Source organism: Myiozetetes cayanensis, unplaced genomic scaffold (genome assembly GCF_022539395.1).
Source record: "Myiozetetes cayanensis isolate MyiCay16 unplaced genomic scaffold, myiCay2020 scf4, whole genome shotgun sequence".
Classification (NCBI taxonomy): domain Eukaryota; kingdom Metazoa; phylum Chordata; class Aves; order Passeriformes; family Tyrannidae; genus Myiozetetes; species Myiozetetes cayanensis.
Window position 1 is genome coordinate 38,900,288 of NW_026087631.1, and position 288,358 is coordinate 39,188,645.

At 38.5% G+C, this 288,358-nt stretch overlaps 5 protein-coding genes and 1 long non-coding RNA gene across 12 annotated transcripts in view; 4 read left to right on the forward strand and 2 right to left on the reverse strand.

The window, feature by feature from the left end:
* The first annotated feature begins 21,890 nt into the window (after nt 1–21,890).
* PRUNE2 (prune homolog 2 with BCH domain) lies at nt 21,891–159,002 on the forward strand. 5 transcript variants are annotated; one of them, XM_050329679.1, is made up of 20 exons: nt 21,893–21,954; nt 50,989–51,093; nt 51,572–51,774; nt 53,050–53,213; nt 59,690–59,842; nt 62,225–62,319; nt 101,946–102,104; nt 103,094–109,598; nt 110,042–110,873; nt 132,721–132,800; nt 133,710–133,910; nt 138,299–138,475; nt 142,778–142,880; nt 146,435–146,566; nt 146,722–146,808; nt 149,645–149,743; nt 151,611–151,646; nt 152,171–152,209; nt 153,785–153,832; nt 156,002–159,002. In XM_050329679.1, exons 1-20 carry the CDS (start codon nt 21,919–21,921, stop codon nt 156,021–156,023), a joined length of 9,276 nt encoding a protein of 3,091 aa, XP_050185636.1. In that variant the 5' UTR covers nt 21,893–21,918; the 3' UTR covers nt 156,024–159,002. The 5 variants fall into 5 exon arrangements, with proteins under 5 accessions (XP_050185639.1, XP_050185638.1, XP_050185636.1 ...); XM_050329681.1 differs by lacking the exon at nt 152,171–152,209 and having other exon boundaries at nt 21,892–21,954; XM_050329680.1 differs by lacking the exon at nt 151,611–151,646 and having other exon boundaries at nt 21,902–21,954.
* A 26,768-nt stretch (nt 159,003–185,770) lies between these two features.
* GCNT1 (glucosaminyl (N-acetyl) transferase 1) lies at nt 185,771–196,830 on the reverse strand. 3 transcript variants are annotated; one of them, XM_050329766.1, is made up of 3 exons: nt 194,678–196,830; nt 193,653–193,814; nt 185,771–188,331 (listed from the first exon to the last, which is right to left on the reverse strand). In XM_050329766.1, the coding sequence occupies exon 3, from the start codon at nt 188,184–188,186 to the stop codon at nt 186,906–186,908; it is 1,281 nt and encodes a 426-aa protein (XP_050185723.1). In that variant the 5' UTR covers nt 188,187–188,331; nt 193,653–193,814; nt 194,678–196,830; the 3' UTR covers nt 185,771–186,905. The 3 variants fall into 3 exon arrangements, with proteins under 3 accessions (XP_050185723.1, XP_050185724.1, XP_050185725.1); XM_050329767.1 differs by having other exon boundaries at nt 194,545–196,830; XM_050329768.1 differs by having other exon boundaries at nt 185,771–188,368; nt 193,653–196,830.
* A 1,048-nt stretch (nt 196,831–197,878) lies between these two features.
* RFK (riboflavin kinase) lies at nt 197,879–220,926 on the forward strand. The gene is made up of 6 exons (XM_050329813.1): nt 197,879–197,963; nt 198,017–198,244; nt 214,509–214,913; nt 216,551–216,702; nt 218,001–218,103; nt 218,609–220,926. The coding sequence occupies exons 1-6, from the start codon at nt 197,879–197,881 to the stop codon at nt 218,737–218,739; spliced, it is 1,104 nt and encodes a 367-aa protein (XP_050185770.1). The 3' UTR covers nt 218,740–220,926.
* A 13,534-nt stretch (nt 220,927–234,460) lies between these two features.
* LOC126647489 (long-chain fatty acid transport protein 6-like) lies at nt 234,461–251,336 on the reverse strand. The gene is made up of 11 exons (XM_050329793.1): nt 251,293–251,336; nt 250,372–250,850; nt 249,233–249,445; nt 248,254–248,412; nt 246,407–246,531; nt 242,858–243,052; nt 240,728–240,818; nt 239,456–239,654; nt 239,002–239,099; nt 237,262–237,392; nt 234,461–235,053 (listed from the first exon to the last, which is right to left on the reverse strand). The coding sequence occupies exons 2-11, from the start codon at nt 250,847–250,849 to the stop codon at nt 234,877–234,879; spliced, it is 1,866 nt and encodes a 621-aa protein (XP_050185750.1). The 5' UTR covers nt 250,850; nt 251,293–251,336; the 3' UTR covers nt 234,461–234,876.
* A 4,903-nt stretch (nt 251,337–256,239) lies between these two features.
* On the forward strand, nt 256,240–267,745 carry LOC126647491 (uncharacterized). Its single transcript, XR_007630616.1, has 5 exons — nt 256,240–256,365; nt 262,075–262,194; nt 262,787–262,932; nt 265,896–265,977; nt 266,186–267,745. It is a non-coding gene; the product is annotated as an uncharacterized LOC126647491 (long non-coding RNA).
* Nucleotides 267,746–280,959: 13,214 nt separating this feature from the next.
* PIP5K1B (phosphatidylinositol-4-phosphate 5-kinase type 1 beta) overlaps nt 280,960–288,358 on the forward strand; it is a 102,740-nt gene continuing 95,341 nt past the window's right edge. Inside the window, exon 1 of the mRNA XM_050329748.1 lies at nt 280,960–281,058. The gene's annotated coding sequence lies outside the window, so the exon portion shown is untranslated. The remainder of the gene's footprint in view (nt 281,059–288,358) is intronic.

Here is a 288,358-nt window from a genome sequence, read left to right on the forward strand (position 1 = left end):
CTTTCTGTCTCTTAAATTGAGGTGAAACCAAGGTGACTAAATGGTTTTTAAATGTGGATATCAGGCATAAACAGATCCATTATATTCCAGATTTCATTTCAGAAGATAGCTGTCTTAGTGAGTCTAGCATCTTCTGCGTCACTGGGCTGTGCAGAATCACAGGTAAGGTATGAAACAGTGGAGACTATGCAATTATATGCACTTTAATAACACTGGAAAAACAAAAATACTGATACCAGATATTAAAATGTTTACATTTTAAATTTGAGGCTGCCTAGTGCAGTTACATTCAGGATGTTGCAGCTAAACATGTTAAAATAGAACTCCTTCACAGGGCATTTGCCTACTGATTCACACCTGCTATCTTACAGTTTTTCTCTGATGTTGCCTGATCATCAATAGTGCATAAACTCACTGTATGCTAAAAAGAAATACTATGGGAGTAACAATAATTGACAAATGTAAGAAGAAGCCAGAAGAGACAAACAACAGAATGTGATCTGATATATCACTGCTTTATTTACGACATATGATTTGATATCTCATGAGTTATTGTTCTAATTTTGCACAAATTTTGCTTCAGAATCATACCATCTGCTTTGTTTCTGTATAGAACTCCTACCCGACCCTTCTTAGAAAAAAAAATTTTATCTCTATTTCAGGAATTTTCCTCAACTTAGTAAAAGAGGTTTTATGCTTGATATTTGTTTGCTTTAAAAATGCCTCAACCAAACACAACACATTAGTGTTTATTAGAAAAAATGGCAATTGAGTATCATGGGGAAAAAAAGCTTTTGTTCCTTGGAAAGGGGTAAATCCAGAATTTAGTGCCTCTTCAGCTGACTAATAGTTCCTCTGGTATTACAAACCTTCAAAATAGTTACTTAAGATAATGCCTGCAAACAGAACACCTTCCCAAGTCACTGGATTACTGATTCACATAATATTTCCTGGCTGTTTTGATTTTAAGTAAACACCTTTTGTTTGCATAACCTTGTCAGATTCAGGAATCTAACTCTGCAAAACAACCCTTATTATTTCTGAGGATGGCTAGCAGAATACACGTGAATTTGGGCACCTTCAGACTCTAATTATGTGTAAAAGAATAAAATAATCTTGAAAAGTAAATATCACATCTTCCTTCAGCTGTGAAATTGTGAAGATTGTTTTGAGGCTGGAAATTTTATTGTTTATGGTTTAGCTTGTATATCTGCCCTACATTTTTTATTTTGTGTTTGCAAAGAAAGCATCAGACAGGATATTTAGCGTCACAACAGAGTAATAACAAAAGTTATCTCCAGCTCAACACTGCAACACTGGCATTTGTAGTGAAGGTTCACAGACTTGAAACAAAAAAAAGGGCTTTCTATGGAGAAATAACCTGAGAAAAGCCCAAATCAACCTTTTTTCTTTTTCTTTTTCTTTTTTTTTTTTTCCCGAAGAAGGGAGGAATTAGGTTTAGAATTACTGAACTGAAAAGGCTCAGTAAGCACAATAAGCACTTCTGGTGCAAAGAAAGGTGATGGGAGTTCAGAGCAAGAAGTACTGGTGACACGAGAGAAAACAGGATCTCTGTAAAGAGTAGTAAGTAAAGAGCTGTGAGGTGGGTCATCTGACTCATCCTCTGGAATATGGTTTGGTAGGCTTCATCCTATCACTTCAGTCCCAGGTAAGTGAAAAAAAGGCTAGGGAGCATAGAAGGATCTCTAGACCAGTTACTGGACTGGCTGAGCCACAGGTGAATTAGATAAAATAATGCAACATTTATGGGTCTTGGCAAGTTCTAATACCTCATTACTCAGCCTTGGAAGTTCTGTACTTTAGTGTAGCACTTTTTTCAGTGTTTCCAAAGATTCATAGGAAGTTGAGCAATAAGTTAACATGATTTCCTTAGTATTTGCATTTTTTGATTTGTGCATAGATAGGAGGATTTAGTTTCAATATTGGTCCATGAAAGTCAGTGGGCTGCAGTTGATTTGCTTAAAAAACAGAGAATTAGTCTGGTGTGAGAAGGCAATTTAATGGAAGTGTCCCGGGTTCTTCATGCCCTGCTTTAAACACTGGTCTTTCTCAGTTAAAATTGTCGCATACTGCTTTTTACTTTACAGCAGGAAGATTGAAATCTTGACAGTATATTTGGTTGCTTCACCAGTGAATTTAGTGCTTTAGTAGACTCAAAGCTTTGGGTGGAAAGAATTTAACAGACTAACTAGGAAATGGAAAGTTCTCTGAATAAAATATTTTCAAATCTAATGTTTATGGTGTATATCATGGAATGGGTTGAGTTGGAAGAGACCTAAAAGATCATGTAGTTACAATCCCTCTGCCATGGGCAGGGGTACCTTTCTCTAGACCAGGTTGCTCACAAACCTGTCCAACCTCACCTTGTTGGACAACCCTGTCCAACACTCCAGGAATGCGACAGCCACAACTTCTCTGGGTGACTTGTTCCTGTGCCTCACCACCATATCTAATCTAAACCTACTCTCTCCCAGTTTGAAGCCATTCCCCATTGTCCTGCTACTACAAGAGGGACTTTTTACAAGTCCCTCACCATCTTTCTGGTAGGTTCTCTTCAGGTAAAACAGACTCCGCTCAGGTAATTAATTGGTAATGTTTTCTATAGGTCAGCAGCAGTCTTGAGAAGAAATGGAAAAGAAAAAACAGATTGCTTTTCACTATTGTAGTATATCAAGGCTGTCTGTCTTGGGACTTCTGTGATATTAGACTTTTAATGTTGAAATAGTGATGTAATCTATCCTGAATATTAATTCACAATGTTAATTAACTCTGCAATTGTCTTGAAAAGGACTGCATGCCTATAATATTTGATTTATTTTTCCAGGAAGAAATAGCAATAGAAAACATTAAATATTGTGTTTAAATATTAAACACTGAAGTGCACCATAATTTTTAATAAGCTAATTAAAAAAGAAATATCTTTATTTGTTTCTGTGCAAATGTAAATGTAGTGCAAAGAGTTCAGCAGTCAGAATATCAGTTCCAATGAAAGGAAAGGACAGCATTATAAAGCAAAACTGCAGCTACCAGATGGGACATAATTAAACCCAAATAATTCTTGGAAGAAACAGGGAGCCTGGGATTTTTAAAAACATCTTAATTTTGGGAAATAGTTGAAGGATATAACCTCCTAATCTTTAAAAAGTTCATTGAAAGTGCCCTAACTTGTAAGTGACATGACTTACCCTTAACACTAAGGAAATGCATGTTACAGAAAACCAGAACAGCAAACTGTGTAGCTATTCACAAATACATTTTTACAGAGAAGTATTTAATCAAGAAGTTATTGCAGAGTTCTGTTGTTGATACTGGCAAGTAAATTTGTATGATAGCTTATTATCGTAAGACTATTTTCAAAATACAGGCATTTCTCCACCTGGCAAAGTACTAGGACGTTCTACCTCTAGAAAGCTATGAATGTAAATGGCAGCATGTTTGAAAGTAGGAGTTTCTTTCATTTGGCAAAATTAACATGGAAACGTGCTGCCCCTAGCTAGCTATGAGGCTGAGATGAGTACTTGTGAAATCATTCGCTGTTTAATAAGCAGAACATGAAGTTTATGACAAAACTTGAAACACTAATTTCTGGGCAAAGGACACCTGTTTGGTTTGCATAACATAGTGCGCATATGGCATCATTCCAGGAATTTGTGTTTTCAGAGTTGAACTACTATAGCAGGAGGAGGTCAACACAAAGGTTTTCACGTGTTGAAACAGTTTTCTTTCCCAAATAAACTCATAGCTCATAGAACATATTGAGAAAAGAAGGAATTCCTGATGTTAACTTGCTTTTATATATATATATATATATTACTGCTGAGTTAGGAAAGATATCATCATTGAATACCAGTTAAAAAACCACAACTCTTAGGAGCATAAGACTATATTTTTCCCAGTTTGGAAACATGGTTGCTATGGTTTATAACAGTTTTTAATTCCAGCACCCTTTGAACTTCTAGAAATTTACTGGAATAGGTTTCATCTAGCCTTAGCTTTGAACTGTTCTCCCAAAGGAGACACACATACTCTTCTCCTTTTCCAACATCATCTCAAATAATCCCTCTAAATAAATAATTGGAAAAAAAAAAAAAAAGCCTTCCAGGCTATTAACTTTTTAAAAGGCAATGGGACATTAGGAACATTAATCAGTATAGTAGAACAATGCTAGTGTTTCCCTTCATGAATGTCCTGCATGAAATAGCTCTGAGAACAAACTGTTCCTTTTTTCCTATTAGAGCACAGCTCTTTCTGGCACTTAATACCTCACTGAACTCCGTTGTTATTTCACAAGACCTTCAAACGTTCCTATTATACCTGCTATATATCTGCTATATTAAAGCTATAGACTTAAAAGCAGAGCTCTCTGCTGTTCTTTTCTTTTCTGCTGAAAACAATCAGTGTCCATACCTCTCTCAATTTGTTGTTCACTATGGGTGAATAGTACTTACATACATACATAAATATTTACAGTACTTATGAAGGAATCACAGCAGGTTCGTGTTTTCATGTTGTAATTTGGTTAGCTTTAAACACACAGGAATTGCTAGCACAAGCTGCCATTGTAAAAATTGTGTAAAGTTTGCAAAACCTAAGCAGGTTGTATTTTTCCTTCTTCTTTTTGTGTGCCCCTATGAGACAGGCAGAAAGAGCCTTTAATTTGTTGTCTCCTTTCAGATTCTGCTATAGGAATATAGACGGAATTAAATACATAGGAAGAAGCCTCCTCTTACTGTAGAATAGTCAATTTGGTTTAAACAGTTTGGGCTGATAATTTCTTACTATGTTGATAGTTATGGCTGTGGGGTGAGTTGCCCCCGTCTGGACACCAGGTGCCCAATGGAGCCACTCTATCCTTCTCCTCCTCAGCTGGGCAGGGGGAAAGAAAATACAATGAATGAAAGAGTTGTTGGTCAAGAAAAGGACAGGGAGAGATTACTCACCAAAACTGACTCAACTGAGGGAAATTAATTTAATTTAATTTATTGCCAATCAAATCAGAGTACAGTTATGAGAAATAAAACTAAATGTTAAAACAGCTTCACCCCATCTCTCCCTTCTCCCCAGGATCAACTTTACTCCCAAATTCTCCACGTCGTCCCCACAGTGGCTTAGGTGGATGGAGAATAGGTGCTGCAGTCAGTTCACCTCTGCCACTTCCTCATGTTCTTCGCCTGCTCCAATGGGAGTTCCTCTTACAGGAGATAGTCCTCCAGGAACTTATCTGACATGGGTCCTTCTCCTAACCACAGCCTGTGGTGCTTCACAACTGCTTCTGTGTGGATCCCTTCCATGGGGTGCAGTCCTTTAGGAACAGACTGCTTCAGAGTGGGTCCACAGAGTGACCCCATAGTCACAGCCTCCTTCAGGCACCTGCTCCACTGTGGGGTCCTCCACAGGCTACAGGTGGATATCTCCTCCCCCATGGACCTTCACTGGCTGCAGTGGCAGTGCTTGCCTTAACATGGTCTTCACCACAGGCCGCGGGGGAATCTCTGTTCCAAAGCAGAGAGCACAGATGCCTGGACCACCTCCTCCCCCTCCTCTCCACTGACCTCAGTGACTGAAGGTCTGCTTCTCTCAAATATTCTCAGTCCTCACTTTTGATTCATCTTTTTTCTGCATCACTTCTTTTCTCACCTTCTTAAATAGGTTATCCCAGAGACACTACCACCATTGTTGATGGACTTGGCTCTTTGAGCCAGCTGGAACTGGCTCTGTCAGACATGGAGGAAGCTGCTGGTGTGTTCTCACAGAAGCCACCCCTCACTACCAAAATCTTGCCAAAACCCAGTAAAGACTGGAAGATATTCTAGTAGAAATTAGTGGTAAAGTTCCTGTTAGTGTCCCATGGTAAATCATAGATACATCATCAACATTTCAGTGGTCACTAGTGTGATCACTGAGACACAACTGGAATGTAAAGAAGGGCACTCAGTAATCAGATAAATATTCTTACTGTAATTTTCTGTCTTCCTATACGTACACAGGATCTGACTGTGGTTTCCTCAGTTGCCTTCAGTTAAGTTTATTTAAGTACTTTGGGTTTCCATTTTATCTAGGTTTACTCTGGTTATTCATGAAATGGTCTTTCTATAATGATTTAGTTGCAATAGGACCTGAGAGTCAAACTGAGAAATTGATTGTGTTCTATCATAGGTTACAAGATGAAACTTTCAACAGAGAAGTCAATGCTAATTGATTCTGAAAGTTGAAATTAATATGGAGAACATTTATTTTAATCTTTCCATCAAAATTCCAATTCTTCTTTTAAGCCTTGGAGCAGAATTTAACTTTCATCACTTTTGTTAATTAATCCACTGGTGGCCACAGCAGAATCCCATGAAACAGCCTGTATATCTCAAAAGTATATCTCAAAGGTCTATAACGTCGTGCGCCACTAGTCTGGGTAGATACAGACAAGCAGCATGTCCTTCAGCTGAAGAGATGAGTCCTTCAGTCTATCACCCCTAACCGAAAAATTATTTTATTGTTATCAGTTGGTATATTTCTAAAACAGATATGCTTCTCACTTATTTTACATGGACTTCCACCAGGCATGGCATTGCTATTTCTATAGCTTTTAGAAATTTTGAGACAAAAATATGAACAAAGCATCAATAATTAAAAAATACCAATATTGATGTTTTTCTTGTATTTGAAAGAAAGGAGAATCATAGTCAAGTGACATTATAAACTTAGATAAGTATGATATAATTTTTACTTGGTGAAAATCAGTGCTAATGCTGTCACCATTTTTTTTATATGAAGGGAAAACACATTAGCTGAATGTTCTGACATAATTTCTTAGACTGGTTGAATCTTTTTAAATAAAAGAGGAAGAGTTTGAATAAAAAAGTAACCTCATTAACCAATACTGGGAATTGAAGCATTTGTTTGAACCACTTACAAGAACGAGCTTGATCTAACTCACATATTCACTGGACTTATACAAATGTTGGTGTGTTTATATGCTTGTGAGCCTTGTGGGCCTTTCAAATGGTTTGAGACAGTATTGGTACTCATGTATTAAAGTCAGCAGAAGGAAATCAGAAAAGCTTTCCTCAGACCTCAGTGCAGGTAAGGGGGAAGGTGCAGGTAAGGAAGAGCAACAGCTGCCAGATACATATAAATATATAATTTTTAATTTATTTTGTGACTACTGTAATCTATGATATGAAAAAATGAGGGAAATCACCATATGTTAAACTTTGTTATTTTATCGGTTAAATCAGAAACATTTCTGAACAGCTACTATTTATAGAAATAACACTTGTTCTATGAAATGAGATGCTGGAAAGCAGTGCCACAGAAAGGGACCTGGGGGTCAATGACAAGTTGAATATGGGAGGTCAGTGACCTGGGGGTCAGTGGAAAGTTGAGTATGAATGAGCTGTGCCCGACAGCCAGGAGAGCCAACCTTGTCCTGGGGGGCATCAGGCAAAGCATCACCAGTTGGTCAAGGGAGAGGATTGTCCTGCTCTGCTCTGCACTGGTGTGGCCTCCCCCAGAATACTGTGTGCAGTTCTGGGCACCGCAGCATGGGAAAGATATGAAGCTCTTAGTGTCCAAAGGAGGGCAACAAGATGGTGAAGGGTCCTGAGGAGAAGCCATATGAGGAGCAGCTGAAGTCACTTTATGTGTTCAGCCTGGAGAAGAGGAGACTGAGGGGAGACCTCACTGCATCACAACTGCCTCATGAGGGGAAGAGGAGGGGCAGGCACTGATCTCTTCTCTGTCATGACCAGTGACAGGATCCAAGGGAATGGCCTGAAGTTGTATCAGGAGAGGTTTGATATTAGAAAAATGTTCTTCATGCAGAGGGTGGTTGGGCACTGGAACAGGGTCCCCAGGGAAGTGGTCACAGCACTGAGCCTGGTAGAGTTCAAAGAGTGTTTGCATGATACTCTCAGGTACATGGTGTGACTCTTGGAGATGGTCCTGTGCAGGTCAAAGTGTTGGATTTAGGGTCCCCACATCCCTATCAACTCAGCTTATGCTGTGATTTTGTGAACTAAAATGCTTCTGTTGAGTATTAAAATTATGAATGATACGGAATAGGTCATTAGCTTTGGAGTTCTGAAGGCACTTAAAAGCCCTAGGCAGTTTTTGCTCAATTGCCTCTCCAAGGTAGAAGACAATTCTATATAGACAGATCCCTTAGCCTGTTATCCTTCATCCCCACCTTGGACTTACCCATGTGAAGGAGAGCTGGAGGAGAAGTAGAAGTACAGCCTAGCTAGACAAGTGGATAGGTCAGTTTCCCACTAAGCATATAATTTCTGGCTGTCTTGAGAATTTGCTGTAAAAATTGATAGTATATTCTTTCTTCTATAAATAGATTTTCCTGTTTGAAGCAAATAATACTAATTCAGTAATTAGTCTTGAGAAAAACTGTTGCTGAGATTCTTGCAAAGTTTAACAGCTTAAAAGAAGTTCTGCCCTCATAAAATGACCAATTTGACTAATAGTAGACTATTACTCAGATTACAAACAGTTATTTTCCTATAGGAAGTTTCTGGACCATAAGCAATGAGAGGCATAAAGGTGTCTGAGTGCTGTCTTCCAAAAATTATCTTTGCTTCTGCTTGCAGAAGCTTTGGGCTATATAACAAAATCCCATCGTTCTGTCTGTAGTAACACGGTTCAAATATCTCTTCTCCTCAGTCACTCTACATGTTCTGGATAAATATGAGCTCTTTAAGAAGTAAAGTGACTCTAGCAATGTACAATTAGATCAGCTGTGTACTGCCAAAAGAAAGGATCCCCAAGGGAAGCATTAGAAAGCGCTGAAATCATAGTGACTATAAAGGAGGTAATTTTTATCACTATCTTAATAATGTCATGCAAATATAAACCTATAAACATGACATGATAGAATAATGCTAACAAAGGAAATTAGTATAAATAACTAAATTTTGAGATGCTATGAGAAAGACACAATACCAAATGCCAAGTTTTAGTTTAATTCTAAGCAAAGAAATTGTGGCTGTCATGAAGCACTACAATATCTTTGAATTCAGTTGAAAGTGATCACTTGGTTAGCCCTGTATCCTCTTCCTCCTTGCTCTATAGAAACGTAATAATTGTGGATTAGACAATTTTTAAGGTTGAAGAGAAAATGAATATAAGTAAGAAGGAGGAAATCTTGCCCCCACTAATTGTGGGGGAGAACCTTCTCACTGACCTTAGGAAATGCAGTCTTCTATCTCTTATTAAAAAAAAAAAACAACCATAAATAATTGTTAAGGAAGCACAGCCATTTGGGCATAGTCAGTCAACTCACTTTCAAGTGATAGAACAAAATTCTCTGCCATCGAAGGGGGAAAAGAGATATAATATAACCCACCATTTTCCCTTTTTAGAATGAAAGGGCTATCTATGTAGAAGCATAGATATGACTATCATATTCAGGGGCTCATGATAGAAGTATGTATGTTTATGCTGTTTATGTATCTTATTTCAAAGATTAATTAGTTCTGACAGCCTCATGCAGTGACTGATTAGTCTGTTTCTCCCATACACACCACTCTCAGTGGTTATTTATTCTACAACAGTACAATTTGCCAACAAGATTCTTCTCAGGCTTGGTGCTGGCTCTACTTGTTACTGCATTACCATTTCTTAAAATGTCATTTGCATCCATTTGACAGTTTTCTCCAGGTTGTAAGTATTTCTCAAAAAAAATCCCAAAAAACACGTTCCTACTAAAGTAAATAGACTGAATTCAGCACTCATAAAAGCCTGTTGAGGTATATATTTAACTGTCTTTCATGTTAACCTCATCTTGCAACTATAAAGTCACTGTTTATATACAGTTAGCAGATGAGAGGGGCACAACTTCTAATTTGAACCTTTGCTCTGTTTTTATTATACATTCTTGGAGTGAGGGTATAGAGGATCCTAAGTACTCTTTTACTTCTTCATAATCCCCTTAATTAAGTAACCTCTCTTTTCTTACTTCCATGAAAAATTTTTTCTCAAAAAAAATTAGGGCAATCTTATCCCACCACAGATTTGTACTGACTTGGTTAATAAATTTTACTTTTTATCTTGTATTTCTGAAATAATATTCCAATAACTAACAAATATATTTCACTGCATCTGAGTTTATGGCTTAGAGTGAGAGATTGGGTGTCATAAGAGCATCCTGGATTCTCTCCCTCTTTCCTGAAGCAAGTAAACATCCAAATAGAGATAATCTAGAGGAAAAGATCTGAATAGGAGAATGCACGTAAGAGCATAGAACAACATTGCTAACAAAACGTATTCTGTCCATTCAAAAATATCACTAACTACAAGTCCATTCACAGCTACAAATTCACCTCAGGTAAGTAGCCTAAACAATGATTTATATTTTTAAAGTGGTTTTGGATACTTAGAACATTAATCTTTTCAAACAAACAAAAATTTAGGTTATTTATCAAGGCATTAATGGTGTCATTCAACTGTGTTTTTTACTTTGGGATGGCTTTGGAAAAAGCCTATGTTCAAATTGTATTTCCTAAAAACAAAAGGAGTAATTAATGCTCATAATCCATATTAGGGTGTAATTACTGAAAATCATATGATTCTTCATTTTGGATAGGTGGGCTTCATATCATAGAATCATAGAATCAGATGGATTGGAAAGGACCTCTGAGATCATCATGTCCAACCCTTGATCCACTACCACCACAGTTACTAGACCATGGCACTAAGTCCCACATCCAGTCTCTTCTTAAACACCTGCAGGGATGGAGGATCCACCACCTCCCTGGGCAGCCCATTCTAGTGCCTGATTAGTCTCTCTGTAAAGAATTTCTTTCTAACATCTAACCTAAACCTTCCCTGGTAGAGCTTAAGACCATACCCTCTTGCCTTACTGATAGCTGCCTGGGAGAGAAGAGACCGACCCCCATCTGGCCACAACCTCCTTTCAGGGAGTTGTAGAGAGTGATGAGGTCACCTCTGAGCTTCCTCTTGTCCAGGATAAACAACCTCAGCTCCCTCAGCCTCTCCTCATAGGACCTGTGCTCAAGTCCCTTCATCAGCCTCGTTGCTCTTCTCTGGACCTGCTCCAGCACCTCAATATCCTTCCTGAACTGAGGGGCCCAGAACTGGACACAGCACTCCAGGTGTGGCCTCACCAGCGCTGAGTACAGGGGAAGGATCACTTCCCTGCTCCTGCTGGCCACACTGTTCCTGATCCAGGCCGGGATGCCATTGGCCTTCTTGGCCACCTGGGCACACTGCTGGCTCATGTTCAGCCTCCTGTCAATCCAAACTCCCAGGTCCCTTTCCACCTGGCTGCTCTCCAGCCACTCTGTGCCCAGCCTGTAGCGCTGCAGGGGATTGTTGTGGCCAAAGTGCAGGACCCGGCACTTGGCCTTGTTGAACTTCATCCCGTTGGAATCAGCCCAACTCTCCAGTCTGTCCAGGTCCCTCTGAAGAGCCCTCCTGCCTTCCAGCTGATTGACACTCCCCCCTCTCTTGGTGTCATCTGCAAATTTGCTAATGATGGACTCAATCCCCTCATCTAGATCATCGATGAAGATGTTAAACAGGACTGGGCCCAGCACTGATCCCTGGGGGACACCACTGGTGACCGGCCCCCAGCTGGATGCAGCCCCGTTCACCAGCACTCTCTGGGCCCGGCCCTCCAGCCAGTTCCTAACCCAGCACAGAGTGCCCCTGTCCAAGCTGTGGGCTGTAGCATTTCCAGGAAGAAAAGCTGTGGGAGACGGTGTCAAAGACTTTGCTGAGGAGGGCAGAATGATACCTTTTTACCTGTCTTAACAATGTTTGAAATTGATAATACTGACAATCAACACATTGCTCATACTTCAGCAAAAAGCAAACAGTCAGTAGAAATTAAATTAATGTAAAGAGTTTTTTAAAATATTCTAAATATGTGTTCTTCAAATAAATATTAAAACATTTTTGTTTCTTGATATTTTGTGGGATAGGCTTTGTGATAACCCCAGTTTTATAATTTGTTTATTTCTGCCACTGTGTTGCATAGTAGTGAGGCAAGCCTCTCATTTCAGCTCTCAGGAGAGGTTCTTTATGATATTAAATCTCTGCTTGTAGATTCTGATACTGGTGTTCTTTATCTGCTGAAGGGAAGTGAATAAATAAAATACTCTGTATTATTTTTAAATATTGGGGTTTTTTTCTTGTGGGTGATTTATATTACAAGTGACAAATTTTGTTTGCTTGTTTGCTTGTTTTTCTTTTTAATTTTTAAAATTATATGCTTGTCCAGAAGCAGAAGCTTGAACAGACCATTTTTTTGACCTACAACAGTTCTTAGCCACTTCTCTGCTTCTGCAATTTTTATCCCTAATACAACTTCATGCATCCAACACCAGTGTTTGCCTCACAGTGCAAAGACCCACATTTATTCTATTCTTTCTTTTTGAGAGCAGGAGTATCCTTAGTTGAAAGAAAAACTCATTTCCAGAGCTGCACAGGGAAGCTTCTACAACAGCTGCCTGCACTGTATTCATACTGTGGGTAAGTAGGGGAGTTTGAATAAATATCGTAATTAGGAATATGATAGCACATTTTGATTGCTTTATTAAATAAGACCAACATGAATCTCTTCTTAGTGGTGACACTAATGATCATTAATGGCCAAGCCTGTTATCTTTACAGTATGAATTCTTAGTTGAAAAACCTAAGTCTTGAAAACAAGACTTACTATTTTTGGAACAGAAAATAAATGCAAATCCTTGGCATTAATCATTGGTCTAAGACAATCCTCAGAAACAGAAGACAGAAATAACAGAAAATACTCCGAATCTTTTTTTCCCCTTGGTTTTCACACAAAAGTAATAGGAGGCTATGTGGACACAGTTATATTCCATATAACCATGTTTATACACTATATGCAGCCTAGCTGCCTTTATGCTCCAGTTCTCTCAGGTTTCTAAACAACATACAGCAAGTACCAGAAGAGGTTTCATAGTTTCCCAAATGTATGTTATTCAACCTTAATAATACAGACTTGAGGTGGTGCAAGTAAAAGATACAGTTTTCCAGAGATTTGCACTAAATGCTGTCTTCAGACAGCTCAGTCATAAACAGCAGCATGCATTCCTAGGAGCTGGACATTTAAACCTATAATAACAAGTAGATATTTTTCCCCATTGTGGGCTACTGATTAAAGCATTTGCAGGCCTTAATAATACTTTTGGCAGAACAATATCTGTTTTAGACATTTTTTCATTTGAAAATGGTTATTTGCAGATCTGTTACTGTTTTACAGCCATAAGTTCTACAGCATTAATCAGTTTCAAGCATATTTGAAAGAATTTTCAATATATTTAACTTGGGAAAAGGAATTAAAGGCTGGAGATGAATTTTTCTTGATTAAATGTAAGATTATGTGTTGAGAAGGTAATACAAAGATTATGTCAGACATCAAAAGTGTACAGAGTTCCAATTTAGACACCAGAGAATGCTCCAAAGGAAATATACCTGTTCTGAGAAGGCACTTTGTTGATCTGCTCCTCTATGCTGCTGATGGAGTTATTTGCTTTTTTCTATATTCCTCCCCTTGAATATAAAAAGATATAAAAAGATATGTAGGTCATTAAAATGCAATTAATATCATTAAATACACAGCATTCCACAAATGAACTATATTACAGAAGATTCTCTTTGGATAATGTTTTACAGATACTTTATGAAAAAACTGTGGAACAATGTTCTTTCTGGACCTTTTTCATGAACAAAATTATCCAGCCATGGAGTATTAGAATGACACATGAACTGTCTAGTAGGAACAGGTATATACAGCACACTGTTGCTGCTCTATGAGATTGACTGTGCTTTGTTTTGCAAGAGGTATATCTAATGCATAATGTGCGGTGCTCATGACACAGGTTATCTAAATGCCAGCAATTTTTTACTTATTTTGAAGCTCTGCACAGAGTAATTATAACACAGGAAAACTGTGGCTTAGTGTTCCAGAATATTTGCCTGTAAAATATGGTGCACTTAAATTAGACAGTGTTTGAGGTGTTGTCCTACTCTTGGCCAGGATCCGGAGGTTATTCTGTATCTATCTAATCTCATCATTGAGGGGTTTGGGGGGAGGGACTCTCACTTCTGAGAAGGGCGTGGCTTCTCGATGAAAAACACATGGCCAGAGGGGAGAAATCATCTATCAGTGTTCCTTGTTTGGAGCTCTGCACTGAGCTTTTTTGCATGTGAATCTCTCTCTCTTCTGCACACTTTTGTTATTGGTATTGTTGCTGCTGCTGCTGCTCCACAGTGTCTGGTTTGGGAGAGTCTCGGTGGGGGCACTGAATCGGGGAGTACCTTTCTGAAACCACGACAGCCTTATCTGTCTCCCAAGGCGGGACTCAAACCCACAACCCTGGGATTGAGAGTCTCACGTTCTACTGACATGAGGTGACCCATTATAACTTTTGGGCCCCGGACAAAAGTAAGACAGGTATACAGAATCAGCAAATGTAATTCAGACTTAAATGAACGACCGTGTGTTGCAAATCTATGCTCTTCTGGCATAATCTTTTTTTCATCTAAACCATGATTACCTATGCATGAATTCCATACACTTGCACCTTCAGATCACTATGGCTTTGTAATTCTATTCTAGTATTTGTGTGCCATTAGAAGAACTGTATTTCCTTAAAAAAAAAAAAAAAAAAAAGAAAGAAAGAGGTAATTTTCCCCCGCCATAAGCATCTTTCTCCCTTTAAAACATGGAAATGTAATTGACACAGTGTTCTTTATTGTACTTTATTAATCACATAGAATATTTTTACTTGTATTTGGGACCTTAGGAATATCATAGAATCATTGAATGGCCTGGGTTGAAAGGGACCTTAAAGATCATCTAATTCCAACCCCTCTGCCATGGGCAGGATAAAGAAACTTACCATCCACAAGCCTTTATTTTGGTCTCAGCATGTCTACTAAACATTTAATATTTTCTGCAAGGCAGAGGTCCTATGAATTTGTTAAGTCTATTGAGTATGTATGAATTTCAAAGATCAATGTAAGAATTGTACTCAATGTACAAATATGGTATTTCAGGAAAGTGTCTGTAGCTGAATTACTTGACTGTGGAATGAGAAGACTCATCTAAAAATTATAATATGTATTCTACTAATTAAGTAATTTCTAACTTACAAATTACTTTTATCTGATCTATTATGAGTAATTGCATATTCTGGTCAGCTTACAAAATGAGAAGTTCTTGTATTACTCTTTGGATTTCAGAAAGTAACCAGTATATTATTCAGTGCAATATGTTTCAGAATTATTATCACAGAGCCAATATTGTGTTCAAATTATGTTCTATAATTTGAAATTTGGGGGTCATTTTTATTTCTTTTTTTACTGTATGATAGAATGTTCCCTTGTGCACTTCTGCTAAACAACTGCAAAACCAATCATTTACTATTTGCAGTTGATGAATGGTAATCTATACAACAGAAGAAGTTTTATGTACTGTTTACTATAATCTTCTTACAGTTAACTTGGAAATACCTTGAGCTCACTGCAGCGTAAAACCTTACTGTCAAAGGCATGACACTAGATATTGCTGAGAAAGAGCTCTGTGTTCAAGGACTTTGACTCACATATATGGGATGGAAACAGTGCTAATGATTTAAGCTAAATGTCTTAAGCCCATTATTTTTATACAGATTACCATCCCTTGGAAACATACTTTCTGCCTAGTTTAAATGATACTAGTACATAATACGAATAAATTTCCTTCAACTAAGTTCCAAGTGAGTAAGTTGACAGGAGTTCTGGTAACAGCTTAAACTTGCAAAGCTGAGCACATCTACCAGAATTATTTCTTTGACTAGTTTCATTCAAGTAGTATGTATTCAGGCTGTGCAAATGAAGTAACATCTCTGACACTTAGTAGACTGACCGTTTGTACAGTTGGGGATGTATTCACATGGGGCATGTAATTTGCCTAAATTTTCAGCATAAGTGGAATAAGAAAGAGGCAGTAGCAAAGAAGGTTAACTTCTATAATGACATACCTTAAAATTCATTGTGTTGAAATGTGGTGAACAAACTGTGAAGTTGGTTTCCATGGACAAAGTGCTGATGGGAGATGAATTTGGATTCTGGCTTCTCACACTCTAAATTTCATGTTTATTCGGTACAAGTTGGAGTTTGGGAGGGGACTAAACCTGCAGCTCTATTGTTTGCCTTCAGCCTGCAATTTCCCACAGAGAAAGTCATTCATCATCTATTGTTTGGGATACCTCCAAGTACATTTGGCATTGATTCAGTGGTGCTTTTTGGCTTTGCATTAGTAGCTAGCTTTGGCTCAAAAATGCGCACTCTGGTATCTCAGACAGTTTTGCATGGAGCAACAAAATAGACAATTATTGTAACACAGGAATTATGTGTTATTCACAGCTAAAATGAGACTAATGGATTCAGTCTTCAAAAACCTCAACAGATATTTGTGTAAGACCTTTATGAGTCATCATCTAATGAGGCATGGCTTCCCTTTCTCTTCCTCTGCCCCTCAGAAAAGCAAGAGCAACTACATTCTTCCATATCTAATATTCCATAAAAGCAATAGGGACTGTTACAAAATACCACTTTGAAATTTATGGTTGAGAATAAGTATTGAACGAACAACAGTGGTCCCTTTCTTAATCGTACCTTAGTAGGCAAAACAGGAATCCAACAGGGACACTGAGTTTATTGACTCAAATTTCATCCTCATCTTCTGTAAAGAAAGACAGGAGGCATTCACAGTGTAAAAGTTTTATGCATTGTTGAGGGATAGTCCTCACATTTGGAGGAGAAGAATCTTCTGATATTTGAAATGGTTCCTTTCTGTCCGTCATTATAGGGTGACCAACAACCAGTCACAAGTGGTGTTCCCTACGGTTCAGTGGTGGGACCTGTTTAATATCTTAATCAACGACCTGGATGAGGGGACTGAGTGCCCCTTCAGTCATTTTGCAGATGATACCAAGTTGGATGGGACTGTTGATCTGCTGGAGGGCAGGAAGGCTCTGCAGAGGGATCTGAACAGGCTGGATCCATGGGTAAAGGCCAGAGGGATGAGGTTCAATAAGGCAAAGTGACAGGTCCTGCCCTTGGGTCACAAAAATCCCATGCAGCGTCACAGGATTTTGACAGAGTGGCTGGAAAGCTGCCTGGCAGAAAAGGCTCTGGGGATGCTGGTTGACAGCAGCTGAACATAGCCAGCAATGTGCCCAGGTGGCCAAGAAGGCCCATGGCATCTGGGCCTGTATCAGCAATAGTGTGACCAGCAGGACTAGACAAGGGATCATTCCCCTGTACTCTGGTGACACCTCACCTCAAACTCTGTGTTCAGTTTTGGGTCCCTCACTCCCTACAAGAAGGACACTGAGGTGCTGGAGGGTGTCCATAGAAGACCAATTGAGATGATGAAGGGTCTGGAGTACAACCCTTATACGTAGTGGCTGAGGCAGCTGGGGTTGTTTAATCTGGAGAAAAGACATGGTGGATGTGGCAGTCAGGCACACGGTTTTTTGGTGAACAGAGTGGTGTCGGATTAATGGTTGGGACTGATGATTATAGAGGTCTTTTCCAACCTAAATAATTCTATGATTCTATGACCAGTGTAACTGAAACATGCAAAACTGTGCAAAAGCTCCCCATAGGAAGTGAAGATGCTTGGTATAGAAGACTGGGTAACTGGTAACTCAAAGGACATGTCCTGTTGGTAAAACCCATAAGAAAAAAAGCAGTAGCTTTCTTAGGTGTATGCGGACATCATGCAGAGACAGCGAAGGTAAAATAGCTTAAGTGCCAGTATCAATGCCTGTCAATCTGCTGCTACATGTAGCTTCTTTATTTTTTGTTTCTTTGGATGGCTGACTAAAGAATTACTCTTTCAGTAATTTTTCCTTTAAAAGTTTTAAATAATATCCTCTTACAAGTGCAAACAGCTGTGAACTTTTTTCTTATTTTTTTTTGAAATTATTATGTTACATTCTCATTCTATTGGTCAGAAACTGTTTTTATTCTTACAGTGGTAGTACAGCAATTCTTGCAAAGAGAACCCCAGCCTTATGTAACAGGAAAATGATAGTTAATATTCTGTCAAAGTGAATAGATTCTGTCACCACTATGACAGAAAAGCTAAACCACTGGGCAGCTGTATCATGACAGCTTTTCAAATTCCTTGCTAAACTGTAAAGATGAGCTACAGAGTTCAGATCTGAATAATTCCAAGATGTGTAATCTCTGGCTTTGCTTCTCCATCATATGGAATAAAACAATCTCAACCACCCTGCCTGGAGAATAAAAAAATGGATGAGAACCACAGAAACTATGGCATATCACAAAAGTGTGCATTGTTTGGTAGCACATAGTATGTAAGAGGATATAAGGTTTTACTAGGATAGTTTGTATATGATGCAAATCACTTTTCCCTGGATGGCCATAGTGAAGATGAGAGAGGTTTTAGAAGATGCTATAGCATAAGACATTCTCTCTCTTCATCATTCAGTGCATTTCAGCACTTCTTATTGTAGAGTTACTGGGTTTTTTAGGACACAGTAAAAAGACACAGATAAATAATCACGTATTCATACATTCTTGAATAATAACTGAAATTAAAAAATGAACTTTTCCTTTGTTGCTTCAATAGAGCAGCATTCACATCCAAACCATACTATCTTGCAGATGTATGACGTTATTTGTATTTATATTTTCCAAACAGGAGCCCCTGGTGGTCTAGGGGTAAAGGCGCCGCGCCATCACCGCGGAGACCCGGGTTCGATTCCCGGTCAGGGCCACTCCCGGGCAGGTGGGGCTCGTTAGCCCTTAAAGGCAACCCACCTACGTCCTAAGGACCTCGCTGCCACCGTCCAAGCTCGCTTGGCCCCGGCAGATGAACCTTAGGATTAAAGGGTGGGCTCAGTTCCGCGCACACTGTGTCTCACCTAAAAAATCCAATGCGCAGGCTGGAAGGTGGAAAGACCTTCCCCGGATCTTCGCTCGCGAAGACTGGCCATTATTTTCCAAACAACAAAGACATACAAATCAGAGCTCATAGTTCACAGTATAAATCTCTTCAGTGTGTCAAGAGGTATTGCAAAAGTGCTTATAAACAAGCAAAAAAATCAGCTATGCTCAACAAGTCTATTTTTTAATAATTTGATTCTGTGAATGAGATGTGGAGCAAATTCTCACTTTGGGACACATACATGATTCCAACTGACTTCATAAGGAACTACGTTATACACATCAAGTGAAGAATATTGCTTAGGAAGAGCTCCTGGATCACTGTGAATTGCTTTTGCTCAGGTACTTCAGAGAGATGGATAAAAAAATTACTTGGGTCCTGATTCATCTCTAACTTAAGCTTCAGTAAAGTGAAAGTAATTTAGTATCTATAAGCAGGGTAGAAAAGAGGAGAATAATGCTAAGGACTTTCTATTAAATATTAAGTAGATACAAAGACTAGTTATCTGTTCATGGTTTTGCCCAATAGGACGTGAATAATTAATTCCTCAATATCTAACTCATACAATAATTATGGAGGCAAACAAGTTACTTAAAAGTTTCAAAAGCTATCTACTGTTCAGGTTTTCAGAAGCTCAGGTGCACTCTGTTTTGTTTCCAATGCAGCTGTACTGAGGCCATCTCTTGAATTCCAGCATATGGATCACGAAGAGTCCACACAGTTCTATATTCAGTGGAAGACAACTTGCGTAAGGGTAAGGGGACACTATATAAGGGTATATTCATACACAGAGACCTATTAATTGGATGTACAAAGAAGTAATTAGTCAATACACTTTATTTACAGTGTATGCGAGTAAGGGTGCTTATTGGTATGAGGCATAAGAATACAACTTTGCTGCCTACTTAGCAAATTCAGCTTGTTATTCTTCAACTATTTGGTGGCCAGAGTCTACCTTCTGGCTTTTTTTTTTTTTTTTTTTTTTTTTTTAATATGCATGCAGCAAAAATTACCTCCTTGAGCATCAGTTTCCCAAACTTCAGTTTAGTTCATGTAGCAAGCTGGATTTTTTTTCTACTTGTTTTGCAAACTTGACTGAGGTGAAATATAAACTTTACTCCTTTTTCTGGAGATCATATGTTTCTCTTATTCAGCAATACATTTTTAGTAGACCTCAACTCTGTATCTCATATTACATAGCAATCTCTGTATTGTAATACTTCAGTTTCAATTTTAAGTTACAAATATTAGAATGTGTTGTGCAAAACCCATGCTCTTTCAAGAAAGCTGCTTTTCTATAGAACAACCAGGAAACCCAAATTCAGACAGAGTACTAAAACACAACAACACAGTAATGTATTTCAGAAGAAGAAATGTTCCGGTAAATGTAAGAGAATTTTTTTTTTCTTTTTCCTGGAGAACACTGTCCTTTAGAGTACTTTTCTTCATGTAATTTGTTCACTCTAATATTTTAATGAAGATGTACCTTTCAGTTTTAAATGGTTATGATACAAGTTAGAATTCTTTTTTCTGATCCCCAGAACAATTTGGAATAGGAACATATGACTAGGCACAGCAAATTGATCATGACAGGAAACAGAGTAATAGGATCTGCAAGATATCACGAAAGAATCAACAAATCAAATGAGAGTAGATTATGCTCATAAGAAAAAGTTTGTTAATAAGGAAGCAAGAGCTTTTAGCTTTTACAGTAATATCTTCAATGAGCTGTAAAATAATACACAAGAGAGAAAAATCCCAGATCTCACAGCACTGAATTTATTAACAATTAGCCATCACTAGCTCCTCAGTGAGGCACAACTTCACTGGAATAATAAATCTGTACTATCCAGTGTGTGTGTGTGTGTGTGGAAAATCCCACCCCAGTGAATACTGGTGGTGTGAGAACATCAGAGAAGCTGCAAATCCTCCAGTTTATTTTCTGGTCTACTCTACACTCACCACATGACTTTCCATTGACTTATTTAGTCCCAGACTCCAGCTCTTTATTTATCTTTATTTCTCTATAAAGTGGACACTAGCCTAGGAAACTCTTTTGTGAGCTGTTCAACTGAAAATATAAATGAAATGTGACTGTGGGCACTATATTTAGAAATGGTCCTAGGTCTCAGGTAGAGGGTGGTGTTTCTGTAGGCTTGACTGTGAATCTTGGAATTATCACAGAATGGTTTGAGTTGGAAGGGACCCTTAAAAATCATCTAGTTTGAACCTCCCTTCCATGGGCAGGATACCAGAGTGCTCAGAGCCCCATCCAACCTGGCCTTGAACACTTCCAGGTATAAGTCAGGCACAAGTTCCCTGTGCAATGTGTTCCAATGCCTCTCCACTCTCACATTAAAGAGTTTTTTTCCTACTATTTAATCTAAACCTAGTCTTTTTTGATTTGAACCCACTGCTTGGTCCCCTCCAGACCTTGTGCCACCATGCGAAGGGGATCAGTCTCTGACTGATGCCCTCGAGCTTTCCATCGCTGAGTTTTAGAAGATGTGAAATGGAAAACTGAGTCATCGCTGTCCAAGGGCCCCCAGCAGACACCAAGCGCTGCCTGTTGCTTTGAGAACCCAAGGCGGGTCTCGGCACCCTCTGTACTTGGGTCACGAATTTTTGTCACAGAGCAAACTGCTGCTCTCTGGGGCCTGATGCACGCTCAGACCAGGGGTCGCTGGAGGGTGGGGGTCTGGCAGTGCCGGGTACGCGCACGGGGCGCGCTGCCCGTGCCCGCGGGGCTCCGCGCGGCCCCTGCAGCACGGCCTGACGTCACGGCCCGCGGGGCAGGGCGGGGCGCGGCTGCTCCGCAGCGGAGGGCGCGGGAGGCGCGGGGGACGCGGAGCGGGGCGGCAGCGGCGCTGCCTTGCCGTGCCCTGCCGTGCCCTGCCCTGCCCGCGGCCGTCCGCACGGCTGGCCGGCGGCCCTCCGGCGCCATGGAGGAGTTCCTGCAGCGCGCCCAGTCCAAGCTGGTGAGTCACGGCCGGGGCAGCGGGTGCGGAACTTCGCCCGACTTGCGGTAGCTGCGGCCCCGCGGGTGCTCCCCGAAACTTCTGGGAGCGCTCCAGCTGCGCTCTGGTCCCCGTCGGGCGGGTGGTGGGGAGAAGTTGGGGCTAGTGACCTTCGCATCGGCTGGGGTGTGTTTTGGGGATGCGTTTTCTTTTCACACCTTCTCTGTTGTCTGGTTATTGCTGAATAATGCTCTGCTGTACTAGTATACGAACCCAGATCTAGCAGGCATGTAGGGGATGGCAGCATGTCGTTTTGGGATCATTTGGACATTTGTGGAGACTTTCAGATGCATCAAGTTGCGTAGCTGAATGAAGGAATAGTTACATGAGAAGTCACTGACAGTCTGTTCTTTGTGTGGTCTAAATTTCACTAGTAATAGGGCATAAGTGTGCATAAGCAAGACGTAAAATAACTGAGGATAACAGAAAGATCAAGGTCCAGCTTCCTATTTGTGTCTCATCTGCCATAGGTATTCAATACTGTGTTAGGAATCACGGAGATACATAGGTCCTGTTCTCAAAGGACTTGTTGGTCGTGTTGAGCTAAAACTGCAGTGCATTTGTTTTTATTACTTTGCCTGATAATCAAGCCCCAAATAATAAGTGCTCTTTTTCCTTTTGTACACAAACTGGTCTTAGGCCAGCTTGTTTACAATGAGGACGGTTGATTCTCTGCAAAACTCAGTTTTATCGAGTTGTTACCTTTCATGTGTAGCCTGCATTCCCACTAGCTATCCCAACTTGGTGTTCAATTATAGGAGTAATAATGGGTTTGTAAATAAAATCCCATGGTTGCTAGTTTTGTCCTGTATTTTTTGATTCTTGGGACCTATATTCTTACAGGGTTGCCTCCCACCCTTTTGAGGGTTGCTGTAGATAAATAAATGTGAACTTCATTGTTGATAATTAAAAGTATAGACCCTTCCCAGTTTTGTAGACCTGTTATGAGTCTGTGCAGGGTGAGCAATCATAAAAGATGTTCTTTCTCTGACTAACGTGATTCTCTATATGTAATGATTTGTAAAGGATGATTTGTTTTACTGTATTTTTTTTGTCATGCATTGCTGGAAATCAGAGAATTAAATAATTTTTTTCAGAGGACTAGCAGAATAGAAGAGAAAATTAATCCCTTAGTGGCTCCCTTAATATTTAACTGGCAAATACCAAGGGTAGACATGAGGTATGTCTTCCTGGTCACACACCAACGAAGTTGCTATACAATGTAGTTTTAGGAGTTTATAACGTATTTTCCTTATGTTTTTATATACACAGTCTGAACTTTGGTAGCCCTCTTAAAAAATACTGCGTAGTGCAGTTACAAATACTTAGTACGTTTTTACGTCAGCATTTCATATATTTTGAAATTTGAACTGGAGATTTCGTTTTGACAAAATTTCTACTCAAGTACACCATAGGTGGTCTTACCATAGGTGGTCTTACTTAATAGACATTACTTATGCAGTGATAGTGGTTCCCACTAATAAGTACCAAGCATTAAAAACAACTTGATTTTGCCTCTAAAAGCAAGTATTGCATTAATATTTCTGAATAGCTGTTGATAATCAAAAAGGAGTTGTCTAGAAAACTATTAATCTGAAGAGGCCCATGGAGAATGGATGTTAGATAATATTAGATAATACTAATTAGATAATTATTAAATAATCAATTGATTAACTGAACACACCACAAGACCACAGCCCTTTTAATTCCTGCAGTGGGGGTTTTCAAAAGAAGTGCAGAATTTTCTTTGTACCTTCTGAGTCATTGGAGGAAAAGCCATGTTTTGGAGCAGGTCTCCTCTACAGGAGTAGTATTGTGAGGGTAAGTGTCTTTCTGAGTCTGATGTTTTGTTGTATGGTCATGTCAGCTGAGCATGGCTGGGCGAGAAGCATCTGAGCACTGATGTATTCAGTTCAAAACAGATCTATAAATCTTATAGGTTGACTTCAATTTGCTAGTTTAGTTTGTACTACAGTAGCCTGAAAACGATAACCTAAAGTAATTTAGGATTTGCATTTTCTACTACATGAAGGGTTGATGATGTATTTTCCTTCTGGCTTGGTCAAGCCTTTTGTGGGGAATCTTTCTCAGCTGATAAAAGGTGGCCATAGAATGAGTTGAGGGCAAACAACAGGCTATCTTTATTTTGCCGCTAATGGAAGGTAAAGCTGCCCAGGCAAATGGGTTAATGGCTCAAAATGAGCGAGCTGAAGTGTGTTGTGCTACTGCAACTGTATCTGTGGAAGATGCTAAAACCCCTACAGTTGTATCTCAGAGGCCTGATAATGCCAGTCTTACAGTGCTAATATTTCATACCATAGGTAATTTTGTTAGATTAAACTGATAGTAGTGCACTGGCTACATAATTACTTATTCAGCATGAGTAAAGGAAAATTTTCTTTACTCATGAACAATAGCTCCAGAAGAACAATTGCTCTCTCTGTGCAGGAGAACCTCTTACTGCAAGTGCTTCGTCATTCGTTTGGGTCTGGATCCAGCCACGACATTAATCAAGGCTGTTTTTCCACATGGAGCAAATTATAGCCTTGGAGTATGCCACACAAAGTACTTGCACTATTTTTTGTTGTTGTCTAAGACTCTTGTATTATGTACCTTCATTGATTGTTAGAGGAAAATTCTCTGCATATTATTTATTAATAATGAAGTTTCCACTAGACTATTCTTTCTTAAAGAAAAATGAATTCTGTTTTTGTGGCTTGTCCTGTAGTGGTAAAACATCCTCAGCAATCTTCACTAACAAGCTTTAAAATTGGTACATGTAATCCATGTAAAACCAAGGAAGGAAAATGTTACAATGTGAAACATGACAGAATGTAAGAGATGCCGTACTGACATTTTTTGACATTTATGGTTCAGTCCTGCAGGTTTTTCTCCATTTATTTCTTAAGTCTAGTAATAATGTGAGATTAGGTGAGATTACATGAGGCTGCAGGTGCTTCAAAACCAGTGTTTTGTCTTGTCTAGTGGGGGGTTATAAGCTGTATAATACACAGGCCCGCTGAACAAGTGCTGAAAGCTTGGTTCAAAATGTATAGCTGCACTACTATGTTAGCCACAATTAGAACCATCTTCCAGATATTTGGCTATGTTATGTGTTTGGTTTTTTGTGCTTCAATAAAATCCCAGAGGACAGTGTGGGAGATGCCTGCATACGATGCAAGCAGGTGAATGATTTACTGTGCCTGGTGTCAGAGCTCAAGGAAAGAAGTGGAGAGGCTAAGAAGCATTAGGGAGTGAAAGGGAAATGTGGTGGAGTCATACCCTTTAGACCCCAAAAGAAGTCCGGCAGAAGACGGTGAAGCCCTACCTCTCCTGCCATCAGGCAGACAGGGCAAACCAAGTAGGTGGGGGGGGAATGGAAACAGATCCCTGTTCAAAGAGGTAAAAGAATCCCCTCCTGACCCCTATCACCTCCCGCGGTGCCCTTAAAGAACAGGTATGAGGCCCTGGACCCAGAGTCAAGCAGAGGGCAGTCAAGAACAGAATCTGTCTGGAAGGTTTCCCAGTCGCGCCCCATCTACCAGATGGGTTATAACCACAGCTGTAACAAAAAAAAGAAGAGCAGTTGTAGTCGATGACTCCCTTCTGAGGGGAACTGAAGACCTTATGTGCCAACTGGACCCATCCCACAGGGAGGTTTGCTGCCTTCCTGGGGCCCAGGTGAGGGACATTAGTAGGAGACTCCTTGAGCTAATCTGGCCCTCTGATTACTATCCTCTGCTGGTGGTCTAGGCTGGCAGTGATATTAATGAAAGAGGTGCCAGGGTAATTAAAAAGGCATTCAAGGTACTGGGTCAGTTAATTAATGGGACAGGAGCACAGGTGGTGTTCACTTCAGTTCCTGCAGTACCAGGGATGAAGGAGGAAAGGACTAGGAAAGCCCTTCTTACCAATAGGTGGCCAAACGATTATTAACACCATCGGAATTTTGATTTTTTTGACCATGAGGCAAATTCTATGGTACATAGCCTGCTAGAGTCAGATGGGCTTCTTCTGTCTAGCAAGGGCAAAAGGACTCTAGCCCATAAGTTGTCAGGGCTGATCAAGGAGGGCTTTAAACTAGGTTTGGAGGGGGAAGGGTTGAAATCAGGCTCTCCAGAGATGAGCCTACGGGTCGAAAGCCAGAGTTAGAAGTGAAATCAACAGCCCAGCTGAAGTGCACGTACACCAATGCACGCAGTCTGGGTAACAAAGAGGAGGAGCTGGAAGCCATCGTGCAGCAGGAAAGCTGTGATGTAGTTGTCATCACTGAGAAGTGGTGGGATGACTCACATGACTGGAGTGTTGCCATGGGTGGAACTCTTCAGAAGAGACAGACAAGGTAGGAGAGATGGAGAGGGTCTATATGTTAGACTCTGTAGAACTTGCAGTCAGTAACAACAAGGTTGAGTGCCTGTGGATGAGAATAAGGGGGAAGGCCAACAAGGTTGATATCCTGGTGGGAGTCTCTTATAGACCACCCCACTAGGATGATGAGGGTGATGAATTATTCTACAAACAGCTAGTGGATGTTTCAAAATTGCCAGACCTTGTTCTTGTGGGCAACTTGAACCTGCTGGATGTCTGCTGGAAACTCAACATAGCAGAGAAGAGGCAGTCAAGGAGATTCCTAGAGTGTATGGAGGTTAATTTCCTCCTGCAACTGGTAAATGAGCCTATCAGGGATGGGGCCCTGCTAGGCTTGCTAGACCCCCACAGAGAGGGGATGGTGGGAGGTGTGGTGGTCAGAGGCTGTCTGGGGCACCATGAAATAATAGAGTTTTCACTACTCAGGGACGCAAAGAGGGCCCTCAATAAAACTTTTGCCCTGGACTTCCGGAGGGCAGATTTCGACCTACTCCGAAGACTGGTTCAGAGGGTACCTTGAGAAACAGCCCTTGAAAACAAAGGGGTCCAGGAGGGATGGACATGCTTCAAGAAGGAAGTCTTGAATGCACAGGAGCAGGCTGTTCCAGTGTACCGAAAGGCAAACCAGCAGGGAAGATGGCCAGCCTGGCTGAACAGGGAGATTTTGAAGGAAATTAGGGTAAAAAAGAGAACTTACTGACTATGGAAAAAAGGACTGGCTACTCATGAAGAGTTTAGGGATACAGTTAGGTCTTGTAGAAAGAAAATTAGAGAGACAAAGGCACAATTTGAACTCAATCTAGCTGCTTCTCTTAGGGATAACAAGGAGTGTTTCTACAAATAGATCAATAGCAAAAGGAGGGGCAAGGAAAACCTCCCTTCTTTGTTGGTCATGGAGAGGAACATAGTCACCAAAGATGAGGAAAAAGCTGAGGTACTTAACACTTTTTTTGCCTCAGTTTTCAACAGTAATACAGGTTGTCCTCAGGACAACTGTCCTCCGGACCTGGTAGACAGAGACAGGAAGCCAAATAGCCCCCCTGTAATCCAGGAGGGAACAGGGACCTGCTGAGCCACTTGGATCCTCACAAGTCTATGGGACCAGATGGGATCCACCCAAGGGTGATGAGGGAGATGGCGGAAGAGCTCACCAAGCCGTTCTCCATCATTTACCAGCAGTTCTGGCTCATTGGGGAGGTCTCAGATGATTGGAAGCTGGCGAATGTCATGCTAATCCACAAAAAGGGCTGCAAGGAGGACCCAGGAAACTCCAGGCCTGTCAGCCTGACCTCAGTGCCTGGCAAGGTTATGGAGCAGATCATCCTGAGTGCAATCACACAGCACCTATAGGATGGACAAGGGATCCGACCCAGCCAGGGTGGGTTTAGGAAGGGCAGGCCCTGTTTGACCAACCTGATCTCCTTTTATGACCAGGTGACCCACCTGGTGGATGAGGGGAAGGCTGTGGGTGTGTCTGTCTGGACTTCAACAAAGCCTTTGACACTGTCTCCCATAATATACTCCTGGAAAAGCTGGCAGCCCACGGCTTGGACAGGGGCACTCTGTGCTGGGTTAGGAACTGGCTGGATGGCCGGGCCCAGAGAGTGCTGGTGAACGGGGCTGCATCCAGCTGGGGTCCGGTCACCAGTGGTGTCCCCCAGGGATCAGTGCTGGGCCCAGTCCTGTTTAACATCTTTACTGATGATTTAGATGAGGGGATTGAATCCACCATTAGTAAATTTGCAGATGACACCAAGAGAGGGGGGAGTGTCAATCAGCTGGAAGGCAGGAGGGCTCTGCAGAGGGACCTGGATAGGCTGGAGGGTTGGGCTGATTCCAGTGGAATGAGGTTCAACAAGGCCAAGTGCCGGGTCCTGCACTTTGGCCACCACAACCCCCTGCAGCGCTACAGGCTGGGCACAGAGTGGCTGGAGAGCAGCCAGGCAGAAAGGGACCTGGGAGTTTGGATCAACAGGAAGCTGAATATGAGCCAGCAGTGGCCAAGAAGGCCAATGGCATCCTGGCCTGGATCAGGAATGGTGTGTCCAGCAGGAGCAGGGAAGTGATCCTTCCCCTGTACTCAGCACTGGTGAGGCCACCCCTGGAGTGCTGTGTCCAGCTCTGGGCCCCTCAGTTCAGGAAGGATATTGAGGTGCTGGAGCAGGTCCAGAGTAGAGCAATGAGGCTGGTGAAGGGACTGGAGCACAGGTCCTATGGGGAGAGGCTGAGGGAGCTGGGGTTGTTTATCCTGGACAAGAGGAGGCTCAGGGGAGACCTCATCACTCTCTACAACTCCCTGAAAGGAGGTTGTAGCCAGGTGGGGGTCAGTCTCTTCTTCCAGGCAACCAGCAGTAGGACAAGAGGGCACGGGGCTTAAACTGTACCAGGGCAGGTTTAGGTTGGTATTAGGAAGAAATTTTTTATGGAGAGAGTAATCAGGCATTGGAATGGGCTGCCCAGAAAGGTGGTGGATTCACTATCCCTGGAGGTTTTTTTAAGGTGAGACTGGATGTGGCACTTAGTGCCATGGTCTAGTAACCATGTTGGTTCAAGGGTTAAACTTGATCTCGGAGGTCCTTTCCAACCTAGTTGATTCTATGATTCTATGATTTGCAGTTTTGTCATGTGCTCTGTGTGAGTGGGCCAGTATCCCTGTTTGTTTGCTTTAAATTGCCTGACAATTTTAATGTCTTCCACAATTCTTCTACCTGAATGATTAGTTTTTCTTCATTTCCTTTCTAGTTTAATATTACCCTACCCTCCTTGTCTTCTCTGACATTTCCAACCTAAGGTTTTCTATTGCTCCTTACGCTTACATGAGCGTAATTCTATCACTCTGCTCATCCTTGTGGGCTCTCTCTGAAGATTTTATAATTCTGTTAACCCTTTGAAAGTCGGGGAACCAGAACTGCCTGTCAGATTTAAGTAATGACTGCATAAGGGCCTGGCAGTAGTATAACAACGTATCATTTTTTTTCCATGTTCTTAAGAGTTCTAGCTATCGTACTTACTTTGTTTTACTGTCAGAAAGCAATTTTCTAATGCCTTTGGAGTATCATGTAAAATGAATACAAAATGTTTTCTCTGCTTAGTTCCCATTTTGAAGCTCATTTGACCAGTGTACAGTACCTCAATACAGTTAAAAAAGGGAGGTGTGTTGTTTTCTGACATTTTCCCTAGTCTATGCTGCTTTACCCTGATTTCTGTTTACTATTTTATTACCTAGTTCCTCAGTGTTGTAAGTCCTTTCTGCAGTTCTTGTAGCCAGTTTTAGATTCGACTCTCCTAAATAATCTGGTATTGTCTGCAGCTTTTTTCACCTCATTATTTGCCTGCCTCTCCTACTGGAAGTGATATCTTAGCACATATCCTTGTGGAGAATCCTTCATTATTATTTTTTCTACATTGTAAAAGCTAGCCATTTGTTCCTGTCCTTTTTTCCTTAATTCTGTACTGTGTCAGGAGCGGATTACACCCCTTTTTTCTTTAGTAATTTAGTTTCTTTACTGGCCTCTAGACTTCTTAATAGTATTTTTGAAGACCTAAATACAATGCATTGGCTTGCTTGTCCTTCTCTACAAGTTTGTTGAATTACTCAAGAACTTTAATGAACTCTAAACAATTTTGTACAAAAATGTCATAATTCTCAAACACTGGTTGTGTTTTCCCCAGTGTGTTATGTTACTGGTCTCTCCAGATTATACTCTTTCATGTGCAGCTAAGCTCTCAAGTTGGAGAAGAGTGACTGATCAGTCAATACATAATTTTGTATAATTTTTTAGTAAAACAAATCAAATATTTAAGGCTTCAGTGGTGTAACTTTGGAATGATTATCAGACTGATAATCTAATAGAGAACTAAACATTCAGAAATTATTTCTTCAGTAATTCTCTGTTGTGGAATACAGTGTACTGCAGGAGGTAGTTTGGTATTTTTCAAGTAATCTCATCTTCTTCAGGCTGTTGCAGTGAAGTTTAGTGACTGTGAGAAGTTAAATCAGGGGAATCTCTGAAGAAAGTAGGTGAAGGAATAAAAAAAAATAAATTCAAAATTCCCCCTGAGAGATACTGAGACCAAGGGCTGCCAGACTGTGCTTTTTCCCTGGCTTTAGGTCTGTGCTTAATGGAGAACCTAATGCTTCATATACTGGCTTCAGGGAAGTCAGAAAGAACAGAATGAACCCTGGGAAAGGCTTAATGTGCAGATAATACTGATCCACATATTGCAGCAAACTGCTTCAAACTAGTAATTGGAAGATGGTCCTCCTCCTGCAGAGAATAGCAGATTAGGTGGGGAAATGATCTTTCTAAATGCTGTGTCATCTTTAGTAGTTAACAGCATTTGGAAAAAAGAACCCAGACTTCCTAAAACTCAAGTTCTTTTAATCCCTTGCTGATGTAAGAAAAGAAACTATAATTCTAGGCCAGTGTTAAACCTGACAGGATAACACACTGGACAAATGGGGAGTTAAGCCCCTAGACAGAGAAATACTGTACTGTGTGACTGGACATTTTTCCAAATTGAGGGAGAGACCCTTGACCAGGGAGATACCCTCAGGAATACTTCCAAGGCATTGCTTTGATAGATACGAAAAATGAATGTTGTGTTTTTTTCTGAGGCAAAGAAGTTCAAAGAACAGTTAGTGATGACAGCATGACACGAGTAGATTTGTGTGACCATAGTTTAAGAACAAGACAAGTCACATAGATAATTATTTATATTGCCTTTTATTTTCCTATGTGGAGTTTTCTTATCAATGTTAGGCAGTGGTTGCTTTGAAAATAATGTTTGATTTAGCTGGAATAAAGTTGTGGCTTAATGGGAAGTGAGTGACGTTACAGAAGCAAAGCAGAAGTTATTTTCCAGAAATTGCTAAACCCTCCAAGCCAAGGAATAAAAAAGCTTTCAAGCACTAAGACAAGGAATTAAGTCTTACCCTCTCATGTATCTTCTTTGCATTAATCCAGCAGCACACGGGGGACTTGACTCCACTTAGCAGGGCACTTACAGTATGTGCAGAAATAAAGAGTATGAGTAATGATATTGATTTCAGTTGGAAAACTCACATGTGTAAGTTGTACATACACCTAGAAATGTTGCAGAATCAGAGTCTTAGAGCTGATTAACCTTTTGTTAATGAAATCTGCCAGAAGAAATCATGCAGTATGAACTGTGGAGTCAGCATTCATTAGTAATGTGGAAAAAAAGTGTAAACATTGCACAAATATAATTTTGAGGTAAATATATAAACAAAGAATACTTGTGAAACGTGCTGAGCAGTTAGACTAATATTATAGGTCTTACAGAGTTGAGTGAAATGATTAGAAAAATTTTTTGTGAAATTCTGTTGAAGATTAATGCCAAATATACGTTCAATATGTGGAAGAAAAACAGAACATGAAGTAGGAAGAAGGAGATAGATGCAAGTGCTAATTTAATGCAAATAAGACATGCATGTACGGTGTAAGATGTCTTAAAAATGCAATTTGGGGATACAAATTTCATATCCCATAGCAAGACAGTAATAGACCTTCCTAAGTTTATACACACACGCACATCTTTATTAGGGAATGTTATGACCTGTGGACTTTCTCTGTCTGTTTTTCATCATTATTACACAGTTTAAAGTGCAATACTTTAGTCTCCTATAGGTACCATATAACCATAAGTATTTCTTAATTGGAGGAAGAATTCAGGGAATCATAGCAAAATCCTTTAAAGAATTGACTTCCAAGGAAATAAAAATGAACTGAACATAAAACTTGATTAAATTAATGCTGCACTGAGACATGAGAGCAATCTGGATCTATAGGGTTACTAGAAGCAATGCAAAGAAAGGAAAGAATCATTCACTCATGTACATAGGTATAAATAAATAATTGCAAAACAATTAATGAAGAATATGTTTCCTGAAAATGGGGTCTTTAGCTAGGAAGGCAGTTTCCCAAGGAAGGAAAGGAAACCTCTTCATATAAGGAAACCAAAATAAAACCTGTATTGGATTAACATATGTAAAACTACTTTAAAAAGCAACCTGTAGTTGTAAGGAAAATATTTAATAACCTTAAGGATTTAATGACCTCATACAGTTCCATTAAAGCCATACAGACTACAAACATGTAGCACAAGCTGAGAATTAAAATGCTTTCCCCCCAAGTATTTTCATAGTTTTGGAGAACAGAAATAGCATTTTTTAAGCAATAACCTACATGCCTTAGAATCATATAGTCATCGAGTCATAGAATCAGGTGGATTGGAAAGGACCTCTGAGATCATCAAGCCTATACAGCTACATTAAAGTCTACGAAAAGCTAAAAATCCTAAAAATTCAAAGGCATCATGGCAAAGGGCAGTTTTGAGTAGGAGTAACAGAAAAAGGAAGATACTGAGGTTTGGAAACATCTTTGAGTATAGGGACAAGTCAGAGGAAATGAGATGATCTGATTACTTACTCCATTTCTCTGCTATTGACTGGCTGGAGATAAAAGTTAGCATTTCATTATTGAACAGGAAATGATAGATTAAGCAGGGAAAGGTTTGAAAATGTTTTGAAATGTCGTTTAGGCATTGTCTTTCACATGTTGGATCAAGAAGATCTTGAAGAGAGAGGTCTGTATGGGCAGAGACAATATGGCAGAGTCAGAGCCACAGGCTAGGGCGAGGCTTCCCACATCATGGTTGTTGTGGAAGCTACCACATTAACTTTTGGTGAAGCTAAATAATGTTTATGTGATTAAAACATAACATCAGGTTATAATAGACAGAGTGTTAGCTCTGAGGTGAGAGTAGATGGGAAAGGTTGATCAGCTAAACAAGCCTTCAGGACTTTGGAGTAGGCAAGATGTGTGTGTCTAAACTGAATGTGATACCAAGATTACGGGCTGGATCTGCATGTAGGATAGTTTTGTTAATCCCTATGTATCTGTTATGTATGCTCCTGTGAGAGAGAGAGGCGTAATAAAAGGAGAGGGAGTAAAACCTCAGCTTTAGACATACTGAATTGGATTGTAATAAAGTGTTTATGCTGGGGTGGTGTGGAATAGATGTGGGATTTTACTGGGGAAAGGGCAGGACTGGAACAGCATGGAAGTCCCATTTACCAGCCTGGAGCCCTGAGGGAGATGAGGCTTAGAGTTTAACTGACTTCATAACATTCCTGTTATATTCTTTTTGTCCAAAGGGAGCATGTTGCCATCAACAGTAAAACCAATCACAGTCTTCAAGAAGTGGAAAGATACCACTTGTTCTAATGAGATGCAAATAGATTGCAGCACAGTAAGGACAGAAGACGTACAGTGAAAAGGTTAGGAACATTTCAGAAAATGATGATGTCTGGATGACGTCAGATAGTTCTCCTTCCTTGTTTACTTTATCATTTGACAGTAACTGAATAATGTATAGTAGACCTAATAGACCTAATGCACTGGCCAAGTGCCATCTTGCACAGTCATAACCTGCTTCAGTACATTGCCCTCTAGCTTGAATTTATTAGTCTTAAGCCTCCTTATTAAAAGTTCTGTCTAGAGCACAGTGAGATTTTGCAGTGTACCTGAAATGATTTATCCCTTTTGTCCTGTTTAAGAAATTTTGATTTTGCTGTACTTTGATAGCAATAATTGTGTGCGTGTCTGTTAGTAATTGGCACAGTTTAGATTTCGATTTAATCTTCTGTGTGGAAGTGACTCTGTATACAGTCTCTGATGCTAAATAACTAAATTAGCTGCTAAAGCAGCCTTTGACTGAGTGACACACCATCAGGCTGCAGTGACATTTTCCTTAATGGTTAATCTTATTGTGCTGCACTGTGATACAGAGCATAAGAATTATCATTCTTAATAAATACTTTTTTACACTTGTACAAATAGTGATTAAAAAATCCTCATCAAAGATGAATTGTTAGAGAAGAAGAAAATTCTGATTTGTTTCTTCAGCTACTACCATACTTTTAAAACTCGTGGAAATATGTTAAAACTTAGAATCTGGAGTGCTGACAGAGAGAGGCATATACTGCTTGGTGATCCTTGTATACTGTTCTGCAGTCAGCGGGATAAGTGGAAAGAAGGAAACTTCCCTTTTGATGAGAAGCAGTATTGCTCCATTTGTAATTTGACTTTTTCTGAAGCAGTGATAAATGGTAAACTTTTAAATACTTAGAGGGACAGTCCTAAATATAGACAGTTGGCAAATAATCAGTTGATTGATTCTACAGCCATTCTTTGACTTAATAAAGGATTTAACATTCAGTCAAAGTTATTTGCAGACCTGGTTATGTAACAGCCGAGTCAGATGCAGTGCAGTGATAGTTTAACTTGCTGGAAAAGTTAACTACTATTTTTTGATAATGCCTGTATGCAGTCTGCATAAATTTTACATATGTTTACTTAGTTTAAATCTACTTTAGCTGTATCCTGGGCGGTCACGTTACTTAGAACAAGTAGCGTTATGGTGGCGTATCGTGTCTGTAAGAGGATGCTTAGGTCTATATGAAATCATGGAAGTGTTACCCTGCCAGGTTCCTGCATGTTTTTTTAATACATATGTGAATAGCCTTATAAGGTTAAAACACCACATTGATTTTAAGGAAAATTTTTAAGACCTTGAGGGTAAGGCTTTCAAGGAATGTCTGAGGTCATTTGATTTTGCTCAGCTTGGGAGAAGGCTGAGGGGAGATCTCGAGGGGGCAGTGGAAGGGGAGCTGATGATCTCTCTCTGGTGAGCAGTGATAGGACATAAGGAAATGGAACAAATCTACATCAGAGGAAGTTCAGATTGGGTGTTAGAAAAGGTTCTTCGCTGGGAGAGAGAGTGATCAGTCACTGGAACAGGCTCCTCAGGGAAATGGTCACAGCATCAAGCCTGTCAGGGTTCAAGGAGATTCTGCATGATGCTCTGAGGTTTAGTGTTAGCTGAGTCCTACAAGGATCAGGGATCTGGCCTTGATGATCTCTATGAATACCCTGCAATTTGAGATGTTCAAGGATTCTATGATTCTGTAAAATATGAAGAGCTTTTAATTCTTCCTTTGAAACAAAAAAAAGTATGGTAAACAATTTTCCTCAAGCTTTTCTACAAAATCTAAAATGGATCTGTTTTCTATGGTATCATTGTTTGACATGCTCTTGCATGTTTTTTCATTGTCAATTTCATTGTCATTTTAAAGGAAGGACAGGATAAACTCTATTCCCCCTGAGATCTCAGCAGAATACACAGCTGCTGTAGACAGAACAGGTGACTGGATGTCACCGACATTGTACACAACTACAGCTGAAAGACCATTTATCTTCACAGTAAAAAGATTTAGACCTCACAATAGACTGTTACGACAGTCCTGAGAAGCTAAGGAGTGGCATGTTTTCTAATTTAAATATGCCTGTGTTTTTTTTGTTTGTTTGTTTTTGTTTTTTGTGTGTGTGTTTGGTGTGTGGTGGTTTTTTTTGTTTGTTTGTGTTTTTGGTTTTGTTTGTTTTGTTTTTGTTTTGTTTTTTCCCTTTGGAAGAGTAACCCTACACTGCGAATATCTAAGAAGTACCCAATTTTTGTGATAATTTGATGTGCGTTAGACAGAAGAGCATGTTGTCTGCACTGGTAGTTAGAAACCACTTCTGTAATAAGAAAAATGAACAGAAGTCTGTAGGAATAGCTAACATGCAGGGCAAGGGAATTTTCTTGCACTTTCTTCATCTTTACAGAAATACATAGGTACTTGCAAGCCCTATTCTATTCCTGTGCATTAACACTGAGAACTATTTTGAACAAGATTATGGTATGACACATTTAATTTATTAATAGCTTGCTGGAAAACATAGAACCTTATTTGACATGATTGCTGAGTAAGACAGTGTCTAGGCCAGGGACTGAGTATCATACACACACACACACAAACCCTCGCCCCTCAAGAAACAAAACTTAACCAAATAAAAAACCCCCTACCAAACCAAACAAGCAAAACCCTAGTAAAAATATCTCACAAAAAGAAGAACCAACCAACCAAAAAAAAACCCCAACAAATCAAAATCTCAAAAAAGAGAAAAGTGAAAATAGAATGATAATATTTACTGAATGCAGAAGTGTCCTGTTTAGTTCTAGGTTCTGTCAAAAGTTTAAATAAACTTGCAAGCTTGACTTGAGTCTTGAAAACTTCTGTTTTCTCTACAGTTACATTATTTGTCTGCAGTGTTTAGTTACCATTGTTAGAGAGATAATAATTTCAGTGGCCCAGCTTTACATAATTCCAAGTGTTTCTGAGGGACTTTAATTAACATGAATCAACATGCATAAAATTTAAAATAACTCAAACTCTCTGAGCTTTAGTAACTATGTCTTTTTCCTCATAAGCCCTTATACAAACACCTGTATAAATTTGATAGTTGTATGGGAGGCCAGAGAGCAGTATAAATCAAGGGAATCAAATGTTGACCAAAAATTGTGAGGTGTTTCCAGTCACCAGAGAGATGGGGTTTTCCCCTCCCTATCCTCTATGGTGCTCAGTGATCCTGTATGGTTGCTAAATTGTCTGTGGGAAGAAAGTTTTTTTCTCTTTTTTCCGAAGAAGGCCGTGTTAAGCCACAGTGTTATTTCTATTTTTGACAGAATGGTCTGTCATCCAGCACCTAATACTAAAGCTGTCTAGTCTCTTTTTCTTAAAACACATCTCTTGGAAGTGCATCTTTTGAAGTGTTCTAGAAGGAGAGAATCAACAGGTCTGATTTTAGCTCCTTATCATCTACTCTTTGATTAAAAATCCTTGAATTGGACTTACCATCAGTGGGAAGAAAAAGGAAGACACAGAACATAAGTGCAATATGATTTTTTAAGCTTATGATAATCTGTAAGATAAATGTACTCAGTAAGTCAGGTATGATACCTATTTTGTCCCTGTCCTCAGACCCCCATAGCTGCTATGCCAGAAAACCAGCAGAAGGGTGAGAGCAGAGTTCTAGTTAGGCAGTACAGGTAGTGAGGGGATTGGAGCAATGATACAAAGGACTAACCATATAACCTTTGAGGTGGGGATGGAAACCAAGATCCCTCTCTATACACAACTTCTATGTGGAGTGTTAATCCCTAAGCAGGTATTCCTCATCTTTAAAGTCTTAGAAACTTACACAGAAGTAGTTCTCTCATTTGATGTTATTAAATAGGAGGATAGTCTGAATATAGCTGGCATACTTACATGAATAGGTACATGTACACACCAACTTCCAGCATGTAAAGTGGTCAAAGTTCATACCTGTGGGCACTTCTGTATCCGTAATTTAAGACTCTTTTCATGGTAAAACTGTGCTGCATAGAGGTAACTGTAACTTCATTCTATCACAGACATTTAAATTTAATTTCTTCGTAAAAATGTATAAATCCTCAAAAACATAAAATGTAGAAGTATTTTTAAAAAGTGAAAGACATTTAGGAGTGAAAACTAAAGTCAAACTTTTGGTAATTTAGTGATGGGATCTTGGGTACATTATAATTTGTATAGTAAAGCTTGAAATAAGGGCAAGGTAACTTATACTAAGGTAAGTAAGTAGCATTAGTAAAGCTCAACACTGTGTGGCAAAACCAAAGATATTTTGGAGGAAATAGGTAAGAAGGAAATATATAAGGCGTAAAACGGCACTTTTGTGTCTGGGAACAATAATACTTTATATCTGGGAAAATACCATACTGCTATGTTTGCTTAGGACAGAATTGCTGAAATGTCCCTTTTCCCCCTTCCCATTCCTTTTCCTCTCAGACTGTTTATGCTGTGACTCTGCTAGTTTAATTTTTGGGTAGTGTCACGCTATTGGTATGAGCCAAGGCTGATGATGGATGAAGGAAGTGCTTAGACAGTGGTAGTATCTGTCTCCTGTGTCCTGCTACTCGTAAAGTATTCAGCCTTCCAGAATGGATGGCAAATTTTTCCGAGGTGTTACATATTAATGAAAAATTATTTTTATTTAAATATTTTTATTACATTCTGTGAATGTTGGTTTTTATGGCAAAGCATTCCTGAAAAGAGAATTCCTTCATGATGAGCAGTTAAATGTAGATTTCATGTGTTATGAACTTTCCCCACGTTGAGCATTTTTAAATGGCTCTTAAAGTTGAGTTTTCTCTTATTGCTAAGTACAGTTATCACTTTATATCACATTACTTGATTTCACAGACTAATTGTCAGCAGAGTAAGAACTGCAGATTTTCTTGCTAATGTTATCTTAAGCATGTTGGTCAGCCCAAATGCTTCACAATATACCCTTCATAACAAAACAACTAGTTTAAGTCATGCTTTTTGTTAAAATATATATATGTTCCTATCTGTATATCTTATAGATTGGTTTTAAAGAAAAAAATTAAATAAAATTTAAACTTTCTGTTTTCATCCTAATTGTGACACTAACAAGCATAATTATTAACATCCCTGTTCTCCAAATTGATGGAAACCATTACAATGTATTTGTAAGGCTGGTCTTTAAATCACAGGAATGCAATATTCATGTGATTTTAGCAAGTGTACATGGATCTTCTCTGACAGGCATCACACTCTATTTTTATAAGTAGATCTCATTCTCAAAATTTGCTTCTCATATATTGCTGTGTATAATAGGTGACTCAAATCACAGAGCCTCTGTGGGTTTGTATAAATTTAAACATCTAACTAATATGTTTGAGTAATCATGTAGTGGAAAATCTCAAATCTCTCTTTAAGTCACTATGTTTTTTTTAAGACATCATGTGCTTTTTTTTATTCAGGAGTGGCAAGTATATGTTGGTGCTTAGACATACAAACTCTATCTATAGCTAGGGATTAAATGTTCAAATATGACTGTGTATAATTATGTTGCCATTACACCATATTCTCTTTGACTGATCCTAAGAAAAATTATTGTTCTACTTAGCTGCTAAAAGAAAGGAAAGAATTACGCTGTGTTTATTTTTAACAGACTTTCCTAATTCCATTAGTGCTGAACAGATACCCTTTCAACAGCAGTACAAGGCCAGTACATGCTTCCCGTATAAGGGAAAGAAAACCACACAGTGTTTTCCTTTTGTTCTTTCAGTGATAAATGCTTATATTACACAAAATGCTGTGTAGTGGTCCTTTGACCTGCTGAGATTTATGCAATTAACTAAGCAGAAATAGTAAGCTAAAGAAATACCATATTGAGAACAGAGAATGACCTTACACTGAAAAGCCATGAAATCAAAGTTTCTAATGTTACCACTGTTCCTGTGGTAACAGGTGTTAATCTGGATTCTTGTCAGTATCTCCAAGGGCAGTGAATCCCTTTAACAACTTGAACTTCTTGAGAATACAGAGAAATTGCAGCTCTTGTGTTGCAGGATTCTCGTAATTGGAGACACAGGAATTGTCTTATGGCATATAATGTATGTCCCCGTGGCAGAGTAAGTTGTGTCGCTAGTTGCCAAGGTAGGGTTGAATTACAATTCTAGATGCCCTATCAGTGTTCTCAGACTTTGCCAGTAGGAAAGTGTGGGTCTGGCTGCTGTGATCAGCCTTCTACATTAGATGTTTTGGCTTGTATGTCCTTTTTATTTACTTGGGTTTGGGGATTTTTCTTGGTGGTTTTTGTTGTTGTGGTTGATTGGTTGAGATTGCCCCCAGAGATTTAGGACCTAGGAAAGATCTTGTGCTCTTAGATTTTTTTTACCCTCAGAATCAGAATTTAAGCGAGTTTAGAGCTCTGTGGTTTAGTGCAAGTAACGGTAAAGGAAGTAGGGAAGTAAAGCTGCCTGAGAGAAAGCAGCTTTTCTTTGCTAGCTTACATCTGTCCTTACTGTTGTACTCTTCCTTCTTTACTACAACAGGCATAGAAGTCAATGAACATTGCTTTTCCTAACAGTATGCTCTTCAACTGGAAACTAAGACCTTTACTATTGGGGAAAATCTAGCAAGTCCTTATGTGGGGGAAGGCATAATTACCTGTGTTTTCCATAGATTAAAAATACATCATAGTGTATTCAATATAGAACTAGAAGATATTGAAAGGTAAAGTTGAAATGTTAATGTAATTTAGTTTGCTTGTTGTAATGATATCTTTTTCTAAAGTATTTCTTGTCTTTTGAATTAGCTAGGACAGCATATTTGGCAGGGATGATGAATTGCCCATTTTGGTGTTAAGTGAGAGGATTCAGCAAAACTGTCTTTGAGGAAGATGTCTTAATCAGTCATTAGTGTCTCTTCATATGTGAATTTGTCAATTTATATCTACTGTTTCATTCTTCTTAATAAAATTTGAAAAAATTCATTGTGAAAACTTTAATCAAAATGAGTGAAACTGAACCAAATCTGAAATGAAAAAATCTCTGCTAGTTGTGTTTGTTGCTCTTATATTGTTTGTGCTTACCAATTTTTTAACTGAAATTAATGCGATACCTTTAAAGAAATTGTTTTATAGTACAAATAGTGCTTGAATTTACTTTGTAATTACACTTTATATATTTTGTCTAATGTTTTGTATACTTTTAAAGCAATAGTTGATGTGCTTACCATAAAGACAGTTTTTAATACTTTATACTCTCTAATTCTGTGGTCATCTCTCTATAACATATCTTTTATGAGATGAAATGAACTACTTTAATAGATAAAAGTCTGTCTGTACAATCAGTAGGCTTTTTTTTTTTTCTGTACCAGTTGTTCAAGTGCATTAAATTAAACATGGCTTGATTACACACATATTCCGTGTCAAGACAAAGTAATATGGAATGGAGTTGTGTGTCAGAGGGACAATTAATGCTCATCATCATAAATATTGTTTGCAGTATCATCATCCGTATGTCAGTTCAAGGTGTTTTGGCACTATACAGGAGTAATAAGGCAGGAGTCTTACCCAAAATATGTAACCTCTAGGTCCTTAATCTTTTTGGTAATCTTTCTCATGAGCACTGTGGTGCTTTGTGGGACTTTAACTGCTGCAGTGCTGAACTCTGAAGTACAAGGAAGAATGGGAAATGCAAATTTGAGCATTTTTCCTCCTACAGATCTTTCTCAGCTTGCCTCAAGGATCAGATAATCATGATTCCACCTCTTGATAACTTTTTGCTTTAAAGTGATTGTTATTTCTTCTAGTTCTTCTACTATTTTTACATTGTCAATTGCACTGGACAAATACAAGAACTAGATTCAGTGTTTTCCCTGATGCACTGCATTTTTTGAGAAAAACATTTAAGTCCCTGCTCAAACCTGTTTTCCCCCTGAAAGAACCTTATATCCTTAGCAGTATTTTAAATGTTTTCCTTGAGACCCAAACACTCCATTTCAGTTTTCTACCCTTTTCTCATTGAATGTTAATATAGACAGTTTTTTCAATAAATTAGGACTAGTGTTGCATTTCTTCAAATAGGAATATTTGTGGATTTTTTGTTTTTACAGGAGTGTGTTTTACCTGTTGTATCTCATTAGAAAGAAAACTAACATCAGCTCAGCAAAAATGAATGTTTTAGATTGCTATTGTATATTGCCTTTCAGCACACTTTAATTAAAGTGACATTTGTTTGTCCTATAATATCACCATTCCCTAATTGATGTACTGAGCAAGCACCATGGTGACAAGATAAGTTGCTTTATTTTGTTCCATATGCCTGTGTTCCAAATTTTCCATAGTTTTAATTGGTTCCCTGCAGAATAATATTTACAAGCATATGGTATGGAAAACGCTGACTGCATTTGTTATCATATATTTTAGTATATTGGTGGCACTATATCAGTAAGCCTTTAAATGTGATTATGAGGTTATTTAATGCAGTCAGTAGTGTGCTTAAAACACAGCAAAAATCTGCAGTGAGCCAAATGGTATCAAGGAAATATATTTGAATGCCTTCTTAATGCTTCAAGGATAGATGAGGAAGTCTGATTTTGAAAAGGTTTTGGTTAATGTTTATGCTGAAACATACATTGTGACCTGAGAGCAATTTGGAAAGTTCTGTGGAGTCTTCTTGCCATCATAAGAGAAAAGTATGTAGGAATGTCACTGCAGAGGCAAAACACGTGGTATGTCTAGATTACTGACTTCTGAAGAAGTGCACTGGCATTAGCTGATGAAATGGAATGCAGTACCAGCCCTTAAATGTCATGTGTCTGACTTTGGAGACATCAGCACTACATTTTTGCACTGATTCTGCTGTGGCAAAAGACAGACAATCCAAAAGGAAGCATGAGTGATTGAGAAGATCCAGTCATATCAGCGTATATTAAGGTCTGAGTTCAACAATATTGGCATAGGTGTTGGGTATGCCTTTTTGATTGTGCAGGAGGGGAGGTGTGTCATGGTGAAGAACAGCTGAATTGAATTTTTTGCTGAGGCAGATTGACCAAGGTGGTTTCACACTGTTCCAGGAAATGCTCAGTGGGTCATTGTATTAATGACCTGTTTGGATACTCAGACACAGATACTCAGACACAGCCCACATGATCAGAGAAAGAGGAATACTCCATATGTGGAGACTTCTGATGTATGGAATATATCCTTTGCATATGTGTTCAAGAGGTAACATATTCCCTCTGTCCCTAGCCTGAACCCAGCCTAACTTACTAAATAAATTACTTCCAAATTTCTATTGCTTTAGTATTATCTATGTAAAAAAGAATATTAGACATTAAAGCTACACGATTTTATTAGACATACACTGAAATCATATGCATGTTAAAATTAATACTGGAATGTAATTATGGATTTTCTCTTGGTCATATGCAATATGTCTATGGCTCTGATATAAATATTAGGGTGAGGGCAATTCAGAGATCTGAACGGTATAGACATAACTCATTACTGTATGAGTAAAAAGGCAGTGCCTTCTCATAATGAAGCATATGTTTCTCTTCTCATAACATCCAAAATTAAAAAAAGGGTTGTTTTTGTAAAGTCAAGTTTCATTCTGAGTGTGTTGTCATTTTACCACCAAGCACAATATTGCAGTTTTTAATCTGTGCTCAGCTTTTACTGAGTAGGTACAAAAATCATCTCTCATGTGAGTAAATGACTTTAAATATTGCAGTGCAAATTTTTTACTATCCTGGCCTTTGTCCGAATCATAGGCTTTTCCCTCATGCACCTGCAGAAAAGCTAAGTATGTCTGTGCAGCTTATACTGCCTTATTAGTGCTTCAACTACAAGGCTGGAAAAACTTTCAGTGTTGTGTCTGACACTGTATTATTATGTGAGTCTGCAACTTCTTTTTAATAGGCTTCTGTTGAGCCATATTGCTCCCTCCTTGAAAGAATTGCTATGCTTGACAAGTACTGTCCCATCCCATGCACTAAAATACAGTGATTTCATTGCAGTTTAAGGACAGAAGAACTAGTGAAATTAGAGGCAAAAAGCATGTGGTGGCTCAGAAAGCAAGGCTATGTGTGGCTGCTGTGTGTGCATTTGTGGTATGTTAGTTTGTGGAGCGAACGTGTCTGGAGGACAGGGAAGAGGATAACTTTTTTGCCTTGAGACAGTGAGCATTCTGTAGGTGTTCCTGTTTATGCCAGAAGGAGTTTTGGGAATTTGGAGAGGTCCCAGCTGACTGGAAATGGCGAATTGTTGGAAATGGTTGTTTTCAAGAAGGCCAAGAAGGAGGACCCTGGAAACTACAAGCCTGTCAGTCTCACTTCAGTGCCTGGTAGAGTTATGCAGAAGATTATTCTGGAAGATATTGAAAAATACCTGGAAGACAACACAGTCATTGGTCACAGCCAACATGGCTTCATGACAGGAAAGTCCTGCTCATCAAACCTGATTTCCTTCTATGGGAAGGATTGACCTAGCTGATCAAGGGAATCCAGTTTACATAATCTTCTTGGATTTCATTTTGATACTGTCTCTCCCAGGTTCCTTCTGGACAAAATGCCCAGCACACAGCTGGGTAAACACATCGTGTGGTGGGTGAGCAATTGGGTCACAGGTTGAGCACAGAGGGTAACAGTGAATGGGGTAACATCAAACTGATGACCTGTCGCTAGTGGGGTTCCACAGGGCTCCATCTTGGGCCCTGTGTGCTTTGACAGCTTCATAAATGACTTGGATGCAGGACTGGAAGGGACACTAAGAAAGTTTGCAGATGACAAAACTGGGAGGAGCTGTTGACTCCCTAAAAGGCAGAGAGTTCCTGCGGAGAGACCTTGACAAATTAGAGGACTTGGCAATCACCCACCAGATGGAATTTACCTTACAAGGCATGGAATGGGGCAATCCTGGATGTTTATACAGGCCTGGGAATGAGACACTGGAAAGCAGTGCCACAGAAAGGGACCTGGGGGTCCTTTATGATGGCAAGCTGAATGTGAGTCAGCAGTGCCCTGGCAACCAGGAGGGCCAACTGTGTCCTGGGGGGCATCAGGCAAAGCATCGCCAGCTGGTCGAGGGAGGGGATTGTCCTGCTCTGCTCTGCGCTGGGGTGGCCTCACCTTGAATATTGTGTGCAGTTTTGGTCACCCCAATATACGAAAGATATTAAACTCTTAGAGACCATCTGAAGGAGGAAAACAAAGATGATGAAGGATCACTGTGTTAATGTCCTAGTCAAAATCTTTGCAACTAAGTGGTATTTTTACTGCAGTTGCATAAAGATGTAGTTGTGCTATACTAAGGCTTTTATGTGTTCATAGACAACAAAACTGAGCAGATACGAGAATTTCTCTGTAGTAAATATCTGAGAATCAGATCTCTTACTAGATTCCAGAAGTAGCTTAATGTTTATAAATCTCTTTTCTGAGCACAATAAGTGAATGTTAATCTGTGTAGGTCTGATCTATATTGAATTATGCTGACTGATGTCATCTGAAAATGACACATAATTTCTTTAATTTATTTTATCCCAGGCATCCAGAGTTTGTGTTTTACAATTTACCTTTAATCTAACTAAACAAAAATGCGTCAATACTAAGAGGTCTCTTATGTAGTTTAATTTATGAGTTCTAGTTTCATCATTAACCTCTTACATTTTTTTGATTCTTAGAGGTATTGAGAGTCCGTGATTCCTCTTAGGTTTAGTTGTGGTAGCTGTAGGAATTAATCACGCTTTGGTCCTATTGCAGCTAAACCTCATAGAGTTTATGAATCTTAAGCTCTGTCTCCTGGACTGCGGGCTTCTCTCCTGGGGTCTTTGCTTGGAAAGACCTGTAAGAGGAAGCCTCACATCCATGTGCCTGCTTTTCTAAAAGCTGGCTGATTAGCAAGCAGTAGACTGTGCAAACTAGTTCTGTATGAGATGGTGATAAAGGAACAGACCTACAAGATAAGCAATAAACTTGATTAACCCTCGGAGGGCATGCTCCAGAGCTGTATTTATGGAAAGTATATATGGAGAGTATTTAGGAGGTTATTATTACTGACTAGTAGTACTACTAAAAAGCCATTCAGGGAGCTACATAAGGGGAGAGGAAATGTCAGTGAAATCCCATATTGGATCTGCAAGAGGGGAAGGAGAAGAGAAGAAAATTCTACTCAGTGAATAGAAGAGCAGGAAGGGTAGGAAAAAAATATATCACTGATGACTGTCACTACGAAAGAGGGACCATGACTGGCTTGAGAGGTGGTCCTGTGTGAACCTCATGAAGTTCAATAAGGCGAAGTGCAAGTTCCTGCACCTGGGCTGTGGCAATCCCAAACACAAATACAGGCTGGGTGGAGAACGGATTGCGAGCAGCCCTGAGGAAAAAGGCTTAGGAGTGTTTGTGGACAAAAAGCTCAGTATGACTCAGCAATGTGTGCTTGCAACCCAGAAAGCAAACTACATCCTGGACTGCATCAAAAGCAGCATGGCCAGCAGGTCGAGAGATGTGATTCTGCCCCTCTGCTTGGCTCTGGTGACACCCCACTGGAGCTCTGGGGTCCCCAACATAAGAAGGATGTGGACCTGTTGGAGTGAGTCCAAAGGAGAGCCATTAAGTTGATCACAGGGATGAAACACCTGTCTTATGAAAAGAGGCTGAGAGAGCTGGGGATGTTCAGGATGAAGAAGAGAAGGCTTCGAGGAAGACCTTAGAGCAACCTTCCAGTACGTAAAGGGGGCCTACAAGAAAGCTGGAAAGGGGCTTTTGACAAAGCCATGTAGTGACAGGACAGGGGGGCATGGTCCTTAACTGAAAAAGGGCAGGTTTAGATTAGATATTAGGAAGAAATTCTTTACTGTGAGAGTGGTGAGGCAATAGAACAGGTTACTTGGAGAAGCTGTGGATGTCCTGTCCCTGAAAGTGTACAAGGCCAGGCTGGATGGGGCTGGAAGTAACCTGATCTAGTGTAAGGTGCCCCTGCCCATGGCTGGGGTGTTGAAGCTAGATGATCTTGAAGGTCCCTTCCAGCCCAAACCATTCTGTGATTCTAAGATTTTTAAAACAGCATGTGAGGACTGTCAGTGGAAGGCTTACCTTGGGCCTTGATCTTATAGAAAAAACAGGTAAGAAATCAAGTCACAACAACAGACCGTAGCTCTTGCTGGATTCCTGAACCACGAGCAGCCATAGAATCTGAGGAGACTATTTCCCCAACCTCAGAAGAGGTGGTACCAGATTAACAGAGGAGACTTCCATATGAGTGTGTCAGAGCTGAAGGAGTCACCTGAGTTAGAGTGCCATTATATCCTCTTTGAAAACCTTTATCTAAGGTGGGAATTGAGGGTTCCAAATACATAAAAAATATACAAAAAAAGGGAGTATGTCGCAAGGAACACTTAATTTGTGCAGTGTTCTGTTTATATTATTAAGGATAAGTTCAATATAAGCCTTGGAAAATGAAAACAAAGGTTCTGAGTGCTCCATTGGTGTTAAAATATACTTTTTATCAATATGTACATAGTTTTGTAACAATTTGTTCCATTATTCCTCATAACATAAATCCATGTCTATCAGTGCTCTCCTTTTTGCCAACTTCTGATTACTTTAAAGGTTGTAGTAAGCCACATTGTCATTACAGTCAACAAAACCTGGTGGTTCCTGAAAGAGTATTTCGTTGTTTCATTATTTTTACCCATGAATAGTGATGCCATTTTGCCAGTAATGGTTATCTGAGGAAGTGATGTCATGCTGAAGGTACTGACTTCTACAGCTCCTAAGATGCTGCGAATCAGATTAAGGGTTAAAAATTTTGCTTTCATAGGCCTAGAATGGAATTGATAAACAGGACCCATTTATGCTAAGATTAATGTTTGCAGTAGCATTCTGCCATTTGGCAGACTTATCTTTTACTGGATGCACAGATCTCAGATTGTCTGTCCAGCACAAGATAAAACAGTATTTAAACTGTGCACTCTTGTGGAGAATAACACTCTTGTCATCACTCAACTTTTGGTGAAGTATCTGTGTTGTTGGTACAAAAAGGTTCCTGTGTTAAAATAGAATGAGAAAGATGCTATCTTGAGTAATCTATTAAAATATAAATATATTGAAATATATTGTCAATGATTCTGGTAACACATAAAACCACAGTTCAGATAACAAAGATACTTGAAATAGAAAATATTGTCCATATGAATTGGTTATTCAAGTGTGGGTTCTTTAGTGGTGTGAGTTGTTTTAGTGGTTATCACTAGGGAATAAGATAATTCAGTATTAATGTACTGAACTATGTCAGGGTTAGCAAGTACCTGTTTAGTTGCTGTCTTTGCTGTTTGTTCTGGCAGTTTTCGTCTTAAAATCTGTGAAATAGAAATGTGAATTTCTTACTAAGTCTACAGGTTGACTTTGTATTTTAACATTAGTAGAATAGCTGTCATATTTTATTAGAAAAACCCCATAGCAAAATCACTGTACAAAAAGTCACAAATGAGAGATTAGTGACTGAAACCGTGCAAATGTATGGATTCTCACTCAGGGAGAGGTACAGTATTAAAATAACCAATTGAACAAAGCAAAAATATATTCTCTCAGGAGTGACCAGAGAAAGGTGGTGTATAACAGAAACCACTGAAAGCCTTCAGAAATTTATTTTTAATTCCCTTTGCTTCCACAGTAGCTAATGGGTTACCTCGACTGCATATTTGTCTTAGGCTAAAATATTCTGGAAGAACAAAACAGTTGTTGGGAGTGATAGTATATTAAAAGCTTGACCAAGAAATACACCCTCTTACTGTTACTCTGTCATATTAAAATCTCAGTTTAGTAAGTTCCATCTCAAAGTTCCTCTTAAGCTCTTGAGAATAGTCCAAGCAGATAGCCTGTTCTTCCACAGTCCTGGTTCATACGTTTTGATGACATTCTGGTGTGCTGGAGTAAAAAAATCAGTCCTCAGATGGCTAGTTCACCTCTTTGGATTACAAAGAGATGGTCTCCAGACCTTTCATGCTCCACTGTATATTCTTTGTAGTCTGCTCCTTATTGTCATGCTTTTCTTATTTCTTCAAATTTAACTGTAGGAGTGAGAAACTTTCAGGCTTAGAATTCTTTAGTATTCATGTAATTATTCTGTCCCCAGTCCTGAAGAGGCAATAAGAAGTGGGAGGCACACTGGTAGATACAAATGAGAAAAAGACGCTGGTTTATTTGTTTGGGGTTTTGGTTCTTTTTTTGGGAATGTGAATTGTTCTTTTTTTTTAAATGGCTTTTAATACAAAGACAATTTTCCATCTTTGGTAGTTCTCCTCCATGATTTTCTACAGATTATACGACTACAATATAATTGTGTAATAAGACTACAGCTAATATGTGAGTTGTAAAAACAAATGTGCAGATTTTTTCCTAATTTTTTTCCTAATTTTTCAAGAGAAAATACTCATGTACCCGATGACATGAATAGGTCTGGTGTTCATCACAAACACATATGACTGTTGCTAGTTCAACATGGGATACCGTTTTGTGGAATCTGAGCAATGGGTGGCAATTAATTTTATAGATATAGGCATACAGAATATGTAGAGATAGAATAGCAAATTTTTTTGAAAGTTTTTAGAATTGTTGTTTGCACTGGATTCCTAGAGGTGGGTCACTTTGTAGATTTAATAATCAGTTTGTCCGTTCATTGGAGCCCCTGGTGGTCTAGTGGTTAAGGGCGCGGCGCTGTCACCGCCCAGACCCGGGTTTGATTCCCGGTCAGGGCCACTCCCGGGCAGGTGGAGCTCGTTAGCCCTTAAAGGCAACCCATCTACGTCCTAAGAACCTCGCTGCCACCGTCCAAGCTCGCTTGGCCCCGGCAGATGAACCTTAGGATTAAAGGGTGGGCTCAGTTCCGCGCACACTGTGTCTCACCTAAAAAATCCAATGCGCAGGCTGGAAGGTGTAAAGACCTACCCCGGATCTTCACTCGCGAAGACTGGCCATTATTGTCCGTTCATTCAGTTTCCTTCTTTTTCGAGGCTGAGTTATTTACCATGCAGTTAAGATGAGCCTGAAGAGTAAGACTTCTGTTAACTAAAAAAATACTAAAAAAAGGATGAGCTCATGAACTTTTTTTTCATTCTTTAGGGTGGCAAGTCAATCAGATATGTATGCTGCAGAAGAATATATTACAAAAATTATATTGAAAAGAGGAAAATGGAGGCAGTTTGTTGACTTAGAGCATAAATGAATGTATCTGTTCCAGTCACTGTATTCTTCAGAAAGCTCTGTCTTTCCCAGTATATAGGGAATGGAGAAAATATGTCCTGGTTTTATTACCCAAAGGTGTTTTTTGATGGCCGCTTGCCGTTAAGGGAAAGAGAACTAAATTAATTCCTCATATCCAGGTAGGGCTAAGGCTAGACACAGACAAAAAAGGTTAGTTTTTAAAAAATCACACATTTATAATTATTGAGGAAAATAAAACAATTAAATGTTTTTGTTTGAAGATTGAAATTTTATTTGCTATCCAGAATCCTAATTCAAGTTAGCAAAAAGTACATCAGCCTGTAAATGACAACAACAGAAATATTTAGTGGCATGTATTTGGTTCTGAAACATCTCCCTTAGCACTAGTCAGATTAGTTTCTCCGATTAAGAAGCATAGCTCATTGAAAGAAAATAAACTGTATTGTTTCCATGGAGCTATCTTGACATTAATGGTGTACACAAGAGAACAATGCCACCTGATATTTTGTGTGTGCAATTATGAAAAGATAGAAACTTCCCTTAAATATTTTGCTTTCACACAGTAGGTCTCTCTTTTCTTTTCCTGTTGTTTGGAAGGGTTCTGATTTTGTTAAATGCAGAGCAGACGCAGTTCCCTTTGCTTATGAGAACAGCTTAAGAGCCATAGTACTTCATCTGTGTTCAGCTTCTGAGGATTCAGGGTGAAAGCCAGTTGCTTTGTCTATTCACTGATTTCAGCTGAGTAAAGAAAATATTGTTTGTGTCTGTTTTGCTGTGTGTATTTCCACGTTCTTTGGGACTGCTTTTCTTACTAGATTTGTGAGGTGTTTTGAAAAGCCTTTTCCACATGTACGTGAAGCTGCCGCTTATCTGTTACTTTGCTGTGAAAGGGACTTCTGTCATGTCAGACCTCATTTGGGTTCTAAACTGTGGTCTCTTATGAAACTTAAGAGTTTTTGGCTTTCTTGGGAGCTGTGAAAGCAAGGAGTTTCTAATCCTACAGTAAGACTATTCCTTCACCCCATGCTGAAAAGTGCTACAACTGAGAACACGTGATACTTAACATGTGTTTTGAATGTCTTGGCAATTTGACTTTGTTTTTTTTTCATCATTGTCACTCATTGCAATTGTCTTGTAATGTATTACAGAAAAGGAGCAAACACCTGGAAAAAGTCCATGTTGTTCTTGGGAATAAACCCTGTGATTTGGATTCACTCATTTCTACCCTGGCCTATGCCTACTTTCTGGACAAGGTAATGGAAAAATTGGACTGAGTGCTCTTAATTCACTTGTTCCAGGTTGTTACAGACATTTTATTGTTAAGTCAATTAAAACTTATTGTAAAAACATTTTTTCCTGAACAATGATTTTGTTATTATTAGAGGTGAGTTTTTAAAATATAAATAATCTAAATTTTTTCCATACAAAGAAGTGAGTATTAGGTGGCTTATTGAATAGCAGCAAAAAAAGAGTGGTATTTGGCCTGTACTTCATTCTTTAAACTTTCTCTCTTCTGGCTTTCCCACTTACTCTGTAGGAGGCAAACAGAAGCAGATGAACAAAGAAAAAAAAAAGACAATTTTTTTAAAATTTAAATTGCATAAAGAGGTGAAGAAAAACACAAACAGAAAATCCAGGCTGTTTGTAATAGGTGGCTCAGTTAAAATATCTTCCTATTAAAAAATGGGTCTTACTTTATGCAATTCTGACAAATGCACACCTGTGTTACAGGTCAGTCCTCCAGATGTTCTTTGCTTACCTGTACTGAACATACCAAGAAGAGACTTTAGCTATTTCACTGAGACACAGTTTATACTGGAAGAGCTGAATATCCCGGAGTCATTCCATATCTTCCGAGATGAAATCAATTTGCACCAGCTGAACGCTGAAGGGAAGTTGTCTTTAACACTTGTAAACAGCAACGTACTGACAAGGTATTGCAATTTATGTACAATAAGATGGCTTATGTGAGCTTGAACTGTTTTAAAAAATTAAATTTTTTTCAACATTAATATTTATATTGCTATAATATTGATATTCTCCTATTAACATTGACATGCTATAGAAGTTAAAATATATTTTGTCTCTCCTTACATTCAGTGAATGTGAGAAGCTGAGTAGTAGTTTCCATCACTTCTAATGCAACTTCCATTTTTAAGAACCTTGTATTTTAATTTAGATTAAATAATCTGGAAGTTTCATGTGACCTTTAAATAAGAGATCAGAGTATTTTTACTGCTTCTTAGTTTGCCTTTAAGACTCTTCTGTTGATTTGGAGATGCCCAGACACTTCCATATGTACTTTTAAGATGACACTTTTAAGATGACTGATGGATTGTTGCAGTCCTTTTTTCAAAATGTCATCAGTGACAGAGGCTTAGAGTTGCTCTATGGGAGACCATAGTCCATAGATCTATTCTTAGGAGGGACTATTTACAAGTCCATAATGAATCTTTTATAGAAAGCCTTTGTAAAATGGTCTGTCTGTCTTGCCCAGAGTAAAGAATTCTTTTTACTTCCAAGTCGCTTTAGAACTTCATTGAAGATAAGTAACATCCTGTTGTGATATGGCCCCATCCTATTCTGAGAGATTTGTGGATTAGAATAAAAGTAGGGGAAATCTGAAGAGAGGAATAATGTAAATCTTACAGCTGTTGATTCTTTAACAGCCGTCAGTTCAGTGCATCATTCACTTCTCACAGTAAAAGTATCTGTAATATTTGCTTTTTGTTTATTACTATTCCTTTCTGTGCATCTATTTTCTAAAGAATTATGATTAGCATTTTATTATTAAACTTAGTTTGGCTTTGTTACTGCCATTGTAAACAGAAATGTAAAGTGTCTAAATGCAAAAAAAACCCCTGTAGGTATTTTTGTAGGTTTTCAAAATATTGGGGAAAATGCAAAATCTTCTCTATATATTTTCAGCACATGTAGAAATATTTTTTTTCAAATCACTAGTTTTTATAGATTTTGATGAAGGAAATGTAAACATTTAAGTCTTAGTGATGTATCAAGCAATAAAATAACTGTGTATTGTGACATTCTTTGGCTTTATAGCAGACTTCAATTAGCAATAGGAATAGTGTTGTAGTCCAGAATTTAAAAAAAAGTGTTTCACATTTTTTACTGGGTTATCTAAACTATCTAAACTGGGTTATCTAAAGCTAGAAAGATAAATATATATAACTTTTAAATTTGCTTGATAGTGATGATAAAAGTTTGGAATCAGCTGTTGTCAAAGTCATCAATCCAGATGAGCAGTGTGACAGGAGCCTGGAGTTACAAGCATGTTCTTCCTCTTTAGTCGTAAAAGAGATTCTTCAAAAAGCACCAGAGTTAATCACTCAGCAACTGGCTTATCTCCTCAGAGGTGAGAGATTACTCTTTATATTAAATACTGAAAGGTTTAATGGAGTGTTTCTGAATCTGCTCATGCAGAAAGACTGTGATCCATTCTTTGGTTAACAATCCCTTTAAAGACCACGGGAAGCTTCATAAAAGAAGCAGGGAGTAAAGAGTTTGTTAAAGAGTAACATTATATTGAATATTAAAAATGTGCATTTAAAAATAGGCATGAGAGGTCTTTGCTGTATCACTAGACAAGAATATTAAATGGAGCTGTCGACACACCAGCTGGGTAGCTGGAAAAACTATGCAGTTCGTTGATTCCAGGGGCATTGTGGACAACAATACGGATTGGAATCTAATATTTACATGCTAAAGCTTCTCCCTCCCGATGGTGGCACTTTTTTATGGAATAATGTTTTAATGGTATGATGCAAAACTTCTACTGTTTAAAAACACTGTTACCAAATCTTTGTTGTGCTCTCCCTTTCCCTTTTATTGTATGCCTGGTAGAGTACAAAGGGGGGTGGGCAGAAGTATTTTCTGCTCTATCTTCATAGTTCATTGTTTTTATTAATTTTTTTGGTTTGTTTACTGCATCAAAACTCTTCAGTTGAAAATAAAACTGGGGTTGAAAAGAACGGATCAATGCTTTTAAGTTATTTACTGAATTTTAATAGTGTTTACTATTAGTTTTAGGTTTTAATTGATGTGCAACTGTTACATACCCTTTTAAGAAATTGGTGTGGGCATGTTTAATGAGGATTATGAGAATTTGTCTACACTTAGGTTTCAGAAGCTACTGGAATCTTGGCTTGTCATTGTAGTCATCACTGTGATAAATAATGTAATGAGCATGTTGTGAGAAATTACAAAAGTTAATTTATTTTTTTAATGCTCTGTAGAATAAGCATTAACAGTAACACAGTATTTAGCCTGCTCTTATAGTATCTTTCAATGCTCACATACTTTAGTAAACCCACCATGAAATATTTTTGTAATCTCCAAATTTCTGTGAGTAGCCTGCAGGAATCTAGAGAAAGGACCAAACATAATAAATGATTTTGGAGGCAGAACAAAAAAAAAAAAAGGCTTTTGGGGAATCTCAGGATTGTTGGTTGATTAAATGAGTCAGGATGAATAATGTTCAAGAACATGTTCAAGTACAAGTGGATGTAAGTGTCCACGTTTTCTATCTCTACTCTGTATCCAAATTAAAATGAAGTGCTTTTATTAGTGTTTGTGTTAGAGATGGCACTTCAAGTTTGGAGGAAATAGTAGCTAATTTTTCTTTTTAACAATTAGGAACTACATTTCCATTATTGTACTTGGGGAACTTACTGGATACAGAAGTCCCTGCACAGTTTCTTTTGCATAGTATGAGAAGTGACTGGCAAAGCCTAGAGAACACAACACAGCTACACTTGTGATTGATGCTTTTCTACTTCTCCCAGCAATGTAACAAGTCCTCTTGTGGGTCTCAAAATAGAAGAAGTTTTTGGTGCTGAAGAATCTTCCGCGCCAAATTCAGAAAAACCAGTGAACCCCATTACTGGTTTTTGGTAAGATTTGTAAAAAAATATAAATCATAGACCTAAATGTATGTAGATGGCAGATCAAATTACAAACAGTCTGAAAATAGAAGATCAAATAAAGCCTATGGGGTCTAGCTTTTGTGTTTCTCTGTGTATATTATGGCCTTTTGTCATAAGATACAGCTTCTGAAATTCATCTTACCTGTAAGCCCAGGAAATAAAGGGACCAAATACCATGGTTCGGAAGGTGGGGTGGCTGTTTCATTCTCACTGACAAATCTGTATGTAGAGGCTCACAGGGTGTCCTCTCTCTCTGGGGGCACTTCAGAGGCACAGAGGCACTGAAAAGGCTCTACTGTGTTTTTCACACTTCACTGTGTTAATTCCAATGTAAATCTGTTTATAGTTAGTATGTCTAAATTTTGGGCAAAGTGCAGAGGAGAAGGCCAAAGTAGAAGTCAGAGTGTTAAGGATTAGGATTTTATTTTTGTAAAACCGCTGAGAGATGCTAACATCATAGTCTCTGAGCTGGGAAGCCCTCTTTCATTTTTTGGCTTTCCAGGGAGTAAGACGATAGAGGTATCTAAAATTTTAATAATTATTGTGTAGGGACCACAACAGCTTCATTTATTGCCTCTTTTCAAAACTTCTTTTTTCTTAAAGTCTCTTGGCAATTTTTAAATTTTAATAACAAGGGCAGATGTTTATAACCTGCCACATTTCAACTTTGAACAAGGTTCATCTGCTTGTCTGTGTTTAAAAAAAAAAAAAAAAGGTCCAGAGAAAAGACTTTGCATGTGGAACCGAACATTATTGATTCAGGCATTTTAATATTTAAGGATTTTTTTTTTTTTTTTTTTTCAGACGAGTGCTTTTCTGGTATCTTTGTCTCCCCATTAGACAGGATATAAGTTAATTCTACTTTTGGACTTTGAATAGAGTCTGCTTAGAGAGTCAGTGTTGTACAACCATAGAGCTTGTGCTGTTCTTGGATTTGTGCCAGAAGCAAACAATTGTGGAACCTACCAGAGTCTTGGGCCTGTATTATTTTATTTCCCCAGAGATGTTTAAAAGGGGACTGTTGCCAAACTCAGATCCATTAAACTGCTGAATCATTACATTCTCTGCTGCAGCCAGCTGGCAAGGATGTGATTCCAAGCACTCACTGTCAGGTAGCTTGGGTCAGTGCACTCTCAAAAATACCTCCTTATGTTTATTTGTATAAGGCCTTGAAGGATGCCACAAGGTGCAAACTGCAGCATGTAAATACAGACATTTACACCAAGAACATCGGCAATCTGTGTATCTGCTTTTACTAGTTATGAGCTGCATAGTTGAGGTCTTTTCATGCCCTGTTGGGACAGTCTGACTTTTTTTTAGGGAAGATTAGTTTGTTATTCTAGCCACCCAGAGAAATGTTAAGAAATGTGCTTTTAAGGACTCTAGGAATTATGCCAATATTTTTTTTTCCGTTTTGTACATTGATCAGATGATTCACATCTTTCCGAATTGACGCATCCTCAGTATATATGCCAGAAAGAAAGGATCATTTTTAACTGCATCAAGCACTGCACTTACTTGGACAAATACCTTTTTTTTTTTTAATGTGTGGAAGCAGTTTTCTTGGAGACAGTGCTCCTACTCTCTTCCCCCAAATTACATTTTATTCCAGCTTCATGGCTTTTCCTGTTAATTACAATGAAGATTGCTTGCTTAGATCTGTTTACAGTTTGGGTTTGTGGGGGCTATGAGGGAGAGCAGTGTTGAAGTTTACTTTCCATGAGGGACTGTTGGTTTTCCCCTTTTCCCTGTCCTTTATTTTTCCTTGACAGGAGAAATGCCTATATTTTCATTGTACTATTTCTCTCAGCCATAAACTTATAATTCAGGAGATGCTTGTGCTGTTCTTAATGTTTTCCCAAAACGACTTCTGCTTTCATTAGATCATGTTTAATATTAATGCACAGCAATTGCTTTTGGCAAAACTAGTGCTTCACTTCCAAACCGCTTTGCGAAAAAGAATAAAAAGCACATTTTTTTAAGAACCTTAACCTATTTTCTAGTGACCTCTTCTTTGGAAAAAAACATATGTAGAGTGATGTGATGTACACAAGAAATAATATTGAATCTTGTATTGCCTATTATATATTTTTTCTGTGTTTGTCAGCAAACAGCAGCCTCCATTACGCTTTCAGAAACCCTGGGGGAGTTGCACAAGCACTCAGTAAAATCTGCAGGAGATTTCTGAGACCGTGTATTGCTTTTACAGCAGTTACTTATAAGACAGCACATCACTAAATGGACTACTGACCTTTGGTCAAAAGTACCTCAAGTGAACTGGTTTTCTGAAGTACCTACTACAAACCCTCACAGGAATGCTGAGGCTGCCTGGGAGAGAAGACGACGCCTTTCTTTCCTGGTGATGAGCACAGTATTAAAGAATGGTCGTAGTATTAAAGGATGAGTAAATGTTCATCTTAGGGCTTGCAGACACCCTAGTAATTTAAGAAGGATCCTTTTCTTGACTTCATCCTAGTAGAGAAGTTAGGAGTTGCAAACACTACAGTATTGCTGTGACAAGTGAGAAAAAGTCTTTTAAAAAACTTTCTCAGCCCTCTGCCTATGATGAGTGAAGTCATGTTGACTTCCAAAATGTTGAGCTTGTTTGGATATACAACTCACATTTCTTGTTAATGCTGCATTTGCCTGTATGTTTGTATTAAGATTTTTATCTTCTTGGTCTTACCCAAATACTCCGTTCCCTGGAGCACACACAACTGTGGTAGAAGTTTTTACACTCTGCGTATCAGAGAATCTATGCAGATGGATAGATTGCCTAACTCATCCTAGTGCTGCTGGAGGGCTGTATGGGATATGCTGCAGTCTGCCTCCAGTAGGTAATTCTGTGATGAATTTGAGCATGCATTGTAGATCCGGCACTTTCTGCTGGAGTCTCCATTTCCTTTGTGAGTGCATGAGCAATTTTCCGTTCTGCTCCTGGAGGAAGATAAAAGGGGTGCTGAAAAAGCAGAAGATTGCTTTTGCTAAAATAATTCATGCAGCCTGGTCACTGAGCTGCCGTTTATCCAGGTGCAGCTCTGTGCTGACTGGGAGTGTGCTATGTAGTGTCTAAGTCATTCTGGTCACCACCCTTCCCCAGGTATGGACAGCAATATGTCTCAAGTGTATATATATAGCACAGACATTGTTACCTGGTAAGAGGGTGAACAACAAAGGGGTATTTTTAGATGAATTATCCTGGAGGCTGATGATTGAGAAACCTTCTTCCTATTAAAGGCACCAAAAAATAGGCTTTGCTAATGGATATAGATATTCTGGGTCCTTTATATATCAGTTATTTACCTGTAGAAATCTGAAATCTGCTTGCTGTGTATTGCTGTATATTTTATGTACCTAAATCTGTAAATGTCAATGTCGGTCAGTATACATGATTTTCATGCAGTCTGTGTTTATTTAAAAGATTTAATACTATCAAAAAGAACAGGAACATTTTCTTAAAGTGATTGTAGGACTGACATGAAGAAATAGCTGCTGCAAATTAAAAGATTATTGGCAGTTAAAATATCTGTAACAGAAATACAGAATGGAACTTTGTGTATTTGAATTTCCAAAAACTAATATCTGACAGGAAACAGCTTTTGTTTAATTCACACAGGATGTGTCTAATAAGGAGGTGTTTACTTAGCATGGCATTGTGTTGCAAATGTTTTGTGAATTTTGACGAAATGCTTTTTGGGATTTTATGTGATAACAGTATAGGAGAAAAATTGATGCATACTAAATGCATCCTAGTCCATATAGTGAGACTGAGGATGGCTCTGTCCAGGGCTTTCTTTTACTCTCTTCTCTCTGTGCTAAAGACTAAACACTTTGGTTTACAGTAACTATCTTATATTATTGTACTGATTTGCTCATTGACCCAACACAATGCAATGAAATCATACACTTACTTGAAATCCCAGTGCAAGTAGAGTAATAAATAATTTCAGTGCTGAAGTGTAAGATTTTATTATCCTTAATTTACCGTGAGTAATTGGAAGTGAACACTATCTTTGGGTATATTAACAAATGAGATCCCAGTCTCCAGGGAATGAAAGGGTGACTTTACTCCTTGAACAATCAGGACTGTTCCACATTTGGGATGGAATAAATGCAGTACATAGTTGTCTGAAAAGACATTACTCTCACCTCTGTATTGTAAGAGTTGAAGTTACTTATTGGATCATGGTTCTCTTAAACTTTGAGTGCATCATTTTGATTGACTGAATGGGTGTTTCTTTGCTATGTTCATGAAATTAAAATCATAGAATGGTTTGGTTTGGAAGGGACCTTGACGATCACCTAGTTCCATTCCTCTGCCATAGGCAGGGACACCTTCTACTAGATGAGGTTGCTCAGAGTCCCATCCAGTTTGGTCTTGAAAACTTCCAGGGATGTGGTACCTACCACTTCTCTGGGCAACCTGTTCCAGTATCGCACCACCCTCACAGTAAAGTATTTCTTCCCTTTTTTCCGTTGTAGCAGTTGATTGACATGTCTGTAGAAGAAAGATTGGCAATGTGGATTTACTGTTTCACAGTATACCAGCACTTGATCTAATGTTTAGAGAGAGGAATAAACCCTGGAGTCCCACCACTTGCTGCTGGCTGTACTGCAGAACTGTAGGTGTACAGGAGCATGCTGCACACCATGGCAGCACTGGGACCAGCCAGTTAGCTCTACCATACGCTCCAGGTATGGAGGTATGCATAAGGCACCCAGTTCAGATTTTAGAAGTTTCATGTTAGGAGGGTGTTTCTGTGTGAATTCAATATCTAATTCACTGAACAGAGAAAACAACCTCCAGTAAGGAAGGGGCTTGGGTAGCAATACAGTAAACATTCTTGATTCTGTCATATCTCTGATACTTACAGGAGGATTTGATTTTTGTCTTTCAATGTTTCAGGAAGCATTCTCTTTAAGTGCATGTCTTTGGAAGCTGACAGCATCACAGAGCAGCAGGAGAAAGTGCTGTCAATCCTAGAGGAAAAGTTTCCAGATCTTCCCCCACGAGAGGAAATTATCTCTGTACTACAGGAGACTCAGTTTAATGCACAAGGTAATGCAACTTGCTTCTGTTTTTCAGAACTGTTACAAATATATTTATATAACTGTATCAGAATATTGTCTTAGTGTGTATGGTGAAAACAGTTCCAGCATGCTATCTTCAGTGACAGTTAAATATATTATATTTAATTTTAAATTAAGTTGCTTACATTCTGAATCATGAAGTTGTGATTTCTGTTGAGGAACTACTAAACTCATTAATAATCTTGTGTTGCTTTTACAGATAAAGTTAGCATTAATTAATGTGTCAACCCACATGCAGAAATTGTGCTGAAACTACCTACATGGTGTGGAAGTGGAATTTGTCTGAAGTTTTACCAAGGGCTGTGTACAGATGAAGTGAATTTGACACCAGACTAAGATTAAGGAAGCAGTGGGAAAATTGCAGTTCTTTTTTTTTTCTTCTACTAGGAGCATCAAATAGAAATACTCAGTGATCAAAAGTGGGAATGTTTGAACCCCAAATTTTGTAGCAGGCTTTTGAGGGGATGCTCTAAAAACCTGAAGACAATTGTTACAAGAACTCTTAAATCTTTTTACTGGCATTTGCTATCAAGTTGTTACCAAAGAGCGAGTATTAAATTAATGAGATATTTCTTTGTTAGATATGTCAGTATGCACAGGGTCCACGCAGACACATGGTCTTTTTTTACCATTTTCTATTCACCCATCTGCAGAAACCAGTCGTAGAAATTCACACCATCAGCCTCAGATGGCTGCCCATGCTGGTAGGTATCAGCAGAATCTGAGGTGCTGCTTCCTTTGCCCTTTCTTTCAGTGCAGTTGCAAGCTAGGTTAGTTCAGGGCAATAAATCTTCATATAGTTCCCTGAAGTTCTTCCAGGCAAATAATCGTAGTTCAGAAATTAACTGAATGCAGTCTAGATTGGAGAGACACAGTGAAAGTGGCTTTTATGGAGTTCTGTTCTTAGTTCTGCCAGTTGCCTAGGAAGATGCTTCAGTAACATTTGTCATGCACTTGGCCCATGAAATTTTCCCTGATATCAAATGCAAACTAGGTATAAGGTGGGCACTGTCATGCCCTTTTTTTATCTCACAGCTGCTGTTTTCTGTATGTTGCAAGGTACATATTTAGCGCTGCATTTATTCATATGACATTTGTATTATTAAGGTGCTGCTGAGTTTCTGAAGTCCTTTGAAGGTTGTAAACTCTGCTGAATATTTTACCTCTTCTACCTATTATTTGAGGCAGTATTAGAACATTTCAACAAAACAAAGTTCTCAGTTTCATGCAGAAAGAATGATTCAGTGGCCTGAATTTATTTGTTATTTCAGAACCAGTAGGTTGCAACCCATCAGAAAGTCTACAAGTTATGTACAACTATTTTTTAAATGATGGATAAGTAAATGTTCATCTTGTCACTAGACTGAATGCAGTAGCTGGACTCTGTACAGGAACAGTAATGAAAGGAGTCATTTCTTAGGCTTAAGTTTGTATTTTTTTCCCTTTTAAAGATCAGTCAGGCAAACACGTTTTGGATATTATGCTGTTAACCTTAAAAAGTCAGTGGACATTTTAAATGCCACCCTACACTGGGGTACGTGGCTTGCAGCATTCTTTACATAGACATTTCGCTATCGTGTCTCTTTTTTGTCGTGTGATATGACTGTGTTCCTCTATATAACATGTGATAATTTTTACAGCATTTTAGGCAGACATCTTCAATTAGGGAAACTTAATCACTTGGATTTTCAGTACATTGTGCTTAAACATATCAATATGTCTAGTTGCAATGTCAAATGATTCCAGTTTTACACAAATGTTTGTGATGATAATGTCTGTATGGTGCATTAACATCTACTCAGTTCATTAATGATTTGATATACATAAGAAAAACCCACTGGTGTTATCTCTTTATGAAAAAGGTTAGAAAGGTTGAATGACTTTGTGCTTAGAGAATGTCTTAAATGCTTTGCTTCTGAGTATTTTGTAAACACTGTAATATTCCACTAAGGTACTTTTCAATATATTGCTCTTCCTGAAGTATTTTATGTTAGTAATTTCATATTAGACCATAGGACTGGTTGTCTATACATTCATCATCAACTGGAGTAAAGCTCACTTGAAAAATATAAGCTTCGTTGCAGAAGACTAAATTCTTCATCTTTGTTGTTAATGTGTCCTCTCCCTTAAATCTCCTCCTTTCTTAAAAAAATCCCTCTACAAACATTAGCATGGAAATGTTAATATTGGTTCCAATTTTCTCATAGGATTGTCCTGAAATACAGAAGCCTCAGCATTCAGGTCTAAGCTGTGTTTTTAATTTGTGTTTTTAAATTTTTTAATTTGTGTTGATGCATCTGTCAGCTGTAGATATTTGTATATATTGAAATTCCCGTCTTTTCTGAAACAGATGTGAGTATTGAGGAAGTTATGCTGAAGGATCTCAAGGAGATTTCAGATGGAGAAATCAAAGTAGCAATTAGCACTGTGCACATGACACTGGAGGTAAGAGGAAACTTAACATAGTAGTAAACAGCCCTATTGCATACGGATGCAGTTCTTTAACAAAGATTTTGAACATGTTTTTTTTCTCAATATTATATATGAGCAGAATTTTCAGTGATTTAATTAACTTTGGTAGAAGCAGTAGCTGTTTGTTGTCTGACTTATGTTATTATGCATCTGATTGTTCCCTCCCATTAGACTGTACCATGGTATGTTCAAACAATGGCATAAGAAAATTGCAGCCTTTGGGTGAATTGCAGTTGTGAGCTTTCTGTCATACTTCAGTAGGTAGTTACTAACTAGGACTTTGTCCTGCCTTTCACTTACAGTATGGTATATAATTTATAAAGCCATTCTAACACTCTAGGGTTTTTGAGAGGGAGGGATATGCCTTTATGCCTTCTAAAAGCCTATCTTAAAACTGTATAGTGAAGTGTAATGAAGTCCATTGCCACATTGCCTAAATTTAATGTCTGTTACCAGAAAGAGAAGTATCTCAATGGGGGAGAAGTTTGTAAAATTCTGATCTTCTGAATCAAAACTATAGATTTGTTTTTATGAGTATACCTGAGACAGCCTGAAAGCAGCTGCTTTGGTCTTTCTTGAACAGTCCCAAACATTGTGTAATTTCTTAGGGAAAATTCTTGTGTAATAAGTTTTGTATCATTATCTCAAGACAATTTGTGTTATGGATGTCAGTAGCTATCTATCTGAAATACATACTAATGTTACTGGCATTTATATAAAAACATTAATGCTTAGATCACTGAACAATTGTAACATGACATTATTATTTCTGATGGAAGTTTGCATACTAATACACTGATTAATAAGAAAACTAAGACTGAAGAAAATCTCAATAACAAAATCACTTTTATATAGTGTATATTTGTAATTTTCAGTCTCTTCATTTATCCAAAGGTCACCCATATGTGACGTACCTACATAAAGTATTTGAAATGCAGAAGAAGTTGTCGTCTTGTAATTTTGCAGTTAATTTTAATCAAAGCTTTTTTTACCTCAAATGGTACTAAAAAAAGGAAAATATCTCTTGGATAGTTCTTACTCCTGAGATTAGCTCAGCTGGTTTGAGCATGGTGCTAATAGTGCCAAGGTTGTGGGTTTGATGCTTGTATAGGACATTAATTTAAGAATTGGACTAGATCCTTGTGGGTCCCTTCCAACTCAGAATATTCTGTGATTCTCTTGTATGTCCTATGAGATTTCTTACAACATGTCTCTTGTAACTTGTTCTACGAAAAATAAGGTGCTTCTGTGGTTGAAAAGTTTGTTGTGCAATCCAGCTAATAATTATCCATAGGTTTCTCCTTGCATACTAAAATACACAAAGCAAGTTGGGTAGCAAAGCTTCAAGAAACGAAACAGAATCGATTAGTTTCTTGATTAGTTTCTCAGTTTGTTAAGCAATCTTTACCACCAAACATACACTGCTTTATGAACCATTTGATCTTGAAAATTATGGCAATGTTGGGAGGAAAAGGGATGAGGAAAGAGTATGTTAAGAAAAAAAAACAAAAACGAAAGAGAAAATGGGATTTAAAAAAATTCCTAATAAAATCTTACTCTTCTTTTGTTTTAAGTGTTTCTCTTTTCCTGTCACTTTCGATGAATGATGGACAGAGCCAGTAATTAGGAGCTGGCTTTAGCATTACATTTTCTTTTTATTTCTTTTTCTTTTAATCACGTTTCATAGACTATGTAGAATGCAGACCTTGGCTCCACAGATCTAAGCACCAGTTAAGTATGGCTGACCTTACACTGCTACTCTATATGCTCAAATTAGTTGTAACTCAGAACTCATCTTTTTTTTTTTTTTCCTGAAACTCACAATTTGAATTCAGCAACATTATGTTTTCATAGTCCTCAAAACAGGCAAATTTAAATTTTTTTTTTTCAGTGATAATGTAACATTGACCATGATGACATACCTTGGTCAAGGAGTGTCAAGATCTGGTGGTCAAGTAGTACATGTTTCATAATTGCTTTTCTTAGGACATATTTAGTGGCCATTGTGGAGGAAAAAGGATAATCAGTGGCATGTAAGAACAAACTGATCAGTGTTTTACTGATGTTAGGATGGTTTTTAGTTTCAGTCTGTTAAGTACTTTTATTACTAGTACTTTTATTACTAGTATTTTTTTCAGGAAGTTACAGACAGCTATTTGCTATCTGTTGTTCTACTGTGAATACTTTGCATCAGAAAGGGCTATGTTTTCAGGGATGTAACTGCTTTTTTTTTTTCTAGTTGCAATGTTTGCAAAGGTATACTTTGTACCAAAGGGACTCTTAATTTCAAAATTGTAATGGAGATCAGTTTCGTACTTGCTGTACTTACTGCTCTTTGTTAAACATATTCTGAACTCACTTTATAGTGCTTGACTAGCAAAAGACCATTTTTACTTGCTCTTATTAGAGCCAGGGATCATGGGTAGTTATTTCACCCCGTATCAGAAGCACAATACATATAAGGGAATTAGTAACAACCCTATCCAGACCTGTCTGTCTATTCAGTTTAGAATTCTGTTATGAGCTCAGAATACACAAACTTTAATGACTTCAGGATTTTCTCAGCAATAATAATGGTAATTTGTTATTCAACCTCGAAATTGCTCCACAGGCATTACCTAATTAAATATTAAGGGAATGTAAAGAAGAGGTTTGGCAACAGGTGTTGAATATTTAATGTGTTTGCTTTTTCAGAAGTATCACAAGGTCAGTTTTTTTAAAATAATCAACAAATATGCAAAGGTGTCTTCCATTAGAGTGCTTTCTGTAGTGAAGTCATTTTGTGTGGATGTCTTTAGGTTTCTGAATGCAGCTTTGCATTCTTGAGACCTTTGGATATGGCCTTCCTGGATTTATGTGGCATAAAAGCTGTAAGTTGAAATCAGACCTGTCTCTGCAGTGACTGGCTGTCAGAGAGCATATACTACTTGGATTTCATATGCATAGCCACTTTTTTTCAAGAGAATCACAAAAGAAAAGTGACACTGCCTAAATAACGTTTATTTTTGTTGCTTTTTTCAGAAAGTTTCCCCAAGTCATAATGATTACTTGTAGGATATTGTAGCAAAATTCAGTGCATGTGTTACAGTTAATTTCTGTTACATTATGCTGTACCCTGTGACTGTATTTTGCTTCTCCTCTGCTGGAATTCTCTTAGAAATGATAAATATCTTCTCAATATGACTTTCTGTGAAAGTAATTTCTTTTTCCTAAGAAAGGAATACTTCCTTTGTTAACTGAACTCTGTTCTCTGCTTTCTTAAGTGTAGTGCACTGGGAGAACAATCCTGATTTCATGAGTGTTCAGTTTAGTTGAAATGGCTCATGATATCATAGATTAATAATGTGTTTGTTGCACTAAGTCTTTTATCTTTTGATTCATGAAAATTTGTTCTAACTATTCACAGAACTTTCAGTAACTTAGTAATATAGAAAATCAAGTTAGTCCATGAAGAAGCAGGTCAGTCAGTTGAAAATAAGATCTGTGATCGTTTGCTACTGACTGATACAGACAAGGGAAAATGTGTGTTCTGAAGGCTGACTGATCTGTTGAGGTTCTTGTTCATGTTTCTGGCCATGGCATCTACCCACTTCATAAAGACAGTTTCCAGGTTGTAGAGACTGTGTAATCTCTGTGGCACCTCTACAGGCGTGCCAAGCAAATGGTTTAGATAATGTGTCAGAGCCTCAATGGAGGCTGCTACCACCAGCATTTTTTCCTTAAGAAAGTGACCTGAAAATTCATGCTGTCACAGTAAACTTGACTGTCCTTAGGTAGCCTCCAGTAGTCCAAATGTGTTGAGGATGGTAACAGTGGAAAGTTCTGTCTTGTAACAATGTTTTCTTTGTGGCTTTGTACCTCAGAGAAACCCACAATGGCTGTTCCAGCAAAAGTAACTTAGGAAATTCAGAAATGTTTGGGTGCATGGTGGATCTGCTTCTTATGAAAAAATAGTCTCAGAGAGATGGTTTAATTTTCAGGCTATTTTGTAGTATTAGTAAGGCGTGCCACTATGCTACTAATTGGGACAATTGCATTTCTGTATTGTGAAAAGTGATGCTTTTAATACTTCTGTAAAGCAAATAAAGAACCTCTGTTGTAGCTGAAGCATGTCAAACAAGTGCTACGTAGACTGTTGCACCCAAAGAAGCGAAGTTACAACATGGTTCTTTGACAGTTTGAACTTTTGTTGTCTGTCTGTAACGATTGTGTGTATATATTATGTGCTGGGAACTTTCTTGCAGTATAAATGTAAATGTGTTTTAAATAGCATCAGATTGGTCCATGAATTTGTTTTTAATGCTAAAAACAAAACAAGAAGCAACCCCCAAGTAAACATGTTAACATTTAATCTTCCAGTAATGGAATGGGAAACGAAATTCTCAGCAACTTAAAAGAGCAATGTGGTTTGGAAGTATTTTTCTGATGCCTGTTGTGAGAAGTTAGGGTATGTAAAATAAATGATGTATGGAGCTGTAGGAATGCGAGTTTTGCAGGCTACCTTATGTCTAAGGAACATTAAACATAGGGTTCTCGTTTAGCAAATAAATAACCATTCATTTCAATGGCTGCATAGTCTGGACTTTTGTGCATATTTTTGCAAAGATGAGAAGAGGCCATTAGGGATTTAATATAAAATAAATCGCCAAGGGGTCTTCTTGTAGTCCTAGTCTTTCTGCCACATGGTGTGTCACTAATGTGCATAAATGGGCTTAAATGAATTTGTTATCTGTATTACATTTGCAGTATGTATATATTTATATATTATTTTTTAATTGTGTTTAAAAATAAAACATTAAATACATCATTTCTGAGAGTTGAAAACATACCATTTGTAAATAAATCAACCTTAATTAAGGTCTTAAAATGTCAGTGTGTGAGATATGCCTTAGGAAAACTTAACATATAATACACAAAGCTTGAACATACTTTCATTTGCCTTTTTAGAAGTATTGGGTAAAATCATCACCTCATATGACTGAATAGTGCAGCCAAACGTGCATTAATGTAAATATCTTACTCATGTTTAAACATCGGACTGCTGTCTTCTGGAGGACAATAGCTGTTCAGTTGATGCCTCAGATGAGCCAAGTACCCCAGCTGTAATGAGTACAATCCAAAGTGTGGAGTGATTAGACAGACCAGCTGAATTCTCTGTTAAAGTTAGTTGTCTCTGAAGATATGAAAGGAATCTGGTGGGGAGAACCACTTTTAAGTGGTTGTTTTAAGTGGTTGCCTTTGCAACCAATTGGGGAATAAGCCAGGCCAACTAGAGCAGCAACAGCTGTTCTTCAGCCATCTCCCAAGATTAGAATGAGATCAGCCACCTCAAGAATACGTATACCAAGGTACACAGCCTCAGGAACAAATACTAGGAACTGGAGCTCTAGACCCCATCAGAAGGTTACGGTATTATAGGAATAACTGAAACATGATAGGCAGCTCATATGACTGGAGGATTACGATGGATGGCTATAGACTGTTTCGTAAAGGCAGGCAGGGAAGTAGAGGGGGCAGAGTTGCACTTTGTTAAGGAGAACATTTAATGTATAGAAGTCAATTACAGCAACCATATCAACCATATCATATAGGAAACCCTATTAAATGCTTCTGGGTCAAGATTAGAGGGGTCAGATCCAAGAGGGATCTTAGATTAGGCATCTGCTACCAACCTCTAAACCAAGAGGATAAGGGCAAAGAAGCAATATCTGGGTCACTTAAGCAAATTTTAGATAACAGATCCTGGTGACTTCAACTACCTATAGATTTGTTAGTAGAACAATACAGCAGCTTACATCATCCATGAAGTTTGTCATACAAACGCTAGATGTGCCAACCAGGAATCAGGCACTGCTGGACTTGCTACTCACAAACCAAGGAAACCTGCTTTGTAATATCTCAGTTAGTGATGGCTTTGGCTGCAGTGATGCCTATATTGTGAAGTTTGGGGTCTGACTGTGCACGCTGAAGGTTAGTACTAAGGTAAAGTTTTTAGATTTTGGAGAGCAAACTTCAGCTTGCTCAGAGCTCAGCTGTGAGGGAAGCTTCCATGGAGAATAGAGGACCAAGCAAGAGCTGGGAGTTTTTCAAGACCACTCTCCTGGAAGCAGAAAACCAGTTTATCCTTTTTAAAGGGAAGGGGAAGGGAAGCAGGTGGAGCGAGACCCTTTTTGCTTAAATGTGACCTTCTGAGTCTGTTCAAAACCAAAGAGAAGCATACCAGAGATGGAAAAGGGAATGAATATCTGTTGAGAACTATAAGGGTGTTGCCAGGGCATGCAGAGATGCAGTTAGAAAAGCAAAGGCTCAGCTTGAAGGGAAATTAGGAAAGGATGTCAGGAAGGACAAGAAAGGGTTCTTTGGGTATGTAAACAATAAACAGAAACAGAAGGAAAATATTGGCCTGCTGTTAAACAGTTGGAGAGCTGAATTAGTCACCAACAATGCTGAAAAGGCAGAGATTCTCAACACTTCCTTCATCTCTGTCATCACCAGCACTTTTGGGCCTGGGAACAAAAGTCCAGGTTGATGCAAACACAGACCCAGTGTCAGTGAGAGAAAAGTTGGTGTGTGAGCTATTACAGGAGCTTGGCCCCTGAAAATCAGTAGATGCTGACAATATCCATGCAAGGGTGCTGGGAGAGCTTGATAAGGTTAGTGTGAGACTGCTCTCTGTAATCTTCAGGAAGTCGTGGAGATGGGGAGACTGGAAGAAGGCTAATACCATCCCCATCTACAAGAAGGGCTTAAAGGAGGATCCAGGAAATTATAGTATATGAGTCTTGCTTCATTATCTGGAAAAATTATAGAACAAAGCCTCCTGGGAACTATTGCAAGTCAGATGAAGCACATGATTGGGAAAAGCCAGCATCAGTTCACCAAGGGCAAATTGTCCTTGACAAAGCTGATCACTTTCTATGGCAAAGTGTTCACTATGGTCCTTTGCGATATGAAAAATGTAAAGTTGTAAAACTGGCCAAGACCATTATACTTATCAACCTGTCCAACTCAACCTGTGCTGATTTATTCAGCTGTCATTTTTGCAAGGTATATTGGATTATTTTACACTATACTGCTGTCATAACTCATGGTAAGCCAGAAGAATCAGAGATTTTTGTACTTGTAGTATTACTTTAAAAATGCACAAGGTATACAATGGTATCAGGTCTGCAATGGTATGTATTTAGGATTGCAGTTATTTTTGTATCTGAAGAAATTGGATAAATGTCATCAGTTCTAATCTGTGTGACATCTGGTCTAAAATGGACTCATGCTATTGTTGATGATTTTGCCTTTAATGGTTTTGCTCAATCTTGGTTCAAAAGTTAATAAACAAAGTAAAATAACTCTGAGAATTATTAAAGGAATAAGCATAAACATTAATCTACTAACATTACAGTTTAAATGTGCTTGTTTTTACAAGTACGTTGTTCAGAAAGATAAACTGTGGGGTTTTTTTATCACTTATGAAATGTGTTTAAATGAATTAAGATGGTGAAATACTGTAAAATATGCACTATCAACTAAATAAAATGCTATAATCTACAGTATCATTATTGGACTGCATTTCTGACTTCTACAAAGCTGACTAATTTATCATTTGTATACTCTTCTGGTTCTTGGCAGTGGCACTCAGCTTAGCTGCTTATGGGGCATAGACATTGACAGCGGGAGGTGCTGTTTTCAGAAACATTCAGCATAAAGAGTTGTTTCTGTGAAATATAATACACTTTAAAAAAAATTCAATGTAAAGTCTAATGTGAACTTTTAATATTTTAAGATCTTGCTATAATGCATGAGAATGTAAGAACCGTTAGGGATGACAATATGAATATTACAGAAATTTTATTTTCTGCTATTTAGTTTTTCTTTGCTATTGTGTGGGAAAAAACTGTTTAGAATATTGAACTGTTGGTCCAATATTAGAATGTAATTCTAACTATAAGTAAAAGGCCTTATTTTTGGGCTGTGAGCTGGTAGTGTTGCATTACTACAGAGGTCAGCAGTTCTGTTCCCAGGAAGGTAAGAGAGATACAGGGTATTTCTAAGCAAATGCTCTCCCTGGTGACTCCTTTTGTGTTTTTAATTTAGAGATTTAAAAGTCATGCAATATTTATTTAGAATAGTGATATTTTGATGCAGAAAACCAACAAAATACATCTACTGTGTCTCGAAATATTAGTTTTGTTCCATCTGTTTGGCAAAGCATGTCCCTGAGACACCTTCTGAACTGGAATTGTAAGTGAAAGCTTAACGCTTGTAAACATTACAATAACCTGTGTTTTTATCATGCACCACTGAATTTTATAACTTCTACTACATATCAGAAACCTATTCCTGAAGCTGTTGGGTATTTTCAGATGTAGAAAGATTTTGGAATTTAGAATTAAGCAGAACAAACGCACTGTAAGATTTTTCAGCATGTTTGTTCTCTAGTTAGATGACAGGGAAGATCCTTCTTCTGACTCTTTGTGACTGGCTAGACTCTCAGGCTCACTTAAAGTCAAGTGTTTTGTCTAACTGAAAATATCAGGGTTTATTTAATTTGATATACATTTTATTATATTTTATTTATAACACAGGGATTAAAAAAATACAAAAATATTCAAGTTGAAAGCCCTCAGCCCTTATTTGAGTTCTTAAATTCAGAGTAGCTAATAAAACCAGCAGTAATTCTACCAAAGAATGCAATTTTCCTTTCTCTCTTTCTAGGAGAGAGATAAAATTTTTTCAGAAAGATCACCACTTCTGTATTCAGAGTTATTCACAGCTTCTGTAAATGAAGTGTAGTTGAAACAAAATGTAGTCTTCACCATAGAACTGCTGCATGAATGTTATTTAGCAAGAAATATAATTTCTTCTGAAACTCCATAGCTAAATTGCTTGTGTAAATTTTATTTTTGTATTTAAATGAATACAGGTTAAGTCTAACCTTCAGGCTCTTTGACCCTAGAAAGACCACCATTCAAAACTCCTATATATATTGCAAGTACTTCAACATCTTACTTTTTCACCAATTTTTCTTTTTCCATACAGACTTGATAAATAAAGTATGAAATGAAAACACCTTCAAGGTATTTCTGCATTGCTTTGGAAATAAAGACTTATATTATTTTTTCCATAAGAGACTTTATATATTAATTTAGTCCTGAAACTGCTGCATTTCTGACATGATTACGTCTTTAACCAAAGTTGCTAAGTACAGATTGAATTTATTAATTACAATAAAAGAGTATGAAGTGTTAGAGCATTTTGTGTTTTGAAATCTGTGGATTTTTTTTAATTACTTTATCTGAAGAATAAATCTCAATATTTTGAGTTTCATAACTTTCTCCATATTTGTGATCTGTGGTTAATAACAAAATCATCCTTTGACTGAAAACTTAGCTATGGATAGGTTTTCTTTCCTCATGCTACCATAATTCTTGTGATTTTATACAAATCCACAGAGTTTTCATTACTGCTTAGGTTTAAAAAAGAAAAAAGGCAGAACAGGGTACTTTCTTCAGCTATGATCATGTAGCTCTCAGTGCATCAGAATTTCTTATGCCTGTTGGGTGTTGGTCTTCCAGGATTCTTACAGTCCCCATTCTTTCTGAACAGAACAGAACAAACCACTTTTGCTGGTAAGAGAAAAGTTATTGAGGCCACTAAGTTTATGCCAGAGGAAAACTGTGGCATCTGCTTATTTTATTTTCCCCAAACAAGAAACATCATAGTTTTTGTATTGCAGTGATGGGGAATTGAGGCATATATACAACCCTCACACACTTGGGAGGATGTTATCATCTGTTCTGTAAGAAAGAATTAATAAACCTGAATACAGATTGCTTGGTTCTGTGGCTCAGGTCAAACAGGATTACAGACTTGGTGTTAAAATGAAAGAGAGAACCTGGCAGAATTATCTGTCTTAAATACCAGGTGCTTTTTCTTCTTCCTTAGCATGAACAACAAAATCTGTTAAAGAAAATCTCTTTTTCCCTGAATTCTACCTTTGCCAACAAAATGTATCAGTTGGTATCTACTGGTTTTGGCACTTTCTGCAGAAGGATCAATGTCACTGCCAGATATATTGTAACAGACTGCATTGCATCATTCCTCTCTTGCTGCTGCTGTTGTCTTTTTTGTAGTCACCTTTTCAAAGAGTTCTTATAAAACATGATTTCTCTCCCTCCTTTCTGGAGGAGGGAGAAAAAGATGTAGGCTTACAGAAGAAGAAAGGTAAGAGTAAACAAGGTCCACAGGGAATGGTCTTCAGTCCAGTCTTCTTTATTTTCCCCACTGAAAGGTTGCCAGAGACATATAGTTAGTAAACTGTGCCTGAATTCCACACCCATTTTTTTTTTTTTTTTTTTTTAGATTTCATAGATGCCAGACAGGTGTTTGTCACAGGCTAGAAAGGAAAAAGATTGGAATAGACCAATTTTGTACCTCAAATGGGAACTATTAGGTCAACTCCTTGGTTGGTAGAACACCATGGACTTACACTAGCTGTGGATTGTTTCATCAGAAGAAAGATTTGAGAATGAGCAACTGTGCAACCAAGAACTCCTGTAACTGTGTTTTAAAACCAAAAGTCTTAACTGAGCACTGATTTAAGTGTGATTTCTTTTGGTTGTATTTAGTTACATACTGAATCATATTCTACTGAAACGGTATTGTTTTGGTCTAAAAAGTTCATCATCTCATCTTCTCTATATAAATAATCTTAGCTGAGTTGCTTCTTGGCATTTGCGGTTAAACAAGACTTTCTAAATAAAGAAGCTAGAGATAATTCAGAAATAAAAAAATGATTTTCCTTTCACATCTCTCAGTTGAGTATTTGCCATATGGGTTGCTCAGCATCACACTCTCAGCACGTCTAATTTATGGTAAACACACAGTGAGTGAACAGAAAAAAAAGGGCAACGAAAATATTAATATTCTCCCCTCACTCTATTTTTTTCTTAAACCTAGCTGAACTTATACAGGTTCAGCCTCTACAGTTGTGGCATTTAGCTGAGTATGTATGTATTTGCTACTCTCCTGGGAGTTTGTGGAGACTGAAATGCTGCACTTTTCTTGTCATGAGACTGATTTGTTGAAGCTTGCACGGCAGTGTGTAAATTATACCTTCCTTGCTCCAGCCTGGCATGCTGCCTGCCGCCCCAGGGCTATGCTTTCTCCATGAAGGGCAGTTGGTGAAGACATTGCTTTTCTTGCTGTGGTTTGGGGTGCTGTAGCTTTTCCTCCACAAGAAGACCACCAATTGAATAAATGTGTTCATCTTCTGGGCCACTGCTAGGATTTGGATGAGGCACGGAAAGCAATCTAAAATAAATGGTATGGATTTTTCTCAAGACTCACAACTATGAAAATCCGCAGCATAAATATTTTGAAAATCTCCTATCTCCCACGAGTTCTTGGGGCTTACTCTTACTGTTGCTTTCTTTGTCTCTGTGGGTTGCCTTCTTCCTTTAGGGACTTTGCTGCCCTAACTGTCCTTCAAGGTCTCTTTAGAACTTGGTCATCCCCACACCCTGCATATATCAGCAACCCAAGTGAGCACTCTTTAGTCAGTGCTTCCAGCTCAGAGACTGAGTCTTTCTTACAGGTGGGTCTGCATTGCTACATTAAAAAATACCCTAAAATATCTGTTTACAATGAGAAGCAGGCATATCTGATCAAAAGAAACTCCATGGCATAAGCAAATGCGTTGTTCTGAATAACAGAAATTGCTGCCATTATGCAGTTGATATTGTAATTGCAAAAGGAAATGGCTACAAAAGGAAGTGCTTTTAAAAAGCAGAGGTTTGTATCCTGCCTTCTGCATTATGGTTATACAGTAAACTTTTGTAATGCATATACTTTCCTTTCTATCTGGGTACTTTATGCACATTCCGATTCTAGACGAGAAGGTCTTGGGGGGGCTGGTGGACGAGAGCTGGCGTGACATGAGCTGGCAATATATGCTCATAGCCCAGAAAGCCAGTTGTGTCCTGGGCTGCATCAAAACCAGCATGGCCAGCAGGTTGGGGAGGGAGTTTGCCCCCTCTAGTCCACTCTCCCTCTACTCACTATCTCAGGTGAGACCCCGTCTGGAATACTGTGCTTTGGGGTCACCGGCGCAGGAAGAACATTAACCTGTTGGAGCAAGTCTGGGGGAAAGCCATGAAGATACTGTGAGGGATAGAGCACCTCTCCTCTGTGAGGAAAGGCGGAGAGATTTGGGGTTGTTTGGCCTGGAAAAGAGAAGGCTTAAGAATGACCTAATTGAGGCTTTCCAGTATCTGAAGGAAGCCTACAAGAAAGATGGACGGAAACCGTTTACAAGGGGATGTAGTGACAGGACAAGGGGGAACGGTTTCAAGCCGAAAGAGAGCAGGTTTAGATTAGATATTAGGGAGAAATTCCTGGCTGTGAGACTGGTGAGGTACTGGAACTGGTTGCCTAGAGAAGCTGCAGATGTTCCATCCCTAGAACTGTTCAAGGCCAGGCTGGATGGAGCTCTGAGCAACCTGGTCTTGTGGAAGGTGTCCCTGCCCATGGCAGGGGGGTTGAAGCTAGATGATCTTTAAGGTCCACGCCATTCTGTGATTCTGTGATAATTCAGAACTGTTCATGATTTGGATTTAGAAGAAAGTGCGATAGTCCGGCATTGAACAGTCATGATATAATTTCCTTTAGGCAACATTTCTTCTAAGTCTTCAAGAGGAAGTATTCAGTTTACAACACCTACAGGTATTTAGTTCAAATAAATACGAACATCTTTCATTGGATCCTTCAAAATGTTTGTCTCAGCATGGTTGCCACAGGCTGCCAGTGTGATCCACAGGTTTCATATTTAGCTTGTATATAAGTAATTGCAGTTATGTTTGACTTCCCCTTGTTTTAGTCTTTTGAATAGGGCCTGTTTTGTCTCTCTCCGTGTTATTGGGTATTTTATACTCCTCTAGTGTGCTACGTCTTCTTGTTCTTCTCTACAAATTATTCTGTAAATACTTGTAGATGAATAAATAGAAAATATTGGTTGTTTTATCATCTAGTGTGAATTCTTTCTTCATGTATATCATTAGCTTTTTTGTTTATAGTGTTCCAATCAGTTACACTTACACAGATCCTACAAGGTAATGGAGTTGTTTTTTGTAGTATAAACCAATATCTACTCAGAAGTCCAACGTCAGCCTCACTTAACTGTGGACTTTGGGCATTGGCAGCGTACAGTAAAAGTCAAAGTAGGATTTTCAAGATACCCAGGTGGACAGAACCATGAAAGTAGTCATTTTACTAATTCCTATTTATGCATTTCAATTTCTACAAGTAACAGCCGAAGTCAGTTCCTATTGCCACTAGTGACTATTTCTGACTCTCTGGTTTTTATACTTGGGCTACTTTAGAAAACTGTTAATTTACAGTGTCTACTGTCAACTCAAAGTGGTTGGGAGATTAAAGTAAATTAAGTGAGGAGTGATCCTTTGTGTACTGTACAGTCAGTAATCATGAACTCATATTCTGAACACATTTAAAGCAAGATTGATGGCTCTATTTTTGATCCATATGACAGACTCAAAAAGCAGGCATATTTTTGAACGTCCTTCTTCACCACCAGTGATGTATCCGTGCTTGATGTCACTGTTCTTCACAAAATGTGATAATAATGTTACCTGTTAACATAAAAACAAAGCTTTGTTCTGCAGAAGCATCTGGAAATGAATAACCACAATATACTTAAATCCCTTAGGAGCACATGGTTTGGCATATACTGCTAAAAGTTCCTCATATTTAGGAATTCTTCTAAGTGAAATACTTATTTTGTGTCTCAGTTGGTGTGCTTAAAGGAATATTCATTTCTCAGTGGTAACATGGAATTTGATTTTTTAAAATGTTTTTTATAAATCTAATGGATTGAAACACTTTTAACAAAAAAACTATATACATTTCTGGTCCTAATCTTATTCAAAGGGGTTTTATGGTTCTGATTCCAGCCTTTTCTCATGTTTTATGTATAGGTAAATCAGAAGGTTATATCTTGTCCAAGCTAGCAGGGAGCAGATCAGTCCTTTTCTCTGACATCCAGGAAGATGACTGGTTGAGCACTGATAAATGGATGTTTACTGGGTAGATACTGCAGGTGATTTGAAAAGGAATTGTCTACAGCTTGGGAAGAGGGTCATGCTAACAGCAGCATGTGCTAAAACTTGAAAGTTTCAAGGAACTGATATATGAACCTCATAAGATATCCTGGGTATTTCATGCCTGCAACTCCTTTATACTTTAAAATTTTGAAGTGTGGTTATTCTTTTGTAGCTCTTTCTGCATAGAGTCAGGCAAAGTTTCTGCCATGTGAAAGTGTACCGTACATTTATGCCTGTATGTATATTATGTATATATGCACCACATATATCTGAGACATATGAGCTGTCTACCTGCCATTTAATGTGCAAGTCTTGGTATATAGAAAATTAAATAGACTCACTCTGTTTTATCTTTATTACCCATTTTCTTTATTCTAATGAAATTTGGTGCTTAATTCTGTGTGTGAGTGTGCATCTAGATTTCTGAGTCAGATAATGAGAAATAAATTTATATTTTCCTAAATTTCATAATTTAGGAAAGAAGGCACCTTGCCAAAGTTTCTTGTTCCAAAGAAATGGAGAAAGGCCAGAGCTGCTGCTGATGTACTGTTACCAGCCAGAAGTACATTTCTCTCTTAAGTTTGACCATATGCAAGCAGTAAAACTGACTCAGTTATTCTCAGTAGTACAATCCTTTTCCAGAACAGATTCTGTATATGATTTGTCCTAAACTTTGCTATTGACAATGCAGATTTCAGAGATGGAAGAAGCATTATGGGTAAAAGTCAACTGAAAGGGATGGATTTTTGGGTGCAGAGTGAGTTAATGTATTCTAGAGGTAAGGTACAGTCCAGTTTCCACTGAGGGCAAGTGTAATTGTAAGCAGATGAGTAGCAACGCTTTTATATCAGAGACATAGCCTAAGACAGCATCTTATTTTATCTGCAGTAAAATATTTTAATTTTTCAGGAAAAACAGAATGAAGATCAGGATGTAGAAATAATGGCATAATTCCACAGATCAAAAATCACATGCAGATACAGAAAAGATCTCATATTAGGTCTTAGTTAATAGTGTTTCAAAATTACAAACGGTAAAGTTAAAGCTCTGCACAGAAATAAAAATTATTTAGTTACAGTGGGCAAATGATGATTTTAACAGAAAAGAGCTTATTTTGGGTCAGAAGTTAGAAGCTGTTTCCCTGAAGAAAAAATTGCCTGTTTCCCACTATCTGTATACTACTGGTTTTCCTAGCAGTCTTAAAGATATCCCACTGGTAAAGCTTTAAAGAAGAGGACCTCTTAACCTCGTGAAAAAGTTAGTTGTTTGGAATGTTGAATGCAATTATATTGACATATGGTGATAATGTGATAAAGCGTAAGGGTTAAAGGTTGAAGGAACCATGGCTTGGCAATTAGCAATGTAAATGAAACATTCATTATCCAGCATGCTGAGAAGTTGATGAACTGTACAATAAATCTGAGCCCAAGTCACTACTGAGATAACTCATTTCAGACATAACGGTATTTATTAGAATCCTAGACATTGTTTTGCATTCTCTGGTGAAATATCTTGCTATAGAAACATTTTCTGCATTGATTTATGTGAAGTAAATCAATACTAACAATTCTCCATATAATGTAGAATAAAAAAGGGAGAAGCATGAAAGGCATCAAAACTCATTCTACCTGAAAACGTGTTTGATTAGATGTATTGGTATCTCTTCAGTGCATTGGCATTATATGCCAATTGGTTGCATTGGTATAACTCCAGTGTAAATTGTCTTCAGTGACTTACATTAACTCATCTGAAGCCATTTTTTCTCATCTTATGAGATATAATTGAAATCTGAATCTGATCTAGTAAGTAGATAGCCAGTTATTCAGTTTTGTAAAGTGCATTTATACATAAGAGGGAGTAATTTTTGGTGAGAACACAGGAGGTAGACTTATTTGAGAGACAGTGCAGAACATGTTTACTCTGTATTTATAAGGTCTGTGAAGATGAGGATTGAGTGTTATCAGGTGTTATTATAGTTAGCTGTACTTGTGTCTCTTTTAAAATAATGCTTAGTGCCAATAAAACTAGACAGATAAATTTATTAACTTGATAATAGCATTGGTAGATTATCTTTCATTCATTAGACAGTCCTATGAACACTTAGGAGGAGTTTTTAATAACAAAAATAAATAATGCATAATTTGTTCAGTAAAAATGAGAATTTAGCAGAAATCAAGACATGGAAATATACACTAACTTTCTTGCCAGTGAGACAAAAGAATTTTACTTCCAAGTGATTGGTGGAGACAGGGTACATATTTGGTTTGTGCTAAAAAATGTTGAAGATGTTTGTGCCTTTCTAAAGGCTACCACTTTATCATGGCCGTAGCAAGTAATATGTTATGTTTTCTGTTCCAGCTTTGTATCCATTTGGCAGTGTTAGAAATTTTGCTTTGTATTTTATTTTACATGTAGTTCCCACTGTGGAACTGACAAATTTCTTACTATTGAGGCAAAACAGATGTGTATGAATGTAGGTATGTATGAATGACATATAAACTCTTGGGGAGTGTAACATAATATGCAGTTTTCGTGCTGCTTCTTTGAAATGTTATTCTTATCGATCATTATGAATCTTGACAGATCACATAATGATTTATGAATTGAGAAAAGAGTATTCTTTTAATCTTATCTATGAGTATCTGATGCACATAATTTTCATTTCACTCATCAGTGTCAAGAAATGCAAGAAATGCAGTATTTGTTCAGTAGTACAAGGAAATATAATGCATAAAATTTAATAATACTTATTCTATGCGGAAAAGATAGCATTCCTATATGTATATATAATATGATAGGAGCCCCTGGTGGTCTAGGGGTAAAGGCGCGGCGCTGTCACCGCCGAGACCCGGGTTCGATTCCTGGTCAGGGCCACTCCTGGGCAGGTGGGGCTCGTTAGCCCTTAAAGGCAATCCACCTACGTCCTAAGGACCTCGCTGCCACCGTCCAAGCTCGCTTGGCCCCGGCAGATGAACCTTAGGATTAAAGGGTGGGCTCAGTTCCGCGCACACTGTGTCTCACCTAAAAAATCCAATGCGCAGGCTGGAAGGTGTAAAGACCTTCCCCGGATCTTCACTCGTGAAGACTGGCCATTAATAATTAAATATAATATGATATATTTGCATACTATGCTGTTCTACAGTGAAAGTACAAGGAACATGCAAGAGAAACTCTTTAGAGTATTGGCTCCCTGCTCCCTCCCCTTCCTTTATTGTACAGAAAACTACTCAGAGAGTGAGCTGATGTGGTATATACATACTGAAGTGCTGAGAATTGCTTTTGAGTAGTAGTCTGTAAAATATCTTGTACCTTCAATTTCTTCTTGGAATCTTTCTAGTTTTATCATTCAACTGAAATTTCTGTGGGTCAGCATAGTACACAGGGGAAGAACACAAGATATGTTTGAGATCCTATGGGAAGCATGTGTCAGTGGTGAGAAATAATCTGAGTTCTTTAAATAGCAATTTAAACTAAAAAAGAAAAAGTCTTCTAAACTTCTTGGATTAATTGAGATGACTGAGTATTATAAGTCCCAAAAATAGGTTGCAAAACAGTTTTTATTGCAAGCTCCGCTTGGTTTCTGCTGTGGCTGTGTCGGAGCATGGCTGTACTTTGAAACCCAGATTGTGGGACCTTAACACTGGGTGAAGCACAACAACCAGAATACTTGTTATAAAGACAGATGCACATGCTGTGTTTAACACAGCTCTGCCAGAACTGAGAATGTAGCTAATAATTTATTATAAATTTGTAAGAAGTCAGTGTAAAGTATTTAATAACTCCAAAGGTGTATTTTTATAAAAATTCTCTAATTTATCTAGCTTTGAATTTCTTTGAATATCTACATAATGTTTCTGTGGCCATTACTGTATTGTCCCATAACAGTTAGGTGAGTTTGAAGCATTAAACTCTGAAGTATATAATTGGTCAACCTTTACCCAGACTTTTAAAATTAAAAATGAGCACAAATGAGCTAGTGTTCTGTTACTTATCTTTCCTTTTAGAATATTTCATTATAACATCCCTGAATAAACTTGCTGACTCATATATCTACTATTGGAACAAATGGTGTTTGGAATTACAGTATTTGTAAAGTCTTAATTTTCTGACTACTTACTGTTTGGCAGTACTGGATCAACTTGAATTGAAATGTGTAAGCAGTAGTCTTTATGTGTGTTTATCCACAAATATAGTATTTTGAAAAAGAATATATACAGACACTGTTGAAATGTGGAATTCAGTGTATATATACAGGTTATATACAGTATATATGAAGTATTTGGTACATATACAGTAAAAACTACAAGTACATTAGATTTGTTTAAACAATTTTATTTCAACAAGCAGCTCTAACAGTAAACAAAAGTTGAGACCTCAAGTCTGAGTGTTTCCTTTACTAACTTCTAGGTGGCTTCTTTAAGTACTGTGCTTTCAGTTTCCCAGCTATTCTCTAAAAGCTATTAGAATTTTAAAAGAAAACTTCATGGAGAGGACTAGTCTTCTTTCATCTCCCATCACAGCCTAATTTTACATTTATTAACCTTTCTTTGTCATGCTTTTAGCTGAGATTGAAATTTCCTTTTGGCCAAAGGTGAAAAATCCACCAATCATTGTAGTGTCATGACACCCAAGACAAGTAAGCCAGAAGACTCTATAGTCTTTACTAACTTTCTGAAGCAGAGACCACTTACGATGATACCTCCGAATATGTCTAACTTACTGCACACTGAACAAACCTTCTGGTAAAATCACAGATGAGATGAAGGAAAAATAAGGCATTGGGAAACTTTTAGGATATTAATATGTAGGTACCTGCACATGCAGTGCGCACTTTTTAGATGAGTTAAGGCAGGATTCATTTTTATGGCATCCAACAAAATTAAATGTGACATATGGGTAAGTTCTTGAAGTTCAAATTTAGAGCAGTTTCTCATCCTGCTTACTGCGTAACAACTCCCCTATGGAAATGACAGTCTCGGCTGAGAATTTTAGTGGTAGCCTTCCTCTGTTGAAAATTGGAGCCATCTGCTGTCTGAAGAGGGCATTGCTTAAGGTAAAGTGTGTTACTTTTCTCTCATGTCCTTTTTCCTCAAAAGTTCTCAGGTGCTTGTATTAGTAGAACATTTATTAACAACAGGGAAGCAAAATTATTTAGGTCTAGATGTTTCTGGAAAAAAAACTTATCTATTAGTGCATATACTAAAAGGCATTCATCCAGACTTCAGCATTAACTGCTTTTCAAAAATTTTTATTACATAGCCAGCTTGAGAATCAGGAAGAGAGTTGGACAAACAGCAATCTGTAAGTGTGCAAAGTCTAAAAAAGTCACTCAATAAAATTAACAGTTTCTCTACTCAGTTCATAGTTAGCTTCCATTACTAGTTATCTTCTCAATAATCAAAAAAAAAAAGCGCAATCTCATTTCATACAGTTCAACTCTGAACATGACTCAGTGGAAAAAGCATTCCAGGGTCCTAGTTCCCTATTTCTTCTGATTTTGTATCTAACAGATATCAAAAAATACTTAATTACACATTAAAAAAGCAAAGCAAACCAACAAACAGACAAAACCCCCAAACCCAACCCAACCAACCGAACAAAAAACCCCCAAAACAACCCCACAACAAAACAACCAAAATACCAACAAAAAAAATTGCTACTCTGAACCTGGAAAAATGCTGTTTTGATTTTGTATCTGATAACTCTTCCAGATCATATCAAACTTTGCAAGCCTCTCAAGATCTTTTTCCTCTAATGCTTCTCCACCATTTCTGCAGGCCACATTGTGCCACTACCTGCTGGCCAGTTATCCCAGTTATGCCCAGTTATGTACTATGCTTTAAAGTCTTACACAGAAGACATGGAAGTAAACAAATAATCATGTGTCAGTTTGAGACATAAAATAGGATATAATCCAGGCAGCTGTTTCTTAGTTGCAATGAGCTATTCAAATGTGGGAAGAGAGAAGAAACATGAAAAACACTTATTTGCTGCTAGAATCACAAGATACACACTAATTAGTTTAGCTTGTAAAGTTCCCCATAATTTTGATTTCTGTGGTAGTTGCTCATGTCTTATACACATATACAATCACATCCAATGCGAATAAGACAGCATTTACACGTAGGTTGAACCAAATGATTATAAATGAATTGAGGGATGTCTCCTGGGATTGGACATAAAGGTCTTGTAAACTGAAAATTTTATAAACAAACAGCTGTTGGGAAAATACCATTATGCTGTAATAGCTGCTATTAAAATCCATTAGCAATCTTGATGGCCTGTTTGAATTTGATGCATCATTTGCTCTGACAGCACTTCTTTCTAAACAATTTTGTAAAATATATGTAGATTATGAAAGACAGTAGTAATAAACTAGGAGATTAACACTGAATACATGTTTTACTTCCATGTCCCAATCAAGCTTTGAAGAATGCTGTGTATCCTCCAGTTTAAATGTCAGCAAACAGAAACACATTAACCTGAACAGCTGCAAAGCTTTCTCCATCACTGTGGGAGAAATACACAGCTCTACAGAGATGAAGTATTTCCAGGTTAAAAACCATGTTTCAGGCAACAAAATAAATCTCTAGTGTTTTCTAAGAGTTTGTGTGCTCTTCTAATTGATGCCAAACTGTCATTCTCCTGCTCACAGATCCGTATACCACAGTGGATACCAGCTGCCATAGGGGTAGGTATGGCATGTAGGTCATGCTGCTTCTAAAATTAGGCAGACTTCTAATGAGATTTTGAAAAATCTGTATGCCAAGAACTATCTGAAAACTCTGCTTCTAAGAACAGTTCAAGTGTCAGTGATAAAGCTGAACTGTCCCTTCAGAAACAGGTATGAGAACACATAGAGTAACGTGTCTGTGTCTAGACAGAAGCAAGGATGAGCTTACTTTGTTTGTAGATGCTGCAAGGGCACCATCTGGCGGGTGAACAATAAAGATTGGTAGAGCAATCAGATTTAAATGTCTTTTAATCAAAAATTTTTTGGTACTGTTCACATGCAGATGACATCATGCTTGTTATTGTACATACTAAGTTTCCTATTTCTTCCTGTACCTTTTGTTTTTCGATGTTTTATTCAATTATTCAATGAACTCTACAAAGCAGAGAATTCTTTGTAAGTATTATTTTGGTATAAACTCCTACCCATTTTATGAGTAACCGCTTTTCTCCCCTCTCCTTTTATCTGTTCTCAATTTTTTTGTCACATCCTCCTTCTCCTCACTGATATCTGTAAACAGCTGTTTGCTAAAAGGTGTGGCAGAAGATGCCTTGTCTTGTACTGTTTTCTCTTATCACTCCTCCTCTCATTCCTGGTGGACGTTTAGTGGTCAAAGTAAACCATACCCTGCATGTAAAATGTTGTTCTCCTGAAATATACAGCAGAGCTATGGTCACTCTCCTTTGTAAAAGAGAAATAGAAGGGTTTGTGGTTTAGTGTAAAGAGACTTAAGTCAGTGTCTTTATGTTCTTTTAGCTCTGGACCACTGTGTCTCATTATCTTTTGCAGTTTGAGTGTTTACAGTTTTCTCTTTTTTAAGGATTAAGATACAGCTCCATCAAAGGAGCTGTAGGTCTGTGATACTGCTGTTTATTCTGGTGTTGTCTTAACAGAGTTGCAAGAAGCTAAAACTAGATTAAATAGTATATGCACTATTTAACATGCATGTTGTTAAAAGAGCCTTTACTTTACTACTTAACAGCTGCTATGTGGTTCTGATATTATGCATTCCACTATATGCGTCTCTCTAGCGTTCAGCGATAGATGTTCTTGTAGTGCACAGTGTAGCAGAGGTAAAGGCCTTGTGTCATTCCATATGGATTTTTTAAGTGTTTCAAAGAAAACTGGATGCTTTTCGGAGCCTGGCTATCTCATTTACATGTTAATGTTTTTAATGATATTTTCAGAAAATAAATGAGGCCCTGAATTAAAAGACATCAATTTCACAGGGGTTGATGTGAGAGAATTCTAAAAATGAGCCAGCAGAATAGAAAGCCTTAACTACAGGCCTTATTAATAAGGTTTATTTTTACTTCCATGAATTACTTCAGTTCTATGAGTTGAGTAATATCTGAATACATTTTAAGGACATCTTGCCTGAAGTATAGTAGTAGCAGTTTGACCAACTTATTTTAATTTCCTTCAGTGTTTAGACAACACAAATTCAAAATGATAAAAAATTTTATTTAAAACCTTAGTTTTGAAACGTCAAATTGTCAAATTTAGTAAATAAGCTGCTTGTTTTGTTGGATGAAATAGTGCTTTCACATTGCTGAGAAGTACTAATTTCTTTCCTTAGTGTGTTAGAAAGATGGCTCAAGATTTAAGTGCCTGGAAGAAAGCTGTAACAGTGTGAGGAGAGTCAGCTGTGCTAGCTGACCAGTGAGGTAGACGACCAGCTTGGTTGAACAGGGAGATTCTGAAGGAAATTAGGGATAAAAAGAGAGCTTACAGACTATGGAAAATAGGGCTGGCTACTCAGGATGAGTTTAGGAGTATAACTAGGTCATGCAGAAAGAAAATTAGAGAGACAAAAGCGCAATTTGGCTACTTCTGTAAAGAATAACAAAAAGCACTTCTATAAATACATTAATAACAAAAGGAGGGGCAAGGAAAACCTCCATTCCTTGTTGGACTTGGGGGGGAACATAGTTAACAGGGATGAGGAGAAGGCTGAGGTACTTAACACCTACTTTGCCTCAGTATTCACCAGTAGAACAGATGGCCCTCGGGACAACTGTCCTCTGGAGGTGGTAGACAGGGACAGGAAGCCAAACAGCCCCCCTGCATTCCAGGAGGAAACAGTCAGTGACTTACTGAGCCACCTGGATCCACACAAGTCCATGGAACCAGATGGGATCCATCCTAGGGTGATGAGGGAGCTGGCAGAAGAGCTTGCCAAGCCGCTCTCCATCACTTACCAACAGTCCTGGCTCTCTGGGGAGGTCCCAGACGATTGGAAGCTGGCAAATGTCACGCCAATCTACAAAAAGGGTTGCAAGGAGGACCCGGGAAACTCCAGGCCTGTCAGCCTGACCTCAGTGCCTGGCAAGGTTATGGAGCAGATCATCCTGAGTGCATTCACACAGCACCTACAGGATGGACAAGGGATCAGACCCAGCCAGGGTGGGTTTAGGAGGGGCAGGTCCTGTCTGACCAACCTGATCTCCTTTTATGATCAGGTGACCTGCCTGGTGGATGAGGGGAAGGCTGTGGATGTGTCTATCTGGACTTAAGCAAAGCCTTTGACACTGTCTCCCATAATATACTCCTGAAAAAGCTGGCAGCCCATGGCTTGGACAGGGGCACTCTGTGCTGGGTTAGGAACTGACTGGAGGGCCGGGCCCAGAGAGTGCTGGTGAACGGGGCTGCATCCAGCTGGCGGCCGGTCACCAGTGGTGTCCCCCAGGGATCAGTGCTGGGCCCAGTCCTGTTTAACATCTTCATCGATGATCTAGATGAGGGCATGGAGTCCATCATTAGCAAATTTGCAGATGACCCCAAGCTGGAGGGGAGTGTCGACCTGCTGGAAGGCAGGAGGGCTCTTCAGAGGGACCTGGATAGGCTGGAGAGTTGGGCTGATTCCAGCGGGATGAAGTTCAACAGGGCCAAGTGCTGGGACCTGCACTTTGGCCACAACAACCCCTGCAGCACTACAGGCTGGGCACAGAGTGGCTGGAGAGCAGCCAGGTGGAAAGGGACCTGGGGGTGCTGATTGACAGGAAGCTGAACATGAGCCAGCAGTGTGCCCAGGTGGCCAAGAAGGCCAGTGGCATCCTGGCCTGGATCAGGAAGAGTGTGGCCAGCAGGAGCAGGGAAGTGATCCTTCCCCTGTACTCAGTGCTGGTGAGGCCACACCTTGAGTATTGTGTTCAGCTCTGGGCCCCTCAGTTCAGGAAGGATATTGAGGTGCTGGAGCAGATCCAGAGAAGAGCAACTAGGCTGGTGAAGGGACTTGAGCACAAGTCCTATGAGGAGAGGCTGAGGGAGCTGAGGTTGTTTATCCTGGACAAGAGGAAGCTCAGAGGTGACCTCATCACTCTCTACAACTCCCTGAAAGGAGGTTGTAGCCAGGTGGGGGTCGGTCTCTTCTCCCAGGCAACCAGCAGTAGGACAAGAGGGCACGGGCTTAAGCTCTGCCAGGGGAGGTTTAGGTTGGATGTTAGAAAGAAATTCTTTACAGAGAGAGGGATCAGGCACTGGAATGGGCTGCCCAGGGAGGTGGTGGGTTCTCCATCCCTGCAGGTGTTTAAGAAGAGACTGGATGTGGCACTGAGTGCCATGATCTAGTAATCACAGTGGGGTTGGATCAAGAGTTGAACTTGATGATCTCGGAGGTCTCTTCCAACCCAGTTAATTCTATGATTCTATGAGTCACTAGTACACACAGTGAAATTGCCAGCAGTTGGTAAACCTGTGTTATACTACAGGAATGGTACTGACCTAACATAATTAGAATAAATAGAAATTTCTGGAAACTAATTGGCCTGTCTGCTGAACATATTGGAAAATAATGACTTTTGCATGTCACTCTTCCTGTAATGAAGCTGCTTAGCTACTGTAAATGTAAGGCAGAGACAAGGGTGCCACAGCTAACTTTGGCCCAGCGTAACCAAGTGTGTGTCCCCTGACAGGCATCTGCAAAGAACTTTTTTTTATCCTGTTTTTGCCATGTTGGTAATGATTCCTGTTCTCTCTTTGGAAGGAACTAACTGTTTAATAAACGAGTTGCTAAAGGCATTGTGCTTGCATAACTGCTTATTAGAAAGATCCATAGGAAAACTTAAATGATTTACAAGAAATTGAATTGCTACTCTTATTTTTAAGAAGACTGGGATTTTTTTGGTGGCAAAGTTTAGTATACAGCATTTGACCATCTCTGTCTAATTCCTAGTTCCCAGTTCAGAAACAGCAGTGTGGATGAGATTAAGACAGTTCCTTTGGTAATATGTTGATCCTTGTTTGTTCATGTGTCTTGGAGGAAGATGTTCAGCTTTCCTAGCAGACAGATGAACTGACTGAATGGAAAATGAATTCTCTTTCATCTACAGTTGTATTCCATGTGAAAGTTAAGCCATATTGACAAGTCATTATTGGTGGTCAAGCAAAGTGCCAGTGATTTAGCATACAGTGCAAAGCTGCCTAAGAAATAGTGTGAATATTTTGTGTGTACTGGAACTGATTGGAGAATACTTACATGTACATTACTGACATATGCCAGGTTCTCTGAAGTCAGTGAGAGGATTTCCATTAACTTCTGGTTTGTGTGATTCTATATTGGCCTATTCATTCAGGCTTGCGGAATGAACACTTCAAGGTAATAATTACTTTTCTATTTTTCAATATGCAGAGAACCCATTTAGAGTAGGGTGTTTCAAACCCATGGATCTGTGGTGCTGAAAGGGAACATGTGTTGGGAACCAAAGGGTGAAAGTATAAAAAAGACTGAGGTACAGTCAAAGAGTATTTTGTCTCAATGGGAAACTGTGTTTGCAATTAGAGAGATATGAGGCAAATGAAAAAGACTAGCTAAAGATAAATTTTTGGAGTGGCATCAATGGTTCTTGCTGAGAATTTAATTGTAATAGGAAGGAGATTGAGGAATTGGTAACAGAGTTCATGACAGGTGATAGGGCAAATAAAAAATAATGTAAGTCAAGAATTTGCATCACTGGAGGAAGAAAACTTGTAGGAGAAAATAGTATTTTGGAGTCAGGAGAGTGAATAGAAGATGTAAAGTTTTTGAACAAAATGGTTTGCAATTCAAAGACTGAGAGGAATCAAACAGGCCTTCTAAAAACACAGAAGATTAAGCTAGATGAAACAGAAGGCTTCACCAGTTACTAAAATTTTATGTAACAATCCAAAACTAACATATTAACAATTTAGAATATATTAAAAGTGATAGACCTGAATCCTGCCTGAATGGTTCTTTTGATTTATTATCAGCTGATCATTTTCAAAGCAAGATTTTTTTTTTGTATCAGTTATCTTGCAACTTCATTTCTCCATCTCTATATATGGGTGAAATAGCTTTAATAATTATGTAACTGTTGTTCATTCTTGAAGTGAGATTGTGAGTTGCTTCCATAAATTAGCAAAGTAAATGTGATGGGGAAATACTAAAAATATTTAAAGTTGCCATTTAAGTTTTAAACAACTTAGAGAATTTCAGGGCTTATAAATTGCTAAAAATTTTGTTAACTGAACCATCAAACAGAAACTGTATTCCTCAGCAGATTTTGTTGGTTTGCCCTTTTTTTTCCATTGGTGAACTAATAATTTCACATTAAATACCGTTCCCATTTAGAAGCAATAATGCATTAATGCAGTTGATGAGAGATGTCATCCCACAGAATATTTTCAGAATTTCTTCTTCTTTTTACATGCAAGTTTGTGAGTTCCATCCAAAAGATTTTTGCTGTTTCTACAGTTTATACTAGTGTTAAAAATGTTGGTATTTTGTTATTAAATACAAGTGACACTGAATGACTTATTTAGAATTCTGCACTGGAGGATGAATTGCAGGTTTCCTCCTACTTTCTATACAGAAATAAGCTTTTCCTCTCAGTAATAATGTTAAGGAACAGGCTTGCTGTCAGAGACAGGGATGCAATGAAACTTTGCTAGGCCATATCCCAACAATATCAGGTGAAAACATTTGCTGATTCTTCTCTTTGGATTGCAATAGGAAGTGTGGCACATTTTTTCTCTCCTTTACCAAAGAGGCGGCAGGGCTGGCTTCCATCAGAAAGGAAGGAAAAAACCACTAACAGTCTTGCCCCAAAAAGACCTCAGGACTAATGCAGCTATATTATTTCCAAGTATGCTCCTGGCTGAAGACTGATGATTTATTATTAGCTTGAATGAAAGTAATTTTCAAAGATTAGGAGCAAGTTATTTCCTGTTACAAATACAGAGGACATGTGTGACATGTATAATATAGAAGGTATTAATATATATATATAATTTTTCAGACTGTGCCTGTGATGGTATCTATTTACAAAATTGCTAGCTTCTTGCTATTGAAAGTGTTTTTAATGGTACATCTAGTCTTGCTGTCTCCAAAATTAAGAGTTCCTGAACTGGAGAAAAAGTATTATTTCATTCCTCTATAGTGACAGCAGCTAAAGAGATACAACGCTTTTTGCTGGACAAAACTTCTTGTTTATGGGGAAGTGGCAATAGTATAATGTCGTCGTTATGACAAAGCAAGCTTCCATTTCCAATGTAGACTGCAAACATTAAAAATGCTCATAAGAGTAGCCTGCCATCCCGCCTTGGCATTTTGTTTTTTCTTTGATTATATCTTTATGAAGAATTAACATTTTAATATAACATTTGTTCATGGATTTGCAGTGGTTAAATCAATAGTTAATGAGGTTCGTAGTATAATTTGAGCTTGTAGTTTGTTTATGCTAGACCAACTTTATCCATACCCCAAACAAATTATCTCTTATAATCACCAGCCTGAAGATAAATCTCTAAATGTTTTTCTGATGATAGTGCTGTGGTTGGCAGGTGTTAGAAGTGCCTCCCAGGGACAAAGATTGAAGATGGGCTTGTTCTCACAAATCCTTCAGGCGAGGTTGTTTAGCTTTCTATCCTGTCATCTGCAGAGGAGCCTTGTATGGTGCCCTGCTAATGAAATCTAATAGGCAAAGGTCATATATCTTTATGAAGAAAAATGCAAAGCTGGTGAGTGATAAATGTGCTTCATGGGGTTCAATGGACGATGCTTAGTGATAAAATCCATGTTTAAACAGTGTTTCAAGTGTCTTGGCATATCTTTGGGTTTTGTGCCTTAACAATTTTTTATAACAATTCTCATTACTAGTGATGGGAATAGATAAATACAAAAATAGTTGAATATGCATGAAAAGTTGTTTATGTAATTAAAGAAATAGGTGGGGGACTCTGAGTGGGTAATTAGTTTTCAGTATTCATAGCATAATGAGTAAGATGGCTCACATAACAGTACAAAGCAGTATTCTATTTAAATTTAAAAGCTCTATTGACAAGCAGTGGAAGCATACTAGCTAGTGTGTTGATGTGAAGATTTAGGTACATTCTAACATCAGTTGTAAATCAAAAATACCTTTGTCAAATGTCAAAGCATATATTAAAAAAAGGGGGGAATAGAAACAAAACATGCTTGTGGAAAATTTCAGACAGAACTCCTAAAGAATGCAAGTCAGTGCCTTTAAGAAATTGCTAGTCTCAAGTTAGAAGAAATCAAATAAACCAGATATTTTTGAATCACTGCTGGTTTTTAGGAAGTTACCAGTTCATTTGCTATAGTTATACTGCTGAGCAAAGAGACAGTTCAATAAATCAACTCAGGCTTGATGGATTCTACAAACCATTGCAATGAGCGCGTGGAAGAGGAAAGAAATCTCTTAGTATTCCCTCTTTGACAAAAGGATATGCAAAGAGCCTGAATGGATGAACGGTTGATTAATTTTACCAGAAATTTTCTTGACAGGCAGAAATGTGTTTTTGCATTATCATGTTTGCATGGGGATTTTTTGTAAGTTATGAATTATTACATATAACCTTACACCTGAGACTTAGATGGCTAAAAGAGACAGCTCCTGGTCAGTGTATATATGGTTGTAATGTTTCATATGTTTTAATTCATCAGTCTGGCAAGTCTCCCTTTTGCTTCATACCACTTGCTAATCAGTCAACAGTGAAATCAAATATTGTGTGTGACTAAATGAACCTTGTAAATGTGTGGTATGTTTTGTCTTTTTCAGTATTTTTAATTGATTTACAACTATGGAAAAATCAGATGGAAGTTCTTAACCTAGACTCAGAAAACAGGATGATATAAAGGAGAATAAAAAATTATAATATAGGCTATGTCCACAAAGCTTATTGATTAATAAGAAACAGTGCTTCTTTTTCTGCTATAAGTTTCTGAGGTAAATAATGTGTTAGGTTGTGTATTCTGCATTGACTTTAGAATGGAGATATTTCCTTTTAACTTTGTACATATTTTGTGCATATTTTCTATAGGTGATATTTGCTTATAAATGTGGTGCATAAGGAGGTCCTTTGCTTTTAGGTGTTGGATACCCATAGTTTCAAAAATAGAGACTTTCCTCTGCATTCTATTTCCCCCCGAAAAATATGTACATACTTACTTCAGCCTTTAAAATGATCTGCAGAAGGTATATTTCAGCATAGTGCAAGTACATTTTCCTGTATTTCTCTACTTGGAGCAAAAGTCATAGTGTTACGATTGCAAGTTTTCTACTTTGTCCCTTTAATTGTTTTACAGGGTCAGAGTTTGAAAGACACATTTGAAAAAGAAGGTGGCATTTAAACCTTTAAACTTGAAAATCACAGCTATATCTTTTGCTGTATTTTGCATTTTTACCAGCTCAAAACTACTTACCCTTCAACTACCAAAAATGCTCCAAAATGGCAGCTTTGTCCTTATCAGTCATGGGTTTTTTATTACAGAAAACATTCACTAACAATGAGACAAATTACAAGCACTTTGAATTTCTTCCCATAAAGATGGAAATAAATAAGCACTTTCATGTTTATATCGCTAGGCTAGATGTTGTATATCCATTCTTTGGCTCCTGTGCTGCTGCAAAACTTTTTTTCTTCTAGATTTTTAGGTCACAGCAATCTAATGTCATTTCACAGCATCTTATTTCAGTGCACACACAACACTATGCAGACCACTGCCTACGTTAACGTCTTCAGGGTATGCCCTCAATGTGGCCTTATCTTGTGCAGTAGTGGCACTGCCTTAACAGGGCTTCATCTCCAGCCCTTCTGTTACTTCTTTGACTATTTGTGCACACACCCCACCAACACCAGGGAACATTTCTGACTTTCATTTCAAACAGTTAGTTGTACACCTCAGCATTCTGGGTCATCTGCCTTGCTTATGGATAAGAATTTGTGTTCCTTCAGGTGGGTGGCAGTGTTGCACATCAAGGGTAGGAGGAAGAATGTTCTAAGCCGAATGGGCCATTATGATATCCTTATGTTACACTGATATCATAATGTCCTTTAAGATGCATTAAGATACCCCAGCTACTAAATTCAAAGCTATCTCAGCTAGTTCTGTAAATGGAGAATAATGGAACTGTAGTTTGGCGGTTTAGCTGAGCAACATTTTTATATCTCAAGTTTTATGAATGAGTTGAGTCTTTCCAGTCTTTCCGGGAAATCATGTGCTGTGCTAAATACGCAAAAAACATGGACATCTGTAATTCTAGTTAATCACATGTTAAAATGGATAAGCCTGAATTTGAATACACAGAATTTGTACTTGGATCAAATGCAAGTAAAACCTGTTTAGCTGCAATGTGAATTCATAAAGAGCACATCATTGTTAAGACACTATGATGAAATGTACCAGTGGTGTACAAAAGACCACTTTTTACAGTGGCTAAACATCCCTTCACTGAACAAACATAATAATTTTTTTATTATTATTATAGAGGAATCCTCCTTTCTTCTTGCCTTTTTTTTTTAAGTTATCTGAATTTTATGAAAATAATAGACTGTAAATGCACATCCATCACCAGTAGTAAGGTGGGTGAGCTCAGTTCTAAACAGGCATTCATTGCATTATTCCATGTGCAATGATTCACAATGCTACAGTATTTCCTGTTCAGAATTTTTCTAAGTCAAGTTTGAGATGCCTAAAGTTAAACATAAGGTGTGACTGGGGTTGTTATAGAGCAATATAGCAAGGCTCACAGATTCCCATCCTCCTACTCCTTTATTTAGGACCTAATACGTATTTCTCTTTGGAAACTTTAGACACAAAAAAAGTCAGAATTAGCTGCTACTTTGTTCTTTTCAGAAGACTGATAAATATCAGTGTAGAAGAGCTGCTATCTTGTCATCAAAATGCACAACAGAAAAGACAGTTAATTTTTTGTAGAGCATTTTCACCAGTTGTGTTGATAGAAAAAAAGAGGTAAAACAACAAATACATTTTTTGCGTTTCTAGAGTCTTATAAATATCACACTGTTTATACTGTTCTTTCAATTTTTAGTTACCTTACCTGAAAACTTTTAAGAAAAAAATGAGTTGGGTTTTGTTTGTTTGTTTGGGTTTTTTTTTTTTTGTTTTTTTTTTGTTTTTTAAGGAGGGGGCCTTGTAATTAGCTGGATTTACAACAAATGGCACACAGACTGTTAGCTCTGCATGTGTGCTATAACATTGGTGTTTACCCTATTATATTGCAATTTAAGTATGTCATAAAGTTTTATCAGTGATCATATAGAAATAAAGTAGAATGCAGAAGAACCAACCATGAAATATTAAGCGAATGCAGTGTGAAGCAGTATGTATTGACTTCTGTATTGTGATAATTGCGTCAGTTGTGAAAATTGTAGTGGGATACAATATTCCTCATTTATATTTTCTGACGGTTGGGTATTTTTAGCAAATGAGTTGTCAGCAGAAAGGCTTCATTAGACCCATCAGGGTATCTGCCCATGAATAACGAATTCCAAACTGTACTGACAGTTTCCTTGAGCCAAAATGATGGAGCACCTCTGACAAAAGCCATATTGTGCTCTCCATGTGAGGAGTGTGAAGAACAAAAGAGACAGTTTGTTCTTAATTTGGTCAGGTTAATATTGACACAGTTAGCTTAGAAGAGTCAGAAGTGTGTGTAATGTACACTTGCAGTGATCACTTGAGTAATTGGCTGTTGGCTTCATGAATAAGAAAGTAGTGCAAGAGACAGAATTTACAGATTCTCTTTGAATATTTCTTGGAGATTTTGCTTGTTTTAAAGGATTAACCAAGTTCATAGTTATGTTAACTATTACATTTTAAAAACAGGTTCCTGTAGGAAAATCGAGTTTCAAAGAAGTTTCACAATATATAGCCTAGATCAAATGGTCATCATCATGGCTAGGCTTTGCGGATGAAGATTTGAGAAATAAAATGGTATTTCTCAACAAAAATACATAATAACTGAACAGACCACATTCAAAAATCCTTCAGAAGTCTATGGATTTCTTAAACTTTCTTAAATGTTTACCTAAATGATAAGAAAAATATTTGTAGGTTTCAGAATGTTCCTCATATTGTTATGTTACAGCATAACCTATTTATGTGCATTAGAAAAAAAAAAAAAGTACCATTTTATTACACGTTATTGTTGTGGGTGGAAGTGGAAAGTTTAGACAAAATTAATTAAAAAACCCTTCCGTTGTGTCACAAGGTGAAGAAAGGACTCCTTTGCTTTTAAACCCCTTCTCAGAGAGGAGTCTAGGTGGAGCTGAATCCGGTCAGCCTCAGATTGTGTCAACACTTTAGATTTAAGGAATTATAGAGGTGTGATTGAGCAACTTTTTTCCCAGAGGTTTTAATGACTGGCAGAATGAAAATATTTATATAAAATTAATATTTTAAATGAATGATCAGACAAAAGATCTTAATCAGAACTATTTACTATACAACATAAAAGCTAAAATTACTAGTAGTATGGTATAGGACAGTATAGTGCACTGAACTGAAGCAATTATTGAAACAATTATATTGAGGCTAGGAAAAAGAAATAATTATTAAGTAGAAATTTGATGTAACTCACCCCTACCAACACTGGTGGGGAGATCTCTTTCTCAACCTTGAGGAATATGCTTGAGCCAAGGGAGGAATCTCCACACATACAGCCCAAGAAGGGTTATGTTAGAAAAAACGAACTGTATGAGAGGGGACTGGACTTTTAGAGTATAAGGTGATTGACTGCTAGTCACAGATCTACAAGCCAACAGACTAGTTTATCTGTCACATCCTGTTTCAATAGCAGGATGTGTATTTGAAGACTGGTGAACCAGGATGGTCTTAGCATACTTTAACACCAAGACAGCGCCAGCAGTTGATAGCTTGCATTATTGGATTTTAGGTGTTATCAAGGGTAGATTCTCCTGCCACAGTTATGACACTAAATTTCTCCAGTTGTCATATTTACTGTTAACTGTGCAAAATATATTTACTACTAGATTCTGTTTATTTCAAGTACATACATTTCAGGTATACTTACAATCCATTTTTTTTTATAGGTAACTTTATGTTTACATGTGCTGTTTATTTGCAGTATACTGTGCAAATATTAGTTAATGCTTAAGCCAACACATGCTAATAAAGTAAAGGAAAGTTGTATAAGAATGACTAGTTGACTGACCTTTGTCATCATTTGGCTGTGTCAGTGTATTTACTGCAGTAATTCATCAACAGCATATTTTACAGTGCTTGTAATTAATTTGGGACATAAATAATTTAGGATTTGTTAAGCTGTAATTTCAGCTTAACAGTTGAAATTATTTGCATTTTTTCACTTCTGAAGAAAATGTTTTATTTTCTGTAAGCATTTATAATATGTTCAATATTCTGGTTTTTACTTCGGTTAGCAAATTTGTGCAAGAGTCCATACGTCTACAAGTCTTTCAGTATATAGTCTTTGGTGGTTTATAAGGCTTTCTTGTTTGCAACTGTCTTTATTTATTTGAATGTTTGAATGCTTATGAAGGGAGTATTGAAATTGTGTTGATATTAGTTTAAAAGAGTAAACTTTAGGGAAATTTGGGAAGAGGGATGGAATGAAACTCTTAGAAGAAATTATTACCTAAATTAATAATATTAACTAAAATAATAGAATTACCTTTGTTTATTTTAAATTCATTATTAATTTTAGGATTTTATTAATAGCCTAGTCAACAAGAAAATTGGTGAAGTAGGCTCATGATGTGTAAGATATAATCAGATCTGGCTTTTATTCAATAACTTAACTAACAGCATTTTACAGCAAACTTACTCTTTGACCTATTCTTGTAAAAATGATATTTGCCTTGTGTTTCATTTCTGGATGTGCTTAATGAAGTAAGAATTTATGGGAAACATTTATTAGTGCTTATTAAAATTATTTTTACGGGAAAATTGAGTAACTTACATTGTAAGGTATTATTTGAATATTAATTATTGGTTAGTAGTAGTACTGTGAGAAGCTTGTATGTTATTTCTCATTCCACAGAATGAGGAATTGGGTTTTATACCTTTACAGAATAGTGTTTTTTTGTCAGAAAGTTTTTCTCATTGACAGGCTATGGAGTCAAGTAATAAATGGGATGTGATCAGCATAATTTTGCTTTTCTTGGACTGTGGCTTGATGTGCCTTAATAATTTCCTCAGTAGTGTAATCAATTGTATGTCACTGTAAAGTATGTCTTGCCCTCTTGCACTTCTAAATCCTCAAATAATTAATGTTTTCTTTAAAAATGCTTCCTTTCAATGTGGTGTATGGTCTTGGCACACCTATACCCATTTTCATGCTGCTCTGAGCAGTCTCTCATCAGTGGATAGTGTTTTGCACCAGGCAGTGCTGGTCCATTATGAACCCAATAAGAAAAGCTTCTGTGAAGTATCTTCCAAACCCCTGTGTATTAGTGCTAACATTATAAGGAGAAAACTCTCTAGTTAATTTTATGTCTCTGTAAGTTGTGGGATCCCTGAGAGCTGCATGCACCGCCATGCTGGAGACACCCTGGTCATAGAAGACCACCTTTTTATCATTTTAGCTATGATGGGATTTCCTTACGAGGAAACAGCTCCATTCCTAATTTCTATTGCCAGATAGAAAGAATGTTAATATGAGAACTTCTTGCTGCACTTTTAGATGTAGTCCTTTAGGGAAAGGACTCATAGGTGAAGTAATTGCTTGTACCAAGTGGATGCTGTCTGTAGGCTTCTCTGGTACGCTTACCTGGCCAGGTTTATTTTGCACCAAAGGAACATGTGTAGAACAACACAGTCTGAAGGCCAAGCTGTGGAAAAACATGTGGTACATGAATGATCTCTTTCTCAGCTTTCCCCAGTGGAGAGGGACAGGTAGCCGGCTCAGTTATTCTTTATTCTTCCCTCAGTCATCAACAGGCTAAGAACCTCAGGAATTAAAAAATACACACTGAATGAGTAAGTTTGAGACCATAGAAGAAATGACGAGAACCTGAAGTACTTTGATCAGGTAATCATGTAGGTAGTATAGGCCCATTTCTATTAATATTAATGTGGCCCAATGTGAAGCTTTCCAGTCCAATTGCTCCACCAGGGATACATACTTGGCAACTTTCCTGCTTGCAGCAGCACGCTGCTGGATCACCTGCTGCTACATCATTTCCTCAGTGTTGCTTTTCCCTGTACAATGTAAATTAGCAAAAAAAAAAAAAAAAAAAAAAAAGGCACAAGGCAAATTCAGATATTATCACCTTCAGGGGCTTTACCATGACTGTTTGCCTCCTTGGTTCCTGCTCTGACTTACAGAACTGACCTTTCATTGTATGGCATGTGCCACACCTGTGTCATAACCATTCCTACTGCTAGCATGTGAATGTTATGTCTTGTTCCATTCTATTTATAGTCTTTCTCTATGATACCCTAGTGGTTCTTGGCCTCAGACTCTAGATATACACCCCTGATTGCCCTGCGTGTACATATCGACTCTTCATGTAGCCATGGTTATGACAAGGGAGTTTTCCTTTGCTGTGTTGGCAGGTTAAGAGGTTCCTTGCTCAAAACACTGCAGAAAATAGGATTTTTGGTACTCCTCAACCCAGCATTTTGTCAGTACCAAATGCAGGCGGATATGATGGCAGATATTATCAGTCAGTGTCACTTTTATGAGGTTTACATTTCAGTTATATTATTTAATCTGAAAATTTCTAATTCCTTGCATTTTCAGTGGATATGAGAAGGTGAAGCATCATGAGGTGATGCTTCATGAAGGTGAAGCTTGAAGGCTAGGCATTGTTTAGAATGATCATTTATTTACGTTTTACAGCCATAACACACCTTTCAGACTAGATCCTGGATTTGTCCATGTTCCTCTCTGTGACCCCCCGATTTTCTTGAGTTGGGTGTGAGTGGGTAACTAAGATAAGAAGCTATCAGGGATTTTCAGATGGTTTTGAATCTGTTCTAGTTCAAATTTTTTTATTTGAATAGATTTTAATTGCTCTAATTGCAGTTAGGAGTAGGAAAACTGAAGTAACTTTTCCATGCTTAAGGACATTTTGGTACTTTTTTAATCTACCCAATACTTGTTGTCTTTAGAAAAAAATGTTACTGGTTTGGACATTCAAACCTTATTCACAATAATTCCTCACCATAACCCCCTATTCAGATTTCACATCTGACTGTACACCAGTAAACTGGCAGCTGACTGTACATTAATCTGTGTGAATTTCACATAAGCCTCATTTTTGGGTGTTAGGCAAGCATCAAAGTGTAGCTTTAGTCTCAGAAAGGAATCTCCTTCCAAAGCATTTGAAAAACACATTTTTTTGGTTTAAGTTTACCTTACAGGGAGTGAAATGCATTTTATGGACACATTTGAGTAGATTAATAAATAGTGTTTGTATATTTGTAACCAAAACAGTAATTTATTACATAGAAGACAGATGCAGGGGAATAACATGCCAATGTGCACATACAGTATGTTGTGTTCATGATGAACTGCTGTTTATTCAGGGCCAGTGTAGCTTGGCAGCATCAAAAGAAATCTTAGCTAGAAGATGACAAAAAAAATCTCAAATACAAACAGCAGAAACATAAAGGAGAAAATAAAATTTTTAAGTCTTTGTTCACTTGTAATTATCAAAACTAAGGACTGAAGAGAGACATTTATACTTTGTGCATTATGTCCCCAGTTGAGAAAGGTGGATATGTATGGTTTATGTTTCAAAATCTAGAAAACTGGGCTAGTTTCAAGCATAAATGAGAATGGAAAGACAAATGTTTACCTACTGTGTGTTTGGTGTGGGATGTGTGTGAAAGTAAGCAACTTTTTTTGATAAAAGTAGTTTAAAACTAGTTTGGCTCACTCAGTCCTTATTTTTTGGGGGGCAGAAAGAGAGATGTATTTTTGGTTTTTGAAGACTTACACAGTAACAATCCATGGTAAAATTGTATACAATTGTGTAACATCAACACCCACACATATAAAGGGCTGCAAAATTGTTAGCTTGTACAATTTCCTTTTAGGTGCTGGATTTTGCATCTCGATACTATTATTTTAACATCTACTATTTTAGATGCAAAATTGGCATATGTTTGTCATTTATAACAAATTTCAAAAATATTTTTCTAATAAAAAAGGGTTTTTATTCAAGAAATAGCAATAGCTATACAGTAGCACAGAATCATAAAATTATTAGGATTGGAAAAGACCTCTGGAGATCATCTAGTCCAACACCACTGCCAAGGCAGGGTCAGCGAAAGCAGATTAAAAGGAAGGCATGTAGGTCAGTTTTATATGTCTCCAGAGTGGGAGGCTCCATAACCTCCATGGGCAGCCTGTTCCAGTGCTCTGCCATAGTCAGCATAAAGTTATTCCTCATGTTCTGGTGAAACTTCTTACGTTTTAGTTTATGGCCAATACTCCATGTCCTCACTGGGCACCACCAAAAAGAATCTGGCACCATTCTCTTGACGTGTGCCTTTGATATATTTATATGATTAATGGGATCCCCATTAATAATAATAATAATAATAATAATAATAATAGAGATGCTCCAGACCCCTAATCATCATTGTGGCCCTCCACTGGACCCTTTCCAGAAGCTCCTTGTCTTTCTTATACTGAGGAGCCCAGAACTGAACACAGCACTCCAGATGTGGCCTCACTAGGGCCAAGTAGAGGGGGAAGATCACTTCCATCAGGCTTTGGGTGACACTCTTCTTGATGCACCCCAGGATACCACTGGCCCTCCTGGCTGCAAGGGCTCACTGCTGACTCATAGTCAACTTGTCAGCCACCAAGACTCCCAGGTCCTTCTCTGCAGAGCTGCTCTGGGTCTAGTCAGTCCCCAGCTGTACTGGTACTTGGGGTTATTCCTCCCCAGGTGCAGGACTGCAAACTTGGCCTTGTTGAACCTCATTAGGTTTCTCTCCACTCAAATATTCAGCCTATCAAGGTCCCACTGAATGGCAGCACAGCCTTCAGGTGTATCAGCCACTTCCCCCAGCTTTGTATCATTAGTAAAATTTTTAGGGTACATTCTATCCCTTCATTCAGGTTGTTAATAAACAGGTTGAATAAGTCTGGCTCCAGTATTGATCCCTGGGAAATGCCACTGACTGCAGGCCTCCAGCTGGATTCTGCTATGTTGATCACAACCCTTGGAGCTCTGCCATTTACCCAGCTCTTGATCCACCTCATCTAACCCACATGTCCTGAGCTTACTTAAGAAGATGCTGTGGGAGAAGTGTCAAAAGCCTTGCTGAAGTCAAGGTAGACAACATGCCCTCATCGACCCATCCTGCCATGCCATCACAGAAGGCTATCAGATTGGTCAAGCAGGATTCCCCCTTGCTGGGTCCATGCTGACTACTTCCAATGACCTTTTTGTTTTCCACAAGCTTGGTGATGACCTCCAGAATGATCTGTTCCATCACCTTTCCAGGGACTAGGGTCAGACTGACTGGCCCATGGTTTCCTGGGTCCTCCTTCTTACCCTTTTTGAAGATGGGAGTAACATTTTGAAAATGGGCTTTTCTCTGGTCGTCATGCACCTCTCCTGTTCTCCACGATTTTTCAAATATGATGAAAAGCAACAGAGTAAATAATATCTGCCAGCTCCCTCAGCACCATCAGGGCCTGTGGATTTATGGTGTTAAATCTGCCTCGCCAATCTCTAACCTAACCCTCTATGACCAAGGGGAAGTTTTCCTTTCTCCAGCCTTCCTCTCTTTCCTCCAAGGTCTGGGGTTCCTGAGAGTCCATCTCAGTAGTAAATACTGAGGCAAAGAAGGCATTCAGTAATTCTGCCTTCTTTGTGTCTTCTGTTACTAGGATACCCATCTGATTCAGCAGCAGCTCCACAATTTCCCTAATCATCCTTTTGCTGTTGATGTACTTGTAGAAACCCTTCTTGTTGTCTTTGATATCTTTTGCCAGACTCAATTCCAAGGGGGACTTGGCCTTCCTTGTTTCAACCCTGCATACTCTGATGATGTTTGTGTAGTTCACCCATGTGGTATGTTCCTTTTTCCCCATCCCATAATTTTCTTTCTTGCATTTGAGATTTACTAGGAGCTCCCTGCTCATCCATGGTCTCCTGCCCCCTTTGCCTGATTTCCTCATCATGGGGATATACTAGTCTTGATCTTGGAGTACTTTTAAACAACCTTGCAAAAGCAAATAGCAGGAAAAAGTAAGAATTATGTTTCACCAGCAGTTTCAAAAAGACAAATCCTGCATTTAGTATTTTAGCGATCTTCCGAAATAAATGTCCATTACTGTGCTGTGAGACAAGTTCTTGATTTTTTTGGGGCACATAGTTGTTTTGACAGATGGAATGGAATTCTTTTGCCTGTTACAGATGCGGATGCTTATTAACATTATTTGCTATTTTTACCACAGATTTGGACGAAAAGAGCAAGGAAAAAATGCTGACATTTCTTTTAATTTCTTACTGTATTTCAGGACTGCGCATTACACAGGAGTCTTGTTGGTGACCTAAAAGCATTCCTGGATAAATATGGGTTCGATGTACTTGTCATTTTGGCCAACTGTTCATCAGAGGAGAAGCAAACAAAACAACAAATAGCAGTATTCTCGGAAAATGTAGAGCTAGGCAATCAAGTAAGTACCTGGAAAAAAATCAGATAATGTGTTTTTTTTAAAGTCTGTATCAAGGTGTTGATTAATTAAGTGAGGTCAAAAAGTAGCAACAGTTGGCCAGCAACTGAGCAGCTATTTAAAATGGCTGCATTATTTATATTATGCAAAATTAAAGACTGTGATATTTATTATTGCTTCAAACCAAGCTAAAAATAGAAAAGTGTATGTATTACAAGAAATACCAAAAGAGGCAAGATTTTTCAGTTCAGCTAAAATGTTCTTTTTTATTTTTTCCCCGTTAGTTTTGGCTTGGGTTTGTATTGTGATCTACACAAATGCGTCTTTGGTAATGAGGGATAAAGAAATACATTGTAAAGAGTAATGACCAGAACTCATATATGTGTATGGTATTCCTAAAGAATTCAAACTCTGCAATTAAACCAAATTCTTACTAGGATGTTCATTTGTCCAAAGCCAGGTTATCCACCTTTTTTTTTTTTTTTTTTAAAATTTATATATTTTATCCCCACATGGAAGAAACCACCTCAGTGGCAACTTTTTGCACCTTTTTTGTGTCTTAAAAAAAGTTCTACTTTTCAGGATAGGTGGTTAAATGACTCCATTGTTTCCAAGGTCAATATAAATGCATTTATTTTATGAATACAGTCATCCCATTCTAGAAATACATTCTAATATACCTTTACCTATGTTACTTAAATTTATTAAGGCAAAATCCAAACACTTATTTGGATTTTCTATTATAACAAGAAGTGAACTAGAAAGTCAGTGGTATAGTTTCTGACCAATTCTATAACCCGTATTTTGTATGTAGAATCCATATTCTAATACTTCATCTATTTAGGGATTATAATAAGGATGCTACAGCAAAATGACCAAGAAATAGGTTAATAGGAAGGGATGGGTATGCAAGTGTTATGTGGTAAAGTAGTCAATATGTGCCCCTATGTCCATGATTGCAATGACTTCTGAAATACCCTATTTTTCAACAGATCTGCTGCGAATTAGAAGAATGTCAGAATCCTTGCTTGGAGCTGGATCCTCTAGAATGTGAATGTGACCAAATTCTCATTTATCATCAAGAAAATTCTTTGGTGACCTGTGATCAAATATTTCTTCTAGTTAAGGAAGTTATAAATAGAAGGCAACCAGAAATGGTATCAAACAGTAGAACTTCTTCTACTGAAGCTGTTGCTGGAAGTGCTCCACTTTCACAAGGATCCTCTGGTATTATGGAGTTATATGGGTCTGATGTAGAACCACAGCCCAGTTCTGCCAATTTTATAGAAAATCCTCAAGATCTAAATGGATCTATGCAAGCCCATATTGATGTTAATGTAGACCTTGTAAGTCCAGACAGTGGATTGGCTACCATTAGAAGCAGCCGGTCTTCAAAGGAGAGTTCTGTTTTCCTTAGTGATGATAGCCCTGTTGCAGAAGGTGCTTCTTCCCATCACAATCTTCTGCTTGGCTTTGATTCCTACAGCCCTATTCCTGAAGGAGCAATAGCTGAAGAACAAAAGCCTCAGTCGGGAAACAACAGCGATAACTTTGATCTTTTCAATTTTGATCTAGCACCTGTGGTTACAGCTCCATCTGAGTCATCTTCTCATTCTGTTGATTGTTCCCCAGAAGATGACTATTTCCTTAATAGTGATTCATCAGAAGGGCATCGGCTCACTGTGCAGAAAGAACTTGGTGAGGCAAACATATTAGAAAATGATACAGCAAATTATTCAACTGATTTACTTATGACAAAAAACGAGGAAGACAATTTGGCTGAATTTGAGGAGAATCCAGGAGAAATGTGTGAGGAAACTTCAGGTTTGATCAATTTAGTTGAAGGTGATTCTTCTTCACCAGAAATTTTGAAATCTGCTGATTCAAGAATTCCACCCACTCCTATGAACAGCCTTGTAGAAACTTCACCATTAGATAATGGACAGCCTTTAATTTTCCCTCAAGATGTCATAAAAAAAATTAATGAAATAGATGGCACAAATTTTTCTCAGTCTTGTGTTAAATATGGGAGCTGGTGGGATAGCTTTGACCTAGAATCCAGAAATGCTGATGCATGGAGTTCAAGTGAGCAGCAATCTGTATTTCAGAGTCCTGTCTTATGGGAAGATTCTAAAGAAAGTCCCTTGCTACAAGAACATATTGATAGAAGAGCCTCAGATTCTGTGTTCCTACAAAACCAGCCAAAGCATATGGAATACATGAGAGCAGGTCTATGGAATAAACAGTTTGAACACGATGATTGGAACCATGAGAATCAAGAGAAAAACAGTGAACATCCACGTTTGCAAACTGCTTCTTTAGATGAGACAAAGCAAGAACTGGAGAGATTTACTGACCCATGGAAGGTCAGCCAGCCAACACCTGTGATGTCAGATGCATGGTGTAGTGATGAAGGAAAAGGTAGTCAGCTAGCTGGAGACTCTTACGAAATCTGGACCAAGTTTGATGAAGGAGATGCTGCTGAATCCTCAGAAAATGTATGGAATGTGCCCAAACTGCACAGAGAAAAAAAATCATTGAATATTCCTGAGGAATGGGCCATATCAAAAACTAGTTTATCAGATTCTTCAGAAATCACAGTGGGCAATGAGCCTGAAAATCTAGAAGCCTGGGACAAAGGAAGATATTATTCAGTAGAAGAATATGGAAAATCTGAAAATACAGATTCTGTTTTCAATAATATGCAAAATAATTCCAAGCTGAAAACAGGGGAAAAAAATTTATTTGGTGACCCTAAACATAGACCAAAACAATTTGAAAATATAGATACCTGGAATATGTACGATAAAAACATCAGGAAGGAAGTAACAGAAGTAGTGGTGCCATGGGAGAATTCCTTGTTGTATAAAAACTTAGATCTTAGTTCTTCAAATATGGGGGAAGATTTAGTTGTTTCTCCACCAGACACCAATTATTCAACATCTGATTCATATGTATCACCTACATATGTGGAAGATGAAAGAGAAAATGAGGACAGAGATTTTGATGAAGAAACAGTTATTGGTAAATTCATGAACCCACATTTGGCTGAGCCAAAAGTACTTAAGAAAGCAAGTAAGGAACCATCATCTCCTAGCAACGTGCCTTTTTCAAGCACCAGAAATACAGATATCTGGAATACTCCCCTAAATAATATCACCCAGTTACAAGAAAGAAATTCTGAAATTACTGCTAAACCTTTTCTCAATTCAGAACAAACAGCTAATCCGTGTTTTTCAACTGGGATATGTACCAGTGAAAATAATATTTCTATATCTGAAAACAGAAGACTAGGACCGGCATATAGTCAAACAGTAAATGACTTATCACCACCACAGAATGAATTAAATACTAGACAGACGGCAGCTGACAATATAGAAAGAGTGGACAGTGTTCCTGTAGAAGACACAGACACATCTGTGGCAGCCTTGGACACTAGAATTAGTTCAGATCTGAAAATATGTGACTTAGGGAGTGAAATACTTAGTAAGAAGGCAGCACAGAACACTGCTGGTGTTGATAGAGAGCTGGATAGTCAGGATTCAGTGCAGCAGCTGAACTCATGGAGTTTACAGAGTGAGCAGGGTTGTAAGGAAGGCTGGGACGATTCCACTGTCATCTCTCAGGAAGGAAAAGAATGTAAGAGGACACATGAGAAAAGTGAACAGCAGATGATTAGTGACACTTGTAATAAACCAGTACAAGAGGACAGTGAACCTTCATGTGAAGCAGATTTGGAAGAAAATGGGTCAACTGAAGTTTCCACCTCCCCAGAAAAAATGAGGAGTAGTGTTAGTTTGGAATTGTTAGTCACAGAGAATGAGTCATTTTCCAATCAAAGCAACCCCATTAGTCAGGAAGAGAGGAAAGACTCGTTGCAGAGTAATGTAGAATCTTCTTCAAGTGCTTCTGAAGAAGGCAGAAATTACGAATCTTTTGATGATGCCACACCACAAAATTACAGTTATAGTGAAATATCACAGCTGCTTTCTGAGAGAGCTGAAAAAGAGGCTACAATGATAGAGGATGCAACAGGTCCCCAGATGGAAAGTATTTCAGAAGGTTCTGATAAGGGTAATGATAATCCTGAAAATAGTTATTCTGCAGTGTCTGGAACCTCAGACATCTGGAATGACTTTGGAAAGAATGGCTGTGGCATAGGCACACCAGTTCCTTCAGTGAATGAACCACAAGAACCTCTGGGAGAAGAGAAAGAAGGCTTACATAAAGTGGCTCCTAAGCATCTAGGCATTTGTAATTCTGAGTTAGTATCTTTCAAAAATAGCTCAGAACTGAAGGGGACTGATGAAAATTCTTTCATAGATAAGTTTAAGAAAAGTCCTTCTGGGTATGTCAGTGTTCCTGACATTACATACATGTCTGTGATGGAAAATTCATTTTCACATGAAATAGGTTCTGGGAGAAATGAAAACTCTGAAAATTTAGGATCTGATAATACTCTTTGTGAAGAGCCATGTGCAGTGCCTAGTGACAGTTTTCCTCAAACTGCCTGGAATTCACAGCCATGTGACGATTTACAATCTCCTGGAACAAGTCCTGAGGCAAGTGAAGTCCTTGAAATGGCAAATACCACAAGTAGCCTTTTGAAGAATATACAGATCAAAAGTTATTTGGAAGAAGATAGCTTGTGGAATAATTCAATAAATGATTATGCACACTCAAGTGGAACAAGTCCTGATCTGAGTGACACATATGTGAATGTATGGGGAGACCTTCCAGCTGTCAGTCATCACAAAAGAAGTAGAGATATGTGGGAGATTAAAAATAATAAAAATCTTGAAGATTCTTGTAAAAGGAATGAATTTCAGAATGAATGTGAAGAAGGATTTGAAATGAGTGCTGAAAATTGCCAAGTTCCTAAAATCTTAGATTTTTGGAATGCCCATGTAGATTTTGATACTGTATCTTCTTTATCAAGTCCTGACATAAATGAGGTTTCAGAGAATTCAGAGGCATGTCCCGAAGTGATTCATGAAGATTCAGTGTGTGAAAACAAACAGCATAAAGCATCTGAAATTGGACAGGATTATGTTCAGTCAAATGCAACAAGTAGTGAAGCAAATGAAGACAGCTTAGGTGCAAAGACTCAGGTGAGAGAGGAGGCCCAGGTAGGCATCTTCAGTGAAAATTCTGAAACAATTAAAGCCAGGAAGGTACTCCAGGAGGATGTGACCATTGACACTATTGAGCATAACAAGACTTTTGAATATTTAGGCCGCTGTGAAACACTTCAGAAAAAAACTCAGGGGAGTATTTTCAATATAAAAACAGGTAGTGGAGAAGACATATATTTGTATCAAATGAATGAGGATGCAACGCCAACTGTTTCTGTTGGTGATAAAGAAGAGTATTCTTCAAAAGCTGTGGATATGTGGAGTATGTCGTTGGAAGCTGATTTAAGAACTGATCCAAAATCCATAGTAGGAACTTTTGGTTTTCCAGATAACAGTTCAGAATGGAGGAATATACAACCTTGTGAAGAAAAGCAATTGGAAGATCAGTATTCTGTTTCAAGTCACTCTGAAACAAACCATTTAACAAACAGTAAGGAGGACTCCTGTGGTTCACCTACCCAAGGTGAAGAACTAACACAAGCAGATCTGACGGAAACAGATAATGATGGAAATCAGCCTGCCCCCTTGTACTCTGATGAAAAAGAAAATGAAAGGCTAGTATATCCTATCAATAGTCCTGATAGTCAGATAAATCAAGACACTGTACAGTTCAAACAATTTGATGCTTTCATGCTGGATAAAGAAGAAAGAGGTGTGACAGAGCAGTTGTTTTCTACAGAAAGGGAAAATCAACTGGCTACACAGGATTCTTTTTCAGGTGGGGAACAAGCTATACCAAGTACATCAGTTCAAGCAATTCCTGTACTGGATCTACCAAAAGACAATGAGGGAAATGTAAGTCTCATTCCTCAAGAACAACAGCAGGACACCTGTGACAGATTAGACGTGCACAACTCCCTACCAGATGCTTTCACTGTAGAAGACTTCCCTTCTGAAATGACAGAAAAGTCAGATTCGGAGTGGAATATATTAGTTCCACAAACTGCACTTATCCCAGATATTTTACAGGATAACACACAAGAAAGTAATCAGCTGTTTTCAGTGGAACCTGACCTGTGGATTAATGCAGAGCAGGTTGTCACTTTGAAACCAGATGGTGAAAATCCTGATATTTTAAGTCACTGTGACCAAGGCAGTGGTTCAGAGTCTTCAAACAGTCCTGATGTGTGCCAGGAGTATGGAGCTAAGCATGCCTCTGTCCCATCTTCTCAGACTGTGGTGGATCCCGAGGACAAGAATAGTCAGTCAATTCACACTTGGTCAAATATGAGTAAAGAGGCGGATTTTGGTTCAAAGCATCAGTTAGTAATGCAGAAGGTGGAGACACACTCTGAAAGTGGTAGCCCCCAGGACTGTGAACCAGGAAAGATCAACGAATTCTATCAGCTCATCTCTTCTAATACTCAGGAGCCTCCTGAACTTGCAACTTTGGAAGAATATGGTCTAGAAAATAAGCTGGTTATTGACCCAGTTGAGTTGACAGAAATTGCCAGTGAAGTTATAAAAGTGACGTCCTTAGACTTAAAAGACATGTTCCATGGAAGTGTCACTCATGCAAGCCATGAAGGAAAACCAACTGACACAGCTCAAATAGCAACCTCCCAAATGCATTTGTTTTTCAGGGATTTAACTCAACCTGATAGGGAAGAAAAAAGCTTAAAGGAAACTAGTGCCTTGGCTGAAGTTGTAAAATATTCGCATGTTGACCATACAGCAATAACTGGTAATGAGCTAGACATGTCAGAAGAATGTATGGATGAATCTGAGACAGGAGTAGAGCATAACATCAGAAACCCATCAGAGAGTAATGTCCTGGCAGAAGCATATAGTGGAATGAACACACTGGCAGTACTAGGCCGTGAAGCAGCAGAAACAGAATCAAAGAATAAACAGACACTCTTTCCCAAATCCTTTTTACCTGGTGGTAATGAACATCATGATTGCGATTCAAATAATCAGCTGTTTAATGACACAGCAAAAGCATATGAAGCTGTAATTGAAAATAATATTCCTGTGTTTAGGGAAATGCCCAATATTCAGTTGCCAGAGTTGTGTAATCCACCATCCTCTGCATCTTTTGATGCTGAATCCTCTGGCAGCAGAGAGCTTGCAAAGGGTGAGCTCTTGTTACAGCAGCCATTTTATGACAGTGTTTCTTTGGAGAAACCTTTACCGTTGCCAGCACCTCCGGAGGGTGCAGAAGACATCCTAATGACCAAAGACAGCATCCTTAAAGATCAGGTGTCTGAAACATCCATAGAGTGCCTTCAGGAAAACCACACCTCAGTACCTTCGCTCTCTGGAGTAGTAACTCCAGAAGATTCTGATCTTTTGCCAGGAAAATCTGAAGCAGAAACCGATCCTGACTCACCGCCAGATGGAGATAGAGGATCACCCGATGGTAAGAAAACCTGCTTTCCAGGGCAAATGCATGGGACACAGAAAGGAGGAAGTGTTTGGAGTATTACTGCTTAATGAGGAAGCTTTGAGTGAAGTTTGGAGTTTTTGTGTCTCCGTGATGTACAAAACTGTAGAGGTGGGAAGACCTCTTGTGTCACTCTCTCAGACATTTCTAAAGCTTTTAAACATTGAAGTAGGAATACTATTTCTTTTGTTTGTACAGGGCCTAGCATATGGGACATTTGTCCCTTAGGAATGATTGCATTGTTAATGTATAATCTTTAAAAATGATGATGGTAATGAAGTTATAAAATTCAAGTACACATTAACAGAGCAAAGCAAACTGTGAAGGGCTTTATCTCACTGTACTGATTTAAGGAAATCATGGTGACTAAAACAGTAATTCAAAAACTAAAAGGAGTTTCTATTTTTCTGTTCTTTTAGAAACTGGCACTGAGTCTCTACTTTGTAGAGAGAATAAGCTGAGACATTCCTCTGAAAGCCCTGAACTGAAAAGTAAAGAGGGTAAAGAAGATGTGAGAATGCAGGTGCTCCAAGATCCAACTTCACTGGAGATGGATTACATCCTTGTTACTGAGGAAGAAAATATGCCTTCAATGAAGGATACCCTTAAAGGAAGTGAAAGTAATTTTGCAGTTCAAGAAGCTAATGTAGCTGAACAAAGCGAATCTCATGAAGGCTTTTTACCGGGCTCCTTGGATACCTTTCAGCCAATCTCCCTTACAAATGAAAACAAAGATTACGCTGTTTATGGGACTCCATGGGACTCTAGTCACTTAGAAGAGAAAAGTTCTTCTGTTGTGCCTCAAAAGCTGGATGGTGAAAGGAGATCACAGGAAAGCTGTGGTCAAGATGAGGGCTGGATTATACTGGGAGAAAATGAAGTAAGTGACATATCACCTGAAGAAATTTCTGCCGAATCAGAGATGCCAAAATCAGGATCTGGACATCCTGTCAAAGAACTGGCAGCTGTTGTAGCAAAGGAATTGATTCTTGACACTTGGACAGAATTTCAGGTAGAAACTCCTGTTCAGAAATCTTTTGAACATGAAGTCCGTTCTCCTTCAGATAGTCTGACTCTTGAGGACAAGAGTTCAGGCATTGCAGGAACACATGTTTTGCAAGTAGTTGGTGGCGATGGTGCATGGGAAGCAAATTCTGAACAGAAACTTGGAAACAACGTAGCAACAGAACAAGAACTGAAGGAGGAAATGGTTCTTCTCAACAGAGATGGAGAACTGAGTCAAAAGTCAGAGTAAGGAAATATCAACTTGTTTTCTTTTGAAAGTCTTCTGTTCATTTGTTATCTATGTTATTGAAGTGTAAGCCATTATGAATAGATAGCAAGACTTTCAAGTCAAAAGTACACATTATATTTACCTTATTTAGGTATCACTGTATTTCTCCCTTTCTAAAAACAGATTCTCAATTCTTGGTTGCTTCATATGAGCCCAACTAGGATTGTTTTACAATTGTTTTGAAGGCCACTTCCTTGCAGGAATAAATCAGTCTTCTTTCTGTGAAGTCCCATAGACTGCGTAACCTGTCTTTAAATCTAAAACAGATGTGGTGAGGGAACACAGGCCAAAACCAGGTACCAGTGATACTGCCAGTTCAGATACATTGCCAATGATGAGATTATGGAGGGATCAAAGTGAAGTACTATCTCTGTCTAATGCAAGACTGCTGGGAAGGAAGATAGGAGGGGGTCAAGGCCAGAGTCAGAAAAAGGTGCTGCTTATGGATGGAAAAAAGCATGAGGGAAAGTAGTGGTCTTTGTGATTATTTTCAGGGTGTAGTCAGCTCAGAGCACATTTCAGAACTGTTTGAACTGAACTGGCAATTGAGGCAGTTTGAGTATATATGGACCTGCCTTTGGGTGGACATGCAGCTTCTGTGCTGACGGCATTATTGCTGCCAGGTGTCTCTCTGCTCTGTCACCAGATGGAGAGAGAGGTCGCCCTCTTAACTCAGTTTATTGTAAGATATTGGAGACAATGCCTCTGTTGTTGACTTTTTTTGCTTTACAACCAGGAGATTGTAACTACTATAGTGGACTTCTAAGGCTGCGCCAGAGATGCAAGTGTGGAAGTTTGACCTCCTTTCTCCTGGGCATCTGCAGCTGACATATTGCAGTTTCACAATGGAGGGACCTGGCATTGTGTTTATACAGTGAAACTCTTGTGAGGAGGAAAAGGAATTTCCCAGTGCAAATAAAACTAGGGAATTTCCCAGTACAAATAAAACTAGGGAATTTCCCAGTACAAATAAAACTAGGTTTCTAACTGCACTTATCCAAGTGCACTTTTTGCTACTCCTCTCCCCACCCCAAACAGTTCCCATTTTACTAAGATTATATAGAATATAGAATATATGTGGTCACTACAGCTTCCAGTTTAGGCTTTTTCTTATCTCATTTAGAAGTTGATTATTATCAAATGCCTTTTAAGGGTAGCAGTGGCTCATTCTGTCCTTTACATTAGTGATACTGAAGCCCAAAGAAGTAAAGAAAAGCAAGGAAGTTGTTCAGCTTCCACATTAACAATTAATTGTGGAAGCGTGGAACCAGTAAAATCTACCTTGGGTTTATGTTTTCTTGTTAGACTTTTTTATTGATAAGGTGTAAAATCTAATGGAAGTTTTTCCCAGCATTAATGTTATTAAAAGTATTTAGTCAGTTCTTTTGTATGAGGATTTCTTAGGCAATAGAGCTTGCTTTTATGGTGTGTTTTCCCCTCTATTTCCCCTGTGCTTGGTAGCTGATGTTCAATAAACTTCTTAGAAGCTTATGTCTTTGGTCAGGTAGATAATTTTTAGAAAAAAAAATTTTTAGGCAATAGCAGAGACACATGCAGATGTCCCTATGCATGCCCATATCATGATCACAGACACCCTGGTTCCTTTGAAACCAAAGCAAACGCAAAAAAATATTATGATGAAACACACAGGAATCATTATTTCCAGATGATATGCCCGTTTCCTTAAACCTCTTACATAAACAGGTGAAAAACCAGCAACTGCCATAGTAGAAGTGTGTAATTGGAAGTGCTTTCTATTGCATTTCATTGGCAGTTTTAAAATTAAAAGTTCCTTCTCAAAACGTTAAGTCAGTATGCAGCTTTTAAGTCTGAAATGAATTGCTGTTCTTGGCCAACAAAGTTTAAAACAATTTGATAGAGCAGAGCTGCCAGCCTACAGGAGGTTAGCATGGGAGGTTAGAAACACTGGTGTCATCACATAAGAGAAGAAACTAAGACTTTTCTTAATTACTGCAGTAGAATTTCTGGATGGCACCTCATGGTGCTGATATGAGGCTCTGAGTCTGCCACAGATTTACATCAAAGTAGGATGTAAAGAAACTTTGTAGTGTGAAGGTGGTTGCCCAGAATAGTTGTACATGGTCCAACCCTGGCAGTGTTCAAGGCCAGGTTGGGTGGGGCTTTGAACAACCTGGTCTGGTGGGAGGTGCCCTTGCCCATAGCAGGGGGGTTGGAACTACATGAACTTTAAGGTCCCTTCCAACCCCAGATCATTCTGTGGTTCTGTTGGGATTGAAACTCAGCTGTCAGCATAAAGATAGTTGACAGGATTAAGCAGCAAGCCATGGGCAGCAGGAACTGGGAGGAACTCTTTGCTCTGAGAACCTAAAGCCTCATCACAAGACCTGTTAACATTTAACTATGTTTGATAGTCCTGTCTCCCTTGACAAGATATGGAAAACACTTTTGTAATGGTGTTGTATGACGGTGCAGGAAGCCTTTTGTTTCTCTCCATATATGACCCCTCCCTACGGAGAAATACTAACGCTCGTGCATCACCTTAGCAGAGAGTTGTATAATTATCTAGTTATCGTAAGCCGTCCCCTCTTTAGCATAACCCGTCCTCATCATTAACATGTCCTGCCCACCAGACCTTATATTGCGAAGTACGTGTTCAGTAAAAATTCCAGCTTTTACCCCCTAAACCGTGATCGTGTAGTGTTTTGACTGCTTACATGGTTCTATGATCTTTGAAGAATAAAGAAAGTCATCATTTGTACTCAAACCCAACCAATAAACAACTGAATTAGTAGTCCAAAGTTTATAGAGGCATTTACTCAGTAACTGTCTTCTAAACCCTTTTCTATCCATATGTCCCTTTTTAGGAAAAAAAAAAAAAAAGAAATTCCTACTTGCATATTGGGCTGAAGTAGGTTCCTTTAGTAGTGGAAAAAGGGTCAGTGAAGAGTACAGTTTGTAGTATTTTCTCCTTTCATCCAGAAAGTGTCTGTCATTTTGTCTAAGAAAAGTCACTATTACGTAGAAGAGGGAACTGAAATTTTGAAACAGAAATCTTAAACAAAAATTAGAATGAAATGCATTAAAATTCTGATGTCTGCTAGTCACTGCCCCCTTCATCCCATTGTCAAACACAAAAACTCTCTCTAGGCTATTAAGGTCAGTTTTGAGGAAGTCTGTGACTGGAGGTGAAGTACTTCCATCCTGTCCTGTTTCTCGTCTGCAAGGAAAAGCAGCATGAACAAGGGAAGAATAAGGATGCTTGCTAGCATTAAAACACTGAAGAAAAGATATGAACCTGTGTCGGAAATACACAAACACCAGAAGTAATAAACCATAGAGGTCTCTTTGGCTTCGTAATAAGTACAAAAATATTTGAGAGGACATTACTAATGTCAGTCTTTCCACAAAGAAAACAGCTTTTTATACAGCTTTGCACATGTGAGCAGGATCTTTAAAAAGGAGGATTTGTGGAGCACTGTATGAACGTTGGGTAGGCAGGATAACATACTTTGCTGCTGTTGGCTAGATATGCAGCAGCAGTAGGATTTATGAAGACTGGAGGTAATTTTCTTTCTGATAGAAGCTGTCTTGTCTTACAGAGCTGTATGAAGCTTGGTGGTGATGCAGTGGTCAGGAGGCAGAAGGAGAACACTACAGATGACTATGCTAGCTGTTACCCACCAGCACATTTCTCAGAGTATTTTAGTGGTGGTGTATGCCAGATCATTCTTGCTCTTACCTTTGTCGTAGGGAAGGATTATCCTTTTACTTAGCAGGAAGTTAGAAGGAGCTGAAGGAAATACTATGAAATGATGTATTGATTTTAGGAACAAGAAGCAAAACAGTAGAAATAAGAACACTGACGTTTGGAAGGTCTGAGGGAGAGCTTGGAAAACTTGTGGCAAAACTGAGCAGAAGATGATTTGCCTTGAAGAACTACCACCGTTTTTAATCTACTAGAATAAACCTTCAAAAGAAAGCTTCATTTATGTTTCTGATAACATTTTCTCGAAGAAGCAGGAATCATTCTCTTCTGCTCATTTTTGTTATGAGTTTTTGGAAAAGATGGTCCTTCCACTGCCTCTTTCCAAAATGTCTCTCTGTGACCATTGCTGTACTGCTGCCTATTAGAATTGCCCAGTAATGGAAACAGTCCAGTGAAATTTTAATAGACAAGCCTGTTTTCATCATGTTGCCTCTGTTTGCTAGTGAATTAAGTTAATTAAATGTAATGAAATAAAAATTTGTAACTATTGCAAGATTGAAACTACTCTACTCCCTCTTTGATTTAGCCAAATGCAAATAAATCTCAAAACCATTAATGATTCAAGTCAATATCAATGTCCAGTACTTAACTGAAATACTGAGAGACTGTAACCAAGGAAAAAATTCACATTGACCCCAGTGACGAAAGGTTTCACTCAATATTTTCTCAAAAATATTGTCTGTTCTGTCATGACAAAATCAGAATAAAGCAATGGATTGGAGAGCCCAGGTTCACCTTGTACTTTATGAGCAAAGCAGGCTGCTATATATAGCAAGCCTAAAGGATTGAAAATCTGTTGTAGGAAAAGGTAAAGCAACACCACTTCCCTTTAGATGCCTTTTGTTTCCTTTTTCCTTGCATACCTGTGGGGCTGTCATCTTTCACTCCTGTCAAGATTGTTTAATAATTGGCCAGATTTGCTGGAAAGCAATTCCAGGCACTCTGGGAACTAGGCATGCTGTTTCAGTGATGCTTCTAGTTCCTGCTGAACTACAAGATTATGGACTTGAAATGGGAATTGAACTTAGGTCTCCCACTTGGCAGCACAAAGCATGACATTTGGCTTAAATCAAGGACTGTGCTTTAAAGGTTAAAACCAAACATGTAAGTAAAAGAGCAACAACTGAAAAGGTAAAACCAGCCTTAATATTTACATGCCAAATACCAAGACCTTTATGAAATCTTTTAAGGTGAGAACAAGCACTTTAGTTATCAAAAGACAATTTTAAAAGAAAAAAACCCCTGCTTACTATTACTTGCTAGTGGTCCTGAAATTTTACTTAAAAAATTTTACTTTAAACTGTGAGGCTGAGCTGATAGAACCACTTTCTTAAATCAAGAAGACCTGGACTGTATGGTTTAGTGGTCACATGAAAAATTCCCCTGCTATTAAAAAACACACAATTTTCTGAGCTAATTCACTGTATAATATATTCCAATCAGTGGTCAATGACATTAGATTTCAGCCAAAAGTGTTAATGAGATTTGAAACTTTAACCCTGTTGACACACACCTTACTTTGGCAATGACCCCAGTGAGGCAAGTGGTCCCAGCAGAGCAATTGTTGAGGAGGCCATGAGCTGGTGTTGACCTTTGCATGACAAAGGGCACAGGGACCTGCGTTACTGGCAGGTGACCAGACACTCAGAGACAGGGCAGAGGCCGATGACTCTGCTGGACGTCCCGCAGGCTTTTGCACACACTGCAAGGGTATAAAAGCCTAGGGCTTCCTTTTTTCGGGGTCCACTCAGAGACACCTGGCTTGAGCTGTTATTTTGTTGTTGCACCATGATTAGATTATTTTAAGGATTGAGACATCTGAGATTCTGCCATGGGAAACCTGGAGTCCAGCTGGTAGGGAAACCTGGTCTGACTGTGAGTGTCAGGGTGTAGCTGCAAAGGGACCTGGTCCCAGCTCGGGGGGTGTGAGTGTGACTGTCAGAGTGGCTTCTGGATGTCAGACAGGGAAGTCTTCTCAAAAGTATCCTAAAATCTCAAGGGTTTTTTGTTATTCTGAGCATGGAGGAACAAGACTGTATTTTTTGCTGTATTACTAATTTCATAGCTTCATCATAATCTGGCTACTAATGACTTCTGTTGCACATAAATACTTTATAGCTCTATTTCCTGGATACAGCTTATGGGTGTATGGACTTTTAATTTTAAATTAATTAAATATTGGCCAGCTGAGAAAGTGCTAAAAATACCCCCACCACTGGAAATTTTATGTCCACCTAAGTGACAGAAACATCAAAGGTGAGTCTGCAGCAGTGTCCTCTTTAGAAACGTATTTACGCATTGATTCATGTCCTTTAACATAGCCTCTCGAGACTGACTTCTCAGGAGATCTGTTGCAGGTGATGAGCATTTTCCCTGTAGGATTACTAGTACAATGAAGAACGAGATGGGAGCTACTGAATTGTTATTTTTATTTTGCTGTAGGTGTGCATGGAGCTGTATTGACAAATAAAAATGGGATTAGGCTTTTGTTTGGTTTTGACAGTTTATGGTCAAGCAGTCTGATGTGAAACTATCTCCAGTTCTCATGTAAACTCATCTTCCAGGAGAAGCTGCTCAGTGTGAAGGGAAAAACTAGCTGAAAGTTAGGCCAGCCTAGGGTCTACTTTATTGCTGTAGGGATTAGGATTAGAAACTGGTTTGCATTTGGAAAGAAATCTGGAGTTTCTAGTGACCCTACCCCCAACAGGCTTTTATAAAAAGGGACTGTGGGACTGCAATGCCTGGGGAGAAATATCCTTCCTTCAAGCTCACCCCTAAGAAACACAGTCAGGAGCACAGACTGTGAGCATTGCTTCCTACTGCACCTACAGTTCATATTTCCAGAATGCACCCTGCCTTCTGAACTGATGGTTGTTGTTGTTTGTGGGTTTTTTTAAGTTTACTCCTACATTCCCATTGCTGAATTGCAAACCAAAAAAATTATGCAAACCACATCTGAATATGCATATGCTCTATAACTATAGATGCAAACAGAAATGAGGGTTGAGATACGTTGAATCCGTAGCATCTTCTGTCATGCGGTCTCATCATAAGCTTTCCTCAGGCACTGAAACAGCAGGGAGCCTTTCAGTACTGCCAGCTCACTCGCTGTATCAAAGTTTGGTGATGCTCTGACAAAGCTCCACAGGGAATATGAAAAGAAAAAAAAAAAAAAAAAGAAATCACGGCTGAAGCACAGCTCTGCGTTTATTTAAGCGCGCCTTTAACCAAAGCCCAGTAGCTGCTGGTTCAGCCGGCTCCGTGAAGGCAGGTGATCACCCTTATTTAGCAGTACCACTGGCCACGTGACAAGAAAATGGTGGAGGATCTGTATTCCTAGTAAACTGCTACAGAACAAGGGATGTTGAAGTGCAGCAGTAAAGCATCTTCACTATTTTTGCAGTAGAAAGGCCTTTTCAAGTCTTTAGAAGGTAAGCGTTTCTTTGCTCGGAGAGGCAGATATGCAGAAGGTTTTCTGATTAACGGCTCTATTGTTGCAGTTACCTTAGACTGAAAAAGGGTAAATGTTAGTCAGCATGATGCAAAGCACTCAGGACCTCATTACTGGAAACAGGGCAGCTGTATTTTAATTCTGCAGCTCTTTATGAGAGAAGCTTACATCAGTTCAATGGGATTTCTTTTGTCTGAGCCCAGGCGTGGTATTTATAATTAGGAAACAAAACTTCACTGCACAGTCACCTAACGTGTTGGATTATTTTCAGTTTATTTGCCTAGCTCTAAGGATATGGTGAACAAAAAAGGAATGAAAGGGCATTGTCAGCAGATAGCTTGCTTTTAAGACTGCTTAATTGCTAGTATCTCGTCTGTCTGTGATAGCTCTCATTGTAGACTACTTGACAATATAGCTTTCTTTTTTTGCCTATATATTGAAGGATATGATTTTTGCATTTTTTTGCCGTGTCCTCTTAAAATATTGCAGTGAACAGTAAATGTAATCTTTGAAGGTTAACTGATCAAGGATGCAGCAATAATCTCAGTGGTAAGAGGACTGAAAAATTACTGCAAAGGTTGTTTTTACGGGCAGTGTTTTTTTTAATTTTAATTATAGGAGCTTGCTTCAGCTCCATTCAGTTGCTTGCTTGCTTTTTTGTCTGTGATGAAGGAATTAAAATATTCTTCAGTTTTAAGTATGGTAAGCAAACAAATAGTGGTAATTTTCAGGATGCATTGAAATGTATAGAATATCTAAATATTGGCTACTTAGAGTAACACTGAAAGGAAATGTGTGCAGGCTTGTTTAGTACATTTAGCCAGAATTGTTCTAAGTTGGGGGTGGGGGGAACTGGCAGGCAGAGATGTAATTTCTGGACTTTCCTTAATTAATACAACTGGGAAGCAGAGGTGTTTTCAAAAAGGGTGGATGCACACAGCTCTAGCAGCACTGTGAGGAGGCATTAAAGCAACTGTGGGGGTCAGACCTGGGGAACAATACACACCAATCCTTACCCTGCCAAACATTTCTTCTTGCTAGGGCTGCTGTGTTCATTCCACTACTCTCAACCGTGCTTTCCACTGCTATCTCATGTGGGGCAGGGTTGCACAAAAATATAAAAGAACCCTCTTTTTTCCTATCTTTTGTGAGTCTACTTTTTTTTATTTGGCATTACATAAATCTTAACAGTATTACAGAAAATTAATGTAGTTAGCGACAAGTCTAGTTTTTGCATAAATTCACTACTTTAAATACTTAGATCCTGATGCAAGCAGTCTGTTACAGTTTTTTGGCATTTCCTGGCAGTACTCAGCAGTAACGGGAGAGCAGTGTTATTTAACAGCTTGTATTATATCTGTAGAAAAAGAGTAGGAAAAAACCAAGCAATCTTTAAGCTGCAGTCTTTGTTCCGGAAGAGGATGTATCACTCAAACTTAGAAATAATGGATGGGTGAGAATATGATTTTGATAGCACCTGTGAATATTGGTTAAGCTTTTATTATCACTGTAATGTCCTCAGGGTTGGAGACACTTCCTATCAGATCAAATATCCAGAAAATTACAGTGCTATTGCAGCAACAAATGATACTAAAGCAGAGGGGAGGATGGCAGTGACATTCCAGTTACTTGACAGATTTCATAATTTGTGTACTTGGTTTTCCTTTGGACATTGAAGGAAGTCGTTTATCTGTTATGGGATTTTATGAATTAACTTGTTAAGATATTATTAGTTCTTAGTATATCCTGTAATTTGTGCTCTCTATAGCTGTACACCTGTGCACCTATGCTCTCTATTGCACCTATGAAAAATAGCAGCAGATCAGACTTCCTTATTTCTGACAGATGAAAGCTGACTGTGTCCTACAAGAATAAGATCAGTCTCCTTGGCAGAAAATGCTGGCAGCAAATTCTAAAAGAGCTGTCTGATGGGCAGCAGCCCAGCAGGACACACCTTTGCCTAGGTTTCTAAAGCAATAGAGCACATAGCTATGTATTTCCCAAGCTATAATGTGAGGAGTGCCATGTGGAGGAAGGAGGCCCATTTTCTCACATTCTTCCTAAATATTACTTCTTCAGTCTGGCATTTCTGTCACTCTGAGTCTTTCACAGTGTTTTTGCTATGTCTGACATTATCCTCTTTCTCACACTTAAGTTGATTTTTGACTTCCTAATGCTTCTGTGGTCCTTCCAACTCAGTGACAAAGTTCTGCTTCTGAAAATGCTTCTGGCTTTCTGCATCTCCCATCTCTCTTTGCATAGGCCTTTTAGACCTGCCAACTGCAGGGTCTGACAGTCCTTCCTGCTTTGAACACCTCCTGACAGTGCAAGCAAGCTGCAGAATAGATGTCTGGTGCCAGTTTTACTGCTTCAGTAGAGTTTATGTGCCCTAATTAGGAGCCTTCTCTGGTTCATGGTTGTGGCATTTCCCATATTTTTCCCAAGCTACAAATCACCCAATATGGATAAGAATTTCTCAGTTACCAGTTTACAGCTAATAGGATATTTCCGTTTTAATCTGCTGCTTAAAATTACCACTCCAACTTCTGCATTGTCACTTAAATTCCTCTACTCTTTATTACATCTCTGGCGACTGCAGCTTTAAGGGACACCAGAATTTAACATTAAAGCCTTTTTAGAGGTTTTTCTTTAGGTCAGCCATGGCCAAGATCAGGAAAATGTAGCTGTTACTCTTTGTAACTTTGCTGTAGTAGGTAAGATATGAATCTAAATTATAGTAACATCAAACATTTTAAGTTGTGAAATCCTAGTTACATTACCATGGAAAAGATGGGTGGAAATTTTGGCAGTACAGTAGCACAGAAATCAGAAAAGAAATTCACAGTATTTAAGATATTGAAAGAAAAAAAGTTTCTTTAGAAGTATAGAGAATAAGGCCATAGGACCAGAGAAAGGCAATATGAGGGGAGGAAAATAGAAGTCATACAGTATTAAAAAAATGTTGCCACTTATCTTTCCCTGTCTGTCAGCATGATGTGCAAAGGCGGAACTTGAAATCAAAGGATGGAAGGAGTGCTAGAAAAATGCTAATGTTTTAATGGACAGATCAATAAAAACCTGTACGTCTTGATGTTGAGTTCTTATGATTAGCAGCTCTAAACACCATCCTTTATACATTTTATCATGTGATCGTGTTGTAAGATACTTTGTTAAAACATTTGATTCCAGCCAGTATAGGATATTATCATCATTGTACATGTCAGCTTTCATACACACAGAGAAACAAATACATTAAGCAATGCAAGAAGTTGACAGTATTACAGTAACATTGCTGAACATGAGCCAGCAGTGTGCCCATGTGGCCAAGAAGGCCAATGGCATCCTGGCCTGGATCAGTGTGGCCAGCAGGAGCAGGGAAGTGATTCTTCCCCTGTACTCAGCGCTGATGAGGCCACACCTGGAGTGCTGTGTCCAGTTCTGGACCCCTCAGTTCAGGAAAGACATTGAGGTGCTGGAGCAGGTCTAGAGAAGAGCAACCAGGCTGGTGAAGGGACTTGAGCACAGGTCCTATGAGGAGAGGCTGAGGGAGCTGGGATTGTTTAGCCTGGAGAAGAGGAGGCTCAGGGGAGACTTCATCTTTCTCTACAACTCCCTGAAAGGAGGTTGTAGCCAGGTGGGGGTTGGTCTCTTTTTCCAGGCAACCAGCAGTAGGACAAGAGGGAATGGTCTTAAACTGTGCCAGGGGAGCTTTAGGTTGGATATTAGGAAGAAATTTTTTATGGAGAGGGTAATCAGACATTGGAATGGGCTGCCCAGGGAGGTGGTGGATTCACCATCCCTGGAAGTTTTTAAGATGAGTCTGGATGTGGCACTTAGTGCCATGGTCTAGTAACCACAGTGGTGTTGGATCAAGGGTTGGACTTGATGATCTAGGAGGTCTTTTCCAACCTGGTTGATTCTATGATTCTATGAAAAGCCAAGTAGTGAAAAGGAAATAATCATGAAAAGTTCAGATGTTACTCAGTTTCAGAACTAATGGTTATGACTGCGTCATTTGTGCATGTCTTCCTTTGGAAACAAATATGTTTGATAAGGTGTAGATTGTAATAATAGTTGGAGGGGAGTTCCCCACACAAGTCCAGTGAGAATTTTCAAACTTTCTAGAGATTTTTTGGCTTCTGTTCCTGCAAACTCTACCCCATTAACTACTCTTAAAGTGTTAGCATACTTCCTGAAAGTACAGATGGCTGCACTGGGTAGAAGGTGCATGCTGCTTTTTCAAGTGCTGTTCATGTGCCAATTGCATCATTTGGAGCTGCAGGTATTCTGATTAATGGTCAGATGAACAGCACAGTATGGTAGGAAAATGGTCAATTTGAACACCACATTCTGGAAAAAAACCTGGTTTAAAGTGAGAAAAACTAAAACTGAATTTTCTAAAGGAATAATTAATTGTTCAATGAAAGTAAAAGGTCAGAATCAGGTCCCAGATATATGATTAGGCCTGCCATCTTAATACAATTTAGAAATACAAATTTCAAAGAAAGTATATTTTTGGGTTACACCTAAGAATCTTTTGAATCAGATTGATTTAACTTCTACTTTCCCTTCTGGCATTACCATGTTATAGTACATTTATAATATTTGTTCAGCAGTGGTTATTGCTTAACAGATCATCTAGATATGTGGAATATTATTTGTAGAATACTAACAACATTTATTAAGAGCAGAGCGATCAGATGAGCTGAAACATGCCTTCTAAATGTTAATACTGCTTTGAACCTACACAGCACTTTGCCAGAGCTTGTGATGTTTCAGTATTGATGGAGAAGCACCCGTTGCACATGCTCACCAACTTTGTGTTGTTAATTCTGGCAATTTTCCACTGTCTCGGTAAAGATTAAGGAACATTGATCTAAGCACCTAAGAAGGTACATAACCCTGCTCTTAAGGCAGGTATATGATAGTATATGAATGCAATGCCAAAGCAAAGAAGTAGGTGTTACGTGACCTGTTATTTCTGTGTTAGCATTTGTTACTCTCTCCCTACTTTTGCACAGAGAATATTGACTTGAGGGAATATTATTGGAGTGGTAATATTAGGAAGCAGCAGGTTCTGCACTTCACTGGAAAAGATGTAATTGGAGACAGTGCTATTTTATGGATACATTTGGAAAATATTGCCCTAAAGAATTGGCTCCTGTCTGTGCTTTTGCCATGAAGTTATGAGGTGTGGGGCAGGTCACAGGAGTCAGAAACTGCTTGAATTGCATATGTCCTTCTCCTCTGACCCTTAACTGAATTGGTGGCTTTTTTGGATACCAAACTGAAGCCATTGGAATCTGAAGATAAGAGGTTTTTTTGGTGGGACCTAGTTATGAGGATCAGTAATGCCATATAGAAGATGTTATAAATTGCTACATATTCAGAAAAAAAGCCAAAGGTTATTAGGCATCATTAGGGAACTCACAACTAATGGACACTCTCAAAGTTAATTTCTCTGATTCTCTTCTGTAACAGTGAATAATTTATTGTGTTTAACTCATAAAGCTGTTGCCCAAGGTACGGTAAATTATTTTTTGAAATATTATTTAGGTGATTAGTAGCTCTGAAAAGCACCAGGAAGGGCTGGTGGCCCCGTCTCTAGAGCAGTGTTTGAATGTTACATGGTTCATAATGCATGGGGATGCAGAAAGGACAAGATAAGTTAAGAAATAGTTATACATTGGGTTACACTGTCTTTCCTGTAGCATTCTATGGCCTGCTGGTGACAAACCTTTAGGAAGAGACTTTTGGACACTCTGGGATCTCCTGCAGGCAACATCGTACTGGCATGCATTTCTAAGACCCCATTTCAGCAAGACATCTAGGTTTGGGTCTTCAAATTTCCCTCATTCTGTATTAAGATATGTTTTTATTTCATGTGGCTGGAAGTCACAGATAACTGAAGAAGCCTGGAGCCCTGGATTCCTTCCATAAGCCAGCCTCATCCATGGGCATATGCATAAGGTTGCTGAAATAGCCTAGTGAATTCCATTACACCTGTTTACTTAGATTTACCTCCATGGCTCTTTGCATCCCTCCATGGCTTTGCCTGCTTCTCTTGTGCTGTGACATAGGGAGGAAGCTGGCAGGGAGTCAGGACAGACAGCGTGTGGCTGCGTAGCAGCCATGAAAGCAGAGGCTTTATATTTTTTAACAGTCTTGAACTGATATAAGCAGCCAGGAGAGCCTATTACTATGACCGCCTACCTGGGGAAAAAAAGGAGGCTTACAATATTGGTTAAAAAAGAGGAACGAGGAAAACAATAGGTAGATAAACAGATACTAAACAATGAATTTGTTTGGAGAATAGGAAACATTTTCATAAAAAATGGTTTAAAATGGCCCAGAGCGAGAATTTTAACATGTTTTCAAATCTTGTGGCTAGAATACAGGATTTTTCTACAGAGAGACTATTACCTCTTACCGAGATGCCTAACCTTTTCATCCAACTGTCATGCTGAAAACGGAGTAAAATGTCAGTACATGGAAAACATGGAGTAACTGTATAACCAATAAAAGAAGACTTAAGTCTGAAAAGTGAAGTATGAAAAACAAGGAACTTAGATTTCTACTAATTTTTGGCAATGGTTTGTTCTGTACCTGTTGTAAGTGACATCGTTTTCTGTAAAACAGTATTATAAGCATATTATCTACTATGCAGCAAGCAGTATGACAATGATTAGTTAACATTTTCACAGACATTTGATTAATAAACCTTTTGGCTCATACAAATCAGCACAGCTTTTTTTTTTTTAAGGTTTGCATTCTGATACAGGAATAAAAGTCTCATGCTGTGCATAAATTCTAGTACTCAATCTACAGATTTTTCCTGAACTAATTTATGATTGAAAGCTACAAAATAAATAGAAAGAGAAACACCGTCAATTTAGTATACTAACATATGGTTGCTAAATGCAGGTCTTGGGAGGTTATAAAATTAATCCATTTTACAAGTCACTTGTATACAGTATAATTATTTTACACAGCTGTGAGTAAAAGTAATTACTTTTTTTTTAGTCTCAGATATCCTGGAGTGGATTCCTTCCAGTATTCTAATTTTCTTGGTATGAAGATGTAGTTGAAGCATAGTCTCTGACTGATACTGACTAAATCTTGTACAGTATATATCACTTGGATTTGTTGCATACTCTGCTACAGTTGAGGGATCATTAATTCTACTGAACCTAAAAAATTCTCACCACACTGTCTTATCTCTGAGTAGGCATCTGTATAAATTTTTGGTTTTGTCTAGAAGTTTTGTTGCAAAGGACTAGGAAGTAATTTTGGGTTTATTGTGAATGGGTTTCTTCATCTCTTAGTGCACAATCCATTTGGGTTTTTGGCAACTAATGTTTCTGGCTTCTTTCTCTGTTTTTTTTTTTTTAATGTGTGTGTTTTCATCTAACTTTCTTTACACTAAAGCCTGTATTTTTTCAGGTGTTATTTTTCAGCATTATATAGTAACACTGTTTTCTAGAGCATCTCTTTTTGTCTGTAGACAAAGTTGATATTGAAGAATGTCCAGCAGTTCTCTGACTTTGTAGAACATTGCTACCCATTTTACATGGATGACAAGTATCAAAATGAAACACATGCAGATTAAATTGTGATTTGTTATGAGTCCATTAGCATTAAAGGTCTATGAAGTAACACATCTCAGTTGTAACATAGTTTATGGAGTTGCATCTATAACTGGAAGAAACATCCTCTATTTAAAATGAGGAACAGAATGACTGTGTTCTGTCTTTTTTGAGCACTCCAAGAAAAAGCAGTGAAAGTAGAAAGTAGACATTTCCTGTTATTTTCAAACATACTATTTTTGTAGTGATGGTCTGTGAACCTCACATATCTTTTTCTGAGCAAAAGTGGCACAGCAATTACAAGCCACAAGCTCAGAGCACACATACATAATATACAAAAGAAAGGGAAAGATGTTTTATTGGGATAGAAGTGCAAAACAGCAAAACAGTTTCATTTTTAAAAATGAAGTGTGAAATGTTAATTGTGATAACAGAGTGGGTTTTGATACCTTTTATATGAGATGAGGTGAATGAGGTGAATGTTGGAGTAGTGTCCTGGTTTCAGTGGGGATAGAGTTCATTTTTTCTCAGTAGCTGGTGCAGTGCTGTGTTTTGGATTCAGTATGAGAATAATGTTGATAACACACTGATATTTTAGGTGCTGGTAAGTAATGCTTACCCTAAGTCAAAGATGTTTTCAGTGTCTCATGACCTATCACTAAGTAGGTGCACAGGAGGTCAGGAAGGAGCATAGCTGGAACAGGTGGCGCAAGCTGGCCAAAGGGGTATTTCACACCATAGAACATCATGCCCAGTATATTAATGGGGATTTACCCAGAAAGGGGACCAGTCATGGTTTGGGGAAAGTTGTTGTTATTAATTACTATTATTATTAGACTATTCTTATCTCAACCCACAAGTCTTACTGTTGATTCTCTACCTCATCCCACTGGGATGAGGGGAAGTGAGTGAGTGGCTGTAAGGTGCTTAGTTGCCAGCTTGGTTTAAACCATGACAAGTAGCTACAGAGAATGGGTGATAGTGAAACACCCTTTGTAAGTCAGATATCTGGTGAGATGTTTTGGCTTTAAATTCATATGAATTTCTGTAGCACAGAATTGTAAACAAAGAAGAATATAACACTTAAGAAAACACTTTGTGTGAACTGTTTCTTGGTGTAAATTGCAGTTTGTGGAGTGCTTGAACATTTGCTTTAGGCTCCACTTCTGAGGCTTTTAATTGCTCCTTAGTAGAAAGAATTCTCATTTTGTCTGAAAGAGGTTAAACATCTCCCAGGTGGAGCAATCAGAGTGCCATGAGACCATCAGTAGGTTGCTTCTGGCAGCAGAAAGGCCACAGATGGGTTTGCACAAGATACTGCATACTCTGGCCTTTGGCCTAGCAACACACTAAACACTCCTTAATCCTAAGGGCACTTACGGATGGAGCTGCACTGAGAGTCCTTGAACAGGCATTACTAGATAAATGCTTTTCAATACCTTCCAAGGAAAATACTGTACTCCCACATCCAATCCCTCAAGTGCTCATTTCTGTTTTCCTGGGCTCTGGACTTGCATAAGGGTGGTGTCACAGGGTGGAGACAGGAGGGTTCAAAGGAGAAGGACTTAGTGCTGCCTGTGTGCTGAAAAAGTAACTGGATTTTAAGTTCCCATTCTTGTTTTCATACCAAAAATTTCATAATTAGTACATTCTTCCTCAAAACAGCTCAATTTTTCACTGCAAATCAGTGAGAAAGTGGGCTATAAGCAGGACTTTTATTTCCCTTCAAGACTAGGGTATACCTGCATAATGTGTGGAATTTGAGAATATGCAAAAAGCCTATATGTCTAGTCTCTGAATACCTTTTGCATTGTACTTCATCTCCCCTCCTCCCATTTAATATCCAAACAAAGCAAGTATTAATAGGAGCAGAGGAGATTTCATCCAGTCATTCCTTTCACACATCATGTTTTGAAACTTCATAAAAAACCTTTGACATCTTGGAAAAACCTAATTTCTGTATATAGAGAGAACAGCAGGGAGGAAATGTGATTTACTTATTTAGGAAAAGTGGCAGATGTGGGCTTCACTTCAGATTAAATTTTAGCAATGGCAAATACATATACAATTTAAAGTCAAGCTGGTGAGTAAGTTGTGCTAGGTTCAATTGGAGGAATTTGCTTTACAGAAGTGACAGTCACTGCTGGATTAATGTTGTTCTCTTTTGCAGGTTGTAGGTGTTCATTCAGAGCAACGTATTGTAGATATTTCTTGTTTTAGACTAAAGAAATTAACTTCTTGGTATGTAATTGCTGTAGAGCAACTTGGGAAACTGATGATATATATCACAGATGACACAAGGGTGAGGCAGCACAGCCCATAGGTATTATGACATATTGCTGTGAATATTCAGAGCTTCTCTTTCCAAAGTAGCAGAATGCTGTTACACCTAGAAAAGTCATGAAGGATAACTTTTATTCTGAGAAACACTGATTTGAGAGGGCACTCAGAATTATTTACAGCTTATTAATTTATTGAGCTATTAGAATGTCTTACAAAAAGAGCAAGGAAAGTATTTCAGCATCCAGCCTCTCCTCCTTTCATATGGATTTAGTGTCTACCTCTGATCCATGTTTGAGAAACAGGGATTTTAGCTACTTCTGAACAAGAATGTCGACCTGAATATCAGAGAAAATAATCAGTAACTTGATTCCCAGTGTAGCTGATCCTTAAATGACCTGTCTGTATACAATATAAAAGAAGTCATTTATGACACAAAAACCCTTAATTGACTTAATGGACCTCTGTTCCAAGTAAAAGAGCCTTTTTTTTATCAATCCAGTAAATCGTATCTGATTAAAATGGACCTTTCTAAAGTAACAAAATAAATTAATTTCTTCAATAAGGAGCATTTATTAAAATGGAATTAAAAATAAAAATATTTTTCTTTCTCTAATGTTTTTGGCCAGATCATCTGTGCTATCAGTTGCACCTGTATGGAAGGCAAGGAATTTTATAAACCAGGATTTTGGAAGTATGGGACATAGTCTGTGGGAAAGGAAGAGGAGATAGTTGCCTATTTTAAAGTTTCTGGAGTCTGTCTTCCTTTACTAGAGTTCTTGCTGAGATCTGCTGAGACCTTCTGCACAGCCGGAAATTACTCTGAAAGGTGCTGAGCTGCTCAGCATAACATGCTCTCAAAATCCAATTTTGAGAAAAATCCAGTTTCTGAGAAACTGAGGAGCTGTGTCTGTAGAAAACAACCTTCATGCTCATTCTCTTACTGATGGCAGTTCTGGAGCCATATGTCCAGGCGCAGTGTCACAGAAGTCATACTCACTGACTAGCTTTCTAAACCACACGAGATTTGACATATGCCTGTATTGCCTATTTTATGACTGAACAAATAGTTACTTGGCATTTAAAAAATAAGAAGTTTCACCAAACATAAGGCATATATGTCTGGCAAGGACTGTTTAACCTGTTTGGCTAAAGCACAGGGGATCTGGAAAAATAAGACTAGCTTCCAAGTCAGACTCTTCTCCAAAAAGCCTGTTGACTATATTTGACAGTAAGTAAGAACCAGACACAATTTAAAAAAACAAAACCAAAAACATTCAAAAAAAAGACACACATACACACTTCCCTCAAAAAAAAAAACCAAACCCCAAAAGAAACAAACAAACAAAAATCCCCAGACAAACAGAAAAACCCCACAGGACTTTAATTTCTGTTAAAAATCTTCTGAAAGATGATAGCATCTTTTATGTGACTGAAGATACAATGGAGAACACAGTGTAAACAATACTTTTAGTACTGGACTTAAACTGATTTTTAAATGCCTGCTTTGACCCAGAGCTTTCAGGACCACAGACCAAATGAAATATCCCAATATGAACAATATGGATTATTGACAATAACAACACTCTTCCAACAAAATAAAATTAGAGATTCTCAGATAAATTCTTATCCTATTTAACTGTAATCCCTAAGTGACGGGTATTTTGTAGTATACTGCCTGTAGCTGTATTTTAGCGAAAATTGAAACACAAATATCTTTCAGTCCCTAGAAATGTAGTCTTCTTTTAAACACAACTATGATATAAAATTCTGGTATAACTTAGCTGTAGTGGTCCCAGTGAAAGCAGAAAAACATTTCAAATTTTTGTTGTTAAAGTGTAAGAGACTCTGCAGAAAGCAGCTAATAGAGATGCCTCAGAGACAAAAGCAGTTTTAATGCATTCCCAGAAGTGTCATGACTTAGAAAAATTCTTTCCCAGGCATTGCAAAAATTTTAGACAACTCTAAATTTGTGAATTAATGGTTTGTATGAAATTGCTTTTTCCATATGATGTTTATCACTGTTTCTGTAGGGATAGAGTATATAAATTTGGTCATGCTCTTATCGTACAGAGACAATCTTCATTCTTTTCAAACATTTTTATTTTATGCAGAGAATAGTGTCTTTTTTTAATACAGAAAGCCTGAAAATTTACTATTCTCCTGTATCGTAGTGTTCACACAGCTTTGAGTGTTTCCTTTCAAATAATGCTCTGCAGTAATTTCCAGAGCCTGTTCAGTAAGGAATTTCCATTTGGTCTGCTGAGGCTGTAAGAAATATTAAAAAATAATGGTTTATGTGACTGTATCACAACCCTGTTCTGTCCAACCAAAATATAAACCTTTGAGTACCCATAAGTTGTTGTCTGACTAGTCCTGAGCTCCTTTAACAAAAGAACTCTTATAGTTTTATTTTTAGAAAGGTTAATAATGTGCCAAATACCATGTTAATCTGAATTTAAAATGGGTTAGAAGTATTCATCCTCTCTCCAAACTCTTTCCACCATTCTGGTTTCTTACCTTAGCTGACTGTTACTTAGAGCACTTCTTCAGAATTCAAATTTTCCTATGGTAAGTTCAGATGAATGAATCATATTTCATTACATGTATTTTACTATGAATTGAATAGAGACCAGAAAAAAGCCAAACGCTCTACTGATTTATTTTCTAAGTAAATTGTAATGGTATTGAGTGCTTCTGAACACAGATAATTCTACAAAGTCGGGGAAAAAAAAAAAAAAAGGGAATGGTACCTTACAGACAATTTTGGCCATTATTTTACTCATGAGGAGAATACTTTGTTCAGGTTTTTTCACCGTTCTTTTGTGTATCCAAAAAGAAAGATTATTCAAGCCTTATTTGACAGTAATTAAACATATTCCAGAATTGGCATGTTTTGTAAAAGTTATTAAGCTGTTCATCTCTGTACTTGTGAAAGGTATACTATAGAGTATGTAGGGGTAAAATCAAAATTAGTAGAACCAGTTTTTATTGAGAGACAAGGCTGGGTTATGAGTTAAGCAGCACAACTGTGTTTAACCATAGCATTAAATTTTCTGTGGAGCCCCTGGTGGTCTAGTGGTAAGGGCGCGGCGCTGTCACCGCTGAGGCCCGGGTTCGATTCCCGGTCAGGGCCACTCCCGGGCAGGTGGGGCTCGTTAGCCCTTAAAGGCAACCCACCTACGTCCTAAGGACCTCGCTGCCACCGTCCAAGCTCGCTTGGCCCCGGCAGATGAACCTTAGGATTAAAGGGTGGGCTCAGTTCCGCGCACACTGTGTCTCACCTAAAAAATCCAATGCGCAGGCTGGAAGGTGTAAAGACCTTCCCCGGATCTTCGCTCGCGAAGACTGGCCATTATTATATTATTATTTATTATTATTATAAATTTTCTGTATTCTTTATGGCCTCACAGAAATGTGAGAGTTCACTAGTTTCCCTGTCTGTAATGGAAATTTGATGACATGGGGCTTGAGTTAAAGATCTTTTTCAACTTTTAGCACAGTAAAGACTTTGGCAGGCCTACATATACACATTTACGTTTAATTTGTATGAAATTAAAAAGAAATCACAGAAACTTGGCTCATACCCTGATAGAGTGATTGACCAGAAGAGTCCTTCTCATTGGGAAAGTGAGGGTAGGAAGAAACTACAGGGGCAACAAGCCCAGCCTCTTCAGATCCATTCAGCTGAATCATTCAGAACATAGCTAGCTGATGCTGGGGCAGGGAAAAGTACTTTTGAACTCATCAGAGTTCTGTTAGTCAAAGTGTAAAAATGGTCAATTCTTCAGATTTTTTGGGGGGAAAAATTAGACACTTTGGAATAGTAAGATAATTTATACAGTAATGCAGTTATTTTGGTAAAGCAAGTGAAGCTCTCTTGAAGTCATACATTTTCAGTGCAAATGGTTTGGAAGGTGTCAAGAGTGTCCTGAAAATATAAAATGTTGTTTTCTATTTGCAGTTGAACCATCCTTCCAGTATTTTGTAAAATACTTGAATAGCGAATAGACATGAAATCTGTTCAATTTCTTTAAGCATTCAACCACCTCTGTTGCTATTTTCACCATGTAATGCCTTTTCCTTTTCTTATGTATGTATGAAAGTTAAATGTAATTTCTTAGTATCATCCTAAAAATGGAATCTAGGTAGGATATTTTGCAACATATTAGTCTGAAAATCTGTGATGTAGTTTTGGTTCTCATATTTGTACTTTCTGAACTCTTTCAGTGCAGTACATCAACTGCTTTAGTATTATTAATTTGCATCAGAATTGTCCTAAAATACGATTGATACCAAAGGAATGACAAAACCCACTCATCTCATTTTTGCTGTACAGTAACTGTATATACAGTCATGAATATACTGTTTTACAGAGAGTAGCCGAAGCTTCCTGCAATCATGTATCTAGTTTGCTGGACGACAAAAGACCAACTTCATTTGCATAAAATGAGAAACACTGCTGTTTGTGAACCTGTTATTATTCAGTGCTATGTTTTGATACAAGTAAAACTGGGTATCTGTGCCCTCTAGTCTCCAAAGGCTCTACAGGAGTTTGCATAAATTATGGGGAAGTACAATTACAACAGCTGTGTTTATTTCTCACATCAGTTTTGTGATCAGACTTCTGAACTGGCTGAAGGAAATTTTAGTTCCCTGTAATATCATATGAGCTGTATTGATACCAAGGTCAACCCATGCATCTCTTTAATATTTTACTCTGTTATTTAACCTCTTAGGTTGGTACAAGAGGATGTGGGAATGGACATCCCCTTAGCTGAGGGTGTACTAAGCCCCAGTTCTACAGAGATGAGACCTGGTGAGAGAAGCTCTTACTCATTTTCTTAATTGTATCTTATTCCCATGGCATTTAATTATGCAGTGAGAAAGATATTTCTGTACTGGTAAAGAATCAGTTCAGTGTCAAAAAGAAAAAAGTGTTAAGTTTGTTTTATTTAGTCAATTTTTTTCTTCACCTGAGAAATAATAATTGTAGTGTGACATTTTTTCTTTTGCATTGTTATCACTTGTTTAGCCCTTGTTAAATTTTAATAATCTGTATTATTTACTTCGTAATTGACTACTGTCTAAGTGAACTAAGTTAGAACAGCTTGTAATGGGCCACACAACGTACAGGCAAGGAGCAAAGGCATACCTTGTTTTTGTCTTGTTGAAGACTATTTTTATTTAAGACTGATTAAGAGACTCCAGGAGTTTTTTTATTTCTATTGTTTTGTTAAGATATTGCATAGTTAAAACTAAAGACATAACTACTTGCAAATCAGCACCATTCAAACAGCATCAAGTGCGTAAGAAAATAAATATTTAAAGGGGATTTCACTCATGTGAATTTTCCCAGGACACAGCATTGTCTTGGTTAATAACTAAAATGACTTGAATATTGCTCTTTAAATTCTTAAACAGTTTGCTCGGAGCATGTTCAATACCTGATTTTTGTCTGATGATTGCAAAAAAATATGGATTTTTTATAATTTAGCAGCTCTGAGCTACACCTGCTGTTCCTGTAAATGCGTGTTTTATTTCATTAAATAGTAATGTTGATATTTGTGTTTTGTGTTAGGTGGTCTTAAATGTCATGATGTTACTAAAATTGATCTGTCCCAGTGTGTTTGAAGTGATTTTTAAGTGTATGGGAGATGAACTGTGTGTGGAGTAGATAAAGTTTCTTCTCTCCTCTTCTTTTTTTTTTTTTTTTTTTTTTTTAAAGAACCTCCCAATTCTCTTGATCTGAATGGTTCCCAACCTAGAAGGATAAAGCTCACTGCTCCAAACATCAACCTCTCTTTGGACCAGAGTGAAGGGTCTGTACTTTCTGATGACAATTTGGATACACCAGATGAAATTGACATCAATGTAGACGACCTTGACACTCCTGATGAAGCAGACTCTTTTGAATACACTGGACAAGGTAATATTTAAGATTGAAAATGTAGAGGGTTTTTTTTGTTTGTTTTGGGTTTTTTGGTGTGGGTTGTGTTTTTTTGTTTTTTGGTTTTTTTTAGCTGCTTACATGACCAGTGTCATGTCTGTCAGGTCATCAGTATGGTTAAAGTATTTTAGAGTTAATCCTAGGCATCCATGTTATTTTTACTGTCTGCTATTTTTTAACCTTTTTTTCCACCTGTGTAAAATAGTACACTTCTACTTTTTTAGAATGCAGAAAAAAATAGTACAGCTGATCTAATAAAATAAGAGCAGCTACCTAGAGAGAATCAAATACAAAGTCCCATCTTTGTCCAGTACTACAGGACTTGTCTGAAATCCAGAAGAAAGCAAGTGATCTTTGTTGTAGAGAAAGCTGTAGCTATCTGCAGCTTAGTGCAGCTCTGGGCAGCTCTAGCCTATAGTTACATCAGTAGTGCTTGGGAACATAATTTTGTGCAATGTGTTGGCTGACATAAGGTGCACTGAAGATCTTGCAGTGTATGAGTGAGGTAAACACTATGTGCTGAGAGGTCTTTTGTTGGGAAGAAATGTCGACGTTTTATTCCTGTGTGTGATTGGAAAGCTGACATGTGGAAGGTTGTATGCATAGCATGATAAAGCTAGCTCAGGTGGTGGAGCAACAGGATTCCTCATTCCAGTAATTTAAATATTGTTTCTCAGCAGAACTAGCCATGCAGTAAGATACACCCTGAAGTGTGCAATGAGAATCTTCACTCTTCCTTCACATATTAATAATTTTCTCTCATAGAAATATGATGTTAAAGTGTTTTACACTGTTTAACTCACTTCACTTACTCTCATGATGTACAAAATAGGATGTTAACTTTCATTCCTTGCTGGTACCTCATAAAACATACAAGAACTATAATCACTGATGTAATAATACATATCATAAGCTATTTGAGGGAAAAAGGAGTGTAATCATTTTATAACATACAGCAGAAAGAAACTTCTTTTAAAAACTGGATCAATTTAAACTGAAATTTCCCATACATTTACGTTCTCTAATGCTAGTGAGGTCACTTGAGCGTACAAGAACAGTTGCATCATTTTAAGTGAAATTGCCAAAGAGGCATTACTGTGTACTCAGTCATGCATGAGCATCTCTAATGCCACTTCTCATTAGAAGGCCGATATCCTTATGGGTAGATGCAGAGCACAGAGATGAGGTGCTTGATGGTTAGAAGATTTTATAGCAAAGGTTAAAACTAATACACACACACACACACGCACGCACAAGCTCACATGCTTAGACTGTTGTGACCACCGTGTGAGAGAGAAAAAAAAATCTCTGCCTGCAGTAGAACAGATTTTGCCTTTAAGCCCTCAAATAATTAAATTCAACTCTAGTTATTTTGGTGGCAGTTGTATTTATGGCAAGCATTTCTTCCCAGTGGATTTTGTTTGCTGCTTTCTAAATGTGATGGTTCATTCAGTTCTTAAAGTTGGACAAGTTACCCTGAACTCCTATGGGAAGAGCTCAAGGTCCCTGGGTTTTTGGTGACATTTTTGCAGTTGTGTAGTTTGTTTTTAGACATAATTAGTAACAAAAATGTGTTCCACTTAGATGAGCCTTGAACAGAGAGTAGAAAAGGAAAAAAAAGGCAACATTTTATCAAAAGAAGCCAGCAATAAAAAAAGTTGGCTATATATAATGTGAATCTGATTGCTAAGATTATAGTCTTAAGAAAAGTGCAGATGGTTTAACTGCATGGTAAATAGCCTTTGTTATCTTTGTACTTTTGTACTCTACCATTAACTAGTATGCGCTCTGATGTTACCAGCACTCACAGTCTCCCACAGTTTAATGTTTCTAATTGTTGCCAAACCCAGGAAAGTAACTGCTGAGAAGACATGGCTGCTGAGACCATAGAGAACAGTGATTTTTAACTTGTCATGATGAGGCTGTTGAAGGATCCTTTAAGCTATAAAATGTAACAAAGAAAAGCAAGACTATTATCATGGTTCAGGAGTCCACCTCGTCACTGAAAAACTGGTGGGTCTGTATTACAAGTAATACTGAAACCCATTTGTATAAAAGAATGGTGAAGAAGAATCATCATAACTGCAATATGCAAGAAAATAGATGAGAGCAGAAATACAAAAATACTTGTCTCAAACTAGCACCTGACTTGTTTAGAGATTGGTTGATCATCAGTTTCACAGGGTGATTTTCTTTTTGTCACTAATACCATACATTTAAACATTGTTTTTCAGAACCCATGCTAGTTTCTGAAATAATTTTTTTTTATTATTGCTTTAGATGGCATACAAATTGCATTTCTGAAAACCATACATGAATATCAGTGAAGGCTTGCCCCTAAATCAGCATTATTTTTAAAGTGAAAGTGTTTTATTATTTTGTCTGCAGATGTTTATATCCTTTCTGAATTGCACGCTGATGCGTCTTTCTCTGCAAAATCAACACTCCAGGCAGTATATAGAGCTACTTCATCAGGAAGTGGCAGTCTTATATAATTTCTACCAAAAAATATTCATGTATCTGATTTCAGCATTGTAAGATTTATCAGGATCTTAGTCGTTCATCATCATGAAACACCATTTCAGCACTAGTCTGCAAGTTACCTAGCCCAGCCTCTTTTCACTAAAGCTGTTCTACCAGCTAGAGTTCTCTGCCTCAGTCATGCTCTTTCTAGAGGGAGGTCTTCTGTTGGTGTAATTCCCTAACAATACATCATATTAGGGACAGAAAATACAAGATAGGCATCAGTAGAAGTTCAGACTTTGTTAGTTATACTGTAACAAAACTAAAAAATATGTGCTCAACCTAATATATATTTTTTTAAAAGCTTTTGTTTTCTGTACTTAGGGGTACTTGGCATTTCTAACAAATTTTGTGAAATTATTGGTAGGTTTTAATGGAGAAATCAGTTTTACAATTTAAGAGTTAGTACACATATGTGTATATGCCTAAAAGTTCTATGTAAACATATGTGGTATAAACACAGTACATCATAGTCCTGATTTCATAAAGATAATTGATTTAATTTTTACAATAAACTAATGTGTTTTAAGATCATATACTTCAATTTGTATGAGTAGTTCAAGAAGCAGCATTAACCAGATGCATCTGTAGATAACCCAAAACATAGAGAGGTTTGAGGACATCTATGAAACATTGTCAATTAAAATTACTTCTTTTAGTTTATTCTTAATTCTCATAGATATCTTTGGTATTTTCAAATAGTATGTTTGCAGCTTTTTAAGGACACACCTGTATGTCATTATGTATCTCACTGTATCTTTGTTTACTGTTACCTCACTGATTTGCAAACAAAATTCTGCTCTTATGACTGCACAGGCGGAATAATGCTTTAAAAAGATCAATTTACTTCAAATATGTATAATGCATATAAGAGGAATTTGTTTTCCCCCCATGGAAAACACAGTGTATTGTAACAATAACTATAGAGTGGAAAAAAGTATTTCCAGCTGTGGGCATAATCACTTTTCTGGTCACTTTCCCTGTAAACAGCCATTAAATTTGAAAAACTGGAAAGCAGTTAAGAAGCATCTCGTCCATGTGCAATGGAAATGTAGATTTTATTAATTACATCACAGTTGTTATGAAACCAAGAGTATCCAGCAGAGAGGCTGTGTTTGAGACTTCTTAGTCACTTGTCAGCCATGCAGTTTATTTACTGTGGTCATTGTGCCTGTGGACTATATGTGCCTGTTCTCTCAAGGGTGCTTGTAGAACAGGTCAGACTGCGTGGCTGCTCTGTACTTCACATCTGTGAGAGAACTGGTATTTAACCTCAGCCACAGTCTTTGGGGGAAGCAACTACTGTGCTTACATGAGAAATCAGCATGACTGAAGCAGAGGAAGATGGGTGTTTTTCATATTTCCTGGTAGTGAATGTGAAGAGATTGAAAACAAACTGGGAAAAAGTTGAGAAGCTATAGCTCTCTGGTAATTCCTTTCTAGACAGGAAGAATTCCTGTGTTCACTTGTAGTTCTTCTAGTTCTTCCTTTGTTTTTTTTTTTTTTTAGCATAGTTCTTATACCTGCAACACAAACATTTTGAAGAGCCTACAGTGCAGTAACTAATGAGCAGCTACTCAGTTTTACAACTGGATGCAAAAACAAAAACCCCAAATTCCTCACAGTGATAGTTGCTGTTGTTCTTCTTATGTTTGTAATAATGAAAAGTCTTAAAAAATGGGAACTTCTCATTGACTGACTGTCAGATGATCACATTCTGCTGTTACTTACACCAGTACTGTAAGAGTTGAGTTAATTTCAGTCATTCATTTCAAGTGTATGTAACAGCAACAGTATTTAGAGCTTTAACAGGAGGAGGTAATATATACAATTTTGTTTTTCAGAGGAGCAGACTGCTACTAAGGATGCTTCCCAGGAGGAATCTGAATCAATTCCAGAGTACACTGCTGAAGAGGAGCGAGAGGACAACAGGTTATGGAGAACGGTTGTTATTGGAGAACAAGAACAGAGAATTGATATGAAAGTCATTGAACCATACAAAAAGGTCATTTCACACGGAGGTAGGAAAAGCTTATAAGCATTTTTTAAATTGATGTAAAAAAATCATGCTTTATTGATCATGATTTCTGGTTTTGTTCCATTATCATACTGGCAAGGGGAGAGAGAATTTTATTTTTCAGCCTTGGCTGAAAATCAACTTGGCTTTCAATTCATTGTGGCAATGACTAATAAGTATTTTACAGTCAAAGCTATTTCAGGAGCTGCAAACTGACATACATGTGTCAGGAACAATCTGGTCATTGTAGGCTAAAACTGTCTTGAACAAGTTAAAAAATTTTGACCTACAGCAAAATAAAATTTTGAAAACTTTATTCTGTGGGTTTTGACAAAATCTTTTGCACGAGGAAGTAGAGTGGCAAAAGAAAAGATACAATTTTCCCTGGGGCTTTCATTCATCTGGCTAAGCTCCTTATGCTGTTTTTCTGCCATTAATAGTTATTGGCAGCATTTCACCAGGAACTGGTTTATGGGTTTTTTCACATAATTTGCTAATGAAAATCAAATAACATATCAAAAAACCCATTTAAAGTAGGAAAATGACCTCGTATGCTTGTTATATTATCTAATTTGCTCATCTGCTCCCCAGCCTTCTCTGAGAATCACAGAATCACAGAATATAAGTTGGAGAATTTGTAGTTCTGTTGTTACTGGTACACTTCTGTATAAATTAATAAGAATGGCTAAATATTACTCTAGATATTACCAGAAGAAAGAGAAACAAAGCTTTCTAAGTGCCTTTTCCAATTTGTCTCAGGTTTAGATTATCTTTGGACTGTGTATCTTTCAGGGACACTCTTTACTATCTGTTAAGTAAAGTATTGTGTAAGGATGAGTTGTTCTACTCCTGCAAAACCTGAGGTAGGCAACTCAGCCTCTCAGAGGTGAGATTTGTGAGTTTATATGAGGATGCTTTTGTCACAGTGTTGTTGATCTGTAACATCATTTAAAGGTCAGCCATTTTTCCCAGTATATTTTCAGTATTGAATCTCTTGTCTGGTAAAAGTGACATAAATAAATTATGGTTAATTATATTACCTGAGGATGTGGCCCTCAAATTTGCACATTAACATTAAAAGCAGAGAAATGCTTACAGATACTAATGGTGGCCAGTGTGCAGAAGGTTTAATTAGAATTAATGAAGATGTTCAAACCTCCAAGCATTATTGTACTACCACACCACCATCAAAGATTTATGAATATGATGACACCTCAGACACAGTTTAGCAAACAGACACAGATGGCATAATTTAGGAAACAAACACAAAATACTTTGGGGCCTTGCTAATCGTGTTTATATTTTTTTTATGCTGTAAACTAGTCAGTATACATTTGTGGTGAAAACTGTTTCCTACTAGATGCTGATGTATATGTTTATACCAGCATTTGTGAAGAATAAATGCCAGTCCATTTTAGTGAGTGAATAAGTAGCTCTGGCCGACATCTCTGATGGCAATTGTGAAGTACATAATAATGCACAGTTATCAATGGGAGTCTAGGTAATTCAGCTCAACTTTCAGTATGAAATAATTTGAATTCAAATTTCACATGTCCGACGTTTTTTTTTGATCACTCAAATCTAAGATAAAGAGCATTAAGTTTCCTTTACTTTTGAAAGGGTGCTGGTCAGTGGCATTAGCCATTAGACAGAGTGTGAGATACAATGAGTTTCAGGCTGCCAGTGTCTAAACTGGAAATTTTGCCTCATATCTAGCCAATCAAAGTAGGTTAAGGACTGGATTAAATTTTGTGTTTATGAAGTGGCAGATTGAAGATGTGGAAACCAAAATCATTTTGTTGCATGGATTGTGGAAAGACTTTGCACAGCTAAACAGTTTCTACATTATGGCAACTAGGCCTATTCTGTATGAAATTCGCTTTAGCAATACTTTAGTGGAGTGTTTACAGAGCCAGGAATCTTTTCTTTAACCTCAAGATTAATAATAGATTCTGACTAAAATTAGTTAATTGGAAGTTAAACAGTCTTGATGATATGATGATCTACTGAACATTCCTCGCTGACAAATGACAGATAACATCAAATGCAGAATTTATGTGGTAGCCACAAAATAGGAAAGGGGAGGGTACACTTGTCAGAGTAGGCATGAGATTGTCTTCAACATACGTTGATGGATAAATTTCTTAGAGATATTTCTCTTTGCACAGGCTGAGAATTTGGGCAAATGGCCTTTACTGCCTTCTAGTGATGAATTAAAATGCACTTCTCTCTTGGGTAAACATTCCTTCTCTTCAAGAAAAAGTGGCTTAGACTTATCTATGGGTTTTTCTTCTGTGTGTTGTTAGTTAGCATCTGCACATAATCATTTTGCTTTCCATGAACTTCAGACTGTTCTGTGTATTTTAGTGGACACACCTGCCACAATGTGCTCTTGCTACCAAACTCCCATGCCAGCTGGACTTATCGCTTTATGGCAGCATGATATAAAATCTTTGAAAGTTTTCTTTTAAATTTATGGAAGGAAAGAAATGTCCTCTGTAATTGAAACCTGAGGGGGAAAGAAATACTGCTTTACTGCTTTATTCCCCGTACAGCCATGCAACCAAGCACCGCACAGCCATTCACTCACTCACTCACTCACTCACTCACTCCCGCCTATGGTGAATCAGAAGGGTAAAAGTGAATAAGCTTATGGGTTGAGTTAAGGACAGTTTAATAGATAAACCAAAAGCTATGCACTCCAGCAAAACAAAACAAGGAATTCATTCACTGCTTTCCATGGGCAGGCAGGTGTTCAGCCACTGCCAGGAAATCAGAGCTCCATCGTGAGTAGCAGTGACTTGGGAAGATAAACACAATCACTCCTAACTTCCCCCCTTCCTTCTTCTCCCCATGGCCCTGTATGCTGAGCATCATGCCATATGGTATAGAATATCCCTTGGGTCAGCTGGTATCAGCTGTCATGGCAGTGTCCCCTCCCAAATTCTTGTGCACACCCAGCCTACTCACTGAGGGGGAGAGTAGTACAAGAAGCGAAAAAGGCCTTGGCTCTGTGTGAGCCCTGCTCAGCAATAACAAAACCATTTCTATATTATCAACACTGGTTTCAGTGCAAATCCAAAACATAGCCCCTTATTAGCCATTATTAGCCATTGTGAAGAAAATTAACTGCATCCCAACCAAACCCAGCACAATTCCATAATAAACTAGCTGAAACAATAATTTGTGCCAAAAACAAGACTGGAGTTACATGAGCTACATTGAGTTACATTTTAGTTAGACTTGGATACTGTCCTCTGGTATCAAAAAAGCACTGTAAAAGTCTTAAAATCTCCTTTTGTAAGGGTTGTGTAAGTTGCGCTATTATCCTTTTATTTTTGTCAAGAATGTGTTTGTGTCTCTGAGGGAAATGGAAGTTTCTTTCCTTCACAAACATGATCATCTCCCCCTTATGATCAGTTTCTTCTAGACTCTTTTGAAAGGCTTTTGAGTTGTTCTCTGAGTATATCCAACTTCTGTCTCTCTGTATCATTAGTGCTATTTACAACCGTTTCTGCAGCATCTTTATAAATTGCCTCCTGATTACATGTATCCTTTAAGCAAAACTTCAAACTGAAATGCAGGAGTATTTTTTATTTATCATTAATAATACAGGATTGTGGAGAAGACTAACTATCATTAATCCATCACAAGAAGAAAATATTTTATTTTGGGTAACAAGCAACATCCTGGACCCCAGAATGGTAGTGCTACAGCTTTGAGGGTTTACAACTATCATTAGGCAGGGGTGCAGCCCAGAGAATGCCAGTATGGGATGACTGGAGTGTCCAAGGTAAAAAAGTAATTTATACAAAACTTGCAAGAAAGGATTTAACTGGTCTCCAGGAGCTCTTAAGGTATAGTGGTATGCAGTCATAATTGTAATATCCTAAAACTATTGGAGCTGCACAAACCAACTGATATTGGATTGGAAGACTTTGCTAAACATCAGTCAAACAATGCAAGACAGCAAATATAGGAGATTTTCTTTAGCCCCTTATTCCTCAATGTGAGGTACACATTCAGGACATAATTGCTACAGAGATGCAATGAACCTTAAGTAGAAGCCTTAGAAGGTGTTTTTACTAGTCTCTGTAAAAAGTTTACTAATAGTGTGCTAAGTGTGGTTTTTGAGAATTCAGCGGACTCTCCCACCTCCTTATCACTTGATGATAGTTCATACATTTTCAGTCTGCTTCAGCAGTAGACATAGTAGCTCTATTACTGGACTTTGAGACTTCTTTTTAAATTTATCCTGTTAGAAGGCTTTGAAAAGGTAAAAATGCCTTTTCGTTTTTTTCCACAGGATATTATGGTGATGGTCTGAATGCTATCATTGTGTTTGCGGCATGCTTCTTGCCAGACAGCAGTCGAACTGATTACAACTATGTCATGGAAAACCTTTTCCTGTGAGTGATATGTGAGCAATGTGACAGAGTCTTCTGAGTTAGTACTCATAATTATACAGTGAGAGGTAACCTGTCTTTACTTAAGAGATAATTTTGGTCATCGCTCCGATCTGAATGACAAGGAAAACAGTAGTTTTAGATAAACTTCTCAGTGGAGTATTATTTTGGTATTTTTTACCTTTTCACCCCCTAAAATTAAGATGTATTTTTCAGTACCAAATCTGACTGTAGTATCTCCCTAAATGTCAAGGAATGCAGTATCTTCAAATTCTTGGGACTACAGTCTTTGCTGCTGTTTCACTAGTGATTTCCATCTCTCACTGAGAACAATAAGCAGGGCTTAGACCATCAGACTGTTTTTCACTGTGTATTGTTTATTATATATTACCATGATGCAATCATTGTATATATTTTTAATATATTCTGTGTTGTGTTTAGAAGTCACAGGGCCATTTTTTGACACTTGTTTTTAAAATACAGGATAAATGGCAGCTACTGACACAAACAGCTCTAAGTATGTTTCCTGACTCCAGCTGCTTCTGATTCATCTGGAAGTGGCAGGGGCCATTTGAGTGAGACACAAATTTGGCCACATAACCCCAAATTTATCACAGGAAAATTACTCCTAATAGCAATTTGTTTTGGCAGGCAAAAATTGGGAAGGCACCACTCCCCTCAAGTGCCTCCAGCTACTTCCACTTACAGCTGTTGAAAAATCAATCAGTCCAGTGTTTTCTGTGCTAAAACCCAGTAAGTAATTTCTAAAGCCAGCAGGAGACCTGGCCATTTGCAGCTTACAGGGCACTTAGCGCACAGACCAAAGTCTCTTTAAAATTCCAGTCCTTGAAGATGCACTTGGTGATAGCCAATGCCTTTAACGTTGTCTTTATGAGTGAAAAACAAGATTGGGTGCTTCAGTTCCTGGTCAGAACAACTGCTGTTATTTGCCTGATAGAGCCTCTGAGAACCCCATGTTATCTACAGTAACTGATATACACAATGCCTGCCCAGTGATTTAAAAGGTAGGCAGGAATTACTGCAGTGGTTTCAACGTGATAAGGAAGGAAGGAGCCTGAGAATAACTGTGACTGATACTCAATAGTTCTTCTTTGTCTTCATCCAAGACCCTTGTTCAGATAGAGCTGGTGGTAAATGGACTTTGCAGAGAAAGCCTTAAGAGCCTTTTCCACGTGGCTTGAGGTTATTTCCAAAGTCAGTTTTATAATTCACTTTTTTTGGAGTAGTAGTCTAAGAAAGTGTTCAGGTTGGCTGTGAACCCTTAGCTTATTTTAAGGCTTATGAACTGTTGGCTCTCTGTGAGACAACAAGAGAAGTCAGTTCACCCCTTTCTTCCAATTGTAGGCCTATTAATTGCATAGAAGTAGAGGGATTGCAACAGTTTACTAAATATATTACAATAACTGATATATTTAAATATTTGTTATTCTTTACTATTGAATTATGTAGCAATCTGGAGAGACCCGCAAATCACTGATCTCTTTCTATTTTTAATACAGCATGTTTCTGATTGATAATAATGTATGTGTAGTGTATAGCCCACCTCTAGTTTCTGATTAAAAACTGTCCTCAGTTGCTCCCAAGTTTTGCAGTTACCTTCCCATCTGGATTCCTTTCACATTTCCAATTCTTGTTCCTATTTGTTGTCTTGACTAATACTGTAAAACTGCTTTTGAAGGATGGAATTTGGGCCAAAATGTTTGAGACGTATTCTAGAGCAGTCCTTCTAGATAATGCAGAATCACACAAAAAATTCTTCTGTTTAATTTGTGGCTGCCTGAAACAGCCAACAGAGTAAAAATTTTTTACAAGAATCTCAACTTGAAAAATCACACTGTGAAAACAAAACCATTGCTTTGCTTGTAGAGTGAGGAAATTGTTTAGTCAATGAGAAAAATTCTCCATCTTTTCAAATAATAAAGAAATTGCCGTTATTATCAAATAATAAGAAATCGCTAGATAGGTAAGGTTTGCAAGGAAGCTCAGCATCCTTAAAATGGCAAATGATCTAACACAACCTACATTGGATAAGAGCTGTTGAATGAAAGTATGTGAGATAAGTGAGATCTGACTAAAAAACTAGAAGAGATTCCTTTTTGTCATAATAGTCCTTTATGATTATTCTTATTATAATTGATTATTCATAATATCCACGATTCCCTTTGCCTTTAGTGTAAACAAACATTTTTGAGACTGAGTGTTTCTTTAACTGAAAGGCTTTTAGTGTTTTAGTATGTACTTACACACACTTCTGTATAGTTTGGTGTCTAAATGCCTTTAAAGCAGTAGATGTTGTGCCCTGTGAGAAGGGCTAATTTCATAACTTGTCAAATAGTCAGTAGATTAAGCTTTATGCATCAAAATGTCCATGCAATCCCTTGCTTTGCTATTTCACTGTTAGACACGAGCCTTTACAAGCTCAGTATCAGGCAAAAGCAGGGAATGCGCAACTGCAAGGTAAGAAAGAGCAGTGAAATGCATTGAGTGTGTAGTGACTTAAATGGGATTTATCAAATGCATAGAACTGGTCTACTTAATGGCTGTCTACTTCCTGCCCAGGTAAAATATCACTCTGGTGGGAACTAGATTTCCTACAATTCTTTTAAAGACATTGCATCCTAAGGAATTTCAGAGTCAGATTAGATCATGAGACATTCCTAGACACATTGAAAGGTGCCATTGTGCTCAGGGATAGAACTGCCTTTTGTAGTGAATGCACTCGGGCATTCAGGTTTTTAAGGTGTGACTTGTGGTTTTTCATTCAAGTTTTTACATAGGCATGCCTTGAGGCTGGTTAGTAGAGAGACCAATTTGAATATGATGACAGATGCCAAATGAGGTAGGGACTACTGAGTGGAGCATCTGCATATATTGTCCTCTCATTTGACAGAGTAGTGTGCTCTTCTGGGTGGGATGAATGAGTGTTTGGAGTGTTTTGCTCACAAAAAGAAGTTATGTCATGGAGTGATTTCTCCCATCAGAAGTCAGGTTGATGGACAAGTTTTAGTAGCCTTGAGTTTCAAAGTGTTTTTAGTTGGCAGTCACAGACTCAGTAGCAGTAGTGTGAGGATCACAAGAATTTTAAACAAGTATCTTCTGACACTTTTTATTTTTGCATTGAACAAACTTCATCAACTTCGATGATTAGAATAGTGAATAGAAGATTCTCAACAGTTTAGAAGTTTTTAGGGCTTCACATGGTCCTGCCATGCTCTCCCTTGCAAAATCTCATGATTTGATGTCTTTTTAAGAAACAGCAAAGTCACCAGTGAGATTTGAAAACTCACTAAGAAACAGTATTTTTGTGAAGAAACCACATATTTTTGAAGACAGAGGTAAGACTGTGGTTTTCTAGTTATATATCTACATATACCATGGTGACCAGTGCTAAACGTTTGCTTTGGTTTAAAGGAAAAGAAAAGCCTCTCTTGTAATAAATTGCTTAGTCTACCTTGATTTATTCCTACTAGACTAGTTTAGTTTGGGCTTAAGCAGATAATGTACAGTTTGTGCTCACTGACGTGTACTTTTACCAGCTATGTGATCAGTACTTTGGAGTTGATGGTAGCTGAAGACTATATGATTGTCTACTTGAATGGAGCAACACCAAGAAGGAGGATGCCTGGATTGGGTTGGATGAAAAAATGTTACCAGATGATTGATCGACGGTAAGTAATATTTTCTTTTCTAATTCATAACCATTATTTTAAACACCATCTTTTTCTGTTACTCCTCTGTATGCCAATGTGCACTGTATATGATCTTTCTGTATCTTTTGTGGGGTTTTCTGTTCTTTTTAAGAATCTATTGCTTTTTTCCTTAGATTACGGAAGAATCTGAAATCATTTATAATTGTTCATCCATCATGGTTTATCAGGACGATTCTGGCTGTGACACGACCTTTTATAAGGTATGTAATGAATACCAGTGATTTTCTGTCCCTAAAAATACCTAAGTGCCGTAAATCATCAAACATAGCTGTTAATCTTTCACTGAAGAGTGCTCATTTTATAGTTTATGTTGGGATTTTGACAGTTCAGTTTCCTAAAGATTTAAATTAGTATCTAGTTGCAGACAGCAGAGGGATGGTTTTGTAAGCTGGTATGCTTATGTAGAACTGGGAATTCAGTCTCTTAAAATTATCTTGTTCAGAGCCCACCTCAAAAGCATGTAGAAAATGGGACTCTATGTAATGATGATCACCTTATTTAAAAAGCCTGGCTATAGGACCATATTAAGCTACAGTTCCTGGTTTTTAAAAATCAATTGATGCTCATACTAGAGGACTGCCTGCAACCTCAAGTTTTTAAATGTATAGGAGTTCTAGTTCCAAAAAATATGCTTTGGTTAGTAAAAAGGCAGAAAAATTTGTTACTGACTTTGAAAACCTCACACATTGCTGAAGCAGATAGGGAAGTAGGCAACTGAAATCCTAAGAGCAGACTGACAGGTGTGAGAAGGAGTTGCTTCAGGCAAGAGAAAAAGCATCTTCTACTAAAGCCACGCAGTGAATGACTTACTTCATGACAGAACTCAGGGAGTTCTACTCCCAGACTGCAGGTGAAGACACTGGAGGTGTCTGTCACAGGGTACTCTGGCCTGACAGGGTGACATTTGGATGGGGAAACATGATTTCTCCCATCACTACCAAAGTGCAAAAGGCAGAGTGTCATAATGGAGCTTCTTCTTTCAGATGTCGTATCTTTAAGACTGAGGAGAAAGTGACAGTTCAAAATACCAGAGTAACAGAGAAACAATACTTGGAATTGTCAATAGTAGTTATGATTCATTAGCATTTATTCAAAATTATTCTACTGAGCAGAAGTTTTTCATTGTTCAACAGGAGAAATTGTTTGCTCTAAATAGTTTGGCAAAGCAAATTAGTGGTATAAAACTAGAGATACTAGAGACCAGTTAAAACTCTCCATTTCAGCCAAGTAGATTGAGTCTCTGTGCAAGATGAAAGTGAAGAACAAATGGGAGGTGAAAAAGGTGGGCAGGACACATGGCCAGTGTGACTTGTGAAAATGACATGAGATATTTGAACACTTACTGAGGACAGAAGAACATTATGAGAAAGCTGACTAAACAACTCCCTGAGGCATGAAAAGTGAGAGTCAGTTCAGTAATAAGCAATGTTAGGGAGATAGAAACTTGATTAGTTTGAAGCCCAATAGCTGTTTCTTAGTTTGCTAGCTCTAAGCTATTCACTGACAGGCACAGTGGAAATTTTGGAGTAAGAAATGAATTGGTCACAAGGCAAGCAGAGATTTCAACAAGATAGCTAAAGGCAAGCAACAAGATTTTAATTGTATTTCAGCTGAGATGCAGGACAAAATAGTGGAAACCAAGAATCTGAAAGACATCACGGTCAAGTCATTGAGGGTGTGCTAATCTCAAGCCTATCTCAGTTTTACCTCAAAAACTGTCAAGAAAATTTGGTGGAGTCTGGGACTTATCTTGACTGACAAACAGTTGCCTGAAAAAAGAGCAAAAAAAGAACTAGAGGTAGCAGAGAGAGATCCTAGGTACTCTTTTAGGACTGGATCTAACACTGATCTATCATTTGAGCTGTGTTAGGTAAGGAATTGGATTTCTAATAAAATAAGTGTCTGTGAAATGTATTTGTCACTTGATGAAAATATGTAAATAATGGGACTATTAGCAGCATGTTTTCCTAAAATCTGAAAGAAGCAAGGACTTACTTTGGCCCATAAATTGACTTCTACATGAAGGAATTACTTAAAAGTCAGTCACTGTAGTGGAGCTAGTGGACCCAGGAGAATCCTCAAGGGGAAAAAGTAACCTTTGAAAGATTTTTTTAAATCTGCCCTGCTCCCCCATCTTTAGAAGCTTCTGATTGGCTTGCAGCTTGTGAAGTTACTTTAGCTGACAGTTCTGATGCTGCAGACTGTGATTAACGTTTTGGATAAAATGCTAAGAATTACCTGTATGTTGTCATGCTTTGACAGATCGATTGTGAGTGATACTGGCATCCTAAATGTGACCATTGGCCTGCTCCAGTGTGTGTGCCTTGCTTTATGGCCAAATGAGAAAGATGGATTTCTCATAACCTCATGCATATCAAATAATTTAGGTTAGGCAAGTAAATAGCCTTATGTTTTTAAGTGTGTTTTGTGGACAATTTACTTTCTCCAAGTGATCCTTTTTCAAGCACAATAAATGAGTCATTTAGCACAGCTGAAATAAACAAGGTATTTCATCATAAGAAGGCCCTGCAGTAAGAATAGACTGTACTCATACATCATCTGTACTCATATGAACAAATGAGGAAGTTCAGTTTTATTATGTTGGATTGAGAGTTAGTGTAAAATAGAAATGCTGAGTCATCATGATCACTCGATAACCATCATGATGATTATGATTATGTTAAGTGAATGCTTCCCATCTCTTTTTACATATTCTGTGAGTATTCTGTAAGAGATTCGATTCTTTTCAGAATTGTAACACATCTCCTTTGAACTGTAAAACTACTTGCATTGTCTAGCAGGTAGGCATTATAATTTTTAATGTCCCAAATACTGTGACTCAGCATAAGAAAGGAAGAGCCAAAGGTCTGGACTCAATTTCAGCCTCACTAGAATTCAGGTAGGCTCATGATTAACTGAGCTCTGTAATTGAAATATGAATATCAAAGTGCTTAATTATTTAATACATGCGTTCATTTATTTTTAATATATCATAAAAAAATGAAGGACAATTAATATGTTTTTTCTGTGTTTCAGCTCTAAGTTCAGCAGTAAGATACAGTACGTCAACACATTGGCTGAGCTTCGTGAGATGATTCCAATGGAATATGTGCATATACCAGACAGTATTGTCAAGTAAGTGATGTACAGTAAGCGTGTACTTGTTCTATTTCCACAGACTAGTAATAGTGTTTTCAGACTCTGTAAAAAACCCAGAAAACACTCTCCTGATATTCTTAAAAATGCTTATGTGTTGTTCCACAAACATTTCACTGTCAAACTCAGAAGCAGGAAGTCACTGTATAAGGGAAACACAAAACAAAATAAATATATAAATAAAATAACTCTCCTCGGGGAGTAGGATAATAGTTTAACCTTTCCACGGGTATCATGTATGCCGTATTTTCCCATACATTTTTAAGTAAAAGTGGTTTTAAGTTTTAGTCGTACAAGGCTTTGAATTGAAACAATAATTAAAAGATAGCCTGTTCAATAGGAGACCACTGAAAGTTCATACACTCACCTGCACTTATCTTGTTGATTTTCATGGTTAAATCCAGAACCACTGAAAGACAGTTTCTCAGTTTTTGCTACTTATATGTAGAAATTTTTTAAATGCAGGCATTTAAAAGGCAGAATCTATTAAAAGGAAAGTAAAGTAAGGAAAGTATGTATTAAAAAATTGTAGGAAGTTGATTGTCATTGCTCATCCTAACTGACTTTTTTCCAGACCTGAAAACAACAGAATGGAATCATATACCAAGACAGAAAATATGATTGAAAAATTCATGGGTTTCATATAGTTGGTATTATATAGACAATCCTGTTTAGGGATGTTGTTTGTTGAGTTTTCTTTTAATTGTTCTCTTTATCAAATGTCTTAGGTTTTGAACAGCGAAACATTCTGTTCTAGTAAGTAATTTGATGAGCAGATACACAAGTATGGTTGTCTTTTCCTTATGGTTTTTCAGTGACAGCTTTTGGAGCTGTCATAGATCTCTTCAACCCAGACAGGAGTTTTCACACCTGTCTCACATTAGTTGTGAAGCAACATAATTTCCTTCATCGAGCTGATGGGGTAATTCCAGAGAGCAAGTGGCAAACTTGGTTCTGGCATTCACACTTGTGAAAGCAGTGCCGTTACAGTTGTGAAATCAGAGGTCTTAAGAGACTTTCACTCTACTTCATTTGCTGCTGTAACTTTTTTAGAGGTGGAGTAATGCTAAGAATGTGGAACAGAGATCATTAGTCAACTGATAAAGACATGTCCACGATGTTTTAACAATCCTAACAATTTTTCTTCCTCCCTCCCTCTTTGATTCCCTAAAAATCTTAATTTCTTATAGTTTGCTTTGATAGAAACCTTAACATGATAGTCATTTTCTGTCTCTGTTTCCTTACTGTGTTTACTGTTACGCTGTAGCAGCATACACATCGGTGTTATACACATTTTTACTTCCTTGTAGTGTTTGGGAAGCCCATTCACCTCTCAGACCGAAGGTGAAAAGATCACAGCACCAGTACCAAATAAACTTTAGTACTTAAAAATGAAGAAACTGCCTACTTCATGTCATCAGCAGCTGGATGAGAGATCATGATTTTGCTGAAAAAGATAGAACTCGAAAGGTGACAATTGTGCCCCTTGGTGGCAAGCATTTTCAGGATGCTGTGATTTAGTGGCTCTGTGAATTCAAGACACTGTGAGTGGTTATTCCCAAACCACAGGGAGGAGAGCAGTGTTCAGCTGATAGTTTCCATTCTGCTACAAATTGAGAAAGGTTCCTGTAGGGAATTACATTTCATCTTTTGGCCTTACAATTGCTCCATTGTCAAGAACAAATAAACCACCTGTGGTCAAGAGGAGTCCCACCTGTAGAAAACACATAGGGTTTGGGTTCTGTGGTTAATTGGTAGTTTTTACTGAAGTGGGATACAATGTGCTTGTTGTATCATACGAACTTCTATATCTTTTCTCTTCCTTCGTCCACTCTTATCTTGTAAGGTATGATGAAGAGAAGTGTATTAAGAGAAGAATGAGGTAAAACTTGCTTTCTAGCCCCTGCTGCTGCTCTTAATGGAGTGAATCTGTGTGACAGCCTTTCACCTGCAGGCGACCTCAACAGCCGAATGAGAGAGGACTTGCAATGATGTGGAATCTTACTTTCTCCTTCAAGCTGTTGAGATCAGCCTTCCTTGCAAATAAAACTCACTAAACTGTAAATGTCCTTGACTTGGCCCAGGCTGCAGCTAGTTTAATATTATCTGATACAGCAACTGAATGCTTTCAGCTCTGTCCACTAGGCATGCCTCAGACCCCTGCTGCTTCTCTGTCTGCCTCCAAATGAGCTCAGTAAAGTTACAAATTTCAGGTGGGTTGAGCACAGGGATAAATGGTATCACGCTGAACTGAGGAGCTTTAGGGTCACTGTGCCCTAAATCATACTGGGTTCCTATTTTAGAAGCATGTACTTTACTTGTTCTCTGCTCTGCTATTGCTCTGCTTCACTCTTATGCTCTGCTTGCTTCTCTGTTTCTTTATATCAATAACTTTTACTCGTGCAGACTGGATGAAGAGCTGAGGGAAGCTTCAGAAACAGCTAAGTAAGATAGCTTTCAGCTGGATGCTGGCTTTATATTTACTTGTTTCACAGGAATAGTTTGAATGTAATAGTACACTATATGTTTGGTACAGTGATCAGCTTATAGTTTCAATTACTGTGTAAGTTGTCACATTTGTAAATTGACTTCCCCTCTCACTAAAAGCAGCCTTCTTTGTACTGCTGGGTCTTGGTAAGAAAGAATCACACCCTTATGCTATAAAAAACTTTTTTGCTGTTTTTTGATTATTGTTTCTATAGTCATGGGGATGACTGAAATCATTTATTTACTCCTTTAAAATGGGTCATTAAACATTTTCTACCCTTCATCTGTTATGTCAGATGATTCACACAATTTTTAAAAAGTAGTTTGTTTGGGTTTTGTGGGGTTTTTGGTGTTTTTTTGTTGTTGTTGTTTGTTTGTGGGGTTTTTTTACAATTTACTGAATTAGGTCTAGCTTTTGTACCTTATTCTCAGTTAAGGCAGGTACATAAATTCTCCTTTTTTTCCAGCATTGGCTGGATAGGCCAGGGAATTAAGACTTGATAATAATATTGTACTTCTTGATAATCATATTGTAGTGTATATGGTCATTTAATAAATCAGTGGCAGCTGATGCTCAGATACTTTAAACTTGTAACTCCTTATGAGTTATGAGTTTAATGTGCTTTGACACTGGTATAAAGTACCAAAAAAATCCTTAACTAGAAGGACTTGACTTACTGAGAAGAGCTTGGAAAGTATCCAGTGCACTTTCTTCATGTGTGTATTTTAGAAAAAATTCTGGAGAAAGAGCCTATGTCTCCTAGTTCTCATATAACATTTTCCCCTGTGTTTTTTGTAACCAAAGATTTTAAGGTTTGGAGTTTCTTTTCAGTCTCTTTTCTTCAGCCTATGCACTTCAGGATTTTCATCTTACAGCTTCTTCTTTGCTGTACTTTTTCCTACTGTTTCTTCTTTTGCAGTATACATTTTCCTCCTCTTCTTCTGAGACTGGTTTTTAAAACAACTGTAGAGAAATATCCAAATCACTGGCCACTGCTTTTTGATTCTAGCAGTTAGACTGCCTCAGAAGTAATACATTCACATAAGTAGTTATTTGATACCACCTGAATATTTTGTTAAACAAAGAAACCCACCCAGCCTTGAAATGCAGCTTCTGTCCCTTCTATTCAAACATTTTCAAATGCACTGTATATGTAACAGTGAAAACTCTGTGGAAGAAAGCTGCTTTCTTGTTACACCATTTAAAATAGGAGAGGCTGCAGCATGGCAGGTGAAAGGGGAACTAAATATTCATATGAGGCATCACTGATTATTGCTGCTGTTGGATGTATGAAGTCACTGTAGTGCATTTCCCTTCCCCAACTTAAAGAAATAGCTTAAAAATTTATTACTGAAACTAATGTGTGTTGTGGGCACTAAGATCACTACATTCCTAAAAACATTTTTGTGTTGTGCTGTCAAAGATATTCACTACAGTTAGTTATTACATCCCCAAATTTTATGTCGTATTTGAAAAGAGAAAGGAAAAAAAACACAGAAGAAATATTTACTCCTCTTTTTCCTTGTATCCAGAACTAGCTGCCTCTCAAATGATCCAGAAATGACTTCAGTGGAGCAGGAGTAAGAACTTACGCCTAATACTGTCATTACATTTTAACATTATTTTACAACCATGCTGCTAGGAACTGAGGCTGGGTAGACTCCATAAAGCTTTTTATAGACCTAAATACTTTTATGGTAATATTCAAGAAAAAGCACTGAAGCGTTATTATATTTATATTTTATATAATTTATATATTGTATACTGAATATTTATTATATTTGTATTGCATTGCAAATGTGTTTGAAGCATCCTTGATCATTTCCAAGCAGAGACATATATAACTCCTAGCCTGAGGATATTCAGGTTAAGTTATGTGAAAAACAGATAGAAATAAGTGCAGCATGATCAGAGTAAAGATGGTCCCATGCATTATCCTCAATTAAAAGTAAAAAGGTAACCCTGCCATTCTCATTCAGAGATTAAAAAGTCTTGTATTTTAGTTAGATTTCTGGACCACACTCTCATCATCTGCGTTCTCTTTGCTTTTCTGCTTCTCAGCTTCTTTCATAGTTATTTTCCTTGTTAAACCTCAAGCATCTTTACATCTTTTCCTTTCAAAGCGGATTGTTTCCCTTGGAAATGGGAATGTGTCAGTCCTCTGGCATGCTGCTCCTCTGTCTGATACTGTAACTGAAGCATGAAAATGGAAAACCCTGCAGTGCTCTTACTGTTCATCGGTGAGAGTATTTGTAGCTGTAGTGTGTCACACAAGCACTAACAGTTCCTTGCTGGAACAGTATGTCAGGAGAACCAGCTGTTGCAGCAGAGAGTGTATTCTTGGCCAGTGTGTACAGGGGAGGAGTGACCAACCCATCTGGTTGGTGTGTAGAAATATAGTGGTGTCTCACCTTGGAATATTGTTCAGGAAATGTCGTATAGTAAACCTGACTCCTCAGTAAGATTCTATCAATAACATGAGTATTTATAAGCAGGCAAATAATTAGAAGTACATGTAGCAAACAGATGTATAAAGAAAATGGAGCTTCCATTTTCTCTTTTTAAAAATAAAACAGTACTCTAGTAAGCTGTCTCATTATTATGTCTGATACATGTGTTAGAACCATAGCTAAATTCCTAATTCCTGGAGCAGTTAACATTATATCTCTGTGCATATTTTTTTTTCCCTCGGACACTCTTTTACTTTGTAATGAATCAATATGAGGACTGCTTGTGAAAGTATAAGAACAGAAAATAACATGTTAAAGACTATTTACTTACAATTTTGATCATTTTGTGGCTTGAACAGTTTTCCTGTTTTTCCCAAAAGATAAGCTGAGCAGCAAAAAGCAATATGAGAAAAGAATTTATATTTATCTAAGGTAAATATAGTTGAGGCCAAAGTAATGTTAATTCCTGCTATTTATTTTCTCTACATAAATAAGAAACTGTCATCAGAAGTGGCAGTAATTTTCCTGGGATCATACCCCTCATTTCTTGTGTCATTTCTTCAGAAAAAAGAATTTCTCATGTAAATCCCTCCACACTGAGAACAGCAGTTTTACACAGACGTTTCTTTTGTATGCTTTCTGCTGGAACGTCTCTGGAGTCTGCCCAGCTTTTAGTTTGCTTTTGTTGTCTTTTTTCTCCTATTCCAAAGTCTTCTGTCTATTGTCATACTCCCTTGTGTTCTGTTTTGTTCCTTGGACTTACTCATTACTTAAAAAAAAAAACCCTATGAAATAATTCACAGTGAAGTAACCCTGTGCACTGTGTAACAGTTCATAAATACTGAGGAAACTTTAAATAGTTATGTATTCTTTAAGGAAAATTCTATTTTGAGGCAATGTTTCTGATGACAGCGTTTTACTCTAAAGAATGCTTCTAAAGTATTTGATGAGATGTGCTCTGCACTAAATAGCAAAAATGTACTCTTAGAAACATTTTTAGGGCCACATATATATTGCCACACTGTTGTGTCTTCCCACATCTGGTGTCTACTTCATATTGGAATTGCTGGAAAAATAGTTATTAATTTCCTTAGAAGAGTAATGCAACTTATTAAGGTGTGTACTTTCATAGATGGCAGATAGGATGTGTGTAAATTTTTGAACACCACTGCATTGAAGTAAATGAGAGATAAGGATACTCAACACTTTGCGGGAGCTTAGGATTGGGAAAAAGACTAGTCACATGCTTCATAGGGCTGATTAATTTTTTGTTGTTGTTGTTTTGTTTTTAATAAATAGCATCGACATGACCCTGAAATAAAAAGCATCCTTGCCAGGCATTTGAAGAAGAAGGTTCACTTGGATTTTCATCACCCAGACACTCACGACCATGCTGTACAATAAGTGATTTGATCAACTGTGTTTGGTTTATAATTTTTCCATGTCATTCAGCAATTCAAGAAGACCAAAAGGGCCAGTCCTATTGCCATGGAGACAGCAGAATTTTGGGGCCTGGTTATTTGTGTTGTTTTTCAGAAACCATTTTCTTTAGGAAGGCTATATTATCTAGCATTGATTTCTCTGTGTGCGTGCAATTTCTGTTTCAAAGGATACCATTTTACCAACACTGTGCCTCATGAATGGGTCAGTGAGGATGGGGATTTTTTAATTTTTGTCTTCAGCATATTAATGTTTATGCATAGCTGAATGGAATAGTTATTGTTACAATAAATGTTAGTTTGCTTGTGTCACAGAGCAGCAGCAAATGTGGTATTTAAAAATAATTCTAGAAAATGATGCAGGATGTTCTTGAATTTGACAGGTCAGGTTGGATCGGACTTCGGGTGACTTCGTCAAGCAAAAGATGTCCCTGCCTAACGCAAGGGTTTTAGAACTAGCTGATTCTTAAGGCCCCTTCCAACTCAAAACATTCATGCTTCTATGAATTTGTTTTTCTTGTCTGAAAAGCCCTTTCATCTTCATTTAACCCTAATGACTTATTATTTGGTCAGAGAAAAGACTGATATATTAAAAAATAATAATTAGTCATTAAATAGACTACCCAGAGGATAAATGAGTAACTGAAATTAATTTTAATAATTTTTTAGTATCTTTATTTTACAGATAGTTTTTCTAGAAGCAACTAATCCTTTAAATGATTGTCATATATTCTAAAATCCTTGGAGCGTTACTTTGTTGTTGTTTTCTAAACCCTTTTCCAGAACCTTTTTTCTAAGTTATGAGTCTTCAGATGACATTCTGTCTCCATTTCTAAAGGCTATTAATGCTATGAATATGAATCAAATAGTATTTTCTACTAACAGCCAAAAGTTAAATATGTAAATCTAAAGTTGCAAGTCACTGTCATTTGTTAGGAATACATGTTAAAGTATACATAAAAATAAATCTTACAATGCAGTTTATTGTCTGTGTCACAGAACACAGCAGTAAAAGCATGAAAAAGAAAAAAACCCTAAGCATTTCTTGTTTGCTGCTGTCCTGTGTACTGGCATAAAAGTCACTTTAGAAAATCCTCATATATACTGGAAAATAGCTGCAATTTCTCAGACCATGCTTTTACATTAATTCAGATTAATTATCAAGTGAATATTGTTTGTTTGCTTTAAAAAGACTATGACTAATGCTTTCTCCTCCCCTAATGAACACATGCGTGCACTTTCCAAACCTCCTGACTCACCTGCCTTTTGGGAAGTTCTAATGCAAATAATAGTATTACATACCCTCTGAAATATTATTCTTTTCTTCACAAGATTCTCATATAGCCTAGAATTACATCTGTGGATTCTTTACTTTGTCTGTAAGTAATTCCTTGGACATAACAATTCAAGATAAATTGCACCCTTTAAGCGTGCTTTAACTCTAGTCCTGCTTTCAGTCTGGAATTGTTAATGAAGGAGAAAACAAGCAAAAGTTTTCTTGGGAAATAAAGTATAAGCAGAGGCAGGACAGCATGAGTCTTGATTTTTCAATAGGATCTAAACTGAAAATTCTATTTTGTCCTTCATTTAAAAGTTTGATGGTTTTGTTCTGTGGTTTGCACATTTCTGACTGTCAGATTCTATCTTGTATTTGCAAGATAGTCTGAAAGCAGTGAAGCAAGCTGCCATCATTATGTGCACAGTTGTTCAGCTACTGCAATGAAAATTGAAAATATTGTTAGAAAGGCAAAAGAAGGCTTTCTTATTGCCCAGGATAAAAACCTGAAATATGTGCCCCTCTTCAGTCCTTGCTCTGTACTGACAGGTGGTGCGTGGTATCTCTGTCATACTTGCTAGTCTGCTGTGTATCACATCTTTCTGTCATTCCTGTTAATTTTCAGAGGAAGGGCCTAATCCTGCTGACCATTGTTGCTGCTCTATAACCTTACCCTAAATTAGGACCTGGTAGTTTCCACCTTTTCTCAGATATTTGAATCCTGGCTTGTGTCTGCCTTATAAAAGTGCTGTCACTTAGTACATTGGGGATAATGTTTTATGTACAGATTAATATTTGTATTGACTTCCAGATGCTAATTAAGCTTCACCAGAATCTAAACTATTAAAAGCATTTAGTAGCATGAAATCGCATCTTTTGTAGACCTGTAGTTTAAGCCACCTAGGATGAACCAGATGACTTGTGTTAATGCTATAGGTGAGAGAAGTTTTTGCTAAAAGAGAAGTTCACCACAAAGCAGATCTTCTGCACAAATCTTTATTCACTGTCTGAGACCTAAGTGAGTATAAGAGATTTGTGATTTTAGTGGTGGATGTCAGCTCAGAGTTGAATTTAATTCTAAAGGCTTTGTGTGAAATTACTAAACAGCAAAGCTATATATGAATTAACATGATTAGTGTGGGTGGACTCATAGTGGCAGCCTGAGATGGAAGGAATTTGTTTAAGCCAAATGTCACATTAAAACAAAATGGGACCTCAATGTGATGGTTCAAAAATGATTGCAGGATCAAGGTGTGATTATCTTTGCTTATTAATATATTTTGAACAGTTTTTTAATGTTATGATATTGCAATTCTATATTATATTAACAATAATGTACCAATATTATTAAATCAGTAGTTTGTTGAAAGAGGAATATAGTACGTATAATTGCACAGATAAAAGCTTTTATATATGGATTTTTTCTAATGTGTATCAGAGTGCTCAGATCAAATATAATAGTTGCAAATTTTTTTTGTTAAAATACCTATGCTGACTTCAATTATAGATTAAGCAATACAAGGATATATAATATCATTGTATGGATATATACACATATGAATCAGAAATAAAGAACTGCAACCAACCACAAAAAGTGTTTCCTTTCAGCTCCAAGTTGTGCGGTTTTTGTATTCCCTGGGTGCGCAGAAACACTTGATTTGTTTTAAATCACAGTTCTTTGCATAGTTACAAATATTTTTTTACTTTCCATTCCCTACTTGTCCTTCCAAAAATTGAAACTGCGTCAATTTTGTGTCTCATGTTGTAACTCTTCATGTATTCAAATCCTTGCTTTGTTGATACTAGGAATATTTTTCCTGAAACAAAACAGAAGAAGCTCTTTACATTGCTTTCTATATTGTGTCCATGCTATTATCTGAAGGTCAAATGCATAGATAGTCCATCTCATATAGTAGGCAGAAAACAGAAGCTATGGGGCAGATTGACTGTGAAAACACCCTGAGCAGATTAACAACTTTGACTGCGGTGAAGGAAGGAGACAGACCTGGTGGACTTTTGGTCCTCTCACCTCTGTGGTACCCTGTGCCCACTCACATCCCAGTCTAAGTCTGTTTCAAATGGGTCAATTTATACTGCCACTTCTTTAAGTACCTAAGGTTTTGGTCTTAAATCCAGAGATATGTTAGGTGTGATAATGCACTGTACTGTGTTACCACTATAGTGCATCATACTTGGATTATAAAGTTAAAAGAAATGGCATTTGAAGCTAATATTTCGGTATCGTGAACAAGTCATTTGAATCCAACACAGTGCTATTTCTAAATTATTTTTAAATACCTTGAGATTGATAGATGCATGTGCCTGTCCTGACTCTAGCTAGTAAGCTGTGAACAGTCTTGGGAGTACATGCTGACTCCAAAGAATGAGGTTTCTTTTGTGTTTGAGACAACCAGCTGCAACCCCCATGGTGGGCTGCTGCAGATGAAAAAAAAGTGCACTGTGTCTCTCATACAGTATCTAGTCTGTTGGAAAAACTATTGGATTGTCAAGCTCACTGTTCAAAGGAATTAAATTTATTTCTTTCTTTCAGGTGAAGAATTGAAAGCCATAAAATCGCTTCCCAGTATTATCTGTTTATCCAGGTCATAACTTACTACTAAAATAGAATCAGTTTTGTTAAAAGCAACTTCAAATCAGACATGTCAAAACCTTATCTGCTTGCCTCTCTTTTATGTATTTCAACAGACAGCAAGTAAAGCAGCCTCCAGCAATGGTAGGAAAATAATCCACAGAGTACTTGCCATGCTCCTCCCTGAGGCGCATGGTATGTAAAGCAGACTCCTCCATGAGAGAGTGACTCAGAAAATGAAGCACTGGCTTTCTAGGACAATGTTAAGCCTTAAAAACTGTAAAATTTCGTGTCTGTTTTCATCCTTTGAAGTATGAGTAACGTTGCATCAAACAGTCAACCTAAGGAACAGAGAGAATATTAATGTGAGATTTGGGGTTTATGATGTAAAAAATAGGAAAACGAACACAGCTAAAATTATCAATCAGGGAAAGAAAAACTAGGGGAAGGAAGAACAGGTCAGGAAAATGACCAATGACTGGGGGAAGGTGGGTTTACAGGCATCTTTCTGCTTGAGGCTCCAGCCTTTTTCCAAATTCTGATTCTCCCTGGGGAGAGCTTCTGAAGCATAGCAGGCCTGTTTGCCTGGGGCCTTTACTTAAAAGAAGTGCATGTGAGCTCTGTTCCAGATGTTCTTTTTTTCCCCTCATTTAAAAAAATTATGGAATCCCTGGAGATACGTGGCTTAATCTGATTTTCACTCAGTGTAGAATAAAACCCTCTAAGTCTTTGTGTAGACATCACAGAAGAGAAAGCTGAAAAATGAGAGATGTTGCATAAATTTAGAAAATTAAATTTTACACATTTCTCAGTGACTTGCACAGAATAAGCCTGAGTCAGAAGACATCATATAAGCATAAATAAGGAAACAAATTAAATATAGAAAGAGCAAGATGCAATAGGAGGGGCATATGGGACAAAGTGTTTCATAGTGGAAAATAACTGTAGGAGAGAAATGACAGTCAGAATAGGAGGTGAACTATGCCAAGGAGGATAAACAGAGACCAGAAATGCAATGTAAAAAAACAAAAACAAAATAACATAAAATAAAACAAAAACAAATATGCAAACCTCTCAAAACTAATTGCCTCAGAAGAGGATTGTTGTGCTACTTAGTGGGTCAATAGCAGTGCTCAGTGGAGAAGCTGCCATCTCCTAAAGCTGTCTCAGTGGTAAATGAAGGTATAGATGCATAGAGCAGTAAAAGACCTCAAGTTATTCATTGACTCACTTTCTACTGCATTACCAGTGGAAGAAGAAAGAAGACCAGTATGGTGGAAGCAATTAAATTTAACATTGTGCAGATTTGGGGATCAAGCAGCAAAATTAGACCTTGCTGATCCACTAAAGCTGGTCTGATACTCTTTAACTAGAAGAGTTGGCTTTGGTGGAATTCCATCACTGATATGATCATGTTTACTAAACACGAGTCCCCAAAACCTGGTCCACCAGTGAAGTTACACTGTCGAGATGATCATTGTACTAATGGAAGGAAAGGTTCATAGATCCTGCCTGCTGCTGTTTTCTCTGGAAACAATTTTCTTTGGAAAAATTTCCTTTCAAATAACATTTAGTTCAGTTTTCAGCAATTGTGTATTTGTCAGGCTGTGACACACAGTACCTGTAAGAACTGTCTCTTCATTCACAGCTCCCATTGGAGCTTTCTGCTTTTCTTACTCATCTCACAGATGTTGAGGGTTAACCCCCATAGGCAGCTCTTTCACTCACTCTCTTTCCCACAGCTGGATTTGGAAGGGTAAAAATGAGAAAACTTGTGGGTTGAGGTAAGTACAGCTTAATAGGTAAATCAAAAGCCACACATGCAAGTGAAGTAAAACAAGGAATTCATATACCCGTGTACCTTCCATAGGCAGGAAGGTGTTCAGCCATCCCCAGTAAAGGAGAGCTCCATCACACCTAACAGTGATTTGGGAAGACAAAAACTGCAAACAAACAGATTATACCCCCTTCCTCCTCCTTCTTCTCAGCTTTTCATGCTGATCATGATGCCATATAGTCTGGGATATCCCTGTGGTCAGTTGGATTCAGCTGTCCTGGCTGTGTCCCCTCCCATCTCCTTGTGCACTCACAGCCCAGTCGCTTGTGGGGTAGGGTGAGAAACAGAAGGTTTCTTGAGTATGTGCAAGTGCTGCTTAGCAATGACCAAAAAATTCGTTACTGTGAGGGCAATGAGACATTGCAACAGGTTGACCAAAGAAGCTGTGGATGCCCCATGCCTGGGAGTGTTTAAGGGCAGGTTGGATGAAGCTCTGAGCAACCTGGTCTAGTGGATAGTGTCCCTGTCCTCGACAGGAGGATTAGAACTAGATGACCTTGCAGGCCCCTTCCAACCCAGGCCATTCTATGATTTGAGTGCTATCAACATTGTTTTGGTCACAAATCAAAAACAGCACCATACACGCTACTACAAGAAAAATCCCAGCCAAAACCCATACACCAGATCAAGCTCAGGTTGCTGTTAATAAGCATAATTTAGCCTGCTAAACCTGAATTCAAGAATCTGTTCTGCCATACACAGAGCAGTGATCAGCTAGACATGGATCGAAATGCTGTTGGCGTTGTGACATTTTCAATTAATGGGAGGATTGTCAGACAGGTTCAGTACCTGCTGTGGAGTGCTTTCTTAATTGCCAGAATGTGAAGTGTGTAAAAATCCATGAGACTAGTGTAATGAACCCACACAATGTTGTCACCAGTTTTGTTAACTCATTTTCCATGTCTAACATGTCCTGGGGGGGAAAAAAAAAGCACTCCATTGTGCCAAATCAGACAGGGACAAAACAAGGGCAAGTCCCCTCAGAATCACCTTCCTGAGGCTGTCTAGACACCCTTCTCATTTTCCTCTGTGATTTCAACTGTTGAACTTTCTGCAAAGCTGGTGCTCTACCTCCTCTCTTGTGAGCAGAAACAGCTTAGGAAAGAGAGCAGGATGAGGGCAGGAGGCGTCTTTTTTTGTGAATGCTGAGCAGAATCCAGAAGAGACACTCTTTTGCATCCCTAATTGCTTACTCTTGATTTCTTTTTCCCTCTGGTTTGTTTAGCCTGATAAGTAGTTTGTTTGTTTCCTTGTTTGCTAGGACTACTCCATACTAGGTGTTTTTAATTACTCGCACTTTTTCTATTTATAAGCTTCCTGACTTTATGCCAACTTCAAATGAATAATTACTATTGATAAAAGGCATGGTCTTTTCATATTTCTAATTCAAACATCACTGTTTTGTTAAATGCCTTCTCTTGAAGTAGGAATGTGGTGCAGCAGGAATCTCAAGGAGAGCACAAGGTTTCTTAGGATCTTTAGTGGCCTGAAGCTCCTGGACTACCTCACTGTGAAACAGACAGTGGTGACAACTCACCTAGGTGTACAGACATGATATGATGTGACATGGTGCATCGGGCATATGTATATAAAGATGTACACTTAGGTATAGATGAATAAACATATGAGCACAGCCAGAGTTGAAAAAGATTATGTTGCATTCGAGCTTTAAAACCTGCAACTCTTGCTCTGCCTGACTGTGCTGGATGTTAAGTCAGGTGTTCTAGGGATACAAATATTTTTATGCCCAACAGGATAAATCTATAAATCTCTTCAGATACACTGCAAAAATGCAGTTGTTTTAAGTCTGACTTGATTTCAGTAATAATTCACCATCTAAAAACACAATGCCTCACTGCTACTTGCTGCCTTTTTTTTTTTTTCCTTATTTGTTCTTAGTGTGAATTGTAGGCAGATTTTATAAATGAAGAGGGAAACAATGTTTGGAGGGGCTGCCTGTTTTAGTTACTTTGCACTTCCATACATCCTGATTTGAAGCCCATGAGGTGCCCAGTTGGTTCCAGCACCTTCCTCTTTCACAAAGGAGGGGAAGCATGGAGGCCACCCAGCTGCAAGTGCCCACAGCTGCCTCCATGATTTCTGGGATTTCCCTTCCTGTCATGGAGGCCATAAGGAACCCACCCCATATACTGGCAACTGGTTCAGTGAAGTTTTTGTCATGCCACTAATCCATGTGGCATGCATGGTGGAGCAGATGTGTGACAGTCCTTCAGAGTTATTGGTGAGGGGAAATGAGAGAATATTCCTTGATATTTTCCTCAGGCTCTTCTGGCCTTCCATGTGCCCATACACTCCTGAACCCTACTGAGTGGCCTCGTAGTCCAGAAGATGAGCTGCAGCCGAGGCAGGAACACCATGTTATCATTATTGTTCCTATCCTTTCAGAGTTCTTTTATACCATGTATTTTAGCTAAACTCATGCTCATGTCTTTCCAAAATCAGGTATATTGTACTTAATGTTGTGGAGGACCCAAAGTGTATGTGAGGGATGTTCTCTGCATGCAAAGGGATTAAGAATATTTAAATAGGTAAAGTAAAATATAATGATTAATAGCTCCACTGCTACATATTTTCTTTCACTTTAATTATATACTATTGATAGAGGGGCAATAAAACCTCAAAGATTTGTTTGAGGATTTTTTTTTTACTTTGGGGACCTCAATAAATAAACCAAGTTTTGAGATTATTGTTTTTTGTGTGGAAGAGTTGAGTCCTAAATGATAGGAAGAACTGGTGTTGGTTTGGGAACTTGCCCATTGATCTGGTAGAAAAGTCTCCCTGTGTCTGGTTGGTGAGATTTATGATCAAACAGAGTAGTTCTTAGTCCAGTAGATTAAAACTGCTCAGCTGAAGGCACATAGAGATGTGCAAGTGTGTGAGAGAGAAAATCTTGATTAATACTGTGCTGCTTTCACCTAGGACTTTGTTTTTGTAAATGGCTGAGCCTATTGGGTGCCTGGTGATTTTGTCTTCATTAAAGAAATGTAAATAAGGAAATCAACACAAGTAGCCCTGACAACACCTGTTAGAGAAGTGAAGCTTCAGAAGAAAGAGGATAAGAGAGCAAACAAATCTAATTGCTTCACAAAAAAGGAGGCAAACCATTTTTAGTGAAAAACATTTAGAGGAAAACATTTTTAGTGGATTTAGAAAAAGAAACTCCAGATTATTTAAACATCCTTCCTAAATTCAGTATTGATATAAGTTTAAAATTCTATGAGTCTCCATTAGTTTTTTTAATATTTATTAAGCTCTATCCAAGAAGTTGAACAAAGTTTGACTGCACCTTCTTTTGAACATGTAGAAGTTACAGGTACCTGTTCAGTTCCTCTGCTTGGGAAACACAAGTGGAAATACTGGTCATGAACTGCTGCAGTCATTAGCAGACAGATTCATTTTTGTCAGCTGTTCCAAGATCACTCAAGAATTAGAAACTGGGTGCATGTGGTTAGTCAGAAATACAGATTAGTCATTTGGTGATGCAGGTTGAAAAGCTGAGACTTTCCAGAGTATGCTAACAAGAAAAATGAAAACCTGACCCTGTTTATCTGCTGGTAGCTTCTTCCCATATCGTCAGATCACAGTTTAAAGTTAAAGATTTAAACTCTGCCAATTTAAAGAATTGGCCTTTAAGACTCTGCAGTGCCTCAGAGAGACAGAAGCCTCACTTCCTCTGCTCACACCTTGCAGGCAGTAAACGCCTTCTCCTCACCACTGGTTCACACAGGCCAGGCTCAGGCTATTTCTGCTTCCCGAAGTAGCCTGCGGGGAGGCTGTTGCTCAGAGCAACAGCACCTCTTTACCAGCTGCCAGATCCACTCCTACCTCTTGCTATACCCGATCTGGCTACTGCTGCCTCCCTGCACACCCCTCCCTGAGCTTTCCTCTATTCTTCTCTTCCCCTCTGTTCTTGCATTTCTGAGAGTGTATGTAATAGGTTGTAACTATTTGCATAGGTAAAATACCAGTGTAGGGCCAGTACACTCACACACCTACATTCGCTGGCCATTCTTTTAACAACAGCAGCAGTCTACCATAACTGTAGTGAAATCTAGAAAGGACTAGTTTCTAGTGTTCTCTTTAAGGAGCGTTGTAGTAATAGGTTATTGCAATGCTCCTTAAGGAGAAAACTGCTACCAGAGAGAAACTAGTTCTGGGCTGGTCTGGATGATACAGGAATAGTCTGCTCCCTAATGAAAGTATTAATGCAAGACTTAGTCATGAAGTTTTCTTACACAACTTCATTTGAAACATTATCTAGTATATATCAACTCTTGTATTTAGCTCAGGAAATAGTTTTAATAGAACTAACCAAGCTCCTCCAGGTTTGCAGTTTGCTGAACAGCGTTTCTCTCTGGGACAAGTAGGCATCATGAGGTGGGGAAAATACATCAAGTAACAAACCTGTGGTAGCTACTGACAAGACTGCTGAATTCATGCTATTTATTTAGCTCAATTTCAACAACTATTTAAATCCCACGGGAAAAGTCTGGTTGCAAATTTTTCTGCATTTCGCCTTTGAGACCTTTTTCAGTTTCAGAACTCTCAGCATTTCAGTACTGGCTACATAGTTTTCCAATTATTCTGTGTATTGCTTTCACTTTTACTTCCTTTAGATGACCAGACACATTGGCATGACAGCCTGTGAATATCTCAATGTTTGATAAACATTAGGTGTATTACTCTTAAAAGATCTTTGTGTGTTAAGTAGGTCTGTAGCCATTCATTCTGGTGCTGTAGCAAGTGGACTAGAACAGCTTAAGCCAAGACCTTACAAATAGAAAAAAACCTTACAAGACGATACAAACTAGAAAGCCTGTCCCCTTGCCTCAGTCTTAGACCTTCAGAAGGATGGATTCATCCTCCTCTTTTCCTTAAGGTGACATTTTGTCAATGTGGGAGGGAAGGTTCAAGTAGAAAGTAAAGCCAAGGAATAGAAGGATGTAATAAAAAACCTTGTAATAGCTTTCTTAGCAATATGCTTATTCACATGCTTTACTACATTTATAAGCAGCACTACTGGCCGTACCTGCCTTTGGTCCTTGCCAGCAAACCACCACAGTCAAGTCCTGAACACTCATTGCTTACACCTAGGAGTGACTTACACCTAGGAGATGACTTAAGTAACACAACTCCGTGCTTAGCACCAGATTAAATGTAGTCTGGACAAACAAAAATAATATATTTCAAATTGCTTTCTAATCTGAATCCTTATTTTTTTATTTTTTAAGAAGAGATTGCTCAACTGGAACAGTGAACTCAGACTCCTTTAGCTAAAAGGTGAATCATTTTGTTATTTTTGTTTTCTTTCAAGTCCTAACTGCAATCCCCTAACAATTTACTCATTATTTTTATTAACAATCCTCCATTTCAAAGACCACGAGGAGCTGGTCTACTAACAATTATTATTTTTAGTAGACCAAAGTGTTTTGTTAGCATTTCTACTACTGTTGGTAGGTGGGGAGTACCCTGATAAGTAGTACAAGTTAGTATGTGGATACTCATCTTGACAAAAACTTTCCAGAATGAGTCAGTGCAAATGTGTGCAGCTGAACACAACCAGCTAACCTCTCCCATTTCCTCAAATATGAACACTTACATTGGTGAGCAGAAGCTCTCTGTATGAATGCTAGAATGAAGCTTTGCTTCACATGACACATTGATTACATTTGTGGTTCTGCTTCTTTTTTTTTTTTTTTTTGACTTTGATCAAATAATGAATGAAATGTATTTTGTGAGCACACTGGTCATGAATTTAATTCCAATAATGCTGAAATGGTCAGCTGACACCTTTTGAAGGTTAAATGTATCTCCATGGATTTCAGTGGAAAAGTTTCAGAAGGTTGTATCTGTTCTTTGCTATGATCAGGGAGTAAGATCAGTAGGGTCAACACAGAATTAAAAAATCCAGGCTCAGATTTCTTTTCTAAGTACTAAGCAGTGTAAGAATGGCCACACAGATTTTCTGTGTTGGCAAGGTATTGATATCCTCACATTATGATGTACTATAAATTTGTTTTTAAGAACCAGGAATATTTTAAAAGGTAAATGCACTGGCTTGGAGGCTGTGGCAGGAGGGTGACCCCACTGATGGCTGCTGCTCAGGAGCATAAAGGCAACCTCCGCTGCTTACTTATCTCAGTACCTGCCCCCAGACATTCTTGGTATACATACATTTCCACACATGTGAACCAGTTTTCTTTTCAGAGACTTCCTGTCTTCTGTTTGCTGTTCGTTTATCAGATGAGGAAAGTAGTTCTTTGAATTGGCAGATATAATTACTTTTGAAATTCTTTTTCACTGTGCTCACACCAAATCAATATACAATATTAATCACAGCTTAGCTAAAGCTTTTACTTCAGAATAGGAGTAACTACTACTAAATGAGAGAGTTCAGGTCTGCTGAGAGTGCCTGATATTAATTTGGCTGTGTATCAGTTTCACCCTCTGCAATCTCAAGCTGAGAATAAAAACCCCTTTCACTCTTTCACATAAGATGGTCTTATTTTAATCTCTTGAAAGTTTCCACAGGTATGTACTCATAACTTTTCAACAGAACTGCTATTTTTCTCCAGTTTTACTCCTGTTCACATTCCTTTAGACAGAAGGAAAATGTGTGTCATTGTAGTCAGGCCTGTATAATTATTTTGCTTTGAATCCTCATTTCCAGATTGAAGTGAACAGAAGTGACTTTAGGATCACGTCATAGTCAGTTGAGACGCCCTTTACATCAGTGAATTCCCTTTGGATGGATACAGAAGTGATCTGTCTGGGTTTGAGTCTCAAACTTGGGAGAGCCAAGGTATTTACAAATGTTAGACATATTTATAAGGAAAGATGTAGAAGCCAATCTATTCCATGAAAACAGACAAGAAACAAAAACAGGAATTCACTGCTCAGTGTGATAAATATTTCCTGATGCTTATGTGCCCTAGTTCAGGCAGTGGAGTGGTGGTTTTGCATCCTGAGGGGATGGGACATGGAGAACTTGTATTCCACCACAGCCGGAGCAGAAAGTTGGCTAAATGGTATTTCCTGCATCCAAACAATAGTGCTTCTCAGTTTGCCTCTCCTGTTTCCTTGAAGTGTTCACAATCACAGCATGTGGCAAATGTTTGTGATGCTGTGCCCAGAACAGCCCAGCATGACATGGTGCTGGATATAAGTACAGCTGGATGGGATGCCAAAATGGTTAGAAAGGATACAATTGCTAACCATCTTCACTTTGACTAAGCCCTTACAGGGAAAATAATACATAATAAAACCATATTTTTCCTCTGGGCAGTAACAGTTCATTGAGAATAGACCTGACAAAATAATGGGTAGCCTAAGGCTTAGACCTAAAAGTAAAATAAAGTACCCAGGAAAGCATCTGCAGAGACACAGTTCCGATTTTTAGGAAATCTATGAAAGTTTCAAATCTAGGTACAGAAAATCTCAGCTACCCCAGTGTGTCAGCAAGTGACCAAGGCAACTGGGATGGTTCTTGACATCCCCATCCTTGAAGGGCACAATGATTGTCTCTTGTTTACTATAGTAGTGACAGAAATAGTTGCCATTTGCTATAAACAAGTATATCTGAAACCAGTATTTTAATATTTTATGTTGTGTACAATTAATTTCACACTTAGCTTCAGTTTGATTCCTTTCTGCGCGCCCCTGCTGCTGCTCCAGTCCTCAGCTCTGCTGTTGTCTATGGTTTCCCTGCTGTTGCTGGCATCACCAGTGCCACTGCCCTCAGCTGGGCTTGCTGTTCCTGCAGAGGGTGGAGCAGGAAGACATTGCAATGGCAGCATCAGTGACAGCAGAAGGGCTGAGATGAGCTCAGAGCAGACAGGTCTGTGCCACAGCCCTGCAGCTTTCTGGACAGCTGGAGAGGGTTGGATATCAGGAGTCATTTCACAGATTCACAGAATCTTTTAGGTTGGAAAAGATTTCCAAGATCATTGAGTCCAATTTTTCACCAGTCACCACCAATTTCATGGTTTTGTGGCTGAAGTGCTACTGTTGAGTGACCATTTGAGGTGTTTTGTCTTGTTTTTTTTTTCCTTTTGTATACAGAAAAAGAGCTAGCTTGTAATCAGGACAACAGAGTGGTTTGAAATTTAACACCTGGATAAATCCAAATATCCTGTTGCTTTTTGCAGTCAGCATGTTCAGAAGCATTCAGAAACACTGACTGAAGTCAGTGAAGTCACTAGGGAGTGAAATGACCTATTACAGATGGCCAGCACTGAGATTGAGCTTATCATTAAAGCAAATTCATTCTTCACAGAGATATATATCTGAGTAATTATAAACAGAAAAAAAAAATCCCAGAAAGAAAGGGTGTTCTGTAAGAAATTAGATGAATAAAATATTAAAGAATGTGTACCCATTTCCTTAGGATTTCCCCACTGCTCTCAAAATGTAAATTGGCCAATAGATGTAAAAAGCTACTACAGCCCATTTAAAGCCAGGAAGTTAAAGCAAATAGTGACCCTTCTGGTATTGCTAGAACATCTGTGGAACTGGAATTTCCTGATGACTCTTGGTTTGTAACTTACCAAACAGGTTTTGTTTTCTTTTTCAAAACCTGATCTGTCATAACAATTATTCTAAATTTTTAAGGATTTTTTTTTTTTTAATGTAAATGAATCACTGGCTTTCCTTTTTGACCTCTGCTCTCTTATGAGTCTTAAACAAACACGATTTATGCTGTGTGGCCTGAACTAGTAACCAAATGTCCAGCCAAGAAAAACAATTCTATCTCAGCTTTCATTAACGAGTTTAAAGGCAGAATAGGTGCTTTTCTGCATATAGGTAAACCAGCACTAGTAGTTGTACCTCAGGATTTGCTGGTAGTTTCCATTTACAATGAAAGCACCAATAGAATAAAAATAGCATTGGACTGATATCAGTAGAGACAGATCTGGGATGTATCTTGTAAAGTGCTATATGAAAGATGCCTCAAGGAAAACTTGATGGGAAGTAGGCCTATATTTTGTGATATAAAGCTCTTCTTGACCATTGCTTTATCAAGACCCTTTTTTTACTATAGAGAAATTGTTCTGATCTACTGATGATGAAATTCTAGATGCAAAGTCATGGAAAAATTAAAACTGAGAATTATTTGTCTCTGATTTTGGTTTAGTTAACAAACATTAATGTATCACAGAATCATAGAATTGTGTTGTGACCTTAAAGATCATCCAGTCTCAACCCCCTTGCCCTGTCCATGGACTAGTGGACACTTTCCACTAAACCAGGTTGCTCAAAAGCCCCATCCTGTCTGGCCTTGAACACCTCCAGGGACCAAAATTAGCACAGTAATTCTCTCAGTCTATGCACGGAAAAAAACCTTAGAATACAAAGTACTGCTACCCACCTGGAGCTAGTCAAGGTATTAGTCTCATTCCCTGTAGCATACATCTGCAGGTATCTTTATTTACCCTGGATTTATACATAAGATTGGGATTACCTAATATACCTGTACAGGAGATGAGGTGAATCCTTATTCTGTTCAGCCTATACCTGGGAGTGCTAGAGTCAATGTTGAGCCTAGAAGATCTTTGAACAAGTCATCAGTCAACATAACAAATTACAAGTGGGTAATATACATGATACAAGTTATAGGCACCAAACTTCCCAAAGGTATTGCAACTGCTGGCAGGACTTCCTATCATTTATTACCAGATGGAGAGAGAAAGGGAACTGAAAATACGCAAATATTCAACTGTGAAAAATGAAATTAAGCTATGTAGTGTTCTCTGAGGCTGTTAGTATGTCCTTGCAGAGACAAACAGGAAGATGCAAAGCTAAAGACTGGCTTAGACAAGTAGAGCTAAAATTACCTGTAGAAGAGCAACTAGGAGACCAGGCTGGCATAAAGTCCTCTTGTGCACCACTCTACAGCCAAGTACTGTGACTTTTGAAGCCAAAAATGCATATCAGGTGGCCTCAACAGTCCTGATGAGGTGACGGGTGAGGTGGTGTCCGTGACCAATTTGTTCCAGACAGCTTGTTCCTGTGTTCAGAACAAGGCTAATAAACAGAGGACTGAAGAAATGTGAAAGGAAAATGTGTTTCAAGTAAATGACACTGATTCAAAGTAAACTAGGGGAAAAAGACTTGACATGCTAGTGGGTTTGGGATTTTGTTTCTTCAAGGGACTGTTAGTTTAACTTTGAATTAGATCCACTGAATGATGTGCACAGATAAAGCAGTCCCTTTGTTGCTGGATTAGCCCTAAAGTGCAATCTATTTCTTTCTGTAACCTGATCTCAAAAATAAAACCTGCTACTCAGTTGCTACCCAAAAATACCTGACCTTGAGCTGCTCAGTACCCATCTAGATGTTGCTTGAACCAGGATCCAGATACAGGTGAGACAAGTAAATCTGTAGGCATGGGGCTGAAGGAGATTTTCTTTTGCATTGGCACAATGGGACCTCCTTAGTATGCAAGCTTGAATGTCTGCTCTGTGAGCAGTATATTCACCTACAAATATCCATCTTAGGCTTTCAGCATTCAGACTTTTATCTCCTCTTCCATGGAAAGTGTCCTCACCACTGGGAGAAGACCGTGCACAAGGCTACTCTTCTGTTAGTCTTCTATGTGGAATCAGGTACTGCATAAGAAATAAAAAGCACTGCAGGGGGCATGGGGAAAAGTTTTGTTCTTGTTATTTTATTCTTTCCAGGGTTTCTTAACAAACAGTGTGACCATCTCTGGCATTTGAAAAATTATGTATTGTACAGTGCAATGGAACCTCTCTTTATTGGCAAGACATTGTGCCTGGTTTTTAACTTTTTTGTGTTTGCACAGGTATGTGTCTATCTAAACACAGATTGTTGTACTTCCATTTCTCTTTTATGAAGACAGTAATGCTATTTAATGGTCTAAATAAAAATTTTTCATCTAGAAATTTTTTTTTATTAACTGCATAAAGATCTACATGAATGATGGCATAAAACTATATTCATTGTTTCAAGAATGTTGTGAGAATAATGTACTATTAGATTTTTGAATGCTTTATTTTTAATTTTTATAATATGAAAATTGCATGTCCACATGTGATGCTACATGATCTGGGAAGGACTGGAATAAAGATAAAGTGGAGGAAATTGACAACCTTTTTACTGGTGAAAGAATAGCGAGATGGGGCCAGCTGGTTACTGTTAGCTAAAAGGCTTCTGTTTGAAGATTTTCTGGTACTGTTAGACACACCTCAGTTGGCTCTGTTGAAGTGAGTCAGTCAACACCTTCTCTGAAGAAATATGTGGGTTTTAACGTTTCCTTAATTGTGGTGACAGGACTAAGAATAGATACTTTGCAATCCTTGTGGCAATGCTACTGTTAAACATGAGCAGACTAGCTGAGGAAAGATAACATAAATTAAAACACAGTTATTATGTGTTTTGTGGTTTAGCTTGCCAGCAGTATATGGCTGTAACCCATCTCTACTGTCAACATTTTCCATTTCTGGTACATAAAAATTATTTTAAAACTTACATTAATTCTTAAGGTATCTAGAATTCTCTGATTTTTAAATCTGACAAGGTTATGTGCCTTTTTTAGAGTGGAGGTGGGGAAAATCGATCTTTACTGTCACGTCAAGCAGCATCAGTGCAGAAGAAATGCGAAGCACCTTGTCCCCCAACCTGGTGCCTTCCTGCCTCAGTCAAGGTGCAGGATGCCCAAGATGTCTCCTGTTTATTTTCACCTCTGGCTGCCCCTCGGACCGAGGCCACTCCAGTGGCCAATTTTGACACCCAGACCTCTTGCACTGCAAAGACCTCTTTGCATTGTCTTTGCTGTTGCTGGGTTTGTGCTCTTGTAGTTCATTAACAGTGGACTAACATCTTGAAATCATCTACATGCTGAGGATAAGGTGGTTTTCTTGCAGTATTAGCACATAATGTAGTTTGATCTCCATTTAGTGTGTATGAATTATCTGGAATGTATTTTAATACTAGTTGTAGTGACTGCACTTCTCATGACAAAAATGTCTGGATTACAGTATCTCATACATCACCATGTGTGTTCCCAAAGGAAGAAAAGTCATCTTAGCTGTCTGGTAGTAATAAACCTAAAAATTCAATTTACTTTACTTTTAGGTCAAAAAAACAGACAAGGTGCAAAAGTACTGTGTAGTGGGTACCAGAGGGCTTCCTGCTATGATTTAGGCAAGGTAATAGATAAATTGTGAGAAAACACTAGGATATGACTGCAGATGATTGATATGTGATGCTTAACTTCCTTTCTTTCCACTTTCAGATGAAAATGAACATCCTGATCTGCACTGTTCTGTCTGTGAAGCTATCTCAGCTTTTTGATTATTGAAAGTCAGTGTGAATGGCTTTGTTTCAGAATTAAATTTTAAAAACTATCAAGGCATTATTACACTGAATTAATTTTCCCCAAGGGAAGATTTTCCCAAATAGTTGTTTCATTTTAGGCAAGCTAGAAATTTAACTTTCCAGGGGGAAAAAACCTTAGGTGTCTCTCTGAAAGGATTTTGTTTCCGTTTACTGTCAAATCTTCTGGCACTGCCTGATGTCATTCATAGAGAATGCATACATGCTACTTTGCAGGCAGACAGGGACTGTGTTAGTTGTTCTTGGGAACACAGTGAAAAGATTTTAGCTTTATTTTGTTTCATTTTTATTACTATGTGCCGGTTTTAGGTCCTTAAAGTGATTTTCATTAAGACTTCTGGTTTTGCCTTGGAGATGCAGGTCTGTTGCCATCCCAGTAAGAAAAGTGCTCAGAGGTATCACTTACAATGCTATTTATTAGTGCTAACACATGTGCAAGACACCCTGCAGACCCTATTCATGGAAGAGAGAGCAAGCCAGTCACCCCTGTCAGTCATTCAAGCTGCTACAGGATTTCCTAACAGGAATGCAACTGTATTCATAATTTCTACTGTCAAATGACAAAAATGTTCTCCACAGAATTTCTTGTGTCCTGCTAAAGACAAGGCTTTATCAACAGTGCTGAGTGGGAGCTGCGTGTGGCATGGTATGACATGGCACAGCACGGCAAGGCATTGGCGTGGCATGACAGCATGCACGGCACCGCTCAGTGCAGCACGGAAGCCAGACTAGTCATACAGCACCAGTCTGGGATAGTTGTGGTGTGACTCACTGGCTCCAAAATGTACAGTGGTCTCCCAGTCAGGATCATTTCAATCACAAATTCTGATTCCAGAAACTTGTCGTTTCCCACAAGTAAAATTTTAAGTTATTTATAACACTTCAGCACAGTAGTGGTGGACAGGATGATTACAGACAAACAGACAGAATAGACAACTTTATAAGATGTCAAAACTTCATTACAATAGTTTCCACCATATTCTGCCATTTTACTATTGTTACCCTCTTACTGTTTTTTCTGTTCATCCCTTCTGCTCTCTCTTGTCAGCCTTCCTGTTTTCTGGTTCTTTTTTTCCAGTTTTCCAGTTCCAGTCTATTTTATTACACATTATTTTCTCATTCTGTTCTCCTCAGTATAACAAAATATATTAATCTCACTTGACTTTTAGTGCAGTGCCCTGTGATTTCTGTGATGTCTTCCCTTTGGAGGAAGTGCTCTGCCTTCCTATTGTTTTACATAATACTTGCCACAGTAGGGCATTTGGATAAAGTTACAGTGAAACCAGTGTGATATTTTGCTGCCTTTTATTTCCTCTGGCCAATTCAATATTTAACTCTAGTAAAAGCCATATTGTAGCTAACTTTTTTTTTCTTCTTCCTCCCCCCCCCCCACTATGTGTCCACTGCCAGGACTCCATAAAAAGTGAATGGATCTATGCCATTTTCTTTTCTATACTACTGTGTTCTCAAGCTTTTCATGGGCTTCCCTAGCCACTTCTTCACATGTAACTCTGTCATGAAGCTCTGTCCCTTCTTACCGCCTCCCTGCTATGTGGAAAAAAGCAAGTGCTTTTGCTAAGCACAGTCTCATCACTGGCTCTGCTTTTCATTGCTTATTTTTAAGACTTGTTTTTTGGCTCTAAGTTAATGTCAACAATTTCAATTTCCCTACAAGTTACTGTGCTTTGCAAACTTCTGGTGATGTTCTCTGTCTAACAAAAAATGTACTGTGTGAACACTCATATAATACACTGTAGAGCCACTGAAATGACATCACAGGCCCTTAAATCTGCCCAGCAGCTGGACTCCCTGTGGTAGGAATAATGTGATAAATGTGCACTGAGCAGCTGGGAAACCAGGATTTGCATGTTGAACCTCAGCACTGGAATCTATTCAGTGAGAAAAAATGCAAAGGGCCTCTTGACATATACTTAAGTGTTATTTGACAATGTTTTATCCAACAGTATAATCTTTTTCTGCAGTTTCTCATTAAACACTGAGGCTGAAATTTTATTCTTCAATTTTTTAAATAAAGACAGAAAATCTTCTACCTGGTAGTAGACATTTAGAAGTCAGGGTAGTGAAGGCTAGGTTTTTTTATTCCAGCTAAGATTCATTTGTATAAGCATTTTGAGGTTGATAAACTTTTCTTTCTGAAACTATGCAAAGTCCAGCCTACTGTAACTTCTATTGCTTTGTTGTGTTTTCCTGACTTCTCCCGTGTGGTATTTTTCAGATGTCAGTTCTTGGTACTTACCATCAGTCTGAGCCACCCTCACAGCTTGGTGGTGGGCCTCTGATATTGATTGGTTTGTACCACAACCTCAGAGAAAGACAAAAGAAACCTGTCAACAGAGTGACACTTCCTCCTTATGAGTTAGGAAGTATGAATAGCATGCAATATCTGCACAGAGATCTTCAAACATCAGTGAAGATGTACACATTGGGCTGCATTTAAAAGGTTTTTCCAGGGAGATGTTGGCAGCATGTGCATGATTCCCTATCTGCATGCGGCTGGCCAAGGCAATAGATAATAAGGAGAAGGGTTTGTCTTTAACCCACTTGCATCTACAGAGCTGGTGACTTCTTCAGAGAAGAGACCAAATTCTTGTGTGGACAGAGACATGTATATCTCATTCTTTAAAAGAACAGAGGGTGTGCTCTTTGTCCAAGAAGGGGAGGGGAAGGAAAGGAAAGCTTTCTGATGTGCCTGCAGCAATATGTGTTTGTGCAGTCTTAAAAATTAACTAGGTGCTGGGCTATGTAGCATGGGCAACGCTGGGTGGAAAGAGACGGGTAAATGCACGTGTTTAGGCAAAGGATCAAAGTCCAAAGGTCCAAAGAATATGATAGAAGAAGATGCCTCTAACTTGAGGTGTAGTAGGGTATGGATATAATTTTGAACATAACTGTTCAATGTGGTACATCAGGTGCTTTCAGTTCTTTTTGAAAATTGGCCAAGGCTAGGAGCTTGAAATGCAAATTGAATCCTAGTCCTTTACTGCAGTTTGGGCAATATCAAATATAGGAAAGAAAACTAGAGCCAGTGCTGTTTATGTTAAAAAACTGCTTCATGTTCCCTTTTTGTTGCTGATATTTTTTCCTTCCATTACCCCTGCCAACAAATGACACAGAGCACTCAGTAGAAAGTGAAATCATTTTGGTGGAATTATTTTTCCTTTTTTCCATCAGTTAAGGAAAGTAGCTCTTAACAGACATTAACCAAATACGCTCTTCTGCCAAAAACCATTTATACTACTCTAACACAAATGCCTTTATATGAAGAATACTAGTACCACTGGTATATTCTAATGTGCAAATTTTAAGACAAGATTTTGCATTGGATTGTTAGACTATATATTAGGTATTAAGTTCCCATCAAGGGCATCCATAATGTAATTACTCAGCCTAAACTCTTCTAAGCATCAGCTCCTGTCCAAAGAGACTACAAGCTGAACCAACACAAATGCCTCTAGCCTTTTTTTAAAACTTTTTTTTAAAGTACCATACAAGTCCAGATAAACAAATTTTCCTTAGCAAGACAGAGCACACATGAAAATAATCACAAAAAAAGATTTGTTTTCCTCCATCATTACATCTACTTTTATGAAGCAGCTACTTCACTATTATAGCTACTAAACAACATTTAAATAGCCAAAAGCCAAATACATTCTTAGAGCAGCACATAGGAGAAGACTGACTTGATTGTGCAGATTCCTCTTTGTGTCCAAAGGGGACTTGTACAAGAGTACATTTTCCTTCTAACTACACTCCAAGAAAAAGTGGGGAACCATCTCCTACCATCCCATTGTTGTATATCACAAATGGATTAGTCTGTGGCTTCATTGGAGCATGTAGGCAGATCCAAACAGTGGTCACAACAGCACCAGAAAGTCCTAAGTGTCTTCATTATTTTCCAGCTTTTTTTCAAATAATCATTATCCCCAGCTTCATATGGGCTAAGTGATTCTCTGAAATGCAACTGCCAGTAATGGGCAGATACCTTTACATTATATGTAGCAAGCAGCATGCCCACCTTAGAGTGAAACTGCCAGTCATGTAAGCAGACATTTGACAAAAGTTCATCTCCAAGAGATATGGCAGTGTTCTTGGGAAAGGGATAAATTAAAAGTAACAGAACAGGTGAAAAACGAGCAATATGTTAGGACTTTGTGGGGACTGATATTTAAAGGGGGTGTCAAAGTGTATGTGTGCAACATGGAAAAATGAGTTACAGCAAAGCTCGGGCATTACATATTTAAAATATTTGGTTTATAAGAAATGGGTTATCTGACTCTGGAAATATTTTTCTTCAGCTCTCATTCCTTTGGTTTTGTAACTGTATAACTGCTGGAAGAATATAGGAAAACAGCTATATGGACTGGTCTGGAGAGCAGCAGTCTCCAGTCCAAACCCCTGCCCAAGGCAGGCTGAGTTGTGGGGTCAGACACAGTTGCTCAGGGCTTTATGTAGCCAGGTTGTGAATTCCACAAAGGGCAGAAATGGCACAGCCTCTCCAGGCAGCTTGTCCCAGTACATAGTTACCCTGCTATGGAAATCCCCCAAGCCGGCTTTCTCTAGCTAGAAAATCTCCTCTTTCTACTTGTGGCCACCACTGACAAAAATGCCTGGCCCCTGGCAACCTCCCTGTAGATGGAGCAGACACCTCTAAGCTGCCCTCCTCCAGTCCAGCTTTCTGTCTTTCCTCACAGCGTCTGTTGAAGCCTTGCTCATATACATCCAGGCCAACATCATCTATTGCTGTCCTCTCATCCACAAAGCCAGTCATTTTATCACAGATGATTATCCATCGGATCAGGTATCATTTAGCCAATCTCCATCTTCTGCCTTGTGTGCTCGTACGTGCCAAAGAGTTCTTGCTTTGCACATGATTTTCCCAGGGACTGAAAATGAGGCAACGAGCCTGTAGTTCCCTCAGATTGTTCCATTTGCGCTTTCTTAAAGATGGGTACATTTGCTTTGCCTTGGTCATTTGGGGCCTTCTCCAACCTCCATGACCTGTCAGAACTGAAGGACAGCAGACTTTTGAGGATGTCAGATAGTTCCCTTAGCACCCTCGGGTACAGACCAGCTGGTCTCAGGGCCATGGAAATGGTGACTTGAAAGCCAACAAGTACCTCAGCCTCAGTCACTAAATCCCTGCGCTCCATCAAACAGCTGGTCCAAATATGCTGTTTAACCTCCACTGGCTGAAAAGCAATTGGTGAATATAGCATCTTGGACAGAGCTATGTGAAGTATTTTGATATCTTGATTGTCATCCTGTTCCACCACAACTGTCACTTTCCAGTGTTTTCTGCTCTTAACATACTTTTAATTTCTTGAGTCTGTTCCAGTCTATTCATCTTACGATGTTGAAAGGTAGCCTTGTGGAGGATTTTCCCTCACTTAAAAAATGTCTATATGTGAACATTTTTAGTGCTAGAAAGATGCTTAAAAATAGTTGGTAAAAATAGTTTCATGTTCTTACAGTTTCATGCAAATCAACTGAAGTGCATGGATTACACTACTGAGCTGCAGTCTAGCAGATTTAATACTTTCTGAGTGTTCTTCAGGCTGCTTTCAGTACCTCTTCAGTAAAAAGTCAACCTTCAAAAGTCAAGAAGGGCAAAAGGCCTCTATATTGACAGTAGATTTTGATACATTCATAGGTAAAAGCCATGTGACTCCCAAACCCTAGTAGTATGTAGTTCAGTACTGGTTTAGCTAGATCTGAACAATACTGAGATTACGTGGGATAGATCAGGGTCATTTAGGAACAACTCCTCTTTCACAGAGTATTTGTTTTAAGAATCCTGATGACAACTGACCTTGACAGTGGCAGCTGATGAATTTTCATTTAAAAGAAAACCATGGATCTTTTAAATTGTTCTCTGACAAATGAAAGGCAGACATGCGCAAGCAATTATTCTTAAAAGGGCTTGATTTACTAAAAAAATAAGGTAAAAAGTAGTTACCAAGTTGAGAAACAAAGTCACCCCTTACATACAAGATCTGATCCATTCTCTAGGTCCTGGGAAATATCTAGAAAGGTTTCAGCTGCTGAAGGAAACCTCTTCCCAGCCCCCTCCACCCTGTGTATCTGAATATATTTATTGCATCATTTTAGAAAGATTTTCAGATAATCCATCAAAGGATTCTTCTGCTTATGTAGAAGAGACTTACACTGTATTTTCACTCTAGATATGGCTGGGACTTTGGGGATGGAAAGCTGGGAATGGGGGGAAGACAGCCTTCAGGACAACAGCAATGAAGTACCCTTGCTATGAGTAGGTTCTGTAAAACCATCTGAAAGTAGTTTCATGGAAACTCCACTTCTTGTAATTTGGCCACCTGAAGTAATGTTTGGCAAGGTCTGTGTTTGTTTCAGATGTGCCCTCTCTTCATGGCAGGAGGAGAAAAGGCGGAAGAAAACCATGAACTGAGGAGGCAAGGGTGGAAGAAATCATGTATTCTAAGGAAGGAGAAAGCCTGTGAAACTAGAGATATTGAGGAATAGACCTCCTTCTCTGTGCCTGAGTTATGTAAGCAGGCAGAAAAGGTTAAAAAGCAGCAAAGGCAAAATGCTTTGACTAGTTACTGTGAAAACATAATGAACTTTCTCTTCAGCCCTTCTGGTTTTGGTCATTTGAAAATAAGAGCTCTTCAGAGGTCTGTTGCCGTAGGGAGCAGAAACATTATCTCAGTTAAATATTTTGTTTGCCTAGTTTCCTGGCATGGCAGCTATTCAAATTTAATTTAGTGAGAAGAGAAAAAGAGGAAGGGAGAGTATGTGTGGTGCATGTATTTTACCTTCTACTATAAGTGCTTAAAGATGTAAAATAGTTGTACACTCTGGATATTTATTTCTTCATTGCTGTCTGTTAAAGATTTATATATCTCACAGGCAACAGCTGCTCAGTGCTGTGGTGCAACAGGCACTCAGGAAAGAATAAATGCTCCTGGTCTCACTGCCCCAGTGTAGGTTCACCTGGGTTTGCTCTAATGTAAAAGCAAATCCCCTCTGCTCCTGGGGGCCCCTGTAGTAACAAGAATGTGTCACGATGCAAGGCTTACAAGTGTGTCATATGTTAATTCATAAGAGCACCTCCTTGCTCTGCATGCTTGGCATGCAGGTACCTACAACAGCACTGCTTGTTATGTTGTTAAAAACAGGTTTGCTGATTTTTTCAGAACTTGAAAAGGCATAAAGGGTGGCTGGGACTAAGTCAAAGTTAAGGTCAAGAACATTTCAATTCCTGGTGGTATATGAGGTATTACAAAATCATCCTAATAATTGAGTGGTTCAAAGATGTAATTAAGGTTTAACTCCCTGGTGAAAGCAACGTTTGATTAACAACAGTCTGCTGTTAAATGGGATTATAAGCATTACCTACAGATATGTGATGTGTACTCTTCCAGTATGTTTTCCACTTCAACCTGATTTCACATCAACACTAGGAAATCCCTATTTCCAACATCACTAATGCAATTCACGCAGCTGGTGCCAAAATAAACTAAAGACTCACTTGTAACTACTCATGCTAAGCCACAACTGTCACTTTCCTTATCACACACCAGTTGGTAAAATACACTTTGAAGCCTTATGACCATTTCTGCTCCCCATTCCCATGTGTAGCAAAGACAAGTTGGCTGAAAGGAAGAGAAATAAAGGAGTTTGATGTAGACAAACTATTTCATTAAAGGTAGTGAAGATTTTAGTAACTAGACATTTTTTGCTAAAAACTGTCTTAAATACTGCGTATTTAAATGAGATAATAAGGGGGTAAAGTCCCTGAAAAATAAATTAAAAACAAAATTAAGGTAGGCAAGATTAGAATGATTTCATGGTACAGGATAGATAATCACTAGTTATATGTGACTATGGAGCCTCTGGTGGTCTAGTGGTAAGGGTGCGGTGCTGTCACCACCGAGGCCCGGGTTCGATTCCCGGTCAGGGCCACTCCCGGGCAGGTGGAGCTCGTTAGCCCTTAAAGGCAACCCACCTACGTCCTAAGGACCTCGCTGCCACCGTCCAAGCTCGCTTGGCCCCGGCAGATGAACCTTAGGATTAAAGGGTGGGCTCAGTTCCGCGCACACTGTGTCTCACCTAAAACATCCAAGGCACAGGCTCAAGGGGTAAAGACCTTCCCCGGATCTTCGCTCGCCAAGACTGGCCATTATTATTTATTATATGTGACTAGATATCCCAGTAGGCCTAGGTTCCTAAATCCAAGGAAATTATTTTTTAAAAGTATAGCTAGATCAGTCACAAAAAGTTCCAGCATCCTGTTTTGCAGTATGTGACATGGATTTTAACATCTGCTTAAGGCCCATTCTGAAATGTTCTGCTTAGCAGAATTTTTTTTCATCTTTTGCACAATTTAGGGGTTTTTTTTGAGGAATCTTAGAAAAGTTAAGTTTTTTTGAGTACAACAACATATTTTTAAAGATGTTGGTTTACTTCAAAGACTTGGTTGTGTTGTTTTCTTGCCAAGCTCTATTACAGATATAGAAGACAGATAATCTAAAAAAACCTGGCAGATTCTAGAAAAATGCAACCATGTTTAAGACTCCAACAGCAAAACTCAGTTTGAGAGCCATAGTATTTAAATGAGGTCATTGAGCAACATATTCCCCTGTCTCAAGATACTGAAACATAAGGCAAGGCAAATAGGGGAGACCATGCAAATACAAAGGATCTGTGTCAGTTACTGGCTTACCCAGAAAAGAAAAACAGAAAAAAAAAGGGAAGGAAAAAAAAAAAGGAAAAAATAAAGGGGGGGAAACACAAGAATAAAAAAACCCAAACTGTTATTTGTATGCAAAAAGTAAGAAACTGAATCATTACAGTTATAAAACAGAAAAACTCAGGATACATATTCAGGATACACATAAGGAAAAAACCTTAGTGTCAGTTCTTGACAACTGAGTAAGTATCTGGAAAAAGATAAGTGGCTTGATTTGGAATAAAGAACTTAACCTACAGTGTATAGCTTGTTATGTCTGCTAAGGCACCTGGAGGACTCCTTGTCTGTCAAAATCAGGTTGCTGTTAATTTACCACAGTGTAGTCTAGGGCATGAAAATGCCCTAAAATGATCTATTGGAAAGAAAAGAATTTGAAAATCTAGGTAAGTTTCCATAGTTAAGCTAAGTGTTAAGCTAAGGATGAATGACATTGCTAACTGGAACTGGGAAGCCATTTTATGTAATACAATTTTCCATATTTTAATTGATTGAAGAGGTACTCACTACAATATTTTAATATTCTGTGACTAAAAAAATCCATCACTAACATTTTGAAGAATAAAATATAAAAGTGAAATATTGCAAAGCATGTTTATTAAAGACTATCACAGCCATTCAGAGCTAGCAATAGTAATTATATCCTTCTTATCAGCACAGTACAAGTATGTTGAAGGAATTGGCCTCTTCTTGCATGTTATAACCTTTTTTAACTGTCAGGCCACTTGAAAATGCACCAAGTAATGGTGATCTGACTAGTGACCTTAGCTATAACTGCAGTGTTCATCTTGTAAATTTTTTGTCATTTTCTCTTGTGCTAGCTAGGAAGGAGTGAGAGCCAAACACATGATCCCTATCAAACCAAATCTCAGGCAGGAAGTAGATGAAAGCACAGGTACTATGTTCTGGGATCAAATTAGCCTTTGATCCCAAAAGGCTTTCTGCCTGGTGACCCTTAGTGATACAGGATATTATATTACCACAAGTAATTTCAGTAAACCAAGCAAATTTTTGTTATTATTATTAATGCCACTCAAAATGCTTATGTGTTAAGTGGGGACTGAGCTAGAGCAGTGTCTTCAAGGCACTGAGCTCTTCTGGGAAAATCTGGTACGGAAAATTAAATGACAGGGGATTTTGAATAGCATACATGGTACTTCAACAATTTCAGTGGCTACTCATTGCTTCCCAGCAATGGTGGTGAGCTGGACTGAGAAACTGAACCAGCTTTAAAACACAGAAACAGAGAAAAAGGAAAACAGAGGGAAAAAAGAAAGGAGAAGGGGTTAGTCAGTAGGCAGAATGCAAAACAGTTTCCTTCCTGTCACCCAAAGGATGACAGGATCACTGTGTGAAGGCTGGTGTAAGCTGGATACATGCAGCAGGAATTGGAAAAAGCAGGTACTCTAGAATGCCCTGGGCAGCACCATAGCTGAACCCATCATCAGTTTTAATTTTTAGTGCTCTATGCTCTGTTGAGCTTCGAAGTTCAATCCATCTTGCCACAAGTCTATGTGTTCACTTCCTTCCTGATTTGCAAACTTGCTCAAGAAATTTTCTCTTTAGAAAATGTCTTCCTAGACCATTTAAAATCTACCAAATCAGGGTGTCTCTTTTCTAAGTTTTCAGAAGGCAGGGGGTTTTGTAGTTCACTTTCCCCAGAAGAAAAAGAAATTTCTCCTTAACTTATGGAAAATGTACACTAAACAGCAATATTCTCCTATTTTTCCTTCTGTACAGAAGATACACTGAGCGTACACAGGATCTCTCTTGACTATCTACACAGTAACAATTGAAGCAGGTAGTCAAGCAGCATCTTCAGTATTTATAGTAGCAGTATCATTACCATAAGAGATATAGACAGACATTTATTGTGTAAGTACAAAGCAGGCTGAAAAAGGTATGTAAACGGGCTGATGCTGTGTCTAGCAGATTTCAAGCAATCGAGTCAGCAGTCCGTCCTATGCACAGAACACTTTATTACTGATCATTGTTTTTTTCAGTCTACTTGAATTAGCAGTTCTGGTCTCATAGAAGCTTGTCTTTAGGTGCAAATTCTTAACAACAGACAGCTTCTTTTCTGCTAAAAATGTAGCATGACTTCTTGGAACTTCCCAATACTATATGCAGCAATGTTAAACCTTTTTGTAGCTTGTGCAAAGGTGGTAGGGCATTAACTATCTACAAGAGCATTCTTGCAGAAAAGCCAAAGGGTGGGGAAGACAGGGAATTTTCCTCAACTGCCTCAGCTCACCGGCTTTAATTACCTGTTAATGTGAAACTCTCTGAAGTCTCCCTAAACAGCTTTCAGGTGGTTTTGAAGGCAGGGGTTGGCAAAAATAGACTCTGCTTCAGATTAAATTGCTTGCCTCCCCAGCTATTTGCATGATGAACAGCAAGCAGTTCATTATGTTAATGTCTAAGTATTGAGGCACACCTTAGGAGAAACATCGTGACAAACCACCTTTGTAAGAAACACATAAACCACCTTTGTAAGAAACACATGCTACCATTACAGCAAGAGTTCAAAAAAAAAAAAAAATTTTAGTCTATTTTGCCATTTGGTAGTGCCTCAAATTAATTCCACTGTCATCTGAGGAGTAAAATGAGACACCTGGGAGTAACTATGCATGACAAACCTGAATTGATATAAATAATATGAGCCCTCACAATATTTCACCCCCACACTTCTGTGCCACACTGCAGCAGCTAAACTAAGCAGGGACCTAACTGGAACAAAAATTATACAGACTTCTTTCTTTCCCTTTCACCAAAATATGCAAATAAATAAACCGACTAAACCTAACCAAGCACAGACACGTGAATGAATGGCCATATGGAGGTAAGGTAGGACTTACCTCAGCTGCAGCTTCAATTGTATGGAAACCTACAGTAAAAACATTTTAGGTCTTCATCATTAGGATTTTTTGGTGGTGCCTTTAGAGGTTCTTCAATGGTGGGAACAGGCAATATCATTTAGAAAAATAACTTTATTTTTCTGTACTCAATGTTAAAATAATCTGGAATGCAAGTTGAGCTTGACACAAAGCAGAAACCAGCAGTTCCATCAGTGACATTTAGACACTACTGCAGTTCTTTTAAGTTTTTGAGAAACTTAAGTCAGTTTGGATCCAAAAGCAAGAGTCCCGGTACAATATGAAGTAAAATTACAAGTCTAAATCTCATCAGGCACAAAACTGAAATTTCCCTGAGAAGATGTAATTACAAACTAGTGTATAAACTTTATATCACAGTATCAGAGGCCTTTAAGAGTACAAAAGCAAGATTTGGCTACAAAAATTTAAATGCAATTCCTTAATACTCCATGCTAAAGACAAAATTTTCAAGAGGACTAAGATTTACACGTAACAGGACTGCAGCAAGCAGACTGAAGTTAAATTATGACAGCTGGCTTTGCATATCCCCTTTTGCATAGTTTTCAGATCATTTCTAATATTATATTCCTGAGATCTTTCAGTACTCAGTACGAAGTCTGTGCAGCCTTTCCCCCCAACCCTTCATCTTTGTCTTCCAGCTAGCATTGCATTCATGGGAAAAAAATAAGGAATAACCATGAATAACATGCACTTTCCAAGTCTTAAAACAAACAGTTTAGCCAAAGAAAATCTATTAATTACACCTTCTAGATAACAAATATTCCAAATAGTTGACCTTCCAAAAGTTGCTGTTCTGATATTACACCTGAAGCTCTGAGCCTCAGTGTGCAACACAAGGGATCCCCATATTCACTTGAGACATGTCTGTTCTCCCCCTTGTCCATGGACAAGGCAGGGAGGGCATCAGCAGCACCACACCAACATGGTTTATTATACCCATCATCAGCATCATCTTCATCACTGTTACATGTCAAAGTACTTTGCAGTATAATACTTTTAATACTTGTAAGCTATGTTTTGTAACAGGAGCATAGAGTATTTCACTTCTTTTGCAAATACAAAGCCTTGTGTCGCAAATACTCTTCCAAACATTTCACTGCAAAAGGGTCAACATCAGTGTCAAACTTATTAGCAAATAAGTGGTGGTTTCGTAGCATCCAGTTCAAGTCTCCGACACCAAAAACACAGACAGAGCGAATGTGAACTCCGCTGCATGGTGGGTATGGTGCACCTTTGGACACGTCGCCTTCGAAGTACTGCCACTTGACAAACCTGGCCAGTGCATTCATGTCAGAAACGTCGTACTTGTCACTAGAAGAAACTGCACCTGGGACATCAGGGATTCTCTGAATTGTTGCCCACAGGTACTCATCTGGGCTGTAAGTATCTTTTGCCCACTCAATGAACTTAAGTATTTTGCTGCTTTCTAACACATATTCTACAAATCTTCTGCTAACTACAAAATAAGCACTACCAGAAAAAATTGGAGTACTGAGAGGTGGTAGTTGTTTGTCTGTGCCTGTGTTCTTTATTTTACCATCAATAATCTCATGGTGTTTTTTCCACCTTACTTCTTTATAAACAGGCATTTTTTCTGTTTCCAAGCTGTTTTCACCTTTAAGGGCTTTTAATTTCTCTACTATTTCCTGGTTGGTTTTTATAGGAAAGTCCATACCACATAGATTTATTAGGTATTTCCAGTTTGAACTTCTACTGTAGAGATCTTTCATGCAGTTAATGTCGGCCTGCACCCTGCTCCATGAAGCATATACCACACTCTCTAACTGGCTTGAAATAAAGACATTATCAAAGCATGAGACTATTCCCTTCACAGCGGAGAAAAAAGATCCTGGAGATTTTTTGTCTACATGAATGCAGTAAAAATTCTGTGGAGCGTAGATTGATCTCAGAAGTCTATCAAGCATCTCAATTTTGTGATAAACCACTATTGAGTAAGCAATCGGAAATTCTGCTTCTTCATTGCTGAGAGGTTCCATAATGTATTTCCTGGTCTTGGTGAAGGAGGCGCAGTCTGCCGTCATGTTAATATAATCATTTGTTGTTAGCCTGGGGCGTTTCTTAAATGACACTGACAATGTCTCAAGCTTTACCTTTTGTATTTCTTCTATATCCCCCTCAATAATCTTGGTGCAGTTAACATTGCTAATAGGATCTTCTTTTGTTAGCTCTAGATCTCTCCGATTTATGAAGTCTTCTTTCTGGTTAACTTTCAAAACTGAAATGATTACTAAAATAAGAGTTAGACCCAAGAAAAGCCTGAAGCGCAAGTTATGGCAAAACCGTAATTTCCTCTTCAGCATTTCAAATACCGGGTAGCTTCACAGAGCTTAAAAAAAAAAAAAAAAAAGTCCTCCCTTCTGCTCGTATCAGCATCAACAACTTCAGAAACAAGTTTGTGTTTCTCAGGAATTTGGCGAGTTTGTCAGGGAAATGGAAGGAAAAATCCTAAAAAAAAAAAATGAAATATGATGTCATTCAAAGACTAAAAGGTTTCTTAAAAAAATTAGTAATTAATAATCACATTGTTATTTAGTGACAGTAAAAATATGAATAGTTCAGCCAAAAATATTCTGTTGAAAATCAGAAATTAATAAATAAAATTAGTTTGTTTTTCTAGAAAAAGACTGGGAGAAGCAGATAGTTTTTTGTGAAACCCTATTTCCACAGTACGAAGACTACAAACCAAAGTTCAGTAAGAAAACAGAAGTGATTCAGCTGCATCTAACAAAATAAAAGTCAGATACATTACTGAGAAGCAATTATTTCTTGTTAATTCATGCTTCAGAGTTTGACAAGAATGTTTTATACCCCCTTCATTGCTGACATTGACATTATCATTAAAATTGACATTGACATTATCATTAAAGCTTACCACTTCCTAGATGGCAGTCATGCTTTATGTCTTATAATAAAGGAAGGCAATAAAGGCAAAGAAGATCCTAAAGCCTTTCAACATTTTTATGTGAGGTACAGTGTCTTCAATGTTTTGTGTGTGAGCTTAGAAATACTACCAGGGAACAGCTGATGAGAAGGGGGGTGGGAATTAACACAGCAGAGAGCTTCAGTTTTCAGAGTTGGGAGAACAACTGTTACTGAATTGCTGAAATACCTTTTTAAGGTAAAAGACAATACTTATCACCTATATCTCAAGCTAACTTGTGTGAAGTCACTGCAAATGCACAAATATAAGAGCACAGCTGTGTTGTATTACCATTGTTTAAAAACACTTGTTTTTATGTGGAGATGTGCTGCAAGGTTGAGTAGCAGTGAGATTTCTAGTATGACCATTTTATTTTCATTTTACTTCACAGGCACTACTTCATTTTTGCTTGTGAAGGGATCACTGCATAGTTATGCAGCTGCCACACCTATGCCTGTTGAGAAAACTGCAGTCTAAACTGTATTACGGAACTGGGTATCTTTTTTTTTCTGAGTAGTACCTTAAGCAGGTAAATTGATATTTACCTGAATATCAAGAACATGATCCTTAAACAACTTACACTGTTACTCAAGTGCCATTTCTCCTCACAAATTCACTGCCTAATACTTTAGTATAGGTTTGAATTTCAACCTGTATGGGCAAAAGCCTCTACAGTTTTCAAATAATGTCTTCCAAAATTTAGTTAAGTTAAGGAAATATCAAGTATTTGAGAGATATAAAGCTCCTTAAATTTTTGCTACTTTCAAGAAAAAAATAGTGCTTCTGAATAACTTTCTGAACAGCTCTAAGAATAACAGCTACTCAGAAAAACTGGTAAGAAACTTTAAGAAAAGAAGCATGTATGCATCCACTGTTCAGCATAAGAATTTCCCTTTTTTTTTTTTTGGCCCTCTGTTCTTTAAGCTACCCCAGTGTCATTTTAGCTTTCAATTCATAAACTGTGGCTTTTAACCTGCTATTTGCACGTCTCAGAATAGGTACATTTAAGAAATTGTGGCCTGGCATCAGAGTTTTTTTGTTAGTAACGCTGCCACTGGGATGCACTACACATTGGGTACACCACCTTGCCCACAGCACTGCAAACTGAGGGAGCTGACGTGTGTAGAAGATGGGGAAAAGGTGCAGATCACTGTACAAATATTTAGGGTGGCCATGAGGATCAGCAGTATTTTAAGTACTATAATCAAGCATTTTGTACCTCAAGCCAACAGCAAGCAGAGACCATAAACTAGACACGAATTTGTGACCAACAGCATTATATAAACATCTTAACTACTGTGAAGTGTACTTTGTTTTCAGATTTACAATTGTAATTATTTTATCATGCATTTCTAATTTATTTTAAGGAAGGCAGACATTTGTTTCCAGTCTGTTTTAGGTGTACAGTGAAGTCAAAATGGAAGAAAATTTAAATTTTAACCCTTAAGGCAAGTAGCCATGTGAGCTAGCATGCAATTACATCTGAAAACATTAGTACATTTTAAGAATCAGGTCTCACACTTTGAATTAAAAAAAAAAAATTTAAAGGAAAATTCCACAATTCCAGCTTTCAGTTTGCAATGTGACATCAAACACAATGACATAAGTCAGAACAAGTTTTAACATGTTTTATAACTTCATCATACACTTGCTTACTTGATGTCCTTACTAGTTTTGACTGGTAGATCTGATCCAATAAAAATAATATTCATCACATATTAAATTAACAAAGGAAGGATACAAGCTATGCATGTGATAGTGTCTATTACTGTTCTCTGCCTAACAAAAGTTATGACTTTGTTACAACTTAAAGTGTACTTCAAATACACTTATATTTGTGACACTTTAGGTGACAGAAGTTGGAATACTTTCTTTAAGCTGTTAGCACTACCATTTTATCCTATTCTTAGTTTTTAGAGGACCACTACTGTTAAAGAGTGACACTCAAGAAGATTACTCACTGTTTTTACAATGCAGGGAAAGAGTCTTAATTGAAAGTGACCATTGCAGTCTTCACCTTCTAAAATTTTCAAAGAATGAAGCTTTCCAAGAAGCCTTTTCTGCTCCAGTTTCAGAATAAAACTTAGTTGAAAGCAGGATAAAGAAGCTCTTTCAGAAAGGCCTTGTATACCCAGCTGGGTCCAATTCCTCTATTGTTATGAGCTCAGAATAATAAGACCCTGCATTTTTATTTTAGCAAAATGAGAGACCTGCAAATATTTACACATTAACATGGCTCTTATCTTTATGTGGAGATTTTTCCCCCACAAGTCAAATTTTTTTTCACTGACACACTGACTCCTGTGACGAATTTTGACAGTAAGTTACTATTTATTTCCACGTGCAATTTCTAAGTCCTAAAACTTGATCATATCCCATTCACAAAAGCTGACCTTTACAGGGTAAGATTTGGTACCTTTCATCTAATAATACACCTAATGTTCTTAACAAGCGTAGAATACTCATCAATATAGCTTCAGACTGCATTCAGTAAAGCTTTTAACATCTTTTTCTTTAGCTATGTGTAGTTCTAGTGTCCACACTCGAGAATACCATCAGAGGCAGCACTTGGCACTGTGGGAGAGCCAAGAGAGGTTTCTGCAGCCACAAAGAAACAGCTTTATTTGGCAACCGTCGTCTTACTCTCAACTGAAGTTCAGCTGCAGAAGTTACCTGACCCACTTCCTTTTTTTACTGCCTCCTACTCAAGTCAGTCTGTACTTCTGATGCAGTACTCGTTAAAGGGGGAAACTTACAGCAGTTGATGCTAGCTGGGGGAGTCAGTACCAAGGCTGAGTTAGCTGCCCACTTCCCTCTTTCCTGCCAAAATTATTCTTCACTGCTGTATACAAACTGTACAGTATGATTAAACAAATCCAAGAAAATTTCAACTTGATTTCTATAGAAACTCATGTTTGCCATTTAAACAGACCTTATGGAAAGAAGGATTACTATACCTAATTTACATCTCCTTTTGACACCTCTTCTGTGTCAGAGAGCTTATCACTTGGCTCATTTGCATCTTAAGTTTGTTTTGTGAAAAAGTATTATGCACCTGGCAGTTTGGGAGAGATCTTGCTTAAAACCAGACCAGGTTTAAAACCAGATTTAACTTTTATACAACTGTAAAGGTGCTACTGTAAAACAGCCTATTTTGGTAACAATGTCTTTATCTGGTCACTATATAAATCTGTGCTAACCCTACATGCTAAATTACTTAGCTGCCCCATGGAACTGACTGAAATGAGTGAGCAGTAGACTACATGAATATTTATGATAAAGGAGCCACAGACAGAAGGGAGCAGCACCCTCTGAGTCCAGCTCAGCACATGATTTTAGATAACTTTGGCTTCACCTATCCTTAAAAGCAAATACAAAATCCCACAAGAAACCTAGGTTTCAAAAAAAAAAAAAAAAAACACCAACCAAACAAAAAACTTTTACAAGATCATACCGCAACTTGGAGGGAGACTAAAGGTCACTAAAGGTTTTAGGCCGACAGGCTGGACTGGAGCTGCCAGTCCTAAGAACAAGGATGCTTTTGAGGGCACAGAGCCAGCAGAGCACTGCAACACCAGCCCTAACGAAGGATGTGAGCCTCAATCCAGCATCGTGGACACCAGCATTTGGCCACCAGCACAGCAGATCTCTTCAGCTGCAGTTTCACAGTGCAACTGGTCTGACATCATGATGTGCTGCTGGTGGAAGGAACAACCCCACTCCCATCTCTGCAAACCACACATCAGGCCACGAGGGGTACAGCAACAGATCCAACCAGCTGGGCTCTGGGGAGGTCTCCAACATCAGCTCTCCACAAGAGCCCTTGACAGCTCCAACCAGCCCCGTCTGCACTCCCTGTGACCCCACTGCACGCCAGTGATGCCACTGCAGGGCCAGTCTCCAACCCCCAAAGTCTGGCCATGGACAGTGACAAGGTGATCCAGCCCAGCCTCAGCCAGGGAGGTGCCTGATGTCAGGGACGCTGTGCTCCACTCCTAACCAGGCCCTGACAGACCTGACACGGGAAGCCACCAGCCCTGCGGTGCCATGGAAACCTCCCCTCACCATGCCACAGTCCTGCAAACACAGGCTCTGGGCTGTAGGCTCTCGCTTGGACTGATAGAGCTGGGAGTGAGTGACAGACATTCTCCTAAATGAGGTGAAAAGCAACAGCAACCAGTGTTACGCTAGAGTGGCACCACTCTCTGGGCTATTCACTTTTCCTGAGTTATGGCACAAGTATTTGGAAAACTGGATTCCTGGCACTCCAGGGCCTCCCTCGTGCCAGCTCACCTAAAACACATCGTCCTCCTCTGTCCTGCCTGAAGCAATTTAGAGAGCAGAGTGAAATAGTAAACTAAATATTTTTTTTTTATTGAATCAATTGCCAATACATTTTCAGTCAAAGTATATTTTTTCCTCTAAAAAAGCAGTTAGGGCTTGCAGTGAAATGGTGCACAGATCCGTGTCATGATAAGATGAAAATCATTAGGGGCTGGTGGCATAGGAATAAAAGAGAAAAAGCAGTGGTCTTTTGATTTTGGCACTTCATTCTTCTCTCATATCAGTGAAAAAACAGTTGATGCAACACTTCAAACACTGATTCAGCAGAAGTACTGCAGCCTCTAAAACACATCTTGGGCCAGTATTAGCACCAGAAATTCAGAAGGTAGCAGGTACGCGGTAAGAAAGTACTCTGGGGTACTTCAGCAGCCTGTACATTTTGTCAAAAGTTGGCAAAAAGGCAGGAAAGACCTTAGAGTTAGGAAGCATCACAGAAGCTGGCAGAAGGCCAAAACCAGTTCTAACAAGAGCAGGGAAGATCTGATAGGTCTTGTGGGCTTACCTGCAACATCCTGGTGTCATGACTCTCTCAGCCTGGTGGGCTGTTGAACTAAAGTTCCCTTCATTTTTCTTCTTATTCTGCTTCCTCTAACAAATACCAAAGAAAGCAGACGGTGATGTTTGCTGTGCTGTAGTTGCTTTGGTGACTTTTGGCATAAAGGCACTGTGGAGAGGATCCACAACATGAACATTAAGCATAGGCCTCTACTTTATATCCACAGACACATTAGCTTTTAATCAAAGCTTTACAACATTACTTGAAAACTTCCTGGCAGTTGAACATCCTACATCCATGCATGACAACATGAGACACTTATTTTTATAGAAATGTACTGAAGAAAAGCCAAGTGGAAAATGCAGTAGTGAGTATATCCACCTCTGAAGTGGTAGTTGGGATGGGCCAGGAGACAAGAAATCATTTTGATGAGTGGGGAGTGAGAGTCAGAAATGACTTATTTCTCTCTCTTCTCACTCTGGAGGAAGGGAAGATATAAGGAAACTTCAACTACCCCTGAGAACAGTAAGTGGTGTTGACCACATCTTTGCTGTTCTCTTTCCCCAATCTGAAATTCCACCTGAGATACAAACCTTTTCCTCAAAACTACAGAATAAGGCCCTCCACTGAGGGTGGATTAGCTGGAAAGCCCTTGAATTTTACCAAGCCATATCTGGGATGCTTCCAAGCCACACATCCCACAGTTATTACAATCAGCCTGCTTCCATTCCCATTCAGTTATGCAAAACATTCATTCTGATGGGGAAGTAATTTTTAAACCTGTAAGCAACTTGCATGAACACAAACATGCCTAAGCACAAAGACTGACTCAACAGACACAGTGCTATCGGCAGAGATCTGCCAGACACAGAGCAAAGTCACATTTACTCAGCCTCACCACGATATCAAGCAGCACAATCTTGAAAGTAGATATGCCTGTAACTGGATGAAAGAACTCATGTTTGTTCCATTAGATAGTTTTCAGTCTTAGTGAAAATGAGAACTGGCCATAAGCTGAGTAGTTGTTTTACCATTAGACTTTATGGGACTCTTAACTTTGAAATCATGCAGAGACAGCAGCAGGGTTTCATGTGGGTACAGTTGTCTGCAATTGACAGCACTCTGCAGGAGTAGGGCTTTTCTTTCAGAGCTGCCTAAGAAAATAATAAAAGAGAAAAATATAGTCCCTTTTTATAGAAAAAAACCCCACACATTTCTAGTCCCTTTTAAACAAAACTCTACAAATGACTAGTACTGCTATGTTCACCACTATGTGGAAGTTAAACAATGAGAGTAGATAAAAGTAGATAGCTGTTTTTTCAGAGACAAAAATAAAGGATGAAAATAAATTCAAACCTTTGGGTTATTTTTGGAGAGCTTATGTTCAAATATCAGGAATCTGACACACTAAAATATTTGTTTTTAAAAAAATGAGTAAAACCCCATGAACACATACTCTGTGTAAACTGTAAATTGAAAAAAGTTACTAGCCTTTCTAGTACACTCTTGTACTACTGTATCAAGTAAATCTTATGCAGAACATTTCAAAGCCTGATTACTATTTGCATTCCTGTCTGTCCTTAGAAGCCCCACAGACAGAGCAAACGGTAAGAAATTTCAACTAAGGAGAGTAAAGATGCTATGGCAAAGTCATTCAGTGACCAATTCCTACCTCAAGAATTCTGTAACTCTTCGCATGGACAAAAAGATATGTGTTACCTCCAGGTAACTAACACTGAAATTACACAGAAATCCCAAAACAAAAAGATGACAAAATCTTTAAAGTAATGTCAGCCAATTTAACGCCCAATAAAACTGCCCAGTGTTCATCAAGATAATTTGGCTACTTCAAAGTAAAATGCTTAACTATTTTTTTCACATTACTCTAAAGTAGGAACTATAATTTCACCAGAAACAAGAGCAGTCCCTGCACTCCTCACACCCACCTACAAAATGTTGCTGATCCCTGCCTTCAGACACTGCTGTATTTCAGAATGGTACACACTGGCAGGAAAAGTAATCAATAAAAACACAACTAAATCTCATGGCAGAAGGAAGAGGCTGTCAAATTTTTGAGTACTTGGATCCCTCTTCAAGCCCAACATATAAAATATTCTTTAGCCCTATGTAGAAGCCAGCATCTTAAATCCATGCCTACACTTAGCGTTCCTCAGTGCGATAAAGGATCATCAGTGAGCTTTCTGGGATAACCTATCACAGATGAGGTTTCTGTTTGTTTTATTAAGTTCCTCTAATAGCACCACAATTAACCTGTGTATAATAATGTTTCACAGTGCAAGAAGTGGTGTCCTTGGAGCTGTGAAGTAAACCTAATAGTACAAGTTACTTGTACTGTTGGGCATGCTACATTTCTGTGGAACTACCTTTTTTCACCATTCCTTAAACAGAATTTTAGGTTGATAAAGTTAGGTGTTCTCAAGAGCAAGTTTCAGGAGCTTTTAAACCAAAGTAAGTGGAGAACTTTTGAATTATGTTGAAAGCCAAAAGAAAACAGAGAGGAGATTATTAAAAAACAAAATTAAATATCTTCATAAAATTAGCAGTGGGCTTTTCGATGTGGTAACAATGGCAACAAATTTGAAGAGCAGGATTTTGTTCAGTGAACACCATATTCTCAGCAAATAAACTGTAAACCTTCAGCTTGTATGTTCACCTTTGCATTTAGTTTATGTTAGAAAAAAAGTCAGACTTGGCAAAGGTATTCGGGTTTATTAAGCAACTTTTGGCTCTTCTGGCTTCAGGAATTAAGTATTATCCCAGACAATTCAGATTTCATAGGAAAGACATTATGCTGATAACTAACATTTATTATAGGCAGAGTAGGAAATCAGTGAAGAGAGAAAATATAAGTAGTATTTTCTTTTGTATACACATACTTTCAAAAGCAATATACCACTGTAACTGAACTCCAACTGGAGCTATAAATACTGTATTACTTTTCACAAGGATTTTCAAGTTGAAATAGACAGGAAAGCTGTATTTGTCCCCTCTTGTCTCACTACCATTTCTGACTGTCATTCTTGCCAGCTCTGTGGTCACCCACCTCATATTCCATTAAAAATGAAATTTAAAATAGCGGACTCCAAAACGGCAATTCCCTCCTGCTGCCACTCCTCCTCTTTCCCACAAAGAAGTCTACTTTTCAGAGCAACACTGAAAGGAGGCAAAGTGCCAGAGCATAACTGAAACTCCTGTCAGGTTTCTTTCACAGTCCTCTCACCCAACCTGGGCCACAGAAAACTATTTACAACCTTCCAAACAGTTTCTCAATTCTGAAGGAAGAGGAAAAAAAAAAGGGGGGAAGAAAGAAAAAAAGGTAGTTTCAGTGAGTTTGGGGGGGGGTTGGGGGGAAAGCCAAATCCCAGGACTGCAACACCTCGAGCATCAGACGTCCCCCGAATTCTGTGCTCGCTATCAGATTTCACACCCAATGACCACACCCCACCCCGCCTCCCCGAGGGCAACAGCCTGCCCCAGGCTCCCCTGCACGCACTGCCCAGGAAAGAGGCAAAGGCAGGATGGGGAGAGACAGGCAGAAAGTAGGAAAACAAAACAAACAAGCAAGAAAGGAAGTGTGGAGAGGGAAAAGCAGAGGAAAAAGGCAGAAGGCAAACGGGGAGAAAAGGGAAAATAGTTACAAGCAAAGAGAAAAGGAGAGAGGGGAGAGGGAGATAAAGGGAGAGAAAAGGAGGGGGAAAGCGGGGAAAGAGGGAAGAAGGGGGGAAAAGGGAATAAGGAAAGAAAGGAAGGGGAAAAAAAGAGAGAAGGGGAGGGAAGGTTTGGGAAGGGAAGGTTTGGTTAGGAAGGGAAGAGAGGGAAGAGAGGAGACAAATAAGGAGAGAGGCACAAAAAATGCGCCTCCCTGCGCTCCAGTGCGGCACCTGCCCGACGATCCTGCCGCTCCTGGAGTAGGGCTGCTCCGCTCCGCAGGTCAGGGCGCCCGGGAAGAGCGATGCTTCGGCCCGGCAGTGCCGCCACCCGCTCCGGGGCGCGCCGTTCCCGGCCAGGCAGCGCCCACCTGCGGGGCCGCGCTCGGGGCGGGCCGGGCCGGGCCGGGGCGGGGCGGGGCGGGGCGGGGCGGAGCAGCCCCGGGACCCGCAGGGAGCCCGGCGGCGCGACACGACCCCGCCTGCGGCCCGACACTGGCCTGGCCCCCCGAGCGGCCCCGCTGCTCTCCCGGCACCACCCACACATCCACCCCCTAGTCCGGCATGTCCCGCCCCTGCCTCTCCGCACCACCCCCGCCCCAGTCTTCACCTGGACCGAGCCAGCTCCAGCAGCCTTGGCAATGGCTATGTTTGTCCTTTTTTTCCTTTTTTTTTTTTTTTTTTTTTTTTACGTTTCCCCAGGTAGTGCCGGTGGCGTTGGAACCCACGTAGGACGGGGGCAACTCCTGTGCGACTCAAGGCGACAAAGGGCTTTCTCGGTGTTCCCCGACAGGAGGAGAAAACACTCGCAGGGCATAGCCCCAGACGGCCACGCACCCACCGGAGCTGGTGGCCAGGTGCCACCTCGGGGCAAAGGGGAGAGCCACCGCGAAGGCGCTGAGGGGCTCGGGGTTCGTGAGCGGGGACCCGGTGAGGCTGCTGCTTCCCAGCCTACCGGAGCACACATGTGGGTTTTAAGTGAGAGGATGGGGTGGAAAGGGACCCGGCCTGACTGGGAAGCCGTGCGCGAAACTTGCAGCGGTGAAGAGTAAAAACATGCCTGGATAGAGTCTGAAGACGACTCTGATTTCTTGTTTGCTTTTTCCCATCAAATATCTGTCCGACGATACATTATCCACGGGATTTGGAGAGCTGTGAAACATGAAGGTGGAGCCTACGGGCAAGCAGCCTCGTATTATTTTGCCAAAGTACTTAGAAAGAAAACAGAAAATTAATTTCCAGGAAATAGAAAGTTCAAAGACAGTGTGTACCTCATTAAAAAATCCCGAGTGCTGCAGCCTGCAGCAGCTTGAACAGTGCTTGTAGAATTCCCCTAAAATCCCTGCACATCAGCGTTATCTGGAGTGCAGCATGATTTGGAGAGCATGTGAGCTGGAGGCACATAAGACTCTCCTGTCCTTACTTCATCCCAGTTGTGAGCTCCTATTGAAGGGTCCCACATCTGCACGGATCAAGAGGCTGGAAACTGACAAGAAAATGAGAAGATTGGGCTTCAAGGCTGTCACTAGGAGATAGCTGCCAGAAGAAAGAGGAATTGCCTCTATCTGTCACCACTTGGAACAGACAGTTTATTTTAGGAATAAGCTGCAAAATCTCAAATCTTCATCGTTAGTTGTCAAGAAAATTTTCACTGGATGTATACCCTCTGTGTAGAGAAGTAGTGTCTAACTGCATGCTTTCTTGGCAATCTTCCCTTTTTTTTAACAGGTCTAGTGGGGGGAAAGGGAGTCTTCTAGTGTGTCTGTTACTTACAGGGCTGAACTTCTGGTTCTTTGTGGAGCACCATGCCAAAAAGGCTTTTTGTCTCTAAACCCAGCAGAGGCTGGTAATAGGAGAGAGAAATCTGTGGGGATGGGGCAAGATTTCCTATTAGTTTTTCCCATGAAGAGTAATGTTCTGTCATCAGTAATGATCTATGATTACAGGCAGTGATTGTATCCTGTTGGTCTTGCAAATTAGAAAAATAAGAGCATAAATTTAAGTACTTGTTCTCTTGCTAAACCACCTGCAATGCCATGCAGAATTGTAATTTCAGTACAAGTAAGTAACAGCAGAGCTGAACGCCGAGTATTCTTAAGAGTGTGAATTGGGTAAGCTCTGAGGGCAGATGTTTGCTCTGATTATTTTCCATCCCCCCTGCCCTAGTTACTTACACAGCTAAAGATGCAAAGAAGTGTGTGATGCAGTCATCAACCAGAGTTGATGAATATTTGTGCCGAAACAGAAAGTACCTCTAACAAGTACTTCCTGTGGAGAGAAGAAAAAAAAAAAAGGCATTACAGTTATTACTGAATGTAGTTATTTCAGGTAGATAGCTGAAGTTAAGAAATCTTTTATTCTCTAACTCTTGCACAGATAGAAAGTGAAGTTCTCCATAGACTGACATGATTACAGAGGCTGTGATCCTTGGCTGACCATGCAGGCAAAGACTCATTTGTTTATTGCAGCTTTGTAATATTTCAAGGACCATAAGTGTTTGACTTATGGTTCCTTTCATGGATAGTTTTTGTCAACTGATCCTGAAAAAAAAGGGAAGAATTGGGTTTGCACCTGGTTTTCACTTTTCTAACCTTGAGTCTGGAATATGAAGATGACAGAGTCCACAAGCTGCCCTCCCTTCCTGCTCTGTGACAGACCACTGACAGATGTGACTGTATGGCAGCTGTAAAGCAAAAGTGAAAAGGTTATGTCATTTACAATTTTGGAAGTACTGACAGAGAAATTAAAACAGTGGAAAAAGTGGAACTTAGGGACAAAATATAGACAAAAGGGAACAAAAAGCAAGTCAAAAATATGGGAAATTTAAAATACATAAATGATTTTGCTGTGAATTTTGATTGGTTGGAATGAAATCAGCTTGAACAGGAGTATTTCATAGATGTGGTAAGACCAAGAATCCAGTGAGAAAAAGGCATACAAACAACACTGAGAAAGTTTCAAGAATAGTTTTTTGTGCATGGCTAAACTTACATAGTTACAGTGCAGGAGAATACAGTTTAAATATATTTCCACTAGGAGGACAGCTGTCTTTGTGCTTTCTCCAAGCTGGTATTAGTATCTTATTTGTAATTTGACAGCTGCCTTCAGGCTTTTAGGCTTTTTCTTGGAAAACGTAAAGAATACAAAACATTTCTGAAAAGCTCAGATTTGTTTTATGCTATGTCAAAAGTTTAAGCTGCAAAGAATTTTTTAAACCTAATGTTTACTGCTAATTCTTGTATCTTCTCAATTTTACCAGTTTTAAGGAAGTAAAAGTTTCCTTTTCCTGAAAGTAAGACAGTGGTCTTGCATATTGTAATGTTAACTGAGTTTTTGTGTCTTGTGGTAGTTCAGACCTAGCTTTAGGAATTTGCAAGATTCTAGTATAGATAATAACCTCAGATAGACAGAGGATCTTAACCCCATGTTTGAATCCTGCTAGGGCTTGAAGGTTTCTCAATAAAGAAACTGTGATCTTACTACCTTAGCCTTCTCTAAGGAAAAGAGTTGCTACTATCCAGAAATTTGTATTATCTTTTCTGGAAACATACCTAGTAACATTTCTTTTTTTTGTAAATTTGAAGAGATGTTCTTGCCCTAGATTCCCCATACTGCTGGCTTTGTACCTGAACAGGGGAAAAAAGTGATCTTCAGTTTGCAGATGAACACTTGAAAGCTGAGCCTCTGCATAAGTCAGGGTGGGGGTGGAGAAATGCAAACACCATGTGCTGAAATAAAAGGTCAGAAGAAGATCATCACAGCTGCCAAAACCACATTAACACAAAACATTGTCTGACAGAAGACACCTCAACCTATTTAAGAAAATAAAAAAAATACACCTGAAGCACATTGTACAATTTTTCTCTTTGGAATAAAGTGTCTTCTGGTATGAGCCAGTATTAATTAGTAGGAATGAGCATGGGTCATGCCTAAACTTAATAAGGGAAGGTCATAGTTTTTTCCTCAGACTATGTGTAATACATATTAGAGACATTCTTTTATTTTAGCTGTTGTGCGTTTACACAGAATTGTCATACTTTTTGAGAGACAATTTTTTCAGGTAAGTTTAAAATATGTTTAATATGAATGAACTGTGTCAGTACTGCATGATCAAGAACATCCTGGGACAAATTCTTTCGTGGACATTGGCTGGCAGTTAGTACTAATTACAGAACTGAAAACTGTGTGGAGTGGATTACAGCCCTGAGTTGCCAAAATTAACTGTAAAACATACACTGGGTAAAATAGGGGCCTCTCGTTGTACCACTGTGGTGGGTTTGACCTTGGCTTGCTGCCAGATGCCTGCCCCATTCTCTTGCTTTGCTTCCTTCATGGAATAGGGTGAGAAAATAAGATGGAAAAGCTTATGGGTTGGAATAAAGAGAAGGACGTTACTGAGCAATTACCATCATGGTCAAAACAGACTCAACTTGGGAAAGATTAATTTACTGTCAATTAAAAATAGAGTGGAATGGTGAGGAAAAACAAAAAAAGCAGACAAAACTATAACCACCTTCCCCTTAGACCCTCTGGCTTCTTCTCAGTCTTAACTTCAACCCCTCACTTCTGACTTCTTTCTCCCTGAGTGGTGCAGGGGTATGAGGCAAGAGCATTGTGATTAGTCTATAACTGTCCCTCTCTGCCACTCCTTTATCCTGGTGCTGTTCCCTTCCATGTCCCTCTGAGGGATACAGTCCTTCGCAAACTGCTGCAGTGTGGGTCCTTTCCACAGGGTTCTGTCCTTCAGGACAGACTGCTCCAGCACGGCTCCCTGCCCTGGTCCGCTGCTCCTGCCAGGAGCTTGCATGGTCTATCCACTCTCTGCAGCTTCCTTTAAAACACATCCACCTGCTCCAGAATGGGATCTTCCATTGGCTGCATGTGGATATCTGTTCAACTGTGGTCACCCATGGGGTGTAGTGGGACAACCTGCTCCACTGTGTTCTTCTCCAGGGGGCTGCAGGGGAATCTCTGCTCCGCATCTGGACACTTCCGCCCCTTCCTTCTCCACGGGCATTGGTGTCTGCAGGGCTATTTCTTCCATTTTTCTCACTCTTCTCTCTCACAGCTGCTATACAGTGGTTGTTACACTTTTTAAAATAAGTTATCACAGAGGTGCCACCAGTATCACTGACAGGCTCAGCTTTGGCCAGCAGTGGGTCCATCTTGGAGCTGTCTGGAACCAGCTGTGTCCTATATAAGGCATCCCCTAACCTCTTCTCACAAAGAGAGAGGCTTCCCCCTGCAGCTCCCACCTCACCCCACCGACTTTGCCAACTAAACCAAATCAAACCACTTAGGTTATTTTTTGTTACTCTGATCCAGCTAAAAAGTGTGACTTGCTGATTGCACTGAAAATGTGAGAAGCGTGGCATTAACATGTCTGCTGGAGGAATGAATATCCTCTCCTGCTGGCTGGTTTGGCAAAAGTGGTGAAAGATCAGCCTGGTGTAGCCTGGCAAAGCCAGTACTTTGACCATAAGGAGAACCAGTAAAATTCCTCCCAAGGCACTAAAAAATGAAACAACTTGAAGTTTTGAACTATTTCAAATTTTATTTATGAAGAGTATCAATTGTCTTAGAAATTCCCCTCTCCAAAGTAATAATGTATTTTGTAGCCAGTTGTTATACAAACTGGTAGTCTGGTGCTAAGCTTCCTATACGCACTTTGCCGACATCACAGACTTCAGGGTTGTTAGTATAACATATACAGCTAATATGATTTCATGCTATATTGTCTGGTGTTGCTACTTGTAGACAGGATTAAAAAAGAATTCTCTATCAGCACTTTTTTCTGGCATATCCAAACATTAATGCCAGCTTACGACTGAATCTAAATTGCCTTTGTATGTTATTTATATGTGCAATATTAACCTCTTGCCTTACTTTGTTCTTTCTTTATCATCAAGCTTTCAACACTGGCTTATAATATCCTCGTATTGCTTTCTTTATGACATTTTGTCTAATTTCTGTGAAATAGACAGTACTTTTATTATTTCTGGATTTTCTTTCAGTTAGGCTTTCCCTGTATCTTATCTGTTATTGTGGGTTCCTGTTTTATAGCATGGTTGCTCTGCTGACATAAGCTGAAAATTTTTCAAAAGGATTTCAATTTTAAGGATCTTCTTTTTTTTAACAGAATTTGCTCTGCTGGAAACAGAATGTACGTTCCTGTCCCTCTGGGCAGTCAGTCTCCATACAAGACATTGATAAAAGTACCATATATGTGATTCCTGAGAAACTGCACCACAGTATGAAATCTGAACACATTAATTTTCCAGTGCTTCTGTGGGAGTTTTTTTCTATTATAGAGATGGAGCAATTTTACCAAAAAGATGGATATTGCTGGGTTGTGTATTTTACTGTTATATATTTTACTATTATACAGTCTTTCACAGTGCCCTTTCCAAATTCATCCTGTTGATTTTGCAGACTTAAGTTTCCAAATCTGCCTTGTTTCTTTATGCTTCCAAGATTTAGTGGTTTGGTCACATAGTCCATTATTTTTCTGCCCTGCAGGGTACATGTTGGGTCCTAATTACAGACTAGTCAATTTACATTCTGCAATTTGCCACACCTTTTTTTTTTTTTTTCCCCTAAGTTTAAATCTGGGTCTTATGTAAACATTTTGTTCAGGTTTGAGTGTTTCATGTCTGTCACAGATAGATGCTGAACAAGAGGTTCCCTAAGATCTTAAGACTGCCTATAAAATTGAGGTTTCCTGTGTAAGAACTTCTTAAGTTCCTTCTTCGTACATGATACCTTTTAACAGTTTCGTACTTTCTAGGTTAAGAATACTTAGTGTGTTTCCTTAGTACAGTCTGATAAACATGCAGTTTCATTTATATATTAATTAATAAAGTAATCTCAAATATCCAGGATAAAACAAGTTTCTTCTTGTTGTGGTTTAACGCAGCTGGGAACCAGCCCCAATCCAGCTGCTTGCTTACTCCCTCACAGCAAGATGGGTGAGCGGATCAGAAGGGTAGAAGTGAGAAAACTCATGGGTTGAGATAAGGACAGTTTAATAGGTAAAGCAAAAAACTGTGCATACAAGCAAAACAAAACAAGCAATTCCCTCCTTCCCATGGGCAGGCAGGTGTTCAGACATCCCCAGGAAAGCAGGGCCCCATCATGCCTAACGGTGATTTCAGAAGATCAAATGCCATCACTCCAAACATTGGTTCTCTTTTCCTTGTTTATAGGCCAAGCATGAAGCTATATGATCTGGGATATTCCTTGGGTCATTTGGAGTCATCTGTCTCAGCTGTGTCTCCTTCCAGCTCATTGTGCATCCCTAGCCCAGTCACTGGCGTGGTGAGGAGCAGAAAAGATCTTGACACTGTGTAAGTGCTGCTCAGCAGTAATGAAAACATCTTTGAGTTATCAACACTGTTTCCAGCACAAATCCAAAGCACAGCCCCATACAAGCCAATACGAAAAAAAGCACACTTCTCATGTGTTTTTTTTTTCCCAGTAGCTCCATTAAACCTTCCTGAGGAACAAAATTCCTGCTGGATCTCTTTGATTTTTTTTTTCCTTTGGTCCTTCTATTTCTAAGCCTTTTCTTATCATGGAGTATTCATAGGTGGTGGTGTTTTATGGCTGATTTTAAAAAACAAAACAATCAAAAAAGCAGGAAGTATTTCTCTCTTGATGATTGTTACAGGTAAGAAGCTTGTGAGAAAGAAAGGGTTTAATTCCTTGTTATCAGTACTAAGTCCACAATAGTACCTCTGTTATCTTAAAAGTTTTTCAGTCCTCAAAAGAATGAAAGAGCGGAACTTTTGAAAAATAGCACACATTTATTCTTGTAAGAAGTCCAGAGGGATCTTTTGCTGCTGGCAACCTATTGAAACTGTGAAACAACTCTATATAAAAAGGGCTTTATTTATTTAAAATGAACAAACACACAAAGAAACAAACAAGACTGACTTGCAAGCAAAATTCAGGGTTTTGCGCTATGTATGTAAAAAGGTTAAGTAGGGCAAAATATTATAACCAAATATTCTTTGTTTGCTGGCACATACCTAAAAATCATCTCCGTAGCTTGGCTAGGAAGTCAGATTTTTGCCATCCTGAAGAAAACGATTTTTCCTTCAAGCTCTACATATGAAGATCTGAGCTGCATCCTTGAAGAGACTGTGTTGTCTAGCACAAAAGCCTTGTGGCTCCAATATCTTTATTTAATCAATCTATTCGACATTCTATTTACTCTTAAAGTTGTTTGATGTATTGATTGGCTGCTAGCTGTATCTTAGCATGACGTTCACCAAAAGGGTTTAAAACAGCCTAGAAATCAATGGACTTAGTTTTGATTTACCATCAGAGAAACCATCGCATACTCTGAGACAGCACTTTCTTCCCCATGTTGTCTCGAGTAAGGAAAATGAAGATCATAAGCAAGTGTGATGCTAAAAATCTCTATTCAAGCAGACACTTGCAAGCTGTAGTGATAAAAATTGATTCAGCAGAGAAAATCATTCAAGCAAATCACCGTTCTTTCAATAATCTGATGTAAAAAAGCTGCTGTATGAGAAGACCTGTAGTCTGTTATTTTCTAGTGCTAAGTCAGAAAAGGAATAGCAAATCAACAGAGGTTATCTCAATCTGAAAAGCTGCATTTAAGTAAATACAAAGGTTTTCTAGTATTGTAACTTGAAAATGTACCTTTGCAAAAATGTGTTTCTAATACAAACTGAGAAGAAAGAAGATTTGACAAATTGATTTTCTGGTATCTATAGTTTCTGAATTAAATAGCTAGGGCAATTATTTCTTCTGTTAAGTGCTTTTAGGTTTACTGATTAAATATTCTGCATAGATGTAGAGATTGCATTGCTGCCATCATTGACATGACTGTCCAAATCTTTTGCAGCCTGTGCTTCTTGCAGCCACCTTCTGACTAATATTTCAAGATATGTTCAAGCCAATGTATGGTCTGGGCCAAAAATATATTCAGTTAAAGCTCAGAGTGAAGTCCAGTGTTGACAATTTTGTTTCTCTGTCATAGTGCTGCAGTATGAAGAATTGTAATGTATGGCTAGACCATTCTGGGAAGCTACTCTGCTGTTCTCACAAAGAGAAACTCTCTCCTATGTTAAAAGTCAAAAAAGATCAAAAAAATATTCCCACCAGAGCAAAATATTACACATTCTAATTGTGAAGAGGCATAAAATGGAGTAGCAGATGTTAATCATATTGGTTATTGCAGAACATACTCAGGATTTGCTAATAAGGCAAGTACACACTAAAGGACCTTTTCTGTATCAGACATGGTTCTTCAGAAATTGGTTCAGGACCAAGAGTTGATTGAATAAAAATCACTAGATATAATACCAAATAATGCACAGGAAATATTTACCTTAACTTTGGGATTTCTGAATAAAAATTACTTATTTTTTTTACCAGTTTAGAACTTAATGTAATCCGTATTCCTAGCAAACCTGTACATGGACAACTTGACAAATCAGAGGACTGGGCAATCACCAACCATATGAATTTTAACAAGGGCAAGGGCCAGATTCTGCACCTGTCAGCAGATTGAGGGAGGTGATTCTGCCCTTCTACTCTGCTGTTATGAGACCCCACCTGTAGTGCTATGTCCAGCTCTGGGGTCCCCAACATAAAGACATGGGCTTGTTGGAGCAAATCCAGGGGAGGGCCACAAAGAGGATCAAAGATCTGCAGCACCTCTTCTATGAATAAGAAGCTGAGAGAGTTGGTGTTGATCAGACTGGAGAAGAGAAGGCTCTGCGGAGACCTTATAGCAGCCTTCCAGTTCCTAAAGGGGCCTCAGAAAAAAAAGGGAGAGGGCCTTTTAACATGGATATGTAGTGATAGGACAGGGTGTAATGGCTTTAAATTGTTGATATATACTAGATCTAAGAAAGAAATTCTTTACTGTGAGGATGGTGAGGTGCTGGAACAGGTTGCCCAGAGAAGTTGTGGGTGCTCCATCTGTGGAAGTGTTCAATGCCAGGTTGGGCAGGGCTCTGAGTAATCTGGTGTACTGGAAGGTATCTCTGCCCATGATGGGGGTGTTGGAATTAGAGGATCTTTAAGGTCCCTTTCAACCCAAACTACTATGTGATTCTATGTTCTTCCAAAAAGCAACAGGTTCAGAAACCTATATTTTGGTTTACAGGCCTACTATGAACTGAAAAAATGTATTAAATATTTAGCATAAAAACAAATATGCAGTTCAAAACAGATGTTTGTACAGATTCTCTTCTATGGCTTGATTTTTCCTTAAAAGAAGAAAATCTTAGTTTGCTTAGGTTTTTTTATACTCTCTGTATCAGACAAAACAGCTTGAATGCTTTTGTGTCACCTTCTTATCTCTAGAGACAGTTAGTTACAGTTGAATTCACTTGTCTGATGTGAGAAAATATCAATATGAAAACTGAACAGACTGTTTCTTCTTTCCTGTCTAAGAAGGAAGTGGAAGATCATTCAAACCACTCCAGAATATGATGCTCATTTTCACTCACAAGTAAATATTTTGCAATATCTCAAAATATTTATTCCATGTTAGTACATTCTGGTTGCCAGGTACAAGTGCAAGTATAGGGCTGACAACAGTCATGAATCTCTGGTTTATTTTTTAGGCAACAAAGTGGTATATGATTATTTTTATTAAACCTGTCTGATACTACAGTGATGATGGCTGTGAAAAATGCTGAGTTTGGGAGATAATTAGTTCTGTAAGGTAAAGCAGGTTTTAATGAATCTTCTGCTCAACCTGTTTTGTAGCATAAATTATGGGTTCCCACTGCTATTTCTTTGCCAAGGTAAATAGTGTGGGGCAAAATGCGCAATCTAAGTGCAGGAGGTAGGGATATTAATAATGTAGAAAAACTGGTTAGAACTTCCTTACATGAATCTAGTACTGAGTTAGATGAACTGTTTTGAACCTCTGCAGCTCAGGATACCCCTGAAAAAGTAAGTGGAATAGGAGATGCCCTAAAACAATCCTGAGGTTTGGGGTTTTGTTTCGTTTTATTTGATTTGGTTTGGTGGGGGACTTTTTTTATTGGGGTTTATCTTTTGGAGGGGAGGGTGGGGGGGAGGAGTGATTTTTAATTATAATTCCCAATGAGAAAAACAATTTTTTCATTTCTGATGGGTGCAGCTTAACTGGGAGAATTGAAGAAGTAGCACACAATGCTTCCACAATGTAATTAAGTTAGCAACAAACATACCAGCTGCATTATTCAGAGCAAGTCTTGTATTACTTCTGGGATTCTTCTCTGTACATGTCTTTTGTATTCATAGCTTTGGTTTGACTAAGCAAATGGGTAGGGCAGCATCCAGCCACGCTTATTGGCAAGGGCAAGTGACTAGTCTGCCCATAGTGAGGCAATTTTTGGGAGGCTGATGCAGAGTAACTGTTCTATTCAGCACTGATGCGTCTGGCACAGGCTGCTTGCAGGATTACCAGGATGTGTGCACAGGAAATGGAATGTAGCCTGAAAATCAACTGTGGAAATTCAGCTAACACCTACCCTCATTGTTGCGCAAATATTTCCTTTGTTAAGAAAACACAAGGTTGTGGTCAAATAGCATGTATGGAGAAGGATTTTTTTGCAGTGGCAGACATGAGTGATGATTAAGACTATTTCATAGAACCACAGAATATGCTGAGTTGGAAGGGACCCACAAGGATCATCAAGTCCAAACCTTAGCCTTGTACAGGACGATCACCAAGAGTCATACCACGTGCCTGAGAGTATCATCCAAATGCTCCTTGAACTCTGTCAGGCTTGGTGCTGTGACCACTTCCCTGGGGAGCCTGTTCCAGTGCTCAACCCACCCTCTGGGTGAAGAACCTTTTTCCAATATCCAACCTAAACCTCCCCTGACTCAACTTCAGGCCACTCCCTCGGGTCCTGTCACTGGTCACCACAGAGGAGAGATCAGTGCCTGCCCCTCCTCTTTGCCTCACAAGGAAGTTGTGACTGCAATGAGGTCTCCCCTCAGTCTCCTCTTCTCCAGGCTGAACAGACCAAGTGCCCTCAGCCACTCCTCATACAGCTTCCCCTCAAGGTCCTTCACCGTCTTCATTACCATCCTTTGGACACTTTCTAGGAGCTTAATATCTTTCTTCTATTGTGGTGCCCAAAACTGCACAGAATATTCAAAGTGAGGCTGCATCAGTGCAGAGCAGAGCAGGATAATCACCGCCTACTTCATCAGGAGGCAACAGAAAGAAGATTGCTAAATGAAAAAGAGTGGTTGCCTTATATAGATGGCAATGCTGTCACAAACGCTGGCACGCTTTGGAAAATATTGGTGGACAGCAGGAGTATTATTAAACTACAGGTTCCTTTTAGCAATGAGGTATTTTCACCAGAATCTTTCTTGTTTGCTCAGCCATTGCTTACTTACAGTGTGATCAAGGCTGGAACAGCAAGCTCAGGGAAGGAAAAAAGAAAATTATCTTAAAAACTGGTAATCAGCATGCAGGGAAAAATGTTACAGCTATTTCCTTCATTACCTCCTTTCTGCAATGTCAGTCACTAGGACAGTAACTTTCATCTTCTGCTCTTTCTGATGTTACTGTATGTGTAAAAATGCTGTGTCCTATGGAGGTTGAACACTAACAAAACCCTTTCAGCTTTCTGCAAAGAGAAAAGAGGTTATTCCTATATATTCCTATAAAAATCCAGGTTATTCCTGGACATAAAAAAGCAAATGTATTACCCCAACTGGGGCAACACATATCTTGTGGTTTTGAGAGGGTACTGTTATTCACAGCACTTCCATGAATTAATTCAGTGGTCACTGGTTCAATTTTTTATTCTTCATGTCATGATCTTGCAGTAAAGACAACTGTTTTGACAAACTGGTTTACTTTCTTTTGTAAAGTCTTCCCAAACTCATGAAGTTTCATAAACATCAGATATCTGCTCCTTTTATCGCTGTACTTATTCCCATTTAAGCTTATGCATATCTAACAGGCTCTTCCTTTTGACGGATTTCTTACCTTTTCTTTAAGCCTTTAGCACCTCTGCCTTCTATTCTTCCCCATGAAGAACCCAGAAATTAAGAGCCCAGTGGTATTAAGTTCTAGGTCACAAAATATTTTGGTATATAATTTTTGCTTGCTTTCCAACTCATCAGAAACAGATATTGTGCAGATTCACCAAAATCTGAAATGAAGTTATTTCTGATATTTCTTCAATTTAATGAGCTGAAAAATCTGTCCCATTTTTTGTGGCATTCTTAACAGACCTCAGCTAACTACATCCTGTAACACATGGTTACTGCTTACACACCATTTCTGCAGGAATACTGTTCAAAAATAGCTTGACAGGAACCTCCAAGTTGTCTAACATCTTTCCGCCTGCAAGGCGGTTTGCACAGGTTATGACAATACAGTAAACATCTCCTAAGGTACATCACTGACATCCCCAGTCTTGTTCTTCTACATTTCATTGTGGGATTCCTGGTAGGAATTCATGTTGATTGTTGAGAAATTCAAAGTATTTTGTAACAGTGACTCTCAAACATATGAGAATCCCTTTTAGTTATCTTCAAGGTAGTAAATTGCCTGAGATGCCTTTCCCTGTATTACTTTTCTTGTGCCAGCAAAGCCTCTGTTGGTAGGATTCTCCTGAAGATTGTGCCAAACCATTAATCGCTGTGTTGTATCTTTCCTTTTGTAGCAGATTAGAAATCTAAATCAAAGGTTTTAATTGCTTTTATAATATGGGACTGACTGATTACAAACATTTTGATCTGGGCCAGCTGTAGCTGGAAAAAAAATATGTGTGATACACACCTGACATTCAAATTATCATCATTATGATTCAACTTAATTAGAGCTAGTTAGGTCACAGTTATTTAATCTAAGACATCTATTAAACTATTTTTGGAAAATGGACAAATTGGGAGGGATTTAAAATGCATTTAAAGACTTGATGTTAAAAAAAAAAAGCAAAGCTTGGGTTCTTCAGCAGGATTAAAATTTCAAGGATTTTGAGCACTAAACATGAAGCAGGTACACATGGCACAATACAATGCTGTGCAGAGAAAAGAGGAAGCTAGTTGAAAGCAGTGCTATGCATTTTCAAGAAGCTAGTTGAGGCTTTGTTGTGGAGAAAAGACAGTAGAGAGAGAAATAGTGATTGAAAAGCTGAAGGAATTTTTGAACATGTAGATATAAACTTTCAAAAAGCATGAGGCTTTATGCCTTTATGTTATATTTCTGCCATATACGAAATGAATCAGTAAGTAATCAAACAAGTTTTCCTCTCATACATCGTTTAGTGCCATACAAATGGTAGTTGCTAGAATGATCTCTCATTACCAGAAGATGCTCAGTAGATAATTTAACTATGCCTTATTATGCAGACATTAATCATACCTGTTGCTTCACTGTAATCAATGCAGTCTCGGTAGCCATTACATTAAAGTTCAGGTATTTCTCCTAGGAGAAATACCTACATTTCTTTAACTAGAACAAAACTTCAGACTGTCAAAAATAATAAAGAAAAAGAAAAAAAAGAAAAAAAATTCTGTGGTTTCCTATTCCAGACTAAAACACAGAAAAACCACTTTCAAAGCAGGTATTTGTTAGACATTCTTACAGGAGTGTTTAGTACATATCTTTGATTTCATCACCTGGTTTCAGCACACTAATAGTAAGGACTGCCAGAGTGTCCTTGAATTGAACTCCTGAATCAATGAGAGTTTTGTCACTCTGGGAATGGAAACTTCCAAGGAGCTGGATAAAATGCTACTAGTTCTACTACATGGCATTTTTTTCTCTGAGTCAGCTCCTGAATATTTCACTAAGCCTAGTGTAACCAGAATTTCCAGTCTGGCTAGAATATCCCAGTATCCAACAGATATGGTTTTGCTATTTTTCCATATCACATGGAGGAAACAGGATATTCCTGCTCTCACCTTAAGCCCTGTATAGAAATGCAGGCTTTTGCAGCACGAGAGCAGGAGACGGGAGTCTGGCACAGGGTTGTGATGTGATACAAGTCTCATGTTTTACTGCAAAACAACAGGAACAGATTATGTTCTGCAGTGCAATAAATACTGCTTAGACTGATGAGTCCGCAAAGCTTATATTCAATTAAGTAACCTGACATGGGCTCTATACATAACACACGCTATGTTTTCTTTATTCTGGTTTCTATGGCTGTATACATATCCTAGGAAAAAAATATAAATGCTTTCCATTAACAACAATAACTGTAGGTAAAGTACTATAAGCAGGGAACAGAAGTTCCTCCCTAGCTGCCTGAAATAGCACCTGAGTTTTCTCACTGCACAGAAAGTAGGAACTATCAAACTGTTCTTCAGTTGACTGATAGTACTAGCAGACATGGCTCATCACTAAAATTTGATGACGCTTTTGGAAGAAACATGTCTACTAACTCTAATAAATTTTAGTAGAATTAAGTACTCTAAATTTTAGTTAATTAAATTCTACTCATTCAAGATCCCCCCTCTCCAATATGAACTAGATATAATTAATAACAAAAGAAAAACAAGGACATAGTATAGAGGGCTAATGTTTAAGCTGGATCACAACTAACCATCATGAAGACTGATAAAAATTAAAAATGTTTCAACTATTTGACAGAATGAGACAGAAGGTTAGACTTCTGTGAAATTACTTAACCATGTAGTTCTTAAACAAAAACCTGACTTAGTATTTCTCAAGGCCTTCTTGGTGACCGAGATTGTAAACCTTTTGACCAAACCTACAGACGCTGAAAAAGAATTCCCTGCATGCCATCTTGTGGATGTCACAAGAACACCAACATTTGTTTTGAAAAGATGGATTCGTTACCAAAAAAAAAAAAAAAAAAAAAAAAAAGAATGGGGTGGGGAGGAAAGACCACAAATATATATGTCCTTAAATATGAACCTGCTGCATAATTCATTACGATCAGAAAGAAACAAGTTTTGGAAAATAAGTTTGTTTTGCTTTTATTTCTTCTGCTTCGTCTGAAATAAACTAGCAGTTCTAGTGGCTGTGGGATCACACTGTCAACTGTTAATGATCTGTCATTAGTTAAGGAACTAGGCAATGACTTCAAGATTTGGACTTAATATCCAAGACACTTCCATTATGAAATATCACTTTAAACACTTTTTGTAACATTATTTTCTACACGTTCAGAGAGAGCAGTACAGAATAAATCTCGTAGTAGCATGCTCAGGATATCTTTCTCTTCCGCTATTCCTTCTTACATACATACTACCACTGCTCAGTTACAGCAACATATGTGGTGATTCTCTAAATCAGTCAAAGCTACTCAAACTGAAGCAATTAATTTAAACATTTGCCTGAAAAGGATGGTGGGGAATTGAGATAAAAGAAACAGAAGAGGTTAAGTTTGAGGTAAAATCACTTTTAAAATTTGGTTTTGCCTTCTTATCTAAAATAGCTTGCGACCACAGCTTCCATGATGGGGTAACAGTCAGTGTTTTATAAACATGACGTATGTTTCTCAGAACTGGTCCCATTTTTTTGAAATTATTTACTTGGAATGCAATTAAATATGAGCACAAGTCATAGGTGTTTACAAGCCTTTCCCCATTAAAAAATAGCTAACCAAATTAGAAGGAAGTCCTGAAATGTTATTGTAACCTATATCAAAACTGGCGAAATTAGCAACTGTGTTCTAGAAGGGGGAAAATATTGCAAATTCACTTCAGGGATTATTTTGATGGTGTTTCTAGATTTGTGCATTCAAACACAAATATGCTTATGTGCAGAATAGCAGTGCTGAATGAGACCCCAGAACTCAAATGGCCTTACATATCACTGATACAAACCCTGACTGTCTGCTGGCGGGCTAGCTGCTCTGTAATTTACAAAGGTTATGGACATTTTTCACACTTACTTAACACTATTTTGAACTTAGGGAAACTCAAATTTATTTGAGCCAGATGAGGGCGACAGAACAATGTTAATCACCTAAATACATTAAAAAGCATTATCAACATAGAAAGATGAAAAGCAACAGGAATTGAAGGAAGGGAAATGCTCGGTTACCCTTCATGTTTCTTTAAGTTATATAGAGTGAACACAGGAAGAGCACTTCCATCTTGGTGTTTTTTTTACCATGGGAGATCCCTGCACTACTGGTGACAAAGAAAAGGAATGTGAGCGTGTTGGTAAATCAGAGGTGAGTAAGACTGTTTTGGGTTTGGGGTTTTGTTTCAGTTCGGCCCCTTTTCGTAACAAAAAGCTCTCCTCTCGCCGTTTTCACAAACGCCCGCCGCACGCGGAGGCCGCTCCACAGGGCCGAGCCTCCCGCTCCGCCCGAGGCCGCCTTCCCGGCGGGATCGGGCGCACTGGGCATGCGGCGGGACAGGTCCATTGCGGCGGGCGGGCGGGCGCCGCCGGAGAGCCGCATGGATGGAAGGCAGGAGCGCCCCGCCCAGTCCTCCCCTGCGGTTGGTAGCGGCCTGCTCGGAGCGGCGGCGGTGTCGGTGGAGCGGGGCGGCGGCGCTGGGCCGGGGCTGCCGGTGGCTCTGCCCGGCGCCATGAGGCATCTGCCGTACTTCTGCCGCGGGGAGGTGGTGAAGGGCTTCGGCAGGGGCTCCAAGGAGCTGGGCATCCCCACTGGTGAGCGGGGCGGGGGCGGCACCTCCCGGGATGGGCACGGGTGGGGTGTCCGGCGTGCTCGGCTGGGCCCGGCGCTGGGCCGGGGGGTCCGCACGGAGCCCCGGGAGCGCTCCCGCCGGCGAGAGCCCGGGCCGGGGGTTCTGCAGCCGGGCCCTGTCGGGCCCCGAGCGCAGCCGGACCCGCAGCCACGCTGCTGCCCAGCAGGGTGCGGGAGCGCCGTGACTAAGCTCGCCTAGCCCGGGAGCCGCCTGGCTGCCCTGCACTGCTGCACTGTTGTCGTGACCTGGCTTCCCGAAAACACCCCTGCCTTGTGCCTTGTCAGGCTTTTCCTGAGGCTTTTTTTTCCTCCTGCAGTGCTCAGTCTTGCACTCTCCAGTGAGTTATTCCGCCCCCCCCCCTTGGTTAAGAGGTTTCTCTGAGCCTTAGTTTTTGTTCCTTTATTTGTCTAGCGATCGTCGCGGTGGTGTACAGGATGCAGATAAGTGACCACGTGCACGGTGCTATGGTAGCTTGGAAAAATACCCGTTCTCATAAAAATCAGAACAACAAAGGGAGTAGGTACTGAGAATCGCTTTAAGGAGAATAGTTCAAGGGGAATAAGCAGAGGTTAAAACAAAGTAGGTGGGCTTAGCCTACAGGGAATATGTTTGCCTATTGCTTATCTCTCTCAGTTGTCTGAATGCCTTAAACAGCCGCTGAAGTCAGCAGTCATGTTGCGCTGATTGTAACAGATGTGAAACTTTACGAGACCACTCTCGTGGTGCTGGGTTTCTGACATCTGTTTCTGGCAACATTTCACATTTTTCTCTTGATTCCTTATAAGTGCTATGTGGGTATTGGGGAACAGGGAAGGGAAGCCATTGTTTGTGAGCTTTAATAAAAATGCAGTACATTTTAAATCAACTTCATGTCTTGCATGGTAAGTAGAAGTAGGATAGTAATTTTGAGAGAATTTTAATTTCAGTCAGAGGGGAATTTCATTTTGCTATAATTATGTAGTTTTCAGCGACAATCGCAGAAATCCACAGATGTCTCCAAAAGACAACTCGTACAAAATTGACAAGTGGTTAAATAATAATTGCATTTATTTCTACATATTTTATTTCATAAGTAAGTATTTTACTAAGAAGTAAATAGTTCTAGGATGCTGTTTTATAGTGCAGAACAAACTTAATTTTTTTAATTCATCTTTACCATATTAAAGCTGTGATAGTTATCCTAAAGGTGAAATGCATCCTGACGGGATATATGACATGTTTATTAATTATTTTTGAAAAAGAGAAAGTGAACTATAAAATACAGTATGTGTAAAAGATGTAATACCTCTGGTATTGCCACAGGGTCTGAATTTTATGAAGGTGTGTTATACTTTACCAAATGGCATGTTGCGTTATTCTCATCATCAACAGTGTTGTGTTTGTAAGCAGTAAAGTAGGCAGAGTTTGGCTTTTCAGTATTTGAAGATCCTGTTATGTCCTTGACTTTCACAAACTGTTGCCTTCTCTCTGTTGCCTAGAGAAAAAAACTCTAAGCCAATTTAGTCTATAAGATAAGATAGAGTAGGTGCTTTAATCTCATGCTTGAGGCCCAGGGAATACACAGTCACTCACGCCTTACACTTTCTAAAATTTTTGCAGCTAACTTTTCTGAGCAAGTGGTTGAAAGCTTTCCACCTGATATCTCTACTGGTATATACTATGGATGGGCCTGTGTTGGAAATGGAGATGTGCATAAAATGGTTTTGAGCATAGGATGGAACCCTTTCTATGGGAATACTAAGAAATCAGTGGTAAGAATTTTGCTTTGTGTGGGATTTTTATTGTAACACATGCGCCAGATGTTGAATTTTAATAAGATTAGCAGAATTTGATTTGTGAATGAGATCTAGGAATTTGCTCTTAAAAATTCATTTGATATCTATATCATATTTATATTCTATAAAGAATGTACTCTACCCCAAGAGTATAGCGATGTAGGTGATTAAAGTTTATTTTCTTCTTTCTCTTCCACCATTTCTTCATTACTTCTAAAATGAAAGTATAACACTACTTGAAATGATGGTTGCTCAAGTTGCTGATAGCAAGTTAAGCATAAGTTGATAAATGCATTGAATTTACCACTTATGAGCGCCATACCATGAGCTGCAACATACTTATGGTTTTCTGCAGTGTATCTGCTTTTCAAATAAGAGATGTAGGAGCATCTTAATTTTTAATGATTTTTTATTAATTCTTAAATTATGGAATCCATACATGAGGTGGTATGGCTTGACATACAGAATAAATATTTGAAGGTGTGTAACAATACGATGGAGAAGTTAAAATCCCGAGCTGTGATTTTCTTGCTATCAGGTGCTGGTGCTTTCCCTGAGTCTTGCAGAGCTCTGTTTTATTTATTGAAAACAATTTTGTTTGGGCAGGAATCTCTGCTATTAAGTGTTTTTCTTAGGCAAATGTATACTTTTAAAAATGTTTGCAGATAAGTTTTCTGAACAAGTAGTTAAAAGCTTCCCATATGGTAGCTCTTCTGGTATATGCTGTGAGTCAGCCTATTTTGAAGAGGCAGATGTGAATAAAATGTTTTGAGTGTAAGGTGGAACTGTGTCTCAGCCTGCACTTGTTCCTAAATTTTATCATTAAGTTCCCATGTGAGCTAGTTCCAAAAGCTCTCCTTAAGCCAACTGCTTCAATCAAAATCTTCGTAGTTATTTGAATGCATTAACTTGATGATGAAACATTAGGCTTTGTTTGTGATTTCCTGCCTTGGAAATACTGCCTCTGAGAAGTGATGAAGCATTTCTCCTGAGTAATGTCTCTCTGGTTCGTTTTTTTTTTTTTTCCTTTTGACTATCAGAATACTCTTCTAATGAGTAGGTTTTTTTAAATTTCATGCAAAGTGCAATTCTTCTTCATAACATAAACTAAAGTCCTAGTGTTTTAATCTTGCATTGTACATGCTAAACGTAATGTCCCTTTTATTCTCTGTTGAGGAAGACTTGAGTGATGGATATTAGGTCTACATGCTTACAGAGAGGGAAAGAAACTCTTTAAGTTCATAATAAATGCCCACTTATTTTTCTTTCTTTAGGAAACACATATTATCCACACCTTCAAGGAAGACTTTTATGGAGAAGTTCTTAGTATAGTCATAGTTGGATATATTCGACCGGAAAAAAACTTTGATTCCTTAGGTCAGTATTGGAGGTCTCCCTCAAATTAATCTCTTTTATATCTTACTCATGCAAGTTCTGTGTCTTCCCTGTCTCTCCTTCCATTATGAGATGTTTTATCTATTAATGTTTGAAATTTCAGTAAAATGTTTTCATTTTCTAAAAAACCCAAAACCATACCCCAACATCTTCTACTAGAAAACTATTTTTCAGTCACTTGTCTGTGGAGTAATTTTAAAATCAAGGACTTGTCGTAAAAGCACCAGTTGAATGTGTTAATTTCTTTTTTAAATGCAGCTCTGTTAGTATTGAGACAGAACTGCTAAAGTCTTTTGGAAAAGCAAGAGAGTGCTTGTAACAAGTAAAAATACAACTGTCATGTTTGAAAAACCCAAAGAATTCTGCCTTTAGACCTCATATTCTACTTCTGTGATTGTTGTTTGATATTTTGTGGTACCCTATGTTTTCACTTCATACTGTGTTCAAAATTCAGACCATCTTTTAAATATCCCTGTTATTTTTTCAGAGGCGCTCATTTCAGCAATTCAGGAAGACATTGAAGAAGCAAAAAGACAGCTAGATTTACCAGAGCATCTTAAACTCAAAGAAGATAACTTCTTTCATCTGCCAGAAGGCAAAATAGGAAACAACCACTGAGAAAACCAATACAGTTTTTTATTTGTTTGTTTGAAGTTTTTTTTTATTTTTCTGCCCTGTCATGGAACCTTTACATTTGCACTGCTTTCATAGGTGCTTTTTTGTCATATATCTGTTTGGTAACTGAGATTGGAACCAATCATACAAGATGATTTCAGTTTTCTTTGGTTAATTCAGCATTAACCCAGTCATGGAAAAACGACTGGAAGGCTGTAATAGGTCCTTACTGTATTCTAAAGTTACCAGTTGTTCAGAAATTGGAGCACATTCAGAACATGACCAAAGTCAGCTGTAACCCTAGAGTATGGATAGTTCAGTTAATGAAGAATGTCTGATTGTAACTCAGAGAATATTATTCCAGCTTCTTTTCTGTTTTATGTCATTCTTGGATCTGGATTTTAGCTTAGGAAATTTTGCTGTTGATTGAGTTAGAAATTTCCTGTGGTTAGATATGATTTGGTAACAATAACAAGATTAATTCTTTATAGGTCTTATTTTTTATATACTACATTGCTGTCATGGTTTAAGATCTTGCTTTAATTGAAATAATTTAAGTTATTTGAAATGGAGGAGATCACTGTTGCTCATTATATTACTGGAATCTGAGCTATACTTTTTCATAGTTACTTGTACATATGACAACACATGACCTGTGTAGTTTACTGCCAGGGAGGTGTTTCATTTGAATTCAGGAAATGAATGACAGTGTGAGAGTCAATAAACTGTGGAAGTTCAGGGGCAAAAGATGCAGAAACAATATAACAAGATTTCTGCTCGTTGGGCCTTAAGGGAAAATAGGTAGTGAGAGGCAAATTTGTGTTTTATATGCTGCTGGTATTATGAGAAAATGAGGAGAATCTTGAGGTTTTTCACTGCACTGTCAATAAAAGGTCTGACTTCAAGGTTGGCATTATTGTAAGGCACAGAAAAATCTCATTAATGCTCTGCACTAAGTGCAGGTAAGAGCCAAAGTTTTGGCTGACCAAGTAGATGAGTACACAAATGAAAACCATTGGGGATTCATTGCATAATATATCAACACTGTAGTGGATATTCGTTATTTATTACAAGTAGTTGCAGACAGTCCTACTCGTAAATGCAGGAATACAAGTGGGCATTGGACTAGATGATCTTGGAAGGTCCATTCCAACCCTAACTGTTCTGTGATTCTGTGATAGGTAAATGGAGGGAATACTGTCAGAACTGATAGTAATTTGGAAAATAGTTCTCGAAGTATGTAGTCTGTGATGGCAAATCTGCTCTTGTTTTCCTCTGATAAATTTTTTGTATCCCCTGCTTGGTGAATGGAAGCAGGTAAGCTGCAGTGACTGTCACGATTATAATCTTTTGACATCGGGAGTTAGATATACTTTCTTTTAAAGAAGAACAGAGATGATTTAGTGGACTTTTACTATATAATGTAATGGAAACTGTATTTCCAAAAGGTCTGTAAAAGGATTGTCTTACAAGGGTGATAGTTGGAATTTTTTACATTTAAATGGAGGCATGAAGGGAGAACTATTTTTTTTTTTTGCAAAGAATTTATGCATTCTTCAGATTGTATTAGTGTTAAAATCATATATTTTACTACTTTTTTGAGAATAAACAAAAGCCACCCTAGTAAACAAAGTGTGTTGTCAAGAATAGATTTTTGTTCATGGTGGTACTGTAGTTAAACACTCATAGCTGCCTTTAAAATTGTTTTTTTGCCAGTAATGTCACGTGTCAGTTGTGGAAACCTTGGTGCCTTAAGCTGGTTGTCTGAATAATACTCTTCTGTATCTGCTGATAAATGCTACTATCAAAAATTCAATTCACCATTTGGTTATAGAACTACTGTGCTGTGTACAGTGAACAGTGGCAAAGGGAAAACTTGAAAGACTTGGTTTGCTCTCAAATCCTGGCTGAGGTGTGATATAGGAATTCACTGAACTAATAAACTGCTCTTTATGTGTTTGTCTTCAAATCAGAGAAAATGTTAGTACTTTCATTTGGCTGAGTATACATGTCTATATTATTTAAGAGAAAATGTTGTATGTAATTGCTTAAGCTCAATGCCTAATTTCTAGCACAGTATAAAATTTATGAAGGGTTATATTTTTGTATTACGTACAAATAATTGTATTTATTGTGGTTGATGTTGCTGCACTGTACCAATAACTAAAGGAACTGTAATTGACAAAATTATTCTTCTTGTCTGGGGTTTCCTTTCCTTTGCCATTCCTTGCAATGTTAGTGTTCTGGGTTTTATGCAAAGGTTTGTAGGGGTAACTGCCTAAAATGCTGAACTGATGGAAGAGTAGTGGGATATTGTTCAACCTTCCTATTGTGTCTGAAAACTGGCCCCACTTTGGGGACTTCAGTGCCTCAGTCAGGAGCTAGAGCCTTAGAATTCACAGCCCGAAACCCCTGAATTGGTTTGCCTATACACTCCCTTTCAGAGCTTTTTTAAAAGCTGCTCGTTCCTATTAGGATTCAGATAGAAGGAGCTGCATTCTTCTGTATTCTGCTTCAACTGTCAAACATTCATCAAAGATTTATCTGCTGCTTCTGAAGGAGAGTCAAACCTGTATCTTAAAACACTTTATGATGGCTCTGGCTGCTTTTGGAAAAAAAATTCTCATACTTCAACACTTGGCAACAGTTTTTATGTAAACCTGTATATAACCTCTTCGTAGCATTGCTGAAGTTACATCAAGAAAGAGTGTAACACTTCGGGTGATAAATGTGCTAAGGATTGCTGTTATTATGTCACATGTTGTGGATTCTTCAGTGTAGACTGGTGTCTGTCAGAAAACATGCTTTTGACAACAGACTGCCCAGACTAGAGATGTGGATCTAAGAGTGAGAAATCCCCGAGCACCTGTATTGTTCAGGAATTTTCTGTAGCACTCAGTACTGTAACTTCCAAGCTTCTAATTTTTTCTCCTAGTTTTCTTCTGGAATGAAATCAGTATTAAAACCACCTACAATGTACTTCACTTCCTTTCTAGCAAAACCTAAGAATTGAGTCATAGAAGAGGAAATTTTTTTTCCATAGATGTGTAAGCTGCATTGGAAAGAGAAAGGATGAAGAATCTCTGATAGCTTACATTTTCTTTTGAAATCAAATTACTGGATTACATGAGAGGTGACTGGATGGTAAAACTGCAGGAGATATGAATTTGCTTGGCCTTTTGAAAGAGCATTATTAGTAAGAGGTTATTGTCTAGGAGGAAAAAAAAAATGCAGCTAGTTAAATCAGAGCTTAGGGCTTGGGAAACTCCAAGAACAAATGAGAATAGCAAAGAAAAGGTTCCAGGGTGTGGAAAGGAGAAAACAGAAAAAGTCTTGAGTGCCTGTCATTGGGTTTCTAAATGTATTTATTTCCTTCAGCACATCTTTCTTGGGGTGATGTTTGGAAGAAGGCAAGAAGATGGAAGCGTTGGCTTTGTGGTAAAGGATTTGTGGATTTGAATTTCTTTAGGTATTTTTTCAGGACAGTGTAAAAATAAGTCCATAAAGTAGAAAGCAGTATCTCAAATCCGTTTGTGCTGAGTTTTGTGTGTGTTTACTCTTGGTTTCCTTCATTGTACTGTTTTCTTTGAACTTTCTCCAGAAGTGTTTGTGACTAATGAACAATTCCCTCTGAGTCAGTAGCTCTTGGTCTAATGGCCTTTTATAAAATTTATGACTCTTCTTGGTCTTTCTGTGCACTCTCAGCAGGCAGTTGTAATTGGCAACAGCATAAAACTGATAGGACTCTACGTATTTAGTTTGGGCATCCCTAACCACTATTTTTAAAATGCCACTTAAAGAAAAAAGTCTTTCTCACAATTCTCTTCCTCATACTATGTCCTTCTAGTATTATCTGTCAGTTAGTTGTTGCTCTCTTAAGAAGACTCCTTCAGGGCAATTTTCTGCCTTCTTGTAAAATACGGACATTTTCATCCTGCCCATATGGCATAAAGTCATGTAGTCTTCCTGCTGCATCTCAGGAGCAAGTTTCTCATCTGAGCTGCCAGAAAAGCACTGCTTTTCTGGGAGAAAACAAAGATACTAGTATGGCTGCTCTCCTTCTCTCCTGGAGCTGATAAATACAAAACATGTTTGTAATGTTATGCCCAAACCAAGGGAAGGCCCCTGGAAAGAGCTGGCATTTGAAAAGAATTCAGAGGTCTTCCTTTTTTGAGTGCATACTTAGAAATGTGATTTTGTTCCAGTCTTACTTGCACTAAGGCAGACCAAATTATATTAAGAAACAGATTTTATTTTTAGAATGCTTTATTATTATACTGGGAGGGTTGTTTGATTTATTTTCTGTTGTTTGTCCTTTGGGTTTTTGTTTGGGGCTTTTTGTGTTTGTGTGGAGGCATTTTTATCTATTGAGAGTGAATATATACAAAAGTTTTAGTAAAATGATGATGTTAGTCTCAGCACTTGTAGACAAAACATTTGCTAAATCCATTTCTTGTAGGGGTTTAAGACTGCTTAGCTGTACCTTGGATTAAGTCTTCGAGATCTGATAAGAGGCTATATCAACCACTAACAGTAATAAAGTGTAATGTTAATCCAAACAAAGGTAGGATAGCAGGATATCACAAATAGTCCTTTTCAACATTTGAATTTATTTTTCATTCTTTTTATCTTTGGTTTTCCCTGGAGAAGTCTTCCTGATAAGAGCTTAAGTTGAAGTGACAGATCAGATGTGCCTTTCCAATTAACATTATTATGTTGCTTTTGATAAATATAAACCCTTATTTTGGCCTTTTTAATCTGTCACGTGGTTTTGTATTTCTCTTTGTTACTGAAGGTGCAATGATTAAGTCTTAAGTGGATTCCACAGAATTCTTTAAAATTTACAGGGGAACCATGAGGTCCTTAGGAGTATCTGAAACAACAAAAAAAAATCCACTAAGGAGTTATGGCATAAAAATTAGTCTTTCTTGCATTGAATTCCTGTGTAGAGATAAGTGATTAACAGCTCTAGAGCTGTTTATTATTGGAAATGTGAGGGAACTATTGTAGGGCTCTGTCTACTCTCTTAGCCATCTGACCATACTGACAGTAAGTAACAGCGCTTTCATGGTGGTTTTGTGCAATGTCTTTGTTGTTTTGCAGCAAGAGGCCATAAAGAGCGTCCTGTTCTGTAGTATTATGTATTTAGGTAATGCAAAAAATCTGACGTTGTTGTGTCCCTTTAAAGTAAATTACCCCCTGAGTATTTATTCCATTTGGCGTAGTTTGAAAGTGCTGAACCATTTAAGAGATACATGGGAATTTTCTACTGTTAGTGCTCTCTACTTTTTTCAGTTCTCTGTCGCCCAAGAAGATCATAAAAAGGACAAAAGAAGTTCTTTTTCCCAGTGTACTTCGCAACTGTATTTCACTTTGCAGTAAATCCAAACTCTGTGTTTGTGATGAAACACTATTTAAAACTACCAGAATTAAGGTTACTTGGTGTTGATGTATAGAATGTTTCAGATATTTTTCATACAAACAGTGAATACTATGGAGTTACTTGGTGGAACGGGTCATGCTATAAATGCAATTCCACTGGAGAAGATTATGAGGAAAAACATTGGCATGGGAGGAGAGCAGGTGCACCAGATGATACCAACAAAGAAAATCTGGTTGAAACAGCTATTGTATTATGAATTGTTTTGCAACTGTAATTCCACAGTAGTAAACTACTGGCACCCCATCCCACTGACATTAGATAAATATGTCCATCCTGTTTATCTCTTCATGTTTTCATAGTGATTAGCATGATTCTTGGTAAATGTGTTAGGGCGCATTTGAATGGGTGTTTGTAACCGTTACAATGCACACTCATATGTATTGGCAAATGATTTGCTCTCTACCGGATGGACAGAAATATAACTCTCAAAACAGCATACATCTAGAGAGATACCTAAAAACCTACAAAATAGTTACGTAAAGCTTTAGAAAAAATTATGGTTTTAGAATCTATGCCCCTCTCATGATCTGTGTTGGCTGAAATCTTGAGCTTAGCATGCTAGAAAATTATTAAATACAGTGCAATAATTTTGTAAGAAAGGCATCAGAGCAGAAAATCTATAAAATAGTAAAGAGTTCTCTAAATGAATAACTTCATCCTATTCAAAGGTTATCTTCCTCATTGTCTCCCAGGAGACCAGTTTTAAATATATGCTGAACTGTTGCCATCCTATCTCATACGTATCTACATGTTCATCTCCAGTCCCGATCACTTGATGAAGTCGTTGCTCATGTGAGAAGGAGAGCCTTTGGATTGATTCTCATACCCACCTTCATGAAAAGCTGTGGCTTTGCCTTGCTATATTCTCCAGATCTGTGTAATGGTTCCAGTAAAAAGGAAAAGAAAAATCAACTGGTAAGAAAGTAGGTGATTTGGGTTTTGCTCTCTGGTGGTAGAGTGTATCATAATACACAGTCAGCTGATAACACCAGGTAAAAAACCAAAACTGTGAGGTCAAATAGGAGGGATCTTTTTTTCTAAATAACCTGGTAGAGCATATAGGTTAGTGTACAGTTTTAATGTGTTAGAGATACTGCCTTACCCTTCTGATAGCACAGTTGTGCTCTTGCAGCTGTGATGGTATAAAGCTAAAGACAAAGGAGGTTGGTAGGACAGCTAAGGGGTTTTTTTATTAGATTAGGGATCGTCAAAGCAGAGAAGCTAACAGGGAAACACAACTTACTTCTAACCTTAGGCTAGAAAGACTAAACACTAAGAAATACTTAACACTTCCAACTCTGGTATCTAGAAGAAATTAAAGACTGGTGGTGGGGGCTGAGCCTGCTTTCCCCAGTTCTATCAGTTTGGTTTAATAAACACATTTCTTCCCTCTACAAATCTTTTATGTGCAAGATACCTACAGATTTTTCAAAGTCAGTGAGGTGATTTTTATATGGTGGTACAGAATGCTGTCCATTAAAATGGGTCATTTCCAATCAAGTGTTTATGAAAAGCAAGGGTGTTTAAAAAAACATTCGTAAGTGAGAGAAGGCGGGATCTCCCATAAGAGCTGCAAGTAAAGCCCTGCCTATTCTGGTGGTGGTGTAGAGACAATACTTCATGTGCCTTCAGCTCAGCAGCACTGAGCTCTTTCTTGCTTTTTGTTTTTAAATGTCAGCCTAGTCAGTCATAAAGCACTTAAATGCCATTACTGCTCTTCAGGAAGGTCCTGCCTTGAGTTTTTTGCTGCTGTCAGAGCAATCTGGGCTGTCTGCCTGGTCAAAGTTATGGCAGGGTGGGCAGCCTTCTTCACTGTATAGTGGCATGTTAGCTGGGCACAAGGGAGGAGCAAAAATAATGATGTTGCAAGATGAATCGTCTCATTCCACATTATTCAAATTGTGTTCAATAGTTAAAAGTTTGGTGTGCAAACTGCAGGAGAAAATGCCTCCAAATAGCACCTCTTATTCTTCTGTCTCCTGGACTTTGTATTCATCTCTAAAACGGTTTGTGTTGCACATTCCACCCAATAAACTTTAGCTCTATGCACAAGATAAGCACTCAAATGCTCTCTTCCCTAGAAAAGCTACTAAGGCAATATCACAACAGTAAAAAAAATGTCATCTCACTTCCATTCAAATATATACTGAGTACCTTTGTTTGTCTTCACAATGAATCAGACATGAGGAGTCCAGCAGGAGGACTTGTCAGCATTAAAAAAAATCCTGAGCCTGATCTTGAAACTTTATGTGCCCACAAAGCATATTTCTGACATGTTTTGAAATCTGTGAAAAATTGTTAAAGAACTGCAAGGACTGTGCTGGACTTTTGCTTTTTTTTTTTTTTTTTTTTAATCCTCCTTATTGTCATTCTATCACTTGCCCTGAGGAGGAGTCCTGGGCTGTTTGCAGGGTCCAGGCACAGACCACAGGGTCCTTGGTATAATGCACATAACAGAAGAATGCTGCACACTGTCACGGCAAATGTGGGACATGAAACTCAGGCTGAAGTGCTGAGCCTCTGTGGTCACCAGCAAACGTGCAAAGTATCAGCTGTTGCAGCCTGTGGTGCGCAGCCCAACTGGGGGTCCAAAAGGAAGAGTGAGCAATGGCAAATGAGTTTAGGAGGAGTAAAGCTCTCTTGGTCTATGAGCTATACAAAACATTCAATACTTGTATTTGATGTGCTTCATTCAGCTCTTGGTCTTCTGTTTAAGGAAATAAAGTGAGGCAGACATTTATTATGAAAAGACAGTAAATTAACCAATTAACCAATAAATTAACCAGTTACATCCATAGAACCTCCCTAAGCTGACTACCCCACTTTTTTGTTTTCTCACTAGCTCCAGTTTCCCCTAACACCCACAGCTAATTGTGGTGTAGTTGTGAGTTTTTAGGGCAAGCAAACCAGGTGTCGGCCTCTCCCAGTGAGGTCAGAGGCAGAAGAAAAGTAGATTGGGACACTTAAAACTTGAAGTAATTTTCAGTTAGCAATAAGAGCATCCAGGAGCAAGACTGGCATTCCCGAGGGGTCACCCAGTAGTGGAGTCACCTTCATGCAGAAGTAGTGGAGCAACATGAGCCAGAAGGTGCTAGCTTGAGGAGTCAGGTGTGGTAGGGGAGAAAGGAAAGGCAGTGATTCATGTTCCTGAGACTGGAAACAGTAATCTGGGTGATTGGGTCCAAGTGCAGCATATTTTCAGGGCTGTGTGAGGATGTCTGTTTGAAGACCTGGTGGCAATTTCTCTAAGAGTTGGAAATCAGGATCCCTAGAAGGGGCTGCGGTTGAGGGAGTATGTCTAGCACACAGAAGTCTAACAACCTTTCCCCCACCCTGCTATGCTATTTTTTCTATTTCTCATCTCTGGGGCGGTGAAACTCTTTACAACCAGCTCAGGTGGTGGGGAGGAAAAACAGTGGCTACAGAAGGACAGTAACCTACACAATTTCAAGATCTACGTTTTTGGAGATAATACCACAAATACAAGGTTACTGAATTATCATAGTTACGTGACTAGTAAAATTATTGCTGCCTACTATAGGATAAAAACCACCAAAAAACCCCAAAACCCAGTACTATTCAGTATGGTCTGTCTCATTAATTTATCCTGCCACCTGAACTCAAGCTGAGTACAGATGTGGGGGCTCCACCCCCCTTCCTCACCCTCCAGGGGTGTCAGGGACCACACCTCTGTGATTTCTTGAGGAAAGCTTTGATGAGCTATGGCAAATATGGGCGCTGAAAGAAATGAGACTGCCATCACACGGAGTTCGATTTTGGGATTTTTCTGCCAATCTTTCTGGCATTTCCCTTTTATTAGGGTTCCTTTGTAAACAGCAAACAGTGGTGTTTGTCTTTTAGTTAACTGTAATTCCCAGGATCATCCTAAACCAGTGTTTTGATCCCACACACTCATAGTTGCATCATGTTTGGCTGTTTTCAGCCACAGGGAAAACATGCAGACCACTGAGACCAGTAAGTGGTGTCCCCTTTGAGAACACAGCACTCCTTTTTTATCCTAATTAACTGATTGCAGGTGCTGCTGGCTCAACTTGTTCCCACAATGAGCCTCTCTATTTTGTCCTATCTATGTATTATGTATTTTGGTCCAGATTGGTGATAGCACTGCCTACTCCACTAGCTTCACCAGTAGAGTGAAGAACTAGAGGTACAAAGATTTTTTAAAATGCCTTTTCTTGCAAGTTTTGTCTTTCTTGGTGAGAATGAGCAATTTGTTCTGCTTTCCTTAGTCCTTTCCAGTGTAAGGATTTTGCAAGGCTTCCTGCAGTGGCAAGGCCCTAAGAGTTTAGATAGAGTTTATTCTCTCACTGACATACTGTCTATACTTGCTTTTTATTCTTAAAGAAAAAGATTAATTTTTCTACAGGACAGGATGTAACATACAGTCTGTCTGCCCCTGCGAGTAGAGGGCAGTCCAGGTCTTTCTCAAGCTTTACATGTACCTAACCGTGCTAGCACACAAACATTTTTAGCCTGGTTGTACAAGTAACAGTCAAAGTAACTTGATGGTGACCTTTGATCTGATGGTGACCACTCTTGTGAGATGCAGAAATTCACGGTCACCAGACTTGGAGAAACTGTTTCCTTGCTTCATACTTTTTCATGATCTCACCAAAGCTTTCGATACTGTGAGCAGAAAAGGTCTGTGGCAGATTGTGGCGCTTGTAGCAAGTGTGGGTAGAGCCCTTCTCAAATCTTAGTTCAAGAAGCCTAGCCATGATCATGACTTTTTCATGACTATTATTGAGCAAATCCTTAGAGAGTGTCCTTGGTGTCATCTGTAAGAATATACAAAATACTCCGTCACCTTTGAAACAGTATCCCAATGCCACTGATTCATAACCAAAAGCAAACATGGGCCTCAGCAGAAAAGGGAACCAGACACCAGCAAGAAAACAAAATGTGAAACCTGACAACAGTTTCACCTAAATAAACTTCTCCTAATGGCGAATTTATCTAAATCTGGAGATTCTATTCATACTCATTATGAGTGGCAGTTCACAGAATGGACAGTTTTGATAAAAAAGATTTTCCTACTGAAACCTGTGAAGGGTATTACTTCCAGTAATGTAATTAGAGGTTTCCCGTGAACAGCCTTGGAAAATTGCCAAGAAAATCAGTCATGAAAAGGTAAAATACTTATCCTTGGCCTTTGAACCACTGCTAAATGAAAACAGCAAGTGACTGGGTCAAAGATCTAGAAAGATCTTTAACTTGTCAGTTAAAATTTTACTCAGGATTGTATGACAGGTGATGTTGCATAATGCTGCAGGAGAACTATTTAGTTAGTAACAAAGTTGTTTGCCTTTATGGAAAGATGGCCCGTTTGGAGACTTGTGTAAAAAAAATTCCCAAATATGGACAAATGTTCGTGTCTTCTTTTTGAACTGTTTTATTGTATTTGTTTCTGCAGCAATGCCTACCATGCAGACATCCATAAGACTCTGTTTAAAATGTTCAGTCTGTAGCTCTCCTGATGCAAGTGAAATATATAAAAGTTGTGTGTGATGTGTGAATCTGAAGTAATTATGAAACCATGGATCACAGATTAGTGTAAATGAGCCATATTCATAAATGGGGCATTTACTCCAGAGAAACCATTTTAGTATTGTTATACTCTTCTGGATTTTTAAAGACAAAAATATACCTTTTCAGATCTACTGAGCTAGCTTTATCAATATGTCTACTTTCTTATTGGTTGGTCGTGTTTCTTTAGGCTTTTTTGTTTGTTTTTCTCTCACCTAAACTGAAACACTTTTTATTTAAAACTCCTATTCAGGCCAGACTCTGTCTCAATATCACATTGATTCTTGCATCTTTATCAGAACAAACACCACCTTTGACATACATGAAACTCAGTCTCCTGTATCCCTTTCTGGAAACTGAGAAACTGATCACAACATGCCACTTCTTGAGCTAAGGTTTAATTAATTTCTGAAGCTACTGTAGTGCTCGGCCTATTCAGTCTATTCCAGCACTGAAAGATTTCATAGTCCTTGGAAACCTTAGGTACAAAACCTGAAAACTTAGAGAATTTGTTAATTGGGAAGACAGCAGCGCCCTTCCAAGAGATCATGGAGATCTCATTATTGCAAGATCTAGGTGGTTCGGTCTGATGGCATTACAACTCTTTTTTTTTTTCCTTTTTTTTTTTTATTGCAGACATCCTCTGTGAAAACACACAAAACGAATGACAAGAAACACAGACAGTGTAATTTAATGCAATTCTGAACTGGAAAAATCAAGTTCTCTGTCCCAAATTCTGCCCAGACTTCCTGTGCTAATCTCCTATCAGATGAAACATACCTTTAATCAGTGATGTTTCCTCAGCTGTGAATTTTTTCTGGACTCTACTGGGGTATAGCATAGTATGATCTCAGACATTTGCATTGTAAATTGTAGGATTTTTTTGTATTGTTATTTTATTGTTGGAGAGGAGGGGATTTCTGTGCAGGAATATGTCTTACAGGACGATTCCAATTTTATGTCAGAAAAGGTTGCTGCTCATCTGCCTTATCTTGACAGACCAGCAGCAGCTCCTGATACTGTGCTACAGCACAGGCTAAGAATAGATTCACAGCAAAGGAAATCTGCACCTCTTTCTGCAACAGCAGTTTCCTTTGAAACCTCCAACGTGAATGCCAGTTTTGAGTGGCTGAACAGATTTGCCGAGGTTACAGCTTGAGGTATTTTGCCTGCAGGCACTTTTGAGACAGAACACAGAAGAGTGGAGCACAGGGAGCAAAAGCATAGCATAGTCGGTAAAAAAAAGCACCCCTGTGTTTGGGGTAAACATTTATGCTTTCATACACCTACAACAGTGCTTTTTTTAAGCTAGGACTGCCACATTTGTTATTTTCTGCAGAATCTTGGCTTTCACCCAGTTTAGGTGATTGCCTTAAAATACTCTTCTATTCTAGGGAGGTGGGTGTTAGCCCTCTTTTACAGGTTGAATCCACATGTGCTTGGCACCACTATAAATTTTCAACGGAGGATACATTACAATTAGAATTCCTGTATGATAAAACCGGACTTCAGCACCCAAGAAAACAGGTGTCTCTATGTGGGTATATTATAAATTTTTTCAAATGCGGCACATAGAAAGTCAAGCATTTTTTTTCTTGAAAACTGAACCTACTATGGATTTTATTTAGTTTGTTTAAAGAACTGTCTCTTGATAGTGTGCCAGACAGCAACAGGAATCTGAAGAATGCATCAGGAAAATATGTAAGAAAATTCACATACTCAGTGCTGGACTCTTTGGAAGAGGAGGACATCCATCAAAATTAGTGTCTACACCTTGGGCTTGAATCAGTTGCCCATGATTGGGATTTGGTGCTATTCTAGATTATTTGCCAATGAATGCCTGCCTAACCTTAGGTGCCCATGCAAAAGGTGATGGACTTTTGAGTCATAGCTGCCCAACTCATGCATCCCAAATGGTACTTAGATGCCTCAGTTTAGGTAGCTGGTCTAGCCTCTAAAGTCAGGAGATGGGTTAGCAGTTAGGTGAAATTCACTTGCAGTGGTTTTGCTCTCTATGGTTTCAAGTTTTTTAGGCAATGGAGATGTATACACATTTATTAGTATTTCTAAAGTAAATAGCATAGAATTCGAAAGACTCACAAAGAAATTGATAATTTTATTTCATGTTAAGTAGATAGTATCATCAGTGAAGATAAAATTAACTGCATGTATGAGTCAATGAGTTTAAGACAGGCTACTGAACTGTTGAGCAAATTCAGGTTTCCATGTACATTGACTAAAACCAAGTCTAGGAAAAATTATATGTTAGTATGAGATTAAAATTTCTAACATAATACATAATTGTAATTGGCAAATACATATTGTGAAGAAATCTTGATTAAGGCAATTCCAAAAGTTAACTCTAACATGCCACTAAAAGCTCTTATATTTTAAATGTAGTGATATTTGTTTTTCAATAAATAACCCCCCAGAAGTATAACAAGAAATTTATCCATTAATCAGCTTCTTGTTATGAGCTGGAATCTGTTTTACTCTTGGCATATGTAGAACTCGTAAACTCATACCACAGGTAAACCACTGAGCCCTGAATTATTTAGTATGCTATAATTATTATGCTTATTTTCCCTTCAAAACATTTTGATTCCTTAGAGTGTGGTATGACCCAATAATGGAATATAAAGGAATTTAATTTTCTTCTGGTGAAACTAAGATGGGAGAAGTTTTTTTTAAAAAATTGTGATTAGAAAAAACTAAAAAATTTCCCTGGAGAAAAGCAACATATTACTGTATCAAGAAAATATACACCAATTACTGAAATACTTCTTTAGTAGATTAAAAAAATAAAATTAAAAGTAGTTTTGATAATATAATTTGGAGATATTATGTCTTTTAATGTCAAGATAATACAAAATTGTGTGTTTGTTAATATGTGTTAACTTTGAACCTAGCTATATACCTAAGGGCATTAAAATGCTATTTTAGTTGTATAAGTGCCAACAAAGTAAAATACTTCAAAATTTTTTATTTAATCATAGATCTTGAAGTGTCAGCTATGCATTTCAATTTAGTATTATATAGTATATATATGTGTGTGTATATATATAGTATATAGTAATATACTATATCCCAATTCATTTTTCAAGTGAAATCAAATATGTATGTCTTGGCTTGGAGTGAGATAACACAGGGGTCTAGCAGGTTTAATCCACATTCTGCTTCATGCAGTCTTTGATCAGGACTTCTGCATAAAAAAGTTTGACCTTCCAGAAAGACTAGCTATCCCATTCATAGTATTGAGCTGTAGACTTGGAGAGCCTTTTAAGTACCTGATCAGAATTAAAGCCAAATTTCACTTAATGTCGTTGCTCTTTGGCTTCCCTTTCACTGATTTCCTCTAATGTGTCGTCTATATGGAACACCTCTTCGTTATCTGGTATAACTGGGCTATATGCTAAGATATTGACTTATTTAAGTACTGTAGCAGAAATATTTGTTCATTTTCTTAGATCTCTCCTCATGTCCTTGTTTTTTATTGTATGGAAATGGAGAGGGAAAAAATTGCTCTCTGAGAGCCCAAGAAGCAATTTACAACAACAGATGAGGGAGAAAAGAGTTACAGGTACTTTTACTTCTCTGCATGTGTTTGGGACATTTCTTCTGAATCCTGAAACCACAGTAATTTTGTGGTGTAAGAGACTTATTCCTCATTCCTTCTACTTAGATCCTGTTAAACTTTATTGTTGTCTTGTGCTCTGTTTTAACCTTTTCTGAAGAATGAATATTGGGAAGGAATTAAACGTAGAGAGTAAAAGGGTGAAGGAGAAAGGAGGAAATAACAGACACACAGACACTAGTCTGTAGTTCATTTCCTTAATAAAAATAAAGATAGGAGATGGGACTTTTCTCCAAGGTTTTGGGAGCTTTATGAATGTTGCAAACTTAATTTACTGTATTGGTTACAGCAGTTATACAGAAACAGTCCTCAAAAGTTTAAAGGTATACGGGTTTAAGGGTTGCATATATGTGTGTGTATTTATATAAACTTTTAAATGGTAGAAAAAAATCAAATATTTTGTTCACAGTAGCCAGTTTAGTTGTTGTCTCAACAACATGTCGTGATCTGAAAATTATTGACATTTTGGAAATAAGCTGCCAATGTATAAAATGAGCTCTGTTTAACACTATTGTTTTCGTGTGTTAGAAGACCACAGTGGAAGTAGTTGGAGGAATCATTATATTCAAGAGTCATGAGTAACTGATCCCTTCCTTTCTCAATACCGGAATGGCCAGAAATTAAGACGTAAGAGGTTCACTGACTTAGTCAAAGGAGATTTTTTTGGGTGCAATCAGATATGCAAAGTAAAGGAAAGTACGTCAAACAGGTGGGCTAATATTATATTCTCTGATCTGATTCTGCCTTTGAAACTTTATAGAATATTTTAACAGGCTCTCTAGGTGTTCACTTCCAGCAAAAGCTAAAGTAAATTTTGTCCCATTTTTATGAGAACTCTGCTTCAGGAATATGACAAGTGGTAAGCAAAAGAAGAGTCACATGCCAGCAGAGGATGAATTTTTACAAATACGTTAGTCTAAATTAGTTCTGGCATAAGTTGTGAAAAATAATGTCCACTAAATACTAGAGCTGTATTTCACCATTGAATGTTTATTTTACATAAAAATCTGAATTAAGCATCACATGAAATATTACAATTAAATATTACATCATACAATTATCAAACATTGAACTGAAGTCTACATGCAGTGCTTGTGCAGTATTTTGCTTATGTATCTGATAGCTCACTTTATATTTTATTAATGCCTAGAACATTATTCATCTAATAATTTGTGCATTCTAAAAGCAGAATCAGAATAATTACCTAAAGGAGTAAAATATTCAACTAACTGAAGATAATAGTGGTTTAGACAAAAATAATTTGGATCAATGAGAAATGTAAAAGAAAAATTTGCATGTGTGAGCCCTGGAAGTAGTATGAGAAGATACAGTGCAGCTTATACAATGCACATAATTATGGTGTCTATGTCTTATTAAGAGAGAAATTCTATCACAGTAATATTAATTTGAATATCTTATGTTTTTAGAACAAATATTACATGCTGTCTCTCACTGAAATAATTGCAGGAGTATATTTCAGACATTATATAATATAGAGTAATTTGGTTTATATGTTCTATAAGTATATTTCACCAGAAACTACCTTCTGGTATATCTCTCTTGTCAAAGGAATATAGGACCGTGCAGGTTCATGCAAGAAATACAGAGGTTCAGATATAATTTCTGGATTAAATCCTTCATTTACCAGATGATTTTTCTGATGCTTGAAAGTTGCAGTAATTTGCATAACACCCTAAAAAAAGGAAATAATTCAAGTGAAGGGCAATATTCCATTTCAGCCTATATCAGTGAATGATGCACTTACTGAATAAAAGAGATCATACAATTTTACTATAGCATTTATTCAGTTAAACAAAATTATCTTATTCACAGGTGCAGTGAAAAGTAAATCTAAATGAAGGGTTTATTTCTTACTTATTTGCCTATTAAAGCCACGCACAAGACTGCAGGTTGCTGTTTCAAAGCATGCATTTTCTCTTAACTGTCATTAGGGCAGCTCATCACAAGATCAGTAGAGTACGGGAAGCTTGGTGATGTTCTGCAGAGAGCTGACTGATTCTGTGGTACTGTCTCTCTTCTGATTTCCTACTGCTAAACTTTATTTAAGACATTAAAATCAAAAAAGTTAAATGTCTTCTTGTCTCATTTGTCTGTGCAAGCAGTTGCTGTACTGCAGTTATTCAAATGCCAATTAATGTTCTGCACACAACAGTTGGTGTAGGAGAGCAGAAGTAGTATATGGAATAATTTCCTTTCAAATGTGGTTTATATTAAAAGTTTGAAACACACTGTTCTCAAGCACATATTACTTATATGTGTAATGCACATATATTACTTATGTGGTGTTTTCAATGTAGTCAACGTTTTCTTTTACTACCCAGGCTTAAAGAAACCACATTTTAGTTCTTGTTGAAGGAAAGTTTTAAAAAGTCAAGTGAAAAAGATACTATCTTAGAGCCACTGAGTTCCTTGGTTCTTTGCATGATTGTCCCCAGGCCTCTGTTTTTCTTTTATAGTCAGATGAGAGAGGCTGGGAACAGCTTTCAGTCTGTATGGTTTCACAAAACCAGTCAAGCACGATTGCAAGTCATATTATAAAGAGCTTCCGTATGGACTGCTGAAAAATTTTCAAGGCCAATTTTATTTTTAATCCCATTTTGCATGAGAATCTCATATATTTGTTTGTCACTCATGATTAGGGTGACCTCTTTCTCAGGACCTAGAGAAGGGAGTTCATTTCCTGTCCACAGGGAAAATTTTGAGTTCAGCGTTCATCCTGACATTTTGTAAAGTGACATTTTTTTTCTCATTTTGACACTTTTTTATAAAACTGAATTTACCTCCTTTATTAAGAATTTACATATATGTAAATATTAATTAATAAGTACTGATAGTAGCTTTGGTTACTTTGGCTCTCCCTTAATTACCTAAAGAAATCTTTAGTCAGAGAGCACATAAATGCAAACAGGTTTCATTGGTTCCACATATATAGACCCTAGAGCTCTGTATAGATTTACTCCATCTGGTGGAACTGTAACGACTCGTCTGTTCTGAAGGTCAGAGGAGGCCAGTGCTGTCCTGAGGCACCACAGATAGGATAACCTATGCTAACTGCAATTGAAGGTACATTTACTCAGTACAATAAGATCTTCTCAATCCCTAAAACTTTTTAAAATTAGATTTCTCTCTAAATGTATAAATCCTTTTTTCTGTTCTTCCACTTCAGTCTCATGCACTCTGTTAAATTCACACCTTATTCTCAACCAAATTTGTGCCTTTCAGACAGTTTGCATTATTTAGGGAGAGGCAGAACTGCCAAATGTCTCTTAGCATCCCCTAACAGTAGAAAACTACGAGCTATAAGCTTTCAGATGATCTAATGTGGGGTCCTCTCCTGCTCTTTGCAGTTCATGCTCTCCTGCCCTGTTGCAGAGGATCATACACAAAGGGTGTAACCCTTGCACTTCAAAGTGCACATCAAAAAAGAATTGCATCCCAGTTCTGCTTTTATGCTTTAAAACGTAGGGGTGCATTTTAACTCTCAGATTAGGAGATCTTCATATGCTTTGTCAGTAACAGTGAATAATAATCACTTCAAGAACAACCATTACCCATTTCTGTTTTCTTGGTCTTCTATTGTCTAGAAGAAAACACTAGGTAAAGATGAAGAACTTTGAAGCAAAATCCAGCTTTGCCCAGTAATTAATTCCGTCTAGGAGTTTTAGGTATGAATGGATCCTTAAAGCAAAATAGAAGTTCAATTCATCAAATATTTGCTTAACTACACAGTGATAATAATAGGAACAATAATTTAGACTAGTATTACCTTTCGTTTTCAATTATTGAAACTGTAAATTACTTCCTGTGTTACATGATTTAGAGACCACTTTTCAAGTCAGACATAAGGTAAATACAAGTAGGAGACAACTGGTTTTCTTACCATGATCCTCACAAAACGTGGTTGGGCGTAACTTGGAAGAAAGTCTACAACATGTTTATAAAGTCTTTCTCCATTGAAGGCTTGGTTAGGTTTAAGCACAATAGCTGCCATACCTATTCTTCCTTCATAATCTAAAAAAAAAAAGGAAAAATAGTATGACAAGTAAGAGTGAATGTTGTATGAAATTTGGAGGTGTTTAGTATTGGTCAAAACAAATATTTTGATAATGTGAAACATCTCCTATCTTCTCAGACATCACTGAGTATACATGATATTTCATTTATAAGGTACATGACATTTTATTTCCAATACATGGCATTGGAAGACTTTAAAAGTTGCTCTCAACGGGTTTATTCAAATAAAGAAAATGTCACTGATGTCTTTTTATTAGGAATTCTGTATAGCTGGAAGCTGCCTGCTAGATTTTCTTGCTATTTTGCTCAATCTAAACATTGGTACCTAATAGTAGCCTAATTAAATCAGAGGGATCATTAATTCAATATAAAGCTGAATGCACTCACACAAGGACTAATACAAAAGATGGACATAGGCATGTGTGAAGCTATACTTGGTCCATATAAAGTCTAATGACTATTGTACACTATATAAGCAGTGCTTGAATGTTTTACTCTCAATTCCATGGACAGATTAGTGATAAACAGGATAAGTGACTGCTAGCAAATTACAGGTATTAAAGTATGTGTCATGCAAACAGAACCAAAACCCTTTTCAAAAAGATGTAACAGATGTAGTTTCTTCATTCTCTTTATTGGAACACAATTGAAAATTCCAAGTGGAGAAAACATCTAAATGAGAAGAAATCAACTGCCACAGTTAAATCTATCCAGAATGAAAGAGCAGCTTTGAGGTGTGGCCAAAGGCACTGAAAAGATAAAATATTGGCGTTTCTTTCCCTGAAAATGAATCTGCAGTTACTGAATTGGTGATACATTATAGAGTTTGTTCTTGCAATATTTGAGACTCAAGTCAATCCAGAAATATGAAAGACTATGCTGTCTAGATTTTATTAACACTACAACAAAAAATTAATGTGATTCTTAAGCTCTTGAGGCTTTTTGTGATATGCTATTCTCTGCCTCAGGTAGCAATAACTCTTTTGAGGACTTCTCATCAGCTCCAAATGTAGATGATAATGAGGGATGCTTTGCACATTGGATTAGAGTTTTATTTGCATGCCATCTTGACTTGCGTGATGACAAGCAAGATGACTTGAGGATCTTATCTCTCGAAGATGAACATATTGGCAATTGACAGAGACCTGATCTTGTAATTTAGTTGCCTACAGCTTCTCAGTATCATGTGTGATTGGGAACATTCCATTTATGAAAAATATATGTATTCTTGGGTGGTACTTACAAGATAGTGGTTTCAGACATGCCACTTTTTAATATGCCCAATTTTGCCATTTTTCAGATGAAATACCATAGCCTAAGAGAAAATTTCTGTAGTTTATAACTTTTTTCTTCTCATATCTCTGTTACAATTTTTAATTCATTCTGATTCTTCTACCATTCATTACAAAATTTGAGCAATCATATTTATGAAATACAGAACTTTATTGAAATTGAAATTTCAAAGCACTGTAGGAAAGCCTGAATTTCCAAGTTGACACCATTTATTTCCTTACATATAAGTGTGATTACTTTGCAGGAACAAAATAGTTAAAGCAGGAAATTACTATTTTTGTTTTATATTCTCAACCTGTAGGGAATGTCTTACTTTTTATGCTTACACCATAAACATTAACTTCTTGGACAAAGTCCATCATACCAATGATCTCCGCAACTTCTGAAGTGGCAACATTTTCTCCTTTCCACCTGTTGAAAATATTTCTTATGTTAACATAGATGTTAACTTAAAAATTTTTATTCTATATGTGATGGAGTACTACTTTTAATATGGACTACCGTTATTCTTAACTGAAGAACATAGACAGACAAATCATCTTGTGATTTAGTGCCATCTCATTTGAGACCCCAACATTAAAAGAAGTTCCAAATTTGAAAAATTCTATTTTGTTGGTGTGAAATTTGATGGACTTGATTCCTATCCTTAATGTTTCTATTTAAACAAAATTGACATTCTCCAGGTTTGAGTCTGACCTGTGTCATCCAATCCTGGATATGTATGATTTCTTGCAAGCTCACTGGATTTATTCCTAACTCTGCTGTACCTGAAAGTGTCGCCCACTCGGTCACTGAAGTAGAGGAAACCATCCTTATCCATCACTAGGAGGTCTCCTGTGTCAAGATACACATCTCCTTTCACAAATACATTACGCAGGAGTTTCTTCTCTGAGGCTTCTTTATTTCCAGCATATCCAGAAAATGGGGCATCGTCAGTAACCTGAACAACTAGAAGACCAGGTTTACCTGCAGGCCGTGAAAAGGGGATGTAAAGAAGCATATATAGAGGGAGCTGTTTAGAATATAAATTATACTAAAAATCTTTTGGAAAGTCAGATTTGTTCTCTTCATCTTATTGCTACATTTTCTTAGCTATTCTCTGAATAGGAGAAATAGATTAGTGGAAAAGGGAACATAATTTTTCTTCTTTCTCTTCCAAAATTCTGGCCCAGAGGGAAGAGGTTTTTGGAATATGTTGTACATCACTTACTCTGAGAAAACATTTACCTGTTGAAAGGATGACTTATCTGTCATCTGAAAAGGGTACTAGTAGTCAAAAAATACATGGAGGCAAAATATAGTACCTAAACTCTTGCGCTTTGAGTTTTTCTGGAGGATAGGGTTGTTACTGCCCTCAGCACTGTTCTGGTGTGACAACACACATTGTAAGCCGTAACATGCCCAGGCCCCCAAACACAAAAGAGTCCCTGGAGTCTGAAGCATACCCCTACCGGGTGTCACTCATTGTTGCTGACTGTTTCAGTGCCATTTATAACAATGGCAAAAATTCCATTGTCTTCACTGGAATTAAGTTTATTATTCTTGGTGATAGGTCTTGGCTTTTTTCCCACTCTGTTCCTGAGGTTAAAAGATATTTCCATTTTCTAAATACTTTTATTGTTATTCCTTCAATAGATGTAATAAAATGTTTTCAAACAAATAGTTTTCTTCATAGCTGTGTTTCTGCCTCTTACATTAAATTCTCTTTATTGTTCTGAACTCTCAACGTGGCAAGTGGAATGAAAGCTCATATTAGCTTTCAGAAGAGTAGCTGTCATTGCTCAAATGTTCTTATATTTTTGGTGGGGTTTTTTTTACTTTAGATTATATTATAAATATATGGATTTGTTATTGTGCATATTAGCAACTGATTCCTATTTTCATTTATTGATAATATATTTTTCCAGTGTCATTTTCAAGTTCTAGGTGTATGTCAAATATCTGTTGCTAACAGAACAGAGAGTTAGTATCTGCCCCAAAATATTACCAGCTAGGTTGAGGTATCTGTTAGCTAATAGATAACTAATATTTTTCCTTACCTACGGATGCTTTTATAAACCTTCCGTTTTCATCCTTTTTAAGTTCTTGTTTCCAGACGTCATATTTCAACAACTCAAAAGAATGTAGGAACTAAATAAAAAGAGCACATATTCATGCTTAAAAACCTCACTGTCTTACTCATTTTCTATTTGTTGTGATAAAAATTGCTTTGAACTTTTGAAAATTTGAAACAGCCTTAAATATACCGACAGTTTTCTGAGAACTGTCAGAAAGTTCATATCATGGTAGGCAACACCAAGTATTATCATCAACACATATATAGATAAGTGTTCATCTCCTTTATCAATAAAAAGAAGTCCATTGTCTTAGAGTATGGTCAGATTCAAATCATTTATCTAAAGAAAAGTGAAACAATACATTTGCTCGAATTGTCAATTTTACTTTAAAACTACCATCCATTTCTAAGTAGAGGTTTAACACTACTGGAATGCATATCAAGATGGTCCTCCGACAAAAAAATCCAAACTAAATTTACAGACACCTCAAAAATTACTCTAGGCAGATCCAAGTGGAAACTTAGAGCTCAGTGGCTTCATTTAGTCTTTCCTGCCTTAGTGCCCTATCCACATTGTTAAGATTGCTAAAAGACGGAAAGCCTCCCACAGTTGTTATTATGGCCATGCAAAGGCATTTTTGGCATCTCAGATTAAAAGCAGAAATAATTTGGAAGTCATTAATTTGGTCTTGATCCTAACTGATCTCAATCTTTAGTGTTGTTTGAACAGTACTTTTTTGTAGTATGATGTTCATGATTCAAAGAGGCTGTACAAATAGGGAAAGCATTTGAGGGGCTGTCAGGGCATTTTTATGGTAGAAGCAGAGTTTCAACAGTATCTATATATATAAAGTTTATAGCACAAATATCTTAAGATTAATACTTTTCTCCTTTATTTTCTGATAATTTTGAATTTTTTTTGTTTTGCTTGTGTGATGGTTTTGGTCTAGGCCTTCCTGGTGACCAGTTTGTAACCAAGGAAGTGGCTATGTACCCAGTATTCCATACGATTTTTACATAAACCAGAGTATAAATAAGTTGGAAATTAGAGACCTCGCTCTCTTCTCATCCAGCGGGGTTTGGGAACAGTGGGTCCTTGTGTTGGTCTCGCTTATCTAAGGCTGAGGCCTGCAGCATTCACTGTCCTACCACGTGGAGGTTTGGAGAGTGCTGGTCGTGTCTGCCAATCCTGCTTTTCTAAGGGACGTGGTGAGATCTGTTTTGTTAGTTATTAGTATAGTTCTTGAGTTTAATCAGGTATACCTGTTCGGTGTCCCTTTTTGTTCCCTTTTGTCCCTTTTTCCCCTTTCCCTATCCCTTCGGGGGGTGGATCCCCTTTTACTGTGTATATAGCATCTTAACTGTATATAACTGTAATATATGTAAATACATATATTTTTATATAAGTAGCTTGACTTTGGGTTCTTTAATTTTTATAGTGTTTTTTTTTCCTTTCCCCTAAGGGAAGAAGGAAGGGAGCTGCTACTGTGAGTTTCGGGCATTTGGCAGGGAGCCAGGTCCGAACTATCACAGCTTGTCTAATTTCCAAGCAAGTGTGATGCTGGTTTTATTAAATGAAGATGCAGTCAAAGAGTAAATTTGCATAAGTTTGCTCTGGAACATCTATCTCCTGATTCATACCAAAAGCCAAATCAAAACCAATTTCTGCCTCATCACTTAATATCTCTGGGTTTTTAGGATGTTAAGTGAACTTTAACAAAAAACATCATTAATCAGTCCTGTGGGTAGGCACTTCTTTACAGTCAGTTTGGAGGTTTTTTAAATGTATTCTGTGGGAAAACTTGGATACACAAGCTTCTGTGGACTCACTCTGTATATTTATCGTGGCTTCAAAATATATTTACAGAGAATAGAGTCAAGTAAGGGGCTAAGAATAGGAGTTCTGTTTTCATGAACCGGATTTTGCTATACCTGGACTGTAGTAAGGAGGAGCTTCCTTGTACTTTTTCCTGACCTTTTTCTGCCTTTCACCTGACTCTTTTTGTTTGGGTTTTTTTGGGGTTGGTTGGTTGGTTGGTTGGTTTTGGGTGTTGTTTGTTTTATTTTTTAATTATTGAATGGTTAATCAGTTGGTTGATTTGATTACATTTACCTTTGAAAAGATGCCAACACGGCCCACAGCTCCTATTTTGTTAGTGTAGTTCAAGAAAGTAAGATTTCCTTCTGAGGACCCATAGAATTCAAATATTTGAATTGGACCAAACCTCATCAGAAATTCTTTCCACACAGAAGGTCTGATACCATTTCCTAAAGCAATGCGCACTTTGTGAACTCTGTCCTCTTCTTTCTGTGAACAGAGAAAAAGAAGCATTTTTCAGCTGAGAAAAGTGGGTCTAAACACCTAGAACGGATTTCATATTTTCTAAGAGAATCATTTTCTTTTTTGACCTGCCACCTTGACTAAAATACTTCACAGAAGGGTAATTGGTTTTGTAAAAATCAAACAATCTGTTCTTTACAGAGAGAGGGATCAGGCATTGGAATGGCCTGCCCAGAGACGTGGTGGATTCACTGTTCCTGGATGTTTTTAAGATGAGGTTGGATGTGGCACTGAGTGCCATGATCTAGTAATCACAGTGGGGTTGGATCAAGGGTTGAACTTGATGATCTCGAAGGTCTCTTCCAACCCAGTTAATTCTATGATTCTATGATTCTATGAAAGAGAAAAGCAAGAAAATTCTTGGTCTGAGGTTGAAGGATTTTTGTAGGGTGAAAACTTTATTTCTGTAATTCTTTTAATTTTGACTTATGAATTATATAACTTAGATGTATATTACAAAATTTAAAAGATTTTAGCTTTAAATAACCAGATTTGAAGTAAGTGCTATTTCCCATAGCATGGAAATTCCTTTCTGGACCAAAAAAGAAATTCTTCTGCACCAATAAAATCATGTCTTAGAATGCTCCTAATCAGTTCTATGATCAGTTCTATATGTAGTGATATTTGGGAGTAAATTTTACACATCTGCCATGTTCCCTATGGAACCTGAAAAGGTATCAGAATAACTTAAGCTCCTTACAATATCTCGTATGATTAGGTGCAAATTTTAATCTTAAATTCAGATTCAGAAAAGATGGTAATAAAATCTGCAGTCAAAATGCAGTTGTCAATGTGTCATTGTTACATGTCAATTATATAATTATCGTGGTAAACTACTCAAATGTGTACTTACATAAACACATAAATACTTTCTGCATTGGGGTAGACTTCTCAGCACCGTATATATGGGAACATAATCAAGATTCTGCCTATGGAAAAGCCACCCCCCCCTCATTTTTTAGAGACATAGTAATGAAGTTACTGTTATGGCTAAATGTCAGCAGAAAATAAAATTATTTCAGGTCCACAGGAATCATTCTTCAAACTAAATAAATGCATTTTGTTTTCATTGCAGTGTTATTCTAAACTTTAAAAACTGGAAAAGTATATTTGATTTCTCAATATTTTGGTTTCTGATACTAAAGTGTTTTGCTTCGTGAACTCTGGATTAACAGATAATTTCTCTTGATCCATAACTTCATTTTATGGCAGATTAATTATTTACCACAACAGGATTAACTCTAATACAGACTAAACTCCAAATGTTAGACACAGGAATTTAACAGGAGTTAACCTTCCCTGCTCCTGCATAATGAGATGTGTTTTCTTTTGCAATTTTAATGGTATATCTGATGGAATAGCATGATTTGGTCACACGTATGGGATCCAATACAATTATGATCCAGTTGGCAGGCTGACTGGGAGATTCCCTTCATGCCTAATATTGTCCCTTCTTCAGCACTTGATCTTCAGGGTGAAATGATGGATTTTTCTTTTTTCCCCCAAATATCTGGTGATACTCTAGGACTTGGATTAAATCTCAAGAATTTAAGAGATTACAAGCAAGAGGAGAAACTCTTATGCTTATCTTGGGTCATTCCTGGTACAACGATCTGCAGCATTTCCCTGAATTACCTTGAATTTTTAAAATCTTTATTTTAAAAGCTGAATGGTTCTCTTTAAAAACATTCTTTGACATATATTCTGTTTTATTTGTTACTTTCTATAGGATACCGTACTTAAAATTTAATTCTGATAGATACATGAATGCTGGTTAAGCTTGCAGTAGTCACAACTATTCAGAGAATCTCTGTCTAAATGAACAAACCCATGAGTGCCTCCTCGTTCCCAAATCTATGTTCTTGCTCAGTTTTGGTGTGAGACCTAGGCAGTGAAAGGAGGTAAGGACAGATATCCTGGACATCCCATAGAGCATACTCCAACAGGTGCCTTGTCTAGATAGCCCTAGTCCTGAGCCACACAGGGTGTACTAGCCTGCGTGGCTTTCTGTCGCTGCAGAAGAACCTGTGTGGTACACTGACGATCATATATACTTCAGTAAAATATGTGACCTTGACAGAACTCTGCCTGATGCACTTCTGTTGGTATCCTCAACTTCCTCAGTTCTTCTAGGCCATCTCTCTGTTTTTCTGTTTTACCAGTTGCCAGTTAAATATCAGTATCGTCTCTGTTAATTTCTTCTAGCTTTTTCCTGCAGGATGATTATACAACTAGTTTGGCCTAGCTAATTATTCCTTTGTTTTTTTGATCCATGGACTACTGACCTGATGTTTGTGCAGTCTTGAGTTCTGGCCAACAGCTATCCTGTCTTGTTCCCTTTGATACTTTTTTTGTCTTTGATCCCTCTCCATCATCCAGACCACTTATTAATAAGTCTCTGCTCAAACCAGCTGGAGCATTGTCTCAGACGTTCCCTTGTTTCTAGTACTTATGTCAATCTCTGACCAATGCAGTTTGAGGTACTTTGAACTTTGTGCTTGTACATGATGTTTTCTGAGGTAGGTAGGAATACCTCTTGTCTCCTCATTCAGGAACACCCTAACTTCCAAGTATAAAACTAAAAAAAAAAATTAACCAAGCTTTTCCACTGTCATTGAGAAACATGGGTTGCAATTTAGTAAGTATTTTCAGACTTTCTTTTCTGCTACTCATCTGTTTGGTGACATCTTAATTTTGTCCTAATCTGATCATGATTTAGCTGCTATGATCTTTACGACTGTTATCCTGGGGGTGATCAAGATTTTGCGGCACATTACTAGTATTTTGGCTTTATACAGATAAAACCATCATCATATGTACAGACATGGAACAAAATGTGCCTTTGGAGCACTACAGAAAAAAATTTAAACTAACGAAGTCTCCTTCATCACTTTCAATGACATACAAAAATTAACTATCATCCATTAAATGGTGAACATAGTAGGTTTCTCTTGAACAGTGCAGTGCAGATGTTTAGTCATTTAATCTGATTTGTTCTCTCATTTGATTGTAGAGTCTGATTAAGTTTTTATTGCTTATACCTTTTCCTGACTGACCTGCAATTTGCCAGTCACTCAGATGAAAAGCTAATAAGGTTGGCTTTACAAAGGCATTTATATCTGTCCTATCCTGCCAGGCTTGTTTCTGTGTCACCACCACATTTCCTGATATAAACTTGATTGCTATTGCATAACATCAAGGAATATATGCTGGAAAGAAAGTATGAAACATTAAATATACTATAGCATTGAGAAATGGGTAAATTTATGTGACTAGAAGATTTGCTATATCTTAAGGATGCATTTGCAAACAAGAACTTACGCTGGGACAGTTGCAGAGGTAGCGGCAGAGTTCTCCTATATACAAAAACACTGTAACATCATATTTTCTACAGTCATTCCAAAACTGGCGTGCAGAAAATTTCTTTGTCAAAACACAAGTTGCTCCTTGGTGATGAAAATAGATAAGAAAATTCAAAATAGCTGTTAAAATCTGTCTTGTTTTCTATGACTATCATAAAAAAAAAACCCCAAAAAAACCAAAAAACCCCACCAAAACAAGTATAAAACCCAAACCACACAGAACAACAAAAAACCCAAACAAAAAAAGCCCAGTTATCATTCTCTTAATTCAAGTAATGAAAAATTCATTAAATAAATTGTAAGCTATTTCCAGCAAGATCTTTTTGTTAAATGTGACTTACACAATCAAACCTTGCTTCTTTTTCTGAGTTGTAACTAAAGGCTAATAGTATCAGAAACTATATAAGAAAATCCACTTGTTAGGAATAGGTTAATGCCTAACCATTTTGTTTCTATCCAGACAGTGAACGGGTGTAAGTCTGAAAAAAAGAGAGCTTGGGACGGTGGAGGCAGTACCTCACAGTATTGCTACCTGTGTGAAAATGATGGAAAAGGAAAGGACTCAGAGTCTTTGTTAGTTTTGTTTTGCTCCCCTTTTTCTGTTTCTTGCCAACTCATCATCCACAATTCTTTTGTTTCTGTGGCTGTGATGTTCCTTCAGAACTTTCCATTCCAAAAGGCACCTCGTCCTAGACCTCTCATGTCTGCCATACCATCCCTCTCTTTGTGTTGTCAGCCAACAATTTATAAATTTCCCTGTTTCTGTCCTTTCAAAAATTCCTTTTCACCCAAATCCTGTTTGTCCCATGTGACATTCCTAGTGCCTTCCAAGTTCTTAATCCCTTCTAGTCCACTCGTTCCTAGCTTGCCAGTTCCTACCTGATTTTGAAGCCTTCTCAGGGCTCTTCAGCCTCATCCACATCAAAGCCTTTTCGAATCCCAGACTCCCAAATCCCCATCTGAATAGCCCATCTTAGAAAGGTGTTACCCTACAATTTCTGTTCCAAGACAATCCATAGCTTCAAACCTTTTAACAAACAGTTCTTCCCGTCTCACTCGTGTTTCTGTTAGGCAGAAAACAGTCTTGTTGGCAGTTGCTAAAACCCAGCATGCCTGCCTGTGTTGTTCCTGAATAAACAAAACACTGAAATGCCTCTTAAAATAGCTCAGTTATATACTTACCTTACCAAAACCCAGCATTTGGGCAAGACTCTATGGACAGCAAAGGAGGACATACCTGAAAAAATATCTGGTTGCTAGCCCTGTACAAATAACTCGCATTATCAGAATCAAAAAGGGAGGCTTCATCTTTATTTGTTTTCCTCAATTTAATGTGATCAATCTAATTCTGTAGGTGTTACTCAAATATGTGACTCAAAAAACTCCAAAACACATTTAGTTAACCTTATTCTGAAGGTTAGTTAAAGCTTCATGGTGCATTTGTACCTTCTGATACTAAAAATCAAGCCTCGGATGCCTATATGAATGTCCTTACAGACTTTTGGTATAGGGTATAAATATGATTTCAGGTTAAACCTACAGAGGATATGCAGTGGTGCTAACAATACACAGATCTCAATTCACTTAATGTTGGGTTTATACAACAATTGGTGTCTGTTATAAGTTTCAAAAACTATGCATATACCTCAGATATATTGTCTGCAGACAAAGATAGTGATAAAAATCAGAAAATTACAAAAGTCTATTAGTAAACACAGTATTTGAGTTACCGAACAGTTATGTACCAAATAATAAGTGTTACAGCATTCTCAAGTTAATGAAACTTCACTGGAAGGTAAATATTACCTAATTCAATGCATCCACCGATACCAAGGAGAGAAGCACTGATGTGATACAAAGGAAGAGTGACGTACATAATATCCTGAGAAACAGCACCACACTGACTAAACATTAAGGAGGCAGACAGAGCTCTTAGATGAGTGATGATAGCAGCTTTTGGGAAACCTGTCAAAGGGAGAAGAGGAAATAACCGTAAATGTACTGCATGCATCAATAATTTTACTGCAAGCAGAATTTTGTTGGGAGTGTACAGGGAGAACTGTTGTTTCTTCTGTGTCTGTCTGTCCTGCCCTTCAGTCTTTACCTCATGAGTATACCTCCTTAGTTTCTCATCATCTTCAGTCTTTTTGCCTGTAAAGCTATTCAGTCATAGAACTACAGAACCACAGAATAGTTTGGGTTGGAAGGAACCTTAAAAGATCACCTAGTTCTTCCAACCCACCTGCTATGCATGTTTTGTCCTGAGGACAAAGTCTGTACCTTCACAGGCATGTGCAGACCAACTCTGCATAGAGCATTCCCTTACTAGAAAGTGAGAATGGAAAAATTTCTGAAGAGCCACTGTGTCTCTCAGCTTGTATTTGCAATAGGAATAACTTCTACAACATTGTTTGGTTTAACTAGTGGATGTATTCCCCTTTCCCTCGACTCTAAAAATAACTCCCATTATCAGAATCAAAAGTGAAAGTTCCACCGTTCCTCGTTTCTGAGCAGCTCGTAGAGACTGACTTTATTGGTTTTAGATTCAAGAAGTAAATTTCAGCCATGGAATATCTATATGAAAGTTCACTAACTGGAATTACACTCTTGTTATGTTATGCTAAAAATGGTTTAAAGTTTACTGTGCTTGTAAATAAATCAATTCCTCCCTGTCTTGACTTAGAAATTCAAGTTCTACCTTTTTGTATGCCTGTCTTGTTGCTGAATTTATACCTCATTAATTATCAAAGAGCTGCAGCTGTAGTTTATTGGTACACATCCTCACCTGTACTTCCTGACGTGAAGACGTACATAGCTGTGTTTCTTATGTTAGTGACGACTTTAAGGTGAGAGGGGACAGGGTTATCCAGCACCTTGTCTAGTTTGTCTGTTATAGTATGAACATGCTGGAAAGGAGAACTGGTGCTCATCAGCCAAACAGCAACATTGTTTTCCAAGAGATGAAAAATAAATTCTTTCTCTATTGATCCCAAACAATCTGCCAAATAACAATAATAAAAAAGTGCTAATTATTGAAATACTTAGAACTACAAATCTGAGCACCTGCACTGAAGTTATATAGCCTACCACTTCATAAACCTACCACCGCCACAGCAGAATTAGCCTGCCCAATGGACACTGAAGAAAAAATCATGATGTTTAATTTCCCTATACTTCTCTTGTGGCTTTCATTGTAATTGGTAAAACACTCTGAACTTGATGATGCTATTATATAGGAAATAATTTAGTCAGCATATTATAGCATTTGTTTTAAATCTTGGTGCACATACCAAATAACAAGCCCTCACGGGTTCATATGGAATTATGGCAGTACCGCCAACCTGAATAAGAGATGGGAAAAGAGGAGTATAAAGGTTTAAGAAATTGCCCAGTATTGCATAATATGACACTAGGGGGGACAAAATTACAGCTTGACATGCTGTAATCTTTAGTCCAAACAATGCTACCTTGGGATCACCGCTTTAAAGTAGTTCTAAAGTAACTGTAAGTTTGTATGTGAAAATTTTGAGCTGAGGGAAGTAACCAATAACAAAGGGATGTTGTGTCTTCCTATAGTCACTGAAATTGTCTTTAAGCTACATATGCCAGTAAACAGCAGTGGAAAACAAATTATGCTAAAGCATTCCCTCAGGCTGTTTGCTTATTAATGCATAATTGTTACTCCTGGTAGCTTGTCAAGTACTTGGATAGTTTCAGCTTTAAACCTTATATTCTACTAACTAATTGCATTTTGTTGATGATTATACACTTGAAATTTAAGCACCACTATCTCTTTCTCCTCTTTTTCAGACAGCACATGTGTGTGTATATATATTGAGTACTTGAAGCTCTGATTTTCTGTCTTTGATAAAAGCATAAAATAATTGAAAGTCAGTAGTAAGTGAAACTTAACACAGAACTTACCTTCTCCTATCACCAGTGCTTTTGCTGCACATGTATTAAGGCAGTGCAGGAGAGATCTAGAGTGGATATTGAAGTTGAGAAAAGCCACAACGCAGCCCAGCTTGGCCAGCCCAAACCAGACATGAATGAAGTCAGGTCCATTACCCATCAGCAGCGCCACAGTGTCACCTTTTTTCAGATTCCCATAGTGTAGGAAGACCTGCGCTACCCTGTTACTGCTCCTGTCCACATCCTGATAGGTATGCACCTTCCCTTCATAGATAAGGAATGGCTTGTAAGGAATTTTTTCCACTCTCTGCATGAAAAGATCAATTATGGAGAGAATTCCATTGCTTGCCCATTTCTTTACTGTTGCTTTTAACCTCTTCCGCCTCAAGAAATAGAACAGGTCTTCCCAGAAATAGGGAAGAAAGATCTTCAGGGAGACACACAGCACCACTATTCCTCCAGCAACTGTTGAAAGCCACGTGCACAACATGCTTGGAGAGGGGAATAATAGGTTAGTGATCTCAGAGATATAAAGTACAATACATTATAGTAATCAGCATTGAGTTTTAAAACAGAGGCTGGAAGTAGTAGGCTAATTGCAATTCCAATATTAAATTTGAGAAATTTTAAAAATACCTTGTTGGCGTTTACTAGAATAAAATACACATAAGTGTGTGTGGGGGGGGAAAGCTAAAATAAAAAGGAGTTATGAGTATAAAGGATTGTGCAGGATTTTTAACTTGGAGTAAAAATTATGTCTGGGTTTTTTATTGTATCATGGCAAATCCTAACAAAAAATGGTGGACATTGTTTTGTGTAAATAATAAGAAATTATCTATAAAAGAAACGCAAACATTATAATTTAACTGAGTTTATAACCAGTGCTTCTTTTTCCAGCATCTGAATGATAATAAAAGTTATTTCCTTACCTACTTTTTTTAATATATATTTTGATTAGTGTCCAGTGTTCAGTTAGATCCTTTCTGCCTCTGTGTATCACTCATAGGAAGGTTGCATGGGTTATCTGAAAATGTTCATTTTATCCAAGCAGATGTTCTCTTAAAGCTCCACACCCATAGTGTCTCACTGGTGACTGCGTGCCTAGATATACTGCTAAAGACTCCTTCCTATCTCCTGGATGTCCGAAGTCTCCAGTTCTGTAGTTCCTCTCTTTACAGCTATCTTCAAGCATGTAAGTGAAAGGGAACTGAACACTGTATTTTGGAACAAACTGCATTTGGTCTCTGTATTGAGAGTTAATTTTTAAAAGATTAAGTCAATTATGCACTGCTGGTTTATGCACTTGAAAGGAACAAAAGGAACCTTATGAGGTTGAATAGTTTTTTATGATTGATAAAACATTTTTTAAGCTTAGTCATATGCCAGAGGACATTCTTGATATGCAATGTAAATGCTGAAAAAGGACACTATAATGTATGTCAATGGCAGCATACTTGGTTGAAAAAGTAGATAAGATTACATTAGTACAAGAACATACATACACTGTTGACTGTCAGTTTAAATCATGTGGTCTAACACCCTAATTTCTACAACTCAAATTTACAACCTGAACAGCTTTTGAAAAAGGTGGTTAAATGCACATGGATTGTCTGGTTCCAGTTTAGGTATATTTTACAAAAAATACCTTCTAAACATGTGTGAATGTTTCCTGAGGCATAATTATGGTATTCAGTTTTTAGAAAATCTATAGGCTGTCACTTTTTTTCATATTATTTTTTTAATTGAATACATAATAGATTACATTTTTTTAATTGGAATGCATTATTTAGGCATATGGGCTTTGTTCCATTCACATACTAAATATTTCAGGTTTTTTTCTCTATTTGAATGGAGAACATAATACTGACCTGATCATATGGCACTTTGTGGAAAGACTGGACTATCATCTTGACTGGAGGAAAAGATCAAAGATGCTGGAAAGGGAGAAAGATTGTTGTGGAGTAGTAATTGCCTGGAAACATGAGGCAATCTCTGTTACAGAGAAAGAAGACCATGAAGCAAGTGGCTTGGAGTAAGGGTTAAGCAGAGGAAAAGTTTGGTTTATTTCTAGTAATAGAAGTAGAATTGTATGAATTATTATTGTTGTTATTCCCTTGTGAATAAATTATTGTAGAGGTCAGGGTGTTTTATCCTTGAAAACAAGGACAAGACTTGGAAGCACAAAGAAATGTCAAGAAGACTGAACAGTTTCAGCTGAAAAAAAAATTACAAAGTCAGCAAAAGAGAAATAAAATGTTTCTTCTATAGCATAATGATTATGGTTCTTTCTTAACCGTCCTGGATTTACCTAGTAGCATAAGATGGACTCATGTCATACATTGTGTCCTGAGGATGGCTAATAAGTGTAAGCAAAGCAGAACTGTACTACTTTCCTTACTTTGTTTATTTAATATATCCAAAATTATTAATATATCCAAAGTTATTAGATTAGATTTTCATGTAACATAAATTCTCTCACAGAATCACAGAAAGGTTGAGCTTGGAAGGGACCTCTGGATGTCATCTTGCTGATCCAGCAGAGACAGCTAGAGCCACTTATCCAGGATCATGTCCAGACTGCTCTTCAATATCCCTTTTACTCTTACTAGACAGTACCGGAAAGAGCCTGGTTTCATTTTTTTTGCAGCCTCCCTTCAGGCCTTTTTACACATTGATGTAAAACCTCTGATTCTTCTATTCTACAGGCTGAACAGTCCTTGCTTACTCAGCCTACCCTCAGAGAGATACTTCCCTAATCCTAATCCCTAATCCCTAGTCCCCTAACCATCTTCATGGCCCTTTGCTGGACTCTGTCCAGTATGTGCAGCTCTCACTTGTACTGGGAGCTCAGAACTGGACATAGTACTCCAGGTGAAGTATCAGCTTCTTCATTCTGCTGGAAAAACTCCCAAAGCAGTTCAGGACACCACTAGTGTCAAAGGCACATTGTTGGTTTATGATCAACTTGGTGCCCTCCAGGATCTTGGAGCCTTTGTCTGCAAAGCTGGTTTAGAGCTGGACATATGTCAGTACCTGGGGTGGTCCCTCCTCAGGGGGAGGACTTTGTTGAACTTTTTGGGCTCTTACCTTGGCAGGGTGTAACCTGGAGTGATGTAGAGAGCAATATAAGTTGTGACTCTTAGATTGGAGGGATCTGGGCGCTGCCATAGCGAGGCTGCACCAGGAAATGCATGCTGATAGGAGAGCAGAGCCATGGGATGTGAGGGTGAAGAACATGGTGAGAAGGAGTATAGATGTGGAATGATAAGCACTGGGGCACAGGCTGGCCCTGAAGACCCCTGGCTGGAAACATCTGCCTGTGACCAGCTGCAATGAAGCTGTTGTTCCCTTAGTACCTGTACATGTAGAAGGACCCCTCAGTGTTAACATCCCACTTCTCCTGGCCAGGCACTGCATTGCCACACCCCCTCCCTCATCACACTGAGTCCATAAGGGCCAGCAAAACATGAAGAAACAGACGGTGTGCACTAGGAACAGAGGGAGAAAGTACAGATGGGGATATCAGTGACATTGTTAGCAATACTAAGACTGTATTTTTTATGCTTTTAATTTCATTCATAGATTACTAAGAGCCTTCTGACTGACTTGTGAGCTAGCACATACATCACCTGCTGGCCCAGCCCCATTTTCATCATTGCCTGAGTCATTCTTCCAGTGGTGCTGGAGGCGTGGCCTCTTGCAGGGCTAGAAAGAGTCCTGGGAACTGTGGGCCCTCCTTTTTGGGGTTTGCTGTGGTCCCCCAGGTGAGCAGTCTCTGTCCCAGCTGGAGTGAAGGGACCTGCCATAGCCTGCCCTGGATCTCACGTGGCAATTCCTGCTCCCCATAGGTAGGAACCAGAGCATCAAGGGGACTGCTGGACCTCCATGAAGAGCCATGGTTGAGGTGCTGGGGCACTCCTCTTCAACTCCAGAAAGACTGCTGGAGTGGGCTGGACCAGACTTGAGAGACCCACTTCATAAAGCAACAGGATGGGTGACATGCAAGGAATTGCCCTTCTGCTCCTCAGCAGCTTGGCCATGCTTCCAGCAGATGGTAGGCTTTCCTGATGCACTGTTGCAGAGCAACATCAATTAGATTTTGTATAAACTTTGCCCTGTGGTTTTTGAGGCTGAACTACAGCTACCAGATCAAGAAATTTCTGTTCAGCCCAAAGCAGCATACAGTGAGCATTACAAAGTCTTCCATTACAAGTGCCTGCAAATGCCAGTTCCCAAAGGTCAGTCTCAGTTTCTGATGTCCTCCAGGGACTGGAGGAGAGCTGGGTGGTGACAAAAGAGTCATGTCCAAGTGTGTGGCTAGAGGCCACCAGGAGGAGCCCTGGCCAGCTCTCCGCAGGCGCTCACACTGCTGCTGCAGGTCTGTGGGCAGCTGGATGGTCAGGAGCTCCTCCTACCTGGTGGCCAGTGACTGATGACACTGTAGATGGTATAACATCATGTTCCTCGAAGTTGTGGTCCAATAATCAGTTTGCATAGAAAGTGAGGAACTTGTCTCCAGGGTAGGGAGAAATTATCTGTAAAAAGGTACCCCCAGAAAGCCCAGGTGCATGTGTGCCCTCTGACCCTAGACTTCCCATCAGCTGGATTGATGCTGGAGCCAGGACCCATGATCTCTCTTTCTCACTCCCACTTCTTTAATCTCGCTCTCTCTTCCCTTTCACCCTATCCCTTTATCCAAACTCCACTGCCCTGTACTTATACCAGGAAATCAGGGACTAATTTATACCAATTTCCATGCCAAGTGTGTAATTTACGAATAAAACTTTGTAGCCTTTGCAGACCATTTGACTCTTGTCTCTTCTACAGATTCCTATGAATCTTGAGTGCTCCCTTCCCATTAAGGGTGGCATGCCACACCCACTGACAGTGCCAGAGTGGGCAGCTTCCAGGCTATGTACCAATAAATCTGGTATTAGACTGTTAACAAGACAGAGCTCTCCTCAATCTTCTCTTCATCCCTAAATCTCGTCATGCCTCTCTGAGCTGCTGGAGAAGAGCATGAAGTAAGTTTCCCAGGATTTTGTGAGAAATTAGGGGCAGAAAAAGAGGAACTGAATAGTAGGTAGAAAATTAAAATGCAAAAATTTTTCTAAGCCTTCATCATGGAGTTTTGTCTTCACAGCTTTAGCTGGGAGTTTCAGCCAGGTCAAAACCAGTCACTGAAGTGGGCTCCTGCAGTTTTGCAAGAAGCTGATTCAATATGCATGAAACATCGCAATGCAAAACACAGAGAACAGGTAAAGAGAAGGAAGTAAGAAAGAGTAAAATGTTGTTAACATAGAGAAAAGCAACATGAGAAACAGTATTTTAAATGTGGCCTAAAACAGGAATCCCATGTTGATAAACATTTGACTGATTACATTTCTGAGGCTGAAAATGTTCATATATATCTATATATAGATATATGTCACAGGGTTTTTTGATTTTCAGTAGAGGTAAGAGATTTGTAAAAAAATCTAGCCCAGACTGATTTTTGCAAGCAGCTAATGCAGGTCCTGCTACATTATATGAGTAGAGCAGTTTTCTGTTGGAAAACAGTTAATTCAGGTCAAATTCAATGAGTATATACTGCTGTCTTGAACACATGGATAAAATAGGTGGGCAGCAAGGCAGCCAATTAGTTGGGGCTGTGGTTTGCCCTACAGACAAATATTATGTATTTGATTTCAAACAGTTAAAACTGATAATGCTTTGGGTATTTTAAACACAGCATGCAGTAAAACACTTCCTACTCTTGCATCAAGAGTGGATGTAATGCTGACAACTAACACAGCTCTCCTGTATACAGCAGACTCAAAACTAGTTTCTCCCACTTGGCAGAAGAGAAGCTTTAGCAGTCTCCCTTCCTTCATCTGCTTTCAGGCATTTCAGGTTGGACAGAAATCTGCTTTAGATAGCATCTTCCAGCAATGCTAAGACTTCTGCTCTAGGACTGCAGCTCCCTTGGCCTGCAAATCATTGGGTGGCCTCTCGTTTCCTCCTCAGGTGGGTGTTGCACTGGAAAAATGGGTCTCATTATGCATCCCATGGAAACAGATGAGACAAGGTGTCAAGAAGAGCCCATCTGTTTGGTTTTGGTTTGTTTTGGTTTTAATATTTAATCTTGTCAGTAAAGAAGTTTAAATTCTTCATTCCTTTAAAATTTATATTGCTGTGAAAAACTCTGATTACACAGCTGGTTACAAAAATTTTTCTTCTAAGTATAAAATAAAGTAGTAGATGGTCTTTTCACTCACACTAGGTTCCATACATGTGTAGATCTCATGCATGAAGTACTACGTACTGTTGCTGCCCCTGAGTGAAATAATCCAGCTTTTCAACTAAGAGGTGTAAGGATACATCAATACTGTGTTATTATCATCATCAGGAACATATCCAGTTTGAAGCACAGTCACCTGAAAAGTTGGAATTAATTTTGAGTACTTTGTTCCCTGAAGTCTCATTCCAATTTTTTTTCCCATTTTTTCGACTCCATTTTAGAAAACCTTGAAACTGCGTTTGAATGGTTTTCAAATCAATCCATATTTTTAAAATGTGGAATGCCACTAGTCTGTTTTGGCAGCGCAAAAAAAAATAAATTATAGCTTGGTCAAAACCTTGTACAGGGTAGCTGATATGTTCCGTAACAGCTTCTCCTTTAGCAAAGCTTGCATGCAGTGCCTAACCTCCAGCACTTGGGGGTGTCTTCTGACAAAAGAATATGTCTCCGACTTGCTACAGCACGGCTAACAGGTACCAGCAGCAGCTCTCTCTGGTAAAGATCATCGATGTCATATGGGAAGTTCTTCTGACTCTATCAAGTCCTTGGGTAGGCTAAATCTGTCTTCTTGTTTCCAAAATAGATTGGTCAGTGACAAATCTTTTCTCTTCAGTGCCTGTGTGAGGATGTATCTCTATGATCAGCAGGGGATGTCACAGGCTTTCTCAACATGCTGCTCTTTCCTTCAGAAAGACTGACAGCAATATTCCTGGTTGGCATGTGGTAATTTCATCCAACGCCAGCTATCTGAGGGAAGTTTGCTATGTACGTGTCTCCTATAAAAATGCACAAGCACATACTAGGCACAATCTTCTTTGTGGATGGTCCCATCTTTATGCAGTTTCCCAGTTCTGCATCTTTCTTTGCTCTAGAACAGGTCATCCAGTGCAGACTGCAGTGATGCAAATTCAAATGAACTTTGTTGCTACGGCAGCGTGCTCACACCTGTATATTAATCTTGTGCCACAAGTCATGCCTCTCTTTAGGCAAGAAGGATGAGCTCTGCAGGAGATTAAATTCTGGCACAATGTCTTTAGATGACCAGAAGCTAACACAAGGCTTTTCTAAGCAGTGTCTTCACAGTTAAGTTGGGGTACTGCGCAAGACAAACATGCAATGAGTAGCATTTACATCAATCTTGTAGCTTGAATCCACTTTACAATTAGTGTAAACTGTCTTCTGAAGCTCCTGCCTACGCCCAACAAGTGTAGATTGTCTGGAGTGCAAACAAAATGATCTCTTGTATCGGCTTTTTCTTACGTCCTTACACTGTGTAAACTCTTACAAAGTTTGTTGAACTTGTGAAATATGCAAAGGACCTGTTGCAAAAAAATCTTGATTTGCTCAGAAAGAGGAAAATCTGCCCTGCCTGCATCAGTGTCAGAGAGGATAAAAAGGTACCATTTAACATTAGCGTAGGTCCATATAGCAAACAGGATAGGGCATGTAGCACATATCCTCACTGACATATAAAGTGTAAGTTTTTCTTTTCTCCTTGTGCCCAGAGATAAATAAGAAACAATAAAAAAATCTGCACTCTAGTACACATCTAGATGTACACAGGGAAAAGAAAGACTGTAGAACCATCACTGAATTCTGGTGTTCAGTTCTTCAGTTTCCCAGCAATGTTTCACAGAGCAGTCCTCATCTCCAGGACAGGTGGGATGATCATAATAGCTGAACACCTATTCCCCAGTAACTGCTACATCCCACGGTACCTACACGGGCAAACAAGCAGTTTTGCAAAGCAATTAATTCATTATTGAGCTCAAAGTTAAGGTTTTCCTCTGGGCCCTGGCTCTTTCTGTTGCTCATTTTCAGAGTTCCACAGTATCTTGAAGCCTAGCTGTCTGAGAGGTATTTAATCCTGTCCTCAAAGCCCATGAAGGCTCCTCTGCATACCTGTGGATTTGTCTTCATTAGATAGTTCTGTGACACAAGCTGCTGCCCCCACAGTTTGCTTAGTGCTTCTTATAAGACTGATATAATGAGGTGCTTGTTCAAGAGAAGCAAACCCTCAGGAAAAGATGATTAGGCAGAAATGGAACTTCCTCCCAGCCACAAACCAACTGTAAACAAATAACTTCAACATTTGCCTTCATATATGTTAGTAATTTAAACAAGCTAGGAAACATTCCTTCTCTTTCTCTGATAAGGCAAATTCTTTTTAATTTTTGCATTACTTCAAATTAATGTTTCCTCTATTTCACACATACTAGGTGTATTTTCTGTAAGAGATTATCAGATTGTAGGTGTCTGCTTAAATTCTGGGTAATTTTCTCAGTTGATATTTTGCTCTGGTTTTATATGAGGTGTTACCTCTGTCCCTTATTTTTGTCTCTGTCTTTAGATGTCATGTCCACACCAGCTTTTATACTGTTTAAAAATAGACTCACATTTATATTTCAAATAAAGTTTTAAGTCCTTAATTCAGTCCTTCACAGAACATTGTCTTGAATATGTGTTCTTCCCAATGCACTCAGATTTTTGATAGAGTGATATCTTTATTTGCCAATGTATTGAAAAAGCCAACGTTTTCAAACTTGTAAAAGATCTAAATTACCACAGTCAGCAAGGAAGGGTGTGGGGAAAAAAAAATAAGGAAAATTTGTTATTATAAGATAGCAAGATAAAACATAAACCCATAAGTACACAGAAACTTTCTGTTATTTCAAGCTTATGCTCAGAAACCCAGTTTTACCATGAAGCCAATAACCCCAATCTGAAGTTCAATGATAATAAAAAAATCTTACCATTATTTTGTAGTAAAGCAGAAATCAAAAGGAATTTGCCTTTTCAGAGAATAAGGAGGAATGTGTTTCATCAGCACTCTCTAGAAGTCTAAGGTAAACAACTCAAGGTTTTGTCACAACTAACGTAGTACAGTGTATTTTAAAAAAATGTCTACATTAGTTTTAGGCAGTAAAGCAGTTGCTGAGAAGTTTTCTCAGATGAGCAGCATCTTTTTCAGGACTTCACTTATACTGAAACTCATCAGGATGATAAAAAATCAGGTTTGTGCTACTAGGCACAGGACAATGTATGATCAAGAGCTCAAGAACATGTTATTTTCCACAGTCATTGACCCAATTGAAAACTATGGTATTCATAGCAGGTTTTAAATTATGAATGATAGAAAATAAAAACCTCATTTTATATTCTATTACTACTTCATGCCTCCATGGCCTCCCAGCATGGCCTGTCCTGTAACAGCTCCTACTGCATTTCCAGGAATGTCAGTGGTGAACTCAATGGATCCATACTTCGTGGGGGGTTTTGTGATGCATGTGATGGAATAGAGACATAGGAAAACTTGACTTGAAGGACATAAAATATCTATGCCATGGAGATAACTGTCAGACTTTAGCAAAATTGTCTGAATTCAATATAGTGATTCCCAGAAAAAACAACTTGTGATACATTTAATGGTAAAATAAAAGACAGGAACACTGCATACCTGTTAGTATGGAAAGGACAGAACTAAGTAGATAATGCTGCTATTCTTCTTCATTTGTTCTTCTTTTATTTTATGAGTATATGACAGGTCTTCTGTGGCTAAAAAAGGATCAGGGGCAAGGTCTGATGCCCAGACCTTCCCATGAAAAGAAGAATATAATATAATATAATATAATTTGAGATATAGGAGTAATTATTGGTAGACACATTTAAACCAGTCTTCCAAAGTAAGTATGTCTTTTGCATGAGTAGTATAACTTTTCATGAGACAAGACTGAAATACAGAATGTCTTGAGCATAGGAACATGTCTTTGGGGAAAAAAGAAAAACCTCAGCCCCTTTTAGAAGGTCAGAAAAGCCATAAGAAAACCAGCTATGAAAGGCAGTCCAGAATGGTCAACAAGGTCTCGAAGTGACTTGCCTAAAATCAAGCTGAAAACCTAATCCCCCCAGATAACTGGATTTGGCTAATAGAAGATTTCCTGAATCTCTCTAGGCTTGGGAACTGGCAGATTCACTGAAGCCACCATGCACCCACACTGCCAAGATGTTGCCTTTGGAGGCCCAAAGGACAAGGAATGCAGCAGCACTGTGTTGCTTCTGTTGTGGTTCTCTGGAACCCAGAACTCAGATAGGAAACAGAAGTACTTAGCAACTTGTTCATAAGGAAAAAAAGCAACCAGCTGTAAAATGAGACAACTGATAAAAGCCAAGTTAGACATTGGGAAGCTGTGGAGAGGCCCAAGTATCTGTCCTGCACAGAAGCTAAGTTATTTTTCAAAATTATTGTAGGCATTTATCTATTCCCCTTTAAAAAGACTCTAGATTTTTAAAACAAAATTCTTAAGAAAAATGTAGAAGCTGAAACAAGGAAGAGACTGAAACCTTTCTTAGTTAACCTGTGTAAGAGGAATGGCAAATTACTATGGCACATGTCAGGATCTGCAGTAAGTCAGAATTGTTGCGACCAAGCTGTCCCATGGGGTGCACTGCCCAGCAGTGAGGCATGGCTCCTGATGCAACCAAGATGAAGCAAATGCAGGATCTAGTCCCACCTGAAAATCCAGGCTCTCAGGAGTGATGAAGAAAAGCCAGACCACACAAAAAAACCCAAACCAACAACCAAAAAAACCACCCAAAAGACCAAACCAAACCAAAGACAAACAAAACCAACCAACCAAACCAAACCAAACCAAACCAAACCAAACCAAACCAAACCAAACCAAACCAAACCAAACCAAACCAAACCAAACAAACAAAAACAAAATAATAATAAGGAAGAATTCTGTATGACAAAACAAGCGTGGTCAGTGCAGGTAGATACTCTGTGCTGGAAAACATTCTGGGCCAAGAAGTTGCTGTTTCCCTGATGTGTGAGCAGGAATGTATTTCAAATTGCATCAGCTAGAGCTTTGCTCTGACACAGAAAAAATGTCTGTGCTAACACTAATACACGCAGATGAGAAACTGCCTGTATTCTTCTCTTTCTTGTCATAAGTATTTAGAAAAGAGAGAAAGCATTGTGTGCACACAGCATGATCGGTTAGTCTTGAGAAATGCTATTGTTCTCTCAAGTCCGAGAGTGTTTAGAGAACTGTGTTTGTATTTGTACACCCTTTGTACCCAGGCAACATTTCCTGCTTTTGCAATGCACCGAAAGTATGAGGAAGCATTGGGAACATTGCACACATTACCTCCAAACTCATGAGAATTTCTATGCTGAAAAGGTGAGAGGGCAAAGGATGGATAAACTTGAAAACTGTGATCTCAAAAGAAGTTATTTTTTCACAGAAAATGTTACCAATAATTTGGGAACCGAACGTATTGAAATGAAAGATAGATATCTACCCTTCTCCTTCCCACTCCTTACTTACTCCCCATCCAGAAAAAAGGTGGGACAGTGTCCCAGAACTCGCCCAGGAAGTCAGAGAAGGGTCATGCACAGCACCACATTGCACAGAGGTTTTTCTTGTCTCCAGGCTCTTTTATTCCTCTACTAATCAGCAACGTGGAAAGTGGGAGAGGAGAAGTCACTACTGCAGCAATAAAAATTCATCAAACAAACCACTGATCATGGTAGAAAGCTGCTAAAGAGAGAGGTACGTAAAGGAAAATATTGGCATATGTCTGTGTTAAAGACCACGGTATGTTTCTGAGAAGAAAGCTGAAAAGGATGAAGGTTGTTTGACGGCATGTGTGGAAGGGATTGCTCGCTCACCAGCGCGGCAATGCCCTGAAGGACTGCAGAGCCTCCCGGAGCTCCGGTGCACACCAGAACAGCCAGAGCACCACCCGAAGAGCAGCTCCCGATAGTACAGCGCAGCAGGCACAAATGAGGCTTCTGTGCTCTTTTCCTGTCACTTTATTTTTATGTCCAACCACGGAGCTCTCAGTTTGAAACTAAAATAGATGATCTCATTGATGTTAGCCACGCAAGTTTTAAGAACGTGAGTTGCAACTTTGTGGTTGCTTGTAAAACTGCAACCCTTGGCTTTCCAGGGTTTGTTCCCTCTTCCAACCTAATGCCTTTTCTTTAAGTTAAAGAATGTCCCTTGAAATTTTTCTTCCTTAAGAGAATTAACAACTTCACCCAAACCTAATTATTTTATAGATTTCCAGTCTTAAACAGAGTACTCCTCTGAAAGCCAATTCTGAAATCAGTACATTTTTTTTTGTTGTTGTTGCCTCCAGGTATGTCAGCAAACTTAATGTGCTGGGAACAGAGGTATGCGCTCCTAGAACCTGAGGATCTTGTCTCTGCCCCAGCTGACCCCCAGGGAGGACAAGGAGCAAAGCCACCTAAATACCAGTTCAACACAAAAGAAACTCGAGTACAGGTTTGTCCTCTTTATGCAGTGATTCCTATTCCACATAAAAACAATAAATCAACTAAATTAGCTGGTATTATAATATTTGCCCTCAAAATATGGATTTTAATATGTCATTGACCTATGGCATGCTGGGCGTTACTCAGCACTGAGATGTCAAAGCTCTTCATAGACTAATGGGCACAGCCAGCTGCATACAGAACACAGTAGAAACACCACCACTGCTTCTCCCTTTAGTTAATGTCAGTAATGTGCTCTTACACAGAACTGTTACTGTGTGGCAGGAATAGGAGACATCCTAAGACGTTCCTTACACATTATCATAAGGTTTGGAAATTTCTTGTTTTCAGGTCACGTAGAAAACACATAAGGTATTGGGGTTGGAACTGAATGACCTCTGAGGTTCCTCACAACCTAAACTCGTCTATGATTCTATGGAGAGACATAGTAGACATATAACTGAAATAAAATAAGTCATTCAGGTACTTCTGCCAGTTAATGTATTTACTTTGCCTTGTACACTTCATCTGAATGGAAAGATTGTCTAGAAAATACTGTCGATTTCCAGGAAAAATGCCAGGAAGCCTGTTTGGATGACCATGGAGCTTTTGGTCAAACTCAAACACAAAAAGGAAGCATACAGAAAGTGGAAACAAGGACAGATTACCTTGGAGGAATACAGAAATCCTGTCCAAACATCCAAGGAGGTAATTAGGAAAGCAAAAACCAAATAGAGTTTAACGTAGGAAGCACGTCAAAGACAAGAAGGTTAAGCACATGTAAGAGTACCTAGGTGACAAAAAGAAGACTAGGGGAAATGTGGGCCTATTACTCAGTGACCATGGTTAGGGTTAAGGGACCTGCTTATGCAGCACATGGAAGAGGTTGAAGTACTGAATGCCACTTAGTCTTTACTAGCCAGGATGGCCTTCAGAGATCCCAGCTCTCAGAGACCGTGGGGAAAGTCCAGAGCAAGCAATATGTACCCTTGCTGGAAGAGAATCACATCAGGTAATACTTAAATAAATTGAATTTACATAAGTCATGTGCCATGATCCAGAAGCACCCACAAGTGCTGAGGTAACTGGCAGATGACATTGTGACGCCACTCTCAACAATCTCTGATCATGGCAACTAGAAATGCCTGATGACTGATAACTGGGTCTGTTCAGCCCAGACAAAAGAAAGCTGAAGGGGAATATCATCAGTCTATATAACACAAATATATAACAAGGGTACAAAGAAGATAGAGCCAGGCTCTTTTCAGTGATGCTTAGTGACAGGCCAAGATGTAATGACACAGATGAAATGCAGAAGGGTCCCTCTAAACATCAGAAAACACTTTTACACTGTGAGTGTGACTAAGCACTAGCACAGATTAGTCAGGGAGGGTATGAAGTCTCCATCCTTGGAGATATTCAAAAGCCATCTGGACACGATCCAGAGCAACAGTCTCTAGGTGGCCATGCTTGGGCACCCATGTTGGTTGGACCAGATGACCTCAAGAGATCCCTTCTGGTATCAACCAGTATATCTTTTCTGTGATTTTATGATTCTGTGAAATGCAATGCATAGGTTTGTATCTCCTCCCGACCTATTTAGGAGTTTTGGATACAAAACAAGATAGGACTCATTGTTCTCATAAGGCTGTGCTTCCCATCCAGCCTAGAAAGGCAGAAGAGACTTTTTTCAGGTTCTATTGGTACTTCTGCTTCTCAGCTAAAACAAGAAAGTACACCAAGTGATCTGACTGATAACAGAAAGTCAAAATTAAAAAATAAAGGGAAACATTAGCACATCAATGCAGTTCTAAATAATACTAGGCTCAAATTCATATGCATTTGTGTCTTAACCAAAGCAGCCCTCAATTCCCAGTCCTGAATTGCCTGAGCCATGAAGACACACTGAGAAAACTGATGAAGCTGGTGGCATCATGTGTAGCTTTTTGAAGCTGATATGGGGACTTCAGTGGTTTGCACTCTACAAAGTATAAATACATTTGTATATTACCAGGACATTTGCAATTGTAAACTGTACATAGGAATAAATTATTAAATAAGAAACACTGTTGAGCTAATGAGGGTTAATGACAGTATAATATCTCATATTAATTTCATAGCAGTTATAAGCTTAAAGAATGGTCTGAACATTTTACAGGAGAAAGGCTGGCTACTTTACCACATGACCCTTGTGAGTCCCTTCAGCTCAGAATATTCTGTAACTTCTGTCTGCTGAGCTATTGTGTTCACAAAATATTAGCACTTAATGCTCTTACTAGCACAAATGCATTCATTAGCACAATGACAAATGCAATATGTTTAAAATAGTGCCAAACAAGGGAGAATTTAATCAACAAGCAGAAATCGGACGACTACCTTTGTATTCACAGATTTGTTTAGGAAAAAGCAGGTAATATTCCTTACTCTACATACAGCTTTCATGAAGCAAAATTTATTTGTAACATATTATCAAATATATTTCCTTATTTTTCCTTGTTTTACTTATTCAGATTAGATGTAACAAGTATAAAATTCTTCTCTAGATAAGATATCACAGAAATCATTAAGATCAGCAAGCTCCTTAGGCATATCTTTTTAGGCTACATTAATATTCTAGTGTGAAGTGACGTCAATTAAATTCCATTTTTATTTGGTCTGTGTGATTAGCTATGACATAAGGACTCAGTAGGAAATGTAGAAAAACTTAATTTTCACCTCTGTGTACAGCGTTTTACTCTTTTGTTAAGCGCTCAACACTGGTTGTTGTTTCTGTAAAACTCAATAGCAGCATGTATGTTATTTAAACATCTTGGGTTTTGAAAAAATCACTGAGCTCTTCAGTCGTATCTTTTAAAATAGTTCGCATTTGTGATGAACAACTGGTGTTTCGAAAAAGGAAATGAAAAATCCTCCACAAACTAATTGGAATCATTCCCTTTTGTCCATGTTTTCTCTGTGTCCTGCCCTCCCCAGATTTGAACTACATCTTAAATACAGAAGCAGCATCACGCTGAGGAGGGAATTGTTTTTCAGGGAACCCTTCCTTCCAAAGGTGGTAAGCAAACCTACAAAATAAACATATTAGCAAAATGCTATATTTTAAATTATAAACTACAGAGTCATCCTTTGTGACATTTTAATAGATATTATTAATATGTAGTGCTTTCTTCACACTACTGATATTTTAAATGCAACACCTAAGAAAAGAGAGTAATAGAAATATTTATCACACTTCCTAAAAGTATCCTGCTTTTTGCTCCAAGATCTCAAGCTGTGATGAAACAGAAGGTCAATGCAGGCAGTAGATGGATTATTTCCTGAAATTGCCACAATGCCCAAAGAAAGAGGGGTATGGGCCATTCCTCCTAAACTACCCATGCCACAGGGACAGCCATCCTGCAGCCCTCACAGCCAGGCAGGTAGGCAACAGCTCCAGCTCATCTTCAGTGCTCCTTGGATACTTCTGCTCATCCAGCCCAGCTAAATGCTGCACTGGCTATGAACCTCCCACACTCCCTTTAACTGTCTGTGAGAAGTAATTTTCTTGTGTTAATTGACAAAAGATTTACTATTTGTCTGACTAGGAGGACAAAAGGGGAAATAACAACCTACTCTGACCCAGTGGTGGTTAGAAGCATCCTGAAACTCAATCAGTCATCATTAGGAAAGGAGATCGACAGTAAGCTCAAACAAAGTTTCAGTTTTGTTTGTTCTAAAGCCAGTGAAATAATTCATTTTTCCCATCATTTCAGAATTTGAGTGCAATCTAGAGAATGCTAAATAAACTGGCAAGCATAGGATTCAGAGCTACTGCTGAAGTTTAATCATATTCACATGTGAATTCACTGGAACCTGATGAGTTACCATCATATGTCTGCTTGTTTATTTTATTCATCCTTTTCCATATTCACAGCTTTGTCAGAGATTTATAAAAGTTACACAGTTCCTATTTTACCTCTGTTCATACAATTAAAAAGAAACTGTGAAAAAAAAGTTCGCCAGTTTCCTTTCCTTCCTTGAGAAGTTCTTGAAAACCTATCTGTTCTGGGACACGCTCCACCTGCGAGGCAGATGCCTCCCTGGCTTGTGCTTTATTTGCTTGTGTGCCTTAAACTGGATATTCTTTTGGTAGCAGGTCTGCTAAGCACCTGGTATGCTGCCTTCGTTGGAGGCGGCTGTATTTACGCTTATAGCACTACTAGTTCTGTATTGTTCTGTGTTGGAAAGAAAGGAACATGCTGTTAAACTGTCAGCTTGCTCCACCGTGCTTCTTGTAATATGACTTTGCAGCAATGATTCTCCTGCAATGACATTAGTGACGACAGCAGTCGCGACACCAGTGGTGATAATGAAAGTATCTGAGGTTAATTTTTAATTTTTTTTTCTATAACAGAAAGCAGCAGGAATTAATTAAGCAGTTTCTTATGAAGCAGTTTCTGTTCCAGTTATCTGCACAGTTTACTTAGGCAGGGTAATGGTGTAACTGCACTGCTTTGCTCAACACCTGAGGCAGCTTAGTGATTAGGAAATAGGGAGAAAAGTCAAGGAACTTGTCAAGGGACTAGGTTTTGTGCTTGTCAGAGTGAAAGAGAAAAAACCTACAGGTTTTCATGGAGAAGGATAAAGCCTGTGGAATTCAATGCACAATTCTGAAACAAATTGATTAATAATAGACATTCAGTTGTTTCTTCTCATACATCCCTGCTTTTTATACATCAGAATTATTATCAGCAGTATAACAGGGGAAAATGTCAAGGTTTTTACTTTGATGGTGTTGGATTTTTTTTTACATCATTAGCACTTGTTACCATAATCTGTATGGTACTGCCATAGTTTGCTTATAGCTTTGATCATGGCATCATCTAATGAAACATTAGATTGGATTGTTTCCTGTGACTATGTTTCATTTTCCATAGGAAAATGAAAAGCCAACCTGAGATGGTAAAAGTGTCTTAACAGAGATAATATCCAATATTTAATAAAATAAGTAATTAAATACAGTATTTTAAATAATAGAACAATTCTGCATCAAAGGGTGAAGCAGATTCCTGTGGGATGTAGCCAAAGCGTATATTCTACATCTGGAAATGGGTAAAGAATATCATTAGCTGTTTACGAGACAGATCAGAATCATGACACTGAGGCTCTTGGTGACCACCCAGTTGCTGATAGCATTGTGGTACTCCACACCTTGCTACAACTCTGCAGATACCACTCTACTACCACTTTGTACAGTGTCTCATAAGACAGAAGTGCTTGGAGTGTTTTGCTTAGGCTATGAATCCCAGAAGAGCATCTGTTCTGCTTGCGGATCAACAGTGCACACCACGCAGAATTTCCTCTACAGTTTATTCCTACAATTTATTGAACAAACCTCATTCTTGAACATTCATGGGTAAATAAAAAGGGTAAATCTCATTTCAGGCACCCAAGCACTGCAAAATGAAATCAGTTACTGCTCTGAAAATTTCTGCTCTTCTCTCTCATAACCAGCCACACAACCAATACGAGTAGAAGATTCACACCCAGTAACATGAGTGGTTTCCATGAGCTAAGGGGAGAGCTGCTCACAAGAGTAGTGCCAAGGCAACTGGAAGTCTGACGCTACCTTATAAACACAGGAGATGGGACAGAAAGGGAGGCAGCCATGACAGGACTCTGCAGAGGAGCAGGAGCACCAGCAGCACCTTGGAACATCTGTGCAGGGCCATGACACTTGCAGCCATGCATCTAATGGTCTCACTGTACATGGGCCTCTGATTTAGACAAAACTAAAGAATCCCTGTCTTCAGAACCCAGCTGTTGTTTGGGGCCTATGGTAATAATTGTGCTGTGTTTTGACTTTAAACCAGATTTTTAAGGAGTGCATTTAGAAATTTAGAAGTTCACACCTTAACACACAGAATTTAGCTGGATGGCCTCTTAAGAAGTCCCCCTGTGTTCAGGTAACCAGACTACATGAGTTTTATTTCAGAAATGATCCCTCCAAACATATTAATACTTAAAAATTATTCGAAGCTATGCCATTCTACCACTCTACACTTTACTATCATAGCCTTTGCTAATAAGTTGTACCTGATGACTGGGATAATAGTATTTTAGCTGCTTTTCCAGAAGACATTATGTTTTTGCTTATACTGAGAGTAAGGTGGATTTTTCCTCTGCTCATTTCCCGGATGTGCTTACTTTCTGTCTCAGGAAAATTATGCTCTCCTGTCTGCAAAGCTTTGCTCTGCCAGTAAAGCTGCTACTCTCATTTGCAACATTCAGGACCCAACTTATTAATATTTGAGAATTGTGAGATTTACTAGAAAATGTGTTTAACAAGGCATTTCAGGAACACTATGTGCTCTATGCCAATTAAACTTGCTGAAGTTTCTCTAGGTGCTCCCATGCACCTATGCAAAGAAGGGTTTAAAGGCCACCTCAGTCGAATGGGTATTCTTCATAGTCTTCTTACATGCAGCTTATGACTCCACAAGAACGAATTGAGAAGAAAAGAAGACACAAGTAACATCTCAGGGTTGTTTCCTTGGATACCAAAATACCCTGATTTATAAGCTGTATCACTAAAATCATGATAATTTTAGTTGCTTTTTACCCCTTTTACATGCTTCTCTGAATTATGAACCTGAGATTATGTGTTTATCTCAATGTGTAGCTGTGAAATATTATAACTAAAAGGAAATCAATTTGAGATTAGTTCATTTTGTTTATACTGGTAAGCAGAAGGGAAAAAAAGTTTTTGAGGTCCTCTCCTCTGATGTGACATACAACCTCCCTTTACTTTACTGGGAGTGCCACGAGTTTATCAAACCATAAAATCTGACCTTTGCCTTTATGAAGAATCGATCTTGAAATCCTTTGTTAGGCCTTGTATACATGTTCTCCCCTGGAGAGTGTGTATGATACTGTAAAATAGTGTTTTACACATCTGCAAACAGGACACACCACTGCAAACGTGCTCACCACAATGAACACCTGCCTCCTAGTAACAACCCATTGAGCATCCAGGAAAAAAAAAAAAAAAGAAAAAAAATCACATGATATTATGGAGAAACATTTCCCACTTTTTTCAAACAATTTAGCAAAAAAAATAGTTTTTTAAACTTAAACGTTTTTCATGTTTAAAGAGAAAGCATGTCTTTGGGGTGGGACTCTGTGAGAGCTCCCTTGCCGTCAAAAAGCAGTTCGAATGAAAATCTCCCTGTACTAGGGAAAGAATGCTACATCAGTAGCATTAGGATTCTGGCTAATTGCACAATCATACAGCTCTTACATGCAGACAAGTCTTATATTGAGTCAAAGTACATGTTTACAATTACAAGATTAGTGGATTCAAGACTTTAATCAGGTTACCGGCAGCAATCAATCCAGCCTTTCTAGTTCCTTTTCATTTTTTTTAGTTCACTTGCATGTCTAGCTACTGTTTGTCCCATGTGCAGTCTAGGCATTCAGAAATAAAGGGTGTTTTTCATTTATCATGTTAATTAGAACTTGATAATAGCTGCCAAGTGGTAGAGGTATAAAAAATTAGGCTGAAATCATGCCAGTTTCTCTGTGGTTGGGAAGTTTAGGGATAAGTATTTACATTCTGCTATGGATAGCAAGGACAAAAATACACTGTTTCTACTTCTATTTTTCCCTATCAAGACACCTACACTGCTTTCCCTTTCTGTCTCCCAATCTTTTCTTCTACTTCCCTTTTAACTTTTCCTAGGGCTATTTTTTCTCTTATTTGCCAGACCTTCCCTGTCAAATTCTCTTTCATTTATAACACAGTTTTGCCTAATATTTATGGCCAATACTATAAAATGTGGGTTAATAATGCAACAGTATAAAACTGACACAAAACAGATGGCTACTTTAATTCTATGTTAAATAACTACTCATGAAAAATGTCTTAAATTTTCTATAACATAAAGCAGCAATAAAAAGAAAAAAAGTGTGTACAGAGTTTAAAAAATGCTAAGGGAATTGCTTATCAAAGATTTGTCATATGTTGAGTGAGTTTTAAAGATGGTCCAAGGGCCGAATTTCACATGTGACTAGCAGATAGGTGATGGGAGCATACAACACAGAACTGGACTTCTTATGGAGTAGATGGGTGGCCTGAGCTCGCTTCTTCAGGTACTTTGAAGGGTTAGAAGACTTAAATGTCTAAAGTTAGACACTTAATGAAGAGTCTTTCTTCCTAAAAGGTTGTTTAGAGAATTTATGCAGACAAGAACTGGGCAAAAGCAAGCTTGTTAGGAAGGAGACTATTGAGAAGATTTGACTAAGAGTCTTTTTTGGTGGTTGTAACACTGCATGTGACTTCACTGCAACAATGCTTTGTTCTTTGCAATTTCCTTAGTAAAAGGACAGTGCATTTAGCCTGAAGAGAGACTGAAATTCTGCAAGAACAGCTGTTGTAGCTAGTAAGTTCTTAACATGTTTGGTGCCTACCATGTGTGCTTTATCACTTCTGCACTGATAAAGCAAGTATGGGGATGCTCTTGCTTCTGACCTTTCTAACTATACTTATATGACATTTGTATACTCTGTTCCTCCGATAAATAACAGCTTTTGATTAGTATGTGAATGGATGTTAATTGCTTATTCTGTTTCTTCCTATAATGATGCTGTATGACAAACTCCTAGTTCTTGTTCAGTTCAAATGTTCAATTCACTGTTCACAATAATTAAATCCTCCAGGATGATACCACTACGGTAGAGGCTTATGCAGTACTCTGACTATTTAATATGTCATTTTTGCCTGAATAAACAAAAAATTCTACTTCTGACTGTGTAAAGCTAGTAAGTACCTTCAGATCTAAACATCAAATAAAACTAATTTTAATTCACCATTTTTTTCTGAGATTGTATGAAATGGAAGTTTGCCAAGTCATTCGGTTGCAATCTTGTAAATTTTGCTGTCAGGCTTATTTGATGACTAATGTATCTCACAGAAGAGGATTGAGGGGGAGGGAAGAAAATGCACATATAGGTTATAGTAATCATTGCCCTTATTTCTGTATTTAAGACTTTGAGCTGTGACAAATTTTAACAAAGGTATATGTTGGATTTTGCAACTAAGTCTCTGGTTTGCCTTAAAGACAAAAAAAAAAACCCCAATCCTTGGACAAGATACTCAGCTACTAACAACAAAAAAAAAACTCTATATCAAAATTGCCATAGCTTATATTTGCTATGTTTATTTTTATTGTTTTGGTATTTTCACAGAACTCCATTTTATTTTGGATTTGATCCTACCAAAATAATTGAGGAATTTGCTATCAATTTTAACAGCAAGAGAACCAAATCCTTAGTGGCCTGAAAAAGTCCACTGATAGAACAACGAACTTTTCAATCTCCCCAAACCATTAGTTTTTTTTCAGAATAAGTTAGATCTGTCTTGTAATAAATGCTGTTGCACATAACATTTCTCCAGTCCCAATCCTTTAGACGTTTGGTATTTTCTGGAAGACACTGATTTGGTTGAGCCAGACTCTCGAAGAATTTGTCACTATGCCAAATGAGAACTGTCACTAAAAACATTCTACCAACCAAATACCAAATGGCTGACTCAAAGTATGTCAGATTTGACTGTGGGTATGAAAAAATGATGTTTTTATTTAACACGGTGTTGCAACTCAAACACAGTTAAGAAGGGAGTTTTACGAATTATTATAGTAACACACTGCTGGCTCAAGGACAACTTGTTGTCCACCAATAACAAGGTCAAAGAAACAATACAAAGCACTTAAGATGTTGCTTACTTTAACTATTTCTTTTGAAACACAAAATGCTCATAAAGAAAAAAGTTTATGCCAGTGTTCTGATCATGTGTATTTCTTTTAACCTGTTAACCAGTTGAGTGTTTAGAGTGAGATTTCACTGAATTCCTGTGCTAAAGTGCTATCATTAAACTTACTAACACTCAGGAATGACTATATTTTATCAAATAAACTTCCTAAACATGTGAGGCTGGGGGGTTTTTTTGTGTTTTGTTTTGGTTTTTTTTTTGGTGGGGGGGTGGGAGGGGAAGGGTGGTAGTGTTGCTAACGGATTTAGTATTTACTACCTAGATTCACAGTGGGGAAAACTGCATGGTAACAAATATGGTTTATATAGCTTATTTTTGACCTTTTCACTTGTCATGGGAAAGAATATCAGCTTATGGACTGCCAGACATGAAACCATCATAGCAAAGGGGGCATTGCTACCTTAAGAAACATAGACTAAAATGATAATTTGGAATAGTGTGAAAATATTTTTTAAGAAACTGATGCTCTGAAATACATTGTAGTAAATTTGTAGATAAAAAACAAGACTAAATTTCTGTGTCCTTTGGCACTACAGAACTGAAAGAAAAATACATGAAGCCTAAGATTTAACACAAGTCCACACAGCTCGAGTAATCACTTGAAAGTAGTAAGAGTGTAAGTCTTGGAAGTTTCGTGGACTTCTTCCTTAGTCTCTGATTCATGCTTCAACATTTCTAAGCGGTCAGGCTTTTGGCTCCCCACAGTTTTCCAGACATGCATTTGTACTGGATGAAGTAAAAAGAAGATTCAGACGCTCCAAAAGAAATCTCCTAAATATGCTCAATTTTGAGGATAGAGCAGGAGAAAGAATTCTGAATGTCTTACAAGATTTTTCCTGTCCCTCTGTTCTTGTTTGTTCTTTTATATTTATTACTTTGTTCTTTGTTTTGTGACTGGGAACAGTTACAAAAACTTTTTTTAGCTTTTTCCACAGACTTAGGAGCAGTAGCTTCTTAAGTAAAGAACGTTTGCTTGATTGCTCTCCAGCCTAATGTAGCATCTCATGTAGTATTAAAGAGTCACAATCTGCCTAATTATCACCATTTAGAATTAGTGCTAAAAGATGCTTCTTTTGGAGTCTTAGCTGTGTAGAATCACCCTTCTCTGGGCTAATTCCCTCCAGTGTATTTGCACAGCACCATGCTGTGCTGTACAGACAGACCATAGGAGGCAGCCTTAGCACAGGAATAGAATGTACCAGCATTTGTTTTCCCATATGGTGATGTGATACTATCATAGAAAGAGAAATACACTGCAACTCTGTTTCTCTGCAGTTATAAAAGAACGTGTCTGGGGAAAAAAAAACAAACGTGGGATCCGTCTCTACCTCCATCCAACAGAGGTGTCTCATAATTTAGAATTCCAGTTTAGTTAGGGAATAAAGCCATGTTTTTTAGTCCCATTGCCAACTGCTAAAGACCCACGCTTTGAAGACATTTCTGAAATAAGAGCAGTAAAGTTTACATGTAACCATCTGCATATTGCAAAAGCAATTTCTTGTTTTGAAATAATAAGATATCACACTAATACCTGAGAAATACACTTCTGAATACTCTAAGAAACTGAATTTCCCTCTCCTCAGCAATGTATGTGAGTAGTTATACACCCATGTGCACCTGAAGAGCAGGGCTTTGTCAGTCAAGTAGCACCAACACCCATGGAAAATGCACTGCATCTCACAGTTAACTCCTCTGAAGTGAATCCTGAGTACATTTTTCTCTAAAGATGAGATAGTCTTTATATGGAAAAACATAAGACAATGCTGAAAGACTAAACCCAAATTATTATCAGAGGGGACAGAATCCCAAGCATGGGAGAAGACATGTCTCTACATGGAAGATGTTGAGTGGCATTAGACGTCTCTGAAAGACAATCTTGGTCTGTCACACAGTAAACTGGGGGGTTTATACTCTATTGTCAAAAAACCTGAAGCAAGCACTCAGACCAGAGTGTACTTTGATTCAGTGTCCCAAACTGAATACATAGCTTTGAGAAGAACTAAGCCAGAAAAGGCAGCCAAAGTCTGCAGGGTGCAGGCTACAGGCTAATACCTGCTTTTTTGCTTTGGTTTGGGGTTTTGTGTGTGTGTGTGTGCGTGTCTGTATGTGTGTGTGTAATTATTGTTTTTTGTATTATTTAAAGATGTAAACATCTATCCTAGTTTGCATTCAAGGGAAATTTTTGTTTTCAAGATTGCTTCTGATATAAAGCAGAATCCTTATACTCCAAATAACACAATTTATTGTAAATAAAGAGTGTATCATTAGTGAACATTTAAAGCTTTTATAAATGCAATCTTAATTTAAATCTGATGGTTTTTTAAATGAGTTCAAGTCATCTTTTTATCTAAAATGACAGTTTTACAGTCATTACACTGTTATTTTCAAGAGCATGAAACTAGAAGGCTACTCAATAAAAATGTTCAGACAACATTTACTTCAACATTTTACTAATTTCTTCCCCTCCTCTGCACCAGTTTGCATCTATATCCTCTAAGCAATAAAATTAACAGGAAGAGAAAGACTGTTACAGAATTTCTCCATGACTGTTATTTCCCAGGGATTCCTGGGCATTAGATCACTTCAGGTGCATGTTCTAAACTGGGAAACAGAATTAAGGTCATCTAGTGTTTGACAGCTAAGAAAGCTGAACACTGGTCAGTTTCCAAATGAAAATGTGGAAAAACTTAATTAGCTACCAGAGCCTTGCATGCTTTCTGTTTGGTAGTGCTGGTATTTTAACTCAACCAGATGCTTCTCTCTCTTTCACTTTTAGAAACATTTTACAACCTCTTTTGTCTTACATGCAATTTCCCCTGTGGTCCTAGCTTAGATTATGTAATTATTTTCAAAAAAACAGGAAATATTGGCAACACTTAGACTGGAAATACTGTCTACATGTTATTAGCACCATTTAGGGATGGTCCGCAGCCTCATAGTTACAAAAACAACCAAAAAATCTAGCTTATCACAGAACTGTTCGCTAAGTAGGACAAATGCAGGGATGTGGGTGGCTAAAAGGATGCAGTCGTGAATGAGGAATACAGAAAGACTGAATCTGTTTGTAATCTTAGCTGGATTGAAGAAAATTATTTAGGGAAGAAACAGTTTTCCATATTTCGCTGTTTTCAGAAAAGTGCACCTGTTCTGTTCAAATATTAATGTCAACGGTACAAAAATTACAGTCTTGTTCAAAGGAAGGGGTAAGGATGATTAAGTTGTCAACTTGTAGACAAAGCTTATCTGAGTGACCGTGGCTCATGTGAGAACAAAGAGCTCTCTGATTTCTAGAGCAAAGCGGAGTGCCTAATTCTGCTACTTTGCTTGTGGAGTAGAAAACAAATGAAAGGCGGCGGCAGGGAAGGAGGGCAGAATGCACAAGCAATCAGTTCTTAGGTATCAAAAGCCCATGATCTTCTGAAAGCAGCCATCAGAAATCCAGGTAATCCCTACTGAATAATATATGTTTTATTAAAAGCATTCAGGACCCTTTTATAAGGCCTTCTTTTCTGCCCTTTTTTCAGTAAATAAAATGCAGGCTTAGTGTTGACATGCTGATATGACATAGCACATATCTCCTTCACAGTATGCAAGAATACAAAATGTTTATGGTATCTGCAACTACTAGACAGAAAGGAGAAGTTGCCTTTGAATATTCAAGCAAACTTAACGGACCAATAAATTTTAATCTCCTGTAAAGTGCATTCTTAATGAACATGCTTAATACTATATTAATATCTACCCTTTTTTTTATTTTCATAAGCTGATAAAATCAGTAGAACTGGAAAACAGATTGGTTTTGCTTTTTAATGTAATCTTGCATGTTCTTTAAAGACATGGGAGAGAAACATAGTGAAGAAAATTGCTTATTTTAATTAAGAGAAGAAATAGAACTCTTTGTAGTTCTATACAGTTTTAGGGGGAAAAAAATCTCTCCCAATTAACGTATCACAGAATTGTCTGCCTTCAGACAGTATGTTAAGTTTTACCTCCTGGATAAGTCATGTTCTAAAGGGACACTTTTGATGCAAAAGATTTTATTACCCACTGCTACTCACAAGACTCTGAATTACCCCCTTTACTTCATTTGCAGATTTCTATACATCTTTTTTTTTTCTTTGAATGTTGAGGAAAGTAAATCTTGTAAGTAACTTTCCAACTTTTCTTCAAAAATTGGTCCATGCTTACAGGATACGTAAAACCAAAGGAAAGTAAAAATGAAATTACCAATCTAGGCCTAAAATACTCACTGTGCATGTGCTGGACTCTGCATGCTGAACTCCCACTGTTAGTAGCTCAGATCAGTGCTGGTTCATGGATTTCAAGACAAAAAAAATTACTTTGATTATCTGATCTCACTCCTCTGGTGGTAGTAACACCTGGAACTCACGTAAGTATTCTGCAGTGACTGAGCACTCTGTACTGCTGTTCTTACGCAAACGCTTTGACAAAGTGAAGATGCAATAAAAATGTTAGATGTTCTGCACTGGCAATATGATCCAGCTGTAACTACTTATAGTTTCAGCAAAATTTATCTCAGACCTGTGCACCACTGGCTCTCCTGTTAGCATAAACTTGTTCTGGTTTAGGTGTGGCACACAAATGCAATTCTCCCCACATCACCACGAAGGTAAGTTTTTCAGGTAGAAAGGTAAAAACCTCATGAGCATAAAGCTACTTCATATAAATTGTTTGAAAGAGCCTCAACCAGAAAAACATATTTATACCAGACCATCACTCTGCCACAGCATTTTTGATCTGGAACTTTGAGTCTTAAAACTAACTTCAGTGTATTGTCAATACATGTCTTCAGTCACCCATATATAAAACTAAATAATAGCTCTTTTCTCAACTCAGATATTTTGTGGAAAAAGTACTTTGACTATGGAATGTCATTAATGTCCTCTACATAAACATCATCATCAATCTCATCAAACAGTGATTGTACCAAAAAAAAAAAAGTGTACCAAATTACCACTTACAGCTCCAGACTTTCTGCAGTTACCTAGCTAGCTCATAAGGTATAAGCAGCATAAAGTGTTATTCACTTGGAATTCAGCATGGAATTTTGGCTGGGAAAGACTTAACGTTCTTTATAGTAGCTAGTAGGGAGTTGTGGTTTGGATTTGTGCTGGAAACAGTGTTGATAACTCAGGGATGTTTTTGTTACTACTGAGCAGCACTTACACAGCATCAAGGCATTTACTGGTCTTCCCAGCACTCCACCAAGGAGGTACACAAGAAACTGGGAGGAGACACAGTCAGGATACCTGACCAAAGGAATATTCCATACCATGGAATGCTTATTCAGTATATAAAGCTGGAGGAAGGAGAAAGGGGTTGGGACATTAAGTGGGATGATGTGTGTCTTCCCAAGTCAACGTGACACCTGATGAAGCCCTTTTTTCATGGGATGGCTTAACACCTGCCTACCCATGAGAAATGGTGAAAGAATCCCTTGGTTTGCTTTACTTGTGTACACAGTTTTTGCATAACCTGTTAAACTGTCATCTCAACTTGTGAGTTTTCTCACTTTCACTCTTCCAGTTCTCTCACCCACTCCACTCTGAGGGGGAGTGAATCAGTGGCTGCGTGGGGCCTGGTTGCTAGCTGGGAATAATCCATGTCAAGGGCAATCTACCAAAATGATAACTGCAGAAAATTAGATAGTAACAATCAGTCTACTACCACAACTAGTGGCAGCTCCTATCAGGCTGTTTTTCATACATCTGCATGCAGCTGGCAGACCCCAGGGCACTGTGAGGGCACCCTGGCAGTGTGAGGAGAAAAACCTGGTCATTGAGATAGCTAACTTGTAATTTACTGAGAGTTTACTTACATCATATAACAAGCATTGTTACTGAGTGCGTACATGACTGGAAGAAAACATTCAGTTATCTCTTTGGTTCAGCAGAAGAAAGAAGCTCTCTCCTTCTTTAGGATGGTTTTTTGCAGGTTTTCAGGGGTTCTGCCCACTCTTGGGACAGGACCTGTTACTGTTCATCTCATATAACCAGTGTCACAGCTATCTGCAGTTCTTAAAACTTCTTTTGCAAAAGTTATTTAAGACAGTTCAGTCTTGCCTGTTGAAGTAAAATGTAACGGGAAGCAGCCCACCTTAAAAATCTGAAAGGAAATTTTGAGAAGACCTGATGGCCTGTTCTCAGTCATGTTCCAAATACTCATATAACCATAAGCTAGTTAATGCTGCAGATTTTGAATACATTAAAAAACTGCCATCCACTCTAAAGATTCAAAGCTGAGCCAGATGGCATATCTGACTGCAGAGTATATGAGCCACTGTACTCCTACTGCTGTAAAAAGCAGAAACTGAAGCATCAGTGGATGAGAGCAGAAGCTAGTTTATCAGGAATCTCTCTTGCAGCTCTGACTTAGGGAAGCCACTATCTTTTAAGTGATGTGAATACTGAGTAAACATATGATGAAGTTTGAGTAAACATATGATGAAGTTATTTTGCTCTCATTTTTTATCAGTACCATAACATATAAACAACAGATTGAAGAAAGGACCTTGAACAAAATGGGAAAAAAATTGAAGCAGAACATTGAAAGGCTAGGATATTTCTTTCCTTTAATGCATGCAAGCATACAATAGTCCCTTCTGCACTTGGAATTCAATGTGCATGAGTCAGCCTATCCGATATCAGTAATTACAGCTATAAATTCAGAGCTATTACGCACTCATGTTGTGTAGCTTGGGAGTAGCCTATTCTACTAGGAATAAGAAGGTCCTGAGCAGCTGCTTAGGGTTCTTAACCATTCTCATGCAGGGAGCTGATTGCACCTGTTCAGCCTTGAGTCCCAATGGCATGGGTACAGACCTAGACTCTGCTCCCTGAGAAGAGCCCAGGGGCCTGTAGGAGAGACATTCTCTACAACACAGCAGTGTTCAACCTATAATTTTCTTCAGCAGGAAATCTTTGCACATTTGTTCTCCCAGCTTGCTTTCCACAGTCATTCATTTACACTGATTTGTAGCCTTCCTCCCTGTCTTCCTCCTCAACTCATCCCATTCAATTTGTTCCTGAGGCCTGCAAAACTTAAACATGGAAAATACATAATGTTGGGGGGATTAGCAAGTTGTATTTTGGGCCTTCTCAGTACAGATAGAGATGACCAGGTGGATGCTGCTGGTGGCTGTTTTCATCTGTCCTACTCATGACATAATTTCCTGGGATGGCCACCCAAAAGTAGCTCTACATGAGAGGCAGTACTTGGAGCTCATGTGCAATGAATGAGTGCAATTCCGGAGAATTGAAGTGAAAGGTAAAGAAGGTGAACTTCCCAGTCCAGGCTGATGGGTTCAACCCTGAACAGGGGCTGAGAACAGGGGCTAAGACAAGCTGAGAAAGTTGGGGCTGTTCAGCCTGAAGAGGAGAAGTTTGCTTGGAGACCTCACAGCAGCCTTCCTGTATCTGAAGGGGGCCTACAGGGAAGCTGTACTCTTCATTGGGAACTACAGTGATAGGACAAGGACTAATGAGTACAAACTGGAAGATGGTAAATCTAAACTAGATATAAGGAAGAAATTTTTAACCAAGACGGTGGTGAAACACCAGAACAGGTTGCCCAGGGAGGCTGTGGTGCCCCAACTCTGGCAGTGTTCAAAGCCATGCTGGATAAGGCCTTGAGGAACCTGGTCTAATGGGAGGTGTGTCTGCCCATGGCAGGGGCAGTTGGGACTAGATGTTCTTCAAGGTCCATTCCAACCCCTTACATTCTATGATTCTGTGAACGGTGGGCTGGCAATGGAGCCAGAGCTCCGTCTGCTAGGAGGGGCCAACAGGTGCTTCACACTTCTGTGCACCACCATGCACCACTGTGCACTCCCGCAGAACCGGGACCGCCAAGCCCCAGCCGCTCCCTCGCCCCCGCGCCGCAAACCACTTCCCGCGCCCAGAACGCCCGCACCCGCACGGCGAGAGGCGGCGGAGGGCGAGGGTGGGCGGCCAGCCCCGCGGGACTGGCGGGAGAGGCTCTCCGGGCGCCCACCGAGCTGTCCCGCCGTCTCGCCCCTGGGCCGGACGGGCGTGAGGAGCCGCCCGCGGGAGGAGCCGTCCCTCGGCACCGCCTCCTGCCGCCATCCGCCGGCGCTGGAGGGGAGGGGAGCGCGGCTTTGCCGGCCAGGAGGGTCAGTGGCGGCAGCGCGGGGTCCCCGCTCCGTCCCGGGGGCCCGGCGGGGCGGCGGGGGCTGCGGGGGCGGACGCCCCGCGGGAGGCGGTGCGGGCTGGGCGCGGGCGCTCCGTGCCTGGGTGTCCCCGCCGGGAGGGCGCGGCGTGCCCGGGAACTGCGGCGTGGGCTCTCCAGGTTCGTCTGGCTGCGTTTTGTAGGGCTGTTTGGTTCGGCCCCGCGGAGCGGGGCTGTGGGAGAAGGCGGGGGGCGCAGGGCTGAGACCGGCGGGGCCCCGGAGCCGGGCTGGGGCGAGTGCTGAGCCGCGCCGGGAGCGGAGGGTCCCTGTCCCCACCGGGAGCACCACCGGCACCCAAGGCCTTGAAGGACTGGCAGAAAACGTGTCTCGTTCCTGTGCTTTTTGTGTGTGTGTTCGTTTTGGGAGGGAGGGGGCTTCTGTGAAGTTCCACAGACTTTTAAGTCTAGTAATTGTGGGACTGCAGCTTTTTAAGGAAAAAAACTACCCAACAGCTTGTGAGAGAATGATGAGGAGTAGGTTCCTGCATGCCTGAGGCGCTGGTTCTTCCAGGATTGAACTGTGCTGTGGCTGAACGGGCTTTTCCAGGTGCGCGCAGCCCATCCCCGTGGAGGTCCGGCTGGGCGCCACCCCGAGGAGAGAGGGCCTTGGACTGAGGCGTTTCTGCCCAAGACGCTGATTTTGCTGAATAGGGTCCGACAGCAGGAAAGTCTTTAAATAGTAAACTTACCTGTTACTACCATAAAGTAGCATCTAATACCCTGCTTAGGTGATCGGAGGTTTTTGGGCTGTACTCCCCCGGCCCTGTTCTCTTAATGCTGTCTCTTCAAAGCTGAACTATGGTACGAGCTGTTGCTTAAAGAAAACTTGGTGCAGATGTTGTTAGCTCTCCCAAAGGAAATGTAAATATTCTTGTTTCATGTTACTTCTAGAAGGATATTGCTTAAGGTGAAGAAACAGTGGGTTTATTTCCCTCCATTTAACAAAATTATGGGAGTTTTGTATTTATGTAAATGTTTTGAGCTAACAGTTGGATAATGTAAGGTGGAGAAGGGCTCATAGCAAAGTTAAAACCACAGAAACTCTTCTTAAAATGAACTTAAGGAGCATTGGCAGTTTGGGAATTCATGAATGTTTGTAGTAGAATCCACTGGGCTTCTTAATGTATCATTGTAAATTTATGGGATGTTTATCTCATGGTTTATTATGATGGAGATGCTTTACAACAAAGTTTGTTAAATGACCTCAAAATTTTTCCAGCTTCAAAGCAGAGAATACATATTCTGATGAATGCCTACTGTCGTTGTCACTCTGACTCTTCCACAACATAAATAATGCTTAATTGGTCACATCTCTTTCTCCACCCAGATACTTTCTCCTATGCATAATGACTGGGTTTTTTCCTTATACCTGTCTCAAAATTGATTCAAGACAACCAAAACTGAACACAATTATTCACATCTTTTTTGTTTTTAAAGATCAGTTTCTAATAATTAATTTATTGAGGGGGAAAATAAAACAAGATTGTAAAAATGTTCCTCTTAATTAATTTTTACTGTGTTTCATCTCTTTCCTGGATTCTTCCCCTCCTCCAATTAGATAAAACAGGGAGTTGAAAACTATATTCTAAATCTAGGAATTGATCCTTAAATCATTAAAAACAGCAGGAAATTTCCTTTGCCAAGTTCATTTGGTGCATGTTTAAGACTGTCTTTAGTTATGTATTTGGGTGTTCTTGATAATGGGAGAATTTAAACGTGGTTTACTGCAGTAGTGTGTGTTTGTGGAATTGTGCTGATGTTTCCTAATGTTGTTTCTTATCTTCTTAGGTAGCTAAGGCATTTCTTTTTTTTTTTGCTTCTGACAACAACAGAATGGGCTGGAAACTACAAAAAATACTTCCTCTGTGGTCACATAATGCGCTCCATATACTATTGAAAATGTGCTTACTGATTCTTGCAGTCCTGAATGTGCTGTACCTAATCTGTGTGTTTATGTTCTGTGTAACCAAGGCACTTTAAGTGTCTTGGCATTGTTGCCTCCTTTAGGGTAGAAACTGGCAAGAGCCTTTCCTTAGGCAGCTGTTTGTAAAAGGCTGCCTCCCCTTCTCCCCCCAGTTCACATCTTGTTTTAAGGGTAGATAAAATCTGGCACAGTTTCTGTGTACTTTTCAGCACCCTCCACAATACCATGCTGCAGTTACTGAGAGCCTGCCTTTGTCTTACATGACGGGTAACAAGGTATACTTGTTGGTGTTGCACTGTTATTACTTAGCTTACTCGATCACCTTCTGTGAGAAGGTGACTCGCTTAGTGGATAAGGTAAAGGCTGTTGATGTAGCCTACCTGGACTTTAGCAGATAGCCTTAGACACTGTCTCCCACAACATTCTCCTGAGAAACTGGCAGCCCATGGCTTAGACAGGTGCACTCTTTGCTGGTTAAAAAAACCTGGCTGGATAGCTGGGCCCAGAGAGTGGTGGTAAATGGATTTACATCCAGTTGGTGGCCGATCACAAGTGATGTTTCCCAGGGCTCAGTATTGGTTCTATTTAATATGTTTATTGATGATGTGCATGAAGAGATCTAGTGTACCCTCAATAAGTACACAGACAACACCAAGTTGGGCAGGAGTGCTGGTTTGCACAGGGATCTGGACAGGCTAGATAGATGGGCCGGGGCCAGTGGCATGAGGTTCAACAAGGTCAAGTGCCAGGTCCTGCTCTTAGGTCACAGTAACCCCAGGCAGCAATCCATGCTTGGGGGAGAGTTGCTGGAGAGCTGCCTGGTGGGAAAGGACCTGGGAATGCTGGTGGGCAGCAGCTGAACATGTACCAACAGAGTGCCCAGCTGGCCAAGAAGGCCAATGGCACCCTGACTTATATCAGCAGTAGTTTGGCCAGCAGGAGCAGGGAAGTGATTCTCCTGCTGTACTTGGCACTGGTGAGGCCACACCTCTAATCCTGTGTTCAGTTTATGGCCCATCACTCACTGCAGGACAGTAGTGAGTGGAGGTGCTGGAGTGAGTCTAGAGAAAGGGCAATGAAGCTTGTGAAGGGTCTGGAGCACAGAACCTACGAGCAGCAACTGAGGGAGCTGGGATTGTTTTGTCTGGAGAAAAGAAGGCTTAGGGGAGACTTTATTGCTCTCTACAATTGCCTGAAAGGAGGTTGTAGCCAGGAGGGGCTTGTTCTCTTCTCCCAAGTAATAAGTGATAGGGCAAGAGGAAATGGCTTGAAGCCATACCAAGGGAGTTTAGATAAGATATTAGGAAAAATTTCTTCACTGAAGGGGTGGTCAGACTTTGGAACAGCGTGCCCAGGGAAGTGGCTGAGTCACCATCCCTGGGCGTATTCAAAAGACGTATAGATGTGGTGCTTAGGGACGTAGTTTAGTAGGGGACCTGGCATGGTTAGCTTAACAGATGCACTCAGTGGTCTTAAGTGTCTTTTTCAACCTAAAAGATTTTTTGATTCTACTGCTGGTAATTATGTGGTGCTGTATTTGAAATTTATATACTGTGGAAGCTAAAAAGCAAACTTCACTGATCAGGTAAAATAAAATGTGTATTTAAAAGCATGAAAATGAGCAGCTTAGTATATGTTTTATTATTTAAAACTCCATACTGCTTAATAGCAAACTCTACACAAGTTAAAAGCAAAGGAATGCTTTTCTAAAGTCTTTGCTGACAGTACTAAGCAGGGATTAGGAACATGCTGTTCATGTCTTCTCTACCATCCAGTGTTAGGTACAGCTTGGACCATTCCTTCTCTAAGTGTAATTTGTGTTTGAATCCATTTTGTACTGTACCTACTTGTTATGGGCTGTTACAACCCACTCCTGAAGGTTCTTGTTAATAATAGGCCGATTGTTTGAGTCATTAACCCTTAACATTTCAGTCTCTTACATGGGCCCTCACCACTGATATTCTAAATTTAATTTTCTCTAAATAGATCAGGTGTCTGATTTGTCATTGCAGATTCCTGCTGTGCTTATGTGGTCATGTGTCTTATCTTATTCTTTACATTTGTATAGTGCAAAAAGAGCTTTTTCTCTGTGTATGTGAGCAAGAAACTTCAAATCTTCCTTCAGTGAGCTGGAAATTCCACTTTTTACCTTCTGTTTTCCACTTGTGAACTAGAAAACTGTATCAACCTCTTGTGAGATACAATATTTACCATTTTGTTGTTATTTCCTCTTTGCTGTAAAACTGGCTGTTTTATTTGTGATCAGTGAAGCAGGGGAAGTTGTAGGTGTTGCAAGTGCCTTATATCTTTTCACTATTGTCTAGATATGGTTGTGTTTTGTATTTTGAAATATGAGATTTTTAGAAACTAAAAGTGAGAGTAAGCTAGCAGTAGTTTCTCCAGTGTGTCACAGCTATGATCTGCGTCATAGTCAAAAAGCAAGTTGCAAAATTTTATGTGGTGTTGTGTCTGTGCACAGTCATAGGATGCTTCTGTTTAATAAGGTAGGTACTGGATGATGACCATTTTATTAACTGTGCTCAATTTTATTGCTAGCTCCTTTAGCTCAAGATTTGTGTATTTTGTAACTGCATGCCACCTGGCCAGCCCTCTGTGTTTGATGCCCTTTGGTTTTCATGAGATCCTTGTTATTGCAGTATTTGAAATTCTAGAGATAATGATATACCTTTAAAAATGTCTGTTTGAGGCCAGGGAATGCACATATTGCACACCCTGGAATTGAGGCACAGAGGCTGAAAGGTTCATCTAGTGCTGTATAAGAAGTGCATGTCTGCAGGTGATCACCCAGTGATAGTAAGATGATTTTTGTCCTCTCCTAATGGAGAGCAGTTCACTGTGAATCATAAAGCTCACCCTATGAAAAAGTATCACGCTTCTGGAATTGGGTTCCACTTGGCTCCTTTTGTCTCTGTACAAACTTAGGAGCTGGCAGTTTTCTGGCAAGGGAAAATACAAATTGAAAGGTCTGTCTTGATGTCCTTTGATTAGAGCTTCTAGTTTATGATCACAGTTACATTAAACATAATAGACACAAATACAAAGATTTCAATTGCACAAATACTTCAAAAATCCTATATCATCCCAGTAGAAATATTGCTGTTATTTGTAGCAGTTTACAGTTACTAAGTCTTGTTCACAAATCCAGAAACATAGCTGTGCCATTTGAACTGAAGGAAACTTCTGACATTTAAGCTTGATGAGCAGTACAGTTTAGCGGGATGTTCCCTTCAGCACCAAAGCTGACTTAAAAATACTACAACTCTTATGGCAGTTTGCCACTCTTTTGGCTGTGGTTGCACAACTGTTGGTAAGGCTTTGTGGTAATATCGGATCACTGAACTGATGTGGATTAAAAATAAATTTACAAGAATGAAAGACATTGGTGATTTTTCAACTGACTCTTTAACTGGTGCAGTTTTGCAGGTTCTACCCGCATTTGTGGGCTTGTGCTGTGGGAGGTATAAATAGCAGTGGAGAGGCATAAGAGAAGTGGAATTAATAGAGTGAGACCTGTTAGCTTCTTTTGCTCTTGAGAAGGTAACATGAGGTTGCTGTTGGTGTTCCTATAATCTATTCAGAAGAGAGAAACTTGTTGCTTGGTTGCAAGAGCTGTTGCCTTCACCTTGTCCCCAGTCTGAATCTCACTTTCTGTGCCTATTGGGGCTTTTCCCTTCCTTGTTGCTACTACTTTGTAGAAAAAGTAGCTACTTTGCTACTCTGTAGCAAAGCCCAAGGCTAGACGGTTTCCTGAGTAGGACGTCAATGGGCTGGATTTTTCTTGGACTGTTTTGTACCCAGAACTTCCCATCCCTCACTATCTGGGAAAGTTACTTGCTTTTTTCTCCTGCTGTGTTTGTTTTTGAAATAAGTTCTTGGCCTGAGTACCAGTGTGAGTCAGCTAAATGCCAGAGGATACATCCATGCAGCTAAATGATAGCTTAACTACAAGGGAACTACAGGCCAGTCAGTCATCTCTGTGCCTTACAAGATCATGGCGTAGATCCTCCTGGAAACTATGCTCAGGCACATGGAAAATAAGGAGGTGAGTGATGCTAGCCAAAATGGTTCACTAGGGGTAAATTGTGCCTGAAAAATTTTATGGTATTCTACAATGGAGTAATGGAACGGGGGGTTAAGAGAAAAGCAACTGACACTTGTGCAGAACATTTAACACTGCCCATATGACATCCTTGTTTCTAAAATGAAGAGAAATGGATTTGGTGGATAAGGGTCACTCTCAAAGAGTTGCAATCAAAGGCTCGGTGTCCAAATGGAGGCCAGTGACGAGTGGTGTCCTCAGGACAGTGGGATGAAGTGCATTCTCAGCAAGTGTGCCCTACAACAACAACTGGGTGGTGTGGTCAACATCCTGGAAGGAAGGGATGTCATCTAGTAGGATACTTAAGAACCGTGTGAACCTCATGAAATTCAACAGTGCTAAGTGCAAGGTCCTGCACCTGGGCTGGGGCAGTCCTGAGCACAAATACAGGCTGGGTGGAGAATGGTTTGAGAGCAGCCCTGAAGAGAAGGACTTGGGGGTTCTGGTGGATGAGAAGCTGGACATGAGCCACCAATGTGTGCTTGCAGCCCAAGGGCCAACTACATCCTGAGCAGCATCAAAAGCAGCACGGCCAGCAGGGGGAGGGAGAGGATTCTGACCCTCTGCTCTGTTCTGTTCACACCTGGAGTGCTGTGTCCAGCTCTGGGGGGGCTCCTGAGAAGGGCATAGGCCTGTTGAGCAAGTACAAAGGAAGTCACAAAGATGATGAGGGTGCAGGAGCACCTCTCCTATGAAGACAAGCTAAATGAGTTGGGAATATTCCGCCTAGAGAAGAGAAAGCTTCAGAAAGACCTTAGAGCAGTCTTCTAGAATGTAAAGGAGGCCTGCAAGAAAGCTCGTGAGGGACTTCTGACAAAGACCTGTAGTGATAGGATAAGGGAGAATGGCTTTAAACTGAAAGAGGGTAGATTTATGTCAGATATTGTGAATAATTCTTTATTGTGAGGGTGATGAGAAACTGGAACAAGTTGCCCAGAGAAACCGTGGATGCTGTATCCCTGAAAGTATTCAAGGTGAGGTTGGATGGGAAGCTGAGCAATGTGGTCTAGTGGCCAGGGGGATTGGAACTGGACAATCCATAAGATTCCTTCCAACCCAAACCATTCTATGACTCTGATTAATTGTAGCAGGGGTGTGTGCCTGTCGCTTTCCAGGTCTCAGTGTAGCTATTGCCAGCAGCAGCAGCTGGGGGAGCAGGGAGATACCAAGAGTGGCAACCTGATGGGAGTCCCAGGTCTCTACTGAGGCTGGTCTGTGCTGGCCTCTGTTCTGTGTTTGCCACCCTTGCTGACTGCCATCTGTAGAAAAGTTTCCTGTTGTTGTACTGGTACTGCCATTTAATTATGTAAACTCTTGTGAAGTCTCCTGTCATTAGACACTAAATGATGAGAACAAATATGTCTTTCCTCTTGGAT

Excerpts from the sequence above, each read along its gene's own strand:
- GCNT1 (XM_050329766.1), bottom strand. The coding sequence starts at position 188,186 with ATGCTGAAGAGGAAATTACGGTTTTGCCATAACTTGCGCTTCAGGCTT.
- PRUNE2 (XM_050329679.1), top strand. The coding sequence starts at position 21,919 with ATGGAGGAGTTCCTGCAGCGCGCCCAGTCCAAGCTG. Across the intron at positions 51,094-51,571 it reads ATGCCTACTTTCTGGACAAG|GTCAGTCCTCCAGATGTTCT; the intron begins GTAATGGAAAAA and ends CCTGTGTTACAG. Across the intron at positions 51,775-53,049 it reads AACAGCAACGTACTGACAAG|TGATGATAAAAGTTTGGAAT; the intron begins GTATTGCAATTT and ends TTTGCTTGATAG.
- RFK (XM_050329813.1), top strand. The coding sequence starts at position 197,879 with ATGTCCCGCCCCTGCCTCTCCGCACCACCCCCGCCCCAGTCTTCACCT. Across the intron at positions 197,964-198,016 it reads GCAGCCTTGGCAATGGCTAT|GTAGTGCCGGTGGCGTTGGA; the intron begins GTTTGTCCTTTT and ends ACGTTTCCCCAG. Across the intron at positions 198,245-214,508 it reads GGTTCGTGAGCGGGGACCCG|TTCGGCCCCTTTTCGTAACA; the intron begins GTGAGGCTGCTG and ends GTTTTGTTTCAG.
- LOC126647489 (XM_050329793.1), bottom strand. The coding sequence starts at position 250,849 with ATGTTGTGCACGTGGCTTTCAACAGTTGCTGGAGGAATAGTGGTGCTG. Across the intron at positions 240,819-242,857 it reads GTGTTGGCATCTTTTCAAAG|TTCCTACATTCTTTTGAGTT; the intron begins GTAAATGTAATC and ends CTTTTTATTTAG. Across the intron at positions 237,393-239,001 it reads TTATGGTGTAAGCATAAAAA|ATTATGAAGGAAGAATAGGT; the intron begins GTAAGACATTCC and ends TTTTTTTTTTAG.